General features: G+C 42.8%; 5 protein-coding genes and 1 pseudogene across 23 annotated transcripts; 3 read left to right on the top strand and 3 right to left on the bottom strand.

Annotated features, from left to right (window-relative positions):
- Positions 1-42,802: 42,802 nt before the first annotated feature.
- TRH (thyrotropin releasing hormone) lies at positions 42,803-49,309 on the top strand. The gene is made up of 3 exons (XM_088663299.1): positions 42,803-42,957; positions 44,349-44,563; positions 47,159-49,309. Exons 2-3 carry the CDS (start codon positions 44,362-44,364, stop codon positions 47,761-47,763), a joined length of 807 nt encoding a protein of 268 aa, XP_088519425.1. The 5' UTR covers positions 42,803-42,957; positions 44,349-44,361; the 3' UTR covers positions 47,764-49,309.
- A 9,062-nt stretch (positions 49,310-58,371) lies between these two features.
- LOC118081614 (U2 spliceosomal RNA) lies at positions 58,372-58,552 on the top strand (annotated as a pseudogene).
- Positions 58,553-63,337: 4,785 nt separating this feature from the next.
- Positions 63,338-80,033, top strand: RBSN (rabenosyn, RAB effector). Of its 5 annotated transcripts, none has more exons than XM_035106536.3 (12): positions 63,338-63,589; positions 66,601-66,903; positions 68,545-68,685; positions 69,459-69,559; positions 70,176-70,221; positions 70,300-70,461; positions 70,879-71,120; positions 71,926-71,996; positions 73,308-73,394; positions 74,021-74,123; positions 75,607-75,711; positions 76,046-80,033. In XM_035106536.3, the coding sequence occupies exons 2-12, from the start codon at positions 66,741-66,743 to the stop codon at positions 77,198-77,200; spliced, it is 2,376 nt and encodes a 791-aa protein (XP_034962427.1). In that variant the 5' UTR covers positions 63,338-63,589; positions 66,601-66,740; the 3' UTR covers positions 77,201-80,033. The 5 variants fall into 5 exon arrangements, with proteins under 5 accessions (XP_034962427.1, XP_088519420.1, XP_060127367.1 ...); XM_060271384.2 differs by having other exon boundaries at positions 63,554-63,691; XM_088663296.1 differs by lacking the exon at positions 63,338-63,589 and adding an exon at positions 63,598-64,821.
- A 1,139-nt stretch (positions 80,034-81,172) lies between these two features.
- On the bottom strand, positions 81,173-84,032 carry MRPS25 (mitochondrial ribosomal protein S25). The gene is made up of 4 exons (XM_035106533.3): positions 83,870-84,032; positions 82,726-82,832; positions 82,445-82,532; positions 81,173-81,538 (listed from the first exon to the last, which is right to left on the bottom strand). Exons 1-4 carry the CDS (start codon positions 84,001-84,003, stop codon positions 81,346-81,348), a joined length of 522 nt encoding a protein of 173 aa, XP_034962424.1. The 5' UTR covers positions 84,004-84,032; the 3' UTR covers positions 81,173-81,345.
- Positions 84,033-93,683: 9,651 nt separating this feature from the next.
- On the bottom strand, positions 93,684-130,982 carry NR2C2 (nuclear receptor subfamily 2 group C member 2). Of its 9 annotated transcripts, XR_015948466.1 has the most exons (16): positions 130,484-130,982; positions 126,605-126,688; positions 116,409-116,519; positions 112,246-112,446; positions 109,999-110,101; positions 107,603-107,782; positions 106,436-106,583; positions 104,418-104,511; positions 103,950-104,083; positions 102,108-102,285; positions 101,219-101,340; positions 99,482-99,621; positions 98,356-98,452; positions 96,664-96,801; positions 95,452-95,557; positions 93,684-94,128 (listed from the first exon to the last, which is right to left on the bottom strand). XR_015948466.1 is itself a non-coding variant. In XM_035106526.3 (15 exons), the coding sequence occupies exons 2-15, from the start codon at positions 126,662-126,664 to the stop codon at positions 93,954-93,956; spliced, it is 1,902 nt and encodes a 633-aa protein (XP_034962417.1). In that variant the 5' UTR covers positions 126,665-126,688; positions 130,484-130,982; the 3' UTR covers positions 93,684-93,953. The 9 variants fall into 9 exon arrangements, 8 of the variants coding, with proteins under 8 accessions (XP_034962417.1, XP_034962420.1, XP_034962419.1 ...); XM_035106526.3 differs by lacking the exon at positions 98,356-98,452 and having other exon boundaries at positions 96,652-96,801; XM_035106529.3 differs by lacking the exon at positions 98,356-98,452.
- Positions 130,983-132,427: 1,445 nt separating this feature from the next.
- FGD5 (FYVE, RhoGEF and PH domain containing 5) lies at positions 132,428-282,807 on the bottom strand. 7 transcript variants are annotated; one of them, XM_035106525.3, is made up of 21 exons: positions 282,676-282,807; positions 263,019-265,983; positions 221,886-222,015; positions 204,499-204,557; positions 204,359-204,389; positions 182,865-183,016; positions 181,017-181,173; positions 173,435-173,522; positions 168,955-169,005; positions 167,397-167,455; positions 161,389-161,460; positions 160,172-160,240; positions 151,624-151,707; positions 149,264-149,343; positions 143,823-143,922; positions 141,504-141,641; positions 140,816-140,918; positions 140,015-140,145; positions 137,765-137,893; positions 137,253-137,401; positions 132,428-136,171 (listed from the first exon to the last, which is right to left on the bottom strand). In XM_035106525.3, the coding sequence occupies exons 2-21, from the start codon at positions 265,862-265,864 to the stop codon at positions 136,135-136,137; spliced, it is 4,665 nt and encodes a 1,554-aa protein (XP_034962416.3). In that variant the 5' UTR covers positions 265,865-265,983; positions 282,676-282,807; the 3' UTR covers positions 132,428-136,134. The 7 variants fall into 7 exon arrangements, 6 of the variants coding, with proteins under 6 accessions (XP_034962416.3, XP_034962413.3, XP_088519416.1 ...); XM_035106522.3 differs by lacking the exon at positions 282,676-282,807 and adding an exon at positions 280,809-281,392; XR_015948465.1 differs by lacking the exon at positions 282,676-282,807 and having other exon boundaries at positions 139,989-140,145.
- Between the last annotated feature and the right edge of the window lie 5,551 nt (positions 282,808-288,358).

Raw genomic sequence — 288,358 nt, 5'->3', positions numbered from 1 at the left:
GTACAATAAAAAGAAGACAGAGCTCCACTGGGGATCTTCTGCATTCCTAGACGGGCCTCATAATTTATCCCTGCTGAAATGGATGCATATTTATTTATCTACTTACTTTCTGTGTATAAGACATGGGCTTTTTTTTACCGCTAAAATAAGGTTAGAAATCGGATAGTGATATGGTCCATTTTCTTAAATTGGAGTCCCCCAAAGTAGGGGGCATCTTATACATGGGGGTGCCTTATACATGGAAAAATACGGTAATTGCTTCCCACTTCCTCAAAGCAATAAAAGGCCTCAAAGCAATAAAAGCATACATAAAACATTTCCATAATATAAAAAATTACAATTAGCAAACAAGCCCACTTGGAAATTAAAAGGGCTTGAGGAAGTAGGGTATGTTTAGCCTGGGAAAGAGGAAACTGAGAGGAGATATGATAGCTTTCTTCAAATATCTAAAGGGCTGTCACATAGAAGATGGAACAAGCTTGTTTTCTCCTGCTCTGAAACCAATGGATTCAATGGACATGAAACCAATGGATTCAAGTTACACTTGGGGTCCCTTCTATGATTATGATTCTATGAAGGTGTCATCATAAATTCATCTCAGCTGCAAATGTACATCTTTGTTCCTGGAACAATAAGCTAAGTCCTTTAAAAGGCATTCATCCTAGAGAATAACAGCATAGTTAAATGCAAAGTTGTTAAAGGACGGCAGGCGTTAATGGATTCCCCTGCCCACCCCTTTCAAGCTATATTATACTGACTTGTCTTTGTCTAATTTACTCATTCATACCCCCAGGAGCATTGCAACACTTCTCTGACTACAGATCAGAAGAACTATAAAGTGATATTTGTGTGAATAGCACGTCCTTTATAATGTGCTGCTAATATCTCTCTTAACTTTCCTGTTCATAGAATCATAGAATCATAGAATTGTGCTGGTCTGACAGAATGTGGGGAGATCAATTATGGTGATGCCTTCCATTTGACTAATGACTAGTTGTTTAGATTTTCGAGTTTCCAAGCACCTTGTTTTTGAAGGTGTATCTGATATGGAACAAAACATTTTGTGGGTTTCCATGTCCAGGATTGGAATTTTTGTCATAAGGTTGCGTTGAGAGACCAAGCTACTTTTTGCTACTCTCTTCTAGAGAACTCAGTGTGAGGCACTAGGTAGGAGCTGACACAGAATCGACACATCCCTCCCTCCAGCACAATGCAGTGTGTGTGTTTAAAAACCCAGAGAAATATTCATAAAAAAGAAAGATGATATTCAAGACCACTTCTTGACAGCCTATAATTTTGTGTAGGCTACACTCATTTCTTCAAGTGTAACAATCCAATGTCTTTGGGATTGTTTTATTTTGCAATAGTACAGTTACACTGCTGATGTATATAACAAATGCGTTTTTAACTTTTAAACATTTACATGTTTGCCCTTTGTTTTGTTTTCAAAATTGCTGAACCACAGTCTCAGCATGCAGAGGGGTTTGTGGGGGGATATGTCTATTTTACAATTCTCGGCAGTTTGTTTTCAGCACCATGCCACTGCTTTTCTCATTTCGAAGACGGGAAGGATTAATGGTTGTGTGAGAGCCTCGAATCAGAGTTGTCATGTTTTCCCCATGAATAGACTGTGGGAGGGTGCTATGGTTGCAGTCCTAAGCACACTCACAAGCAACCAAGCCCCGCTGAACACAGTAGGATTTGCTTCTGAGTGAATATGATGAAGGTGGTGCTGTAACTCTCCAATGCTCTCCTGCCATTGCTGCTTTTGATGGGCAAAGGAAATGTGTCTTCTTCATGCATGCAGACGTATTTTGAATGCCTGGGCTCAGCCCTAGCGTATGCAAAACACTGATTGATTTATTAATTTTGAAACGTATCCTCCACTACATGACACAATGATGCCTTTGTGATGGCCAGCAGCAATAGTAGGGTTGCCATATGTTCTCTTTTTCCAGGACATGCCCTCTTTTTCACGGGTAGAGTCATCATAGCGATACATACCGGTAGTTAAAAGTAGAAGCCAGCAAATGTGTCCTCATTTTTTGCTCTTCTAACTATGGCAGCCCTAAAACATTCATATATCAGTTGCACAAAAACACAATTTGATACATTAAAATCACAATGTAGAAGCTGGTGGGGGCCAATTTCACCAACCTCTAGATGCGACTCTGCTTAGCTCCACATTTTTCTAATATATTCCTGCTTGTTCCCTGCCTTTGTAACCCAGTTTGACATTTCTCTTCTTCAGTTTTGAAGCTGGTTACAGGTAGGTAGCCGTGTTGGTCTGGATCGAAGTAAAATAAAAAAATTCCTTCAGTAGCACCTTAAAGACCAACTAAGTTTTTATTTTGGTATGAGCTTTCGTGTGCATGCACACTTCTTCAGATACAGTGAAATGGAAGTTTCCAGGCACTTATGTAGAGAAGGGGTGGGGAGGGGTGGGGATGGGGAGGGGGGATCACTCAGAAGGGTGGTGGAAATGGGTGATTGACTGACTGATAGCTGTTGATGACCGCAAACGACTGCAAATGGTTTTGCATGAAAAAGCAAGGGTTGAGATGGCTGAAGATCGCTTATCATGTATAATGGGATAAGAACCCGATATCTCTGTTCAAACCAGGTCCCTCCATGGTTTTGAGCTTGGTGATAAGTTGCAATTCAGTAACTCTTTGATACTATTATGCTCATAGCTTTAATAAGCTGGAATGCACTCTCTGATCTTCTGCTGATGTATTTAAAACAAAGCTTTCCAGATTTTAGCCTCTCGGGTTTTTATTTATTTGGCCACCACACCTTTGCCCATTGGGGCAAATTAAGAACCTACCTCCCCTTTGAAAGACAGCAGTATCAGTAGGCTGGAAGAAAGTTTAAATTCTACCCCAGTTTCCCCTCTTCCCCCTATGGTGGTTGTTATGCAGCAATGGTTTCAAGCCAGTTGCCAGGAGCACTGCAAAATGTAATTTCCCCAGAAGTTGCCCTCTGACTGTAGCACTGAGGAAATTGCATTTCTCAGCACTGCTACAGCTGTCTCTGCATGCCAGGCAGCAAGAGTGAGTCCCCTTTTCTCTTTTTACATTCCACTGTCACCCCTGGAAGAGCAAGCCAGGTAAGCCAACAGCTGGCTGTGTTGGCAGATGTGGCGGTTGGAGGCTCACCAAGGTGAGTGGGGGACATGAGCAGACCCTATTATGTTCCCAGTGACACCAATAAAACTTCAGGTGAATTTGCTTTTACTTGGATTTCGGTTTGGGATAAATTGGGCTATATATTTTTCATTTTTTTTTGTCTGGGAATAGTTTGATAACCAGGGGTCAGCAAATTTTTTCAGCAGGGGGCTGGTCCACTGTCCCTCAGACCTTGTGGGGGGCCGGACTCTATTTTGAAAAATAAAAATAATAATGAACAAATTCCTATGCCCCACAAATAACCCAGAGATGCATTTTAAATAAAAGCACACATTCAACTCACGTAAAAACACGCTGATTCCCAGACTGTCCGTGGGCCGGATTAAGAAGGCAATTGGGCCGGATCCGGCCTGCGGGTGGGGGTTTTCCCTATTGCTATTTAAATGACCAGTCCACTCCCACTATTTTCACATACACCTCCCCTGCCAGCTCAGAGAATGTTCTGAACGCAGCACTCAATTCTTTCCATAAAGACACGGGGACGGGTGGTTGCCCAGGAACCATACATCAGCCTCACAGAGCTCCTCAATGGAAACGGAGATATAAGTGCAATAAGTACATTTCCAGAAATCTAGCCTTGTTGTTGTTTAGTCGTTTACTCGTGTCCGACTCTTCATGACCCCATGGACCAGAGCACACCAGGCACTCCTGCCTTGTCGTGGCGAAGGGACTTGAATAACTTGGAGAAGCTATGAGCTATGCCATGCAGGGCCACCCAAGATAGACAGGTCATAGTGGAGAGTTTTGACTAAACGTGATCCACCTGGAGCAGGATCTGGCAGGCCACTCCAGTATCCCTGCCAAGAAAACTCCATGGCTAAAGACAACAGGCATATAAAAAAATCTAGCCTAGATAACTGCAACTCCAGCAGCATTCACCACCTGGGATCTCCTGGTGTTTTCAGCCTTAGGCAAAAGAAACCCAGCCTTTTTTCTCTTGTGAAAGTACCAGTCCATTTTAATCAACTTAATTAGGCAGAGTGATGAAATCATCTCAAGCAGCTGATGCCAAGTGTCGTGAAAGGTCAGCAAATTTATTGATAGTTTTATTTATTAGCATTGGCAGGGGTGTTACTGCCAGGGATGGGGGGAAATGAATTTGTGGGGTTTTCTGCTTCGGGTGTCAAAATAACATACAGTGCCAAAATAGCAAACTGTCTTAGGCTAACTCAGATTTGATTCTACAGTATTGTATTTTTATTTGTTCATTTGTTTTTGAAGTCATTCTGATGGACTTGACTATGGCTAGGTTTAAGCCTAGATGACTATTGTTTGGGCCAAAACAATCATCCATATTAGGTTTGCCTTGGTCCTGAAAAATATAACATAGTTGTGTATTTTTTGAGCTAATGTTCCTGTACTTGGGAAGATCCTAGATTATTCTACAACCCATTTCTTGATGGAGACATCAGTTGGGGTCTCTGATATTCCTTGTTCTGTGTACTCTGTGAGCTGATCTATACCTTTATTCCCAGGGTGGTAATTCAATGGCTTTGGCACTTTATTTTCATATGAGACAGATGCCAGGGAAAATCTTAAAAACCTACAGTTCCTCCGATATGCTAACATTGGAGACTTTAGCGTAAGGGGTATTTCGGACAAGTCTCCACTCTGTCCCAGCTTTCTTGCAATTCATTCTAACTTAAGTTAGAAATCTATTGAAAAGTCAATTCATTGACATACCCATGCTTATAAAAATAACTTAAGCCAACTCCTGTATCCTTCCATTTAGCTGCTGCGTCCTATCTTAATTTTAACTAAAACTGAAGTCTTGGAATAGGCTGGAATTGTACCATTCACTATGGAGGTCTAAGTGCTTTTTGGGAAAATACTGTACTGTAACTGATTTGTTTGATGTGTTTTCAAGCATGCTAGTGATTAGGTGAACATCTGACCTTCTGAACAAGGGGAAGGAATGGTAGAACTTGCAGGCAATTGCTGATGCTGAAAGCCAAGTACTGTTGTCACTCAATGCACAGGCAAATTTATATTTCAGGACAGCATAGCCAGAGGAGGAAAAATGCCTTTACTTTTGAAATAATGACTCACTCAGTTTGATAGAAGAGTTTGCATTTATCAGAAGTCAATGCCTGGTTGCATTTATTTAGTTTTGGTTCCTTTCTCATAACAGCACCCCAAATACGGGTCTGACAAATGTGAGCAGCACATGTCAAAGGTTTTCCTTCTTCAGCTATGGGCTTGTTTTGGAGCGGGCGCTTGGCACAGTTATAATTCACAGCAGTGTTTTTAATTTGCAAACATTGTGTGGGAGACTAGCAGCCAAACCTAATATATTCTTGCTAGTTAACATGAGAAGGGCCCAAGTCCACAGTGCTGTATTGCTGATAGGCAGATACCTAGACCATAGAAATACAATTGGTGGAGAGGGCTCTGTGTGATGTCACTTCCTGTATTTGGTCCATATAGTACTTCCTGTTCCTCTCCCCCCCCCCTCCTTTGACTAGCATTGGATGCAGACATGCCTCTGCTTGCTCCAGCTTCTGGCACATACTGGTTATACTGTAAATATATAAGTCAAGTGCCTGCGTAGTGGTTACTGCTACTGTTGCTGTGAACCACCGCAGGATTATAAAGGAAATGAATATTATTTTTAAACTTAATTCTCATATTGTTGCCTGATTCTTTGTTAAGCAGGGTAAGAAAGAGGAGCCAGCTTACTTTATAGCTGGAATTGCTCAAAGCAAGGCTTTACATCCCAATTCCTATACTTTTAATTTTGCTGCCAAGGATGAGATTTTGAAACTCTGCTCAGCCCACACATGTGGGCTCCTGGAGGGACAAATTGTATTTAATACATATATCGTCTTCTACCTATTAAAACCCATCCCACACACTGTAAATTAATTCATATAATTCACCAATTTATACTCTGGCTTCTCCTCAGATCGTACAAATCTTTCGCCTTTTACCAATTTTAAAAAAGAGAAAGAAATAGCAGTGGAACCAAGGAGAGCCAGGAGGAGGGATGCCTCTGCCACATCCGGTGTAGCAGATTGGAGGTGAGGGTTCAATTGCTTGTTGATTAGTGATTGCAGGACCAGGCATTGGACTTCCCATACCCCAACCTGTATACAGTGTTGCCTCTGGTTACGAACTTAATTCGTTCTGGAGGTCCGTTCTTAACCTGAAACTGTGCTTAACCTGAGGTACCACTTTAGCTAATGGGGCCTCCCGCTGCCGCTGCGCCACCACTGCACGATTTCTGTTCTCATCCTGAGGTTAAGTTCTTAACACAAGGTACTACTTCTGGATTAGCGGAGTCTGTAAACCAAAGTGTTTGTAACCCAAGGTACCACTGTAATAATAATAATAATAATAATAATAATAATAATAATAATAATAATTGTGCCCCCCCCATCCGGCTGGGTTTCCCCAACCACTCTGGGGGGCTTCCAACAAAGTTTAAAATACATTAAAATGTCACACATTAAAAACTTCCCTAAACAATAACAAGAGAAGAATAAGACTTGTTTTTGGTCAAAACAGGCCACAACTTTATTGAATACAGGTGAAAGAGGTTTGACTTGGGCATGGGGCAATCAAAATACTTCCGGCCCGCCCGCCAGAAGTGACACATTGTCAATCCAGGCAGGGGTTCATAAGACTTACATCCAATAGGGTGACCCCTGCAGGGATTGCCGTCTGGAGGAGTGCCTTCGGCCCTGCCCCCCCCCCCGGGGCACACAGACATGGCCACTCTCCCTGGATCCCTTTAATGGGATACCCCAGCGATTGGAGGGTCAGGCGGAGACTACAACCTCCCCTCCATCCAAAACAAAGGATTGCCCCAATGCCCAACCAGTTGTGACAATTGCTATGAGGCAGGCAAAACCACCAGGTCAGTGCCAAGTAGCCCGGTGGGCAAATTCCTACCAGAGCCCTTGAAGGACGGCGACCACTGTAGCCACAGCAAAGTCATTGACTATCAGCTTAAACTGAGGGTGGGTGGGTGAGGAAACGCAGGAGCAAACAGGCTGGGCCCCAGGTGCTGGCTGCTTAAATGGGCAAGGGGCAGATTCAAGGAAAGCCCACCGTCAGCTCCATCGGTGCTGCCCCCAGCACAGCCCAAGTCCCAGCCTGCAGCCCCATTTGCCAAAGCAGGGTGCAGGATAGGATTCGGTCAGCAGTCTGAATTCCCACGTTGGAGCCCCAGTGAAGCCTCCTCTGTCCTGCAATGCCGCCGCACGCAAAGGGGTGAGTGGGCTTGTTAAACAATGGAACGGGTTTTTTTTAAGCAGAGGTTGGCTGGCAATCTGTCACGTTTGATTCCTGCATTGCAGGGGATTAGACATGGGGTCCCTTTCAACACAATCAGATAATTGTTTTCTGTGATTCTAATATCCAGGCACTGGCCCTGTGAGCCAATGTTGTTCAATGGACAGAGCATCATGCTTGGATCTGTAGGTTGTCTCCAGTGCTGGTCCCATTCAGAGAAGACCCATTGAAGTTAATGGGCTTCATGAACTTGGGTTTATTAATTTCAATGGGTCAACTTTATGCAGAACTTAGCTGGATACAACCCTGTATTTATACCACAGCTGTGCCTTGAAAACAATGAGTGAATATTACGGGCTGCAAAGCATTTTGCATATTCAATATATTATTTAATTTAATGAAATAATACAATACCCCCTCACCTTCGAAACCAGTTTTTATACTGAATAGGCCTTTGAGTGTTTGTCTTTTATTATTTACTGCAGGTGCAAGGCAACTGAGGGAGAAGGGGACTGAAGGGAAAGAGAAAGCAATTATCTCTTCTATTCTGCAAATATCTAAATTGAGAAGAGCTTCAAGTGGAGCAAAGGGCATGACTTTCCATCTCTTTCCAAAAGGATTAAACAAAACTATGTTCCATCCTGTGACCTCACCCAGAAGGTGGTGATTTGGTGAGCAAGAAGTAGCATGGAGTTTGTTAACAGAAATCAGTCACTGTCTTGAGCTGTGTCTGCCAAATCTTCCCCCAGGCTTATTATCCTTCAAGTACCAGAGGGAAAGTGTCAACACTCCTTTCCCTTGGTTAGATGTATCTGTCTCCCTCATTATTAACTTTCAGGAGGAATCTCAAAACATTCCTGTTTACCCAGGCAACCTTGAAATTACTAGCTGTGCGAGGATGTGGCCTTTAAAAATGTTTTCAGGTGTTTCCATTTTTAAAAAAAAAACTTTTCAATTTGTTTTGATTTTATTTTTAATTGTTTTGTTTTATCCGTTTTGTGTTTCCTGCCCTCTGCAGGGTGGGATAAAAGAAATCAAACCAACCCATCAAAAAACTTTACAGAAAGCAATAAAAGGCATGTTCTGTGGGGCTTCCAGCCATAAAGTTTCCTTCTGTTAGTGATTTTCCAGATTTGTCATTTCCAGAGTCCCCTCCCCACATCTATAAGTTTATACAGCTTAAAATACAACTTACACATGAATAGGAGTCATCAGTGTAGGATTAATCCAGTTAATGAGTGAGTCGATGCATCTTCTGAATGAATTGTTTATGACTGACTAGGTCATGCATGTTGTGCAGTGTGCTGATGTGATTCAGATGCTTACAAAAGATGGGGACTTTTTAAGACAACAACAGGGAGCCTTATGCCTAAATGACACCGTAGTCCCTCTGTAGTTTGTTAACCACTACTGAAGTCTGGGGAGTTACAGTAGCTTTATGATCAGGCCATAAAATTCAGTGAGCAAGGCATTTGTCATGCTATAAATGAGAATTCAGTGATGGAGCCAGTGAACCCCATAGAGAGAACCACATGGCCATACATTGCCGGGACATCTATATCATCCTGTGTAGCAGGAGGCATCTCAGGGGAGATGTGTGATTTACCGTATATTAAATAGTTATCCACATCCATTGGGTGCCTGTTTTTTTTTTCTGCTGAGGAAGTGAGTGAGAGCAAGAAATGAACCTTCATTTAAGTTCCTTTCCTCAGCAATAACAACACACCATGGCCAGAGCAACAGCCTAGATGCCCATGAGTCACCTCATCTATTAGTGTTACTTTTGGTTAATCAGTAACACTCTGCCGGGTGGTTGAGCTGGGTCACCAGCCCAAAGCTGCATCAACAGGGGCTTGGGACTGAGTCATAGCGCCTGAATCACGAGGCTGTGCACTTTGATAAAAGGATGTCTAGAAATATATTTACCTACATCCAGGATGGCCAAGAACTTCAGCTTGGAGCATATGCGGATTCCACCCAGGCAAACGTATTGGGGTTCAGACACTTCACCCCTTCATGATATTGTCATTTTACTGAATGCATAATACAATATCCCTTGATGGTGTCATGATCCCTCTACCCAGCCCCTCACACTACCCTGAGGAAGAAAGAGGAAATACAGACTGAGCCAACTAGGATGCTCAGCAGCTCCCCTCGGTCCCTCCTAGCCTGAGGACATAGCCCTCCCGCCTGCCTTGAACTCAGCCGATGAGCCCTCCTGATCTCTTCCACAGTGTAGAAATGAGCTCCTGTAGAGGTGGACAAGGACCCATTAAGTGAGCCATCTCCTTAAAGAGAGAGGGTCAACTGCAGCACAGACCTTGCCATCCTAGCTTAGGTTTCAGGTGGTCCCCATCTCTTAGCTGAGAAAACATCTTCCAAACCTTGACCAGCAGAGCTTTTGGAGACATACCTTGATCTTTGCCCAGGCCTGGTCCTTTTCATTGCATCCACTTTCCCTGTGAACCTGAAGCCCCACCGTAGAGCAGGATAGGTTGCTCAGCTGAGAAGAGCCCAAAGCTCTCAGGTTAAAGAACCTATTCATTCTTGTCCTAGTGATTTTATTGCCACTCAGAAAATGTGAAATTTTTGACTGTGCATCATTTGACCCCAATCCAAAACAGCAACGTGCTGCTTTCAAGCTTCAACAGCTAAAGAACTGATACTGGTGCAAGTGCAGTTACAGAAATGGACAGTGCCCGCTGCTGGAATTATTCAGGTAGAGAACAGACAGGGAAATTTGTTGGACTCTAGTTCTCATCTGACCCATCCAGCATGATGTTGGAGGGATGGTGGGGGTTCTAGTCTAATAACATCTGGTTCTGAATTGCAGCCTGGTTCAAGCCCACATTTCTCCAGGAAATCCCATACGTAGGAAAAAGACACTGTGGAAATGAGTGTCTTACATGAGAACTGCCCCCCTCTGCAAGTTAGTTGTGGGTATGCCACGTCTCTAGTTGTGGCTGGGAATGTTTTGGCCAAGGAACTGAAACAGCTACAAAGCCTTCCCATAATGCTGGAATCCTCCTATGTGAGAAGCAGCTCTGGTTTGGGGCAGTCATTCATACACTCGGTTTGAGTTGCAGAAGAAATCAGCACCCTGGACAGCACCTGTTACATTTTAACAAGCACTACTGGTATAAGAAATTAGGAGAGAACCTTGTTAAGACCCAGTTTTTGTAAGGAATGCTTCTGCCAACGCATTCAAAGCAAAACTCTTGTTAAATCTTGTGATGAAACAAGACAAATTACAAGAATGGTTTCAGGTTACATTGGTCATACTTGAGCAAGACAAATGAGTCTATTAAAAGCCACCTGCACTTGGGGAGAGGGGTAGAGACAGAGAGAAATACTACCATGTAAAGCCTGTTGTCAGGGCTGGCCCAAAATATTTTTGCTGTCTGAGACTGAGCAACAACTAGCACCCCCCACCCTACAAAGTGAAGGTCTACACAGCATCAAAGGCACTTGAGGCATGAAATCTCAGAAGCCCCTCTCTCCTTCCTGGCAGCAAATATAGAATAATAAAGGTAAAGGTAAAGGGACCCCTGACTGTTAAGTCCAGTCGCGGACAACTCTGGGGTTGCGGTGCTCATTTGGGGTTGGGGTGCTTTTCTTGCTTTACTGGCTGAGGGAGCCGGCGTTTGTCTGCAGACAGGTTCCGGGTCATGTGGCCAGCATGACTAAGCCGCTTCTGGCGAACCAGAGCAGCGCACAGAAATTCCATTTACCTTCCTGAGAGCAGGAAGGTACCTATTTATCTACTTGCACTTTGACACGCTTTCGAACTGCTAGGTGGGCAGGAGCTGGGACCGAGCAATGGGAGCTCACCCCGTCACGGGGATTTGAACCGCCGACCTTCTGAGTGGCAAGCCCTAGGCTCTGTGGTTTAGACCACAGTGCCACCCGCTTCCCTATAGAATAATAGTAAGTAGCAATTTTTATACAGTACATACACATCATATATGTCTTTCCAGTTGGTGAAAACTACTGGTGTACTTTATTCAAGCTTTTCTATGAAGGCGTACTTTCATTAGTTTGGTGAAGATCTGAGCTGCACTTTGCAAGTTATTAAGCTTTCTTTCCCCATTAAAGGCTATGGCAGCAGCTATGAGCAAAATAATACAATGTGTCCACAGTTTAAAATTTGAAGCAAGAATTTTGCCAGTACTCCAGTGCTTCCTACCTACTGCAGTGGTCATAATCCTCCAGGCCATGGGCTATTTTGGGCATAGGTTTGACCCCCCCCCAAAATGAGATATTGCTGTCAAACCTGGCACATTAATGTTTGAATGCCAGGACCCACTTTGAATCAAGATGGTGGACTGAAATGTGACTTTGGCATGACTGTACCTGATTTTTGGCATGTTGGGCTCAAACTCTAAAATTATACTATCCATTTATTATTATTTTTTGTTTCTAAGAAATCCCAGGCAGCACGAGGCATTTCCGGCAAGCCCTTAATACAGTATATCAAGGATATGCTTAATGGAGAGCTAAACAGCTAAACAGGAGACTCTCACTGACTACTGAAGGATGGGATATGTAAGTTATATAGCATATTGTGTGTGTGTCAGAAAAAATATGGCACCTGTCTTTGTCTGAACTATCGAAGCAGAGTAATTCAGGAGACACGAAAAATGCACACACATACAGTACTATTATGCTGCAGCTAAGGCTGGCATGGTGGGGCAGAAATTTCCCAATTACAGGCAGCGGAATTCATGCTGGCTAAGAAATGTTCCTCAGATGACTGCTGTGACTTCCTTCCTCCAGCCAGGATGAGAGCATCTTGAAATGAAGTACAGCTGGACAGAAATGTTCTGTCTGAGAGAACATTTCATGCTGAACACTGAGAAAAGAATGTCTGGTGAGCCATTTGCACTGGTACCGAAAGAGGGGATCCAGCCTAAGTAAGTTGAACTTAGGTGCCATTTGAATCAATGGGATGAGTTAGTCAGTGGAAATTAAGTTCAACCAATGACCCAACACAGAAAGACATTGAAACTCAAATTATTTATTTAGGTGTTGTTTGTTTTTTGGCTTTTTTAAAGTCCCAGATCCTGTTCATTGGCTCTTAAAAAGAAGAAGATGACATTTTTGGATAGAGAAAACAAATCTAACTAAATCTGAACATATAACATGGAGGGGGGCAGGGCGCAGAGCCAAACAGTAATAACCTGAAAGGATGGACTGCCTGATACTTGATCAGGATTATGCCACTGCCAAGGAAGAGTGTTTGTGCCCAGACTTGTTGCATAGGCATTTGCTCCTCAGATGTGCACTGGAGATGGACTCTTGGGGAAGCAGAATACCTATTAATTTTAGGAAAATTGCGCAAGGGAAAGGTTAACTCTCCAGATCAAATCCACCCCACCCAGTGACTGTTTTGAAAGAAGCTAAAAACAAGCAAACAGGTGGGACATCTGATCACAGATCTCCACTGCCTCATCTAATTTGGCTACTAAGAGTAAATAGAACAATGGTTTGGTTTTATGTTAAGCAGCTTCATATAATCCTATGGAAGCCTTTCCATGTGTGGAAGTTGCCTGAACCCCGTCTTGTACATCTTTGCAGATGGGTGAAAACAATGTAATAACCAGTCATTTCACCAGCCACTCATCTGTTATTTTATCAATATGTCAGCCAGTTCCCCAAGTTGCTGCTGTCAAACAGACAGGATTGACCATGCCAGTCGTTTTAGTCATCCACTAATTTTCATACTCTTTATTTCCCCCTTTTTAAAGTGAACAGGGATGTTTAATGAGGTTTAAATGGTGCTCGCCGATTAAACAAAATTGTGAAAACGTTACACAGCGCGGAACAAAACAAAACAAAACAAAACAAAACAAGGCAGCCTCCCCTATAATGGGATTTCTGTATATGGTTTCAATGGCACCTATTGCATATTCAGGCACTGTGGGGTTTCAGTCCCTGAGGGAGACACTGCTGCACTTTTAAAAATGCAGTTGGAGAAGACCAATGAAGAAACATTGGGGTGGTGGTGTTGGGGATATCTAGCACAGTTAACCCTCCTCCCCCCAAATGAAATGAAATGAAAATCAATCCCAAATGGACCTTCAAGGACAAGATTTAGAAACCAGCATTTAATACTGTGGATCTGTAATAACATGAGATGCTAGAGCAGGCATAGGCAACCTTGGCTCTCCAGATGTTTTGGAACTACAACTCCCATGATCCCTGACCACTGGCCCTGTTAGCTAGGGATCATGGGAGTTGTAGTTCCAAAACATCTGGTGAGCTGAGGTTGCCTGTGCTTGTGCTAGAGGGCAGTGCAATCCTAAATGGGTAGGAGCAAAGCAGTGCATTCATTGCTCCATCCTCAACTCTGATGGGTGGTGTGCTTGGGTGATTTTTTAAAAAAATGTGTTTACTGTATCATCTCCAGATTGGGATAGCTGAGGGGCCAGAGGAATTGACAAGCACCACTGGATTTCCTCCATGTTTTCCCAAGGTAGGACAGAGAGAAGAATTTGACCTGTGTCAAAGGTTGAAATTGTTATTATAAGTAGAGTGCATATGGCTTCTTTCGAAAATGAGAAGTGCTTGTGGTTTTAGTCTTTTAGTTAAATCGAACGAACAGTTTATTAAGGTCACTTTGAAATGAGAGAAGGCCATCAAATTCTTAATAAATGACAAACTGAAACCATGGGTGGCAGGCAGTGTTTTTTATTATTATTTAAAAAACGCTTAGTAGACCCATTGAAATTAATGAACATTACTACGTTAGTCCATTAATTTAAACAAGTCTGCTCTGAGTAAAACCTTGCTGAACACCACCCCATTTCTATCAGGATCAGGGGAGGAAAAGGAGTCCTAGATTGGCCTGTCTGCTATGCTTTGTCTGTTTCTGTCCCTTGCAAATCTTACACAAAGGCCGGCTTCACAGGACACAATACTTTCTGTGCAAACACCAATATGCAAAAATAAAATGAAATAAAAATATGCAAATCATGATGATATACCAAACTCGACTCACAAAGACACTTTTAAAAGCAATTTTCTGCCTTTCTTAAAATTGTGTCCATGTGGACTGCACTAACATAGAAGATCACATCACTGTTATTTCAAGCCATTTAAACATTGGGCCTCTTGCCAAAATGTACCACTGTTATTAGCCAGAACTATGCTAGATTTTAGGGAATGTGGGTGGCGCTGTGGGTTAAACCACTGAGCCTAGGGCTTGCCGATCAGAAGATCGGCGGTTCGGATTCCCGCGACGGGGTGAGCTCCCATTGCTCAGTCCCAGCTCCTGCCAACCTAGCAGTTTGAAAGCACGTCAAAGTGCAAGTAGATAAATAGGTACCGCTACAGCGGGAAGGTAAACGGCATTTCTGTGTGCTGCTCTGGTTTGCCAGAAGCGGCTTTGTCATGCTGGCCACATGACCTGGAAGCTGTACGCCGGCTCCGTCGGCCAATAAAGTGAGATGAGCGCCGCAACCCCAGAGTTGGTCACAACTGGACCTAATGGTCAGGGGTCCCTTTACCTTTTTATGCTAGATTTTACACCTGCAATATTACTTCTGCATTCATTATTTTACTTCTGAACCATTTGGCTTACCTATTCCTTCACACACACACCCAGACCCTAATTCTTAGTACAAGGTTTTTAAGACTCGGAACTTGTGACAAGGCACAGTAATAACAAACAGCAGTGTCTTTATAGGAAGGGACCACAACTCAGAGACAGGGAAGATCCCAGATTCCATTTGCGGCATCTGTGGGTAGGGCTGGGAATGCCCCCCACCTGATTTTCTGCAAAGCTGCTGCCAGTGACTATAGACAATACTGAACTATATCAGTGGACTCTATCAGTGGTCATATCAGTGGCGTGTCTACAGCTCAGTGGTAGAATGCATGCTATGTTTGCAGAAAGTACCAGATTTGATTCTTGGCCTATCCAGTTAAAGGGATCCAATAGCAGATGATGTGAAAGACCATGCCATTCAGAGCAGACAATTCTGGACTAAATGGATAGAGATGGAGCTGGTATAAGACTTCTCCTAGTATTGACCTGAGTGTCTGCAGAATGCCTCCCAGCCCGCTACACATGCACCTGAGGACTTATGTCCTGCACACATTTCGGACAAGGGCTTCTAGAAATTGACAGGCGCAGAAGTGACATGGAATTATTTTAACCCTGCTCCGGGGTTGATTTTAATGATTTCAGCTGATTTATCAAGTAGCTATAATATATCAGATTTTATTTCATACGCTGCATATAAGGCACGTGGCTTTTGATCACCTACTGTTCATGGAAATATATAGAAAAGTACTGTGGTATAAAAGGAGAAGGAGAAAAAAAGTTACTAGATATTTTTTGTCTTAACCAAAGGTGGGGGGGGGGAGACAAGTTAGGGAGTGGATATGTTTGCTTGTTTGTTTGTATTGTTTTGGATATATAAAAAGAACAATAATCATAGGGGTATTTTTGGAGGGGTGTGTGTAAATAAATTAAATAAATAGATAAATAAGCCTGTATGGGTTTTCCTATTCCCACTTTGTCCAGAGTAAGCGGACCAAACAAAATCACTGTTTCTCCTTAACATTTGAAATAGCTTCGAGCCATTCTAATGCTCTGAAATAAACCAGCAAATAAAGCTTCATTTAACTTTTTCTCCCTGCATTATCTTGCCCACTTGTGGTTCATCAAATAACCTCGGGGCCTTTTACTTCTAAAGCACTGGGTGGGTGGGTGGGGGGACTGAAACCAAGTGAAATGAAATTAGGGAATTGGCTCTAGTGCCAGGGCATCCACTTGAGGGAGCTGGGAAGACCTTCTAGTACTGAGGTCAATGACTAATGAGAAGTGATGTTTAAACTCCCTTTGCACTTCATGAGACTTAATACGTAAGTGGGTGAGTTTATAAATTTCTTTTCCCCAATTGCTGGGAAAGGGTTTTTTAGCTGCAGCTAGAAAATTGGCTGTGATGGTCCCTCAAAGTGCTTGCCACATGAACCAGAGATGGTTCGATAATCTATTACTTTCAAACAGTGCTGAACAAAATCCTCCTCCTTTCTGTTTGAGACTCAGTCCGGGATAAATAACACCCATAATTGACTATATTAGTGAGCTATGTAAGAGGCTTTACTCTGGAATGGAGTGATGGTGGCAAGTCAAAAGATCTTTGGGACGAGTGAGGCAAGAGCTTCTGACGTTTCCTTTGGGCACAATTCACAATCCTCCTGTGCAAGGTTGTGTTACAAATGCCACAAAGCCCCTCCAGGGCCGGGGGAAGCCCCAATTGTAACTGTAGTCACTGCATGGCTAAACAGCATTCTTTCATACCCCTTTGAGTGGTCAGAAAAAGTAGCAGAGAAAGACCCACAAGGCCTGTTTAGTTATTTAATTTGTTGGACAGAATTTGTATACAATCTTCACATATCTGCCTGGGAGTTGCACCTCCTCCCAGCCAGAGAAAGTAACGTGGTTTTGCAGAATGACTTTCCCTCTCACTCTGCGGTCTCTGTGCTTTAATTTCTTTTCTGTTTTTGTACATTCAGACTTAAGTTCAAATTCTGCTCATCCTAAGAAACTGCAGTGCTTTAGTAACAGAACACAGACACACATTGGGCAATTGGAATTCTTTGGATGTTGGAGGGGGGCAATGTAATTAGCAGTGCTAGAAAGAGAAAGTATTGAAGCAGGTGGAAATCAGAAAGTAGGCATAAAGAACACCTGCACCTCTGGACTTTCTGCTCTTGTTCCATCCCACTGCCCTGCCTTAAAAAAAATAAAAAGGAAACATAAAAAAATGTTGGGAAAACACAGGCTGGTCACATAAGGTTGGTGACATCTGTGGGAATGTTGAGGGTGGCAGGAGAGGATGTATTGTTTATTAATATCCTTCCTAACGTGGAACTTCCTTCACTTAGCAGAGTGCATTCCCGTTCTTATGCAGCAGAAAGCTGGTTGCAAACTCGTGTGAGTTTCTTAAGACAACAAGCAATTCAACCTGGCTTGTCCAGATTGAGATATGTTCTAATATTCCTGGTAAGACCTCTTTTGAATCCCTTCTAAAAGAATAAAGACACCGCAGTCTTGTTCATAAGTAACAAAAGGTAGTTTTACTCATGATCAGGCAGAGCATAGTGTGATCCCTGAAGGCAGGCTTTAGGCTTAAAGTTACAAGCATGTACAAACAGGTTTACCCCATATGGGAGATAACCTGGGGGACTGCTGTGATGCAGGAAGCAGACAGGGCGAACAGGAATGTCGAAGAAAAAAAGGAAGGTAGCAACGTGACTTGGCCTTTTACCAGGTCTGGGAAGGTCACGCCCAATTACTAGTCACATGCAAGGAAGGATGCTCCAGGTCAGGAGGAGCAGGAAGTTTTGCATGTCCACTCTAGCAAAACAAGGAATGTTGTACTTGACTGCTCCCAGGAGATTACATCCCACAACATCTTCTGGACCACCTGCAAAATGCGAGTGAATGAGGTGTGTTCATTCCACATTAAATACCTAATCTGGAAGAGCCCATAGAGGGTTTTTGTGTGTGTGTGTGTTTGCAGGGTACATATGTAAAATAAGGTCAAGCAATCTGATTGCCACAGGATGAGATTAGAAAGAGTGTTTGGGATTGGTTCCACCATCTACTAACTATAACTAACTAACTAACTAACTAACTAACTAACTAACTAACTAACTAACTAACCAACCACACACACACACACACACACACACACACACACACACACACACACACTATGCATGCTCAGTTCCCCTTTCCTGAGTCTGGCCATTAGTGAGAGCAAAATGGCTCTATCCTTCCCACCATCCCTTACCTGAAGGAGACTTCATTGGAATTTGTTAAGGTGAAGGGGCAAGGAAGTCACCAGGGTATGGGTTATTCATCACAGGGAGCAGATGTTGGCAATTTAAGGTCGTTCTGACAGCTACTCTTCCTCTTTCTGCCCTGCAGTGCAAAGAGTGAAGGTGGAAGGCTTCAGGGCTGCCCAAACTTTTTTCAGAGAGATCCAGATTTGATGAAGTGAACATGCGTGAGGGCCGACCAAAGTTGTTGACTTTTTTTTAGGATTGAAGTTGTTGAGCTTTTTTAAAAACGATTTTAGTTAGGATTGAAGTTGTTGAGCTTGGGGATTTTACCCCAGGAAATAAACTGCCACAGGCGCTGGATTAAACCAACCGGTGGGCCGGATGAGGCCCCCAAAATGGACTTTGGACATGCCTGGCTTAGGTGAACCCTACCAATGGGGCTTTGTCCTTCATGTGGCTTTCTAGTAGCCAGAAAACTTTCTTCCCAGGTTCTTGTGTCTTTTCCAGGTGCACGGGTGAAATATGCACCCCTGAACTCTGTTTGATGTTCAGTTCAGAACTTTTACAGTGTCAGCTCAAGGAGGTCCAGCTGAAATTCATGGGTGGCTGTGAACCACAAGAGATCCTTGAAGCCTCCCTGAACGTTTTCAAACTAGTCAATGCAGTTTTCTTGAAACAACATGGCTTTTCTCATTCGGGGTAAATGGGCCAGCCATGTTCTAATTCTCGCTATGATGTTGATGAATTGGAAAATGCTCCTGCCAGAAGTGACAAAGCCACTGGGAGGAATGAAAGTACATTTTTAATTCCATCTTGTTCAGCTGTGTGCAATTTCGCACCGACGGAACACCAGATTTGCAGAGTTAGCAGTGGTTGGGATATTGCAGGAAGGAAGTGGGGGTGGGGACTGACAACTTAGTGCTGCAAACTGGCAATTAACCTTAAAACATAGCCCTGTTTCTATTCTTGTGGGGGTGATATCTTCTTCCTTTAATTGAGTCCATAAAAAGAAGTGCATGTAGTGCAAGCATAGTTTTTAATATTTGTACACCTGTGGACATAGGAACTCACTTTATCTGAATCAATCAGACATGGATAAGGTGTTTGGTGTAGTTCAGCCCACAGCATGCTCTCTCTCAGCCCTTGCCCTTCATGGATAATTTGAGCTAGCTGAGTAGGGTCAACTTGGTGGACCCAGCAAGTGCTAAATGTGTCTTTCCATAGTGGTGCCTAATGTCTTGATGGAGGTGGTTAAAACCCATTCTGCATTAGAACCAGGAACCTTTGGTTCTGTGTGCAGTTGCCCCATATGCTGAACAACCAGAACTGCAGGGTGGAATTCTTCCAGGAAGCGAAATATTTGCAGACTTTGGATTGTTCTGCCCACCTAGGCAAGCTGTTGGTTTCTCCTGGACAGGAAGCTGTAAAGATCTCCTGTTTGGGCTTGGACCTACTTAAGCAGGGGTAGGCAACCTGAGGCCCGTGGGCCGGATGCGACCCAATCGCCTTCTAAATCCGGCCCGTGGACGGTCCGGGAATCAGCGTGTTTCTACATGAGTAGAATGTGTGCTTTTATTTAAAATGCATCTCTGGGTTATTTGTGGGGCCTGCCTGGTGTTTTTACATGAGTAGATTGTGTGCTTTTATTTAAAATGCATCTCTGGGTTATTTGTGGGGCATAGGAATTCGTTCATTTTTCCCCGCATAGTCAGCGGATGGTGGACCGGCCCACGGCTGAAAAAGGTTGCTGACCCCTGTACTTAAGCAACAAGGTTTTGTAGCCCTGGTATGCTTAGGTCTGGCTCCCTGGTTCATCTCATGCTGACTCATCTGTGTACACACAACATTTTATTCAAGAATCAAAGGAGACCAAGTAATTGTTTTTTTTCCTACGTAGCACACACACAATCTATTGTATACTTTTGGCCCTCTGAAAAGCATTTCTCGAGAAACTGGTTTCGTTCTGAAAATAAAAGCTAATTGCAAATTGATTCCGCATTACCCCGCAGTGTGTCCATTTGAAAACAGATGTAGGCGGTCCTGGCAATGGCTATTGTCTCCACACCTGCCCAACAACAAGAGCTGACGCACACCAAGATCGCAACCACCATTTCTTCCTTCATTCACTGGGGCATCTATGGGGGAGGGGGTTGTGGCTAACCTAACCAAAGGGAGGGTTTTAAAATGAGTACAGTGGTACCTCGGGTTAAGAACTTAATTCATTCCGGAGGTCCATTCTTAACATGAAACTGTTAACCTGAGGTACCACTTTAGCTACACTGCCGGAGCACGATTTCTGTTCTCATCCTGAAGCAAAGTTCTTAACCCGAGGTACTGTTTCTGGGTTAGCAGAGTCTGTAACCTGAAGCGTTTGTAACCCGAGGTACCACTGTATTAAGTAACTACATCTTCCCTTGTGGGCAACAAGATCAAGAATAAATCTAAACGGAAAGCAGCATATTGACGACAAGCAAGGGAAACCTGGGAAAAACTATGTGTTCAACAAGTGTGTACACAGCCCATGGCCGTCCCTTATAAGACTGAAGTCTTGTTTAATTATTTGAAAGTGTCCTTTGGGGAGAAAGTGGACTGCACAATTGCAAATGATTCTGTTGCCAGTTTGTTTAAATTGATGATCAAATTTCTTTTGGAAGGGAAAAAATACATAAAGCTACTGTATAAAGTCAGTGGGTGACTAACACACTCCCCCCCCCCCCGCTATACTGTTAGACAAACAAAGGCACATTCTTATAAATCACAGCAAAAATGTCACCTTTGCCATCCATTTTCCTTCAAAGCATCTATATCTCATAATCTCTAAAAGTAAAAAAATGGTTTAATGCTCAAAAGTCATGACAGAATAGTCGTCTCAATTGAACCGCATTGTCTTTCTGAGTAATTTCTGTGGAAACGTAGGAACTGAATTGCCTGTGCATGTATGCTGTGAGGAGAGCAATAAAAAGCACTCTTGGCAGTAGTCTGGTACAAATAATAGACTGGTGTTGAAAGTCTATTAAGTAAAATGGGAGATAATATAGTCAACAAATGGCACAGTGCTTTGAGGTACACGGCAATTTCAGGTAATAAAATTGCCTCAGCTTGCACATGGGAACTGTTGCCGGGGTGTGTGTGTGTGTGGATATATAGATTTCACTTTCTTTAGATGAGAGGCACAGGGACTGATATTTAGAGTAAGACAGGATGATGCTGGACTCCAGCTTCCATCACTCCAATGGTCAATGGTTGGATGGGAACTGTAGTTCAACCCCTAGAGAGCCACAGGTTCCACAGCCCCAACAATGAGGAAGGAAAGGCAACGCAATTGCTCCTCTCTCTCTCTCTCTCTCTCTCTCTCTCTCTCTCTCTCTCTCTCTCTCTCTCTCACACACACACACACACACACACACACACACACACACACAGAGAGAGAGAGAGCGGTCAAACATTTTGGAGAAGCTTTATTTCTACTTTTACAGTATGCTTATTTTTCTTTTTAAAAATTACCTTTACAAAATCACCTTTTAAGAATTGCCTTTGACTTTACCTTTGAAACTTTCATAGACGTGAAGAGTTCTGTCATCTGCTAGGTTTGGAGAAAGGCTGCCATTTTAACCACCCTTAACTTTTCAAGATATCATGAAAATGCAGAATAAGAAATTGCAGAATAAGAAGGCCCATAACATGCAAGCATCTGCTGTGAAATTTAGAAGATGCAACAAGTAACCTGACATCAGTTGTTGTTGTTTTGTTATGATTTGTCAATGATTGCATGAGTTGCTTTTTAATTTGTTAAAATTATTCCTGGATTCTTCCCAATGTGCTACTGACGCATGATATGGGATGGGGATTCCACCATTTCATTTATATTTCATTTATTGGTACATTCAGTCGCTGCCATTAGTTTCGAATTCAGCCAAAGTTAAGAAGTCCCATTGTTGCAGTGGGACAATGAAATGAAATGTAGGTGTGCTTAACCTTAACAGAATCATGACTATTTCCCTGATTGTTTTCCCTTTCTTTGTTTTTAACTTTAGCTTTTATTATGTAAGTTACTTAGTTGGTTTATTGCATTTAAGAACATGGGACAACCCTGTTTGATCTGACCAGTGGCATATTCTGCCCTTCCCTCAAGGAGCTTTGAGTGATGCACATAGTTCTCTTTTTACTTTTATTCTTGTAACAACTCAGCCAAGCTGAGAAGCCCCCCTCATGTCTTGCAGGTATAGGGTGGTTATGTTATTAATAATAATAATAATAATAATAATAATGCATGTTGAGTAGGCCTTTGTGCAGCCACTGTGGGTTTCTGTCACCCAGAAATTCTTCATGGAGATGTAATGGGGGGATGGCAGGGAGTGTGTTTGGGGGGCTTGGGAGGGCTGGCAGGGACAGTGGGTACATTTTTGCAAGCGTTGAAGCCAAGGAAATAATTTAACTAATTTCTGAGTCAATGCAAGATGATCCAGGGTGAGGTCACCCACCTCTGCCCATAACCGCTAACAGTTTCATCCCCAGAATCAGGGCGTCAGCAGGGTCATGACCAAGCGCAGGACCAAAAAGGGGGGACATATTCTGGGATGCAAGCAGAAGCTGGGATTGGATTCTGAGATTCCGAGATGTCTCGCTTAAAATGGGACAGTTGGCTGGTATGCTCTATCTACCTCACTTTGGCACAGAGGTCTGTCACTGTTGGGTTTGTAGACTGTGCGGAACAAGGCAGCCATGAGCTCACTATGTATCATTAAACAAGCCACTCTCTCACCTCCAGTTCTGTAATATGAAGGTAATACTACTGTTCTACTGCTATGCAGGGTTGCTGTAATGATATATTTGGTGGCCTGAACACTTTAGAAAAAGTGCTGTATGAAAAGTGAGCAATGCTCCGTGCACGAAATCAGGCAAGCAAGCATTATCAAAATAAAACAAGCAAGTATTATCAAAATGTTATTTATAGATTTAACTTCTTGTCCGCTATCACTGTAATTTGCTGTATGGATGGTGACAGCGATGTTCTTCTGACTCACTAAATAATTTGCTGCGCTAAATAACGGGACGTTAAATTGTCAGATGTGGGAGCCGATGTTGTCAAATGCGATCCTTACCTCTTTCTGTTTTCTGGTGATTCTTCTGACAGTTTTACTGCGGTTGAAATACGAAAGAATCTAAACAATGTGACAAATTCTGAGTAGAAGAAAAATAAAAGCTTGATAGGCTTGTGAAAAGCTGCTTGTGAGAGTTAAGAACAGCCAAAGATACATGATGGACACATTTCTTTTTCTTACTTTTCCCCAAAGAAATTGTCGGCAACTTCTTAACATGCCATTTGCAAATCTCCGGTCTTCAAGTTTATTCTAGAACGTAAAGATTGAATAGCAAGATTTACTATGCAATCCTATACAGTACACATCTTCTTAGAAGAAACCCCATATGGTTTAAATGCCCAGCTAAGTACTGATTGGATTGATATGGCAGGTAAAAAAAAGAAACGAAGCAACCCCCCATGGCCCCCAGGAAACTGAATGGACACCCCCACATTATCCGCCTGCCCTGCATGTAGTATGGGAAGTGAAAGCCATCTGGTCCTAGCTTCCTCTGAGAAGCTGAGGGTGTCATCCATGGTTTTCCATTCCCATTTTGTAAAACGAAAACACTTCAGTACGATGGTTGCCTCATGACTTTGCAGAGATGCAGGGAGAGAGCGGCGAGGACAGTGTGCGTCTCCTCTATAACCAGAAAGCCGACAATCGCCTCACTTGCACGTCAATATATTCTGAAGTTACTCAAGTGACGCTTGCAGACTCCCAAAAGAGTTTCAGAAAATGTTTCTTCATCAGTGCTGAACACGTCTGCTCCCTTTATTTCAGGACCTTAATCAACACCTTAGTTCTATTTACTCTGATTAACACAAAACATGACTTTCATTACCTAAGAGGGAAAACAAACAAGAAAACAATAAGTATTTTGTAATGAACTGTTCGTTACTGCATTACTGTTTTATGTGGGAAGAGACTGGTTGGTCGTAAGGGTGACAGAGGGAGAATGGAGGGCAAAGGGCCCTCCTCAGACTTCCTGCCAATGGAAAGGGCAGAATTTGAGGCCTTGAATTTTGAGCAGTGCCGGATTTACGTATAAGCTAAACAAGCTATAGCATAGGGCTCCACTCTCTTGGGGGCCCCCAAATTATTTAAAGGAAAAAAACCCTGGATGTGCATTTCCAATATATAAGCTAAAAAACAAATAAAATAAAACCTACATACAGCAATAGTGGCAAATGGCTTTAGATACCCGTTAGGTCCATAAATTACCATATAGCATATATTCAACACAAAAAACAGCGACAATTTGTTGTTGACAAAGGACAGCTGGACATATAAAGGGCCCCATTACCTTCAGTAGCTTAGGGCCTCATCAGACCTAAATCCAGCTCTAATTCTGAGGATCATTCAGTTTATTTCTTGTACGTTTCAAATGCTTACTTTGAGGACACTCCAGAGACTAATTTACTAATGCTCAGATAGCAATATAGAAACTCCCTGCAAACTTTGTGCAAACAAACCAAGACAAATGCTAAGTAAACTGGCAGTGATTTTTTTAAAAAAGGATATCCATCTCTGATTCTAGATTTTATTATATATTGCTAAATATCAGAAGGATTTGACACAGATCTTAATCTGAAAGTTTTCAGTTGAAGCAGAACATATCAGAGCAGCTTTGATATATGGCTGCATGCAAGCTGATTGAAGTACATTGTTCCGGGCGTTCCCAGCAGCAACGACCAACTGCTTGTCAGTGCTCAGGAGGCACTTCACATACTTTTCTGCCCATGTGGTTTGATTTGAAACTATGTTGGCAAAAATGGGTCACCTGGGGTCATGGTGATGTCAGATGATTGACATAAATCAATCACCTGGCAAGTTTGGATGTGTGAAGATGAGCACTACAATTCCCATCATCCTTAACCACTGGTCCTGTTAGATCATGGGAGTTGTAGGCCAAAACATCTGGAGGGCCGCAGGTTGGAGATGCCTGCCTTAGACAATACTGAGCAAGATAGACCAATGGTCTAACTCAGAAGAAGGCAGCTCCCTATGTTCCTATGCACGGCTGAACTTGGTTCAACCCACATGGGAAGGTGTTCACAAGATTTAATTTTCTTGGCAGAACTGAAGTCATAACAAGTGTTTATGTGACATATAAATCAGGTCTCAGTGGGAATACAAAAGTGATCAAGCCATATTGGCTGGGGCAACCGAGTCAGATGGGTGGGGTACAAATAATAAAATGATAAGGATTATTATTATATTAAATGATTTCTTTTTGCCTCCAAAATTTTTATTTATGTCAATAATAAAAAAATGCTAGTAAATCCCAATATTTCAATGCCACCAATTCTTTCTTCTTCTCAGTTATGAGTTCAATGGTGCTAATATAATACCAGGACTGGGTCCGAGTGGTTTCAAAACCTCATTAATGCTCGTGTAAATGTGATGGGTTTCTGCATTTTGGCAGGTTAGTTTTATTTGTGAGTTCAGATTTATCCTAACGGTTTCTTAGATGCACAACACCACTTGCAATTCTATTTAGTATGCTAATGTTTCTTTAAAAGCCAGAAACTAACACCATCGAGGGGTTTTGCCATTATCACCACAAAATGCACCTTTAAAATGTAGAAGGCAGGATTTTAAACAAGCCTTAGACTTTTCTCAGAAGAGCTGAAGCATGAAGCATAGCAAAGGCAGAGGAGGAGCTGCGAGCAAAGGCAGATTAGGTGTTTCATGCAGAGGAATCAAAATAAGCAGATGGATTTTTAAAACAACCATTTGGAGAAGCATAGCACAGGGTCAGGAATAATCTGGACTGGGTGCCTGGAAACTTGGTGCCTGTGAGAGGACAGGGGGTGGGGTCTTCCCAGGGCAGTGTCTCTAAATCAGGGTTAGCAAAGGGGTTGTTTTTCAGTTCCAGTTTCCTACAACCACAGTCAGCATAGCTAGAGACCGAGGATAATGGGAGTTGCACTCCTTAAACATTTTGAAGGCCCACTATTAGCCCCACCCCCACTGCTATTCTAAATCCACTCATCCTTCTGCAAGTCCCCATAATGACTTCTGCTTCCTTCCAGGGCACTTGCAAACAACTCATCTCCCGCAGATTTCCATCCCCAAACCAATGCAACCTCTCTCCCTTTAAAAATGAAAGACTATCTCATTTACAAGGTTCTTTCTCTGTAAAAAATTCCCATGGAGTTTCATTTCCTTCTTTGTTTTCAACAGGTTGCAGTAGTGGAAGCTATGCTATAGCTGATCTGATAAAGTCGGTGCTATTTTCTAAAAAAATGTTTAGAGGTACTCTCATTTTGACTCAAGAAAATCACAATTTTATAGTTCAAATTGGGGAAAAATAAATACAGTAAATGGACAAAAGTACAAAGATTCACAAAACGTTCAGGGGTATGCGTACCCCTGCATACCTCCAGAAAAAAAGCACTGGATCAAGTTGATAGTTTTTACTTAGACTTTGCTATTTTAACTCATTCTATGCACCTATTTTATAGGTTTGTTTTTCATCCTTCAACTTTTGTCTGTTGTTATAATTCTCTCTGTATTATATACATTATAAAATGAAATTATAATAATATACATTACACACACACACGCGCGCACACACACACCGGGGGTGGAAGCTTTGAAAATGGAGTATTTCCTGTCTATAGGCATATTCTACTCACCAAAACTCACGTGAAAGGGACAGATCTGTTCAGGGGTCTCTTGAATTTTATTCTGTTAGTGTTTATTGTTTTATTTATTAAATTTATCCTTCATCCATAGATCTCAGGGCAGTTCTTTTTAATTCATTCATTACTTGAGTTTCTCCATTTTCCACAGCCCTACAGTAAAAAAAAAGGGGGGGGGCAGAGAGGAAGCACTTCATTGCTTCCTTACTATCTTGCAGTTTCTTCCAAAGGCATTCAATACAGTTAGGTGATGTCCTGGGCTTTGAAGGACCATTTGTAGGACACAGTAAACCTTTTCTTCCTCTGAAGAGCTAAATGGATTTAACTTCAGGGATTAATTTGTCTTTTTAGCATACAAGGTACAAACAAACAAGGGCGCAGGAAGGGAGATGCAGGGGGTGGGTGGGCCTGCCCCAAGTGTCATCTCTGAGGGGGTGACAAAATGGCGGCACTTCCTGCGGGGCGGCACTTCTCGCAGGGCCTGGCCTGCAGCGCGCCCGAACCACGCATCTCTCCTGGGAGTGAGGCGATGGCTCAGGGGCCCCGCACTGCCCGAAATGGCACCGTGGGGCTTGCATCCACCAGGCGGACTCTGTGGGCAACTTGCCGTGGCGCCCCCCCTGAGAGGATCGCTGTAGCGCCCCCGTCATAGGTGCCAAGTTCTGGATTGAAAAATCCGGGATCAGCAGCGCTGCGGCATCGGAAGTCACTTCTACGCACTTCCGGACATGCGTAGAAGCGACTTCCAATGCCGCTGTGCCCATTTCCAAAATGTCTGCAGCGCCAGAAGTCGCTTCTACGCACTTCTGGACATGCAAAGGAAGTTGCTTCTACGTATGTCCAGAAGTGCGTAGAAGCGACTTCCAGTGCCGGCACGGCACCAGAAGAACATGGCCGCCAGCAGGAGCTCCGTAATCCGGGGGAATACGGGGTATTTTGCCATTCAGGACACCTGCGGGAAATGGTAAGAAAATACAGGGGTTACTTGGCAGCTATGGCCCCCGTGGGTGGCTCGCCCTGCCCCCACCATTCCATGTGCAGGAGCAGCTAGCTTTGCCCCTGCAAACAGACCAGGGTTTTCAACTTTGTATGCATTGCTACCATTGTTTCTCTCAAAGAGTTATAAGCCCCACCATCTAGTCAAACCATTTCCCCTCATACAAATTCATGGCTTTATGTTCTGTAATTTGCTATTTTACAATAGATCCATGGAAGAGCTCCGTGTGTAATATCCCAAGGGAGTCTTGTTTTGAACGTTGGGAGCAGAATAATGAATTTTAAACAAGTCTTTAAATCTGCAGCCACCATTATTCGCTAGAAAAAGAGAAGGAGATTTCTTGAGCCTTGGGCTGTATTTTGTATTAAATCCAACATTGAATGAGCTGCTGGGTCTGGGTAGGCCCCACTTATATGCCCGGGGTGAAGATCAGAGAGAAGACCGAGCCTTGAAGTCTTTACTCTGGTCCATGCCATAAGCCATGCCCCCTAGCTTGCCTGCTATTGGCTAAATCTCAGACAAGCCCTGGCAGCCCATGCGGCCAGCAGAGGGGGAAATGATAGCCTCCCCCAGCCACACAGGAATTAGATGGCCGCCTCCACCCAGCCATGGCCACACCAGGCTGCAGTCACCGCTCCCACCATGGAGACAGTAAGCAGTCCTTTCTCTCATACAGATTCATGGCTTTATGTTCTGTAATTTGCTATTTTACAATAGATCCATGGAAGAGCTCTGCATATAATATCCCAAAGGAATCCTCTTTTGAACGTTGGGAGCAGAATAATGAATTTTAAACCATGTCTTTAAATCTGCAGCCATCCCTAGGAAAATTTGCATGCTCTGGTGCTCGGCTTTCCCCTAAGAGATTTGTGTTCTGTGATTTTTAATCATGAGTGCACCTAGTCACAGGTATTTTTTTTCTGGTGCAAAACGTAGCTTCCATATTTTCTCGGTTGCCTTCATAGGCTGGAGTCTGATGTATCCTGCTTGGTCTGCAGAGTTCCCAGTTCATTCAGCTAAATCTCTGCACTCCACTCTCAAAGGTGCTCTCCTCCATTGTCTCCTGAGACAGACGGATGCCAACAGTATTCTACTTCAACAAACTAATTGGTGTGTCATTGATTCTCAAGTCCCTATGGAATTTCTGCAGCCTGTCCCACATACCAAGATGGAAACTTTGCTGATTTTGCCATTCTCAGGGGCCCTTTAGATAATCTCTCATATACTCCTACATAGCTGGGAGAACATTGAAATGATCTAACCCTGTGGGCAGTAGCTAATTGCACAGCCTTCCCTATGGAATCGACACCCTCTCTCCTGTCACAATGCTGGCTCAGTGTGAAAGACCAAGCTGATTGCTCCCCACCCACTTGGCTTGGTCATTTAGATGATCTACTTCCTAAAGGCTGCTTCGGATATGAGCTCCCATGCGGCTGGGAAAATATCTGAAGCCAGCTGTGGAACAGAGGGGATTTGCCTCACGGCTTCTACATGCTTCTCTCTTACAAATGATACCACTAAACATTCTATAAAATGAATGGTGCAAAAACCTTCAATGTCAAGGGCATTAGCATGTTCTTTCTAACCCACCTGCTCTACACCTCATCCAGTTGTTTAGAAGGCCACAAGACTGGCAATGCCACGTTCTCAACTAATCATAGTGCCAGCATGAATTGAATGGTATGCGTGGGAACGGGCTGTTTCCATTACATAGCAGAAAGAAAAGCACATCAGATTTATTAAGAAAAATAGAATACAGCATTTCTGCAAAATTTCACAGAGCTCACTTTCCACATAGGTTATTCTTATCCTTTTGATGAGGGGAAAACAAGACATATAATTTAGTTTCTACAGAGAGTTTCTTTTCCCAACTTCAGTCTTACTTTTTTATGTTGTGATAAATAATTGCTCCACTTGATCCAAAACCTCAATACCAAAGAGAAATTATTCCAGTAAATAGGGAGTTATTGCTGCCCCAAAAAGCTAACTACAGCTAATCTAATACTATATGGACAATTGGATTTCCTCCACCAATGGACTAAAGATAATTTGTTTCCCCACTGACATAAAGACAGGCGATACATTGAGAAATGTCAATGAACACCAGTGCCATCTGTTTACAAGGTAATCTCCACATTTCCATAATGTCGCCTTGCAATAAAATTTGTCTTCTGCTGGTTGTTACTCAAACAAACCAAGACTCAAAAAGCCTAAAGTATTGTTGTGAAGAGCTCCCTGGTGCTACTTTATAAACAGCCTGTTACAGCCTGCTTCTAATGATGGGTTGTTGTTGTTTTTTTGGAGAAATGTTGTGATACATGTCTTCCCATAAGTAGCTGCAAAAATGGCAAGAAGGAAAGATTTAACCCCTGTAAATTTGCTTCTAACACTCCCAGTGTTCCATGGTACTGGATTGCATGGTACTGGGAGACAGAGCAGCAAGTCTGAACATTACAAGACTTGGAAAGCGAGGCTCCTTGGCCTGCTCCACAAGCATGAGGGTGTACTATACTAGTTGTTTGAGTGCTGTGTGGACCAGCTTTGCTAATATTAAAAAGTCGCAAAAGAGAAATGAGTTTTCTGTGAAAACATACCCCATCTGTATACAGTAATTTGTTGTACCTTGTACTGAATTTGGACTCAAGTGTTGACAACATAGTGTGGATTGAGAAGAAGGTCTGTCCATGGACAGGAGAGTCATCTGCAGAGGAAAGCTCTGCCCCTGCCCCTGCAGCTGCCCTGTTAGTAGTGTTCCAGGGGTGGTAAGGATGAAAAGGTCAGGGGTCAGGGGAAGCTTTGGATCCACCAGATCTAAAATTATTTCATTCCCTGGATCCACCACTAAAATGTGTGTGTGTGTGTGTGTGTGTGTGTGTGTGTGTGTGTGTGAGAGAGAGAGAGAGAGAGAGAGAGAGAGAGAGAGAGAGAGAGAGAATTTGCTAGTAGGGTTGCCAGACTATTGCTTGGAAATTAAACAAAGGCACAGAAGTCCTGCCCTCTATTGAGTCTGGCAACCCTATTTGCCAGCCCTGGAGCTAATTTGTTGTTTAGTTGGAGCTAATTTGTTGTTTTGTTGTAAAATAAAAAAATTCCTTCAGTAGCACCTTAAAGACCAACTAAGTTTTTATTTTGGTATGAGCTTTCGTGTGCATGCACACTTCTTCAGATACAGTGAAATGGAAGTTTCCAGGCACTTATGTAGAGAAGGGGTGGGGAGGGGTGGGGATGGGAAGGGGGGATCACTCAGAAGGGTGGTGGAAATGGGTGATTGACTGACTGATAGCTGTTGATGACCGCAAACGACTGCAAATGGTTTTGCATGAAAAAGCAAGGGTTGAGATGGCTGAAGATCGCTTATCATGTATAATGAGATAAGAACCCGATATCTCTGTTCAAACCAGGTCCCTCCATGGTTTTGAGCTTGGTGATAAGTTGCAATTCAGCAACTTCTCTTTCCAGTCTATTTCTGAAATTCTTTTGTAGTAAGACAGCTACTTTGAGATCTTGTATAGAATGTCCTGGGAGATTGAAGTGTTCTCCTACTGGTTTTTCTGTCTTCTGGTTCCTGATGTCAGATTTATGTCCATTTATCCTTTGGCGTAGGGTTTGGCCTGTTTGTCCAATATAGAGAGCTGAAGGGCACTGTTGGCATTTGATGGCATACACAATGTTAGAGGATGAGCAATTAAATAGTCCTGAGATGGTATGTTGGATGTTGTTGGGGCCAGTAATGGTGTTGTCTGGGTGTATGTGGCAGCAAAGTTGGCATCTGGGTTTATTGCAGGCTCTGGTACCAGTGTCCATGTTAAGTCTGGTGGTTGTATTATTGTGGGTGAGGAGTTGTTTAAGATTGGGTGGCTGTCTGTAGGCAATGAAAGGTCTTCCTCCCAGAGCTTGAGAAAGGGAGCGGTCATTGTCCAGGAGAGGCTGTAGATCTCTGATGATGCGTTGTACTGTTTTAGCTTGGGAGCTGTATGTGATGACTAGTGGTGTTCTGTTATTTTCTTTTTGTTGTTTTGTTGTTTAGTCATGTCTGACTCTTCATGACCCCATGGACCAGAGCATGCCAGGCACTCCTGTCTTGCACTGCCTCCCGCAGTTTGGTCAGACTCATGTCGGTAGCTTCAAGAACACTGTCCAACCATCTCGTCCTCTGTTGTCCCCTTCTCCTTGTGCCCGCCATCTTTCCCAACATCAGGGTCTTTTCCAGGGAGTCTTCTCTTCTCATGAGGTGGCCAAAATACTTTGGCCACCTGGAGCTAGTGTCATTATTTAAAAAGGGAAACAGCAAGGAAAAGTGAGGAGGTAAAAAGCCACCCCACATCTTCTGTCCTTGTTAGTGTAAGCTCAACAGAGCAACTGGAGCAGGAGAGTGAAGAAAGAGCTGTGGGTGGAGGGGGACCCTTTTCCCATCCTCTGAGAAACTCAGCAAACCTGCTCCACCTGGAATTGGGTGTGGAGAGTGCAACTGAATGGGACACAGCTGTGGGCAGCCTGAGAAAGTAGCATCAAGTATAGAGTGAGAGACCAGGTCGTGATGTTTATTGTTTCCAAGAATTTTTCTCACTGTGAGACATTTATTGGTGAGATGAACTGAAGGCTGAGAAGGAAGGTATGTGAGAAGGAAAATGAAAGGAAATATAGATATATAGATATAGATATATAGCTATGCAGTGGTACCTCTGGTTACGAATGCTTCAGGTTACAAGCTCCGCTAACCCGGAAGTAGCTGCTCCTGCTCGTGAACTTTGCCCCAGGATGCGAACAGAAATTGCATGCCAGAGGCGTGCGCGCAGCAGGAGACCCATTAGCGAAAGCGTGCCTCAGGATAAGAACGGTTTCAGCTTAAGAACAGACCTCCGGAACGAATTAAGTTTGTAACCAGAGGTACCACTGTATAGATATACATCTATATCTCCTTTCATTTCCTTCTGACAAACCTTCCTTCTCTTCTCTCTCTATATATAATGTAACTTTTTTTATATGTAATTGTGTATTTTTGGATTATTTCATTTAAGACAGGCATCCCCAAACTTCGGCCCTCCAGATGTTTTGGACTACAATTCCCATCATCCCTGACCACTGGTCCTGTTAGCTAGGGATCATGGGAGTTGTAGGCCAAAACATCTGGAGGGCTGCAGTTTGGGGATGCCTGATTTAAGATGTCTGCTGTTGCTTCAGTTTTTTTGTACACCGCTTAGAGATACTTTTAATATATCAGGGTTGCAGCAGGTGTTACAGAAGAGAGAGTGGAGGCTAGGTTGTAAGGGGCAGTGCACAGGTAAATCATCTCACCTGAATACAATACCCTGTTCTTTGCTTCTAGTCTGTCTTCATGAGCCTCCTTCTGTTACATTTAGCATATCAGCACTATAGTTTACTCCCTAAATATATCTGTTGGTTTAATGAAGTCACTAATTGTAAGCAAGGCTTTCCAGTTCTAGCCCTTTGGGGGTGTTTGGGATACTTTAAAAGTGGAATAATTGTAATTACTGCTCATAAAAAAGGCTGCAATATTAGCCTGACTACTTGAATGGCTGCATCTTTTACTCCTACTGTGCATAAATGGACAGTTTTGTCCTTTGGGCAAAGTGGAGCATCCTAGCTGATAGGGGCAATTAAAGTTAACTATGCAGTGAGGTGCATAAACTGTTCCTTGAAACATTTGTCTCTAGTTACTTCACATGCATATATTTTCTCGGTAAGCGCTGCTTACCTGTTTTAATCTGCTGAGATGGGCTGAGATGTTCAAACAAACCAGCCTATGGCTAAGCAAAGGATTGCTTCATGTTCTGTGTGAACCAGACCTTGGTTTTTAAAATGTTTGTTCTAGCTCCCATCCTCAGACCCAGTACTCATATTCTTGGCTCAAGGAAACCCAAAAGTTTTATTAAAGAAATCGAACACATGGTCTCAGCATCAGGTACAGGAACACACAATTCTACATCCTACAGGCAGATTTCTAAGATACATGGCAAGACATTAGCAGAGAGGTTGTCCCAACTCTTCACGTGTTCCTCCTGCTCTGCTTTTAAAGAGTAGGGCAGGACCAGTCATTTGTTCGTGCATGTATGCTTGCAAGCATGCGCTCCTGTGGGGAAGGGAGGCAGGCCAGGTATATCTGTGCTGGAGCAGGTGGCAGCGCCTCCTGAGTCCAACCCTCTGATACCCTCCGCCTCCAACTTGGCCAGACCTGCTGGTTCGTCATCCATCTCCTCAGCTACCACAGGAACTTCACTCTCAGGGGGTGGAGTTGAAACTGAATCAGGCAGTTCCCCTTCTGCGACATTTGGCAACAATGGGGCAAACCCCTCTCCCAAGTCACTGCCTGAGCTCTCTCCACCTCCAACTTCAGCTTCTCCTCCTTTGACAGATCTTGCCACCCCTGCTCTATCCCAGCTGATGCTGTGGGACCCATGACAATACTATCCTTCTAATCCTTTCTAAAACATTTTAATTTTTTTTATTTCAATCAAATTATAATGTACATTTATTTCAATAATGCAACATACATACAAAGAAGTGTTTGTGCATGCTGTTTCCATACCTCTAAGCAATGTAAACAATGCAAAGGTGATGCCCTGAACATATCACATATTATCCCGGAATTTGCTGTATTACAGATTGAGGGGATGAGATTCAGGTGACCTTCTGTTCTGCAAATGAACAATATGACAAGAAGCCAAGTATAAACAAGCTTGTAATGTAGTATTGCACCTCTTAACACTATCAACTATACCAGGGGTCAGCAAACTTTTTCAGCAGGGGGCTGGTCCACTGTCCCCCAGACCTCGTGGGGGGCCGGACTATATTTTGAAAAAAAATATGAACGAACTCCTATGCCCCACAAATAACCCAAAGATGCATTTTAAATAAAAGGACACATTCTACTCATGCAAAAACATGCTGATTCCCAGACCGTCTGCGGGCTGGATTTAGAAGGTGATTGGGCCGCATCTGGCCACCGGGCCTTAGTTTGTGGGGACCCCTGAACTATACTATTGCATCATCTTTTCTCTGATTCTAGCAGACTGAATCTACTTTACTGGACACTCTGTCCTCAAAATGCAACTTAATGAACCCATCCTGCTTTTTCTTAGGATGCCTCTCTGGCACAATGAGCTTGAAAACCCATATGAATGACCGTGTATAAATATGGCATGTTTAACAATGGGATATAGAAACCTTCCAGAGAGCTCTGCCAAGATATTTAATTCTGAAGCAAATGGTGAGTTAGGCTGACTTTTAAGCAAACAATTAAGCATACCAAGTGCCGACTTCGTAATTTGCTGTTTACGTACAGAGAAGTCTGTCAAGGAAGTGATATGGAGGATTAATGCCGCAGTATCTTGGTTATTCTTCCTCATTAGCTCATGAATCCATTTAGTTTTCTTAAATGACATGCCGGTGAATAAAGGAAGTTTCATTGACAGATTGTACAGATGTTTACACACACACACACACACACACACACATGAATATAACAGCCTGGTCTGCACTTTGTATGGATGTAAACAGCTAAGCCGATTTGGTTGTGCTCTGTGAAGAATTCACTCCTTAATTCTATTAAGAGCTCCCTTGCTCATAAAATTAATGCCCTCATCTCATTCAGCAACAGTCCTCCTATTCATTATCAGAGAAAGGATATCTACTGCCTTTGTAGATTACATTTTCTCAGAGGGTTTCCTGTTATTTTCTAGAAACTCAAGATGTTAAAGGATTTGCACTTCTGTGTTTGCAAAGCTACTGAATTGGATTATTTGTGAACTGCAAGGAGAGCAGAGCAGCAACTCGGAATTAGGTGGGTCGAGGGTGTTGGATTTATTTTTGCGTACCATGTGATATTCAGAGTGAAATTAAAATTCAGTTCAAAACATCAGAATCAGAAAACAATATGGAAAGTCCTAGGATTCTGGGACATACCAAAAGGCATATCTATGGAATCACTTCATACGACTATGGCCTGGAATGTTACATATTTGGGTGACTTAAAATGGCTGGTGTGGGAACTGCGGATGTGACTTCAGCTTGGCTGTCATTCAAAGGTAGCATCACCACCCGCCGCGGAAAGGCACCCTGGTGTTCAGCAGGGAGGGTGCCGAATGGAGACACAGCTGGGTGGGGCCAGTGAGGAGCACTTCCAAGCTCCTGGAGCCTTCAGCCAGTGTTCCTGATGAGGGCAACCTCTGGGGCCAGGCCTGCCTCCTGATCCTGAACTAGGTCATGCTCCCATCTTGTACAATAACTAAAACAACAACAACCCAGATTCTGAGCCCAGCTATCTTCTCCAAGAACTGAAAAATGAGGTCATCGAGTATAGGCCATCAAAGGCTCTTGGGTCCTCCCTCTGATTGGATCTGAAGGGGGGTTATTGGTTTGTTTTTGTTTCATTATGTATTTTGCATTCTCATTTTATATTTTTATGTTGTGATCTTTGGTCTGTGATCTTTGGATAAAGGGTGGTATACGAGATAGATAGATAGATAGATAGATAGATAGATAGATAGATAGATAGATAGATGATAGATAGATAGATAGATAGATAGATAGACTAGACAGACAGACAGACAGACAGACAGACAGACAGACAGATAGATAGATAGATAGATGATAGATAGATAGATGCTAGATGCTAGATAGATGATAGATAGATAGCCCAATCTTGAGGGAAATTAATTTCCCTGATTTATCGTCTGAGGAGATCATTGTTGAGGAAGAGGACCAGCAGTATTTATTGCCCTGTGGGTGTAAGGTAGTAGGGTTTCAGAAGGTGCTGGGGACTGGGGCATCAATCAGTTGAGCAATGTGGTGTTCTAGGGGGAACTGCTTCTACCGGGAGACTACTTTACATCTGGTGTAAGTCTGTTTACTGTGGAGCTATTTTATTTCCGTGTACATGAGAGTGAGAGAGCTGTCCACCCACTATGAATAAATACAGCCTTCCACATTGTCCCCCTGATTAGCCCCATGCAAGGAGAAAATTAGTAAGAAGAATGTAAATTAGAAACCTTTTCACATCCTTCTGGCAGTGTGAGGAGTTCTAACTTGTAGTAATCCCACAGATTTACATAAAATTTATGTGAGGGAGAGAATCAAACTCATCTCCATGAATTGGTGAAATACCAATAAAGAAATCAAACACGTGAACATTTTAATGTGGGCATACTATTCTTCACTCAGTTTATATCTAGCCCTTTATCCCAAAAGGAGTTGAGGGTGGCAAACACTTAATTAAAACAACAAAAATTAAAATGTTATTTAAACAGTTTAAAATGTTTTTAAAACAATCACATTTTCTTAGGACAGTGTTTTTCAGCCATCAAATGTCTCATTAAACAGAAATGTTTTTATGTTTCTCCTGAAAGTCAAAAACAGCGAGGACAGACACAGCTCATCAGGTAGGGCACTCCACAAACAGGGAACCACCACCAAAAAGGCCCTGTCACAGATCAACATCAACTGGGCAGCAGCCAAGTGAAGCCATCCCCAACAATGCTTCACTTTGAATTTTACTAACACCTTCAATTGGGCCTGACAGCTCACAGTGCAGCTCTTTCAATACAGGTGACACATGGTCACACAGATACATGAATATGAAGTTGATTTGTAGGGACTAAAACTTTGTGTCTATCTAGCTCAGTGATGGTAGCTTTCCAGAGTCTCAGCCTGGAGTCTTTTCCAACCTTCCTCTTTTGAAGGGTCTTTTGGGATTGACCAAAAGTTTCCAGCGATTGACCCTAGCATCCTCTGCAGCCAGTACATCAGAGGTCGGCAACCTAAGGCCCATGGACTGGCCCCCTGCTGAAAAAGTTTGCTGACCCCTGACCTAATGTTACAATGATGTCATGCAACCTGTTTTCCTTTTGCCCCTGTAGCTTGAAATCAAACTGAGCTGGCAAAGGCACAGTACAGTGCTTTGTTAGTTCTGATGATCACAGATCCCTCCCCTATGACTGACAAGCTAGTGCTAGTCAGTGCTACTGACTTGTGCTACTAGCTAGTGCTCCAATCTAAGTGCTTGAGAGCAGAAATTCAGAAGCCTCAGGGTGCTTGAGGAGTCGGTTGAAGGTACGAAGATTAACACTGTGATTCCACTGATTCCTCCAGGCATACAGCACACATGTAGTGGAGATCTGAGCTCTTGAGCTGATACAATATTGGTGGAGTTCTGTTAGAACCACTGGAACTAATTGTTCATATCAGCAAAGGATCTGGCTTTCTCTCTCTAGCATGCTGTGTTTTTCTTCTCCGGAAACCCATTGTGCTTGGGCAGCATCTGCTTGGGCTGCCAGCTTCTTAACAATTTTTAATGGCATGCACTACCTAGAACTTTTTGCAGTCGATAGATTGGCTCCCACTGGAAAGTGCATTAGCTTGGTGCTTGGTGCTGCTTGGGAATTCAAGGAAACATTGAAAGCATTAAAAAAAACATGGATAGGATAGTAGCTCTATTTTTACCTGACACACCAAAGATTGGACAAAGTCACATTTTGGTCTACCGTCTTGATTCAAAATGGTGCTCAGCACCCAAACATTTACCAAGATCGCTGCCCCCACCTCATGGAAAGTTTGGTGATTATTATATCTCAATAGGGAGCCAAATCTATAGAGAATGGATAGACGGGTGGATGGACAAACAAACAGACAAAGTTATTTCCCAAAATATATAGTAGATGGTTTTCTTCTTCTTCTACATTATCAACCCATTGCAGTGAGTGTGACGAGCAACTCTCTTGTGTGCTTCCAGGACAATCTTAAAATTACAGTACAGCCCCAGTTCCCAATTCAGAAGAACAGTTGTCACCTGAATTATTCTGTGTCAACCCCTCTTTTGTCTCAGTGGTGTGTGTCTCTTTCTAATTACTGGCCCACTAGAGTAAACTAAGTTGCAGATGCCCAAATCCAATTTTCTAGCAACGCAAACCCTGAGGATCTCGGCCCCTGATGTCTAATGTCGTAAACAATAGTGACAGAGACTTTGATTAAAGATGACAGGATCCTTATAAAGCCGTGAAGCTGTTGTGCTCCTATTTTCATCACCCTTCAAGTTTCCTTAGTTTAAAAAAGGAAGAGAAGATTTGAATCCCACTCAAAAGACCAAAAACATATTTTTGTACGACAGCTTTGGAAACAATTTGTCTCTTCAGTGTAAGACTATGTCATGCTTGCAAATACAGCAGTTGCTTTCAGTCACTGGGTATACAATGAAGGTCCTGAAAGTTCACACACGTGTGCACATCAATTGATCTCTCCAAGTTCATTTTTTAGTTTTGGGGGGCCAATTTGCCCACTCATTAATGCCACAGTCTAGTATGTATAATGGGGCGCTGTGGTTAAACCACTGAGCCTAGGGCTTGCTGATCAGAAGGTCGGCGGTTCGAATCCCTGTGACGGGGTGAGCTCCCGTTGCTCAGTCCCTGCTCCTGCCAACCTAGCAGTTCGAAAGCACGTCAAAATGCAAGTAGATAAATAGGTACCGCTACAGCGGGAAGGTAAACGGCGTTTCCATGTGCTGCTCTGGTGTGCCAGAAGCGGCTTTGTCATGCTGGCCACATGACCTGGAAGCTGTACGCCGGCTCCCTCGGCCAATAATGCGAGATGAGCGCGCAACCCCAGAGTTGGTCACGACTGGACCTAATGGTCAGGGGTCCCTTTACCTTTACCTTTACTAGCACACATACTCCTTCTCCCAGTGTGGTGCAGTGGTTGTAATCTGGTGAACTGGGTTCGCATCTCCGCTCCTCCACATGCAGCTGCTGTGTGACCTTGGGCTAGTCACACTTCTTTGAAGTCTCTCAGCCCCACTCACCTCACAGAGTGTTTGTTGTGGGGAAGGAAGGGAAAGGAGAATGTTAGCTGCTTTGAGACTCCTTCAGGTAGTGATAAAGCGGGATATCAAATCCAAACACCCCTCTTCTTCTTCTTCTTCTTCTTCTTCTTCTTCTTCTTCTTCTTCTTCTTCTTCTTCTTCTTCTTCTTCTTCTTCTTCTTCTCCTCCTCCTCCTCCTCCTCCTCCTCCTCCTCCTCCTCCTCCTCCTCCTCCTCCTCCTCCATCTGTATCAATTTATGGCATACTACAGGGCATGACCTGGAAGCTGTACGCTGGCCAGTAAAGTGAGATGAGCACCGCAACTGCAGAGTTGTTCACGACTGGACCTAACAGTCAGGGGTCCCTTTACCTGTACCTTTACAGGGCATATGGCCAATCTTGAGGGCCCTTTCATCTCAAAAAATTGTGAAAAGGACCATGGAACTGGACTTTAATACGAACATATGTAACAGCCACACTGGACAATATACCACGTCACCAGTGCTCAACCATGCACTGACAAGATCTCCATTGGTGTTGCTCCGAGTAAAGCCCCACCCCTCCGTCTCTCCTATTATGTGCCATCCCTACATTGGCTGATTTGTGCCTCTGAGCTTTCTGTTCTCCTACTTTCCATGCCCGCTGGGTTCTGTGTTAAGGGGAGGGATCAGGAATGCTTTCTAAAGACACTGAGTCTGTCAGCTGTTTCTCCCCTTCTTCTTCTTCTTCTTCTTCTTCTTCTTCTTCTTCTTCTTCTTCTTCTTCTTCTTCTTCTTCTTCTTCTTCTTCTTCTTCCTCCTCCTCCTCCTCCTCCTCCTCCTCCTCCTCCTCCTCTCCTAATATTTCCCAGCTTCTCTCCTCTTCAGCCTCTGAACTATGACCTTCTGCAAACTACTGTTCTAAATCTATACTGTCTCCCTCTTCTCTGGGAATTGCAGGAGGAGGGGGGCGGTCTCCACCATTCCTCCTCAGACCAGTCCCTGACATGTACACAGTACAGTGGTACCTCTAGTTATGAACTTAATTTGTTCCGGAGGTCCATTCTTAACCTGAAACTGTTCTTAACTAGAGGCGTGCTTTCGCTAATGGGGCCTCTTGCTGCCGCCGCGCCGCCAACACATGATTTCTGTTCTCATCCTGGGGCAAAGTTCTCAACTCGAGGTAACTCTTCCAGGTTAGTGGAGTTTGTAACCTGAAGCGTTTGTAACCTGAGGCGTTTGTAACTTGAGGTACTACTGTATTCCAAATGCGGTTGCACCATAAATTTGTTTAATGCCGTTACGATATCAACCGTTTTATTTTCAACTAGCTGGCCCAGCCACACATTGCTGTGGCTCATCCCTGTGACTCCCCCCCAACCCGTCCCGATCCATGACCCATCCCAACCCCATCCTCCCCCCACCCCCAATGCAGGCGAATCCCCACCTCCGCTCCCTGCACATCTGAGCTGAGGTGTTTTGGAGAGGGAAGGGGACGGCAACAGCGTGGTGTGGCTTGGTTTTCGGCGCGGTGTCGGCAAGGCACGGCCTGTCTCTGACGGTGGGACGTGGGTGGCTAGGGGCAGGATCCCAGCGTGGCCCTTTGTGGAGGAATGGCCATTGTGGCGGTTATAGCATATTGGTTCCAGACTTTACGATCTGGCCTACCCTGTGAGATGCAGCTTCTGGCTTCTATTTCCCAGCATGCACTTTTGTCTGAGTGGTGTGTTATGGAACATGGGGTTTGGGGTCATTTAACCTGGCGCTGTTGTGATGTCTGTCTATGCAGATGGTATGTGGTCACTCGCTTATTCGCATGTGATGCTGTGTCCAAATTTTAACGCAATCAGTCAAGCAGTTTTGGTGAAAAGTGGAGACAAACATGGTCGGTTTACATTTTTTTATATATAGATTCTTTTCCTAATGATCCCTAGCATGGAATTTGCCTTTTTCACAGCAGTCACACACCTGGGTTGACAGCTTTTTCCAGCTATCTTCTTTGACCCAAAGGTCATACATGAAGGTCTACTAGGCTTGTGTGTTGAGCACACTGCTTTATGAAAGTGAGTCATGGGCAGCTTACACCTGCCAGGAGCGACTCCTCTGTGCCTTCCACATGCGCTGCATCAGGAAGAGTTTGGGCATCACATGGCAGGACAGAGTCTCAAACAAATATGTGCTCCCTCAAGCCCACATTGCCAGTGTGTTTGCGCTCCTGTCTCAGCTATATCCACGCTGGCTTGGTCATGTACACAGAATGGAAGATGGCAGGATCCCCAAGGAAGTGCTTTATGGGGAGGTAGCTTTGAGCCCTAGGCCTGTTGGCAGACCAGCTCTGTGTTACAAAGATGTCTGCCGATGTGACATGAAGGCTGGCAACATTAACCCTGCCGTGTGGGAATCTCTTACAGACGATTGCAGCACCTGGAGACAACCAGTCAGGTTGTGTATCCACAGCAGTGTCTGAAGAAGGAATGACCACTGGGAGGAACGCAGAGAGAGGAACCCCATGGTGCCCCTGTAGCAGAGAAACCAGACACCTTCATCTGCCCCAGCTGCAATAAAACATGTCTCTCCTGTATCGGTCTCTACAGCCACAGCAGGCGCTGTAAGTCTCTGACCATTGAACTTGGCTCCCAAAGGTGCACTCATCCATGGTCTTCCAAGACAGATGGATGCCAACAGAGGTTTTTTGCCCTGACACGCATCATTTTACACTTGTTTGCATTGCATGTTGAATTGAGCCCTTTAGTGGTGACTCATAACCCTTCCTTAACCTGATGCTCATGAGCCTTTTATATAAGACGCAAACTTTTCTCTCTCTCATTTAATGCTGTTTTCCGAAACAAAGGAAGAAGCAAAAAAGTAGCATCGTGAGGTCACTTAATAACCGTAGGAATTTTAATGTGCATTCAATTTTCAGATCACTGACATCAATGAAAGGGGAAGGGTGTATGTGGGGGAGACACACAACGCATCACATACGTTAGTTCCCTCACGGCTATTTGCATAATGTGTCTAGAGACAGCACTGTATAAGAAGGGAAGAGCTCACCCACCAAAGGGAACTCAGGAGCAGTTCTGTTGGAGAGCTGATGTGATTCAAAGGAGAAAGGACAGTTTCAAAGCTCAGACGTGTGAATAGCTGCAGAAATACAGTGAGCTTGGAAAAAAACTCTTTGGTAACCTCAGCAAAGGAATAAAGCATCGGGGCAGAAGGTAATTTTCATTTAGATTCATTTGCTAGGCTGTCTGGCTAAAGTTCTCCCTTCTGATGAAGGATGAAACTAAGCAACACCTCACAAGTCTGTACACTAAGATACAGATTTTCTTCAATTATGATCTTCATTGTTATAATTTTTTTTGCTATTTATTAAAGGGAAATGCCTGCTCTGAATTTGAGTTATAGCTTTATAAAACTTTAAAGAAGAATGCATATATTTCATTTACTAGCAAAGCATTATGGTTGTGTTTTTTTAATAACTCTGATTTGATTAAAGTGGGTGCCTTAAAATAACCATTGCTAGGTTGCCAGATACCAGATTTAAAAATATAAAACAGTTGCCATTACATTAAAAGCTATCACATTATGTTTTTGTTTCCTTTTCCAGCATGCTAAAATACATTTCATTAAGTTATTAGACAAAATATAAAATGACATTGAGGTGTAGTTTTTATTCAAGGTATTAACGTTGCTTCATTAAAAATGTTTTGAGGGCTATTAGAAAATAAACAGCAAAAAGCCAAAATAAAAATGGACTTTCATTAAAGCTAGAACAATGTACTGGTTTAAAACAGCCCTTTAAGAAACAATTTTTATGCAAGCTATAATAATTATATGCTGATAACTGTATTTTAAACATTTTTGCATTTTCAAATATATACTACAAAACAAAATCTAAGCCAATGTTGGAAGCAAAGATTTTATATATAACTTCGGATATGTGTAAGCAGTGCAGGTACTTTTTTCTGGGGGTACGCAGGGGTATGCATACCCCTGAACATTTTGTGAATCTTTGAGCTTTTGTCAATTTACTGTATTTATTTTTCCTGATTTGAAGTATAAAATGGTGATTTTCTTGAGTCAAAATGAGAGTACACCTAAACATTTTTTTAAAGAAAAAAAGCACTGTGTGTAGGTTACATAGAGTTAGCTCTTTGGCCACTTAAAAAGCTCACTGCTGGGGGTGAAATTAGATAGATAGATAGATAGATAGATAGATAGATAGATAGATAGATAGAGATAGATAGATAGATAGATAGATAGATAGATAGATAGATAGATAGATGATAAAGGTGTGTGTGTGTGTTCCATCATTGAATGAATGTGTTAAAATACCACCAGCATTTGCTCTCATATTGGGTCAGTCCTTGTGTTTGCTCAAAGGCAAACATCCAAATTCATTTGAAGATCTTCAAGTAAAGTGAGAGTGCATCTAGAATATCTAAAGGGACAAGCATCCATTTCCATGGGCAACTTCAGTAGACCTAGATGACGGCAGGAAAGCTTGCATTTAGCTCCCGGACGTTTCATGTTCCTTTGCATTATCTGGAATACTGCATTTCTTTCCATATCTGCTCCATTCTCTGCCACCCTGTTTTACCTGCAGGACCTTCCGTCCCATGATGACATCGGTCCAGCGGCTCCTGCTGCTGCTCTCCTTGGCTTTTGCCAGCGTCTGTGTCAACGTGGGGCAGCCGTTTCCAGAGGGGGTGGAGAACGAGGGAAAGAGCAATCTGGATGGCATCCTCCAAAGGGCAGAAAACATCATCTTGAAGTCCATTTTGAAGAAGGTGGACAATGACAAAGAAGATCCCAACAAAGGTAAATGGTGTACCTTGGCAGTAGCTGAAGTTCATGGCTGTATTTGTTTATATGCCACTTCCCTGGCCATAAAGGGCCTCAAAGTGTGTGTGTATGTTGATGTTTAGGGAATTTAATGACAGTTGTTAGGAAGAAGAGGCACCTTCCTCAATTGCTGCATGCTGGGATGCGGGCGATTCATTATTAAATCACATTTTTGCTCCCTTGTCCACTGAGTTCCATTTCATACTGGCCTCTCTAGGAAAGAGGCACTATTACTTTCAGTATGTGCACACTGGTCTCTGGTTCAATCTATGGCATATCCAGGTATGGCTGACAAAACCCTGCCAGTCAGTGGAGAACAGGGATGGGCAGTTTGTAGGATGGGATCAACTGTGCAGTTAACAATATATAGTGACACAGGGAGACCTGCAGAAGTTGAGGGCAGACTGTTGGTTAAGAGAGGGCTGTTGGACGCTGCAACCGGAGAAGCAAAAACTTAGGGCTGTATTTAGCTTGTTGTGTTAACAGCATTATGGTAAACCCCTTGTCCTTTTCAAAGTTGCCTTCCCTTCTTCCTATGCACTAACTAAATCATTTTGCACATGGGATCATCAAGGAGTTCTGTCCAGAGATGGACTTTTGGAATAAGAGGACTGCTAGCAGAAGTGCGATAGTGAAAACAGATTTCCTGTGCTGAGAGTGATGTTGCTTCTTTCTTCTGTGTGCCCCCCCCCCCCGCCATGACCACTATCCCTGTTTTGCACCTGGATATGGCTGGTTCAAGGGACCCAGGTGGCGCTGTGGTTAAACCACTGAGCCTAGGGCTTGCTGATCAGAAGGTCGGTGGTTCGAATCCCTGTGACGGGGTGAGCTCCCATTGTTTGGTCCCAGCTCCTGCCAACCTAGCAGTTCGAAAGCACGTCAAAATGCAAGTAGATAGATAGGAACCGCTACAGCGGGAAGGTAAACGGCATTTCCATGTGCTGCTCTGGTTTGCCAGAAGTGGCTTTGTCATGCTGGCCACATGACCTGGAAGCTATACACCGTCTCCCTCGGCCAATAATGCAAGATGAGCGCGCAACCCCAGAGTCGGTCACGACTGGACCTAATGGTCAGCGGTCCCTTTACCTTTATGGCTGGTTCTAGTAAAAAACAAAGTAGATCCTGCCCACCTGAAACCTGCCCACTTCTGGTGTAAATACTACTGAGCTAGATGAACTGATGGTCCGACTCAGCATAAAGCTGCATCCTATGTTCCTGGAAGAACATGAGTTAACCTTCCTATGCGTGAGAGACTGGTCTGTTCTGGGGCTGCAGCTGTGTGATGGGTCCGCTGCATCTGACTGCAACTTTCCAAATATGTTCTCTCAACAATTAACATTGGGGCAGGCACCCATGCTATACTGTTTTAAAAAGCCTTCTAAACACCTTATTGTTTCAGCTGGCCTATCCAAACACCAGTATTGTATTCTTTCTTTTAGTGTTTGTTGATTGGGGGTGTGTATTATTAATAACAGTTTTATATTGTTCGATGGAAACTGCACAGATTTTTTTGGTTTTTGGTCACTTAAGCAAGAACACCAGTTGGATCCACCTAAGAGAAGGATCTTGACCACGGGGAAAGATGTTACTTCCACTTCAATTCCATTCCCAGATAATTGTGAAAAAGGAATATCTCAGGGAGCTTACAAATGGGTGTTTATTGTGGAATTAGTGCTCCTTGTGCATGCATGGTTTTTGCAGCATCCGCATGATGTGTCCACAAGGTATCATTCACACATACTAGAAGTCACTGTGGGTTAAGTGTAAAGAAATGCAGAAGGATTATTCAGACAACACACTAGAACGACAATGGATCGTATGGGAGCACTGAGAGAGAGAAGGGACAATTCAGTTCACATTTACAGGCTATCTTAACAACATTCGCAGGTTCTGAAGCAATACAAGAACTGAAACACAACCATCCTTCAAATTTTCCCTTTATAGAATTTTGCAGTGCAGTTCTTCAGCCAAGTAATGTGTACACAAATGCATAAATACAAGGGGGGGGGTTAATGCATGCATTTGCATGCATTTAAATGCATACATTAGTGAAAACAGCATACAAAATGCATTATATAAGGGGAAATCACTTGGCAAAAGTGTGCATATTGTGTAAAGCTGCATATAAAAATGTGTATAGTAGGAAAAATATAGTAGACATCCCCAGATGCATATAAATTATATTAGATACATATAAATTAGCATATGCACATTGCAGACAAATTTGCTGAATGTTTCAGGATTGTCTGACTCCCAAATAGATCCACTTGACAGCTTTGGGGCAAGGCTATCCAGATATGTAGAATGCTATCATGCACTTTAATTTTCTAAGCATACTGTTGGTTTTAATTACCTTTGGAATGTTTCGAATACCTATTTTTAACCTTATGTTATTGATACAGTTAATTTAATTGGTGTTAAATTAATGGTGTGGGCTTTTTTTGTAAACTGTTGAGAGGTTTTATAACATTCAGGCAGCATCTGATTGGTGTTAAATAAACAAATGCTCCCTTTCAGTCACTAACAACGTTATTCTTGGCGTGTTTTAATGCTGTTCATTTCCTTGGGCAGAGCCAGGAGCTTTTCAGCCAGACTGGATCTCGAAAAGGCAGCACCCTGGAAAGAGATCTCTCTATGATCTAGAAAAGAAGCAGCATCCCGGGAAAAGGGAAGATGTGGATGATGAATCTTACGGAGAAACGATGAAGCGCCAGCACCCTGGGAAAAGAGAGGAAGAGGGTGAATTTGATCCCTACTTGGAAGTGCAGAAGAGCCAGCACCCAGGCAGGAGTTACCTGCGAGAACAATACCTTGACCTGCCTAGCAGCAGCCAGCTAGCTTATCTGGATGAATTCTCCAAAAGGCAACATCCAGGCAGGAGGTACCTAACTTACAGCAAACGGCAGCACCCTGGCAAGAGGAGCTGGGAGGAGGAGATCGATGAGGGCGAGCAGAACTTGGAGAAACGGCAGCATCCAGGCAAGAGGTACCTGGTGGATGCAGAGAACCCAGACTACACTACTGTCCCCTGCGAGCCCCAGGATTCCTTTGAATGTAGCAAAGGCAGCTTGCTGCTAGAGTTGCTCGATAACGTAAGCAAGGGCCGCCTCGACGAGAAGCGGCAACATCCCGGAAGAAGGTCTTCATGGGATGGTGCGGTGGAGGAAGAGGAATGAGACGTGGCCAGGGTGTGTGCTTTCTCGTTGTTTTCATTCCTCCGAACGATTTCTCCCAACCATTCAATGTTCCACCCATAACCCTTTTTTCTTCTTCTTTACTTTCTGCTTGCTGAAACCCACTTCGCGGGTGATTCTTTATAGTGTGCTCCTTCCTGGTGGCTATGGTCCAGATTTAGCAATGCATGGACATGCGAATTTCATTTTAAGCATGGGACATCGTGCCCCAACCCCCACCCCTTGAGAGGCACGTGGCCAGGCTCACCCCCCACATGCTTAAAATGGAACGTGTTAGTAAAGGATGATTCCGATGTTTCATTTCTTGTGTAGGCCAAAGGTTAATATGGGACAAAACCCATCCCAACGCAAGGGTAGTCAGATGTCAGTCTTCTTGATGCTTGCAACTGGCAATCCAGCTCCAAAGGGGTTTGCAAACAGCACGCCTCATACTCATCTCTGAGTATGTTGTTTGCTGTTTTTGTCTAGCATTTCCTTCTATGGGGCTTCAGCCAGAGAAACACAGTGCCAGAATCAGCTGCAGGTCCCTTTTAATCCTGAAAATTGGGAAGTGCTTCCAGCAAACGTACGCCAATGGGCATGCCCCCATGTGGAAGTAACGTGAAAGCCTGTGGATAGAGGGAGGGCTTAGGGCAGGACTCTGGCCACATGGACAGCTTAGCCTGTTCATCACAGAGGCCACTCATCATTGTCCAATGCGAAGTGGACAGAGTGGTTTGCTTTTTCTTCTAAAAGGGAAACCATTTTATGCACTGGCGAGATGACTCGTCATGCAGGCAGCAAGGACCACGATGGTCCAAACACTATTGCAATGAAGAAAAAAATCCACAAGGAGCCTGATCCACAAATATAAGAAACATCAGTGTGTGTGTAGATTTCTGACTGGGGTCAGTATTCCCCAACCTTTATAAGTGCATTGCATCCATATCCACACAGGTTCCATGAAACTACTTTTCCTGTTCTGGAACTTTTTATGCAGGGCCTCTAGCTATTCTCCTTGTGGCTATGCTGCTTTCAAGTGGTCTTGATGATAGGGGATTGTGAACAGCCACTGCCTTCTCTATGCTGCCTAAGGTGGATTGGACTGATATCTTGCTAATGAACAGGATTAATGTGCATAGAGGAATGGCATGCCTATTTAGCAAATCTGACATTTGCTAGTATCCTTTGCCCTAAAAGTGACTCATAGTAGTGCACGGTTTTGTTTGGGAAATCCACAGCTGAGAATTCTCACAGGGCCTGGGTATGCTGTCTTTGAATCAATGCCTCACTTTGTTTCCAAATAAGGATTAATTACAATAAATATTTTAAATTGCAGCAAGCAGGCGTCTTTGTCTCATTATGTGGATTATCATTTAAAATATGGAGAGGTTTGCCTGTTATCCCAAAAAGGAATGTTTTCAATTTCTGTAGAAAAAAGGTGTTTATTTACCATAAACAAACAAATAAATATCCATCATTAACAGTGCTCCCCTGTTCAGTTATCCTTTTTGGTCATACAAAAGCAAATAAACAATGTGCCAAATGATCAATGCCCTCTTGAATTTAAAAAAGAAAAATAATCAACCCAAACTGTGATGGAAGAAAACAGAATTTTTTAAAGTCAAAACTTGTGTGTGGTGATGACTACATGTTTGTATATAGCAGTGGTTTATTATTGGTGTGGAAGGTTGCTTTGTGTAGAAATAGAGTTTTCTGAAACTTTCTGCTTGTGTATGATGAATAAAAAAAACCCCAGAATGAACATACTTAAACTAGCTAGCATCCTCCTTAAAAGAAATCATCAACGTTGGTTTGGGGGGGTCAAAGCTTTTGAGAAGAAGGATGTTTTGGGGGGTGGGGCCTTGTTATTACACTGTATAGAGATACATATTTGTGAATATCATCCTTTGATTCATACCTGAGCTGCTGAACAAGACAGAGGCCAAATGTTTTGCTATAAGAAAGTAATGGGTTGTATCCAGTGCTGCATGAGTGCACTTCTGCTTGCTTCCCCTTCCTTTCCTTTCCTCCCCTTCTCCTTGTGAGCCCCCAAATTCTGCTCCAGGATGTGTGTGTGTGTGTGTGTGTGTGACACTCCCTCAGTGAAAATGGGAGTGGGGCAACATGACCAAGTCTGAGGTGATTTCCCCTTGATCACTCCCTTCTAAAACCACTGAGAATTAAGGGATTCTCTATATGTGGCAGCATAGAATGCAAACCTGCAGCAAGCACTCTTCATATTGGGGGTTCCTGTAACAATTTATTCCCTGAACTGGGTATAAATTAAAGCTGAGGCAACATGGAAATGAAAACTGTATTTTTATTAACAAAACCCCAAAGCGGGATGAAGCTTTAGGGCTTCACTATCAAAGGCACAGTACTTTTTTTGTGTGTCGGAGATGCTGTTTTAGGTTTAAACAAGAACTTTACTAATAATTATCCACAACAAAACAGTCTCTGTTAAAACGATCTTCTCCTAGAATGGCTAACCACTTTTAGCCTTCTTGTTAAAGCACCTCTAGCCCCTTTCTAGGTCCTTTCCCTCCACCTGAGGAAATTAAACAGATTTGTTCTGCCTGACAAACCCCTAAGCACAACTAGCTACTTCTGTAGCCAGCCCTTATCTGCCAGTTAAACTGTCAAAATCTCCATTTACATCCTCAATCTCTCCTGATTTTCCATTTCTCCTCCCTGGCATGATTGGCTAAGGGTCTCCAGGATGATGACCCAGTGGTCTGTCCGTCACAGGGGATGCAGGAGAGAGGAGAGGAAAGGTCTGTTGTGCAAACGGAGGTCTACTGTGTGTGTGGAATGACATTGCTGAATACAACCCAGCACTTCTGAATTGTCAGTCTAAACCACAGAGCCTAGGGCTTGATGATCAGAAGGTTGGTGGTTCAAATCCCCGCGACGGGGTGAGCTCCCGTTGCTCAGTCCCTGCTCCTGCCAACCTAGCAGTTCGAAAGCACGTCAAAGGCAAGTAGATAAATAGGTACCACTCCGGCGGGAAGGTATTAGCATTTCCGTGCGCTGCTCTGGTTCGCCAGAAGCGGCTTAGTCATGCTGGCCACATGACCCGGAAACTGTCTGCCGACAAACGCCGGCTCCCTCAGCCTATAGAGCGAGATGAGTGCCGCAACCCCAGAGTCGTCTGCAACTGGACATAACGGTCAGGGGTACCTTTACCTTTAATCTATTCTAAGAGGCAGCCTGATCTACGAGTAATGTCAATGCAGTTGGGTGGTGGTGGTGGTGAATTATGACTGGTTTTGATATTCTACACACACACACACACACACACACACACACACACACACACACACACACTGCTTTTCAGAGCAAAACCCGCCTCTTTCCCAGTAACTGACATCCTTTGGAAGTAAGAGGCTTGTATGCAGGTATATTCGCATTTTCAATTTAAAAGAGAATGTGGTCTTCTCCTCCCCTGCTGCATTTCAAGCCACATTTGCAGAGTTGTTCATGTCAGAGAGGGAGAGAGGTGGGTGGGGATGTCTTCACCTGATGTGCACAACCTTTTTGGTTTCCTTGCCCCTGCTACTATTCATGAAGTTGTATGCACATGGGCACTCATCTGCGCATGCGTGACAGCTCTCTCAAATGTTGACACCATTCTGAAACATGCATCAAATGGCAGTATTTGTCAAGAAGCTACAGGATCAATATGGATTGCGTAATGCGTATATCGTCGTGTGAATGAGGCTTCAAAAACTAGTACTGGGAATGCACAGCATAGTAGAGGGGAAGGAATTTCAACACGATGGAGTGACAAGTTGCACCAGCCAGCCTTGAATTTTCCATGGGGGGGGGCACACACACAGACAAAGGTAGATAGAAGCTTGTAACTGAATAAATGCATGCCTTTTTCTTTTTTATTTGGGTCAAAACCAGGTAAATATGCACAGAACTTTTACATACAACAATTATAAACATCACAGGAAGATGATGAAGTAATGCATAACCAAACTGGCTTTCAAAAGACTCTTTCATGCGGGATGGCTTGCTAATTAGAGGGAGATTAAAGACTTTCTTTGGTTTATTTTAGGCATTTAATACCCCAAGTCACAGAATTCTCCCCAGGCGGTGCAATGGTTTTTTCTCTGTCCTCCCCGCATTCTTAGAAATCCATAGAGACGGAGAGCCACCCACACTGTTCTGAAATCCATCAGTGTGCAAAGAAGCATGCAGCTAAGAACATGGCAGCCCCACAGATTATGGCATCAGCTTTTTATTCACATGATAAGGGCAACAGTCCTCCTTGCTGAACTGTGGAAAGTTTTAAAAGGAGTTCATGCTGAACTTCGCGCGTAACTAGAGATAGGCAAATATGCCTATTTCATTTTCTCTCTGTTTCTCATTTTTCCCCAATCTTAAATTCAGTTGTCCAAATTGGTTTGCAATATATTTAAATCTTCATGAAAATTTGTAAGCATTTTAGTGCAATTTTCTCCTAATACACACATTTTTGCAAAGCATTTCCCCCTAATACCAGGCATTTTTGTTTCCTATTTCCACTAATACATGTATTTGTATGCACACTTTACCGTAGTATATGCATTTTTGTGCACATTACTTTGCTGGAAAACTGCTTTGCAAAATTCAGAGAAGTGCTATCTGTCAAGGATCACTGTATTTTGGTTTGCGTATTGCTTTGGAAAGAGAGAATTAAGTTGATTCACCTTTAAATGCAAACTGAATTGAATTTCTTCCCCGCCCCTAGATGAAACTCACCATGCAGGGTTAGGTAGGTAGCTGTGATCTCCCGAATGCTTGCCAGTCTCAGGTGACCTAGATTACTTCCCAAAATAGCCACCTCCCCAGTTTTTCTGCTGTTCCGCTCTGCATAGCTTGCTTAGCATTTTGATTGATCCAATAGCACCATACAAGACCATTGGTTCTTCACCTCTCCTTCTAAATGGCTGGTTCAACTGGTGATTGCCAACAGGACTGTAGCCCCAAAATGCCACCGAGGAACACACAGCAGGTATCAACATGCTTGGGAGATTTCAAGGGAATCCTCCTGCAAAAACAGCCCAAGGAGTGGTCCAAGTGGCTACCGTTGAAGGGGTTAAAGCAGAAAACCAGAGGGGAGGAAGAACAGAATGCAGCATTTTGGAAGAAGACCTGGCTGGCTCACTAGAACCATGAACAGGAACATTCCACACTGCAACATTTTGTTGCAGGGCCTTCATGAAGAATGAAAATGATTCTGGGTCTTACTGGAAGGAAGATCCAGTTGCTTCATAGGAAGCTGTTCATGTTTTTAAACATAATTTTGTTAATCTAGAAGATTTTCAAGATAGCCTACAAGAGAGAACCATAAACAAATATAAAACGGATCAAAAATATCAGAAACAAAAGCATTTATCGTAGCAACGGTAAAAATTCAAAAAGCAGTAGGTATAAAACCAGTTAAAATCCTGGGCAATCTTTTTTCTGAAAACCTCTAAAACGTGGCTCTCTGGGCAACCTAGTCACGTGGTAGCTTATAAATAATAGTAATTATTATTAAGAAAGCCTACAGAGTGGCAGGGATATTTAGAGAAGGACCTCTGGTGTCAGACTTAACAAACAGGTAGGTTCCTTTTTTAAAAAAGAAAAAAAGCTAACATTTTTACAGACACCTCTGTGATGATGATAGCATTCAAATATCCTGTTCTTCTTCAATAAAAGAGAAAAAGGGAGACCAAAGGTATTTGGGGGGGAGATGCCCTTGATTAATCGCTGGTGGTATGTGAGGTGTTCTGATAGAGCAATACTCCAGATACTATTAACTCAAGCCTCTATTGGTATATTAGAGGTTATAGGAAGCGATTCATAAATGAGAAACGGAGTGTGTTGCTAAATAAAGAACACAATATTTTGGCCTTCAAACTGTGTAGATATTGGGTGGGGAGGCCCTGCATGTTATAAAACTAAGATATACTAATTTAGTTCTAGTCTCCACCGACCACAAATGCCCTGAGATCAGCCTGGTGCAAGGAAGGCACACTGATTGCATGAAAATACTCCATGTGATCGGAAAGAACCAAGTAATAATCCAAACGACACGTTGCAGCCCCATTATAGTCAAGCTGCCACCTAGAAGCTGTTGCCAGCTGGCAACCTAAACCCCCAGAAGATAGAGGTGGGACAGTCTTAATCCATTCTGTTCCAATGCCTAATTAGTGTAATTGCATGATAATGGTTAAACATGTGCTCAGGAGCTGCAGACCTGTGTTTTCCTCTTATTAAATTGCCATCCTTCCACTGCAGGGGAAAGCAATGTTTTGAAGAAGAAAAAGACACTATAGCAACACCACAGAATAAGTGCACACTGCTTTATTGATTTGTATTATTAACAGCCCACAGGGGGCAGGTTCCCCACATCTGTACATATAGGATAGCTAGGTCTGTCCCATCACCAGTGTTTTGAGCCATCACATTCAGAGAACATCAAAGAATCAGGACACTGAAAATTGGCTTGGGGCATATCCCATATCTCATCTAGGCTATGATGAGAGTCCAAAGGCACTCAGGGCACCTTGAAAAGGGCTGACCTCTGAAGCAGACCACAGGGAACCACAGGGGTGCAGACACGAGGCAGCAGGTCCACCAAGTTCTGAGGATGGTCCCAGGCAAGGCATAAGAGCCCAAGAAGAATGCTGCTGGACCACACCAGCCCAGCTTTAGCAATTTCAACTGAGCTGCTAATTTATGAAGCAGGCCGAGAAGCACCAGCCTTGCTCCTCAGCTGAATGAATGGAAAAGAATGGACCTCTTGCTTGATACCACTGAATGGAAACCAGACATGTCCTCTTCCATAGAAGCCAACTCGTAGGGACTGAGGTCCTTTCAGCCCCCTCTATAAAATATTTGAGGGGGGTTGTCCTCCCCCCAAGTTGATAGGCATTGTCATTCAATGTGTGCCATGTCATGTGATCAATTATGCAGAGTGGGGCTTTACCCCCCTCAATATTTTATTCAAGTTGGCACCCCAGATAGCATGGAGGAGTGGACCCAGGTGGCTGATGAGCAGCCAGAGCTGTGGAAGCAGAATCCTAGGGTTGCCAGACTCAATAGAGGACAGGACTTCTGTGCCTTTAATTGCCCTGCTCTCCTGTCCTCTATTGAGTCTGGCAACCCTACAGAAATCCCCAGCCTCAGAGGGAAGTCTAACATCACAGTATTTAGCTATGGTAGATAAATGGAACTTCCACACTGAGAGGCAATGTACTTTGAAATGTCGGATGCTGAGGACGAGCAAAAAGGAATGGATGTCATAAGCTTCTCAGAAGCAACTGGCTGTCCACTCTTGAAAAGAGAATTGGAGAACCACTCAAGCATTGTTAGACTCCAGATCCCATCAACCCCAGCCAGCAACAATGACTGGGGGGGGGGGGTGATGAAAACTGGGATGTAACAAACCTGGGACCTAAACAGAGGTGGGTGGTGTCCATTGGGACTCATAGGGCAAAAGGCAGAGAGGCCAACAGGAGCTGGAACCAGAGCCAATCACAGACAGAGCCAACTAATTCCCCACCCCTCTTCCTGCAAGGGCAACAATGAGGAGGAAGAAGGCAACAGGCAGGGCCACCCTTGGACTGGGCATTTAGTGGGGGCAGACAGAGGTTTGTGAGGCAGTGCCCTATTTGGGCCAACCCCCACCAGATCTAAAGAAGCTGAAAACGTATTGCTTGTGTCCTTGTGTCAGACAAAGATCAGAGCCAGAGAGCAAAAAGTGCATCTGGGAAGAGGGGGAAGGCCGCTGGGCTGGCTCCAGTGTCTGTGTTGCCATGAAGAGAGAGGCAGCTGGGAAGATGGGAGAGGGACGAAGAACTTTCCCCCCAGTCAGCACACTTTTGAGGCGCATATATTATGGCATTTAAGGCACATGGAGTCCACCCAACTGTTAAGGTCCAACATTAATAAGTCCCAACCATACTCCTTCAGTCGTGAACTTTGTTTCCCAATAAGTTTTACTTATCGAAATACCAGCAAAGGAAGCACTAAATAGTTAGGTTTCTTCACAGTGACCTTTTATACATTTCTCCAAACTCCCTGTTCCCCAGTTTGGTTAAGAAGACAGGGACAAGCTGTATAATTAGCACCTCTTGCAACTCACTTGAAACCAATCTTATCACTGAAATTTTGCCCCCCACACAGGAAGATGCTGCTGGAAGGGCTTGTCCTCCATGTTAAATCATTATAATTAGTATGGGCTGCACCTTCTTTAGGGTTGTGCCGCACTGAGTAACCCTTTATTATTATTATTTTAATGACTCATCATCTGAAGGAGTTTAGCAGAGATAAAACCCTAAAGCCTCCATTTCAGTTTATGATCACGGAGAGAAATAATTCTCCATCTGTGTACGTATGTAGAATTCCCAGAGTACCTCCAGAAGTCAGTTAAGGGCAAGGATACTATATTATGTGAGTTCTGACCACCATTGCAATGGATGCCTTTTAGCTTCCCAGGAGTAAAAAAAAAAAAAAGACATAGAACTTATAGCAGTGAACTTCAGGGCATTCCCTCCCCAGCTTCTCTTTGTCAGCCAGCTGCAAGAACTTAGCCTTGTTTCTCCTTTACAGGCTTTGCTTGGCTGGTACATGACTACTCCAGACTGGATTTCTGCAATGTGCTGTTTGTGGGGCTGACCTTGGAGACAACTTGGAAACTTTTACTGGTCCAAAATGCAGCAGCCAAAATGCTAGCTGGAGTTCCCTTTAGAACTCCTAAAATAGCATTGGTTGCCAGCTGGTTTCTGGTACCAATTCAAGATGCTCATATTCGTGTTTACAGGGACCCAGGTGGTGGGGTGGGTTAAACCACTGAGCCTAGGGCTTGCTGATCAGAAGGTTGGCGGTTCGAAACCCTGTGACGGGGTGAGCTCCCATTGCTCGGTCCCAGCTCCTGCCAACCTAGCAGTTCGAAAGCACGTCAAAATGCAAGTAGATAAATAGGAACAGCTACAGCGGGAAGGTAAATGGCGTTTCCATGTGCTGCTCTGGTTTGCCAGAAGCGGCTTTGTCATGCTGGCCACATGATCTGGAAGCTATACGCCGGCTCCCTCGGCCAATAATGCGAGATGAGCGTGCAACCCCAGAGTCGGTCACGACTGGACCTAATAGTCAGGGGTCCCTTTACCTTTACCTATATTCGTGTTTAAAGCCCTGAACGATTTATGTCCCTCAATACCTGAAAGATCCCCTCGTTCCCTGCAGACTCTCTTGGGTGTTAAGATCAGCTCTCCCAGGGCTCTCAGAAGTTTGGGGTGCATGTGCTTAACCCAGAAGAAGGCGCTGACTGTGGCAGCTCCTACATTGTGGAATTCTTTCCTCCCAGTGATGTCTCACAGCTTCCTTACACAGGTTTCATCAAATCCTGAAGATGCACCTTTTCTCTGGTCTATTAACAACTTGGGGCCAGTTTACCTGTGGGATTGGCTTACCCCATATATGCCCATTCAGCTGATCTACGGTACTGGCACTGTTACAGGTGCTACATAATCAGCAGCGGAGCAAGCTGATCGGGCACCTGGGGCACTGAAAGCAGCTTGACAAATGCTGCAATCGAAACTTGAAGGCTTTTGAAATGAACGTCCAGAGAAACTGCAAGAGTCAAAGGCTTTTGTTGTGATCGTGAAAAGTAGCAGAGTTGGAATGAGTCACACACACAATCTCTCAAATGCCCAAAATCACTGTTGCAGTTAATAGACAAATAATTTGAAAAGCACTTGACAAGTTCTCATTTGCAGTGCCTATACATCTCCATATCCTGTCATTTTGACAGATGAGTCTGAAAACAAGACAGCTAAATCAAATGGGAGTTCTCCCCCACCTTCTGAACGTGCAGTTACTTTGTCAAAATATTTAATATCAACAGGTACTTCTGGCACAGGTGGGTTTTTATTTATAAGTCACAGGATCACTAGGCAGGTTCTGAGTCTAGAGGAGCATGTCAATTTCAGATGTAAACACACTGGCCATGCAGCGAGAGTCCTTGTGAATTAGCATTTCATAAGTCACCAACAGAAAAGCAGGATGTACAACCGAGGGCTGGACTAGATGGGTCCTCGGCCTGATTCAATAGGACTCTTATGTTCTTATGATGCACTTTGCACAGACACTCAGAGGAGTGGAGGAAGCTGGCTTATATCAAATCAGACCAGTGGTCCATTTTGCTCAGTACTGTATTGGGATCAATCAAAATGCTCATTATTGCCTACACTGACTGGCAGCAGCTATCTAAGATTTCAGAGCTAGCTGCATATGCTAACGTATCACAGCCCCTTTATCAGTTCAGGAATGTTGGATTCCCTGAAGCTTTTTATCCAGCTCCCTAGATAGCTTTTCAAATTGCTTTTTCCTTCCACCTTGTCCTTAGGTTAGCACGTCACCTCATTGCCTCCACATTCCCATCTCCCTTCACTCCCAATTTATGTTTATATATTCTAGCTGTCAATTCATGTTCATATTATTTATTTGGTTATTCATGTTGACAATTTGCACAAGACTGCTCTTGCACAAAACCTCCGTATTATTATTATTATTTGATGTATGTTCTGCAAATGTACCCTCAACATGTAGCAATTAGAAATAGCCACACCTATCACTTCTTGGGCTTTTGGCTAAGATCAAGTTTGGTATGTGTTCTTATCAGTTGTTAGGTCCTCTATTTGAGGACTATATATTTAATGGATTTTATGAGCTGGGAGAAGAATAGGTGCTTGCTCCATCCACTCCATGCATCAACCTGGTATTGCAATACCTCTAGGATGGTGCATCCACACATAAAAGTGCTCGCTTCAATAACACATATACTAAAAGTACAACGATACAGGGAACAGCCACACCGGGAAATAAGCATCTATTCATGTTGACCACCAAAAGGAACAAATGCTTCCTGAAGGGCCAATTTAATTTTTGATTTTAATACAGCTGTTTTTGCACAAGAGCAGTTTGGCACAAAACAGCTGTTTTTGAAATTTAAAATGTATCTACTGCAAATGTGCCTTGAGCAACAACTGGTAAAAATAGGTCTGCTGCATCCTTTGCTTTGGGCTGGTGGAAACAAAATGACTTGCGTTATGCTCAGGTGAACTGAAGTAGGGGACATGGCAGTAGATGGTACACAGAGAAATGTGACCACGTTAAAAAACAACTCTTTCACACAATGTGCCTTACTTGCATCCAGAGTCAGGTGACATGCAAATATATATTGGATTGTCTTTCCTTAGCAGATTATCTGTGGATTGGGAAAATCTGGATAAATTGGGAGGGAGGGGACACCTTTCCATTCCTCCCCCCTCCCCCGGGAAGGAAAACATTTTTCTTCTTCTAACTTTCACTAATTAAAAATCCAAACAAAACTTTTCTCCTCTCCAAATTTCTAAGCAACCTGGGTTTTATTTTGTTTGCCACTGTGAGTATCTGCAGAAGGACTAGCATTTTCTGACACTGTATTTCAAATAGATTCATTAAAAAAAACACTCTTTGTTGTTAAACGATAATTATAGGAGGCAAACAATATTAAAACAGGTGGTTTACTTGTGTGTTCTAGACTGTTACACAGGCCCCAACTCTGTCCCCTCCCCCCAAAAAGAGCAAGGTAAATTTTCTCAAGCATCTCGTTTCTTCACAATAATTGCTCCAAGGCCTACTGTCCATCTCTGGAAGAAAAAGAATTCTTATTTTAGATGAGCAAAATGCACCATCTAGTGGCATTTTCAAATTATATTCCCAGAGGTTTCCACTTCTGCAATCACAATGCGTTATTAAAGTATTGTTAACTTGTATTCAAGTTAGGTTGCTTTTACTCCGATTGAAAATAACACTGCGGACCTAGGAAAGCCTATAGAATTGTTTGGAATATTATTTCAAAGTGCAATGGTTTATTGGCTTTGACTTTGTGGACTTTGGCTTTGTTTTGCCTTAGTATGTCTGTCTCTTCTGCTCCCTAATTCAGGCATTGCCTGTGTATTAACCAGACATTAACAGCAAAATATGGGTTCTTTGTGCAAAAGGATGTTTTGACAACCAATTACACTTCACATATCAATTTACATAGCTTAATGAGAGTAGCACAATTTCATGGAAAGAATTATCTCATTAAGGAAAGTGATCTAAAACCCTTTTCAGTGAGGAAAATGAACATTCTGTGTGCTTGACAAAAAATCTGACTGAATTTACATAGAACATTACTTTACTTATTGAGTGATTCACACTGTGGATGAACACTTTGTGCTGGCTAGGATACATTTCAATAATAACACTATTCAGTCCCCTTGGGAGAGTGACAGTCAAATATCTACTTCGTCAGAATATTTAAACACTGGTGAATAATGCTTCTCATCACTTAAGTATTCCTTATGAGGTTACATTCCTACCGGAACAAAAGGCTGCCCAGGTCCATTAGGATCTTTCACAGAGAACAATGGACTAGTAAGTTCATTGTCTCAGAGGTGCTTCTTCTACCCGTCAACTCAACACAATGTTTAAGGCTGCTTTTTATGCTCTTCATCTTGTTTTCTTGCACTACCATAAGTTCCATAGCACACATTTACTACTAAATGTTAGGTTTAGTTACAAAAAGGGATTATTTCTATTGTCAACATGACAGAGTGAGGTTACAGGTAGGTAGCTGTGTTGGTCTGAGTCGAAGCAAAATAAAAAAAAATTCCTTCAGTAGCACCTTAAAGACCAACTAAGTTTTTATTTTGATATGAGCTTTCGTGTGCATGCACACTTCTTCAGATACACTTGAAACAGAAGAGTCAGACCCTTATGTATATACAGAGGGTGGGGGTGGGTGGGAATGGGTGATGGGCTGGTGGGAGTGGTAAACCTGTAGATGGCTGTTAACGACTTTCCTGCGGGGGGGGGGGGAAAGCAAGGGCTGAGGCGCTAAAGAAAGCTTGATCATGCATAATGAGATAAGAATCCAATGTCTTTGTTCATCCCAGGTGGCTCCATGGTTTTAAGCTTGGTAATGAGTTGCCAGAGATGTTAAAAATAATCAAAAAGGTTTCTTCGGCTACCTTTGAAGCAAGAGGAGGAACAGGGAAGTAGGAGGTCCTCTGCATGGATGGAGAAGAGAGAGAAATGCTATTGGGTGATAGAGAGAAGGCAGAACTGCTCAAAACTTACTTTGCCTCTGTATTCACCCCAAAAGAAAGCACCCAACTTAGCAAAAACAGAATAAGTGATGCAAAGAGGGAGCTGCAGCCCAAGATGACACTGCAGAAAAGGCCAGCTCTCCTGTTGCCAGACTCCAGACCAGGGGTGGTAACTTGAATAAAATATTGGCGAGGGGGGCGGTAAGCCCCACTTCACAACATTGGTCACAAAACATGGTGCTCAAAGACTATTTGAATGACAATGCCCATGAAGTCTGGACCTCTTGTGGAGGAGGCACACGAAGGATAATAGAATCTTATAGTTGGAAGAGCCCCAAGGGTCATCTAGTCCAACCCCCTGCAATGCAGGAATTCCAGCTACAGCATTCCTGACAGATGGCCACCCAACCTCTGCTTAGAAACCTCCATTGAAGAAGAGTCCACCACTTCTTGTGGGAGTCTATTCCACTGTCGAACAGCTCTTACTGTCAGAAAGTTTTTCCTGATGTTTAGTCGGAATCTCCTTTCTTGTAACTTGAAGCCATCGCCCTTGAGTCCTACCCTCCAGAACAGGAGAAAACAGAAGGGCCTCAGATGATTATTGCAGTGTCCAGGTTAGTTCATGTGGAGAGAGGTGGTCCTTGAGGTATTGTGGTCCTGAGCCGTTTAAGGCTTTATAGGTCAAAACCAGCATTTTGAATTGAGCCCAGAAACTAACCAGCAGCCATAGCAATCAGGCCAGGATGGGTGCAAAATACACTGGAGTAGCCCAGGGGAGCACCTGCCCGCCACCCTAATCAAGTAATGATAATATGCAGTGCCGGATTTACATATAAGCTAAACAAGCTATAGCTTAGGGCCTCACTCTCTTGGGGACCCCCCAAAAATTTAAAGGAAAAAACCTGGTTGTACATTTCCAAAATATAAGATATAAAACAAATAAAACCATACAGCAACAGTGTTTTGTGTTGTGTATGCTCCTAGTAATGGGCGCTAGCCTGCTCCCTAAAAATATCACTGGCTTGCTCATTTCTATATACATTACAGGGTGCCTACATTCTGCTATTTATAATTATTAGTAGTTTGCATCATATATTTACACCTAGTTATAGGTAGGTAGCCGTGTTGGTCGGACGTAGTCGAAACAAAATTTTAAAAATCCTTCCAGCGGCACCTTAAAGATCAACTAAGTTTTTTGTTTTGGTATGAGCTTTCGTGTGTATCTGAAGAAGTGTGCATGCACACGAAAGCTCATACCAAAATAAAAAACTTAGTTAGTCTTTAAGGTGCTGCTGGAAGGATTTTTTTTATTATATTTGTTGTTGTTTAGTCGTTTAGTCGTGTCCGACTCTTCGTGACCCCATGGACCATAGCACGCCGGGCACTCCTGTCTCCCACTGCCTCCCGCAGTTTGGTCAGACTCATGTTCGTAGCTTCGAGAACACTGTCCAACCATCTCATCCTCTGTCGTCCCCTTCTCCTTGTGCCCTCAATCTTTCCCAACATCAGAGTCTTTTCCAGGGAGTCTTCTCTTCTCATGAGGTGGCCAAAGTATTGGAGCCTCAGCTCCAGGATCTGTCCTTCCAGTGAGCACTCGGGGCTGATTTCCTTCAGAATGGATAGGTTTGATCTTCTTGCAGTCCATGGGACTCTCAAGAGTCTCCTCCAGCACCATAATTCAAAAGCACCAATTCTTCGGCGATCAGCCTTCTTTATGGTCCAGCTCTCACTTCCATACATCACTAGCGGGAAAATCATAGCTTTAACTATACGGACCTTTGTTGGCAAGGTGATGTCTCTGCTTTTTAAGATGCTGTCTACGTTTGTCATTGCTTTCCCCCCAAGAAGCAGGTGTCTTTTAATTTAATTATTATATTTACACCTATTATTATTACATGTTATAGCAAGTTTCTAGAAACTAGATTATGAGTCTTTGTAAACTGTGTTTCTAAAGAAACTTTTGTTATTGCCAAATGCCAATGTGTTTGCATTATTTTGTTATGAATAAAAATCATTTTAAGTTAGAGCTTAATAATTATTTCACTATTAATATACTTCTTAATTGTATTTCAGTTCAACAATTACTTTGATAAAATACATATTTTGTTATGTGCAAATGACTTTAGATACCTATTAGGTCCATAAATTACCATATAGCATATATTCAACACAAAAAACAGCGACGATTTGTTGTTGACAAAGGACAGCTGGACATATAAAAGTCCCTATTACCTTCAGTAGCTTAGGGCCTCATCAAACCTAAATACAGCCCTGCCCAGGGGAGCACCTGCCCGCCCAGCCCAATCAACTAAGAAGCTGCAAACCCGCTGCACCCCGTTTCCTCCTACAGAACAGCTGTTCCAGCGCCACGGCCCCTCCCCGCTGCCTTTTCCTAGCTCTACAATTTCGCTATCCTGAAAGCGGGGAGGAGCCTGCAGAATGCCCGTCATCAGCTCGGAAGGAGATGGCGCAACATTCTACTCGCGCCGCGTAGCTCCTCCCTCCATCCCTCTCTCTCGCCAGCCGCGGAGCGATCCGGGGCCCCTCCCTTTCCCCATCCCATCCATTGCTCGGCGCTCGGCACCCCCAGCCCTCTCCCTGCCGCACGGCCACCGCCTCGGCGGAGAGCCGCCCCTCCCACCCGCGCCATCGGTGCCTCGGCGCTCGCCCAGCTGCCGCCCGCGCGAGGAGGAGGCCCCCTCTCCCCTCAGGTCAGTCGGGGCGGGATTCGGCCCTTCAGGTGCCGTCACTGATGCCGCCTCCTCCTCGGGCGGGGAGGGAAACCGCCGCTGCCGCCCCTTCCCCTCGCGCAGGTGTGAGGGGGACCCTCTTGTGCCTCCTCCGTCCCACTTGGGGGGTTGTCGCGGGGTCTCTTTGCGGTGCCGGGGTGGGTCGGGCGAGGCGGCTGTCGGGGTGTTGTGTGTGTGTGTAGACGTCGCTTTGAGCCCCCCCCCCCGCACTGCCTTCCCATACAGTCAATACTCTTGGGGTTGCCTCTTCATGGGGAGCGGCGGGTGTGTTTGTTTGGGGGTGAAGACGCCGCCCTCCCCCGGCAATGCCACGGTAGCAGCTGGAGTTCATCCTCAGGATGTCGATAGGGATTTCGGTCTCGCCCCCCCCCCAAAAAACCCCTCTCAAAACCACCGAGCCCTTCTTTCTTGCCCCGCGTTGGCTCCTTTCCACTCATTTTTTTTTAAAAAAAACGTCTGGGGTTAGATAAGAGCGACGCTGGTTGGTCCCAAGGGATGCCGCTCCTTTCCCTGACAGGTTGGCATGTGTGTTGTGTTCGCCTTTCACAGCTGTGTGATGCGGAGAGATTAAGGAGATTAAAAAACAACCACCCAAACCTCTCTATGCATCACCTGTCAGGAAGCTGTTGTTGCCTGTTCAGGAATCCTGCTTGAACAAAAGGAAGCCTCCCCGCCTGCTGTTTTTGAGAGGTGCCTGAGCCAGCTGTGTGGGTGTGTGGCCTGATTCGCATGCCCAGACCAGGAGGGAACAGCATCTTAGGCCTCGTCTACAAGGAGCAGGTTTGAGGTGGTGGCTTGCCAAGGTGGAATGCACCACTTCAGTTTGCGGGTGAAGGATTGGATTTTTGGAGCCCCCCCCCCTGTGGGAAAAGGCCCTTCCAAATAGAAGACCAATCTAGCAAGCAGAGGGTTGTCCTACAACCTTTTCCCCTGATGTGATAGGTTTCTGTTTACAGGGAGTCTTTTTAAACCAAGCGTTTGCCTGCAGTCCAAAGTGGTACAGGCTATTATACTGCAGGTGGAGACCAAACCCTTTCTCTTTTGTTCTGATGATTTGTATGGGGGAAGTAATAGGGAGATTCCAATTGGCTTGTAAGGAACATGTCAGGAGGGGCTGGATTATAGTAATGATCTGAAGAAAATGGAGTGTGCGCTGTGATTTGTGTGATAACCCAATTCCACAGAATGCTAAGGTGATGAGGGAGTCAGTGTATGTGTGCTGAAGTATTAATGGATCTCTCTTAGTTGAACCATTCTTGTCTTACAGGCTATGATTCCTTTGAAACAATGAATTGGTATCTTGCCTTAATAATCTAGTTTTGTCAATGTGCATTTTTAATTATTTTATTTAAATCATTTCTATGCTGCTTTATGTATTTTTTGAAACAATCTTAAAGTGGTGTAAAACTTACCTTAAAACATCAAATAGAACATTTCAAATTAAAACATTGCAAATTAAAGTCAAGTGCAGAATACACATTTAAAGCAGCATGATTAACAGGAAAACAAAAATCTTCCCTTAAATTTTAAAAAACCCATTCCAAATAAAAAATGCAGTAATACAGTAAAACTTCATATATACAGCATCATTAGCAACTAAACAAAATAATTGAAATGAAATCTGCACCTGTGCTTCCTCTACCCCAGTAACATCTCGCAAGTATATCCATAGCAATTTTCTATTGCAATAATAATATTATAATAATTTATTATTTATACCCCGCCCATCTGGCTGGGTTTCCCCAGCCACTCTGGGCGGCTTCCAACAGAAAAATAAAATACAGTAATCTATTAAACATTACAAAAGCGTCCCTAAACAGGGCTGCCTTCAGATGTCTTCTAAAAGTCTGGTAGTTGTTTTTCTCTTTGACATCTGAGGGCATTCCACAGGGCGGGCGCCACTACCGAGAAGGCCCTCTGCCTAGTCCCCTGCAACTTGGCTTCTCGCAACGAGGGAACTGCCAGAAGGCCCTCGGTGCTGGACCTCAGTGTCCGGGCAGAACGATGGGGGTGGAGACGCTCCTTCAGGTGTACTGGACCGAGGCCATTTAGGGCTTTAAAAGTCAGCACCAACACTTGTGCTCGGAAACGAATTGGGAGCCAATGTTGCAAGCCTCTCTCTGCATTCCTACCAACCATACAGATAGCACAGCTAACACTTAGCCAACCTTTTCTCACCAAGCAAACGCCTTGTAGCAGATTATACCTTTTTTACTTTGAGCTAATCAAACCTGGATGTTCCTTATACCACCCTGGTTTTTCCTCCACCACCACCTTTGTGTGTTAAACACATGTAGATGGAAGCATGATGAAAGAGGATGTGGGGCTGTATGTTTAGCCTTGTCTCAAAGTCATACTGCTGTTCTGCCCCCACTGCTGCCACATTGAGCATATCAGCTCAGGGTTTTAGCCCAACTCTCTGGAGCAGATTTGGGCATAGGAGGAAGAGAAAGAAATTATAATTGTGCAAGCAGCAGTTATTCTGCTCATGCAATGACTTAGCTGGATTCAGTTCCATAGCAGCAGCTTGCTTGGTCTACTAAAGAAAAAAGTGTACAGTTAAAGGATTACTAAAAGATCTGTTTGTTCATATGTATTATGATAGGTTTTATATGAAGATTAGTTTTTTTAAAAATTGTGGATGTTGATAATTTAAAAGAAACAAGATTTGCATTTTGAATGCAATATACTCTACATTTGGCTTTTTTAATAGACTTAGATGGAATTTTCACTTTCATAAGGTACAGTATTTCTAGAGCATCCTAATTACTGCCAGTCTTTATTAATTTTTTAAGCTGACATACTTATCAAATGTACATGACTTACGTATTTATGAAATGGATATGATACGTGGTGATTTTTAATTATGTTTTCTTACCATTGGGTGTATATGCTAAATTTAATAAAAGATTAGAGAAAGTTACTGAGTTGAAAGGTCATCTTATTTAAAACTGTTCCTGGATCTCTTTCAGGGCAATGTTTTGCACAAGCAACAGGAGCAAAAGCTACTTTCTTGCTATTAGCCTACTTCTCTAGTGATGAATGGCATGCCATTGTTCCACTGCTGCTGAGACCTGGAGTGTGTCAGTATCTTTAGAGTCCTTGGACCACTATGGCAACGAGCTACACACCTCCATTTGATGACCCCGGGGAGGTGAGAGAGGGTTTTCTATGCCCCCTTTGTCTGAAGGATCTGCAATCATTTTATCAGCTTCAGTCTCATTATGAAGAAGAACATTCAAGTGAAGATAAAGATGTTAAAGGACAACTCAAAAGTAAGGAAGGCAGTAGCTGCTGACTGTTACGGTGTAAAATATAACTCCACCATATTTATCATTTGTTGACTTGCATAATTTGTAATACCCTGTTTCTCATATTTTAAGATATACCCATAAAATAAGCCATAGCAGGATTTTTAAGCATTCAAGGAATATAAGCCATACCCCGAAAATAAGACATAGTGATAGGCGCAGCAGCAATGCCGTCCGCGGCAAGAGGAGGAAAAATTAAGACATCCCTTGAAAATAAGCCATAGTGGTTTTTTTTGAGGAAAAAATAAATATAAGACGTGTCTTATAATATGAGAAACACGGTATATGTGTATATGTGTATACATGTGTATATTTGTGTATATGTAATATGTGTCTGAGTTACACAAAAATTCATTAGGAAGAATAGAAATGCAAATAATGTTCAGTTCTACAAAGTAGAAAGTTGGTTACAAATGCAGAATTTTCATTCATTTCTGATAGCACAACTGTCTTTAGTCCATGAAACCCTGACAGAGGGTTACAAAATCTTGAAATGTTTCAGCTATTCAAAACTTTGGAGAACTTTTCCTTCATTAAAAGAATTTAATTAGCATTTACTAAGGATTAAATACATCTTGATGTCATAATTTGGATTTGATTTCAGTGTACAATTCCTTGTGGAAGGCTTTACAGAACAATGTTATTATGGTCTTGCTGATGATAGCAGCTGTTACACTTACTTAGAAAAAAAAGCTGCACCGTAAGGGTTTGCACATACTGTATTTCTGCCCTTAAGGACATATACACAGCCACATTGCTTTTAGTTCAGGAGTGCTCCTGATTGTCATAGTGATTTTGACATACTCACCTTTGCTCAATGATGCTTTCAAACATTGAGAGTGTCTTTTGGGAATAGTCTCATGGAATAAAACATGGCATGAGAACTAGAGCTTAGTAATTGTACCATTTCAGCCATTGAATATACAAATTACTAGCAAGAGCTGAAAAATAGCTTAAGCTATAAAAATACAAAAGAAATGTAATGTGTTCAATCACTAATTATGGGGTACTTTTTCCTGTTTAAATAGCCAAGAACTCTGTAGTCAGTTCAGAGTGAATTGCAAAAAGCAAGCAGTTGTATTGAAGTGCTAATTTTCTTCACTTGTTACAAGTTGTTTCCCAGTTCTTTGAAGGGTTATTAAATGCGTCATTGTTCTGCCTTTATAAAGTGCTCTTGTATTTTACTTTGTCCGGTGTTCTGTTTCACAAATTGCTTTCCAAATTAAGGCTGTCTCCAGATACAGAACATTCCTTTGAGGTGCCAATAATTGGACTGACTGATTAACTAGCACATTTGTATTCTTGTCAGGTTGGGCCAGGTAGAAGTATTTTATTTGGATTGTATTCTTATGTGAAGCATTTACACAGGTCTTCTCACGTTCAGGACTCCCCCCCCCAAACTTCTAATTGCATTCCTCTGAGAAGGTAAAACATGATTCTGGTGGTCAACAGATGCAGGAGGTGGGAGGCAGAATGGTCAGTTATATTGCTCAAAGTCTTAGAGGCAAATATCTCAAGGAAGTTTGGAAGAAGATGGGTAACTCTTATAAGGATGCTTAAATAAGTGTTTGTGTGTGTAATATGTAGCATTTGATCTTCTTTCAGATCTGGTCCAAAAAGCTAAAAAAGCAAAGAATAAATTGTTGAAACGAGAAGATGACCGAACTGATGGAGGGCCTCAGGAACGATATGAGTCTTACAGCTATGGTGGAGTGGATCCATATATGTGGGAGCCCCAAGAATTAGGTAAACAGTCAAGAATGATGGAGATAATGCACAACTTTCACTGGGAAACCCCCTGATCTCCACTGGAATCTATGTATAATGATGCAAAGTTGTCAGGAATTAATAGACCTTTTAAACAGAAGATATTTCTGAAACACTAGGGTCACAATCTAGTGCAAAACTATACACACACACTTATTTTCTATTGCTTAATTGTTTGCTTTGTTCTTAAACATTCTTGCTTAGTTTTGTATTTGATTGAGACCTAGGATTACATTGCAGTGCAAATAGAAAATATGTAATAGTGTTGTGCCATTGGTTTAATGTAAGAAACTCCACCATGACTGCAAGAACTTGTGGCATGCCAGTATGTGAAAAAATATATTTTTAGTAAGTTGGGCTTGACCAGTAATTGAGAGATCAAGACTGTAATCCTGTACTCACTTACCTTGGAGTAAGCTTGATTGAACTCAGTAGGACTTGCTTCTAACTAAATATGTATGGTATTGTACTCCCATACATAGCTTGTAGTAGCCAGGGAATGTTGTTGCTGTTGTCTTCTGAAATCATATAGGCAGAAATAAAGAGCAGTATTTCATCAATAAAGATCACAACAGAATGTAGTTACACATGTACACAGAACACTATGAAACATATTTCATTTTTTGACATTGAATTTCAGCCTGAGCTGCATATAAGAGTGAGAGAGGAATAACAACATATTAAACTGCCTCTTAACTAAGAATATAGAGTTGAATGACTTTGGCAAGTTTTCTAACAGTGTTTCTTACCAGGTGCTACGAAGAGCCATCTTTCTGATTTTAAGAGACACAGAGCAGCCAGAATTGATCACTATGTTGTGGAAGTCAATAAATTAATAATCAGGTTAGAAAAGGTAAATGGGTTACTCTTGCATTTTTCACATTTTCATTTTAAACTATATCCTACTACAGTATTGCTTCTGATGTGTGGATAATAGTTTTGTTTGGTTCACAATCTCAAGTGAACTGACTAACAGGTGGATTAGAACATAATTATCCTTTGGATTCCACATGTCTTCAAATATTGCTTGGTCTTCAAATTATTGCTTGCCTTGAAACTGCCTTGGCCGCTCTGATAGAAGACATTTTGGGGAGAGAGATGGCTGAGGAGTGACCCCTGTTTGTTTGCCTTGGTCTCTTTGCAACTTTTGATATTGTTGACCACAGTATCCTTTTGAAGTTGTGGAAGGTGTGGGGTTAGGGACACTGTATTATAGGCATTCAGCTCCGACTTTTGAGGCTTCTTTTTATTTTTTCCTTCTCTATTAGAAGGACAATAAAATCTGCCCAATACAGTACCAAGATAAGTGACGTAAAGGAATGCTCAGGGGACGATACCTGATTTTAGCCAAATAAACTTAGGAAAGCAGATGTTTAGTAGATCCTGTAATATTTTTGAGTCCTGTGCTGAACTGTTGTAAAGAGTAGAAAAATTGTATTAAGACCTCTGGTTTTTAAATATTTTTACAGCTTACATCCTTTGACCGAACCAATACAGATTCTGCAAAGATAAGAGGTAGGTGCAAGCATGTTCGACCTTTGCTAATTTGGATTTCATTATTGATGTTCGATAGATTTTCTCATTCTATTCCAGCAATAGAGAAGTCTGTTGTGCCTTGGGTTAATGATCAGGATGTGCCATTTTGTCCAGACTGTGGTAACAAGTTCAGCATAAGGAACAGACGTCACCACTGCCGCCTTTGTGGGTCTATCATGTGCAAGAAATGCATGGAACTGGTCAGCCTCCCATTTGCAAGTGAGTACAGTGATTTGGTATAGATGTCTTGAACCCATGTCTCTGATGCTAGAACTAACTTTCTCAGGTTGGGGGTCTGTGGAACCAAGAAGCATGAGGGGCAAGGCCCACTCAGCACCAGCTTCAGGCGGGTAGGAATGGTGGTAGGGGTTTTTCTGGAAACCCTGGATTTACAGTTTTTCTTATAAATGGCTATCTAGGGCATAAACCTCACTTAAGGGCTCTAAAGGCTAAAGATGGTGATGTGGGGGGGTCCTGATTTAGTTCTTTCTAGCAATTGTGCTATAAAATTGGCACTTGATATTTCCTTTTTATGATGAGTTACTGGAGTTGAGCTGAACTGAATTTTTGAAACCATATTCAAGACCAGCGTTTTGTGGCTTGTGACCCTTATATCTTCTGCTTGTATCATTCCAGGCAAACTCACCACTGCTAGCAAGGAAGCCTTGGCCTCTCATACTAGCCCAAACTGCTCACCCAACAGCATTCAAGGCTCTCGCCGTGGCAGCATCAGTAGTGTGAGCAGTGTGAGCTCTGTCTTGGATGAAAAAGATGACGATCGCATCCGCTGTTGTAGACATTGTAAAGACACTCTGCTTAAAAGAGAGCAACAGATTGATGAGAAAGAGTACACACCAGATATCGTGAAACTTTATGAGGTAAAATGACACTAAATAAACAGGAACTGGAAGTGAAGTGGGATTTTCCAGTTATCAATAACTTAAGCAGTATTATTATTACTATTATTCTTATTGTACAATATACTAGGTGCTGTTCACCTTAAAAACAAGATAGGCCTGTTCCAATGACATGTAACTTCCAGCTAAATACTTCTAAGGATTAGTAAAGAGGAAGTAAGTTTAACTTTATAGTTTTAAAGAAAGTTTTAACCTGGTATTTTTAAGTGGGTTTCTTTTAAAGTTTGGTTGGCTGAGAAAAGATGTATTAAAAAATTATAACTGAAACTGTTTACTCTGATACAGCCCAGATCTAGTTGTGGCCCTGGCTATTAACAGATACGACTTACTCATCTAAGCATGCTAATAAATTGATTAAAACATTCCAGTTGCCTTATAGCCTCAGAGTAAACTGGTTTTGTAACTTTTGTAAGAGAGATCAGTTATTGACAATGTTACCTTAACAGATGTGCAATCTGAACCATGTTTACTTGTAAGTAAGTCCTACTGAATTCAGTGGATCTTACTTCCATGTAAGTGGGCTAAAATTGCAGCCATGGCGATCTTAATTAGAAATGGTTTTAAAATCTGGAGTTCCACATTTAAAATCTGAGACCTGGTCTCCCGAAAGAATAGATCTTGATTCTCTGGATAGCAACTACTACCAAATATTAAGTTGTTACACACAGAGGACAGGAAAAATTGAAGGCATGTGAAGCAATTGTGTATCTGATTTGTTGCTATAAATAACTTTATTTTAATCTATTAATTTTACTGATTAAAAAAGAAACTCCGACTTTGCATGGAAAAGGTTGACCAGAAGGCCCCAGAATACATAAAGATGGCGGAATCATTAAAGTAAGCCTATTCAGTTACATTTTTAATGAATATGTCTTTAATATTTAATGTTCAAGAAGAAAGAAGCTTGTGTTGTCTACACACAACACACACACCATTAAAGCCTGGTTGTAGTTTCATATTAATGGCTGGATATAAAGAAAAAGGAAATTGTGAGGGGTGGGAGGATGCTTGTGGGCATGATGCATAAGCTCCAGTCAGCAGATTAGAAAAATCAATATTATTTTATTCCCCTCCACATTATGCTCAAGATGCATTCTGAAGAATTCTGCTGAACTTGAAAACTAGCTTGCTACTTTGACATCTCAGTAGGTCTTGATAAAGTAATTACCCTACTATTGGATCAGATTGGCTACCTAGAATTTTTGTTATATTAACAAACTATGACCCAATACAGATGTCACTTCCAGATTCTGTGAAGTCCTTCTGAGCTTATTTTTAACCTCACCAGCTTTGTGTGATGCATACACAAATGTATTGTCTGAATTTGCCCTTATCCTGTGCTCCTACTTTTTTTCTGTGCTAAACTGACTTTTTTGTTTTACAATTTATATTGGAAACCGCCCTGTGATCCTTGGATGACGGATAGAAATTTAATAAATAAAATAAAACTCAGTGCAAAGTCCAATGCTCAATAGTTTGATCTGAGATGGGACCAGTAACAGGTCTTTTAACATGAGAACTTGTTCACTTGCAAGTTATTCATCACACAAAACTGATATGTAAAATTGTTGTTATGCAATCAATTTTTACATTATCCAAAAGTGTGAATCGTCCTTCAGATAATAAATGTAAAAGAGTATTAATGCTTCCTGTGTTAGCACTGTCAGAGGAATATTTCCACATTTCTGAGTAAAGATGCTACATAGGGTTTTTCCTCTCTGTGCTTTAACTTCGTTGTTTTTGTAAGGTGTGTTTGTGTGTGTTGGATATTGGATGTTGTGAAACTCAATGGTGTTGGCAGGCCTGATGAACATGAGGCAATTTTGCTTGCTATCAGTTAAGGGTCTGCACATGCAACATTGCCTTTGTTATCCCCAAAGAAGAGCCTTTGAAATAAATCTGTCCCAAGCTCCTGAGATTTCATCTTCTTGTTAACTATGAACAACACATTTTCAACTTCTTGTGCTTAAAGTGTCATACCTAGAAAGTGCCACCTTGGCAAGCTTTTAACGTAGGGCCTTGGCTCAGTTTTGATAATGGAACTCTGCCTCGTTTCTAAACACGTTTGCTGAAACGGGTGCATTGGTGTAGGCTTCAACAAAACCACTTGCCAGGGTAATTGTGGTAACAATGCATGTTTTCTTCCAGTGTTGGGGAGACAACTTACAGTCTGGAACATGCTTACAGTCTTAGGATGGAGGTGCAAAAAATGTATGAGTTAATAGATGCTCTAAGGTAAGTGACAGAACTCAAGAGGAGATTTCTGTATTTGTATTTTGTTTTTTGTGCTTAATATTTTTATATTATGATATTGTTATATTGTTTTATATTGTTATTGTTTATCTTTTTATATTTGTTGGAGTTATGTTTTTTTCTGTAATGTTTTTAAAGAAATAAAGAAAGCTTTTTTAAAAAATAATAATACTTAAAATACTTAAAAAATAAGCATACTTAAGACAATAAATTTCAGTCAGTAAATGTTGATTGTAGTTTGTATTGTGTTGTGATCTTAGTTGGGAAATATTTGGCTCAGACTCAGTATGTTTTAATCAGTGCCCAAAAGAAGTAAAACTGATTTGATTGGGCTAATTTGGAAAACTCTTCAATGTGCATTTTCCTCTATGTGCACGCATGACAATACAGTCCTGTTGTTGGAGAGTTCATGAATGTCAATGACAAAATACTGTGATGAAGTGTGTACTGGAAGCAGTGCTAATCTATCCGTTTAAAAAAAGTTACCAACAATTTACATTATGTAACTGGGACAACATAATCGGGAAGATTATTTCATATGCTTACATATTGCTCATAGTTGACTGTTAAGTTCGTATTGCTGATACACTTGTGGTTTTTGTGTTCAGCAAGAAGATTCTGACTCTGGGACTGAATGAAGAGCCACAACCTCATCCCCGAACATTGCAGCTTCAGAGAATGATCAGATATTCAGCCACACTTTTTGTTCAGGTAGGTCATCTAGGAGGGAGGAGTTGCTCTTAGGTATTGGGGGGGGGATTGTCTTCAGAAACAGGATACAATATGACATACAAATGTAAGAAGGCCTGGAGGCCAAATGCCTCTCTCTGTGGCCTTGAGTGCACCAGGCTGCACTCTTTACCAGCCTTGTTCCACATTCTCAAGTTCTGTTGCTCTTCTGGAATGTATTCTTTAACTCTGATAATTCCTTTTGCTTACTAGAATAGAGATAATCTTGCTTGCTTGCCAGGCAGCTAGCTTTACTTTTAGCTGACTAAAAGTATTTGAAAGTTACTTGAGTCACAGTGATTGAAACACTGGTACTGTATGTAAGTTTGAAGTTTGAACCCATGTTGCATTTGGGCTTTACAGACACAAACAAACCCGTGACTTAACCCAATGCATAATTAAGGCTGCAATCTTACACACTTTTACCTGGGAGTAAAGCAGATTTTGCTCTGAGGCTTACTTCTGAGTAGACGTGCATAGGGTTGCACTGTAAGCCTCACAGCTCAGTGACCCAGATCAGGGATAGTAGGAACATAAGAGTTGGAGAGTCTTTAACATCTTCTTTGACTGCTCCAATTTTTAATAGATGAGCCAGGATCCACATTCCATCTCGCATGTGCAAAGGAGAAGCCACACTCCCTAGTGATGTATCTGAAGAAGTGTGCATGCACACGAAAGCTCATACCAAAATATAAACTTAGTTGGTCTTTAAGGTGCTACTAAGGAATTTTCTTATTTCCCTAGTGAAAAGTTGCTTTTCGTGCTGCCTGAGAGCACATTTACTGGGAAGGGGCTGTCCCCCCACCCCTGCCTGGGCTCAGTGGTAAGGACAGTGGTAGCAGGAACCGCAGAACTAACCAGAGGTGTAATATGTAATTCTTTTCCTCTTGTCTCTCACACCACTGTTTTAATACTGACTTGTAAGTCACATTGGGGATTTTTTAGGTCGAAAGGTTTTTGTTTTTTACAAAAGCAAGCTAAGATAATTAGGAGCTTCACTCCAGGTACCTCTACCCTAAGAGATTTGGTGGGTGTAAGAGCCAGAGCTCCTTTACAATATCCTCCCCAGATACCTTTTTTCTGGCACTTAAGCCTTTGTCTTTTAGGTGTCAGATGTCTGTGCAGGAAACTGCACAGAATACATAATATATCATAGTTATACTTACATTTGGGTTTTTTTTTGGGGGGGGGAGCACAGGGAACTAGTGCATAGGGGAGCCAGGTATGCCGTGTTTCCTGAAAAGAATTCCACTTGACCTGTTTTTGATCCAACTTCTTGTACTGTAAGCTGCCTTGACCATATTTGATGGAGAAGTGTTTAATTCCCCCCCCCCAAAAAAACCCCAAATGTAAGTGTAACTATGATATATTATGTATTCTGTGCAGTTTCCTGTTTCTGAATAAACTTGAGAGCTTGATAGCCCATCCCTTTTTAAAAAACAATATTTTGAAAACATTTCCTCAGGAAAAATTGCTTGGTCTGATGTCGTTACCAACCCAGGAGCAATATGAAGAATTGAAAGAGAAAAGGAAACAAGAACTGGACAGAAAACTGCAGATGGAGAGACAGGTGAATATTTCAGTCAGTATGTCGATTAAAACTAGTGGCTCTTTAATATCATGTTGAAAGTCTTCCTTCCTAAGTTAAAACTAAGTTTTAACTTAGTTGGTCTTTAAGGTGCTACTGAAGGAATTTTTTTATTTTGTTTCGACTTAGACCAACATGGCTACCTACCTGTAACTAGAACTGTTGAAAGTCTTGTATGCCATGTTCAATGAAGTTAGTGGGGCATACTTCCATATAATGCAAATAGGAGCAAATGAAAACAACTAATCCTTTGCAACTTCAGATGTTATTTCCACACCTGCTTTATTTATTGGTTTGCTTGTTTACTTGTAACTAGGCAACACTTGAAACGCAGAGACGATTGGAGGAGAAGCACATGGACTATGCTTCCAGATCTTTGGTAGCATTTAATGGTGAGGTGTCCCGGCCAAAACGGGTTGCAGTAAAGAAAGCTGAAGGTTGGCTGCCCACTGCGAACTTATCTCGCCAGCAGGAACTCACAGATCCACTTCTGCAGCAAATTGACAATATAACATCCTTTATTAAACAAGCCAAAGAAGCAAATCGTCTCGATGAGGTCCAGATGTTGCAGGAAAACCTGCGACAACTTCAGGATGAATATGATCAACAGCAAACTGACAGAGCCATTGAGCTTTCTAGAAGGCAAGCCGAGATGGAGGAGATGGAGAGAGAACAATTGCAGATCCTTTGTGAAAAGGAATGGGAGAGGGAACATAAAAAACGAATGTCTCAGCACTCACGGACACGTTCCCTGGATTTCAGAGAAGTGAAGCACAGTAAGTTAGAGATTGGGAAGGAGAGCATAAACCAAATAGCACAGGCTTTGGACCTTGATACTCCTCAGAATACAAGTAACCCAGCCTCTAAAGCATCTTCACCATGTGGTGGTGACAAGCTCCAAGCGCAAGAGAGCCCAGTCTTTCCTGGGCAATTTCTAGAGATCCAAGAGCATGACAGCGTAATAGAGCAAAATAGAAATGTTCCCATAAACCCTTTTGAAGATGAGCCAGTAATTAGCACTCTAAAGAGGGAACACGATAATCCATTTGCTGAAGATTCCTCCGCAGTGGCTTCCTTGCCCACCCAAACCTTGCACAGTGATAAAAAAGAATATAACCCATTTGAAGACGAGGAGGATTGTCATCAAGCAAATGGAGTAGCTGTCAGTGCTCCGAATCCCTTTAAAGATGCTGTTGGAAATCCATTTTGTGTGCTCGCAGGTCGTCAGGAATCTGGAAATCCATTTGAGGAAATGTCTTCCTCCACGAATCCTTTTGAAGAGGATGATGATAATGAAGTGTCAAGGGAAGACATCATAGAAGAGGAGCTACTGCTCCAACAGATAGATAATATAAAAGCTTATATTTTTGATGCCAAACATAGCGGGCGGATGGATGAGGTTGAGGTGCTAACGGAGAATTTGAAAGAACTGAAACGCACACTAGCGAAACAGAAGGAGAAATCCAGCTAGTTGCTGTTTCCGTGCACATACAACTTTACAATTCTCTGACTGTCCCAGAGGCAAAGGTGGGCAGGTGGAATTAAAATGTGAGAGGGAATTTTGGGATTGACTCTAATTGTCTGCACTTTGGCGTGGGTATTTCCACTATTATTCAGACTTTGCTAATACTGTCCACACTATTATTATTTTGTAATAACCTAAAACTGTGTCACAGACCATTTACAAATCTAAAACGTATCACAACCAGTTTTTATCACAACCTAACCTCTTAACATGGTCATGCTTCTTGGCATTCCTTTTATTTCAGATGTGAACTCTGTAGGCTAATACGGAAACAGATGCTTTAAGGTGCAGGAAAATACAATCCTTCCCTCTGTGTTTGGTTGTTGCAGTATTACAGACTGGCCTTCTAAGCTGGCTTTTCCACTAATAAGGGACCCAGACTGCCTGCTAAATTCTGTGTCAAGCATGAAATAAGATGGTGCCTTAGCAGATGTGTGTTACTGCCATATATGCTAAGGGCAAGTGTTAAAAAGCAGGTTGCTGAGATGCAGTGACCTGCACAGTACCAAGGCCAATGATCTGACTGTGCAATACAAAAGATAATATAAAGGGATTTTAAAGTAGATTTGGGTAGATGTGATGTTATAGACATAATATCTGTTTTAGAAAATGTAAACCCCAATGAATTTCTGTTCCCTCCATCACCTGTTTTTCAGGGCTTTTATTTTATTTTAATAGCTTCCTCTAGTGAACCCTGGGAACAGCACCTTTTGTTGAGGGTGCTGAGTTTTCTTGTTGCTTTCTCTAAGAAGTTGCAATTCTCAAAATTCCCTGGCTAGCGGAAATGCTATGACTGTTAAACCGATAACTGCAGCATATGCATGCAAAGTGGGGTGGGGGGGTGGGGAGAGCACCAGTTATATACCATAAGGGAGAAAGTCTGATTTCATTGGAAAAGCAAACTGTTAGCTAACTATGATCTGATCATGTGAAGATGGCCTTCCCTCAGTTTTTAAACAACACTTAGCTACCTCTATCAAGGTTTGACACCTGTTTTGAATATAAAATATACTGTTCCCTTTATAAATCCAGAATGGGCACATTATCATGGTGTGTGTTCCAGGAGAGCACAAAGCTCAGGTGTTTGGGAGATTAATCTACCAGCCATTGTTGCTGTGTAGTTTCTATTATTGTTGTGGAGGGTCTGTGCAAACCCACACCCTGTCAAACTAGAGGCTGTGAAGCAGCATAGCTTGGGTTTGGGTGGTTAATTTTTCCATATAAAAACTGGTTAATTATGTCCTTTGGATATTTCTTTACTCACTGGATATTTCCAGTTCAAAATATGAACTGAATTTTTTGGGGAAAGTATAAAAATAATTGTATGTAACTGAAGGGATATCAAAACAATTTCTGGTTTCAGTTCTGCTGAATGAACATGATTTGGTCACATTTGATTATTATTTTTTAAGAATGAAGAACAATTTGAATGTTACACATGGGGGCTGACTCCTGAGGATTATTATGGACTTCTAGAAATCAAATTTTGCTTCAGTCATGAGTGGGCGAAAGGCCCATTAGTTGGGACCTGAGTTAGCTTGGCTGTATAAAAAAATGTAGATTTTCACACATTCAAAAGCGTTGGCTTAAATACTACACACAGAAACAAGGGATTAATCCAGGAGTAGCAAGACACTAATAGCTGGTTCAGGATTTCTAAACCTGAACAGTAATTCAAACTGTTGGGATTCCAGAAAAATGTTTACAGAGATGTGTTGTTACTTGGGAGGTGCTTAATATGGTCAAGAGTAAAAGTAGCACTTTACAGAATCAATTCTATATAACTTCTTTATTTGGGGCATGGCTTTAGGCGATTTAGAAAAAAACCCTATTCCTTCTAGTTTCCCTTTCATTCGATTTTTCTGTCTGGTGGGAGGAATATGCTCAGTTAAATAACTAATTTAATATACATATAGTATTGACTAAAACTGTTTCAGTGGTAGCTTTGGTGAGGCGGGGTAGGAGGAAAATGAGCTCAGCTACAAAATTAATTTGATTTACAAAGTATTGACTAAAACTATATTGTTTAAAAAGCACTCAGAATTGCATTGAGCCATCCTGTGGAAACAGACCTGAAGACAGAACTTGGGGCAAGAGTAGTAAGGGCAGATGACCTAAGAATTTAAGGTGTTTTTCTTTTTCCTAATTGGAAATAACTGGGATTGGGCTTGTGGAACAGGTGCACCTAACAAATCTAACAGGACAGGCTAAATATTGGGTAACCAGAGATGTGTAGTAAAATGCAGTAAATAAATAAATTTATGTATATAGCTAAAGTAAGCAAGCACCACAGCTTTTATGTGACTACTAGCTAAGGAGCAGTGGTTTGTCTAAAACAAAACCATCTATACTTTATTCTAAGCATCAAGACACCAGACTTAACTGGCATACTTTGTATATCCCAGCCAAAATGAACGTTTCAGTGGCTTTTTTTTACATTTAAAATATATTTCCTTGTTACATCAATTCTGCCTTGTTTTTAGGTACTCCAAGGTCTAATACTCTTTAAAGACATAGTATTGATGTATTTTTACTAGTAACTATGTTGGTTTGTAGCTCTGACTGCGAGTAAGTGTGAAATGTAACTAGCCTTCTTGATAGGATGGTGGTAGACTCACATTTTGACAGCCTTCCATTTGTACTACTGAATTTACACTATGAAACAGAACAAAACCATGCCATTGTGAGAATTAACATTAAAGACATCTGTTTATATACTTGCATGCACTACTCTTAATTTGGCAAGCTTCGAAGAAATAAAATAACATGTTGGTTTGTATGTGTGATTTTCGTGTTAAATAAGAGGCCCAAGTCAGTTGCTGCACTTTCAACAAGCCCCTTCCCTTTTGAGTTTTCCTGCCAACCTAGCAGTTCAAAAGCACGCCAGTGCAAATAGATAAATAGGTACCACTCTGGCGGGAAGGTAAAATGTGTTTCCGTGTGCTGCTCTGGTGTCGGTGTTTCGTTGCGCCAGAAGCGGCTTAGTCATGCTGGCCACATGACCCGGAAAAACTGTGGACCAACGCCGACTCCCTCGGCCAGTAAAGTGAGATGAGTGCCACAACCCCAGAGGCGTCTGTGACTGGACTTAACTGTTAGGGGTCCTTTACCTTTATCTTTTTTTAAAGAACAGCCTTAACCAAAACTGGGGGAGAAATGCAGTAAATTTTAATGCCAAGTTTTCTCAAGGCCCTATGGTTTTGAATAGAAAAAAATATTTTGACTACACCACCTCCACCCACTAGCTCTTGTGTTTTTCATATGGGGCAGCTCAACCTATTACCAGCAAAAGCAGTTTGGGGGTTGATTCAGTTTTGTTACTTCATTCTAAACTTTTAATTTCTGTGCCCTGGTAATTTAATTCCTGCCACGTGTACATTACGCAAACCAGCCTCATTCACGCTAGTTGGATAGACAGACTTCAGGACTGGTCCTTCTCCTTGCCTATCTAACCACTGGAGATCTTTTTAGCTACCTTTGTTGCCGGGACTTTAGCAGGCATTATTCACTCTTGCATGGATGTATTTGCTTTTATAAACACCAAAACTGTTTAACCATAACCATAACCATGCTGTTTAACCATAACCATCTCTAGGAAGTCAAGCTGACACCCAATACAACCCATACCCTGCCCTTTTCCACTGCTCCTACAGATCTGCGGCATACCTAAAACTTGCACATAATCCAGAGATTTGTTAAATCCAGAGCCTTTGCCACTAAGAGCAGCTATTTGAGTGAAGGGGGAGCCTGTCCTCCCAAGACCAGGCACATATATAGACAGGATTCTGTATTTGGATGGTTGTATGTTAGACAAAAAAAGCACACGATTCATTAAACCAGGGTTCGACCAAGATGTGTTCTCCTTTGATTTAAAAACAAATGGCAAACATATATATTCACAATCCAGTCCATCACAAGAACAATTCCAGAATTTATTTAAAAGATTCATCCTTACTTGTTTTAAGTAAGTCCAGATATTTTTCTGTTACTTAAATGATGGTTTGTAAAAAGACCAATGTGTTGTCATCAGTGTTAAGATGCCCACTTGCATGTCAGTCTAAATGCTTTACTCCCTGCTGTAGAAAGTTGGCTTAGGAAGCAGCACTCTCTTTCATGGCAGTTTTATATTTCCCAGTCATCTCCTTTGGTAATGGCACTTTACCAGGGCAGGGAATTTGGCCTTCAATTTCACACATACATTCCCGCAAGTGGTACTTTTTGGGGCCAAACGTTGCGGGATGCCGTAGCTTCATTTTCTCTTGTGCTTCTCCCTGCAGTGTTTCCCTACAAAAAAGAAAAGAAATTTGGTGTAAGGACAAGTGCTAGACAGTAATCAATGCATCGCAAACTAGTTCACACATAATTCTTGAAAGTACAGTTGAGGCACCCGTGACCCTCCAGGTGTTGGGAGTGAAACTCTTGACCAAACTGGCTATGGCTATTAGGAGTTAGAAGGCCCCAAACCTGGAAAGCCACTGGTCCTCTCCTCTCTTAATAGCAAATTATAATTGTTAACAATGACTTCCTCTATCACAAATGATTGTTTGGTATTTGACATGCTGCCGCCTCGCTTCATTTCATGTCAAACTGCTGGGAACATATGACTGCTGTAATAATAGTTCTGCCCTTGAGTGCTTAGGGCTTCTCTCAGTATTAAAGCTGCTCCAAGTCTGCCGTGCTACTCATTTGGCACCACAGGGCTGTGTTACGCTAGGACTGTAGGAACATTAACTGCTGCTAAGTTTGACTATTCTCTAAGCTCCCCGATATTTGAACATTTTGGGAAGTGCTGCACAACCTTTATCCACAATAAGCATTTAGTGTAAGCTTGTAATTCGCAGATCACCTGGAACAAGCAAGCATTGCCTCCAGGTGACCAGGCTTTTGTAAATTTAAAGAATGAAGGTGTTTTTTTTCCAGCCTTCTCAAGACATCAAGTGGTGCCACAAATGGCTAAATAGGTCATTTATGACAAAGGATATGTGGGTTACATTCCGGAAAGCTTATTTTAGGGTCCAGAACTCAAGCCTGCAGGAGGATGGAGTTTTAATAGCATGTTTGTGTGCATTTAAAACATTGCCCTTATCCCAGTCTAATTGAATGGGGTAGATTCAAAAGTTTGGTTCTACAGCCAAAAACAAGCAGAGCCATGTGTGTGTGTGTGTGTGTGTGTGTGTGTGTTTTACTTACTCGCTTTTACCAAGAACTTTCTTAACATGTTCTGCGATCTCTTTGTTAGTCTTCTCTTCCACATCAACCAGGACTTGCTCTCCAGTATCTGCAGAGGAGAGAGCATGACAGGGTATCTACAGGCAGCTGCCTCAACCAGGATGCTCTGAAGACACCGTCTTCTTTGGAGAGTGATCCTACCCACCTGTCAACTGTCAGTCTTGGGATGATGTTTGTGCCTAAGCAGAGGGTATTCCAATGCACTTCAACAAAAGCTAAACAAAACCATGCATGTTACTTACCTAAATAGAATTTTAAGAATGGCGATGGTGTCATGTTCTTAAACATCACAATCTGAAGCCAAGGGTTTTTGTACTGAATCTGAGGTATGTTGAAAAACACAAATTTTCTGTGGAAAGAGCAGGAGAAAAGTAAGGAAGAGAGTGGATGCACTCAGCCTTTTAGAATATGAATTCAGTGAAACTTAAGACTCTTGCCAAAGAAAAGGAGAAAAAGGCGGCTCTGTGTGTGGGACAGAAAAGGCATCAGATTCAGGAGGCAGGAACCCAAGTTCAGAGGTGGTTTCCCTCACCCTCCAGTATATCTCATAGCAGATATATCTGCATAAGCAATGCCAAAATAGCATGCTAATCAGTTGCTGAAAAACCAAAATGTCCATGAACACTGAGGAAGAGTAACAAAGTTACTGTGGTGTAAATAAAAGCTACAGGGAGCCAATATGATGCAGTGGTTATAGTGAGCTAGGATGACAGCCCCTGTTCAAAACCATGCTCAGCCCTTTTGAGGCTTTCGAGATGGTAGCTGGCTCAAGTTATTTCAAAGGGTTGTTGTGAAGATAAAATGGAAGGGTGAACTGCAAAGATGGGCTGTGCATTATTTTATTTATTCGTTTCATAAAATGTGTATACCACTTGCTTGTTTTTTTATTAAAAAAAATCTCAAAGTGGTTCACAAAAAGGAATAACAATAACAACAACAACAGCAAGCTGTTGCTTCATCTGACTGCATGAGGAAACTGTGCTGTCTCAAAGCGGGCCGAGGAACATTAGCTGCCCAGAAAGCAGGACTAGATCTAATGAGCTTGAACTACAGGAAGGCAGATTTCAGTTGACCACTGGAAGAAACTTGATGGTATAAGAGGAGCTGCTAGGCAATGGAGCTGATTATCTAGGTAGACATCTCTGGAGGTCTTCCTGTTCCGAATTTATCCTGCACCGGAGCAGGCAATGGACGAGGATGGCCTGCGCAGGACCGACTCCAATCCCGCATCTATCGGTTCCCCTACGCCAGGGGGACAGCTCGGCTTGCGTTGGGGCTCCTTCCCCAGCCCCTGCACGAAGTGCACAGCGAGCGCGGAGAGATGCGCAACAATCCCTGGGACAGGGGGACGGAGGGAGGCTCCTTGCTCGAGGGGTCCCCGCTCACCTGGCTCCTTCGCTTAAAGCCCCCCTCGTGTTGTAGTTCACCGTCATCACCTTCACGGCGTCCTTGAAGATGATGTCGCCTTGGTTCAGGTACTGCAGCGTCCTGCGGATCGGGAACCGGCCCTTCATCGGCATGGCGGCGGCAGCCGGCAGCCCCGCGCGCACCGCGTAGCCAAGAGCGGCGGCACGAGTCGGCGGCGCAACTTCCTTGCTCCGACCCACCCGGGCCGGAAACGGAGCGCCGATCGCAAGGGGATGCGGGAATTGTAGTTTCCGGGAGCGCGGAGGAGGAGGCGGGACGAATCGGAGGGTAGGGCATCGGAAAAGGAAGTGCAAGCCTCGGGGGCTGTTGACACTGCGATCCGAGAGAATAATGAGAGCGAGATACCTAGATCTGCGCAAACGGAGAGGCATTCAGAAAAATGCACAAACGCGCATTCCAGACGTTCGGCTGGCGGCGCTGATTTGCAACCACCGGCATATACCATTTGAGTACATGGGAAAGTTACGCAGGCTGTTCTCACAACTTTGCGCTGCACGAGATCCTGTTCTGATGCTGCTGCGAGGAAACGCCGCCAGCGGAATGTCGAAATGCTTCGGCTCGTTTATAAAGTTTGAAGCGGCGGCTTCAGTACAAGACCGAGTTTTCAGCATTGGAGTAAATGAACTAGGAGGGCAAAGCTTTGATTTCCAAAATAAATTGAGTATGGCATCTATCTTTCCCCTGTGGAACCACGTTTTTTCTTAAACATACCCTAAATAATATGTAGTGACCCTGATCATATGTGGAGTGAAGAAAGCCAGCTTGTTAAAATAAAAATCCATAATAATAATAATATATTATTTATAGCCCGCCCATCTGGCTGGGTTTCCCCAGCCACTCTGGGCGGCTTCCAACAAAATATTAAAATACAGAAATCCATCAAACATTAAAAGCTTCCCTAAATAGGGCTGCCTTGAGATGCCTTCTAAAGGTCTGATAATTGTTGTTCTCTTTGACCTCTGGTGGGAGGGTATTCCACAGGGTGGATGCCACTACCGAGAAGGCCCTCGGCGCTGGACCTCAGTGTCCAGGCGGAACAATGGGGGGGGAGACGCTCCTTCAGGTATACTGGACAGAGGCCGTTTAGGGCTTTAAAGGTCAGCACCAACACTTTGAATTGTGCTCGGAAACGTACTGGGAGCCAATGTAGGTCTTTCAGGACCGGTGTTATGTGGTCTCGGCGGCCGCTCCCAGTCACCAGTCTAGCTGCCGCATTCTGGGTTAGTTGTAGTTTCCGGGTCACCTTCAAAGGTAGCCCCACATAGAGCGCATTGCAGTAGTCCAAGCAAGAGGTTCTCAAAAAGCAAGGTTCTCAAAATGTGGAATAAAAAGTAAATGCATCTCCCACAGCTCAGCACTCAGAAATGTTCAGATGCTTCCTCCCTGGCCAATAGGAATTGTATTGAATGGAATACTATCACCATGTGGAGCTTCTTCCATGATTATTAAATTTGTATCCCGCCGCTCCACCAAATTATGGTCAAAGCAATTAACACCACAAAATAAACGTGTAAAAAGTCAACATATTTTCAATTCAGCCAATGGACCAAATTCTAAATAAAAATTTTATTTGTTACAGTAGGTAATCAGAGATGCTCCTTTTGCAAGGAGAAAGATTGGCATCAGCAACTAAGGTCCTCTCCCGCATTCCAACTGAATGCCCTTCAGAAATAGGCAGGAAAGAAAGAGCCAATGAGAACCAGCAGGGAGAAAGTGGTTGGTTTTTCAGATAACCCAGTCCAAAGTCAAGTGGGGCTTTGTAGGTCGCAACCAGTCAAGAAAATGGCGTTTTTCTCCATACAGTTAAAACTGCTCCAGTTCTCGGGCCAGTATCCAAAGAGCTACCGGTATTTTAGGCATGCCCAATGGGGACTTTTTATTTCCTCTGCTTTTAGGCAGAGGCCAACCCAAAGCACTGCAAACTGCTTTTAAAATCCTCCTTTTTTGAAGTCATTTGCCCTATGACAAGGATGGGACACATTCTTCTGTCGAAGAAACACTTGGATAAAACCCAATTAGGCAGGTAAAATTAGATGAACAATTCTTTGGATCCTAACATTACTCTCAAGGCATTCTCAAAGAATATTGTGAACCCATTCAACAACTTTTATAGTTATGCCATAATTACCTGCTCTGAAAAAAGAACTCAGAGGCCATATAAGGGTCTTTATTTATTTTAATAGTATAAACCTTCTGTAGGAAGAAATATTAAGCCACAACAATATAATGCCACGTTTAGACAGCATTTAATAAAATGCATAAGCATGCACTGCAATACTCTATATACACACACAACAATGCAAATTTCTCTTCATGACTGAAGACATTGATTAGATATAAAAATTCAGATAAAAAAGAACATGCTATTTTAAATGCTATTACATTTACAAAGCTGATTTCACAAAATAAACTGTGAGGAAGCAACAGCTTTTGTCAGGTTTTAAACCTTGTATTTAAAAAAGAAGATACAGAGACAATAGACGATGAAAAGCACAGGGTTACAAAAGATACCCCAGGGAATTATCACCTATCTTGTGGCAAATAGGTTAGCTTTAATAAGAGCTTAGCGCTTGAAGGGTTTTCCAAATACATACAACAATTATATAATGGATAAATATGAGCAGTTTTTTGTTACAAAACTATTGGGAACAATGGTATTATAATATTTAGAATTAGTGGTTAGTCACAGAAGTCTTTTCGGCATATGAGTTCCATAGATACTGTAAGTAAATATACTGTATTTTGGTCAATAGACTACTCAAAACTCCTCTAGCCTTATGGTAAGATTTCCATTTTTCCACACCCCTGCCCCTCCAAATGTGGTACAGAAGGCAAAAGTAACATACTTGTTTCCAGAAACAGCTTAAATCATCCATTGGCCAGAATCAGAAATCAGGTTAGTACCTCCGTTACAGGGGATTGTACCTTTTAAGGAACAATAAAAAAATGGGGAAATCATTTTATGATAGAAGTCTTCTATTCAATGTTAACTTTAATTAAAGCAAACGGAGTACCGATTGTCATAACACTAAATCAATGGAGCTTCCTGCCAAAAATGTTTCAAAAACATCCACAGCTGAAATATTTCTTTTCTTTAAAAAACAACAACCACACACCACTATGTACATTTATTAAGCAGCAGGTCAGGAAATCGAAGCTGGGCAGAAATGCTTCTCCAAGGATTGTGCACCCAACTTAAAGGAGCATTTATGAACTTTACAGTCAGAACTCAAATCCTGCAAGTGCAAGTTCACCAAAACTTTTAAAAGATCAGACCTAGAGCACTGACCAGTAGGAAAATGTGTGGAGATCAGGTCTTAGACTGTATAGGCATCAGGAGGATTGTTAAGATGGTGAAGAGAATAGCAAGCTTTATTTTCCAAGAATTAACTTTGGGCATAGTTCTTCCTAGTGCTAGTACAATTCAGTCCTACGGTACCTTGGAAGTTGAATGCCTTGGCTCCCGAACAAATTGGCTCCTGAACGATCGAAACCCAGAAGTGTGTGTTCTGGTTTTCGGAAGCCAAACATCCAGCACGGCTTCCGATTGGCTGCAGGATGCTCCTGCAGCCAATCGGAAGCCGTGCTTTGGTTTTTGAATGGTTCTGGGAGTCGAATGGACTCCCGGAACACATTCTGTTCAAAAACCAAGGTACCTGCATGTGCAGTGATCCTCACAAGAGACCCATTTTTCTCCTTTCCCTCTCAATGTGGAAGGATGTGGATAGGGTGCCAAGGCATTGTGGAAAAAGCAAAGTGTGTGCACCTCCCAAGACATCCATCAACCTCCTGCCGCCCTTCATGCTCTGCAAAAGAAAGTGAAGATTGGATGATGACATGGGAGGCACACACAGACCTGCCATAGCCTGTAAGATCTTGGCTTCCTGCTTGGGTGCATGCCTCTCATCCACACATGCCAAAAGAGGAAGGGGAAAAATCAGTCTTTCTTGGAATGTTGACGGAGATCTTTCAATGTACCAGGAAACATCTTGTCCTTTGTTTACTTCACAAATCTACAGCTCTTTCATTAAAAGAAAACGTCTCCCTTAAAATATGTTCATAATTATCTTGGACCACATTCTATACTACTCGTGCATGCTCAGCTAGCTGACATTCTTGACCAACTGTTGCCATCTGAAACCAAAGTTTCTTTCATGGGAAAAGAAGGAAAGAATGCCTAAGCAAGCCAGAGAAGCTATATAAACAGGTTTTAGGGAAGGTAGAACAGTAAGAAATATTGTCTGTAACACACAAACTACTTTCCTGCACAGGTTATCTGGAAACCTTCCATAGACTTTCACTACTAGCATAAGACAATTCCTAAAAACTTGATTTTTTAAAAATATTCTTTTTAGTTGTCTCTCTAAAAAGAAATATATTATATTTGCCAGGAAATATATGGTGCCATGTATTACATAGCTAGCAAATAGTGACATTTATGATGCTACTCCTGCAGTTTGCCTTATGCTCAATTACACAAGATGGTTGTCAATACAGAACTACACACATCTGTTCTGCAGCAACCTTGTTCCTTCTCATTAGCAACTTCAAGGGACATACAGACATTATAAACACAGTGATGAAGCTTTACATGCTTTAGAAAAGACTGTATTTTTTTAAAAAAAGCCAAACCTTTCAGAAGAGTTTTAAAAGCCCCCTTTGCATGTGTCAAAAACATAGAAATGTTTATGGTCCACAGATGCAATTCACCAAACACTATCACTACACAACCTCGTTTCATTTCAACAGGGCTTGTGTGTATTTAGAAATAAGATGTGGAACTATTAAATAGTTTCAGTATTTAAGAAAAAGTGCAAATACATCCTGGGTTTAGAAACAGGTGCCTACTCTACCGAGGAAAGTGAGATGCATATGATCATACCAGGACTGAGCTTTGAGCAAGAAATAAAATTTAGGAAGCTCAATATTTGCAATGCATTTATAAATCTTTTTTTGTTAACATATAGAAATCTGATATATATGATTACATGGCTGTACATAGTTCTATATACATACATACACATACACACTTTATATTACACTGTACATAATATACCAGACTAAGTTAGATACAAGCACATAAAACATCATACACACAAATAAATATGGCCGGGATCCAAAGCACTTCTTTAGGGGAACTCAAGAGCTTGGCTACACTTTATTTGACTCCCCCCCCCAATCAAAGGCATATTCTTCCTCCCTCCAATGTTACATCACAAGTTGGTTTTGAAGAAATAGGAACACCTACAGACACATACTTTTAAAATTATGACTCTCCTTTCACAGAAACTGTCTGCAGAACTCAGAAGCCCTGTAACTCATGGCAAGCGAAGCTCTGGGAGAGAACACTATGTAAGTTAGCTTGCCACATAGGCTCTGCCATAATCCACTGAGGCTGCAGACTAATAGACATGCATGTCTAAGTCCCTCAGAAATCAATTAAACTCAAAATTGCCATCTTATTTAATAATTGGCAGGGCACACAGTAAATTCGTTTTAAATGCTGAGGTTTCCAATCTTGTAGATAGATAAATACATGTACCTTATTGATCTCAAAAGGAACTTGCTTCCAAGGATGCTTGCTAAGTAACCCTAGACAATCTGAACATTAATCAACAATGAACAATTACATACACTTTTTTTTCTTAAGAATATGCAAGCTAGGTTAGATGGGAAACAGTGAATGACAAAACAGGTGCCTTTTAGCAAAAAATTAAATATTGAAATATTTCATAGCAGTCATTAAATGACACTATTTAGAAACAGTACTTCAGCTGGATCCAAAATAAAGCACAACTAAATTAATTTAAAGTTTGTGGATCAAGCTGTGCAAACCTGCAACACACAGATTTCAGTGTAGCAGACATCACTTTTAAAAGTATATGCTCCTCTGAGTTTTATAAGGAATCATTTTTGGTCTCAAAATTGTACTAAAAATTATTTTTAGGATATTTTATCATTTAAATTACAAATTTCTTCGTTAAAAGTGCACACTAAAGTATTGACACTATACATATTCTAAAATATATGATTATATCTGTTTATACCACAATACCATAGTAGGTTCATCATGTTGGGTCTTTTGTCATTTTTAATTAAGACCAGAGTTGATTAATTTTAAGCATGATTTTGACACTGCAAGACATTCAGTGCTCACAGTCCTATTGACTGCATGTACACAAATCATTTTAGGAATAAAGTCGGAGCTAAACAGTAAATCAAGGAAACACAACACTGTTTTGCTTCCTCTGCAGCAGTTCTTCTGTGAATTAAAGGAAGTGACACCCAATGTTGTCTGTCCACTTACGCAATAGAAATCTGCTTGCACAAGGATTCTGGATTCTCTTCTCTACCCTCCAGCCCCCTGTGCCCCCATAAAAACTGCTCCAGAGGGCCTCCCAACTCTCAAAAACAGGTTTTGGGGGTTCGGAATGGGGGGAGGAGAGGAAGAAATTGCCCACTGTGAAGGCCACTTGCATTACATTGTATCTCACCCTGTTTTTAAAACATTTTTAAAAGAAGGAAGTGTAATTGATTTGGATCTCCGGGGCTATGCCAGCTTAAGTAATCACTGAATTCCTTCCTGAAATGTAGGTTATAAATGAAGATTCTTATGAATGGGGGTAAATAGGTGACTGAACTGTGCCTGGTCCTGTAAGACATCCCTCCAACATTCCACCCGAGAGCTTAACTAGAAAGACAAAAAACAACCTTGTTGGAATATGATCTCAACTGAAGGGCAATCTGAGAAGTTGTTTTTGTGTGATTGACAACACATTGTCTTAAAAATAAAGCAACACAGATCAAACAGAAAATGGCCAGCCCTTGGAAGCATTTTGACAGGTTGTAACACAATAAATATTTCTTAGTACTCCAAACTTTAAAAAGAATCCACCAATTTATGTTATGGGAGCAGGCAGTCCCTTTATGCACGATACTTTTCCTATATAGAGGTAAGATCTGTGTGGAAATATATTTCCATGAGCCTTGCAAAGTGGGGAAATCATTGAAATGTCTATTTTGTCAAGAGTTATTTATGTGTGTTTGGATACAGTAGAACAAAGCACACCTTAACAGATGCAAGCATGTGGAAATGGGCAGCTGCATGATATGCATACAGCTGACTGCACACTTTTTCCTACAGAATTAGGCCCAGGTAGGGAAAATGCCATATGCAAAGTGGCTCAGAGTATAACATGCTGTACTGCAAGTGGAGGCTAGGAAAATGGCAAACAGTGCAATTCAAACCAAAGATTCTCCAGGATGAGTGCAATTCAAACCAAAGATTCTCCAGGATGAGAGAATTGGCTTTCCTGGCTGAGTGTCCGACTCTAAACCAGCATAAATCCCCCACTCTGGCTCAGCCGGGGATCAACTATCATAAATCTCCCCCAAAAGGACACGACAGAGCAAGGAGAGACCTATTCTAACCCCCTTTCAACTGGGTCATGTGACCTAGCAACCTGCCATAATGTGACAAGTGAAGAAGGTGATGTCAGTCGAATTCTTCCTGAAAGGAGTTTGGGATGGGGAAACCCAAGCTGTTTTAAATTACCGTACACTGATTTACCATAGCTATGGGTTGCTCAGAGCAGCTGTAATCCTGTTCACATTTACTTGGGAGTAAGTCTCACTGAACCCAGTGGAGCTTTCTTCTGAGTAGACACATATAGGATTTGGACGGTAAAACAGTTTTTCTAACCTTTAAGAAAAGACTAAGCCTCAAATTCTGAAGTAACCACAGTACTGGACAATGTGATATGCCAAAAATAGTATTCTCAAGTGTCATACAGAATGAATGAGTTTGAAATTATAGTGTACTAAAGGACACATTTGCTGTTTCTGAAACTGATAGCATCCTCACCACTTAGCGGCTGATGCAGCACAATAAAAAGGCATCTTATGCTACAGCATTTATAAGTAAACAGCACCAGGCTCAAAAATTTCAATGGTTCCCCTTTACAAAGCCAAGAAGTTAGTATGCTCTTTTCTAGTGTGAATAACTTCTACAGCAGGCGTCGGCAACGTTTTCTGCCTGTGGGCCGGAGGAATCCCATGGACTATCGTCCATGGGCCGGACATGGGCCGCACAGGCGCAGAAGCAATTTCCGGTGCTGCGCTGCCCATGTCCGGAACACCGGAAATGACTTCTGCGCATGTCCGCGGCTGCGTAGAAGCAATTTCCGGTGCTGGCTGCCCATTTCCAAAATGTACGCAGCACCAGAAATTGCTTCTGCGGCTGCGTAGACGTGATTTCCGGCACCGCTCAGCGAGTCCCTGCGCCACGTTGCGCCGGTTTACCGCAGCGCGTGGGGGACTTGCTGAGCGGGTGGATTGGTTCATGGGCGGCCCGTGGGCCGGAAAAATGGCCTCCATGGGCCGGAAATTGCTGATGCCTGTTCTACAGCATCTTACTCAGCTGACAGCAGAGCCATAAACTTTGTGTCACTTATGCTGTAAACATTTAGTAAATTTAACTTCAAATAGTATAGAAATCTCATTGAAAGGATCACATTATTAATAAACACATACAATTGAAATTTTGTAGCATAAATGATTGTCTCCTACAGCTCTTCTATGTTTTCACAGAAATCACTAGCATTAGAATGCATTTAAAACACAATTATTCATTTACCCTGAATGCTATTATTCACTTACCTTGCTCATACAAGCAAGAGGATGACAAAATCATAGCTTTAACAAGAAGTGCTTTGAAAGTGCTGATGATAGACTACATCCTGGTGATTTTAAAATATAAATTAAAATATATAAAATATGGGCTTGGATACAAAGAACCCTTAAATCAAGTGGGAAGCACTCCTGCTTGCTCAAGGGTAAGTGTGTTGACAATTTTCTCTGCCAGCTGCAACCTTCCATGTGGCACTGCATAGCACTCTGGAGGGTGACCTGACCCTTAGGCAGCAGCAGCCCATGTGGTGGCATAGGTAAGGACACTACTGCTCTCCTGGTTTCTGAACACAGTGCACCACTGACAATTACCTAGGGGAGAGTGGGAGGTTCAGGGAACCTATTTATTTATATTATTAAATCTATATACAGCCCTTCATCTGAAGATCTCAGGGCTGTTCACAAGATAAAAATGCAGGATAAAAACACAAAATAAATAGTTGAGAGGAAAACAATAACCCCACCTCCCAAATACATTTGCCTGGTGCCTAAAAATGTATAATGAAGGTGCCAGATGAATCTCCCTGGGGAGAGTAGTCCACAAACGGGAAGCCAGTGCAGTTGGGCGAGGATACAGTTGGGCTCAAGCCGTTTTGCCCCGGTGAGCAATTTGGGGCTGTGTGGCATGATAGAGCCAATCAGACCTGCGTGGTATGACAGAGCCAAACACATGCCCTCACGTGCCTACACAGCCCTGAGCTCATCACCCCTCTCCATCCTGTGGAGAATAGAGTGTGCCAGTGGCATACTGTGTCTGAAAATCAAGAGCAGTGGTGCCCCACCTGCACTGCTGCATGGGTTGTTACTGCTCTTAGGAGTGACTTAGCGTGCCTGCATGAAGGAGGAGGGATTAAGATAAGGTTACCAGACGTCCCCGTTTCCCAGGGACAGTCCCTGGATTTTCAAATCAGTCCCCTGGCAAAATCCATCTTATTTAGTAGGAAGTTGAAAAGTGTCCCCGGATGCATTGAAAAAAATCTGGTAACCTTAGATTAAGAGAGACTCATTTCATGAGCAGAACTCCACCTGCAGTTCTTTGGATCCAAGCCAGCGTTCTTACTTAAGTACTTTTTAAAATCTTTAAAATAAAAATCTTGTTCAGCAATTCCCTGTAACCATTCATTAAAAGGCATTAAAGTATTTCTTCTGGCAGAAGTGAATCCTAGAAAAAACGTTTTTTGCAGGTTTTAATATCTTGTTTTTCAATGTGGATAGGAGTAAGTTGTTCTTTCAGTGTGGAAAGGAATAAATTTAACAAGAAAAGGGAACATAATCAAAATATTTGTACACAATGCCAAGGTTAATCAGTGAATTATGATTACTCAGTTGATCTGTGAAGACGCACTGATCTCTTCTAGGAAGATGAGCCTGTTATTTGGCCATTATATTCTGCTGTCTCCATTTTCAGTATGTAAGGGATGATACTGTCTATTGGAACATTTCCAATGAGCCCAGTAAAAAAGAGTTCTTCAGTAATGCTAGAGCTCATCAGTCTAAGTGCTGGCAGGCGAACTAGAATCCGGGCTAGTCTGAAATAAGAAGACAGTAGAATATGAAAAGGTATACATCAGGTTACCAGTTTGGAATCCACTTATAGCAACTTGATTAGGTGAAATAAGAACAGAAGTAGAGCTTGCTGAGTCAGGCCAATGGCCCATCTAGTCCAGCATCCTGTCATCACAGAGGCCAACCAGATGTTTGTGGGAAGCCTGCAAGCTGGACATGAACACAACGGCACTCTGCCCATTTGCAATTCCCAGCAACTGGCATTCAGAGGCATACTACCTTCCAATAGTGGAAGTAAGCTATCAACATCATGTTCCTCCTCTTTCTCCTTCACTAATGGATGCTGCCAAGGACAAACTCCTTAAAACTCCAACTCATAATTAACAGAATACAGCAATCTGTTGCTGTATCGTATTTTAGACAGCAATCCTATACACGCTTACCTGGGAGTAATTTACATTATGAGGGTGTTATCCTGTGTATCACAATAAAGCCAACTTGGAGTAGAATTAACCTTCTGGGTAAAAATTTATTCCTGGAGTCCAACAGAACCCTGCAGTGCATTGTATTAGGTTTTTTTCCGGGGGGGGGGGGCACACAGGAATGTACACATATATTTATTTACAACCCAAAAAAATAGAATTTATAATATAGGCAAAGTGCTGTTTCCCTATCCTATCTTGAGAAGTTGCTTGAAACAGAATTAGCATAGTTTTACTGTTCCATTCATTTCTGTAGCGATAAATAGGATCCCCAGTAGCTTAGTAAATTAAATGCAATTTTTAAAAACATTGAAAAGGGAGATATGTAGATGAAGCACCATGGGGCAACTGATCCCATAACTATCGAAGAGCAGATGGATTATGAAATGATTCAAGTTTGCTAAAACGTTTTACAAATATTTTTAACTAGCTTGGGAGGGTTCAAATAATTGTTAATCCAATTTTGTGTTTTCATACCTATCTGACTGGTTTTTTTTTACAAATAGAGTGTAACCTCATAAATATATGAGGTTCTAAATGTAACTATTTACAAGGTCTTAAAATCATATTCTGCTTTTATATATGTAGCAATTTTGTAATCTAAGTTTTCAGAGTTTTAGCAGCTTGTATATATTATTATTACACACAAATCCTCTAGCTAACAACACTAAATGTTGTTACACTTTACTTGTGGATTTTTTTTTGTCACAGGACACCTAAGCCAATTCAGGTTCCAATGGGTAACAGACAGAGGGGGAAATAATGGCTCACATTACTCAGCACACATCTACATGGAAACTCAGCACACATCTACATGGAAACAACAGGAATTACTTCCAGGTAAGTGAGAGAGAGAGAAAATACCTGTAAGTATCTTCTGGATACGTTTTCTGAACATAGTCTTGTAACTCCATCTGAGCTTTCTCCTGGAATTTTTCTATTTGGCTGGAGCTTGTGAGACCAGGGTGATCTAAAGAAAACACAAACATGTCATTGTGCATTTACTTGTATCAAAAACATGACATTTATTTTTAGAAAGAATCTTCTGTTGAAAAACTTCTAGAGGCAATATATGCTATCTCATGACTTTCTGCTTTCTGCAGAAAATAAGCAGGTTGGCCTCTACACAAAATAAATGGATACAAATATGACATTAGAAATAGTAATATTTCAGTCTCTTGGGACACTCAAAAGTTTGTGTGCCATTAATACATTGATTTAAAGTTATTTCAAAATATTTATATACTTCCTGTCATGTAAACATTATCAGGTAATGTACAAAAGTAAAAACAATGAAAATATACAGTGTACTAAAAACACAAAAATATTTAATATTCTTCACTCCAAAGTCTATTCAAGAAATGATTACTATACATGAAACTGGGAGACAAATAAGTTGGGTGTAATAGCATTTTCCTTTATAATTTTTAAAATTAAAAGCTACCAGATATATTTCTGTTAATGATTCTTTATTCCACATCCAATACAAAACATTGTCAGCTTTGCAAACAGAGCCTTCTCCCAAACTTTAGATGTCCTGCACAATTCAGCTCTTTACTGAAAACCAACAGCAAAGGGCCAGTTTTGTCATTAAGTATTTCTTCTGGCACAAGGATAGGTAATGTGTCTGCAGACTGCATCCCACACTATTAATGCTTCCTCCTGGAAAGCTTGTTAGTACAAGTGGTGTGCAGGCTGTGGAAAAACTGTAGCAGACTGAGTGCAATCCACCGGCCTTACACTGTCTGTTTTAGGGTTATCCTCAAGTGTATTACTGAGTATTTCATGCTATTGGGTTTATTCCAGATGTGGACAGATGAAATAGCAGCAGAAAGGTGGATTGATAATATAGCTTTTAAGAAAGTGTATGGCTAATACTTTGATATTAAACATAAGTAAAGCCCAATAAAACCAAAAGGAAAAATAAACAAAAATATGTCAGTTAATTGAACTATATTATGAAGTACCTTCATTTGTAGCATTTTCTTCAGCATTGGATTTAACTGGTGTTACCCTCTTGTAAATTGAGCACCAAAACAGAATTTAAGAGAAGGGAATAATTACCAAATGCCTTACCAGGACTAAAGAGGACTATAGCTTTAAGGTAAGCATATTCATATCCATCAATATCAAGCTTAGCCATGCTATTACAGAACTCCTGAAGCTTCCAGATGTGTTCCATCACTTGTTTTATTCGGTCTCCGGAAAGTTTATCTACAAGTAGACATTACACATTCTCTTAACAAGAGTGCAAAACTGTCAACCAACTATCTAGACTTTTTCAGATGACAACCAGTTTTAAACCTATGCAGTCTTTCATGGAAATATGTATCAAACTGCTAGATTTCATTCTTTTTTCCACATGTCTGTTTACTCAGTGAGTTTTAATTTGTAAACCAGAAGCTTCCATATGTACTGAATCACAGAAGCTTTGGAATATGACCAAATGTTCACTGGAGACCTAAGTGACTGCCAAGTAACCTAAAATGCATTACCCAGACGGGCATGTTATCTAGTTATTTGAAAGACAAAGCTTAATGTAATGATGATTGACAGTTTTCCTCTATAACATATTTAGAAATACATGCTTTATCTAGCAGACTGGAATCAGTAGCTTACCCTCATCTTTTTAATGCTACATAGATTTAATTGACTGCTTGTATAACTCTCCTCCATATGCCAGAAACTTACCCCTTGCTATTTTGTTAACAGTGTAGACAATCTGAAAATTAACGAAGCAGTGTACAAGGTAAGGAGGTGGCTCTAGTTGGGAAACTATAGAACTGGTGCTAGGCTGAAGTGTGTAGAGGGAAAAGATGGCATGAGTGTGATAACATTTCAAGACTGTCCACTCCTTCATGCTATTTTCAATTCCTTCTTAAAATGATTGAGGAAAATCCAATCTTTGTTGTAATTTATCAGAATTTAAGAGCACTTGACATTTTTCTTTAGATGATAGGTATAATGTCAGGGAGTTTAAACTGTAAAGGTTTATGGAAGGATTCCATCTCAGTATGAGGTTTTTTTTTTGTTCTTTATACTGCAACATTTGCATTTATGCAAGTCAATGCAGAGAGCAGAGATGCCATTTGTAGAAAAAGATTCTTAACAGAAAGTTGCCATTCAAGAACTAGTTCCCCATTTTCCTCTGTTAAGAACTGCATGCTGCATGACTTATATATAAAATAAGCAAAGCTCACTATGACTTAAATCAGGCATCCTCAAACTGCTGCCCTCCAGATGTTTTGGCCTAAAACTCCCATGATCCCTAGCTAACAGGACCAGTGATCAGGGATGATGGGAATTGTAGTCCAAAACATCTGGAGGGCCGAAGTTTGGGGATGCCTGACTTAAATATTTTCCTTGGCCTGTGTTGGTAATAACTGTAGATATTTATGACTCTTCTGCCACCATAATATTGAAAACCCTTAATCTACATTTGTTAAACATTGCACAAATAGCAGGCTGCAAGTTGTCCTTTTCTCTTGATCAAAGAATAGCAATGGTATTGCTGTTTAATCTAACCTACACCCCAAGCCTTGGGGCAAGAAACATTGCTTTAATTATTCTATCTATCCCTGGCCTTCAAAAATTGGTTTAAATCAAAAGGCAGTGCACTACAACCATACAGTTGCAGCAAGCTCTCTTATCTACTGTGATCCTTTATTTTCCACGAGGCCAGTAATTTCACTGTGCCTGTTCTTTCCACAAATCTGGGATGCTGGAAAATCTTACAGCCCTACACTTAATCAAACGTAGGGCACCTACCTCTCCATGGCCTCTGAATATCCTGCCTCTTTCCTTGCCCAGAGGAACTACATCAGTTCTGTTGTTTTTGAGGGCTTTGCTTGGGGGCGGAACCTGCCTATTATAATTAAGTTTGAAAGGATTTAACAAATTAAATCAGTAAATGTTGGTAACTGCTAACTTTATTTTTCTAGACCCATAAGAAGCACAACAAGACAGTCAAAACCAAACCCATCATACTAAAAAGTTCTCCTGTAGATACATGAGCCTGCAACTTAGTAATATAGCATTACTGTTCTAGTAGATGGTTTTTGTACAACAACTGATATTTCTGATATCTGCTGGACAAAGGCAGCATTCTTGGGACAGACTCTGCTACATCCAGAAATGAAAGTAGGCAAGAACAGAAAGGTATGGAATTCCAGATGTACATTTTACTCATGTTTATTACCAAACTTTGACCCCTTTTTTGCAAACCATGTAAGGTATTCCAGAGTTCAGAATCTCTACATCCAGCAAGTACTTTCCAAGTGTTACCTGTTCTCTTTGGAAAGAATAAAGCCAAAATTCATGCATGGCACTGTTGTTTCTCATATAGTTTCTCTAGTGCAGTTAAGTGGCTATTCATTGGCTTTCATACAGTAATTGTTACTGTCAAGTGCCTATCAAATATGCTACAATAATTGTTCCATATTTGGAACTCCATGTAAAATTTCTGCTTATAATTTTAAAAATAAATACAAAAAAGCCAAAGGATTCTTGTGTTTTTCTGAAGAACTATTGGATTTGGTTTCATAAATCTACTATGAAAATCAGTAAATTCTTCAAGGAAACCTTTATGACAGAAAGCAAATATGTGCACATTACAGTGGTTGATGTATTCCCCTCTGCCTTGCTGAGTGGGCAAGGTTTCCTCGTCAACTACAATGTGGCAGCTGAATACACAACCCAACATGTGTGCTCCATGCCTTGTTGTTGGTGAAACATTTTTTCTAGAAACAACTTTGTAAAAATTTTATTCCCACCCAACAGACACTTTCAACACCCAGATTCTATACACATATACTTGGAAGGAAAGTTCTAATGACATGATTACAACTTGTTAACTGTGCTTAGAATCACAGCCTTTAAAAAAGGCCACACATACCTTCCTGTATGCTGTTCTGTAGATGGTTGACAATGGCTGCCAGAATAGTTGACAAGCTCATCACCTGTGCACATTGTGCAAGGCCTAAAGTAAATAGTTCATTCCAGCACGCACGCACGAGGCTTGTATTACAGTCCTGTCTAAAGTTACAAAAGCAAATAAATATAGTGAGATTTATCAGTATCATTTTTCTGCATAGATTATAATTCTTTTTCATAACTACTGAGCATTAGGGCTGCATTAGGATTTTATTGTAGGTAAGTTTATTTTATGCAATAGTATTATATGCAATGTTTGACTGGCTTGCGTTGTTGTGCTGAAAAGAATGGTGGAATTTGTGTTAGCTTGTAGGAGGGCAAATGTTCCCATTCAAAAAACATTTACAGCTGGAAGAAAATTGTCCTGAAAAATGGACAGCATGGCAGCTGCTTACAAAGTCCCTTGCGTGCTCCCCTCATTCCAAATATTTTTTGAGATCCCCCCCCCCCCCCCATCTTGGTAGTCTCCATGCCGAACAGCAACACAGAAATTGTAATGTTACATACAAACTTACAGTTAAGAAAGAACCATAGAATCAAGAGAGGGAGAAAAGAAGTCACAGGCAAAATATCTGACAAACAGAATATCAGCAGTTATGCAACACACTACTTCATAGCCTGTGCCAGAAAGCAATGTTCCCAAGTTCTACAGAAATCTTCAAAATACAATAAAAAGTCAGTAGAATCTTGATTACAGAAAGAAAACTATACAACCCTTATTTAAAGATAATGTGCTGGTTACTTTGAACTGATTAAGCTCCCTCCCACAATAGACATAAAATATTCTAGCAAAATACACAATAGGATCTGTGTAAGATTTTCTGACGGTTTAACTGAAATTGATAGCCGCCTTAGGATTTCACACTAAACCATGGTTTACACAAGAGGCCGCTAATGTGGTGCCCAGGAGGTCTTCCTTGGTGCCTGAGAAGCCTATGAGCCCCTACCTCCCATTTACTGTCCCCTTGGCCATGAGATGGTGAGGGTTGTTACCTCTTCTTCCTTGAAGAGGGCTGAATGAGGAACTTGTATATTTCCACTTCCTCTTTCATCTCTATGAGCTTTCCAAGGTTCAGGTCACTTCTAAAGTGTGCATATAGGTACTTTCTTTCTCGTCTGTATGTGATTAGGAGGGCTGGCACCCCCAACACTTGCTCAGAAATCCAAATGTACCCACGGGTATAAAAAATATTGGCAACCTTGGATTAGCACAGTGTTCATGAACTTAGCCTCATAGGGATGGCACTTTCCCCTCCTCTCTTTTTTTCCAGTGTAGCTGGAAGGAGGACACTGGAAACCTTTATTTAGCTTTTCTTTCAGCTCAGCATACTGTTGCATCTGAATTTGGGGTTGTGGTTTAACAAATAATTAGTTTCAGCAAGCCAGCTTCATAACCCAGAAGCACATGCACTAATAACAAAATAAGGGTGAACGGAATATGGGGTGTTGGAAAGGCTTTGGTACGAAGGGGAAATAGAGATTGGGATATATAAGGAGATAGAAAAATTGCGTTATCTGTTGGGGTTATAGTGGGGAAATGTGGTGAGACTAGTGAGAACTAAGTGGGGATATGAAAGAGTCAGGTGGAAGAGTGAGGTGTCATTTGATGTGTGATAATTTCATTCTTCACAGCTAGTTTAGATTGAAAAGATCCCTCCAATTCCTTATGTAAAAAATTAAAAAGAAATCATCTGCTCACCCTAGTGCTTGAAAAGCAGGAATGGATCTAGCCCAGTGCATGGAAAGAAAAAGTAAGCGGGATGCTGACTCACAAATGTAATGCACATTCAGATACTCTGGCATTGGGCTTGGCATGGTTAACTGCAAGAGAACAGAAATGTACATGTATAAAAGCCCATTTTCATAAATTCTTTTAAAAATCATTAATAGATGCATTCTGGATACAGAACATGTTCAGAGCCTTTTGTTATGGAACCATAAATATACCATATGCCTTTATATTTTATAGTGTTAATTCTTTAAACATTCAAACTCTGTAACAGTTTAATCCAGCTTTCTTAATATAAAGTCTGCCCCATTAAAATGAAAGCTCAAATGAAGCCACACTTTGTATTCAGAAAGGATCAGTTTGAATTTAAAACAGGATCTGCAATACAGTTAGGGATAACACTTCAAGACTGTGAATATAGAATAACTCAGGTACAATGCATAAAACTATTAGCAATTTGAAAAGTTTGAAATTTACAAATATATTAATTTTACAGATGTGTGGCATTTGGCACATAGTCACAAAACTCTTCCCTTTTATAGTCAAGTAATGTGTCCTGCTCTCAAATTTTACGAAGCTGGAGAACCTTTTCAGTCAAAAGACTTCAGTAGATGCCAGAAAGCATGTATTTAATTTACCACTGGGGTTTAAGGGGTAACCATTGCTCCCTCCTTTATAAATTGTAACATGGGCATCAGCTGAAGAGATTCCAATGAAATAGTTAACTCTCAAGGAAAACAGACAGCATGGGAAGAGAAGATGATGTTCACTGACTTATTTTTGCTTGTTAAAAGTCGCAGTAGTTTTTTTTAGTGCTTCTTGGCATATTCACCCAAATAAATTAAGGGAACACACACACCTTAAATGTCACATGAGTATCTGTAAGGAGGGGTCCTTCAACTTCAATGATTGGCGTAGACTGATCCCTACTGATTACATGAATGTTCCCACCACCTGTGGGATCCATCCCATCTGCCAGATTCTGAGCTGTTGCTCCATCTGTGGTGTTAAGTGCTTTAGCCAAAGTATCAAATGCTCTGCAAATAAGAATAAGTCTATTAAAACACAATGTCACTTATACTTCTGTAGACAGATACATATCATATGTATCAAAAGTGAATTAATTATCTGTCCTGCTTAACGTGTCATACATGGTGAGCCAAACTAGTTACCAGGGCTGTGCAAATGTGTGGGTTCCCAAAGAGAAACTTGCAGCTGCATTGCTCCATCCTGGTCTTTTTTTTTTAACTCTTTTGCGGTGCTGAGCTGAACCAAAGGTTGGCTTAGTTTGTTGTCTGAACGTACACTCATGGTTAAGCTGTTTCCTCACTACTGAAGAACTATAGTCAAGATTTATTCAGGTAACACAGTAAGCCAAAGGTTGGCTTAGCTCAGTGCAGCAATAAAAAAGCCCAGGAAGGAGCAAAGGAGCTGCAAGCTCCTCTTCAGGAGCCCACATAAGAAGAGCCAGCTGGATCAGGCCAAATGACCCATCTAGTGGCCAAGTGCCTCTGGGAAAGAAGGATTCAAGCACAAGAGCATCATCCCTCCCTGTTTCTTCCAGCAACTGGTTTTCAGAAGCACTGCTGCCTCCAACTGTGGAGGCCAAATATAGCTTTCACGGATAGTGGCCATTGAAAATCCCTCTCCTCCTTTGTCTAATCCATTTTTTACAGCCACATAGGTTGGTGGTCATCACTGCCTCCAGGGGAGCAAGTTCCAGAGTTGAACTATGTGCTGCATGAAGAAGTACTGTATATTCCTGCGTATAAGACTACTTTTTAACCCAGGAAAATATTCTCAAAAGTCGGGGGTCGTCTTATATGCTGGGTCGTATTTCTTATACAGCAAGTATATCCCAAACTCTCTATTTTAACTGGAAAAGTTGGGGGTCGTCTTATACGCCCAAATATACGGTACTTCTTTTAACTGTTCTGAATCTTCCAACGTTCAGCTTCATAGGATCCCCACAAGGTTCAAGTGTGCCCTTTTCTGAACCTTTTCCAATTTCACAATACGCGTTTTTGAGGTGAGTCAACTAGAACAGTACACAGTATTTCAACTGAGGTCACACCACAGATTTGTATAATGGCATTACGGTGTCAGTTTTATTTTTGGCGTGGTCCTGGTAACCCATAGTTTGGCTTACTGTGACATGCTAACCAGGCTGAGTACGTATCCTTTCGTTACCAAACTGGCAAAAGGGAGGTATAAGAACTCCAAGGGCTGAATTCCCCACCCCCACTTTCCAAGCAATCCAATGAAGACTGAACATTGTCACTGAATGAAATGAAACGAAGTGGCTGGAACTCTGAATAGAAGCATTCCACACAGAGTTTTTGTTCTAGGTCACACTTGTATCATTACAAACGTAAAGAGAGCCTCTGTAGTAGAATCCCATGACTAGAAAACAGCAAATTAGAAATAGTTTAATAGAAAATCCCTTCACTGTCATAGTATCTTCACAGTAGCATTCTGTTATCTTGCTATTCATAACCCATTCCCTGAAATGCTAAACAGAGTAATTAAAGTTATGCAGGTTGATGACAGAATCTAAATATAGAACTCAACAGTAATGCTTTAATATAAGGCAATGCCTTATTATCCATAGCCTGGCATGCTGCTGCTTTAGTTTATTCAGTTAACTAACTACATATAATGGACTGGGAGATGAGTCAAGTTTTTAATATGAAGTACCTACCGAGTGATCTCACTTGCAGATTGGTCTTCTTGTGGAATTTCAGAAGTGTCTCCATTATTAAGTGACTCGTTGAGACTAGCAAGTGAAGTTACAACATTTGCTAGTGTCCCCAAGGCACCTTGGCTTGTCTCAGCCTACACAAGAAAAAAGAGAGATATATATTAGTAAAGAATACGTGTTAAGTAAACTTATTTATTAAAAGCATTATACCACTTTCCTAACATGGCAATGGAGAGGAAATGAATTTAAAACTACATTGAAAAATAAAAAATAAACAAAATATAAATTGGCCAGTTGATTGAGCCAAGTCTTTTTTCTTCATTGCTCTACCCCACACAATCATCCTTCAATAGTTGTACTGAGTTGTGCTCCTTGTGAGGAATGATATATTCATATATATATCTGCATAGAAAGCACGTTACTGAAGCAACAAAATATGGACTGTACAGTGAAATCTACGGAAGATACCTTGGAATCTGTAGCCAGAAGCACTGTACCATCTTCTCTTATTAGCGGCTGCTGAATATTCACAAGCATCCCTGAATCAAGAAGGCCAGCTGATCTGTTCAAGAAAGGGAAGCATGAGTAATAATCTATAATTAAGGAACCACACCATTTCCCTTTCAGACAATCAAAAGTATCAAAAATAGTGCCATGCCTTTCAGTTTTGATAGATTTCTCTATCAAAATATCTTCAAGTTTGAAAGCAGGGTGGTTAATCGATGGCACTCCAAATATTGTAAGAAGCCAATTCCTGTCAGCCCCAGCCAGGGATAACTGGAGTTGTCATGCAACAACATCTTGAGGGCCACAAGTTAGCCACCTCTGATTTAAAATGTGAATATTGGCTATTCTCATATAGACAGGTAAACACTTTAGGACTTGGACCCAGATATCCTGTAAGCAGAACTCCACTGAGAGAACTTCTGCTGGGAAGGAGCAGAAGAACGATTTTTACCAATTCATCCTCTACCCTGTATCCCCCCCCCAATGTGGACTAGAATTTTAGGGGATCTTTCTGGAACAAGGTGAGTGGCTACTTGGGAGGGAGACTGTGGAAGGAAGAGGAAATTCAGTAAAAATCACTTCCCCACTTGCTCCAGCAAGAGCTTTTGCTGGATCACAAGGCCAGAGATGAGCACATGGCAAGTCTTGGAATGTCTCAGGGAGGTTACAATATCAGAGCCTCATTTCAGCCTTAACAGTACGAATCCTTTGAGGCAAGGTTCTGTCATACATTAAGCTGTATTGTGTCCTTTATAATAAGAATAAGAATAAGAAGCTATATTTTCTTATTACATCATGACTTAAGATAAGATAAGATATCTTTATTGTCATTGTCCCCTTGCGGGAACAACGAAATTACTCAGTTGCTACATCCACTCAGATAAAGCATTCTGCATAATCCAAAATTTAAAAACCTACTGTAATTAAAAACAGTAAATATAATACAAATAACAAGTAAAATAAGATGACTTCAAAGTCCAGGCTTTCCATTTAAGGCCAAAATCGCTCTAGAGAAGAAACTGTTCCTGAGACGGCTCGTTCTTGCCTGCATAGTTCTATATCTCCGTCCCGATGGCAGGAGCTGAAACAAATGGTGACCAGGGTGCGTTGGATCTCTTGATATGTCTAGTGCTTTTCTATGGCACCTGGTGGTATAGATTTGTTCTAAGGTGGAGTGTGGGCAGCCAATAATTATCTCTGCTGTTTTAATAATTCTACACAGCCCTGCTCTGTCCTGAGAAGTACAGCTTCCGTACCACACACATAAACCGTACGTGAGCAAGCTCTGTATGGCACAGTGATAGAAGGCAAGCAGCAGCTTTTGTGGAAGGTGGTTTTTCCTTAAAATTCTCAAAAAATACAGTCTCTGCTGCGCCTTCTTCACAAGCCCCCTTGTATTAACACTCCAGGACAGATCCTCCTGTAACTCAATGCCTAGAAATCGAAACGTTGTTAGCCTCTCCACACAAATTCCGTCAATCAAAAGTGGCTGGACCTCGTTCTTCTGTCTCCTAAAGTCCACCACAAGCTCCTTTGTTTTCTTTGTATTTATGAGCAAGTTATTGACTCTGCACCACTCTGTCAGCCGCTCCACCTCATCTCTATAGTCCATTTCACCCTCCTTATCAGAGATGAGCCCGATCACGGTTGTGTCATCTGCAAATTTGACAACCCTATTTCCAAGGTGGGCAGCGACACAATCATAGGTATAAAGAGTATAAAGGAGCGGACTAAGCAAACATCCTTGCGGTGTTCCTGTGTTAGTCCTAAGCATGTAAGACAGGTAGTATCCAAGTAAGTATGGAAAGTTCCATACTGATACATTATAACAGCATTTGAACTCACAAGAAAGAATAATCTCAAAACTAGGGACTAATTAGAAACCAATTGAGTCACGTTTTAAACGCTATCTTCTAGTTCTGTGACTTTGAAAGAGCTCAGAATTACATATACCTCAGCAAGATTCATTTGTCACATACCTAGCCCCATCTTTATCTGCTACAAAAGTTGGGGTTGCTATTAGAGGACTTCTCAAGTCCTTTCTGATATAGATTTTTTCTGTTGAAGCAGCACAGTTCGTTGGCTTCTCACGCTGCACATCAAACGGCTTCCTTTCACTCTGTACAGCTAAATCACATAAAGATATAGAGCTTTAACAGTAAATAATTCATTCAAAGACACATGTAAATTCTTAAAGCAGGACTTTAGCTTGCGTACAGTCTTAGCTCAATTTGGTTCAGTGAAAGTGAATGCTTTGCACCAGTTCCAGTTCTACCCAATAGTTCAATCTCAGAAATGTGGAAATGTGGTCTAAACCACCAAGCCTCTTGAGCTTGCTGATAGGAAGGTTGGCGGTTCGAATCTGTGCAAAAGGGTGAATTCCTGTTGCTCTGCCCCAGCTAGCAGTTCTGCCAACCTAGCAGTTCAAAAGCACGCCAGTGCAAGCAGATAAATAGGTACCACTGTGGTGGGAAGGTAAACGGCATTTCTGTGCGCTCTGGCACTATGAATCAAACCTAAACCAGGACTGGATACCTGCAGACATGGCAGCATTATTAAGCATAATAGCTACCTACAAAGCAGCTTCTATTCAGTTAAAAGTTACCTCATTGCTTCTATCATCGTTTAACTTTCATGCCCATCCTAGATGTTACTCATCACTGTCAAGTCATGCTGTCTTTCTTAGTAGTGTCCCAATGTTCTGCCTAGTTGTACTGTCAGGGTATTGGATCTCATGCCCTGTGGCTGTTTTCTTATTATCATACTGCCATTTTTCAAGGTATCTGACCTTTAGATAAACCTTTCACTATGAATAGCACCTTAGCTATTTTTGTAATGCTGTGATTGGAATATTATCAAACCTCAACTACTGCTGCTACATGGTTGAAGTAAAAAACAACAACAAACCCATTATGTCATTTAATGCTTATTTCTAACATTCACAATGCAAATGATCCAAAAACTAGGAGTTAGAATGTAAAACATTAAAGAAATTTTGATTTTGGATAATGAAAAATTATAAAAAGGAACAATAGAAATTGATTTTAACCACAAGCCTCTAAACTATACTTGACAGAACAGGCTGTTTGTCTATGCATATCTATCACTTGATAGACAAAGAACCACTCTGTGTATTTTAAACTCACATTCCATTTTCATTCCCATCTCAAGGCATTTTTTTAGCCGACAAAACTGGCAGCGATTCCGATGGTGTTTATTGATGATACAGTCCTGGTTGCTACGGCAACTATAGGTCAGATTTTTCCTCACACTCCTTTTAAAGAAGCCTTTGCATCCTTCACAACTGATAGCACCATAGTGACGACCTAAAAAAAACCAGAAATAAAGAATATACAACTAATGTGACAGGAAGATGGATTTTAGAACTATCTTTATAATATGCAGGGTACTTTGTTCAGATGTTGCTGAGGTTTGCTTTTCAGTTTTTTCACATTTTTAATATGCATTGTATTCCAATCAGAAGAAAACCCTCAAGTATTTGCCTGCATTTTCAGATTTCACACACAAACAAAAAGTCTCATGCTATTCTGTTAGTTAGACTGGGTTGTATTTTGTGCTTAAGCCCATCAGTGATGTACTAGTACGATTCTAAAAAGGTTACTCATAGCCTTTATTTAATTTAGAATATTTCTTATCCAGCTTTTCAGCCTGAAGGCAGACCAACTAACAGCATTCAAAACACAATAAAACAAGGTTTAAAAGTATAAAACACAGAACAGTTAAATATATGCCAGTGTAGGGCCAGCTTATCATGGGCAAATGAAACACATCAGACTCAGTACCAAGTGGATCAGAGCACCACAACTATAAGCCCAATCTCCTTGCCAGAGTGGAAGACTTGAAAAGGGGCCTCTGAGGATGATCGTAACATTGAGGCAGATTCACGTGGGAGAAACAGCTCCTTAAAGTAGCCTGGGGCCCCACATTTGAGGCATTTATAGTTAATAAGCTGTGGGTTTCTTGTAAGCAAAAAGTCTTGACCATATAACAGATCAGGGCTTTAAGATTGGCATGATGCATTTGTCTGCCTTCCAGTCAACAATTTAGCCATTGAATTTTGTGCAGGAGTGGCTGACATGGCAGGTGGGGGCCATAGCGCCCCTTGATAGCAGCAAACCTAAAGGGTGGGACAGAGTGGTGGTCAGGTTGGGGCTGCACAGGTGCACTGATATACCCAAGCAGTCTTGACCTTGCCACTGACCTGTCTAGGTAAAGAGCAGTGATGCTGCTGTTGGCCAAGTGCCTGCACAGCACCACCTCACCATGTTGGCCGTTCCTGATTTTGTGTCAAAATTAGGAGTCATTATGTTAACCATTAGTATACCTGAAGGAGTATTAATGGTTAACCATTAACACAAATTAACCATTAGTATACCTGAAGGAGCGTCTCCACCCCCATCGTTCTGCTTGCACACTGAGGTCCAGCCTTCTGGTGGTTCCCTCACTGTGAGAAGGCAAGTTGCAGGGAACCAGGCAGAGGGCCTTCTCGGTGGTGGCGCCTGCCCTGTGGAACGCCTTCCCATCAGATGTCAAAGAAAAAAACAGCCACCAGATTTTTAGAAGACATCTGAAGGCAGCCCTGTTTAGGGAGGCTTTTAATGTTTAATAGATTATTTTATTTCATTTTTCTGTTGTAAGCCGCCCAGAGTGGCTGGGGAAACCCAGCCAGATGGGCGGGGTATAAATAATAAATTATTATTATTATTATTATTAAGAGAAAAGTTCTCTTGGGGGATAATGCTGTTTGGCATAAGTTTTTGGTGCTATTTCCTCAAACAATGTCCCTCCTATGATTGTTAGGCAGCAATGAGTTGACTAAAGCAAGGTGGACAGCTGAAGTGGCATTAATGCTGAATTCTGCATTAAAAAAATGAAAACTTAGCCCTATGCAAGATTTTGAATTTATGTATCTACCCACAGATATTTAGAAAGCAGAAAATGCTAACTATGCTTTCATTCAGCTCAGGAAACAAGAATGGCCTTATTATTGTGTTTCTGTTGCTAACTGGTGTACATAGGAGCATCAAAATACTAGAATTTAAAGTTAAAGTAGTTGAGCAGACTATAATTGCAATATAGTCTTACACTGGCTTACCCTGATGGTGATAAATACTGAGGGTTGATTTGGATTGTAAGCTTGAGTTTTGCTTGCATAAAGATCAAGATGTATTACAGCTCTTAGGGGTTGATATTAAACTTCCATCTGTTGTGAAACTGCTATGCCAGGCACACCCAAACATGGCCAGGCAATTCATGTCATCAATCAGAAGCTTCCTCAACACAACCTATGACATGTGGCAGCTTATTCTTCTCCAAGCCCTCAGAATATTGCTACTTACTCTCAGGAGGAAATGGAATAGAACTACACTCTGCTGGGCAATATCTAGCTTGAGCTGTTTTGCCAGAACAATGTTCTAGAATCAAATTCATCTGTTTAACAATCCACAAGTGCCATTTTTTGACATCAGTGAGCACAGTCAATTTCTTGCACCACATCTAATAATTATCCTACAGAACATACCTGATGCCTTGTCTCCACAGACAACACAATATTCTACTACTTGGGGTCGCTGGACATCAGTTTTAGCCAACAAACGTTCCACAGAGGCAGAGTCAGTCACAATCTAAAATGAAATATTAAGAACGCTTACAGTACCACTCTCCATCTCAAATTAAATGAAAAAAGAGCTGCATACATATTTTAAACATACTGTTGTATCAGAAGAAGTCCCATTCAAGTTAACATAGAAGAAAAGTGAAAGTAATGACAGGATTTTAGGTACTTTGGAAGGAAAGAAAGGGGGAAAGTATGGAGACTCTGGAAAGGGAGATGTTCCATGCAGAAGTAGCAGCAGTGCGTAAGTAACAAAAATACAGAAAGGTTGAGATTTAAAAAATAATGAAATGGGCAAATATGAATACAGTGAGAAAAAAGGGGGAAAGAATACAGAGGTGTAGGTGTGGTTTGAAGACAACGTGAAAAACCTTATATTGGATTAACAACAGGCCAATGGAAAGAGAAAAATCACATTAGTGGCAGCTCCACAACTAAATGTTTTCTGGCTGGCATCATATGGCAGGCTTGCTCCATACATTCCTAATCAAGCCAAAAGTCTTGCAGACTAGCATTCCCTTGAGGCAATATTCTGGAGGCAATTTTTATAATTCAGTTCTTTATCTTATTGCCATCTCCTTCTGGAGAGCTGCTGAATTGGTGTTTGGAGTCAGTGATGGACTGCCTAGCCTGAAATTAAATCTGGACAAGGCAGAGGTACTATCCGCCCGTAGGCCTACTAGTATAGGGATAAAATATCAGTCTATTATGGCCAGGATGCACTCCTCTGAAGATCAGGCTTGTAGCCTACCGGTAGGAGTACTTCCGGATCTGGTCTTGTTACAATATGTTCAAGTGGCCTGCAGTACTTTTGTGTGCAGCTTCAGCTGGTGTGCCAGCTGTGCCCATTACTGGTGCAGTCAGACCTACCATTGGTCCAACATGCATTAGTCGCATATTGACAGGACTACCGTAACATACTCTATGTGGAGCTACCCTTGAAAAATTCAATTCAATTCAATTGGTCCTGAATGCTGCCAATAAAATATTCACGGCTGCCCCTTCATTTCTGAGTGCAATTCAAGGTGCCAGTTTTCCTTAAAGCTCTAAACAGTTTAGAATCAAACTGCCTGAAACACCCACTCTCCCCATGTGAATTAGCCTATCCTTTAAGACCAGCTGTTCTGTGACAATGTACAAGAGGTTTATCTGTGGCAGCACCTGGAACTCCCTGCCCCAAAATAACATTCCATTTGCATTCTGCCATATTTTGAAGGTCGTTTCAAACCTTTGACTTGCTTGTTACTTAATTTAATTTATTTATTGTTCTGGCTCTCATTGCTCTTGTTCTCTCAAGCTGTTTTTTGTCTTAGTTTTTTTGGTAACTTGTTTTACTTATGGTTTGTTTTATTATTGTGTTTGTTTTTATATTTTGTTAGCCACTTTGAGTGAAGAAGCAGGATATACAGTGGTACCTCGACTTATGAATGACTCGACAACCAAATTTTTCGACTTACAAATGGGGCAAATGGCCGCACACTTACGAATTTCTCGACATACAAACGGAAACCGTGGCGGTTTTAGATAGGGGTTTTTCGACTTACGAATTTTTAGATGGGGTTGCTTCGACTTATGAATTTTTCCGTTTCCAATGCATCCCTATGGGAAATCGCGTTTCCAATGGCGCTTTTCAACTCATGAATTTTTCGACCTACGAAGGTGCCTTCGGAACAGATTAAATTCGTAAGTCGAGGCACCGCTGTAAATTATTGTATAATTAAGTACGGTAAATAACCCTGTGAGGAGCTGATCAGTAGCCACCTCAACTGTGGTAGCGCTTACATTTTTTTCAGATAAAACAAGCAATCCTTCAACAGTAAATCATTTTAGATGAATCAGATTGTAACAAGACATGTTATAACTGATCATTAAGCATATCCATTGAATCAGTATATATAACAATCCAGGAAAAACTATATACCTTCTGCCTCATATAACACATAAATCATTCTCAGAGACAATTCTTTTTGTTTGTTTAGAATTCATATTTATTTATTTATTGTGGTAAATATGATTACTTTTGTTTCACTTTTAGATCTTATACTCACTGCATATATCATCCCATGAAACAAAGATTTTATTTTTAATAAGCTATGTAATGTTTCCTTTGCTTAATGGCTGACACATATACCCTTATTTAATTGCTGTGTTTACCTGTATTCTGCCTGGCACAATGTTATCTGTGGTGGTAAAGATAAGTTGCTTGGTATTGGAAGCCTCAGGTGCAGCCAATATCACTTTCCCTGTTCCTGTTCCGTCTGGACTAGCCAATATAAACTGCTGCTTTGGGGAGACTGATGAGTCCACTGCTGTTACTATTTGGATTTTCTGCCCTGTTTGCTGATCTGTGACAATCTATAACAAAAATGGAAATATTTTATAATGTGAGATTTAACAATTTAGTAGAATCATATTTCATAACTTCATAAAATGATGTTGTTTTCCCTCCATTGCTAGGTTATATGCGCAGTTAAGCCACAAAAGGGTATAGAAGTAAAAAATGTTTATGTACATGATATGTATGTGACAACTCAGAATGCAAATTAGTATGGAATATGAATTGGCTACATCCAATTGGTGCATTTGCACAAGTGCAAAGGCTTCTGATCCAGTGAGAAGTGGATCAGTAGAAGAGACTATTTTTGTATGTTTTCTCTCCCCACTACAGCCCACAATTCCTCCTGAAAATTTGTTTTGAAGGGTTCCCAAACCCTCCAAAACAGTTTTTTTTGGGGGGGCGGGGGCGGGCGGTGTGTGTGTGTGTGTGTGCTGGACTGCAATAGAGAGGAGGAAACTGGCCTCCCCATCTCCATTTGCAGATGCCTCCTTTGGAACAACTGGAGAAGGACCAACTGGATTCCACCCAATGCACACACCATCCACAGGGCACAAATAAGCAAGAATAATTTATGTGGCAAGATGTAAACATAAAATACAGTTCCAATAATGAAACAAAATCTGGCAATTTTAATAACTATTAGTAATAATACTGTCTTCTCACTAAGGATGAAACTGAACACATAGAAGAAGAAAGATCTAGGACCAAGAGACCTGGATCGCAAGAAAGCTGCTGCAGTGGTCTGCAACACCTGTGCCATGCTTGTCTTCCTGCCTGAGAATGTGCAAAACTACACCTGCACCAAGAAAACTCACACCTGCAGAGATACTGTAACTCACACTTGAGTTACTGGACAAGATGAGGAATTTCTTGATAGAGCAGAATGGACCATCCTGGAACAGTAATAGGTGAGGGGTGCCCCTAGGAAGGGAGAAGAATGTCCAATGCATAAGACGAACCACTGGAGGAACAGGACATACAGAAGCAGGGCTGTCATGAGCCATGCTCTATCACTGGAGCTGCAAAATTGATTACGTGCCCCCATCTAGGACACTGGTTTTGGACCAGAGGAGCAAGGACAGCAGTTGCAGACCTCAGTACTTGAGGTGGCTACATAAGGTACAATGTACAGAAGAATTCCTGTCACTCCCCAGATGAGGAAGAGATGTGTAATGGTGACTCCTTACTGAAGGGGACTGAGGCAGTAGTGTGCGGAGCCAACAGGAGGTGTGCTGTCTTTCAGATGCAAAGATTCAAGATGCAACAGACACGTCTTATAAAGCCTACTGACCTCAACCCCTTCCTGATGATTCATGTGGGTACAAACAATACTGCTAGTATCAACACACCCTTGATGTATAACAAGGGACTATGAGACTTTGAGTAGGAAGCTGACGGGCCTTGGGGCTCAGGTGGTTTTTCTGGTTTTCCTTCCTGTTGAAGGTTGTGGCCCAGTAAGAGAAAGGAAAAAACTGGAAGTAAACCACTGGCTGCACATGTGGTGTCATCAGGAAAGGTTTGAATTCTTGTACCATGGTCTCCACTTTGTTGAAGGAGGACTTCTGGCAAGAGATGGATTGCACCTTATGGCGGCTGGCAAGAATGTGCTTGCTAAGAATCTTGCGAATCTGATCAGGAGAGATTTAAACTAAATCTTGAGGGGGAAGGAGACAATAGTACAGACGACAGGAAAACAGCTGGTACTGGGGATAACAGCTTCACTGATGCACAGGAAACTGAGGTGGTGCTACAGCAACCTGTCAAAGGGCAGGAAACTATAAGAAGAAAACAGCTGGAGGGAATAACTCATGGTATCACTTGTCTCTAGACTACTGTACAGAGAATGGGAAGCAAGGTGAATTTGAGCTCTTAATACAGGATGGCAAATATGATCTAATAAACATTACTGAAACCTAGTGGGATGAGACACATGACTAGAATGCAGAAATTGAGGGGTATAACCTATTCAAAAGGAATAGACCAAATAGGAAGGGATGAGGGATAGCATTTTGTGTAAAGGATGTGTACACTTGTGAAGAAATCCATGACTTGGAACATGCAAGGCAGATTGAGAGCATATGAGTAAAAAATGTAGGGGTGGGGGACGACAACAACAGTGATACTGTATTGCTGTCAAAGCCAAACTGAAGACATTTGACAAAGTCCCCCATGATATTCTTGTGGAGAAGCTGATAAAACATGGGGTGGACAAGGTTACTGTTAGGTGGATTTGTAGCTGGTTGACGGACCAAACCCAAAGAATGCTCACTGATGGCTTCTCATCATCTTGGAAAAAAGTAGCAAGTGGAGAGCCACAGGATTCTGTCCTGGGCCCATTGTAGTTCAAGGTCTTTATAAATGACTTGGATGAAGGAATTGAGAGGATGAAGGAATTGAGATGAAGGAATTGAGAGGATGTGTATCAAATTTCCAGATGACACCAAACTGGGAGGGGTAGCTAATGCTTCAGAAGACAGATTTTACTTTCTTGGGCTCCTTGATCACTGCAGATGGTGACAGCAGTCACAAAATTAAAACAGCAGTCACGAAATTAAAAGACGCCTGCTTCTTGGGAGAAAAGCAATGACAAACCTAGACAGCATCTTAAAAAGCAGAGACATCACCTTGCCGACAAAGGTCCGTATAGTTAAAGCTATGGTTTTCCCAGTAGTGATATATGGAAGTGAGAGCTGGACCATAAAGAAGGCTGATCGCCGAAGAATTGATGCTTTTGAATTATGGTGCTGGAGGAGACTCTTGAGAGTCCCATGGACTGCTAGAAGATCAAACCTATCCATTCTTAAGGAAATCAGCCCTGAGTGCTCCCTGGAAGGACAGATCGTGAAGCTGAGGCTCCAATACTCTGGCCACCTCATGAGAAGAGAAGAATCCTTGGAAAAGACCTTGATGCTGGGAAAGATGGAGGGCACAAGGAGAAGGGGACGACAGAGGACAAGATGGTTGGACAGTGTTCTCGAAGCTACGAACATGAGTTTGACCAAACTGCGGGAGGCAGTGCAAGACAGGAGTGCCTGGCGTGCTATGGTCCATGGGGTCACGAAGAGTCGGACACGGCTAAACGACTAAACAACAAATTACCTTAACAGATTGGATAACTGGGCCCAAACTAACAAAATGAATTCCAATATGGACAAATGTAAGGTTCTGCACTTAGGCAGAAAGAACCAGCTGCACGAAAATAGGGAATTTTTGTGAAATGTGAAAAAGGATCTAGGGGGTCTTAGTAGACCACAAGCCTAACACATGTCAACAGTGTGATGCAGCAGCCAAAAAGGCTAATGCTATTCTAGGTTGCATCAACAGAAGTCTAGCTCCAGATCAAAGGAAGTCATAGTAACATTCTATTCTGCTTTGGTTAGACCACATCTAGAAAACGTCCAGTTCTGGACATCACAATTTAAGAAGGATATTGACAAGCTGTAACAAGTGTAGAGGAGGGCGACCAAGATGATCTGGAAGTCTGGAAACCAAGCCTTATAAGGAATGGTTGAGAGAACTGAGTATGCTCAGCCGGAATAGGAGGCATCTGAGAGGAGACATGATAGCCATCTTCAAATATCTAAAGGGCTGTCACGTGAAAGTTGGAGTAAGCTTTTTTTCTCTTGTTCCAGAGACTAGGAACTGAAACAATGGCTTCAACTTACAAAAAAAGAGATTCTGATTAAATACCAGGAAGAACTTTCTGATAGTGAAAGCTGTTTGACATTGGAACCGAGTCCTTTGGAAGGTGATGGACCTTCACTGCAGGTTTATAAGCAGAGGTTGGATGGCTATCTGTCATGGATGCTTCAGCTGAGATTCCTGCATTAGTGGGGGTTGGACTAGATGACCCTCAAGATCCCTTCCTACTATGATTATTTTAACATAAAATTGTTTTATGATTGAAAATACAGTTTTAACAGCTAGAGAGAAAAGTCAGATGATATAACCAAATTCACCCATGGGAAAACCCTTATACCTGAATGCGCTGTGGTGAAGCTACTGAAGAATCTGTGGAGATTATCTGGATGCGTTGGGAAGGGCTGGTCATCACTGGAGATTCAGATAATGTTGTCTGTACAGTTTGCACCTATATTGAATAATTTAAAAACTGATTTAATGCATGGCAAACAAAATTGTGAAAATGGTTAAAACTCAAATACTAGGTACTTCCAGCAGGAATAGTTTACAGTGGTACCTCGGGTTACAAATGCTTCAGGTTACAAACGCTTCAGGTTACAGACTCCGCTAACCCAGAAATAGTACCTCGGGTTAAGAACTTTGCTTCAGGATGAGAACAGAAATCGTGCTCTGGCGGCGTGGCGGCAGCAGGAGTCCCCATTAGCTAAAGTGGTGTCTCAGGTTAAGAACAGTTTCAGGTTAAGAACGGACCTCCGGAACGAATTAAGTTCTTAACCAGAGGTACCACTGTAACTGAAATAATTCACTAATACTCCCATACCCCAAGGACTAACACTTCCTCTAACAGGATGATCAGCCATGAAATCGGATGCCCCAATTTAGGACTATAGATAAGATGCTACTTGTCTAGTATAAGGGAGTAAGTATTGCACTGATCACCAGAAATCATATACAAGATTAAATATGGGGTAGTACTGATTGTTTGGGCATTTAAATAAAGACATTCACAGACATTTCCATTTTTGAAAGGAAAGTTAGAAGTTTCCTTCTACAACCAACCAAATATTGAGTCATCATGATCACGCTCTGTAACAGTGAACTCAGATGCTTGAGTGCCTGAGAATGAAATAGGGTCATTTAAAAATAAAGGAGTGGTTTCTAGATGAGGGCTTCCTGGATATGCAGAGGTTTGTTTGTTTGTTTTATTCGAAGTAACAAAAATGTCTGCAAGGTTACAAAATACAAACAACAGTTTGTCTCAACAAAAGGGGGAGCGGGGAAGACCAACTGAGCCAGAAGTCACTGAGACTGTGTTGGAAGCAGAACAGACATAGAATGTTAGAACATCAGTTGTTTGTGGGAGAAAAGGAAAGAAAACAGAGGTTCAGATTTGGAGCAGGCAGCCCTGTATTTGGAGTATTTGGAGAATGCCTTGAGGATGCCTTTCCCACCTTTGAGCCCTTTGCCCAAGAGACCTGAAGAGGACTGCAAGGCTCCTGTTCCTGGCTGTATAGGGAGCCCAGGACAGGAGCACTCCTCTTAGGAGGTAAGGATAGATGGCTGCACTGTGTTGCAAATCCACTTGTTTCTTCTAATACTGAACTTGGGTGGTTCAGTGACTATCCTTTTGGCAATGAATTGGGGCATATAAAAATAACAATGATGGTTTCTGCATACTCAGGGGGCTCCTTGAGTATGTAGAGTTATACAAAACATTATTCTCATTCTCCAAATAATATACCAGCAGCCTAAATGGTTCAAGAACCCTGAGCTCATTTCAATGGCATATGGATGTGGTCAGCTGAGGTGAAAAAAAAGAAAAGGAATGGGAGGAGGAATTGGCCAGGCTAAGACACAGACAGCTTATAGGACTCTTATGTGGGCATTAAGTTTTCATGAATGTGTGTTGTGGCGTTCAAAGAAACCCCCCCTCCCACTAATACGGGGAGTTATTAGGAGTGGTGGAAGGAAAATGGCTACCAGTTTCCAGAAACATCCTGCTTACCTTATATAGCTATAAAATGCTTAGGTTCAGGGCTGGAAGTCAGCCTTAAGCCTGTTCCTTTTAACACTATAGAGTCCAGCAGGGAAAGGAACAAGGACTTGAAGCCTCCCTCTCAGAAGATTGACAGGGACAACACTCCCCCCCCCCCGTTATTCTCTCAACCCCACAAGCTAAATATGGTCAAATTCAAAACAAGGCAACTTAGAACTATGCTTCTTCCTGCTTGTGCAAGTTTTGCTAAATCGCTGTGTGACATGTAAACACAGCCACTGCACCTTACAGGTTGGAGTGTTTTTGTTACTGAAATCTACCTCTTTTTTCTTGCAATTACACACCTATGACCCGGGTTATAAATCTGAGTTATCTGCATTCTGATTTGTTTATTTGGTCCTTTGCCTCAGAGGACCTGCTGCCTGGCAACTGCCAGCAAGGGAAGACTGCTTCCATTACAATCCAGTTGCTCAGCTTGCACGCCTTGCCTCAGAGGATTTTGGTGGGGCTGTTACCATATACAACAAAGAAGAACTAGTTTGATGGCAGGAAATGTTGCCTGAATTAGCCTGGCTCCATTATGATACCAAGTAATTTTTGTTTCTGTACTAGATTTTTTTATTTTTTATTTGGTAAGCCTCTTCAACAGCCTCTCAGGAGTACTAACTGGCTGTGGGAAAGAAGGCCCTTGCATAGCTTCAGGAGATGTACCAACTGTGCCCTTTTCTGTAAAAAGCAGATCTAACGTTGGTCACATAAACTCTAAAGAAAGTTGCTTCTGAAAACTGTTCAGGAACTTCAGCTGATACAAAATTTGGAAGCCAGAGTTTTGTTGTAGGCCCGTTTTTCAGCGCAAATACTTTTCATACTGTTCAATCAGCATTGGTTGCTGTCAGCATAGCTGCCAAGTTATCCCTTTTTTTAAGGGATTTTCCCTTATGCTGAATAGGCTTCCTCGTGAGAAAAGGGAAAACTTGGCAGCTATGGCTGTCAGAGGGTCGTCGTGGCTACTCTAGAGTAACTCTGCTTGAGTCCACTTTGCCTTTAAATACTTTTATTGTGCAAAGTATTTACAGTGCAGAGACAGCTTAAAACATGACCTCCCATTCCGAATCAGAATCCGGCAATGGCGTACGTCTGTTTCTACGCCAGCAAAGTAGTCAGGGCACCCCAAAACGCCTCCCTCTTGACCTCCTTAACTCTTGCGCCGGAAGGAGCGATGCCCTCTCAGTCTCCTCCCTGTCAAGGCGGTGGAAGGGCTCTCCAGCATCCTTGAGCCCTTGCCTACATCTCTCCTTCCCTGAGCCTTCCCATTGTTCCGCACACTGGCTTCCCTTGTCATCTGAGTCTTTCCCCTCCCCACTGCTGCTCCCTGTCCTTGGTGAGGTGGATGTCAGGATGATGGGGGCTGGCTCCCTTACAGTTACCATTTCATTTCTGAGCACAATTCAAAGTGCTGGTTATCACCTGGCTGAGGATGGAGTAGGACATTGTGGAAAAGGGAGGATTAACCCTTTGCTCCTCAGCTGCTACCCACAAAATCCCTGTTTGCAGCAATTTAGTGGGCGTTTTTGTGCAAATGATCATCCACAAGGATAATTTCCTTGTAGGAAATGGGCAGGGTTGAAAAGGGGCTAGGGATTCCCCACCTGTGTCCTGAATGGTTGAATCCAGGATACATGAAGGATAATTTTGTTCCAACATGAGCCTGCTTGCCATATTCATCAGAGGCCCTGCTTTGCATCCAGTTGCCACTGAAGACTAAGTGGTCAGGGCATGAGAGGGGCACTAATGACAGTCATTCACTTTCATGGGAGAAAGAAAAAATGGACACTAAGGGTTATTGCTTAGGTTGTGCAAACAAGCCTCTGGTAAATGTAGCTTCTGGCATCAGTGACGGGTCCAACCCTTCATCAATCTGTAGTTGCAGCCTGCTTTCTTTCACCATAAGAAAGTAATTGAGCATCAGAATCATGCACTCCCTCCTCCACAGCATGCTCAGATTGTTTCTATGGCCTGCTTAGTTCAGATGTTCACGACAAACTATAGTTTGGCATGACTAATAGCACACTCCCGTACAGATCTATTCAGGAGTAAATCCTATTGAGTTCAATTTATTCCCAAAGAAGTGGATATAGATAGGACTGCAGCCAAAGTCAGGGATAGCATAAGGAGAAGGGAGCATGCAAGACCAAGACTCCCATATTTACCGTCATACCTCTTGTTACAAATGCTGTGGGTTGCGTACGACATGGGATACGTACGCGCCAAACCCAGAAGTACCGGAACGGGTTACTTCCGGGTTCAGCAGTTCACGCATGCGCAGATGCGACAAATGACGTCATGTGCATGCGCAGAAGCGCCGAATTGTACCGCGCACATGTGCAAACATGGCGCTTCATGTTGTGCACTGCTCATGTTGCGTACGGGGCTCCGGAACAGATCCCGTACGCAACATGAGGTACCACTGTAATGCCAAACAACAACTTGGTACTGCATCTGAACTTAGCCATTGTGATAGAACCATTTTTTTTCTATGTAAGAGAATCTAGGGCAAAAGAAAGCATGAGAGAGACACACAGAGAGAGACTCCTCAGACAAGTCTTACCAATATGACTATAAAGCATTTTGTAGCTATTATTTTGCAAATTAGGAATATGCATCTGTCAGTTGACCAAACAGAAAGTTCTGGCCAAGTGTCATCAAATAAGTGATGTTGCTCAGTGTATTTTCACATACAAGACAGAAATTCTTACTTTCACAATTGTTCCCTTAAGCAAATATAAATTATACAGAACAAAAAGCATGTTAAGACAAAACAATCCCTATCCAGGTTCAAGGTTCTTGTGTTAATTTACAATGCCCTTAATACCTTGGGTCCAGGATACCTCAAGGATCACCTGATCCTTTATTTCTTGAAGACACCACTAAGGTCTTGTGGGGGAAGTCACTGCCAGTGATCCACCATGGCTTGTATACACAGCTTGTATCTACCAGCAGCCATGCATTCAGAATTGTGGGGCCATTTTATGGAACTCCCTTCCAATTGAGGTGAGAGAAGTCCCCTACCTTCTGAACTTCCGGTGGCTACTGGAGACTTTTCTTTTTGTACCTTGAAGGCATTTTGAATTAATTTTATATTTATAGTTTTAACCAATGTTTATTTATATAGTATTGTGTTCCTTTTACACCACATTGAGACTATTGTAATTAAACATTGCATAAATAAAAATAAATACAAAGGAATGACCTTTTAATATGAAACACATGCAACAGTGTTATCTGGTTACTAATTATTTTTTACATTAAGAACACAATTAACTAATTATTATTTCCCAAGAAAAAATATCCTCAGAATGTCACTTGTAGTCTTGCAGCTACAGGGAGTATCATGGGAAAAGCACACAAAGCCACCATATTAAAATTTTATGCAAAATGTGTTAATTAGGTATACACAAATGAAATATACAAGTGGTTTGCAGCTCCTCAGCTTGGTGCTGTACTGCCTACAGATCTTAGATGAAACAAACCAGCTATGTACCGTAAATAAAACAGGTGATATCCAATAAAGTCATACTCAGAACAGCCCCCCGCCCCAGTAACCAACGTTACTTAACTCTGTGTATGACTAACATTAGCTATCACCCACACAATATAATGGTATAAGACTTGCAGAATGCTATTGTTATCCATAAGGAAAGAACATATGCTGAAAGTTCAAAAGCACAGTGCAAGAGCTTCCTGTTTAAAAGCTAACTTTGCATTTTTGACACTGACAAAATAGAACAAATGTTGAGAAGATGCTGCAATATGTAAAAAAGGGCATTTAACTTTAAATATTTAACTCCACTTTTAAAGCTACCCAACATGTTCTAACTAATTTATTCTGAATCCTATATATTTGTAGTTCTACAAATATTACAGTCAGCACCCATTGGTTTCCCTTTAAATCTCACCTTTATACACAGGTCAGAAAAAGGTTAGTCATATGCAGCATTTGGCAATAGGTAGGTAAACAGTTTACTTGGTATCAGATTTATTCCTACTCTGAAATTTTAACCTGTAATAACCCTTCATTTCTGTTGAGCAAAAGGCAGTATATTCTAGTTTATCAGGAAATACATACTAAATCTTAATACGCTTGTTGTAGAAACTGCTATAAACTGTGGATTAAAATTCTGTGCTAAAATACTGTACATCCTATTTAAGAGAACAAGTAGTGCTAATCATTCAAACTATTAAATAGAAGTCAGCTTCCAGATAAATGGCCATTACTGTGAAATTAGAATATTTCAGATCAATTTAAACTAGGAGCAATATTAGCAATACACTCTTAGTTAAAATTGCTGTTAAGTTAAAACATTTACAAGGATTAGGAAAATGATCCATAAGCAAAGTGAACTGACTATACATTTAACATAAATGTTTTTTCTTAAAAATAACAACACTCCCATCTTCAATAACCTTTGAATCATTTGCTTCCTGGAGCCTCTCGCTTGATACTGTACAGACTCTAGTACTTACAGTGTCAAATCCTTCTGCAGCTTTATTTACATTTTTCTTCAGCAAAGATCTTTGGCCAAAACAATCGAAGATAAACGAAGAGATCAGTTTTAGTCTGTTCCCAAACGTTTGTATCCGAGCTCCATTTATAAAGATTCCAATCACAAAACCAGACAGAATTGTTTAAAAATGCCCTCTCTATGACCCTGCTCCTCTGAAGGTCAAGTACACTATCACTCCCTGTAACCAAGGAAGCAGAATCGACGTGTTCCTGCTGTTTTGCCAGCTGCTGAAGCAGTTTGTCTAATAATACAATTAATTTCACTGGGGGAGATGTACCCAGGTTACAAAGCTTTTCCTTCTCTTTGTCTCCCCTGTGCCCAACTACTACTGCTCAATAAAAACTACAAAGTAGCAAAATTCAAGAGAAAATAATTTGTCCAGCTCTTGAATAATTTTCAGACCAGTAAAATGAAAAAAGGAAACTATTTTGTTCCCTATGGGACATATTTTATCTTTACGGTTCATTAACTTAATATAGCTAAACAAACACTACATTCTTGTGCACCCATCAAATATTTTGCACTGGAATCAGCTTTATTGCACATAATGATAAATCCATTAATTTCATGGTACGTGTTTGAAGAATAAAAGCCACCATTTTAATTCTCTGGAGGAGCAACAACAACAACAGCAACAAATAGATAACTATAAGTCTTGTAAATTAACACAACACACTAAAATTTCTGAAAATCACAGAAACTTGTGAGGGGGTGGGCACCACATTATGTTGATTTAACTTTTTTTAAAGTGCTGAAACAATGACATTACAAAACATTATATGCAATATATTTTCACTGCATAAATTTATGCATAGCATCAGGTAATTATTGTTCAGAAAGTGGTTAAATTAAAGATGGCACTCTCAGTGACATGCTTTGTGCTGAACTGCAATGCTTTCCCCCCAGCACTGGGTGATTTACTATATCAGCAGCTCACAAGACCGTCCCTTCCAAGCAAAACCCCAATCCACATAATGTTATGCTCATTTGTGTCTGAGTCTGTCCGCCTTCCTAGTTTCTTACTGGTACTTCCTAGTTTCTTACTGGTACTTCCTAGTTTCTTACTGGTACTTCCTAGTTTCTTACTGGTACTTAGGATAGGCATAGTTTGGAAACTGACAGGAAGGAAAAGGTCATAGGTCACCATTGGTGACAATTCCTCTCCCACATGCTCAAAGCAAAACTCCTCCAAGTTCCCTGCATATTTTCAGGGGATGTATTTCACTGTGCCAACTAAGAAACCAATCTCTTGCCCCTCTTCCGCACTCTGGATTAAACAGAAGATTCAGGGGAGAGAAGTGTTTGGCTTCTGACTCCATATTTTAACTTGATAACAAAGATTCTCACTGCTCATGCCCATTCCAAAGACCAAAGCACTGAGCGACAACCACTCCCCTGATTTTTCTATGTGTGCCAGAGAACTCAAGGAAAGAAAGAGGAGTATGGCAACCACAAATAATGGCAGACCACGTGAAGTCAATATATGTTGCCTCTTTAGCCATGGGATATATAGAGGTTTGAGTACAATATTTCACTTAGGAATAGAGGGTCCTTGTTACATTAGCAGTAAGTAGATAAATCTGTCCTCACTCTAAAAGTTAACGTTTTCTTTCTCTTCAAATGAATGGAAAACAACAACATTCACCTGGTGGTGTCCTAGTGCCCACTCAATGTCAGTCTCCTCCCGTAATGCAAATAAGCAAATATAACATACATTCCAATAATTTCATGGGTATTTTGCTAATCTGAATAAATAACGTATATAGATGTACTTAGTTATTCTGAACTGGAGACTATTTCAGAATTAACTCAATTAACTACACAGCTTGTTAAACAACAAATGCACTACTGTACATGGCAATGTTAAACACAAGACAGAAAACCCAAATGTAAAAAGTAGACATTGCAATGCTGCTGACAAAACAAAGGACTACAATTTGTAACTATATTGAACAACAGAGGAAACTAGTTGAACAATGTGACTATGTCACACAAAATACCAATAACATTTTAACAGCATGATTCTACTTACATTGACTTCAAGGAACATTTCATTAAATTTTAACAAACCTTAATTTCAAATGCAGATTTAAAAAAAACTGGGATATAATCTTTATTAATAAACAGTCATCTAGCCTCCATATATGGTCACTGAATTTAAATCTGAGAAAAATGAACACAGTATTTCCACTAGATGAAGATGGTGAGAAGGCTCCTGGCCATTTTTAAAAGATAGAGTAAGCCCACAACCTACACACATTTAACTTGTGTGCTTTATGTGCATCATATAAATAAATAAATAAATAAATAAATAAATAAATAAATAAATAAATAAATAAATGGGGCAGCGTTCCAGGGAAAATGACTTTGACAATCCTACCCATTATTGAACCCAATGGGTTTTGACTATACACAATGTTGGGTTTAGGCACTATCCCCAGAACATAACCCCCACATAAGTTGAGGGCTTACTGTATGCAAAGGATGCATAAATGAAATAGAACCCTACAATGCAGGTTTAAAACAGACAATGGGCAACTACTTATCAACAGTATAATCTATGACCTCCTTGACAGAAATACACAATCACTTAATACCCATTCTGTAAATAGTTACTACAGTGGTACCTTGGGTTAAGAACTTAATTCGTCCTGGAGGTCCATTCTTAACCTGAAACTGTTCTTAACCTGAGGTACCACTTTAGCTAATGGGGCCTCTCGCCGCCGCCGCCACACGATTTCGGTTCTCATCCTGAAGCAAAGTTCTTAACCTGAGGTACTATTCCTGGGTTAGTGGAGTCTGTAACCCGAAGCATCTGTAACCTGAAGCATCTGTAACCTGAGATACCACTGTATGTGTTATTATAAGTTAGAAGCCTGGTACAGAAATTAAAAAATGTGTTGGCTGGGATCTTCATAGAACTCTAACCCAATGGTTGCCATTAATTTGATTCTGAATTGATTCTAGAATGTATTTTAATTAATAGACTGTGCAATTTTATGTACACTGTGCTTTTTTACCTGTTGTTAGCCGCTCCGAGCCTGGCTTTGGCCGGGGAGGGTGGGATACAAATAAAATTATTATTATTATTATTATTATTATTATTATTATTATTATTATACTAATCAGAAAAACATAAATTAGTTCACAGCTAACAGCAAATAGATCTGCTTAAAAGCATAATAAATATCTATATAGACAAAGCAGCAGAAGGCACACTAGACATGTTCAAAGACTTGCACATGCCTACAGGTCTCAAAAAGGGACCCAGGTGGTGCTGTGGTTGAACCACTGAGCCTAGGGCTTGCTGATCAGAAGGTCAGCGGTTCGAATCCCTGTGACGGGGTGAGCTCCCGTTGCTTGGTCTCAGCTCCTGCCAACCTAGCAGTTCGAAAGCACGTCAAAATGCAAGTAGATAAATAGGAACCGCTACAGCGGGAAGGTAAACGGCGTTTCCATGTGCTGCTCTGGTTTGCCAGAAGCGGCTTTGTCATGCTGGCCACATGACCTGGAAGCTGTACGCCGGCTCCCTCGGCCAATAATGCGAGATGAGCGCGCAACCCCCGAGTCGGTCACGACTGGACCTAATGGTCAGGGGTCCCTTTACCTTTTTTACAGGTCTCATCTAGGCCCTTCAGCCAGGCTTCTAGGACTATGCAAGATGTAGGGGGATGGCTGCAGAATTAAGTTCAGCCCCACATTTTTTTCACCCAGCAGCGCTGTATGACAAGCTGTCATTAGAAGGTGGGGAAGGGCATTACCCTCTGCTTTCCTGATGGACATTTTGTAATATACAAATGAAGTTCAGGACAAAACATGGAGATTGAAAAATATTGCTTTATATTTTCAGGTGGAATAACCAGCATTTTATGAAAAAAATTCCACTTTAGATCTGACCATATGTAAACAATAGAAATTATATTTTCTTTTTAAAAGCAGTCAAGAGTTACTGTAATATCATCCTTCACTCACCTCAGCCACCTGCTGTGTCTCCACTATCTGCTGAGCCAGCACCTCCATATTGGTTGTCATGGTGAAGGAGGATCATTAGAGAACCTTTTTGGAGAGATGCCAATAACTTCTATCAGGAACAGAAAAATTAAAGCTTTTGCCATTTTATTACTAAGAACAATTAAATATAGTATAGTATACAACCCCAAGCCAGTACTGAGTATAGTTTAAAACATTTCATTATAAAGCAGTGGCTATTATGTTACAATCATTAAATTGCTTTATTCATGGAAAAAGTAAAAATAACATTTTTTAAAATAAAAGATGTACTGAACTCCATATATGCCACCACCAGGTTGCCAAAAGGACCAGGAATATCTTATTAGTAACTGTTATTTGTGGATGAGCACAACATGGAGAGGCCCCTCCTCTCTTTCAAGTTCTCCACACATTGCAGATATGTCTCTTATGCAAAGTGAGAGACAGACCCCTGAGAGATTCACAGCTCATGCCACCATGGGAGACACTCACATCTGTTTAGAAATATTATCTCGTCCACTGAGTATCTCCCAGCTCATTCAGAGTGAGGTGATCACCTTTCCTCCCAACCACAATCTAAGCACCTTTGAAAAGGCATTATTATTGTCAATTAAATCCTGTGTTCAGTATGTGAAATAGTGTTAATTTTATCAGATTAATGAAATAAGAAAACATTTGCCACTTTCATGAAATAACCATCTCCACCTAGTTAAGAAAGAAACAACCAGTAGTATTCATTATCTGCTTTTGCAAGCTTTCACTAGCTGCTTAGCAAGGCCAAAGAAATTATGCTTCCATGCTTACTGCAACAGAGGACTGAACACTTCTTACTTTCACATAGCTTTGAGGAAATGCAGGTGTATCCAACTGGTTTTGGTGGGATAATGGGAACTATAAAGTGACAACTATATAGAACTAAGAGAACAAGCTGATTTCCATATCTTTTCACACCACTAAAATTGCAAATTATCTTAGGATTTCACTTATAATAAAGCAACTAAGAAAATGACTATCATTTTACTTTGTAAAGAGGAAAGAAAGCCAGAGCACAGGCCTGTATATTACAGGATCTCATGGAGGCAGGCACAACACACTTTCCTGCATCATATACAGTGAACCTTTTTCACATTATTCTGCTTACCAAGGACCCACACATCTGTCACAAAACTGTTGCATGTTCCAGGCGATCCTGGAAAGCACTGAAGGATGCAGATTAAGTTCACATAGGTTGGTCATTCTAGACTTCACCACCATGCGTGAACTGACACAAAACATGCTGTCCCTTCCCCAAAGTTATGTGCTACAGGGAGAGATAGGAATGAATGGCAGACACTCAATTAGACAAAAGAGTAAAGAGGTGCACCCAAGTTTGGTCACTCTTAAGTGACAAAGTATTCCAAAAGTAGAATGGGAACTAACATTGATACAGTATATGGATACTAGCTAAAGGCCAATCCTCTTCCCAAATCTGTTTCCTCCAGATGCCAAAGCACCAGTGGTGTGACCATTGCTGAATTGTAGCCGCCACCACCTCTTTAGGATGGTCCTCTTCCACTGTGCTATGTTGTTGCCAGGAGTGATGAAGACAATACAACCACCTCCCACTGAAGAAGAGGTGTAGTGCAAGATGGACAGGTGGCACAGGACAGCAGCATAATAATGTAGATTGGTAAACATCACCACATCTTCTTGTGCACATTCTCTTGGTACAAGTCTCCCTGCAGCAGCTGTGCTGGCAAGGAATTGGACCAAATTCTCCCCATCACCCCAGAGAGAAAGGATGCAAACAAAACAGAGCCACCATAATCTGAAGAAACAGTCACATCCTTCTCCTCTTGCTATCATTCCATCTAGGCAATGCAACAGGGAGAAATGGGTCCAACAGGACTAAGAGCAGTTTTCCATTTAAAAAGCTCAGTATTTTATTTCTGAATTTACTGAATTTATTTATATACCACCCTACACCCAGAGGTCTCAGGGTGGTTCACATACATTTTGAAATATGGCAACCCTAGTAGTGTCATCACTAATGGAACTGGGTAACTAATTATAGTAATAGTAATGATCTAAACTTACAAATTACATTTGGTTGAAGTAGGGATAGCCAATGTTGTACCCCCAGATATTGTTGGACTAACACTCCCCTACTGGCTGGGGCTGATGGGAGTTATAGTCCAATGTCATATGGAGAAAACCATGTTGGCTACACATGGGTTAAAGGAATAAAGCACATTCATTCTATAGTTGTGGCCCATGAGCTCCTCAAAATGATTTGTTTATTGAGCATTCATCCTCATTTGATTACACAAAGTTTATTTGTATCGGTAAGTAAGGTCTATTCATTAAGCAGTTGTTCAGGATTGTTTGCTGGAAAGTTGTAAGACTACAAGTCTTCATTCTGATTTGCTTGTGAGGTTGGTTACACATCAACAATTTACCCCACACTTTTTAGTGCCTCTCCATGTCACTTTTCTAACTGCAAAAATGAGGGTTTTAAAAGTGCATTTGTTGTGTCCAAGAGCTTTAATTCACTTTTATTGCGCAAACCCAAATGGCTGGTGACTGGAACCCTCTCGCTAAATATTGACAGCCTGGGTTGAACTGTTTTTAAGCTAGTGACAGGTTACCTTTTTTGGAAAGTATGCTTTGCATCCGTTTTCCTGAATTCTTCTGTGGGTTTGTGTGACATACTAAAATCATTTTCAAAATATATACAGTATTTGAAACGTACTTGCAACAAAATATTCTTTTAAAGTACACATCACAGGCTTAAGGTTGTAACAATTTATACATTCCAGAAACACAGATGCAAAATTTGGTAAATTTCTGTTAGTGGGGACAGGCTAAGAGCGCAATCCTAAACATCTCTACTCAGAAGCAAGTCCACCTGAATTCAGTGGCGCTTGCTCGTAGGTAAACGAGATTACGATTGCAGTCTGAGCTCTGACACGCAATTAAAACGATGTTCTTGAACTGGCTTTAGGCAAGAGAAACATCCCTAAACCTTGCGTTCCCACAGGATACGGTTGTTCAACGTTTTTGTGTCATAAACTGAGGAAAAGGGGGGTTAATTCAGCCAGGAACTACGATGGCAGGAACGAAGGCTTTACAGTATTATTTTTCGAGGGGTATAGAGTCGCCCTCCACAGAACCCCTTTTCGCGCATTCTCGCGGCCCAACCAATCGGCTCTCGTCGCCAGCGGAAAGGAAAGCCCGCCCTCCCACCGCCACAATGAGTATAATTGGCCAATGCGACCGCCCTTCAGGCCACTTCCCCCCCTCCGCCCCCCTATTAAAGGGGGGGGAGAGATAAGGAGAAAAGGCACTTGAAGCACAAGATGGCGGAGTTGGCAGGTAGCCAAGTCCAAAAGCTCCGCCATTAGTCTCCCCGCCTTCCCTAACGTTCCTTCGCCCGCAGCTTGCCGGGCCCGGTCGCGGGCGCCCAGAGCGTGGCGGGCGGGAGAGAAGCGGGTGGTGGTGGTAGAGGGGGGGAAGCGTCCGCTTAAGATGGCGACGGGCTGCCCCGTATGCAAAATACCCGCCGCCCCCTCCCCTCCGCCCTCCCGGTGGCAAAGGTAAAAGGGTCGGGTTCAAGCCACTGCCTCCGCCCGCTCAGACTCCATCTTCTTTTCTCCCTCACTCGGAGCCGGTGCAGTTTTCGCGGCATCGCGGCCACGGTAGACCCCGGGAAAGGAAAAGGCGCAGCGCCCGAAGCCCGCCGATCTCCGCCGGCACACCCACACACCCCGCCCGCCCCGGACGCTCCGCTGTTTCGGCGCCTCCCTCTCTGCCTCGAGAGAACCGTCGCCCCTCCGAACCCGAAGCGCGCTGCGACCCGCTAGAATAAGGAAGCTCATTTACCTCAGGGTTTGGCGCCAAACAAGCCCGGCGGTGACTGCCTCGCAACGGGACTCCGGCCAGGCCTGGGTTGCCCCCCCACCCTGCGGGCCCGTCAAGTGGGGTGAGGGGGGAGATAAAGGCAGGCGGAGGCAGCGGCACCGGAGGGGTTAACGTCTTGCCCTGCACGGAGCAGAAACGGGGGGGGGAGGAAAGGAGAGCCGCTCTGTTGTTGTTGTTGTTATTATTATTTTCTGGGCGGGGGGGTGAACGGGAGTCTTGTGCCGAAAGGTCAGAGTTCGTGACCCCGCCGGGCGCCGCTGCCGCCGCCTCTGCCGCCTGGGAGCGTCCCCTCGTTTCCTCTTCCCAGCATTACGCGGCCCCCTCCATCTCTTCCCCCCACCGCCACCCCCTCCGCCTAATGAGGCGGGGCCGGAGCTGGGGAAGCGGCAGAGAAGAGGGAGGGGCTACCTGTGGTGGCGGCGGCTTCGAGCGCCCGCGTGCCTCCTGTACCATCCCACACAGCTTCCTCTCCCCCCCCCCCCAATTCCAGCTCTGCGGGTTCCATGCGCGCGGCCTGTGCTTTGCAAACCCGAGTAACGGACTGCGGGCGAGCCGTCCGCCTCGCGCGCCTCCAGGAACCCCGACGCCGCAGGCAAAATAACCTCAACCGCCGGGCGGCGCCCGCGCCATCCTCGGCAACGGTATCTCGCGGCTGTTTGAATGCGGCCTCTCAAGGGGCAGAAGTTCCCCTCAGGGGCGTCCTGATGTCAGGCATGCGAGAGGTATTCTCTTCAGGCAGGGGTAGGCAACCTCAGGCCCGTGGGCCGGATGCGGCCCAATCGCCTTCTCAATCCGGCCCACGGACGGTCCGGGAATCAGCGTGTTTTTACATGAGTAGAATGAATGTGTCCTTTTATTTAAAATGCATCTCTGGGTTATTTGTGGCGCCTGCCTGGTGTTTTTACATGAGTAGAATGTGTGTTTTTATTTAAAATGCATCTCTGGGTTATTTGTGGGGCATAGGAATTCGTTCACCCCCCCCCCCAAAAAAAATATATAGTCCAGCCCACCACATGGTCTGAGGGACTGTGGACCAGCCCCCTGCTGAAAAAGTTTGCTGACCCCTTCAGGTATCCTGTCATTGAGCAGTGGTTCCCAAGTAGGGCAGTCCCCCTGTTTTTTCAAAAGCCAAAGCCATGGACTTTTGAAAAGTTTGATATCTCTATGGTGCTTTTTGTTGCGTGAATGGTGCCACAACCCCCCTGGGCGGGTTACTTGGACCCCCTGCAGCCCACGGACCACCAGTTGGGAAGTACCAGCTTAGAGCTTTAAATGTTAACAGCAGAGCTTTAAATTGTGCCTGGAAACTGACTGTAAGCCTGTACAGATGGCAAAGTAATAGGTTGATTGTATTGGCCAGTCCCAGGAAACAAGCTTGCCCTATTTTGGATCAGCAGAAGTTTTCTGCATCTTAGATGGGCCCATTAAAAAGTACTGCCATGTTTTTTACTGTGTCTGAAACCTTTTAAAATGGTTTTTTTTGTGTTTTTTTAAAAAACTTGAGAGACCCATTCAGTAAACTTCTTAAGATAAGTTTTAGGAGCACTTGGAGGTGTGGCTACCAGGGCATTTAAGAGGGCACCTAAAAAGGCTATGCTGCCTTTTTATCTGTCAATCTGTAAAGTGGCTTTCTAAGTAGCATATCTATAGATATTATCGTTAGCGTCCTGCCTCTTTCCTGTCTATCAGTAGGTGAGAGGCATGCGTTGTGATTTCTAATGTAAATTTTGAATAAACCAGTTTTTAAAGTTTTTTAATCTAGTAGTGGGTACCACAGAATTTTAACAATGAGGGGAAATGTTTCCCTATATCACCTATTGCTTTCTTTGGAAAGTTTTGTGTACATTATGTACATTAACCTATGTAACTCCAAACCAAGAAGAAATGGCAACAAATTCCTAGGGACCTGGTATTTTCTCATTTTATTTTTCCATGTTTCTTAAAACAAGAACTAAGTAATTACTGTATTTTTACAATGAAATTTGAGTAGTTGTTTGTTCCTTTGCAGACTTCTTACAGCAGTAGTTAAATGCTAGCACCAAAATATCATAATACTGTTATTCTGTAGTCCATTTTTTTAAAAAAAACAAACCAAAGCAAAAACATTGTTACTTACAGTGCAATCCTATATCTGTCTACTCAGAAATAAGCCCCGCTAAGTTCAGTAGAACTTATTACCAAGTTCAGTGGTACCTCCAGTTACAAACTTAATTCGTTCCGGAGGTCCGTTCTTAACCCGGAACCCTTAACATGAAGCACGCTTTTGCTAATGGGGCCTGCTGCTGCTGCCGTGCCACTGGGGCACGACTTCCGTTCGCATCCCGGGGCAGAGTTCGCTACCAGGAGACCTACTTCCAGGTTAGTGGAGCTCGTTACCCGAAGCATTTGTAAGGAGGATGCTACGTAACCCGCGGTTCCACTAAGTTGCAGTCTTAACCTGGGAGTCAGTCCCACTGAACTCAATCAGGCTTAGTTCTGAGTAGACAGGGTTGCACTGTTAGTTTGTTACATTTGGTATTTAACATTCTGTTCCTGTCAGTGCAATTTCCCCCCCCCCTTCTGCACCCCCATTTCATAATAGTATGATTTTAACAAAGCCAAATTTGTAAACGGAAATATGAGTGACTGAAAGTTAACTTTTATTTGAAGGTAATGTGAAAGTTGTGTTTTCATACTTCATTTTTATATACTATCTGCTCTATGAAATAGAAAACTTGATAGTGAAGTAACAAATCCATGTTACTGTGTTTTTGATTTCCTCCCCAAAAACACATAGATTATTGAAACACAACAAATAATTGTGTGTTTGAATCCGTGTGAACCTTTATACAAATGGGGGAAGATCTAACCCAGTCAAAAGTCTAATTAGGAGTTCAGGTCAGAGAACATAATATAAATACTAAGGTTATTATTATTATTTAACAAAAATGTACTTTACTGTACATCTGAAATTTTTGAAGGCAACTTTAAAAATGAATGAAAATCTCCTTTCCTGAAAGATACCACAAGATGCCGTGTGTCACAAAGACTGCCACTAAGGTCCAAGTCCTACTTGGATTTGCTTGCCTAAAAGATCTCACAATAAGCATTTGAAATAAAGGCCTGGCACAGAAATGTGCAGCAGTGTATTGTCTATGGTAGAACTGATAGTATTGACAATGCAATATCCACATGGATTATCATATTTGATTAGCACAATGCTTAAAATCCCTAACCTAAACAGTTATTTGGTAATGCAGCATTAGGCTATGTCACTTTAGTGCAATACTATGCCTTCCCCTCTCCATTACTTGGGTATAAAACACAGCTTTTCAAGCAAAATGGTGCACAAACCCTTTGGATCAATGGGTACCATACTTAAAACATGGCTTCCCTCTGGTAGTTTCAGTGGCTTTAAAATGAGGCCCATCCTCATAAAAACCCTTGAAAGAGCAATCCAGTTTTAGTATGTTCTGCCACTGGAGTTCTAAAATGCTTCTCTAGGCTTTAAGAGAGACTGCTTTTCTAAAAGCAGTGTGATGTTTATTTGTGTTACTGGCCTTATTACCTGACTTTATGACATCACATCAGCCTCTTATGTGGGTCCTGCTACCATCACCTACTGATGCACTCTGATTGAAAGAATGAACCAAAGCCCAGATTTGCAAGTGAGCATTGAGGGAGACAGTATCTCATCTCGATAACCAGCTTGCTACATTGTGTGAAATCCACCTACATTTTCATTTACTTAATTTCTTGTTATGTTTATACACCTCTTTTCCTCCAGGGAGCTGAAAGTGGCATATATGCTTCTCTCCCCCCATCCCCCGGTTTTATCCTCACAACAACCCTGTGAGGTAGGTAAGGCTGAGAAAGAGTGACCTGGTGAGCATCATGCCTGAGTGGGATTTTGAATCCTGGTCCTAGTGCAATATGGTAACCATTATACCACGTTGGCTATTTAAATACTTGTCAGAGCCTGATTCAAGGTAGCTTGCAAACCCATGGAGCAGTATGAGTATGTGCACCCACTGGAGATACACTGTGAGGTGTAATGGCTGCTGCACATCTTTGTAATTCTTTTGCTAGACAAGGAAGCATTTGTGGCAATGGCCACAGTATGCTTACATTTGCTCTGTTGGCAGAATACAGTGGAATACCAGCCACCATTCTTGAAGTGAATGGCATAGTTAAAGAGTGTAGTTGCGTATATTTCCTTGGATGAAGCAATAGCCCCCCAAAGGCACTCAGAAGCACATGGTTGCCATCATATGAACAGCAGTTGGCCCTGTTCTTGTGCTTGCTGCTTTCTCCCACCTTACACATTGCAGGAAAGGTCTTAAGCAGGGTGCCTGCCTTAGACTTGTAGGTTTCTAGATGTTTACGTGATCAGGGTTCTAACTTGGCCAAGGAGCCTATGCACATACAACAGGTTTGTGCCTTAAGACCTTCATGCATCGAAGATGGGGATGTAAGAGATTGCCACTCTGACTCTCATATGTTTAAAGTACTCCTGCACCACTGTAATATTCATGGCTTCCCCCAAAGAAACCTGGCAACTACGGGCAAAGGGTTGTTATGAGACCCTTCACTAAGCCACAATTCCCAATGCTCAAACTACACTTCCCAGGATCCTTGGGGGGAAGCCACAGCCATCAAAGTGGTGCAAGAGTGCTTTCATTGTATGGTGTGGGTGCAGCCTGAGTGCCTGTATAGAGCTGGTGTAAACTGAATGGAGTATTTCCCCCCAGCTTTCCTTGTCTTGCCACCAATACAGTAAAATGTTTTTTTCTGCCTTTGGAGTTCAGTGCTGCTGACACTAGATTTGGATTATGAATCTTATTACTACTTAAAATCCAATGCCCTCGGCGATTAAAACAGTTTAATAATTCTAGATACAATCAGTTTCAGACAACCTTATGTGAAGGTTTACAATGAATTAACATCCTCTGGAGTGGAGATGGATGTATTCTTCAGTAGAATTGGGTTGGGACTTGCAGAGGACTGATGAAACAGGTAAGAAAGAAGACTTCCCACCATCTATGTAAATGCCAGGTTGAATTAACCTTTTTGTTCCTTACCATTGAAATGGTTTACCATTGTGTGGTTTATGCACACTTTCTTTGGCAGGAATTCCAATAAGCATGACACAGTTTCACCCAGGCACTGTAAATGGATTAGTGGTATGTCAGTCCAGAGTTCTTTAGATAAGAAGCTGTAATCTGAAGAAAATTTAGGACACCATACTTCAGTTTCATGGCTGACACAGAAACAAGTTGATGATACTCGCGTAAATAGGACTGAACCAGTTGCTATGAGTGACTAAGCGTATCTTTTAGAAATAATGCATACATTTATTCTAAATCTTGAAAATATGCAACTGTATTATATGGGAGCGGAGTACAGCAAAGGATGAACTTGAACTTGCAGAGATAGAAAAAAGGACCATAAATATTCCTTGTTTTAAAGGTTTCCACCTGTAAGGAAATAAGCTTGAGGAAGGAACAAAATAGTCTTATACAAGTTCTCTCCTGTGTGTTTAGCCACATGGGGATATATACAGTTTCTTCCAACAGAAGAGTGCTGTTGCAAATATAAATGTGTTCATTCAAAGTCCACTTGGTTGATAACTGCTATAATACAGATGCTTCCTCCATGGCTTCAATCCATCTAAGAAAAAAAAGTAGAATCATAATTATCTTATTGTATGTCTCTGTTCAAAAGCTCATGCAAAGGTTAAAATGCATACGCAGAACGATGCATAGCCTAGACTTGATTTTTGGGGTTGTAGGAACATTGTTCAGTTTGCAACACAGGCTTTTCATCACCTGTACTATAGCTAGGATGCCAGATACCTTCCCCACTTCCCTGTCTGCATGGAAGATGGTTGCTATAATGTATGGACAGCTGTAGATACAAATAGGTTTCAGATTTGCAATCTTCTACACACCTTGAATTCAGAGGTCCTTACGTCCAAGTAGATATTTGTAGGATTGTGCCGTAAACCACCTGCTTGTATGTTCCATTGCTCCAACATTATTATTATTATTATTAAAAACATAATATGCCACACAGGTGAAATTTGGAAAATACTAGAATGCGTCGCCTGATGCATTTTCCACCATAGGATTCACACTATCCCTTATTTGTATAAACATTCACTTGTGTTTGCATAAGTGCATAGCTTCCATACCAACCTATGACTAGCTACAATTACAGGCAAATGTAAGCTGGAGAAAGCACCATTGGACTTGCCTGCTAACAAACATGCATAGGTCTGCACTGTAAATTACAAGCATTCATGGTTTGGTGGGAAACAAACCTACCCTAACATAATATGTATTCCCACGTATGTTCAATTACAGCAATTACAGCAGCATTGTAAGACCAAGACATAATACTCATTGGCCCCAAGTAACATGGTATGCTTAGGCTGAGCAACTCCCAATTATTACACCAGAAATTCATTTGCCTTCACAGAACTTCCCTATCTGCATCTGATCAACCCAAACCATCTCAGACCCTTTGCCATGGCCAAGCCAATTCTGTTGCTGGGTTAATGCTTGCTGGACTGTTTGTGTTAACAGATTGCACTATGTAAAGCTGATGCAAAAGCAGTTGTGTTCATTTAGCAGCATTCAAAGAGCTTTGAAAAGAAAGTGAGAGCACATTAGAAGAGCTAGAAGCATTGCAAACAGTGTTTCCCCCCACAGGTTAGTATGTTATCGTGGGCAGATCAAACACTCAGTACCTCTGTGCTGAATTGTTATCCTCTGCTCGGAAGCTATAAAACAGAGTTTGCTTGTGGTAAAGATGGAAAACTGCATTCACATTTCCGCCTTCCTTTTCTGGGGCAATTGTGAAACCCAGCAAAGGCAAACTCTCTGTAGCGACTTTATCCTGAAATCAGTGTAGAAGGGGAGATGGGCTTTAGAGGGAGGGAGTGCTACACACAGAGACCTGAGCTCTGAGAAAGAGTACGCCCGTTTCATTGTATGTGAGTATGCCCTGGGGCCTCAGCAAAATATAAACAAAGCTGGGTTCCAGATAACCATCTTTGGAAATGTCCCACTTGACGATCATAGCGAAGTTCAGTGGCACATTTTAACAATCCTGAAGTGTCTTACAGGTTTAAAATAACCATTTTATGCTGGTGGGGGACAACGAGTTAACAGTGCCAGATACACTTTCCAGTTCTGTGCATGTAATGTGCAGTACACAATAGATAGCCTAAGAATGATCTTGGATGACAGCAGACCTTACCTCACTCGCTGTGTAGGTGTAGAGCACTTTCCCTTTGATGACAAACCACAGCTTTTTCCAGTGCCTCTTCCCCTTCTTACATCTGCTGAGATAGCCACTGATAGAAGAGCCCTCTCCTGAAGCTGCCACCTGTAAATGGGCAAGAACCAAACCATTTATGACAACAAATGCCTTGGAAAGGAACAGATTAATTTGAAGGACCAAGAATTTGCCCCTCCTCTGATTTAAATAGTTTCCCATTCTGATATGTACATACCTCTTAAACAAGCATCCATGATGGTAGCAAGAATATTAAAAGCATACCGCTTTGCAACCAAGTGGACCCTTTGCATAATCTATGTGTGTGCTCCAAAATATTTGGTCATGCTGCCCATTTATACTGCTAGATTATGTGTACCCGGATAAGGCACAGCAGTTCTGAATAACCATGCATATGATCGGGCTGTGGTTGTCCAGAACACTAAAAAGCACAGTGTGATGTTTACTTGGCAAAACAGCATTTTTCAGTGAGATGGAAAGTAATGTCGACGCTGCTTGATTAGGAGAGTTCTAGCTACTAATAATTTGAAACACAACATGCTGTGGCACTCATGTAGTTGGAAGATATGAAACTGGAGTATATGACCATTCTTGTGAATTATCCTAGTAATATTCACAGTGGCATCTCTTGAATGCTAGTGTCTCTTGACCTGATAGTTCCTATTTCTGGCAGGAAGCCCCACAATAAGCAATACAGCATATGACATTGATAATGCTTCACCTTGGATATTTTTCCAAGTGCATACAGAGGCTGTAGTTCACATGTATTTTGTCACTGTACTGCAGTCCTTTGTTGGGAAGGGGTGGTTTGGTCTTTATTAGCATTGCAGGGGTTCACAAGCCTTAACCTAGTGCACTTTTGTCACCCCTCTCCTCTTCTGTTGCAGCCACAATGAGGTCAGAACCACCTGATTCCCATTTTTAAACCACAGCTCACTGTGGTTAGCTTAAACCCTGGTAAGTGAACAAGCAAGGGTGATAAAGCCACAGTTTGAACTAACCACAGTTCCCATGAGTTTGAATATAATGGAGCTGTGGTTAGTTTAAAACCAGAAGCAGATGCTTCTGATCCCACAACTGCACCAGATGAGGTAGGGCAAGCTCATTCACTAACAGTAAACCCTAGTTTAATGCTGCATCTGAAAATGGACTACTTAGTTTATTTTTATTGATGTTTGTGCATTGAAATGTGTTTTCAATTCCTTAAAGCTACACTGCTGTGCTTATTTGACTTTAAAAGGCTTCCAACTGAATTAAAGGGAAATATGTCCATATATCTGAATTTTATTTGCTTTTATTGCAATCAGATAAGTTTAGCAGTGTGAATCTAGTAAGTAAGGCTAACACATATTTATTTGTTACATTTATATATCTCATTTCACAAAAATAAGAAATACCCAAGGCAGCTAATGACACTAAAGTCCACTGCAGAGTCCATATATTCTTTTGACTGTGAGAAACTAACAGTGAGAAACTGTTTCAACTGAGAAACCCTTTATCTGGGCTAGCTGGGTCTTGCTTCTGCTTCACCCTCTGGGATTGTTGGGTATAACTACTAATAAAATGCAGTATTGTTTTGATACCAGCTTTGGTTTCAAAATGGACAAAATTTTGTCCCTAGAAGATCATGGCAAGGTAACTTGGGACAATACTAAGTTGCAACCTGTGACATTTCAATCTGTTCATGCTGCCCTCTTTTTTATACATCTCAGTTGTGATCAATTTGACAAGAAAGCGTGTTGACAAGGAAGTGAAAAATAAAATATGGTTCCATATTGGGTGTTTGTGCGTATGTAAAGTCTGTTTAAAAATGCTTTTAATTGTTATTTTCAGATGGAAACATGAGAATCCCCCCCCACTTTTTACATGTTTCCATTCTAGTGTTAGAAAGGGACTAAAGCAGGCATTCCCAAACTTCAGCCCTCCAGATGTTTTGGACTACAGTCCCCATCATCCCTGACCACTGGTCCTGTTAGCTAGGGATCATGGGAGTTGTAGGCCAGAACATCTGGAGGGCTGCAGTTTGGGGATGCCTGGACTAAAGAATATCCCTTGGTACAACAGCATATCCCAGTAGAAGCTCACAGTGATACAAGTGATGTGCATAGCAGGCTATTTCTGCAATGCAGAAAATTACAAATACTGATCAAAGAACATGAGCATTCCTGTCTTTTAGTTTCCTTGCCTTTTTGCAGGCATCCTTGATCCTACCTCCAAAAGAGCTGAAGGGATTTTCTTTTGTCTTTTGAAGGATGAGTAGTGGATATTGTGGAAGACAGAAGAGAAGGCACTGCCTGAAAACCTGGATGAACTTGTAGGGAAGCTCACACTTAGTGGTCGCTCTGCAATAATAGATATAGGAAGAAGGGGAAAGAATTATTTGCTATGTAGGCCGACCCTATTCTGTATTCAAGTAACGGATCAAGTCTCAAAGCACTTCATTATTATTTCTTGCAATTGTTTCCCACCCTTTCTCCAGAGTGCTTAGGACAGCATGCACAGATTTCCTTATTTCACCTTCCGAATGACCCTGTTAGGCAAGATTGCAAGATGGAGTCTAGCTGAGCTTGGGCTTCTCAGTTCAAGTCAAACACTCAACCTACACCACCAAACCGGATCTCTAAACTCTTTACACAACAGTCCATTGGTCTGACTAGGATGTAGCAACAATGCATAAAAACACCCCACAGTAATTAAGGCCATTTTCACACAGTCAAAGCTTCTAGGATATTATTATCTGGGAACAAATGTGATCTTCGTGTACTGACTGACCCTACATAAAACACAGCATAATTTTTCCCTCCAGGAGTGGCAGGGTATAGCTAATTGCTCCAAAGAGAACTGGTGCAGTAACCAGCTCATGCCTGCTGCCTGAATCACAATCTTGCTCGATGAACACAAAATTAGTTCTCTGTCATGGGGGCAAAATGGCCACAGGAAAGTATAATCAAAAAGTGCTGCGCTCCAAGAAGCCTTTTGCTTTTGGTATGTGAGGAGGGACAGAGGACTCACCTCTCCTCCTCAGTTCAGTGTAGCAGCCATCACAGACTTTTGCAAGCCGATCTTTGAGGTACTTCAAAGGATACTTATTTCTTGAGCAATTTCTGCATATAATCTACAAGAACAGAAGATATGGTATGTATACATTCTGTGGACCAGTGAGACATGAATAGAAAACAACCAAAAGAGACTTAAAAGCTAATCCAGTCCAGGACCATCCAATCTCATCACTGCCACCACTGCATATTCACCCAACACTCAATGCAATATGCCCTAAAGTGGGAACCAGGTGCATTTAGCAGAGGACAGGATAGAGAGGTTGAGATGACTCATGTAATGAAACAAGTCTCTTTAATTCTATTTCCTGGATATAACCACATTGTCATCTTCCACTTATGTGTGGCCATTGTCCTCATCGTTCTTTATAATAAAGCTACATCCTGCCCATCATCTTCTGAAATGAGTAACAGCAGCAGCAGCACCATGTCAGGGATCAGCCTCCACAGGCCTTCTGGAAGCACTGTAAAACTGATCTGTGCTTGACTACAGTCCCAGCTGTGTTCATGCACAGGGCAATGCTGTTATGAAGTCCTATGTGTCATAAGCTGCTAGAAAAATTCTTGGTGCAATGAAGAAATTTTGAGCACAGCGCTCTTAGTTGCTAAGATATGTGAAAACACCCAGGTTTAACATGAATTACCTTCCCACATGCATGGCAATGATGACGTCTCAGCGTGAGCTTGAAGTCACAACCGCAGTTCATGCACATCATTACGTGAGACACAGGTACCAAGGTTGGAGGTCTCTCACCCAAGGACATTCCCAGCCTTTCCCGAAGCTGAAAATATAATGCAGAAATGCACTGGCTTTATTCTTAGCTCTGCCACGTAGAACAGGCTGTGCTTCACCTGAAATACTCACTGGCGGATATGTGCATTGGGATTCAGTGCTAGCCCCAGTCTTTTCACCATTCAGCATGAAATGCGCAACCCACAAAAACCTGATCTGGTGGGTCCTGCTTCCTGATCTCTCTCGCAATGGCAGTAGAGGGGGTAGGCAGTGCCTCCAAGGCAGTGCTTTGCATGTGCATTATGTGCAGACTTCTAAAGAGTGGTTGCATTTGGGATGATGCTGTCTCAAAGAACAGTAGATTCAGACAGTGATGCGATAGATGTGCAATAGATACAGACAGAGATGTCTTGGAAATATTTTTCTCCGGCAAATGGAACATGCAAGTGCAGCACCATCTTTGAGTCACTTCCTCTTTTCTGACACCATTGTCAGAAGAGGCCAAAGTCTGCCACCCTATAATATTTCCCATGCTTCCAAATGAAGCATGAAATGGCTGCATGTAGGGAGCTGCCTCTGGATTCACCCTAAGAATCCAGACGAAGTCTCTAGAACTGCTCACAGCAGGCGACTACCACAGGATTTAATTGAACGGAGAGGCATATTATTGCTCAAACCCAGACAAGTTACTTTTTATGATCGCCTAAAAGAAAATAATGCATATGTTGTAAAGCTACACTTAGGCCAGATACACACTATTGTTTATTATGAGTGAATGCATGTCCATTTTGCTATATGTGCAAATGAAGAGGTGAATGCAGCACACAGTAGTGTCTACATGCACACAACTTCTAGGTAGGAAATTGTATGTGAAGCAGTCCTAAACTGTCACTTTAGGATGTTTTAGGACATCTTACAAATTGTATATGGATTAATTTCATTAACAACCCCAAATCTAGTGTTCAGCCTGGATTTTTATTGAATGCATTGGTTCTTATTCCAAATCTTTATCTGTTCTTTAAAAAAACGAGAGGATTTTTTTTAAAAGAAAAAATGTTCCCAAGATGCTAGTTTGCTTTCAGTTTGTACAAGGGTGCGCATACAGGGAGATTCATCTGGAAAGGGGGATAGTTAAGTGGGAAGTAATATAGAATTGCACTGGAATTTATTTTTTATGTTCTTGCAAAACATCTTTCAAGCCAACTTTACAAGTTACAGAGAATCTTGCATTGTTGTTTTGTTCTCTTTCTTGTTTTATGTGATTTTTGGCTTAATATTATTTCAGTGTCTGTTGCCCTTGCATGTTATAAATATTTAAATTAAGTTAAAACAAAACACATTCAAGCACAGAGAACTAGGGTTGGAAATAATCAAAAGGCCCTCTAGTGCAGCCTCAGCAGGACCACTCACCCACCAAATCACACATTAGTCTGTGAATCCTGGACTACCACATAATAGTGCTCTGCAAAAAATAAAACACCAACTAATGCTAGCCTCATTACAGCAAGATACCTGGAGTCCCCTCTGTATCTCATTGCACAACAATAAAACTGGAAAGAATGTTAAAATTCCAGGAGCAACCGCATGATGGATGAATATTAAACACACATGCTTTGGTGACCTTTGCTGTCTAGCCTTGGCAGGGCAATTTACATGAAAATAATCCAAATGCCTGGCCATAGGGGACTCTTTTCCTTGTCATTGGCATCCCTCTATCTCAAGAGACAATGGAGGGGTGAAGTAAAACCGCTGCATTAGCAGCACCAAAGTGACCTCCCCAGGGCACAAGCCTGGGCAGTGTGAATGGAGGTCCTGCGTTGGCCAGACGACACTGATATCATGCAAAGGAAAGCAGAGCAATATGTTTGTCACCAGCTGGGCTGCAGGAGTTGCCAGAAGGAGGCATACAAGGCACCATCCAACCCTCTTAGGTACTCCACTCCAGATTTGTGTAGGGTTTACTCTCCCAAATATAACCCGCAAGGTTTAGCACCAGAGTTTTCCTTGTCCTAGGTGGGCTACCTTCCCAGGTTGACAAGCCCCATCTGCCTCTCACTTCTCTCTACAGTACGTGCAGAAAACTTCCTTCTTGACCATTGGACCCACTATTGGTCTTGTCCGCTCAATCCGCTGGAGCCTTTCTTCACATGCAAGGGAAGTCCCTAGCTCATGGAGGGTTTTCTTAAACCTACTCAAATAGGTCAGACAAGCCACTGGAACCTGCTCTTACTTCAACACTGTTGTGAAAGGCAGCTGCAGTGTGAACTCTGTAGTCATCCGGGATACATCTACTGATGCAGCTGTACCACTCGTCCCTTTCAGAGCATGAGCTGTGGAGAGAAATGCAAGCAACTCGGTCAGAGTTAGGCATCCTGTTTCTTGACGGCACAATGTTGTCCTTAAGATTCCTTTCCCTTGCTCTTCTTCTGGCTGTCCATGGAGGTCATGCAAAGCCCTCCCATTCATGACAGTCTGTCCATGTGCCCTTCAGCAGAGGAAATCTGCATTGATTTGGGGTGCTTCGAAAAGAGTCTTAATTTGCAATGGGTTATGTCACATACAAATCAATTAAAAAACAACAACAACAAATGAGTCGTAGAAAACACATTTTTGTTTTACAAAAATACTTGCTGGATTTCCCTTGGGAAAAATACATTTCTGATACCAACGACATGTCAAGGCTGCAAAAAATGACAACTCCAAAACTTGCATGCAAGAGCAGTAAACTCATACTTCTGCAGGCTGATCATTAGAGGTCACTGTTGCACTATGAAAAGCTTCCAGAGAGCAATTCTTAGGCAGTTAAAACTATTCCACCTGCTTTGCCAGGACTTCAGTAGGAATTGGCCCTCTGCAACTGGCATATGGGTATCTGTATTTGCCCCATAGGGCAAATAGCAGCTGAAGGCAGGTAGTGTGTGAAGAAATAGATTTAGAGCACAAAAAATATGTGCAAGTCAGGGCTTGTCCGCACTTCTGCTTGTCCCATGCCTAGAAAGCACAGGTCTGAGCAGTTTTGGACCCAAGTGGCTTTGCCTTTGTCCCGCTGCTTTCCCCCAGAAAACCTGCTCTTTGGTGCTAAATTGGAACAAATGACAAACTGCGGAAACTTGATTGCTGTTGGTTCCAATTCAGTGCTAAACCGGGGTTTTTCCTGGATGAGCCCTAAGGACCCCTCTCCTCCAGTGCCATGGATCAGAGCTGAATCCCCTTCCCAGCAAAACTGCATTTGCTTTCCCCCCCCCAAAACATGGACGATCTAATTATGAATTTCCTGCCCTCTCATCTAGTTGTGAGAAAATGACTCAGTGGTCACAAAACCCTGCTCCATTGGAAGTTTTGTCTTGCTGGTGCTACAAATCTCCCTCTGTCTTGAAGTTGAGAGACAGCAAGTGCCTGAAGCAGAAATTACAGCTTGTAGGCTGAGCAGCCTTAAGAGAGTTAAGAGTGGGCGAGGGTTAAAGGAGAGCCAAGGTGTCAAGCTGAAGAGCATCTATAAAGGGTTGATCGCCTAATCCCTCCTGCGCTGCATTCCCGCTTCTTTCTAGTCTCGTGTGAAATGCCATTTGAAGAGTTCTGCATTTCAGTCAGAAGTCCTAGATTTTATAAAGTACTGCTGGGTTGCACGATACTAACGTTGCAGTTTGGTTGGTGTAACCACTGGCAGGGAATGAGACCAATGGTTATTACAAGAAGTTAAATTAAGTTCCCCTTTGCAAAAAAAAAAAAAACTCCAAATTTAGACCAAGGGAATTTTGTATCAAAAGCATGTAGGATGCTGGTGACTTTGCTCCTCAGTGAGTGTGCAGTTCTGAGCCCTCTGACCTTTACAAAGAATTGACCCTTGAGATACATGTATTTTAGGACCCACTGTGACTGTATTCCATTTTACACTGGTTTTAATGCTGTGTTTTAAATTGCTGTAACCAACCCTGGAAATTTGTGGTGGGCATAGACAATAAATAGAAATTAACAGCAGCAGCAGCAACAACATCTTAATGTGACCTGCTCTTTAGTTTCTGTATAAAATCACCACTAGCATCAGATCTGGGCCTGCAGCATTGCCCCTGTTATCTCTCCAGCCTGTGCTCTTGTGTGCGGTATCAGGCAAAGACATCTGAGACTAGTTTATCTTTTGTGGAAGAAAACCAGAAGCTGATCAATGGTGCTTGACTGAGGCTGAATCCCCACACCCCCATGAGCACTTAACTGTGAAAAACATCAGCTGCTATAAAACTCAATTACCCTGCTGGTGAGAAGGCGGCCCAGGACAGAGGCATAATGAGATGAGATACCTTGCGTCACCTTGCCTCCATGCCTCCCAGCCTTATTTACCCTCCATGTGATTCCTGCACCCAAGTCCTTATTTGCAAGATGGCTTCCATCCATTAAAGACCTCTGACTTTTGCATCGCCAATCTGAGAGTTGGAAGGGGTCCAAGGGCCATCTAGTCCAACCCCCCTACGATGCAGGAATCTCAGCTAAAACATCCAAGAGAGATGGCCATCCAACCTCTGCTTAAAAACCTCCAAGGAAGAAGAGTCCACCACACCACCTCTTGTAGAAGTCTGTTCCACTGCAGAACAGCTCTTACTGTCAGAAAGCTTTTTCCGGTTTGTAACTTTTTTTCCAGCAGGACTTTTGTGCCTTTATTAACAAACAAAAATTTAATGGGTAGATTACCCTCTGCCCCAGTACCGTGTCTGAATGCTAGGGAGAGCTTCATCCAGCTGATAAAGGCACAAGACCCCCCCCCCCAACCCATCTGAAATGTTAAATCAAGACTAGCTGAAATCTCTGGATATATACGTGCATTTTGGAAATAATGGGAGGAATTCAGTGTAGCACTAAGAAGATTGCTCTGTCAGGCAAGCAATGCTTGTCTGATGGAATGATCCCTCCCCACATGCGGTACTGAAGTTTCTCTCAATCTCCTAAGCCAATTAGGGGGGCACAGGAGATAGGGACAGGAAAGCCCTGCTGCACTAGCAAAAGTCCTTGCACTAACAGAAGACTGGCCCACAATCACTGTGTTCATTTATGACAGGGAGTAAATGAAAGAGGATTTGAAAAGAATTGCAGGTGAAAGCAGCAATGTGGATGGGTCTTTAGCTGTCATTATTGCATATTGTTAGCCAGGGGTGTCAATTGGATAAGATGCCTGTGTCTGTCTGTAAAAAAAAACATTTACTTGCTGCAAGATGAACGTCTTACAACTACTGTCATACTCCTCACTTTTTTATTATTCTTATTGTTGTTATTTATTAAATTCATATGCCACCCTTCACAGGGTGGTTTTGATGCATGTGCGCCAGATATGCTCAGCACGAAATATGGGGCAACCCTCAGATATATGCATAGACAAACCGCAGCATAGAATCACCTGCCACAAAGTTCAAAGCATCTTTGACAAAGAGGGAAGAACGAGCCCACAAACCAACAGCGTGCACTACAGCAAAGTTAGCCAGAACATCTGATCAGGGATTATATGCCAACAAAAGCCTGATCTTCCACAGACACTTTCCATCTGCTTTCTGCTCCATTAAACTGCTTCTGGACTGATATATTGCTTAAGTGAGGAGAGAATACTTGGCTGAGGTTTTGTTCATTAGCACTGATCTTTTCTGTGTAAGTAGCTTGCTGGGGACGAAGAAGGGCATACAGCTCTGGATGCAGAAGCCAAAACTACCAGAAGTACCACCCAAGGTATCTTGCTTCTGATCTGTAAGTCACCTTGAGTCCCATCAGAAAATAGGCGAGGTACAAATAAATGTATTGTTATCATCACCACCACCACCACCACCACCATCATATTGTTGTGGCCTCCTGAGCCCTCATTGTGAAAGCTGGTTTGTTTTTAACTGTGCCTATCAAGTGATGAGCAAACCACAATATTTGTTTTTTTTAGCAGAACCCTCTTCCACCAAGTGCAAAAGAGATACACTTAGAATTCAGTACTGTAATTCTCAGCCCAGGAATTTGTTTTTCGAGAACCAGAACTGAACTAAGCTTACAGTCCTTTCACACACAAAAATAACTCCTGGTTACCTCTTCACCCCTACCCCCAATTTCAACAGTATAATTGGGGAGGGGGATTCATACTGCTGTGGTCTTGCTGAACAGTTTGGGAGCCAGAAATCCTTGCCTATTCACTTCAAATTACCCAGAGATCCAGCAGTTGATCTTGATTTACATTTTGCCAATTCCTGGTTTAAGAACAGCGGAAACGTGGACCCTGGTTGCTACTGCACTGTGGCAGGCAGCAAGGAACATCAGTGCAGCACGGGAACTAGCCACGAGGAAGACCCTGCAAATCTCAGTGCTAAGCAGGGTTTCACAGCAGCCTAAAGATAATTTTGCTGAATAGCCTCCTACAAGACTATCTAAAGTTGCGTTGTTACAGGGGCACTGCCTGGTTGGGCTTGTGTGTCTGACAGACAGATAAAGCACAAAGAATCTCATTTGCAGTCTGCATAAGAGCTAACTCCAGCCAGCTACACAACAAAGATGAGAGTGATCTCAAGGCCAGATATACTGCTAGCTCTGCCTACAGATGTCCCCCCCCCCCCCCGTGGTCTTGATCTGTGCCTATGGCAGACTTCAGGGGTCATCTGATTTCTTAAAAGTTGCTTCTAATGGGTCCCTAAGACCCATGCATTGATACAATTCTAATCTTTTGCCATTTCCTTCTCACAGTGCTTAATTGCAACTCATCCATCTTATTCATTCCTACATCATGAGAATGAACAGCTCAAAGGTAGGAAAAATCACTTTTGAGTGTGGTTCTAAACATGTGCTCTTCTGATTCCTATCTGAACTGCTGCTCTTTAATGTCTTTAAGCAGAGGATTGACAGCCATCTGTCAGGAATGCTTTGATGGTGTTTCCTGCTTGGCAGGGGGTTGGACTGGATGGCCCTTGTGGTCTCTTCCTACTCTATGATTCTTTGCCAACTGAGGTAAAGGGAGCTAGTGGATAGGGTATACAGGCAAAACCTTATGAATGTAGCTTTTTCTAAGACCTAAACTTTTCTTCACCAAGTCCAGATGCAGTAATAGCAGCAAGTTTCCATTTGTACTGCCGGCAATCCTGTGATCTCAATGCACTTTTTGGTTTTAATAGTTGTTAATTCATTAGGAAGGTTCCTTGTAAACAGAGACCTCCATTACATTGTCAGTATTTTTTTAAATAAAAAAATCATCTTTCCTCTTTCATTTAAGCGCTATAAAATGCCCTAAAACCCACCAGGCAGAATTAGGTAATTATGACTTTTTATTAGCCCACCAGTTACCTCAGGGACATGACAAGTGAAGTTATAAGAAGCGAAAGAGGCAAAGCGTGACAGCAGGGAAGTTACGAAAGATCAAGAGACAGACCACGAGTCTATTAGAAATAGATTTTCTGCTCTCCGCTCTCTGTCTAAGATCTTCTGAAGTGCTGAGCTAAAGCCTTCGGCTCATTATAAGTGCTGGGACAGTTATGTCTTCTGAGCTATACGTTCAAAATGAATGCCTTCTTTATAGTTGAACACTTGCCCATTATCCACTAGGACACCATGGATATGAATGGAGTTTAAATATAGTGAGATGCCAGCTAAGTCTTGGGATGCAGTTGCACTCGTCTAGGGAGTCAATTTCCCCCCCAGAAAAACGAATAGTGCTATATTGCCTACCTTGCTGATAGAGTTAAGCAATTTTCAGCATATTCAATCTTCAGGACATTTTGTGCCTTTTCTGTCACTGGACGGCTAACCTAAAAACAAAGGACATTTGTCTGTAGGTAGGTAGGTAGGAAGGAAATCTGTTAAAAACCATCCGTGCCCAGAGCATGCAGACACTTAAATTCCTATTGTCATAAAGCTGGGGCAAAGTGGTGGCCTCTGGTTCCCAAGAAGGTCTCAAAGTGCCCATCAACACAGACAGGCTTTCTTAGGTGTTCACATAATATAAAACTAAGTGATGGATTTTCCAAGGAGGCATGCCAAGTGAAATATACTCAGAGAACAGCCATTGGTTTCATGGAGTTTATTTCAGTGTGTTGGTAAAAACAAAATAAAAAAATTCCTTCCAGTAGCACCTTAGAGACCAATTAAGTTTGTCATTGTATGAGCTTTCGTGTGCATGCACACTTCTTCAGATACACAGTGTTGTTGTTGTTGTTTAGTCGTTTAGTCGTGTCTGACTCTTCATGACCCCATGGACCATAACACACCATGACAAACTTAGTTAGTCTCTAAGGTGCTACTGGAAGGAAATTTTTTATTTTGTTTCGACTACATCAGAGCAACACGGCTACCTACCTGTAACTGGTAAAAAGAGTCAGTCATTGGGTGTGTCGCCTGGCTGGCCCCTCCCAGACCCAGGCTATATATCCTTTGTTCATACCCAAGGTCACACCTGATAGGCTAGTTCTAACTTCCCTTCTGGAGCCAGATTGGACAGCTCCAACGGCCAATCCAACGGCTCCAACGGCTACATTATAAAACCCTCCCTGCCTATTATTCAAGGATCCCAACTCCAGACATAACACCAAATAAACACAGGAGGAAGGCCAGTCGAATGAGTGGACGCCTTTGTACCCTGTTGGGAGCAACGCATCACCTCAGGCAGCTGCAGGGCCACACCAATACATTTTGGCACCTGAGGCAAACCTCAAAATGGCTTTGCGAGTGAAGGTCTACATCAGGAACAAGGGAGGGGGAGGGAATAAAGATCTACAAGTGTGGGAGGAGACCAGCAGTGCTTCATATTCACGAAGAGGCCTCTGTAGAGGCAAAATTGGGGTAGGGGGCTACTGGGGAGGCAGCAGATGGAGCCTCCAAAGAGCACGCCAGCATGTTATGAATTTATTTATTCCCATGTTATGAATGGGAAACCGAAGCTGAGAAACAAAGGATTGAATTCTCTTTTAGTCACACTTATTGAAACCAGCAGACATTGCTAAGGTGTTTTAATTTAATTAGGTAGAGTAGAACTTAGTTGGCTACAATGCCAGGTCAAGACCACCTGGTCCACTGGATCCCACTCTCTGGAACTGAGATGGTGGAAAAGGGAATGTTCTTAAGCAGGCATCCCCAAACTTCGGCCCTCCAGATGTTTTGGACTACAATTCCCATCTTCCCCGACCACTGGTCCTGTTAGCTAGGGATCATGGGAGTTGTAGGCCAAAACATCTGGAGGGCTGCAGTTTGGGGATGCCTGTTCTTAAAGGATGAAAAAGAATAATAGGCATTTGAAGGTTTGGATCCATTCAGCAAGGCTTCGGACAGCAGCTTTCTAGGCCAGGCATCCCCAAACTGCAGCCCTCCAGATGTTTTGGCCTACAGCTCCCATGATCCCTAGCTTAGAGGACCAGTGGTCAGGGATGATGAGAACTGTAGTCCAAAACATCTGGAGGGCCTAAGTTTGGAGATGCCTGTTCTAGGCAGTGTGGAGAAATTAAGCTAAACCGATATCACAGGACTTTCCCTGTTGTTTAAATTTTAAATGTTCTGAATACTTCACAAACCAGGCAAATACTCTGCCCCCTCACCAATGTCTTAAAGAAAAAAAAGGGGGGAGGCACAGGTGCAATGAATAATTTTCACTTTCTTCATAAACATATTAATTTAAATTGATTCAAAACTTTTCTTACACTGCCACATCCAACAGCACATTGCTTCATTACTTGTTGATGTGGAGGAGGGCTTCTTGTTAGTGCTCCTACATTAACCCCTAGCTAAAGCAACTCTCAGTAGCTGCAAAGAGAATCAAAGGGAATCCTGACTAGATAGTAAATCAATTTTGATTTACATTATTCAGGACCAGCCTCTTTGCAAACTGCCTCATTAGGACTTTATTAACATCCTGGCCCACTGCTGTTGAACTTGTTCTAAATTCCTGCGCTTTAAATACTTTTCTCATTTCAGCTCCTGTAGCAAACAAAGATAACTTGAAGATAAAATGCCTCTCCTTCCTTCCAGCCAAAGAGAACTAAAAGGCTCCAGCTGGATGAAAATGCAGTGCTAAACAAAAGAGAGGGTGTTAACGTTACCCTCATGCCAGACACAGCCAAGGTGTTCTTCAGGCGATACTTGCCATCCTTCTGGGGATACGTATACAGCAGAACATCATTCATCTGTGCAAAGAGAAAGACAAAATCAATTACTTGCAACATACCTCACAAGTCTCACTGGTACTCTCTAGGTCCACTACAAGGAGCAACTTGATGAACTATCTGGAGAACGGCCTGATTGCCAAATTCCTGAAAGGACCAAATGGAAGTGTTTCAAATGCGGGTGGGAGGATTTGCCATGTGACGGAGCGGCTGAGTGACGGCTTTACCCGGCTCACATTAACCAGACACCTGGGTAACTTCTACCAGTGGGTCAAATGATATGGGGCATTTTCAGATTATCCGTTTATAATGCAATGAGCAGACAGTTCTTCTGGAAATTTTGTTGTGGGAATAGACATTCCCCCAGCATAATGAAATATGCAATATTTGGGGAATCTTTAACAGGGATGGGGGAGAAATAGGCCGTAACCAGCCAGGAAAGCTACTGAATGTTTGCACCACAGGGGAAAGTGTGCCACTGTTCCATTGTGTGTGTGTGTGTGTTTTAAAATCAAATGGGGCAACGGAAGTTGAACATGGAAAACATGAGAGGAGTATGTTGTGATTATGATGTTACACAGATACCCTGTAAAAGCGAGTAAAGCACGGCTATTTCACAGTAAGTGGTGACACTCAGCTGAAATCCTGAACGGCTATCTGTAGATTTTATATAACAGCACACATCTTTTTAAGTGCTGAATGCCATAAGTTGGATGTGAGGCACAGGGGGTACAGACAACCCCCTCCCATCCTGAGAACCAGTTCTTCCCTGAGTACCAGCGGCAGCGGAGAGGGGGAAGACTCCAGCGGGGAAGCAGGAAGTAGAGGACATGGCTCTGGCAGGGTCGCAGAGCCACTGCCCCGCTTGGGAGAGGAAGGAAGGGAGAGGGAAAGGAGGAGGAAGGAAAACACGGCAAGAAGACCTCTCCCTCCAGTTCCGGAATTGCGCTGAAAGAAACGGGGGAGGATATTTGCGATTCCCAGACTGCTTTGTTGGAAAAGAACGCGGGAATCGCCATTCCGAGGTTCTGACTCCAACTGAGAACATGTACATTGTACAGCTCCAGCACTGTAAATAGTTTGCACACCATAAAAGCATGAAAAGGCAACTTTCTGGAGAGTCGTTACTCTAGAGTAGCTGCAACGCACCCCCTGTGACATTAGCCAACTGTACCACTGTGTCCTGAATGATTCTATCTAAGCGGGCTTGTTTTTAGCGTGCTTTAGCCAGTATTCACAATACATTTCCTTACCGTTATTACTTTTCTTACTTCTTACTTTTCTATATAACTTTTGATAGTTAATAGGGTTTGTGTTCTTCCTGGGTGAGGCTATTGTGTGAAACCATGGCTTCATACCTCACACTGGGATTTATCAGGTGGTAAGGGTGAAGCTAGACAAAATGGCAGAAGATTCAGAAGATCTCTCTTTTAAAGTATAATCTGCTATATCGGGGAGAAGGCAAATCAGGGCTTTCCTCCCCCTGTACCTTTTCTCAGGCTATCATCATTCCCTGAATAGCATCTGTATGATTCCACTCCATGAATCCCCACAGGGTCAAATCTTTTTTTTAAAAAAAAAAAAATAAGCAACAATCCACTACTGTGCCACTACTGCCGGATTATTTAATCAGGCTGCCAGAACATCTTAATAAAATCTCTGTATAAAAGATGAACCCCATTATTATCTTGGGATCAGCCATGTAAGCAAGAACCTGAAGAGGCACATGGATAGGCAAAGACTGAAGATTGAAAAGCACAAGTCACAGAACTGATATTAAAAAGTAAGACTGAATTCATTGTGAGGGAAATCAGACGTTGTGATGCATTTAAAACTAAGTAAATATTTAAAGACTGGGGGAAACGGGTGAGTTGACGGGTTGGAGCATACTGGGGGAACCATTTGAGTGCCACCAGCCCTATGGACAATAGGAGAGGAAAGAAGCTCTCTTAACAAGGAAATGTAGTGTGTTTATCTGTGTTTCTGTATATTGCACCCACACAAGTGTAGAATCCAGGAACAAACTCCAGCCACCATGACTCATGGTGACATAGTGTTGACTCACACAGGATCTTTGTTCTGCCTGAGTACTGTCAACTTTTAACAGCAGTTTGCCTTTTTAACCATAAAACATGCAGTCCTTTAACTGGAGGTATTAGGCATGCAACCTGGGACCTTACACCTGGCAAAACACGCACTATAGCTCTGAACACTGGAAAACATATCTGTATAGAACTGGAATGCTCGAATCCTGATCATTAGTTCCTTCCATGCTATATACCCACCCTGCTCCCTGCACATTATTCGTTGTCTATCAGATTTATTATGGCACAAGGAGAAATATATTCTTTTCTTATCCTTTCAAAGAGCCCATGTTTGCTTCTCACAGACTTTCCATATGACAAGGTGACAAATGGCTTGTCAGGGAAGTTTTTGTATCATTTACTTATTGCTTCATAAATTACCCACCCTGCCAACATTAATCTAATCATCTTGGTGACCCCCACGTTGTTGTGATCTCATTATCTATCCCTGTTTAACAAGGGCTAAACATACCCACAGAGACAAATTCATTACAGCCTCTTGGAAATTGGGGATTGGTGAGCTTAGCAGAGGAAAAGCTTCAGCTATTAAGAAATGGTTCACTGAAATGAATTCGACTGTGGTTATTTATTTATTTATTTATTTCAAAAACAGATTAAATATGGGAACTAATGCCACAGGAAGAGTATCAAGAGAAATTAATTTTGTTACTAAGCCACAAAAATGCTCTTGGTTCCTGCAGCTAGTAATTCAACCTCCCAAATGCGATGGTGCCGGTGCAAAAAATAAATAAATAAGAGAATTGGGCTGCAGCATCCTTTGCATATTCAAAGTTTGCTTAATTACAGAGAAGGCCATACACACACTTCCTTTGTCTATAATGCAGCCACAATGTTCAGGGTCATTCCAGGTCACAGAAAAGACAGCTAATGAAGGGCACCCCGCCAACAAAAAAAATGAGTTCATCTGAGGCATTGTCAGGCCCTTCCCAGCATGCACTGCTACACCCCTTGGCTACAAATTCTGCTTATTTTATTTATGAGAAATATTTCCACAAAACCAAAGACACTGTATGGTTGGCGATGATTAAGGAAGCCACCCCTAGCGCATTGTTGCTATGGCAGCCATGATTAGTATCCCTCAGTTTTATTAAACATTAATGGTGGTTGTGTTTTGTTAATTGCCCATTAGAGTTATTTCCCATCTGTTTTGCCTTTACATTCAAGGAAATGTGTCTGCAGTCTCTTCTAAGGCCTCACTAGCCATGACTTGCCACTATGAAATTCAAATTAATGCTCTTCAGCTTACCAGGAGGGGGGTGGTAATGCTAAATATCCGTGCAGGGTCTGAGTATCTGTATAAAAGAGCAGTATGAATGAGATTACGCTGGTGTAAGTATCTAACCGGCACTACGTACCAGCAATTTCCCCCCATTGCTATTTCATTGCTACCGTTATAACAATATTTTAGCCAGTTCTTGACTCACTGACTGACTGAAAATGCTTCTAGACATCTTTAACCTGCAGAGATACGAAGGCAGCATACAAATATATAGCAGGGGAAACCCAGATAATACCATTAAGGATTAGTGCCAATAGCCAGCTAAGTGATGCTCAATAGAGACCTTTTGAAATCAACAGACTTAAGTAATTTTGTAAGTGCCTATCAAAATGTTTTCCCTTTTCCCAGTTTATAAGACAAAGGAGAGGCGATGTTTTCCTAAATAATGCCTGGCACAGATGGTATTGTATCTGAAGTAAATCAGTGAGCATGTACATATGGAATGGGCTTCAGAATGGGCTGTTGATAGCATTTCTGGGAAGAACCCTATACCTCATGCATGCTCTTATATGTGGATGAGATCAATTTCAAAAGTTGTTTCCATGAGATAAAAAAACCCAAAACAAATTTCAGTGAGCTTTATGATCTGTCCAGTCAGATCTTCCAGAAACACCATGACATGCATTTAGCCTTTTTGTATACAGTGGTACCTCGGGTTACGGACGCTTCAGGTTACAGATGCTTCAGGTTACAGACTCTGCTAACCCAGAAATAGTACCTCGGGTTAAGAACTTTGCTTCAGGATGAGAACAGAAATCGTGCGTTGGCGGCGCAGCGGCAGGCCCATTAGCTAAAGTGGGTTAAGTCAGATTAAGAACAGAATGGATCTTCAGAACGAATTAAGTTCTTAACTGGAGATACCACTGTACAGTGGTACCTCAAATTACGAATGACTTGACAACCGAATTTTTCGACTTATGAGTGGGGCAAATGGCCGCACGCTTACGAATTTATCGGCATCCGAACGGAAACTGCGGCGGTTTTAGATAGGGTTTTTTCGACTTGCGAATTTTTAGATGGGGTTGCTTCGACTTACAATTTTTCCGTTTCCAATGCATTCCTATGGGAAATCGCGTTTCCAATGGCACTTTTCGACTTACGAATTTTTTGACCTACGAAGGTGCCTTCGGAATGGATTAAATTCGTAAGTCGAGGCACCACTGTAGATGAAAAGATTGGAATCACTGCAAATTCAGAAGACAGTCTGACAGGGAGTGTATATTGGTGTGTAGGTGTCTGCATGTGTGAAAAAGAAGTTATTTAGGGTAAAGCTGACAATATATTTGTACAATATCTTCTCATGACTATAAAACAGCATTCATAAATTTAGGTTGGACATCAGACTTCTGGAGCAGTCTTCCTAGAGAAAGTGTGGGAAAGAACAATTTTGAGATGTTCAAACAAGCTGCAGAAGAACTGTGGAAGAAGCGTGGATGATTATTTCCACGCTGTAGTAAAAGCAGGGACTCATGCATTTCCTCTGATGCAAAGTCCAAAAAGAACAAGAAAACAGGAAACATAAATCACTTGTGCTTCCTCTGTCACTGCTGGCTTCTTTCATCTGTGACCAGTTGTATCTAGATCTTCAGAGGAGGCCCTCTTCAGTTTCATCTGCAAAATGCAGCCTTAAAGGACACTGCCTTCTAGGTGGTGGCCTCCCAGCATTGGAATGCCCCCCCCCAGTCAGACTGGCACAGACATTGTATTCATTTTGGTTTTCAGTGCCAGGTTAGGACATTTTTTATGTGCCCAGGATTTTTAATCCTGCCTGCTTGTAGTGCTCTGTGATATGAATTATATGCATGAGCCTAGTCTGTGCCTCTCAGCATTTGAGGTTGGGCTCCCTTCTAAGGTTATGCTCCCTTTTCGGTGCTGGATTTTGGGGGTGGATTCAAATGTACCTCTTCCTCTAGTGTGCAAGGATGTCTGCATATTCACGAATCAGCATACAACCCACAAGTAGCCACCGCACACACACACACACACACACACACACAATCATTAAGGGCTCATTCCCATTCAATCTACCCAGATACAGGCTTCTGAGAGATCAAGGTGTAGCCTGACTCATAATCCTGCACCCTGGAACTTGTGCCTCCTCCTCCAAATGTTCCAGCACCTTCAAATTTGATCCCAACCCCACAACTTGAGAACTACTTCATTAACTGGTAAGGGGAATAATGAATGGGGAAAACCTATGCGAGGCTGGGAGGCTGGATGTAGTTTGCAGCCACAAAGTTGTGCAGTATTGTTGAATTTGGTGCATCCTGGCAGGATGTTTGTTTGCTCTCTTTCACTGGATGCCTGCCTGTTTCCTGAGTCCATTATCTGTTTACAGAGACGCTGGACCCTCTTTTCAAAGATCACCAGGGTATGCAGCTGAATTTACACTCTCCACCCCCTCCAAGCTTAAATACCTTTGGAATATTCTGTAGGCATTGAACTGTCAGCCACTTTACATGCGGGGCATGGAATGAAACCTACATATGGATCACTATATGTGGATTTCAAATTATTTCAAACATAATAATGTGTGTTTGCTGTGCAAAATGTCGTTTCTAAAGGACCACCTTTCTGCCACCTGAAGATCCAGAAATGCCTTTTGGTCAGCAGCCCTTTATGTAAGGAAGTATGTCCCACTGAACTCAGTGTTACCTCCTTCCAAGCACACATTTACTCAGACTGCTTCAGTCCCATGCTAGAAAATGTCACCGGGGAAGTTCCACTTTTATCATAGCCGCACAATACATGGGTGCACAATCTACATAAGGGGCTTTATCCAATATGTTGGCTCCATTTGCACAGCAGGCTTCCACTTGCATAAAGGAACTTCCCTGTCTTCTTCCTTGCCCCTGCATCCCCACACAAAGCCTCAAAATCTGGTAGAAACATCACAATCTGATAGTATCTCCAGTCTACATGATCTTTACTACTCATGCAATGAAGCTTCCCCATCCTCTCCTTTGCAGCTGCCTCCCAACCAATCCAGATTGTGATATTCCTACCAGAACCACCGATGGCTTTCAGTTTAATCGATAGTCTTGAGAAATACATCACAGGTTTTTCAGGCTTTTATTTTCCTGGATCATCCTAGAAATCTTTCTTTCTTTCTTTTAAAAAAAAGAATTACCAAGAATGGGACTGCATGGCCCAGATGTTTCACTTTTTAAAATTTGTTGATCCCTATTCTTCCTTTTCAATCTAAACTCCAGCAGTTTTGTCTTTCGTGATACTACACATGCATTACCATGTCATTCATTTCTGGCAGGCAAGCATTTAAAAAAGAAAAAGAAAGAGTCACTGATATGTCTGTTAAATCCCACAAGAATGAGCTTGTGCAATATCTCCATATGCCAAGGGATTATTATTATTTCCCCCCCTGCAGTGAGCAGCCAGTTTTATCCCACTCAACACAAGGTTTAACAGAAGCCTAAATTCACGTCTCATGGAGAAATTGCCACCCCATAGCCCTTTAATGGTAAATTTACTCTCATTTCAATGCACACTTTGTTTCAACTATAACACTGCCTCCGTCTCTGCAACTTTTTATGATGAGGACAACTGTGAAAAGCATAATTGAAGCCAAGCCTATGCTTACATCTCCCACTGCCTCTTCAGCATTGCAGCAAGAAGGGCGAAGGAACACTATTGCAAGGAAGTATTCTGGTCCCTGGAAGATCTGCCTGCTAAAACTACCGTACAGCAGTGGCTAACTGAATCTCCTTAGTAACCAAAGGAAGGCACACTTCTCCAGCTCAGAGGCACCTCAGGCATGGATATACTGTATTACTTTGCATGCTCCAGAGCTAAGCACACAGGAAAATAGGTTTTAGTGAAAATAAGGTGTCAGCCTGATCTTACATAGTTTTAGAAGCAATATGCCTGTTGTCTTTGTCCATGGAGTTTTCTTGGCAGGGATACTGGAGTGGCTTGCCAGTTCCTTCTCCAGGTGGATCACGTTTAGTCAAAACTCTCCACTATGACCTGTCCATCTTGGGTGGCCCTGCACGGCATAGCTCATAGCTTCTCTGAGTTATTCAAGCCTCTTCGCCACGACAAGGCATTGATCCATGAAAAATTGATGCTTTTGAATTATGGTGCTGGAGGAGACTCTTGAGAGTCCCATGGACTGCAAGAAGATCAAACCTATCCATTCTTAAGGAAATCAGCCCCGAGTGCTCACTGGAAGGACAGGTCGTGAAGCTGAGGCTCCAATACTTTGGCCACCTCATGAGAAGAGAAGACTCCCTGGAAAAGACCCTGAAGTTGGGAAAGATGGAGGGCACAAGGAGAAGGGGATGACAGAGGACGAGATGGTTGGACAGTGTTCTCAAAGCCACCAACATGAGTCTGACCAAACTGCGGGAGGCAGTGCAAGACAGGAGTGCCTGGCGTGCTATGGTCCATGGGGTCACAAAGAGTCGGACACGACTAAACGACAACAGAACCAAGATGGACATGATATTGAATGTGTGTGATTGCATTCTACCTGTCTAGTTTTGTTTTGTTTTCCAAATAAGAGCCACAGCAGGACCAGGGACACCAGGGTCAGGACTGTAGCAGAGGTGGTACAGTCCTGACAGAAATCTTCCTGCCCAGCAAATTTCTATTTGCTCCCAACAGAGGCACTTCCATCAGCATCAAAGGAAGCTAATATATACCTAAATACATTGAAATCAATGGGTTGAGGAGGCACACCTAATTAACGCTGCATAGGAGATAGGTGTAAAAAACAAATAAATCCTGCTACAAATTAAAATATTATCATTCCTTGTGCCAAATAAATCCTGAGACCAAAGGGGTGGCTCCTATTGACCCATCGTTAGGGTATAATGGTTATGAGACAATTAATATACAGAGTCATATACCATGCCTGTTTATGCAGAAGTAAGTCTGCTAAGCACATTGGGAATTACTACAAAGTGGGTGCATGGAATTGCAGCTTTGCAGTGCTGTCCTAACCATGTTTGCTCAGAAGCAAATCCCACTGCATTCATTGTAGCTGGCCTCCTAGCTGGGATGTTTAGATCACAAGCCTCAGTCACCAAGACCCACTTGCCTGCATGTTTCCGCAGTGTGAAAGAGATTAAAGTATTCTTACCAAGAACAAATGTCGAGGGTGCCTATTTTTCCCACACACTTTCATTAGCGTCCCTTCTTTAAGAAACACCTGAGGAGGAAAACAGAGCCTTCAGTCAGTACCTCCTGCCTTCAAAGATGGGTCTACAGGCGGCAGCTAGCGCTGAATGTGGCAACTAGGTTGCTTGTGGGGGCAAATCACAACTAGCATATATAGCACCTGGTTGCAGGATTTGCACTGCCTGCCAATCTGCTAGTAGGCTAAGTTCAAGGTTTTGGTGTTGACATGTAAGGCCCTGTACAGCTCAGGACCAGGTGACTTGAGAGACCACTTTATCCCTGATGTAGGCCACTGCGTTCTCCTGCAGAGTTTCTTCTTAAGGTCTCCAAAATATCAGAACTCAGTTCCACAGTAACTTGGGGTAGGGCTTTCAGTGTCAAAACCCCTGTACTATGGAGCAGCATTCCTGTGGAGATACAACAGACGTCTACTATCTGTATTTTCCAGAAACAACCAAAGATATTTTTGTTTTGACAAGCTTTCCCAGCTGCATGAAAAGATCTCTGCCTTAGGTGTTTGTCTTGTATTTTCTTTAAACCCATTTTGTTTTTTTGGACTGTTTAAAAAATGAATTTTGCCTGTTTTTATGACATGCATATAAATTGCTTTGAGACTTTTATGTAAATGGTGATTCATAAACAATTTAGTAGGAGTAGTCATTCAGCAGAAGCCTGGGCGAATTCAAAGTGTTTTTTTTTTTCTGCCTAGAAGTTGAAATGGTTGGGGGGCAAGGGAAGCCTCTCCAGCAATGGTACTCCATAACTGAGACGCTATGGCTGAAAGGACCTTCTCCCTCACCACTGAAGGAGGTCTTCGGAGAAGGGCATCAGCAGAAGAGTTTAAAAGCACCAGCAGGTTTTCTCTTTGGGGTGATAATCAATTCTAGGGCAAGCAGTCCTTGAGGTGATGGGGCTGGGGTGATTCAGGGTGGCAGTGAGGTTGTGCCTGCAAGGATGCGCTGCCAGACCTCCTGCTGGGGCGTCTGTGTGGTGGACCCATCCTTGCCACCACCCTATCCCACCCCAGGCCTGTTCTGCTAAGCTGCAGGGATGCGAGAGTCCAGAGGGCAGTTCAAGCCTTACCATATAAGCTGCTAATGATAATAGCTACTGGGGCCTTGACAGAAAAAAAGGGTGGCAACCTTATAGTAAGTGGAACCGAATCCAGGTGTAACTCACCCTTCCTGGTTGGAGGAGGTCGCTCTGTCCCTTGACGCTGTGCTCTATGTGTACCAGCTTCTGCAAATTTTCCTGTGGCAGAGAAAGGACCAAAAACAAACAAGGAAAGGTTTAGCTTTTGATTCTTAGGAGGTGTTCAAAACATCCCCATTTAAGTTCAAAATGCACCAAGACAGGGCATTTTGCTACCTGAGGCAGAACAGCAAATGGCACCCTCTTCCCTACAAGTTAAGGTGAATAATATCCAAACCTCGCCAAGTTATTTGGGCAGTTGAAGCAGGAAATGCCACAAACATCTCTGTCTAGCAGTTATAAAGAAACAAAGACTTAAGTCACAGTTTGCTGCCCTTTCATGGGACCCCCCCCCCATTATTTTTCCCCTGAAGCAGCTGCCTTGCTCTGCCTAGTAATAGGGCTGGCTCTACACCTACTGTAGATTTCACTAACTGGCTGGGCTGAAGGTTGCCTTCTCATTAGAAAGCGTTATCATTGCTGAGGCATTAATCTTCTGAAGTGTGCTTAGAAGAATTAACATGGAGGCTCCAGATAGGCACTTCAAAAAATTCATTTGTTTTCAAGTATTTCTACCCTGCTCTCCGATTCCAAAAGAGGTTCCAAAGTGGCCAGCGACTGAGAACCAATAAATTTAAAGCAACTTTACAGAGCATTAAGAATAGCACGGATGTGAAAGGCAATTAACAGCTGCATAACTGTTAGTAGTCACACAATAGGTGTGGCATGGGAGGGCTTGAGCAGAGAGTCACTAAACCCTGGAACACCTCAGCGTGGTCTTGTGAACCAGCCTTTATACAAGAAGCACTGTATTGCCCAGAAGTTAATGTGATCTAGATCATCTTATAATGCTTAATCAAGAGGAAGCGGCATTCCACAAAGGTTCACTGCAACATTAATTAAACATTTGTTCCTTTTGGGTGCAGTATGTAGTCTGCGAACTATCTCTTTGAACAGCTTGTCTTAAGTGCCTCCATTTCCGTTTCCAGGGTCACATCCACACTATACTTTTAAAGCACATGACTTCTCCCAAAGAATTCTGGGTACTGTAGTTTACCCCTCTCAGAGCTATAATTTCCAGCACCCTCTACAAACTAAAGTTCTCAGGATTACCTGGGGAAAGCCATATGCTTTTAATGTATGGTGCAGCTATGAACTATGCGTACAAAGGAGAAGAGAGTTGGTAATTTATGTTTTTATACCGAAAATTTGTATATTAAAAACAACAACACAAAAATAATGAAAGGAGACTACTAATTGTTTCTCCCACTTCAGAAACACATTTCTGCTGTTCAAGGGGAAAGAAATATGTAATTTTGGCACTCAGCTATCCTCACTGGGAAACAGTAAAACCTGCTGAATCTGCATACAGGAAGTGTTTAATTAAAGACTCAGGAGCCCTTAGAAACCACAACAGAAGTTTGCCTGCCCACAGTAGACAGGATGGAGCGGTATCAGCATTTTATTGGGGGTGGAGATATACCACAAATCAGGTCTGAAAAAGCAAATTCAAACAATACAGAAAATAATCAAATGCAACATCTGCCTTTTCCATAAAAAGTGAACAAAGAATGGCAATTCCAGAGAAAAAGGTTGTTGTCGAAGTAGCCTAAGGCCCCTATATAGGAGTGTTGCCATATTTTTATGGAAGAAGAACTATAACTTAGGAACTGCATCAACAGAAGCTCAACATATGAAACATTTCCTGGCACTGAGATGCAGTAATGAGAAATCAGCTATTCACTCACTGCCTGCCATCACAAAGGCACATAACAACATCAGTATAGTTAACTGTTTTGTCTCCGTGGACAAACATTCCTTCCCTGGATATTTAGTTCTGTAACAGGGGCAAGGGATCTTTATGAGAGAATTTGCTGTCTGCAGCATCACTAGACTACCATCCCAATGTCTACTTCGGAGACCAGGAGAGTAAAATTACTTAGATGCAGTCACAATATTTGCCTGTAACATTGGGAAGTAGTCTAGTCCATTTCAGATCTCCTCTAGGTCATATACGCCACACAATCCAAAGTTCATCGACAAGTGGTTTATTGCATTACATTTGTTATTAACTGAATTTTAAATAGGATATTTTATACTGAGTTTTTTGTTTTTTGTTTTGCAACTTTTCCTGAGCTGCTTTGGGCTGGGTTATAAACGCAGTTGCAAAAGAGAGAGAAAGTAGATAAAAGGGAATTTTAAATAGTAAATAAATATTATGCAAATTCTTAAAAAAACACCTCAACAACACAACCCACCTTTGAATGCCATAGAATTGTTGACAGGATTCTTTGTGATGCACTTTCAGTAGCAATAGATATGTAGCTGTGGTCTTTACAAGCAAGGTTAACTATTAAGTAAGTAATGAAATTTTGTGTCCTTTGCAGAGATTAGAGAACTCATTAACGGGGTCTGACCCTATTAACTGCCTACCTGCATTGAAGAGCTTGGACACAATCAATGAGTCCTGGCAAGTTGTGTAATCTTCCACAGTATGGTATTTAAAATGAATCTAATGAGACCTTTGTTCCCATTACAGTGACAATGTTGGATGGTACTGTGGTACGAAAGGGATGAGTTTTTAATGAATTGCTCTCATTACATTCATAGCACCGGTGCGTTTGGTCTCCTAACATCTTGGTCTGCACGTCTCCATTGCAGCGAGGTTTTCTTGTTCCCATGAAACATTTTAATTGGGCAGATGGTTTGTTGAGGCTGCAAGCCTATATACGCTTACTCCAGTGTTAACTGCTTTTAAAGACACTGGGTCTTATTTTCAACTTAACACACACAGGATTGGGCTATGAAGGAGACTTGGAAAGGAAAAGAACAGTGCTAGTTAAGTTTTGCCCAGTGCCAATAATTACGGCTGAATTAATTGACTAATTGGTATGATGAATTGATTAATCACAAATTAAAGGAGTGGACTGAATTTTAATCAGGACCCTGTCTGGGGAAATGGAAGTCCTGTTCACAGATGATACTATGTCTCATGATACAATCAATGCTTTTAAAAGCATTTTCTTCACAATGCATCTTTTTTTTGGGGGGGCGGGGTATTTAGCTGAGAAAATTTGCTAGCTTCATTAAACAACAGAAAAATATCAATTGAATCAGGGGTAATTATTATTTTAATAGGTTAATTAAACAGCCAGTTAGTAAAAAGCAAGATATATAATTTGTTTTAAAAGCCTTTCATTCAATCAAAAGTAATGCTAGGAAGTGAAGCGTCATTCATTTTTATTGCATTTTTCATTGTTGCTTTGGTATATATAAAATTTTACTTTCGAAAGAGATCCATACACCTTGATTAGTGACCACAAAGCTTCATAAAGCAGTTTCAAAGTTGGAGGGCAGAAGATAAATAGGTGGGTATGTTTAAGGGGAGACGGCCAGTGGTAGACTTAGTTCATCTCTCCACTTCCCCTTTAAGCTGTTTTCATAGAGTTTCATAACAATAACTATCAATTGGTGGACTGGTGGGTTTCATGGAGGCAGCTAGTGAAAAGAAAATGGATCATGAGCCTAGTCCTATTCTGAAAGGAATTAGATTTCTGGTCTAACATTTATTTTCAGGAAATGCTTGCTTAATACCAATTCAGCTTCTGTGGGCAAAGTTAAGGCTGAGCAGATGCAAAAAGAGTGAGACCCTTGGTTTTTCAGGATTTTGTCTCTTCAGCTCCTTAGAAATACTTTCCCCTGGCAGAGTTGCCAGCTTTTCTGTTGTCCCTCCTCTTGGGCCTTTCACAGCAGTTGGATGAGCAAAAATTAAACATCCCCCCCAGCACTTCCAGCACTATGCCAGGGGAAATTTCACCTTCAAAATTTATGCGTGCCAACCTTCAGAGAAAGGCACAGGAGCCGAGCCAGAAAGATGGCGGTGGGGAGGGAGAGCTAACTCTGCTTGCAGGTGGCAATGCACCCAGCCCCGCCAAATCCGTTTTCTTCCTCTTTAATGAAGTGGAAATGGCAGTGTGCAAATGTCTACAGACTTTGCAGTGCAAGGACCCATCTGTTTTTTTGTCCACAAGGAAAATGTTGCTGAAACCTGGGCAGTAAAACAGACCATGAAAATGTTGGCTGTGCTCAGTCTTGGCACATGTTTCAGAGACATGGATTTTAAATCCCACAATCGGAGATTCCCAGCTGTGTGGAAGTGGGGGACATTCTTGGCCATATTTTAAGCAGCTGCTTTGACTTTCCATCTTGACAAAGCACATGGCTTACATTTTTTTATTTTTTTAAAGTGGAAGTTTAGTTTCCTCTTCACAGGCACACAGCAATCCTAAATTTATGTAAAGAGAAGGTGGGCTGCATCTGACCAGACGGAAGCTGTCGGGTGGATCTGGCTCACAGACCCTTGGCAGGCTACCCTCCCCAGATGTTTTCACCTTTCAAAAGCATAACAAGATTCCTTGCACAATCCCCCAGCAGCCTATAAGAGCAGGTGAATTAGTATAACAGTCTGCACCATGTGGTTCCACGGAAGTGTCGTGAGTCCATGAATTTTCTATCTAAAAGCCAGAGTTGAGAAGTGAATTTGTTTCTTTGGTGGTCAGCTACTGTAGGGTTTAAAAAGCATGCAAGTCTCGGAGCACCTGACCACAGGCTCTTGTAAGAGTTGCCTCAAAGAAGCAAAGATCACCAGTGTCGAAGCAATGATTCTTCAACATCAACTTCATTGGACTGGTCATGTTGTGCGGATGCCTGATGACCGTCTTCCAAAGCAACTACTCTATTCCGAACTTAAAAATGGAAAACGTAATGCTGGTGGTCAACAAAAGAGGTTTAAAGGCTGTCTCAAGGCAAATCTTAAAAAAATGTAGTATAAACACTGACAACTGGGAAACACTGGCCTGCGAGCACTCCAGTTGGAGAACAGCCTTTACCAAAGGTGTCATGGGCTTTGAAGAAACTCGATCTCAGGATGCAAGGGAGAGGAAGGCACGCTTGGCAAATCCACACTGTGATCAACTCCCGCCTGGAAACCAATGTCCCCAATGTGGAAGGACGTGTGGATCCAGAATTGGCCTCCACAGTCACTTACGGACCCATTGTTAAAACTGTGTTTATGGAAGACAATATTACTTGGCTACGAGTGATCGCCAAAGAAGAAGATATCTTAGGATGCAAGAAAATGTGTGCTGCCATGTTGCAACCATAGATCAGTTTTCTTGATACAGCAAACTTTAATAGCAATACAGGATGGTGCCTGACACTGAGTGAGACTGTTGGTTGAGGTAGCTCAGGACGGTCCCACACTGACTTGCAGAGACTTCCTAGGGTTTCATGGTTTCCAGCCCAACTGAAGATGCATGGGATTGAACCTGGGACCTTCTGTGTGCAAAACAGATGCTCTACTGCGGGTGTTGTTTCTTTTTGGTCCCAACATTGGCTTCCATTCCCTGCCTGCTGAGACACACCCCTAGAGCTCTGCTAGAGCAGGTGGGGGAAAGAAGTGGCACAAGGAAAAGAAAAACTGCTACATTGTGGAATTGAAAGTTACGATGTACTGTAGGTTTCCAGGTTGAGCTCTATTTGTGTGGGAGCCAAACTAGATGTGACACAGCAGATCAATTGTTAGATCTTTAGAAATGTTTCAAAAGCAGCTGCTACGGAGACTTTGATGCCCTGATGTTGGAAGCGTTTAACCCTAATTTGCATAGCTATTTCGTCTATTTATAAGCAATTCCCATACTACATCAAACCACCTAGCTCAGGCATAGTCGTATTTTGTTTTAACACCAGAATGTTTCATTGTTGCTTTACAGCACAGTCGTACACATGTTTACCCAGAAGTAAGCTTGCAATACTAGCCCCACTTACCACACTGAATTCAATAGGACTTGCTTCTGAGTGGGCATTGGGGAGCTACCCTGTGCGATAAGTTTTACACTTTAATATTTATTTCGGACAGATAATTAAAAGTAAATGTTGATTTGAGATATATCTGAACTGGTAGCACTTAGGAGGCATCGGTGCAAGGTGGAACTCACCCCTTGTTGCATGCTGTCATTGGCTCGGTCCGCAACTTCGGAGACGATGAGCAAGGCAGCTGCAGTGGAAGAAAGCAGAACACGTTAACTGAGGTTCAGAAAAGAAAATATGTGCAGATTTTTAGGAGGAAGAATATATATCCTTCTTAGGTATGGAGTCTCGCTGAGGCCAAAATAAGTTGTACTGCCTAGGAATCAATGCTTTTCAAGGAATACATGTTCAAATTCCTGTTCAACCATTACTTTGGTCTGGGAGCCTTAGACAAGTTGCTACAGCTCAGCCTCACTTCTACAAAATGAAAGCAACATTCCTATTGAACAGGGGGCTATTGCACATTTGTCTCAGTTACAGTTATTGCAAATATACACTATATGTAACGTAAAGGTATAAGGTAAAGGTAAAGGGCCCTTGGATGGTTAAGTCCAGTCAAAGGTGACTATGAGATCTTGCTATTCAGGCCAAGGGAACCGGCATTTGTCCACAGACAGCTTTTCCGGGTCATGTGGCCAGCATGACTAAACTGCTTCTGGTGCAACGCGACCCGGTGATAGAAACCAGAGCGCATGGAAATGCTGTTTACCTTCCCGTTGCAGCAGTACCTATTTATCTACTTGCCCTGGTGTGCTTTTGAACTGCTAGGTTGACAGAAACTGGTGTCAATACACTGGATAAATTTACTTGAATAAATGTGAGTCAGTGAACAAATGCAATGGTAGAGTTCAGACTTTGGTGGTGTTTTTAAATTTTATTTTTTAAAGCAGAATATTGTGTTTCCCTTTGTTCAAACAACACATTTTGGAACCTTCTAGGTTTCGGATCTGGCCACAATCTGGCATATGTAACTGCCTATACTTTGCACAAATCCAGAAGACAAAACATATACTGTACACTTTGGTTGCAAGGCATTAAGAATGCTTCAAATGAGAACACTGCACAGTAAAATCCCTTTCATGGATTCAGTTTTCCATATAAATCAAACTGAGTAGTAACAACCAGTTCTTGACCATGAACATAAAACCAACTGCTTTTCAAAGTCGCTTCAGAAAGTCACATTGAGTTGCCTGCAGGAAGAAAAAGCGACTAATAAATTTAACAAATAAAAGTAAATTATTACGAGGGCCATTTGCAATGCAAGCCTATACACGTCTACAGACAAATAAGCCCCATTGAGCACACTGGGATTTATTCACACTTAAGTGTATATAGGATGGCGGCCTGACAATTCAAAGTGTTGTCACTACTCATGATCAAAGTTTCAGATAGTAAAATTATTTCATGTTAAGTATTTGGTCACCACATACATTGTTCATTCTAAATATCTAATATGACCTATTTTGAGATCACAAGGAACTTAAAAACAGAGAACAGTACACGTTTTGATGAGTGAGTGGCCCCAAATGACATGAACAAGAGAGGTAATTTATCTTAAAATCAAGCTGAGATCTGAGTACAGTGATGTTGTTTGTTCACAGACTTCTTCCTGGACAAACAGAGACACTAGCTATTTATTAGGCAAAATAAATATTTATTATTATCATTTTTAAAATTCTGAATTACCTTGTGTTTCTTCATACTCAGCGGAATCAGGACAAAGGTTATTCAAGTAATCTGTGGGGAATCAATCAGATATAAAGCAGGTAGTAAGTCTCAAATAAATTCCTTTTGATCCACTCTAAACACTAAACCCTTAATCTAGGTGGGTTTTCAGCCCAGATCTCAGACTGGTGGAACTGATTCTGTCACACTGAAGGCAGCAAGCCTCAGGCTGCAATCCATTGCACATTAACCTGGGACTAAGCCTAAGGAACATAGTGGGATCTAAAGTACCTCCAAGTTAACATACACAGGATTGCAAACCACACTAAACCTAAGGTTTAAGATCAGGTTTGCAGTTTAGGAATATTCTGTGAACATAAGAAGAGCCGGCTGGATTAGGCCAATGGCCCATCCAATCCAGCAACCTGTTCTCACAGTAGCCACCAAGATGCCCGTGGGAAACCTCAAGGAGGATCCAAGCATATGAGTGCTCTCCCCTTCTGTTGTTTCCAGTAACTAGTCTTCAGAAGTTGTAGAGGCGCAACATAGCCTTCATAGCTAGTAACCACTGGCAGCCTTCTCCATGATTTCCTCCAATCCTCTCTGAAAGCCATCTAACTTGGTGACCACCACAGCCTCCTATTCCATAGTTCAACCACTTGTAGACCTCAGTTTTCTGTTCCCAGGAAAAAAGGCTATCAAATAGGGGGCCCGGCAGATTTCCCTAGGCAGAGAAGTTCTGCATCCTATGTCCCATAATAAAGATGGCCCCATTGTACTTCAGAAAGCAGCAGGAAATACAAAAAAGGGTTCTTCAGTTGATCTAAGTGGGTGGACAGGATCACAAGGGAGGAGATGCTCTTTTAAGTAGTGGAGAAGCAGAATAGATAAGAGATAAAATAAGATAGATACCATAAAACAGTGTTTCCCAACCTTGGGCCGCCAGCTGTTTTTGGACTACAACTCCCATCATCCCTAGCTAGCAAGACCAGTGGTCAGGAATGATGGGAATTGTAGTCCGAAAACAGCTGGAGGCCCAAGGTTGGGAAACACTGCCATAAAAAACTAAGCAAAAAGACAATGACCATCCCATAAAAAACTAAGCAAAAAGGCAATTACAGCCACACACACACGTACATACACACCTATCACAACTCCCAAGGATGCATGAGGACATGCATCATTTTCCTATACATAAGAAGCTTTAAAAGTTTCAGTTCATTCAAGAAGATGCCAGTACTAGGGTAAGAGTCAAAAGAATGGGATTTTGAATGGCAAAATTCCAAACTGCCTAAGATAATGGAACAATTCCCCCCCCCCCGATGTCCCCCCCCCGATTAATTATATTCTAGTTTAGTTAGAGTGGATACTCCTATGAGGGATTTAAAAATAGATAAACACAAACTTATTCCAAATTGTGAAATTATGTTTAACCCAGTAAAGCAATATTTAATCCTTGACTGTATGCGACTTGATACAGATTACAACTGCGCTGAATTAATGAATACAAGTTGCGTTACTGATAGAGGTTTATACAAGAAGATGAGGGAATCTGTTATTTCTGGATCTCCCTGGACTAGGGGAAGAGCTGTTGCAATCACCACTTTGCAATATCTGTGTACGCTATACGCAAAAGCTGTCACTGGGGACTTGAGGCATTGCTTATCCCTGCCGGATGAATCATTGTGGTCTACGGTAATTTCCCCCAAATGTGTATGGGAAGGCAGAAGCACTGCAGCTGTAGTGCTTTGGCTGGTCCTCCTAAGTGTATCCTGCAATGAATTTTATTACTCTTGTTTGGTAATACAAATGAGAGCAACAAGGCTGGAATGATAGGCCCCTGTCAGGAGGAGATGCGACGGTCCTTTAAGTGGGGGAAGGGGGTTCCTCTAAGCCCTTTCCAGCAAACAAACATTCATCTCCCTACTTGGAAAAAGAGAATTAAGGCAAGAGAATGTGGCTGCAAGCCACTAGCCAGTTACACATACTTAAAGTAAATGGGGCATAAGCATGAATAGCAGCTTGTACAGATGAAGGAGGTGTGGACCCAAACAACTGCAGAGTTCAAGACATTTGCTTGACAGGAGCAAGGGCAGCAGGTTGGATCCAGAGTCACAGAAGGAACTGCAATCCAGCTGAGGTTCCCACCAGAAGGAGGAGGGGAGGCAATTTTTTGTCTCCTTTCCCCTGCAGCCCCCATAAAATCTCCTAAACTTTAGGATCTCAAAGCCCACTTGAGCAGCTTTTCAGAGAGCAGAGAGAGCTACAGGGGAAAGGAGCAAGCAGCAAATATTAGCCACCTCTCCCTCCAGCAGTACAGTTCCACGAGTGGTTCTAAGTCAATGATTTTTGAGGTCATTGTTATGTTCTCCGGAAAGTTGACCAGGGATCAACCAACTAACAGTAAAGGTCTTCCCACTTACAGAGCACCTGCACTCCAGAGTATCTGTGTTTCTTGCTACCTGAAAAACTTTCCCCTCCCTTTTCCTAGCAAATGAAATTGACAGAAAACTTCTCTTTTTTTGTTGAACAGGGCAACGTAACATTGAATTAGTCCCTAAAGAATGATCCCTTTTTTTAGATCAGTGCAGACAGAGGAAAACCTTGTTAACACCCAGTGTCAGACCTGTCCACGTAAGCTGTACTGGTGCTCAGATCGGGAAAACATATTATAGTATCTGGTAGCAAATGGGAGTGTGACATTCACAGGGCTTGTTATACAGCAGGCAAGCTGTTTACTGGCATGCTTTATGCCAGCGGTGGCTAGAAAGTGGCTCTCCAGATATAGTTGGACTCTCTTTCCCATCAGCCCTAGCCAGTACAGGCACTGACCTAGAATGATGAGAGTTCTGGCCCAGCAACCTTTGGAGGGCCACAGTTTAACCACTCCTGCAATATATGAATACACCAAACTCATCTCACTACTACTACTACTAATTTTATTCTTTATACCCCGCCCATCTGGCTGGGTTTCCCCAGCCACTCTGGCCATTTTACAACATATTTTTACAGCAAACAAATGTTAAGTTTAATGTGCTAAACAGATGCATGGACCTATTAAGATAGTTGTAGTGAACTAACGTCCCCTTGCTTAGCATCTGTGGAGGAAACCAAATCACCCAGCAAAATCACTTATTGGCATCTGGTAGTCACTTGTGCTGCTGTTCTTGAAAGAAGAAAAAACAGGAACCACTGGGAAGACGGCATTTCTTTGGACTTATGATCAATGTTCTTGGACCAAGATGAAAGTACTTCTAACCAGCGCTGTGAAGTTCTCTTCGGGAAGTTCCCTTTGTTCTAGTCCATTGATTTCAGTTCTTTCTAATATGTTCTGAAGCTTTTTTTTACCACTTGCTGAATATGGGTGGGATTTCTTCCCATTGCCTGCCCCCTGCAAACTTCATCGCAGGTCACTCTCTACCAAAAGACATGGGCCACCTCCACCACCCTGGTTGCTTGCCCATCTTTATGTCTGAAATGCTCCATGGCTGGAATTCCTGTGGACTCATCTGGCATGTTATGTCATCTTGCTGGTGCTTTGCTTTGGGATGAGGTTGCTTTCGACCCAGCCTGCCAGGCTTTTCACTTTTCTATTCTTCTTTGCTCTCCTGATGGCTTCCAGGCTTCCAGCAGTGATAATGAAGGTGACATTTGGCAGGCAGAAACATTGGGATTACAAATACAGCTTGACACAAAACAAGGGATGCTAAACATTCATGGGGAGGAGCGGGAGCATAGGATCAGGCCTTGTTCCTGACATACATGTGTTCAGTAGACTTTGGGAACAGATCCTGTGTATAAGCAAGTGGCTTCTGATCATGAGCCTAGCCCATGTGCACAAGGTCTGTTGTCAGAGTCCATTGGGGATGAGATCAGCTACCGCACACTGTTTCCTTCCAATGCATGTTGGCTGCCCCTAGACTTGTCTGAGAAGGAAGGACTATAGAGTTTAATACAGTATTTTCTGATTGGCATAAACTCTACAACATCTCAGATGCATGACTTTCCTCACACTCCTGCAACCTTTTAAAGTGGAGAAGACAATAATCTTACGTATTGGAAGGTATGTTCTCTGCCACAGAGCTACAGACTCTCCCCTCCGTTTTTCAGTGGCGTTGCTGTCACTGAGAGAAATCCACGATAACATTGGCAATGGAAAACAAAAGGTTGAAATGTTTAAGTTAAGTGTGTTATGAGTCACAAGAGTTACTGGGATTCTCTCAGAGTGTATGGGATTCTTGCTCTAATTCATTCTGCTTCTGCCTCTTCAGATTGATTATTGCTCTGTCAATGCTTTGTGGAAAACCCAAATTGTTATTTGCACCGACTGAGCGCTAAAAAGCGGTTCCTCCTGGAGGAAGACAGTGGGACAAGAGGACATGCGGATAAGCTCTAGGTTGACTTTCAAGGGTGATAACGCCTGAGGATGACTATAAGCTAAGAACCCAGCAAACAGAGGACCCTCCTATCATGGGAGTGGCATGTTTTATATCTTGCTTACCTGTGAGGAGCACATGGTACTGGAATATGCGCTGCACCACTTTCAAGAGCTGATGTTTCACATTCAAGGGACTGCCACCACGAAACTGCTGTCCTCAAGAGAAGGAAAATAAGAAGGGTGAAGGTCAGAGCTCAGACATCCACAATCAGAAAATAATCAGCCGTCCATCCAGGTTCACACGACTGGCAAGAGAGACATTTAAAGCGCTGTCAGAGCAAAGATGTGCCCAGGTAGTCTCCAGGAGCTGACAATTTTCCCACAATATTTCAAAATGAAACTAAAACCCAATATTACATTTTAATAATGATTATTTATATTTTGGTTGATAGTCAAAACAGACTTCAGAATTCAGACTCCATGCGACTGCAGATTTCAAGTGACCCTTGTATATTTTTGTGGCTAAAGCTGGTTGACTGGAGCCAGCTTGAGGGTTCCTGCCACAAGCAGCTTGATATTTATAATGCATGAGTATCTCAAGGCTAATATGAAATCCAAGAAGTTTCCCAGAAGAAGTTGACATTAGTGCTGTGCGCAATCCACAGGGCAAGTGTCTCTTCACTTGGGCTAAAAGGTCATGAGTATACTGTGGGGGCCTGGCATGAGCTCAGTAGCTAATCATAGGGCTAGCAGAGAAAATAGATGTGCCTTCATGACTATTTGACACATCTGGCGAGATGTGGCCCATTGACCTCAACACTGTTCTTCTCTATTATGACATGCTCACGAATGGTATTAAAAAGTGAAAGGACCACTTTCCTTTGGAAAAGCAGGCAGGGATTACCGAGGTAAACACAGAGCAGGAAGCAGGTCCGCTCTTTTCCTTTTAATACAGAATTTCTGGCAGAAGTTTTAAGATGTAGTAGCAAATGAAAATTGTTTCATTTCCCCCAAACAGCAGCTCTGAATATAACCAACAGCATGGAAAAGTATACACAGTCTTTGGGGGGGGGGGACTAGGCTTGCCATAAAGGTAAAGGTAAAGGGACCCCTGACCATTAGGTCCAGTCGTGACAGACTCTGGGGTTGCGGTGTTCATCTCGCATTATTGGCTGAGGGAGCCGCCGTGCAGCTTCCAGGTCATGTGGTCAGCATGACAAAGCCGCTTCTGGCGAACCAGAGCAGCACACAGAAACGCCGTTTACCTTCCCACTTGGAGCGGTACGTATTTATCTACTTGCACTTTGACGTGCTTTTGAACTGCTAGGTTGGCAGGAGCTGGAACCGAGCAATGGGAATCCCCGTCTCAGGGATTCGAACCGCCGACCTTCTGATCAGCAAGTCCTAGGCTCTGTGGTTTAACCCACAGTGCCACCTGTGTCCAGGCTTGCCATAGCATGGTTCAAATAGTAGAAAGTATTTTGTCACAGAGCTGAGTCAAGGTGAGGGGAGTTGTGTAAGTTATCACTAGCAGAAACTCAAACAAAACTGATGTCGAGTGCCGTATTTTGATTATCTTATTGTCTCGGGGGGGGGGAATCTGCTCCTATTTTTTCTAATGTAACTTATCTTCTTTTTTTGTAAACTATTTTGAAAACATTTTTTGTAGAAAAACAATAAAATAATATCTCGGAAGGCAGCAACATGCTCAAGAGCTCTACATATGGGCAGATTCATATAGGAGGAGATGGTCCCACAAGTAGCTTGGTCCCAAGAAATCCATGGCTATGAAGCTAACAACCAGCAACTTGAATTGCACTCAGAGCTGAACCAACAGTTAGTGCAGCAGGTCTCTTTCTCTTTGGCGATCACTCGTAGCCGAGTAAGATTGTCTTCCATAAACACGGTTTTAACAATGAGTCCGTAAGTGACTGTGGAGGCCAATTCTGGATCCACATGTCCTTCCACAGTGGGGACATTGGTTTCCAGGCGGGAGTTGATCACTGTGCAGCAGGTACCATAATGGGGTCACATGATTCCACACCGACTGAAGTTTCCAGCAGCCTGTTACAGCTGCCCAATCACTGATGTAACACATGCATCTATCACTCATGGTAATATATGAGAGGGCTTTTTCTGCAAGGGCAGCACTCACTGCTCCAAGAGCTTGGATTAGCTCTCTCTCTGTGTACTTAGGTTCCACCAGCGGTTGAATAGTTTTTCAACAAGCCTTTGATCCTTGCCGCTGCTTAAATTATTAGATGTTTGTTCTGGCTCTCTGGATTGTTTTTCTACATTTAATTTTGGCCATCTGTTTGTTATCTTAGGGCTGAGTTTGTGTGTTTTTGGATCCTCAATGTTCTTTAATTGTACTTGTCTCGCTACGTTGTGGGTTGCTTTGTAAAGTCTCAAGCCTTGAAAACGGAATGGAAATATCTTGATAGGGAAACAAACAAGTAACGTAGAAATAAGCATCTTGTTACTGCAACGACGCCTCCTCCTTTTTCCAAGTCCGAGAACAAACTTCAGCCAAAAGTTAACAAGGGTCACCTGGCACGGATGAACTATGAAACAGGTTGCGACAATCCAGGCTGCCTTGGCCGGCCCTGGAGCCATTAAAAATGAATAGCCATGTCTCTGATGGGACGACGTTGCCACAACTTACTGTCTCATCCGTTTGCTACTTTCCACCTAAGTTTCCATAGCAGCTTCAACAAAGGAAACAAAGGAGAAACCCAGGGAGTTTGCATTAGAGTTGCTAGCTCCTTTTCTAACAAGTGGAACTTAGGAACATTCAGAAGCTGCCTTATACTGAAATGAGACCATTGATTCATCTGAAGGAGCGTCTCCACCCCCATCGTTCTGCCCAGACACTGAGGTCCAGTGCTGAGGGCCTTCTGGCAGTTCCCTCACTGCGAGAAGCAAAGTTACAGGGAACCAGGCAGAGGGCCTTCTCGGTAGTGGCACCCGCCCTGTGAAACGCCCTCCCATCAGATGTCAAGGAAATATGCAACTATCTTACTTTTAAAAGACATCTGAAGGCAGCCCTGTTTAGGAAACTTTTTAATGTATTTCTAATCTCCTGTTGGAAGCCGCCCAGAGTGGCTGGGGAAACCCAGCCAGATGGGTGTGGTATAAGCAATAAATTATTGCTGAGGCTCCAATACTTTGGCCACCTCATGAGAAGAGAAGAATCCTTGGAAAAAGACCCTGATGTTGGGAAAGATTGGGGGCACTAGGAGAAGGGGACAACAGAGGATGAGATGGTTGGACAGTGTTCTCGAAGCTACGAACATGAGTTTGACCAAACTGGGGGAGGCAGTGCAAGACAGGAGTGCCTGGCGTGCTATGGTCCATGGGGTCACGAAGAGTCGGACATGACTAAACGACTAAACAACAACAAAATTATTATTATTATTATTAAACTCAGCATTGTCTATAGTAAATGGCAGTGGCTCGCCAGAACCTCAGGCAGGACTTTGTCTCAGTCCTACCTGGAGATGCTGGGGATTGAAGCTGGGACATTCTGCACGCATAGCAGATGCTCCACCACTGAGCTGCAGTTCTTCCCTGAGATATCCACCTGCTGCTGCGGCTTTTCTTGTCATGGATTTGCGGTGAAAGGGTAAGTGGCGTCTGTTCAGTTTCTGATCCTCACCATCACCATGCAGTGATAGCCACTTCAACACAGCTGTCTATTGTCCACTCGGTGCTGTTCATGCATGGAGGATCTTCTCAGCATCCACACAATGCTGTCCTCATCAAAATGCCACTCCATATTTTCCCCCACCTCATTTCATCCAGATTTGCAAGTTTTGCAGACTTGCACCCCCCCATCAAATTTTCAGTGGAAATGGCAAATACGGAGGAAAAAAGGGGGAAAGGGGGTGTCATTTTGATGATGGTGTGGACGCTGTGCAAAACTTCCATGCGTGAGCAGCACCAAGTCCCCCCAAAACCTGCCATAATTACCTAATTACTAAAGATGCAGCAGACAACCTTTTTTTACTGACCAAGCCTTTGGCATCCCCATATTCAAATATTTCCAACTTTGCACACACACAAATATCTGAACAGGATCAGGATCAGTTTCAAAAGTGATACAGTGGTACCTCTGGTTACAAACTTAATTCATTCCGGAGGTCCATTCTTAACCTGAAACCATTCTAAACCTGAAGTACCACTTTAGCTAATGGGGCCTCCCGCTGCCGCGCGATTTCTATTCTCATCCTGAGGTAAAGTTGTTAACCCGAGGTACTACTTCCGGGTTAGCAGAGTCTGTAACCTGAAGTGTTTGTAACCTGAGGTGTTTGTAACCCGAGGTACGACTGTACAGGAGAGATTTGCCTTTCTTCCAGCACCATCCCTTTAAATGAAGTTACTGAGTGTTATTCCTATTTGGATACTGTTGTGAGTGGGGAGAAGATCAAGGATACAAAAACGCGAAGGGAAACCCAAACCCACAGGAAGCTTCTGAGTTCAGATTTACGACTCCAATAAAAATCCCATTAACTCCAATTGTAGCGGAACTGAGGGGTAACACACCAAGCTGAGATAAAAGCATTAACACGGCAACTTTTATCCCTTACTTAATAGTAGGGTCTGTGACATTCCTGTGAAATACATTCTGACCCTGCTTCCTGGGGCATTGCGAGGGAGATGGGGAAAGGGCAGAGTAAGAACCATTGATCTGAAACACACCAAAGGCATCTTCAGAAGAGCTGTACTGATTTATGTGCCACACAAGAAGAGCAGGATTAAGGCAAGACTCCGCATTAATCCCAAGGGAATAGAGCACATTCAACTGCCAAGCATAAACTCAGAGAGAGTCGGGACCTTTCTGGATATAGGGTCAGGCACTAATTTAGCTCTGAATTGGTGAACTGGGAGGACAGTTTAGGCATTCATATCAGAATTAGGCAAGGAAGAATCTGAGAGTGTATTACTGGGGCTAAGATCAAATCCCTCCCACCCCCACAAATTTATGTGGTGAAAATGGGGGGGGGGGGTGATCCCAGAAACAGTTAAATCTTCCTTTTTTAATTTTACATTTTTCCTATTTTTCCATTGCTGCCTATGGGGACATTAAAAATTGAACTTTTTTTTATATAAAAAAAGAGGAAGCCCCCACACTAGTTTTCTGGATCTCAGCATGCCCCAAACACAACATTCTTCCGGGACATGGTGGTAGCATAGCTGCCAAGTTATCCCTTATTTTAAGGGATTTTCCCTTATGCTGAATAGGCTTCCTCGCGAGAAAAGGGGAAACTTGGCAGCTATGGGTGGTAGTAGGGAGGAAAATGGCTGCTTTTTTAAAAAAAGTATGGCTGCTGCTATCTTTTTGTGGTAGCAGCCATTTTCCTCCCACAGTGCCCCAGAATGCTGCTGTATCTAGGGTATTCTGAGGTCAGAAAATGGCAGTGGATTGGTTGCTGAAGGAAATGTGTTACTTTTTGCTGGTGACAAGAAAAGGAAGAACAAAAACCAAGACCCTACTACTAAAGGAGAGCAGCTCCCTGAATTTGGCCCCTATTCAGGGTCATAATTTGCACCTGGTATCTACACTACACATTTATACAGGCTTTATACCTGTATAAATTTATACCCTTCTAACCGTTATGGTTTCCACCAAAAAATCCTTTGAATTTTAGTTAGTGAAGGGCAGAGACAGAGAGCCATGCACCTGTCAGTCAGCTAATGTCATATGATTTAAATCACATCAGGTGATTTAAACTTCTGGGAAGAACTCTATATATGCTCCCGATGAGTCCTTTGCAAGTCTCCCTTGAATGCAGCCACAGCTGTAAAGGAAGATTGATTCCTCAAATTGAAAATGGCATCATATGACACTAGATGATGGACATGGTGGGCCAAACCATGTCCTAGGCCAAATGGGGAGGCCTGGCAGCCCCAATGAGGCCCATGGGTCAGACGTTCCCCACTGCTGGTGAACGGACTGACAATTCTCTGTTACAGACTTGGTAGGATGGAAGTGTTTGGAACACATACAGTATTGTCTGCCCTGCAAATATGACCCTAGAAAATGCGTTTTCAAATAAGAATCTATGTCTAGAAGGCTTTCAGATGAACCAACCCCATATGTTGTTGTAAGTGTAGAATCCCATAGTCTTCTCACAGTCAATGAATATTCAGCCCCTGGCATAGCTGCCAAGTAACCCCTTTTTTTAAGGGAAATTCCCTTATGCTGAATAGGCTTCCTCGTGAGAAAAGGGAAAACTTGGCAGCTATGGCCCCTGGGGGAGCAGAGCTAAGCCATGTGCTGTTAGCACATCTAAACCTCCTTCCTGTCTTTATTCTAACGGAGAGTTCTCAGTTTCTTCCACTTTACCCTTAGACACTGCTAGCCCCCTCACAAAATTACAGCTTCCAAGGTTCTCTGGGGAAAGAGAGTAAGTATTAAACCAGATAAAGTCTGTGGTATGAATATGCTCTGAATATCAAACACACAGAGATGCATTTTGTGAATATATCCCTGCTGGTGAGAATACTATCACGAACCATTCATTTTTATTGGGTCCAAAGTCATTGCCTTTGAGACAAGCAGTTTTTGACTCTAGTATATCGAACACTTGGGCAACAAGGAAGTAGAGCCCACATGATAACCAAGTTTGAGATAAGCCCCCAAAAACAATTATTGCAATTAGAAGTATGCCTTTCCGATCGAACTCCATTTTTAGACTTCATTTTTATATTTTTGGCCTCAAGAGTTCAGACAGTGAAATATCCATGGGCAAATGTTGACAAACGGTCGTTTTAATGAATTATCATTATTAATATTTCAGATGTGCTGCAGAGGGAGACATAATCCATATCTCAAGGGCCTGGCAGCCCAAGCCACATTAAAATACAGCAGCCAATTTATCCTCGTAACCTTTTCTGTCAGATAAGTAAATATTACTACCTCTCCTCCCCTACCTTTTACAAATGGAGAAATGGATATATATTAAGGCTGACATTGTGTGCATCACCACCAGAAGCAGAAGTGTCACTGTGCCAGGAAGCAGAAGAGAGGGACAAAGTTTGCATTAGCCCCATTCAGGCATTCTAAATTCCTTCTACACTGAGCATGAGCACACTAGCCCTATGGTTTTCCCTGTGACGGCTGGAAAGATAACCTCTGAGACTGCTGGCAAGTTAGCAAAAGCCAGGTTGCAGGAATGTGCAGGACAGAAGATGGAGGAATTACATGGTCCCCATACATTTGGTGTCAGGTATGGAGTGCACAGTAACAAGACAATCCCTGACCTAGAATTCTTGCTGCTTCCATCTCCCATAGCTGCCCACAGTTATGTGAGAATGGATGATCACACATTCATTGTTGTTGTTGTTTTATTTTAGCAGCCCTTGCGTTTCACACATAAGTGCACAAGCAACCCCAGTTCTTCTCACTTGAAGGTGTGCATGTGGATCGAATAGGTGCTTCTCCAGACTTAACCCTCCTCCAAAGCTATCCCTGAACTGAGTCATCATAAATACCCCCCCCCATGACCCTTTCTGAGCTCTGAAGGGAGGGCACACAAGGAAGGAAGGAAGGAAGGAAGGAAGGAAGGAAGGAAGGAAGGAAGGAAGGAAGGAAGGAAGGAAGGAAGGAAGGAAGGAGGGAAGGAAGGAAGGAGAAGAGAGTGAGAAAGAGAACTACAGGACAGTCGTAAAGCAGTGTGAGGAAAGGACTGAGGGCTCTTACCTCAAATTCCCGGATGACAGTATCCAGCTGGAAAGTTTTAAGGCGGGCTTCATCCAGCAAAGCCAAATTCCTATCAAACTGCATAATGTAAGCCGTGTGGTGAATGAACCTTGATTCCCTGGAGAGGAAAATCCCAGCCACTTTCTGGTGATCTTCCCTAAAGCCACATCAGGATAAACAAACAAACAAACAAATAAGGAAAGGTTACGATGTTTGGGGCTTTTTCATTTAGGAAAAAGGGAAGTAAGAGAGGTCATGATAGACTGAGGCATATGAAGATTATGTGTGGTGTGGAGACAGTGGATAGGGAGGTGTTTTTCTCCCTCATCATGCTAGAACCCAGGGTCATCCAGTGATGTCACATGCTGGAAGACTAGTGTGCAGACAAAAGGAACACACACACATGGAATTCACAAGATGTGGGGATGGCTGCCAACTTGGGTGGTTTTTTTAAAAAAAGGGATTAGACAAATTCATGGAGGATAAGGCTCTCATTGGCTACTAGTCATGGTGGCTGTATACCCTGTCTTCAGCACTGGAAGCAATATGTCTCTAACTGCCAGTTGCTTGGTAACATGCACAGGAGGGTGCTATTGCCCTCATCTCCTATTCATGGCTTCCCAAGGAAGCCATATTAGCCACTGTGGGAAACAGCAGAGGGGTCTTTGGTTTGGATCTGTCCCACCTCTACTGGATGCTGCCCACAGCCATTCCCATTTATCAGCCCTGAGCTGCTTTGTGAAGAACAGGCCTTTTTAATACTCCAGGTCCACACATGATGGAACACACCTATCTGAAGACAGTCCACTGGACACATCTGGTGGCTCAGCAGAACCTCAACAAACCTCCTGTTTGGGGAGGTGGCCTAGGACTGTGAAAACAAGGATTTTGTCAAACGTCCAACAAGCACAATATATGGTTGGTGGGCTATTATTTGTCTTAATGGCAGATAAATAGGTTCTATATATTTAAAATGTTGATATCCCACCCTATCCATTCAGGCTCCATGTGGCTTTTACCCATCTCCTTTCACTTACACAGATACTGCAGAAGGTTATCTGTGACCTCCTTTCTTGTTATCGGGATCCCAACCCATAGCTGCCAAGTCTCCCGTATTCCCCGGGAAACCCCCGTTTTTCCAGCCGTTCCCAGCTGGAAAAACAGATTTTTTTTGTTTTTCCCCGGTTTACTTACCGGCCGGGGGAGGCTCCTTCTGCGCATGTCTGGAGTCTCTGGACAAGCGCAGAAGCGATTTCTGGCATGGCGGCCATTTTGGAACTGGGCAGAGCATGCTCAGAAGTGACTTTCGATGCTGCTCTTCCCAGTTCCAAAATGGCCGCAGTGCGACTTCCGGCGCAGTGGCCATTTTGGAACTGGGCAGAGCAGCATCAAAAGTCACTTCTGAGCATGCTCTGTCCAGTTCCAAAATGGCGGCAGCGCTACATCCGGTCTGCCGATCCCTTATTTTTCAGGCAGGAACTTGGCAGGTATGTCCCAACCTTCCAGCAAAATGTTCTTTAACTTAATGGTAGAGGAAACATATCTGGAATCTATTGAAAATGAGGTCATTCAGTAGCCAGATATATAATGCCTGACTGCATAGCATCTGGAGTTATTACATATAATGCTACCATGTTCTTGCAACAGATATAATGTAAAACCTCAGGGTGAAGGATAGCCTCTTAGCATTCAGGGTGAGGCCCACAGGGGCAAGTTGTCTCACATTTGGTTACTTTTGATTCTCCCTCTATTCAAAAGAAATAGGTGCTTGGTTTTCCTAAAGATTTCAGGATGTCAGGAAATGGATGCCATCCTGAGATGGCATAAAGGCCTTGCTAAATCACTTACCAATTGAGAACTTTTTCTTCCAGCTCTTCCAGTATTTCTTGGTGCAGTTTGTAGATTTCTGGGATCTCATTCAATCCTTCCTTGAGCTTTGCTTCTTCATTGTCATTGTTATCCTCATCTCCCAGCACTTTTAAGACAGCTTCATAGAAATCCTGTGTGCACACAATTCAGAATATCATCTGTAGGCAGTTGCCAAATCCTACTTGCATGTTCATGACTACCATATTCAAAATCTATCATTCAGTGCCAAATTTCTTGTCTCTGCCTTGGTCATTTCTCTTCCTGACTGTTTGCTTTCCTTACCTCTTGTTGCCTCACTTTTCTTCAGCTAAGTTAAGGTTGACCCAAACCATAATTTTCCGATGTCACACAGTCCTCTTGTGGGATTCAAGAGCTCCCTTGTCAACAGCTTGAAAACCTTTCAGAAAGACCCTTGAAACAGGGTGCAAACTTGACACAGAGGCATTGTGTGAAATGTGAGATGTCACAAATGAGAGAACTAGACCAGCCAGACAAATGATTGTCTCCTTGTTTGTTGCTTTGAACCACTTTTAACAATGCTAAAGAAAATCTTTTCCCATGAAAACAACCTATCTACTTTTGTATCACCACAATAACAGTACCAAAATCTATGTATTTATTTCCTTAATTTTATGCATCAATTTTCTATCCCTAGTCTTCATATTTAAAGACTTCCTACTGTTCTGCTCCAAACTACATTTCAATTCCATCTTTCCCTTAATCCCCTTTGTAAAAAAACAAACAAACCCTAATGCATTATGGTCACCCTTTGTTCACCTCATTGACGCGCCCTTTTATACTTTCTTCAGTACTGCTTCCTTGCCCTACAACATCTGCCTTCGCTAAATAAATCCTTCCTCAAAACAGACTTCATTATAGTCTTGTTTTTCAAGATAACAAATTCCTTGCACATCCATGTGGAAAACTGGAATTTCAGTTCTGTCTGCCCTTATGCAATAGTCAAGGCACTTAAAAAAAAACCCCCCACAAAAACCACAAAACCCTCCCCTAAAAATTATGATAGTTATGTACTCCCCTTCGCCCCAATCATAGAGATGTAGAGACAGCACTGCTGGGTTTAAGATGCAATCATATTCCTGCTTACCTGGAAGTAAGTCCCTTTGGAGTCATTAGGGCTTACTTCTGAGTAAACATGTATAGGATTGCACTGTTAAGGTCCCTAGCATGAGACAGAATCTCTTGGAAGTGAACAGTGTCATTGTCAACACCACCAGCAAACACATCTGGAAAGGCACAAAGCAGAATTCATGCTATTTGAAAAGAGTGTGAAAGACTCAGGGATCTGAGTCATCTTCTCACAGATGATTGTTCGGTTTCTGCAAAGACCTGCAGGCCAGTGTCTATCGGAAAATATATAGCTCCAAGGCATTTCAATGGAACCAAATCATAAATCACTGCTCATCTGTCCTTTTTGTAATAAGCATCTTGCCTCACTGCTAGCCCTTGTTAGTTTTATTCCACAAAACCCGACAGCAAAAACAAGGGAAATGGGGGGAATGGTGCCCACCAACAATAACCCATAGCAATTGTTTTGCCATTGTTGATTTTTTAATGTATGTCAAATGGGACCGTGATGTAATTCAACTTGTGTGTGTCCTTTTGTTGTGGTAAAGGTAAAGGGACTCCTGACTATTAGGTCCAGTCGTGACCGACTGTGGGGTTGCGGCACTCATCTCGCGTTATTGGCTGAGGGAGCTGGCGTACAGCTTCCAGGTCATGTGACCAGCATGACTAAGCCACTTCTGGCGAACCAGAGCAGCACATGGAAACGCCGTTTACCTTCCTGCCTGGAGCAGTACCTATTTATCTACCTGCACTTTGACGTGCTTTTGAACTGCTAGGTAGGCAGGATCTGGGACAGAGCAACGGGAGCTCATCCCGTCGCGGGGATTCGAACTGCCGACCTTCTGATCGGCAAGCCCTAGGCTCAGTGGTTTAACCCACAGCGCCACCCGCGTCCCTAAGGAAGGCTGAGTTTCAACCAAATTCCAACTCTAGGAACTGTGTGTGGTGAAAAGGTTAAACACTGGAATATACGGTGATACGATGGCTCCGAGCATCTGCATAGCACCTTTCCTTCACCATAGACTGCCCTTGACAAAGGTTTTCAGCCCAATGGTATATATTTGTGACTATTTGCGCCTAGAAAATGATTGGTGCTACTAAATACAAGCTATATTGTTTGAATAGTAAGCAGCAGAGTAGCAAAAGCACGTTCCCCCCCACCTTTCACTTCTTTTTCCTTTGATTCCCAGATAACGCATTGATGCACATAAGACATGGCACGAGTTAGGCATGTTGCTATCAAATTCAGGGACCTCTATCAGGGCCTCACTGGGCTTCCACGAAGCACTTTTCTGCCACTTTATCACGAGCTAAATCATGGGCGTACCCAGGATCAAAACTAGGGGGGGGCAAGGGGAGGGGCCAAGGCACGGAAGGGGAGGGGCCACAAAGTGGGCGGGAACAGATGCTTTTAAAATGTTCTTAAAATAGAACATTTGATGAGCGTATCTGCTGGTGGCTTAAGGTTTGCGGATTGCAATAGATGTGTGTGGTAGAGAAGGACATATGTTAATGCAAGACGAGTAAAGACAGAGCACAGCATATATATACTGTATATAGCAACTCCGTTGGGAAAACGGTCTCTGCTAGGATTATATGGGCTGCGGGAGGTTGTGTGGCGGCCAGCCTGATCGCAAACGGGTTACCTCTTACTACGTAACAAGACACGTATCGAAGTATTGAAGTATTGTCGCACCGCAGCATCCCTTGGAACAAACCTGCCCCTTTATCCCTAATTGATGTCTCACAAAAAGATAGCCGCGGTTCTGCCGACGGCGTCTTAATTATTTTGCTTTGGGTCTGACAACCGCGTTGCAAAAAGCGGGGATGTCTACCGGGAGGAAAGGGAATACGGGGCTTTGGGGGAAGGAGGCAGGAAAAGGTCTGCGTAGAGATAATGGAGGGGGCGGTGGAAATCCCGCCAGTCTCGCTGGAGAACCTGCGCATCCCTGCAGTGCATCTGTTGAGTCAGCCCCGCCGCGTTCATCGAGGCCGATTCCGAATCCGTGCGCGCTGTGCACACAACCGTCGCCTTGCAAACCCTGAGCCCGCTTGAAATGAAGGCACTGCAGGCAGGCACAGGCAATGATCGAGCAGCTTTCGAGAGGGGGGCGGGTGCCCAGTACCGTATTTGTGGGGGGTGGGGAGAAGGAAGTGGGTGGGATGGGAGAAGCCCTCTCACCGCGTTGCTGCAAAGGAGGCGCGGGCTCTGAGAGCGGAACTCAAATCCGCAGCGCCTTGTTGCAGGGAGGAAGCCTTTTGGCAGCGCTCCTGACGCTGTAGGCTGTGCGAGGAGGAGCGTGGGTTCCCCGCTCCCTGGTTCCCCGCCGCGCTTGGCCTTGCCTGAGGGCGCGCCGGGGAGCTGGAGGGAGGGTGCGGCGCGGCGCGGCGGGAATGGCGAACTCGCGCTCCGCCGGGCTGTGCTCTGCCTCTGCCCACCAGCCCTGCTTCTAGAGTAGGGCAGCTGCCCTAACTTGCCGTATGGTGGGTACGCCCTTGAGCTAAATAAAACTCCATTCCTTTGGTCTGGGTTTAGAACCACTGTCTGGCTATCCAGGTTTGGTTGGGAGGCTGGAGTTACTATTTCCATGTCTTCTTTTTAATTATATGATTTTATGCGGAAATGGCAAATCTGGATTACATAAGAAAATGCCTGATGAGGGCAGTGCCATGTGGATGCTGTGCATATTAAACTGCTGTGTCGAAGGGCCCATGGACTTGATGACCAAAACTGAGCCACTCTGTTACTGATGATCTCTGCTGCGCCTCTGGTATCCTGCACCATCCCATAAATCTATGCCCTTCTTACAGTAACAAAACATTGCAGGGTTTGTGCAGAGAAGCTAGCCGAGTATTTCTACTGTGCCTGGCAAGTATCCTGAAGAACTATTCATAAATCTTTCTCTTTATTCCCCTGGAGCGGATACACTTAGAGAGGAGTCTGAGCCAGGCAGCTGGGTGTTCCTCGTTCTGGCCTGCGCTAAGGCTCTTGCAGGCAAAATGTCTTCTTTTCTGCCAATCTAATCTTTATGGGGAAAATAACTGGATCTTTCGTTGTCTACAAAAGTAAATGCACACCGGAGGGAACTGGAAGCAAACTGTAAGCTTCTGCTAGCACTGGACGACCATATGGAACCACTTAGAAAAACATCTAGCACTTTCCCAAGTCTTCCTCTGCATCCCAATAAACCATGGAAGTGCCTGGAGATTTTAATTGCACAAGAAAGAGGAAGGGAGGAAGAATGAGCAACCGAGAGAGGATGAGTGGGACCTATCGACTGGAAAGCCAGCATGAAAGAGATGTCCTCTGAAAGTTGCAGAGTTTGAAAGCTCCCTCGTTGATAGCAGTCGCAGCAGATGTGGATGTTAGGAAGCTTCTTGGTTTCATAAAAAAAAAGTTTTATCTGTCCTGATCTGACCTTCCTTTGCTGTTTATACACACCAATAACTCTTGCAACAGACAAAACTGCCTGGAATATCACAATGACACTGTAGCTATTGCTAATACAGTCGTACCTCGACTTACGAATGACTTGACAACCGAATTTTTCGAATTACGAATGGGGGTAATGGCCACGCACTTACGAATGTCTCGACATCCAGAAAAAACACACGGTGGTTTTAGATAGGGATTTTTCAACTTACGAATTTTTAGATAGGGTTGCTTCGACTTACAATTTTTTCCATTTCCAATGCATTCCTATGGGAAATCACGTTTCCAATGGCGTTTTTCGACTTACGAATTTTTCGACTTACAAAGGTGCCATCGGAACGGATTAAATTCATAAGTCGAGGCACCACTGTACAGTCATACCCCTGCTTATGTATCCCTCTGTATATGTAAACTTCAGGTTGCGAACAAGGCCAGAAGTGCTCTGCACGCAGCACGCATGCGCAGAAGCACTCAATTGCGCTGCATGTGTACGCAGAAGGGTGCCTCCAGTTACGGACTTTTCAGGATACGGCCGGGCCTCCAGAACACATCCCATCCATAACCGGAGGTACCACTGTACCAGGAATATGCCTGGTAAGAGACATAGTTGGATTATGGGTGATGGGAATTCCAGCTGATCAAAGGATATCCTGTGACACACCACACAAGAACACAATGTTCTTGCAGCTGGAACTTCCTCTCTTTCCCTCAGTGTCACTGTTTTCATGTGTCATAGCATCTTTATCCTGTATGTAGGTCTACACCAGACATAGGCAAATTCGGCCCTCCAGATGTTTTGGGACTACAACTCCCATCATCCCTGACCACTGGTCCTGTTAGCTAGGGATGATGTGAGTTGTAGTCCCAAAACATCTGAAAGGCCGAGTTTGCCTATGCCTGGTCTACAGAGTTGCTTGTACACTAGCCTTTTTCTCCAGAATTGCTGTCCTCCCTTCCCTTATGTTTTGGAATCCACACACAGCATCACTGTCCTCCCATGTTTTGTTTTGTTACAAAATTCAACTGCAGCAAAGCCCTATTGGGGCTTCTGAGGGGAATTGTTCCTTGGAATTAAAAGTTACCTGTTTGCAGGCTTGAATTGTTTTACTGGTAGCCCAGCCAGCATGAATGACTTGCCACACAGTTTAAAATTAAGGCTGTAATCCTAGCCCTGCCTAATCAGAAGTAAGTCCTAGTGAATTCAGTTGTTGCTGTTGTGCTCAGATCCTTCTTGCAGGTTACCCACAGCCATCTTCTCAGCCCCTGTGAGAACAGGATGCTGGACTTGATGGACCATTGGCCTGATCCAGCAGGTCTCTTCTTATGTCCTTATGTTATGTTCAATGGACAAGGAGTTCCTGTTCACATAAATGCTAACCAAATATTTATTTTAAAACTAGTGTCATTCAGCCCGTTAAGTAAACGGGCGCTAGCTGGGTGGGAACGGAGGGGAAGCCCTGGGACCGTGCAGGCGTCGCCTCCGTCGCCGCCTCCACTGGCGGGGATGTGCGTTGAGGGCCCCAGGCTCCCCCTGGGTGGTTTGCTGTGGCGGCGGGTGGGCGGGCAGTGTGTGTGTGTGTGTGTGTGTGCGAGAGAGAGAGAAGCGAGTGGGGCTTCTCTGGGAAGGATTGAAGGAAAGAAGGAGGGAAGGAAGGAAGGAAGGAAGGAAGGAAGGAAGGAAGGAAGGAAGGAAGGAGGGAGCAGGAGGGAGAGAGGAAGGAAAGAGGGGAGAGAAAGAAGAGTAGGAAAGAAGGAAGGGAATAAAGAAGGAAAGAAAAAGAGGGGGCTTCCGGTCGCGCCGCGCGGCCATTCAGTCGGGGTTTAGTTCAGCGGAGCTAAACCCGACGCGTCAAGGACTGGGCACCCTGCTCCGGCGCAGCGGGTGCCCCCAGAAATCTCAAGAGGGGCTTCTTGAGAACGTGGACGATCCGGCAGCGCAGTTTGCGGGCTCCCCCCTCCCCGGCAAGGCTTAAATTTGAGCCCCCGAGAGCGAGGGGGTCGGAGCTGCAGCGCTATAGTGGACGCAGCACTTCCCTTGACAGCGTGAAGCCGCAGGACTGAACGGCAACAGCGGGCGATTCTTCTTAACAAAAGGTTGAAGAATGTACCGTGAGTATTCTGGATACTAATTAGATTTAATTTGGAATAAATTGGCCACGGATAAGGGGTTTAAAAGAAGGAAGCCAGCCCCTATCTTTTGATTGAAGCGGCAGCAGCAAAAATCACTGAAGCCGCAAAGACTCTTTGAAGTTTAAGGCTGTTTCTGGAGAGCTGTCAAACCTCCCCTGTCAAATTTACAGAGGGGGGGGGAGACTATTTAAGAGACTATTTAAGAAGAGAGCAATTAAGCAATAAAGATCTGGAAGGGAGTCATTTGTTGGAAAGGAGGACCTGTCAGCTCAGCCAGAGAATAGAGGCTTTGTTAGTGTAACAAAGCCTCAAAAGAACTGGGAAAGAGCTGTGAAGTCTGCCTCTTTTTAACCATTTGAAAAATTGGAAATAGTGTTATTTGGAACTTGAGGACTTGCCACATTGTTGGAACTAAGTAATATTAAGAAGATTGCAACAGACTGTGTTGGATTTTGACTATACCCCTATGCTTAGAAAGAAAGTACTTGTCACCTGTGAGAAAGGAGCTTGGTTCCCAGCACCTACCCAGTTGTTTGGGCTACATGAAGGCTTGGTGACCTTGGGAGCCAGCTGGGGAAAGTGAGTGTTTTTCAGCATTGCAGCCTCTGTTGGCAAAACAGGGGTGTTTTGAACTAAGAGGAAACGAAAGTAAATTCCAGCACGTTGGCTGCTGTGTGGATTACAAAATATTTTGGGTTTTGGAGAAAAAGAAAGTGTGTTCCAGCACATCAGCTGCTGTGTGGATTACAAATGATTTTTGGTTTGGTTGTGGAAGAATTTATGTGATTTCCAGCACGTTGGCTGCTGTGCGGATTACAAAATAATTTTAAAGACAGGAATTCTACTGGTCTAGCACACTAGCTGCTAAGCGGATTATAAAATTGGGGACTCTGCAAAAAAGGCATCTTTTTGGAATTAGAGACATAATAATTGCATTGTGGATTACAGTTTTTTTGGTTTGGAAAGGCACATTAGCTGCCTGAAGGATTACAAATAATTTGGCAACCATAACCGTGGAATATATATATAAAAAATGTCGGGTACCGAAAAAAAAATGCAATTGAGAAGGGATTCTAAAGATCAAGTTTTTCAAGAGCAAATTTTGGAATTTATGAAAGAAAATAAGCAGAGCCTACAAAATTTAACTAAAGAGGTAAAAGCTACTACAAAGTGTCTCCAGGAATTTAAAGAAGAATTTGGTGTGATGAAAAAAGATCTTCAGGAAGTTAAAACACAGGTCTCTGGTTTAAATGTGAGAGTAACAGATATTGAAACAACTAAGTTAACGGACTTAGAGAAGTTGCAGGAAGAAACACAAATTAGGCTTGCTTTTATTGAACTACGGGATAAGGAGAATCAATTAAGACTTAGGAATTTGCCGGAGCTGGAGAAGGGAAAAGGAGACTTGGGAGATTTAATCGCACAAGAATTTTCTGATTGGTGGGGCCTGGACAAAGAAGAGATAAAAGCCACTATTTCGAGGGCCTACAGAGTAGGCCCAAAAAAGAAAAAGGACTCTAATTTCTTGAATGATTGTATAGTGGTCTTCCAAACAAAGGAGCAAAGAGACAAGATACTAGGCCACCACTACCAGAAAAAATTGGAAGTTCTCCAGCATACGATAATTTTGTTTAAAGAAATTCCTAAATTCTTTTTGGCTAAAAGAAATAAATATTCAGACCTGACAACAATTCTGACAAAGAAAAATATTTTCTTTAAATGGAAATTTCCAGAAGGCCTGGCATTCAAATATAAACAAAAAGAATATAAGATCCGATCGGTTGAAGATAAAAGAAGATTTTTGGAAAGTCACGCAGAGGATTTTAAATCATTAATTGGAGGAGGCCAAGGTTTGGGAGCAGGAGCTGGACCAGGAGCATTTGATTTAGAACTGCTGGCAGGAGCAGGAGCAGGGATAGGCGCTGGACCAGGAGATGAAGATTAAATTATAAAGTAAGACAAGATGGCGTTAAGAGTATTTTCGTGGAACGTGAACGGACTAAATTCATGCGTTAAAAGAAGGAGGATCTATCACATAGTTAAAAAACAGAATTTGGACATTATCTGTTTACAGGAGACCCATGTAATTAGGACTCATAGAAGAATTTTACAAAATAAGTTATTGGGCCAAGAATTTATATCTTCTGACAAAGTCAAGAAAAGAGGGGTAGTCATTTATGTAAAGGAAAAATATAATCCTAAACTGTTGTTTAAGGATGAAGCAGGGAGATACATTGCAGTGGAAATATCTCTGCAAGGCGAAAAATGTTTGATACTTGGAATTTATGCACCAAATGAGGCTAAATCAGACTTTTTCAAGAACATTCATACTGCGTTGTTGGAATATTTGGATTATAAGATCATAATGATGGGAGATTTTAATGGGGCTGTATCGACTATGATGGACAGAACTCAAAGACAAAAAATATCTAATGATGGCAAGCTTCCAAAAACATTCTTTGATTTAGTGGAGAACTTTGATTTAGTAGATGTATGGAGGCTAAAAAATCCATTAGAAAAAGAGTTCACTTTTTTCTCGGACTCGCAAAAGTCAGGAAGTAGATTGGACTACATTTGGATTACAAAGGACTTATGTCCAAAAGTGACAAAAAGCGAGATATGCCCTAGAACTTATTCAGACCACAACGCAGTTTTAATGGAGTTAAAACAGTACTTACAGGGTTCTTTTAGATGGAGGATGAATGACTCTTTATTGAGAAATGAACAGATAAATAATAAGGCCCAGAAGATGTTGAAAGATTATTTTGAATTAAATTTGAATAAAGGACAGGATATTACAATGGTTTGGGATGCCAGCAAAGCAGTAATGAGAGGATTTTTGATTCAACAGAATACAATTTGGAAGAAGAAGAGGAATGAAAAGAAGCAAAAGATTTTGGATAAATTGAAAGAAAAAGAAAAAAAATTGAGGGATAATCCAAAAAGCCAGGAAATCCAAAAAGAGATAAAAGCTTTGCAGGTGCAGTATTCCCAAATTACAAATGAAGAAATCGAATGGAAAATTAGAAGAATGAAGCAAAGATCTTTCGAATCGGCTAATAAATGTGGGAAATTGCTGGCCTGGCAATTGAAGAAAAGACAAAAAGAGAATACAATTATAAAGATCATGGATGAAGGAAAATCTATTGAGAACCCTGCTGAGATACGGAAATGCTTTACGAAATATTACAAGCAGTTATATAAAAGGGAAAAAGAAGATTTAGATGGAATTGAGAAATTTATAAAAGAAAATGGGTTGCAGAAAATTCCAGCACAACAAAAGAGCCTACTGAATGGACTGATTACAAGACAAGAGGTTGAAACGGCAATTCAAGAATTGAAAAATGACAAAGCCCCAGGTCCTGATGGACTCACCTCCAAGTATTACAAAGCATTAAAAAACTGGTTGATACAACCATTGATGGAGGTTGCAAATGAGATTTTAGGGGGGGGCAAAGCACCAGAGACTTGGAAAGAAGCTTTTATCTCTCTGATACCAAAACCGGATGTGGATAAGACTCAGGTTAAAAACTATAGACCAATCTCCCTACTAAATGTGGATTATAAGATATTTGCTAGCATTTTGGCATCAAGATTGAAAAGGGTGTTGAAAGATTTAATTCACAAAGACCAGACAGGATTCCTGCCTGGTAGATATATGAAAGACAACGTGAGAATTATAATAGATATTCTTGAGAGGTTGGAAGTAAAAATAAACACCAAAGCAATGTTAATTTTCGTAGATGCCGAAAAAGCTTTTGATAATATTTCTTGGAATTTTATGAAAAGAAATCTTGCAAAAATGGAGGTTGGCCAAAATTTTGTTAATGGGATTAATGGTATTTACTCTGAGCAAAGAGCTAAGATCATTGTAAATAATGTGGTCTCAGAAGAGATAAGAATCGAGAAAGGAACAAGACAAGGGTGCCCACTCTCCCCCCTGCTATTTATTTCTGTCCTGGAGGTTTTGCTGAATATGATAAGGAACGATGATGGTGTTAAAGGAGTTACAGTGGGTACCAAACAATATAAGTTAAAAGCCTTTGCAGATGATTTGGTACTGACTCTACAGAACCCTGAACAGAGTGCGGTGAGAGCACTGCAGATAATTCAAGAGTTTGGCAGTGTGGCAGGCTTTAAGTTAAACAAAGGAAAAACTAAGGTATTAGATAAGAACTTGACATTGCAAGAGAGGCAAAATATAGAGGACTGCACAGGACTGAAGTGTGTAAAAAAGGTGAAATACCTAGGAGTTAATATGACGTCAAAAAATTTGAATTTGTATAAAGACAATTATGAGAAATTATGGAAAGAAATCCAAAGAGATTTGGAAACATGGACAAGGTTGAAATTGTCCTTAATGGGAAGAATAGCAACTGTTAAAATGAATGTATTGCCGAGAATGTTGTTTTTATTTCAGGCCCTACCAATAGTTGATAAGATGAAATGTTTTCAAGAGTGGCAGAAGACACTGTCTAAATTTGTCTGGCAGGGGAAGAAACCTAGGATTAAATATAAACTTTTGACTGATGTAAAAGAAAGAGGAGGATTCTCCATGCCAGACTTAAAGATTTATTTTGAAGCCGCAGCTTTTTGTTGGTTAAAGGAATGGTTTTTGTTAGACAATGATGACTTGTTGGATCTAGAGGGCCATGATAATGCGTTTGGTTGGCATGCATACTTATGGTATGATAAAGTAAAATTGCATAAAGGTTTTAAAAACCATATAATTAGGAAATCATTGTTTAATGTTTGGATTAGATACAAAGATTTATTGGAAAGAAAAACTCCTAGGTGGATTTCACCACTTGAGGCAAAGAAACCTAAAAGGACAAATATGGATGAGAATAGGTTGAAATACAAAGATATCTTGATGGAGGTGGGAAACCACCTTAAGTTAAGGCCATATGACCAATTGAAAGATAAGCTGAGTGATTGGTTTCAGTATGTACAGATAAATGAAGTATTCAAGTTAGATAAAAAGTTAGGATTCCAAATAGAAAAGTCGAAATTAGAAACGGAATTATTAGAGACAGACCATAAGAATTTGTCCAGAATGTATAATTTGTTGCTAGAATGGCAGTTGAAAGATGAGCAAACAAAATCAGTTATGATTGAATGGGCCAAAGATTTGGGCCACAATGTGATGATGTCGGAGTGGGAAAAATTGTGGAAGAAGGGAATGAAATTTACGGCTTGTACTGTGTTGAAGGAGAATTTGATGAAAATGATGTATAGATGGTATTTGACGCCGGTTAAACTAGCTAAAATGTACCACAAAAGCGATAATAAATGTTGGAAATGTAAGCAGGATGTTGGCTCATTCTACCACATGTGGTGGACATGCCCTAAGATAAAAGGCTTCTGGGAAATGATTTATAACGAGTTGAAAAAGATGTTTAAAAACACATTTTTGAAAAAACCGGAAGCCTTTTTGCTTGGAATAATTGGGGAAGAAATTCCCAAAGATGATGTTAATTTGTTTATGTATGCCACCACAGCTGCTAGGATTTTAATAGCAAAATATTGGAAAAAAGAAGAATTGCCTTCGAAGCAGGAATGGCAAATGAAAATGATGGACTATATGGAATTGGCAGAATTGACAGGAAGACTCCGGGACCAAACAAATGATAAAGTTTTAAAAGATTGGAAGAAATTCAAATTATATATAGGCAATGTATTTGTTAATTAGATTTTGAACATCCAGGAAAATAAAGAAGATAAGGCAATAGGGAGATAATAGAAGATTGAAAGGGAGAAATTATGGTGGATGATATAAGATGAAATGTTGAAGTGTTAATGAGATTATATGATGGGTAAGAAAGATGATTTAGAAACTGCTACAGAAGTTTATAAAAATGAAAATCAATTAGTGGGGAACTGGGGAAGCCAGAAGACAATGGATATTAAAATGGATTCGGGATGATATATTTTTCTTTCTCTTTTTTGTTTTTGTTTTTGTGTTGTGGATGTTGTTTTTTGTTTTTTGCTGTATTTGTATTTTTGCATTATGTATTGTTTTTGTATTATGTATTGTTTTTCTAAGTGTGTTGATAAAATGTCTAATAAAAAATATATAACAAAAAAAAAGAAGGAAAGAAAAAGAAAAGAGGGAGAGAAGATAGAAAGGGAGAAAGAAGGAACAAAGTAGAGGGAAAGAAAGAATAAGAATGAGGGAGAGGGAGAGGAAGGAAGATGGGAAGGACGGAAGGAAGGAAGAAAAGAGGGAGCAGGAGGGAGAGAGGAAGGAAAGAGGGGAGAGAAAGAAGAGTAGGAAAGAAGGAAGGGAATAAAGAAGGAAAGAAAAAGAAAGAGGGAGAGAAGACAGAAAGGGAGAAATAAGGAAGGAAGTAGAGGGAAAGAAAGAATAAGAATGAGGGAGAGGAAGAAAGCTGGAAAGGAAGGAAGGAAGGAAGGAAGGAAGGAGAGGGAGCCGGAAGAGAGAGGAAGGAAAGAGGGGAGAGAAAGAAGAGTGCCTTTGAGTACTGGCCTGTGTATGATCCTCAACCCAGTGTTTACTCAGTGGGCCAAACCCTAGTAAGACCCAACAGGTTTACAGTATAATTCTAGCCATGTCTACTAAGAAGTGATTCTTACTGTATTCAGTGGGGTTTGTACCTAGGTAAGGATGAGGGAGAAAGTCAATTCAGTTCCCATTAAAGGCAAGTCTTTCAAATTCACACTTTGTAAAACAATCATGAGAACCAAAATGTAGCCATCCATTGAAATTCACACTTATCCAAATATTGTAATGCAGGTCCCCAAACAAACAACGTTCACAAAAGTGAATACATGTGGTAAAAGCGTGCATTGAAATGACTATCTTGGTGAAAACAACATACATTAGGAAAAATTATTGGGAAAATGTGTCTATGAGTCAAAACTGTATGCAAAAAAATATGTTTATTAGGAGAAAGTCACGCTGAAATGCTGACGGATTTTCATGAGGATATTTTTAAAGTTGCTGATTGCCGCAGGAATATGGAGAGCTGAATTTAAGATTGGATTGGGAAAAGGAGAAACTGAGAGAATCAAAATGGACAGGTCTTTCCATCTCTACTCTCAGGTGAGTGGAGTTAGAATTGCAGCCTTCAACACTGCTTGAATATCATTACACTTTTAAACTTGAGACAGGATATTCCATGTCCAGACACTCTGGATAACTCCTGGTGAGAGTTTGTGTTTTTACAGACTACTGTACACAGAACAAGCAACAATTTTAAATCTTACCAGCCAGAGTGGAGTACCAGGCGGAGGGGAGTGCAGCTGTTTTAACAATCCACCAAAGCAAAGATTCAGCAGAGTTAATAGTAATAGCAGCCAGCATCCTCCCAAAATTGTGAATGAGCCTTTCCCAGTCATACGGTATGGCAAAACATGCTATGAGAGTGCAAGAGAGTGCTTTAAAAAGAAACTACCATGGCCATATATCTCATCCAAGGATGCCATTCATACTTGGTATGAATGCATTTTGGTACCTCTATAGATCGGGTTAGATGGAATGCAAAATCTAACACTCATGGTTTCAGGGAAGAAAGTCAAAATTTTATGTCTGCTTTCAAAAACTATGTTGACTTTCCCCAGCAAGCACAAAGTAAAAATGAAGTGTACACAGCGTAGCTATTCAACTGCTAGACCTTTACCACTACTGGTAAATTGCTCCGAAAGCTTGGCACATTATCTCCCTCCATCATTTATACTAGCACTGTATTACTTTGCCACTTTCCATTTCCACTCATGAAGAACTACACAGATACTCAAAAAATGTACAGGCACTTTCGATCTTTTACTCTCAAATTAATCTGGAGTTTTTGGTATTTTCACCTCAAATCTGGACTGCTACTCAGTCCCATGAAACACACCATACCAATCTGAGAGAACATTGATTATTCGTCTTTCAAGCTCTGAACTAAAGGGATTGCATCTGACTAAGATCCACTGAAATGAAAGGACCCAAATTGGTCATGCCCATTAATTTCAACGGGTATACTCTACTCTGAGTAAAACTAATGTTAGATACAACCCACGGTGTCCTGAAAACCTGCCTCCACTTTGTGGAGGGATCCATTCTATCCCTGAAAAAGTGGAGGTAGATTTTCTGATGGTTTGCGGGGTGGGGTTAGGATAAATTCTGAGAAATGTTTGAGGGTGGGTGTGTTTGGCTAACCCAAGTTAGATAAGGTGGCTGAGGGCTTCTTCTTTTTTAATCCTCCCTTAAAGAAACATTTGGGGGGGGGGGGCGGTAGAGACCAGTGCAGCTGCTGTGAGAAGCTACATAACCATCCAGGTTATTTCGAAATAGGCTTTCATGTATGGATCTGGTGCTCTTGGTTTTAAAACTGACTGCTGCTTTTAGATATTTAATATATACAGTATGTTTGTAATTGTATTATTCTCCTTTAACCTGAAATGTATTTTTCTTTCTTTCTAACAAAAACTACTCTACCTGAAAAAGAGCAAGGTTTATCTAACAGGAGAATTTCCCAAGACATATACCACTCTCCATGTGGGCTAGTGTTTGGTGGTTGAGGATTAAGGCTGATGTTCACAAGTGTATGTCAGAGATGCACTAAACATTTTCAAATGCCAGGGTTCACTTTGAAAGCAACGCATTCAGCTGAACGAATCCTAGGTGGGAAAAATACCCACCAAACATTCTCACTGCTTCAATGCTAGTTGATATCCTTTTTTTTTTGTCTTTCTGGCTGACCCTGGTGCTTCTCAGCTGCATTTTCAGTCCTCTCACAGTCCTCATTTGCCCACACTTTTGCCTTACTGACTGTGGTGACCCAGAAACTTTGATAATTTTCATCCACGATACCATCGCATTACACAATGTGTTGTGGTGTCACTGAACAGATCAAGTGGGTTATGAAAGCCACCGGTAACAAATGGCAATATGGACACATGGAGCCAAGGGCTGTGATGAAGAAGATTTAAGCAAAAGGAAAATGTTGCTGCAAAGAACATCACCGAAACACAGATGTGATCACAAGTGCTGAATATAGCAGGAAATGGAAGGTGATTGTGAACACTCACAAAAAAATGAGCACGAAATGAGGTAAGTAGCGTGGGCTCGTTTATCTTCTCTTCTATTTGTCTTTTTTTTAAAAGCAGAAGGAACATTTGCACTGTGCGATACATCTGTTGCTGCCCTTTACCATTTCAGTTTAAAGGTTGACAGTATTGAGAAATCCAAGAATTTCTCTAGATTATATCCCCCTGAGAGTTCACTACACATCATCACACTATAGCAGCCAAAGCTATGCCTCAAATATGTAAAAAAAAATCACTTAACGAAACCAAAGTTTTTCTTTCTCATGGATTTCAAGCAAATGTTACTATATTATTAATTGCGTCAATAGATGTGTGACTCTAATTAATTCTCAGACAAATGAATTAATTCCAGCAGCCAGGATGGCTAGCCTCGCAATGATTAATTCTGCAAAACCAAAGCCTAATAGTAATGCTGTAAGCATCCATATAAAAAAATGCTGTTGCCTAAAGTGCTGAAAGCCTGGGAAACCATTAATCACAGGTAAAGTACTTTTGCAGTCTCAATAACTCTGATCAATCACAGTACCCGAAAGGTCTCCAGATTCATCATCTGAAAAACACAGCCTGAGAAAGAAGAGGGAAAAGGTACAAAATATTTTTTAGTTCATACAATTCCCTGCTACATTCAGAACTGAGGAAAGAACTAGAGCCATCCAATTACATTCTAAGTGACTCATGAGGCTCAAACCGGAGTGTGTGCTCCTGGCACTATTTCTGCCATTAAAAAAATGGCAACTGTTATTTCACATCCACAGAGTGCCAGCTATTTTCTAGACACTGTATAGAACATAAATGTGACATGGTCCTGAGACCTAAGCAAGAGAATTTGAATCCCAGCATTTTGTAGCTCTCTCTCTCTCTCTCTCATGAATGCTGGAAGTGTCAATTAGTCAATGGCAGCATTCTGATGTAAAAATAAACTATGGCTTACAACACCAATGAGCTTGGGACTTGTAAACTCCCTCTTCCTCTTCCCTCCACCTGTGCAGCTGCACAATTGAAAAGTGATGTAGCATTAGGTCTGAACCTGAAATGCTGGTTAATCTCAACAAGGGCCAGCCCAGGCTCAGGTGAACCACAAAATGGCACACATACTCCACCAGGGAAGAAGGGGTGAGTGAAGATCTACACCAGGAACAAGGGGTGGGGATTAATATCTACCCTGGGAACAAGGGTGGGAGGAGATCAGCAGCACCTCCTATTTGCCAAGAGGCTGCTGTAGAGGTGGCATTGTGGAGGTGGGGAGCTGCCAAGGAGAAAACAGGAGACCATGCTATCAGTATGGTCAGCTAACCAGAAAGCCTGATGGCTTCCTCGTGTCATATGTACTTGGTGCACTGATTCAGCAACTTGCACTGTCTTAGCAGATTTAAGAGACCACGATGGCACACAGAGTACAAGGCAATCTTTAAGTTGAGCAAGGACCAAGCTACCACAGTCTATGTTGTGCTTTGAGCTAAATTGAGGCATCTCTGAGGTTGCAGAACGAGTGGCCTTGGATGGCAGAGAACAGCAATGCTCTGAAATCTTTTCATTGCCCACCCCTGTTTTTCCAGTTGAAGATGAACTGCAGTAAATTCTAACACAGCAGACACAATTTGCCTACTATCCTTCAACTACTGGGTGGAAATTAGGTCATGGATCGTGAACTCAGTACATGCACTCACTCACTCACTCACACACACAAACTTGCGCGCACACCAAAATCAAATGAGGCTAAACACTGGCAAACTGTACAATGCACATTTCAAATACTGTACCAGTAGGCTGTTTGCAAAGTACTTGGCCAAGGGCCAAGAAGGGCTGGCACACATTCTCTCTCTGTGTGTGCGTGTGCGTTTAAAAGAGGGACACTAAGTAGTTGAACAGCCATTTTGGCTTCCTGTTCCCTCCGTAAAGACCCATGGAGAGTTTTTCCCCCCCTCCTGCTGGTTAGGAAAAAATGAAGAAGCAGAAGAATAAATGAATCAGCCAATTGCAACTGAAAACAGCCTATTGTTCTCAGATGTTATATCCCTCTAAGCTTTTGTCAAGTGCTTTGGGCACTGTAACATTCAATGTATTTTTTTCATTTAGACAGACTTCTCCCATTCATTGGGAGATTTCATTAGCAAAACAAGCACTTGATTAGTCCGACAGGACTTTCAATGCTGTCCAAGAAACCCAAGGCAGAAGAAAGTGTGCTTTGGCTCATTGCTCACTACCCCTCCTAATCATTTCCAGTTAATTATTACTGGCTCAAAATCTCATGATGTTTGCAACACATGTAGCATTGTGTAGCTATATTCATTTTGGTCTTCATGCTTAGTGTCTAACCTATTTCTCTCTTTCTAGCAAACTACTGATGTGAAAGCAAAATGACAAATGGAAGGACTTATGACGGTACTGAAACAAATGTTCTCAACAAAGAACTTTCAGCCCAAATTTTGAGCCACAGTGGCGTTGAGTGGTGCAAGGGGGGAATCACCCGGCAAATTTCATGGGTGGGAGGAGAAATCTGTGGAAAGCTGAACCTCCTACCACTTCTGGGGCTTCTCTCCCAGCAAAATTTCTTGAGCTTGCCCTGTTTGAAGTGGTATCTAGTGACAGTGCAAGTTGTCTCTATGATGTTTGCTTTCTAGTGGCATATACCGGTATGTGAGTCAGCACTTGATTCTGCAGCCTTTATATGATGAACATGGTATGGATAAACTTTCCACTTAATTTTCTCTTAATTTTGCCCAAGCTTCTTTCCCCACAATTTGTTGAACTTCTTACTGAAACACTGTGATCAAAGCTGGATGAAAAGCAGCTACACTTCCAGATTAACATCATACACTTTATTTTTGAGCCACACCAGGTAATATAAAGTTTGAGCTCACACAATGTTTCCACTCTTTCGGCTGAATAGCAGAGTGAGTATATGGAAATGTCATCATTTTGGCAATCAATCAAACTATTAAGGTCCCTGCTGAAAGGCCAAACTGATTCAGTTCCGCTGAATGGAGTAGGGATCTGCTCTGATTTGCGGGGAGGGGGAGGTGTCAGAGAAAAGATGATGTTCCTGAGACTTTAAGGAAATAAAAAGAATTTTTCTTTTTCTAAATGAAGGTGTGGTACACTTTTGTTTGCTCTATTGAGATGTAACAGAAGACACAGAGTGGTTTTTTTTTAAAAAAAGTTTTCCCCCAGAACGTTGAATTGACAGGAACAATGATAACGAATCAGAAATAAGGGTGTCTAAGAGTGTGCCTAGGGACGCGGGTGGCACTGTGGTCTAAGCCACAGAGCCTAGGGCTTGCTGATTGGAAGGTCAGCAGTTTGAATCCCTGCGACGGGGTGAGCTCCCGTTGTTCGGTCCCTGCTCCTGCTAACATAGCAGTTCGAAAGCATGTCAAAGTGCAAGTAGATAAATAGGTACCGCTTCAAGCGGGAAGGTAAACAGTGTTTTCGTGTGCTGCTCTGGTTCACCAGAAGCGGCTTAGTCATGCTGGCCACATGACCTGGAAGGTTTGTCTGCGGACAAATGCCGGCTCCCTCGGCCTATAGAGTGAGATGAGCGTGCAACCCCAGAGTCATCTGCAACTGGACCTAACGGTCAGGGGTACCTTTACCTTTTAAGAGTGTGCCTAATAATGACAAAACTACCGATATTAAAATAGCTGACAAGAAGAAGAAGGAATCCTAGGGGTGCCAATCCCCGCTCCGTATCTGGCCCTGCTCCTGTGTTCTTAATAGGAATAAAATTGGGGTGTATGGGGTGAGGAAAGGGGTAGAACCTCCGGTGGGGGGGGGACTTTCCTTTCATGCTCCTTCTGGGATAGTTTGTCCACCTTTGGTTCTCACCCTGCATTCAATGTTCACCTGTGGCTCATAGAAGCTGTCAGCATGCGACAGTGGCCACACCCCGGGAAACAGATTTGACTGGCCAACTAAAACAGATAAGGGTAGCCAATGGGTCTCAAACCCTCAGTGAGTTAGGGACATCCCCTTCATGCGAAGACAGGCTTCAGCAGATGGAGCAGACAAGACAAATATTGGGCCCAATGGTCAAAGAAGGTGGTTTCTGCAAGTGCTGTGAAGTGAGGGGCAGGTGGGGCTCATCCACTTGGCAAGGTAGCCCATCTAGCAGAAACAAAACTCTGATCCTAGACCTCTGCTGCCTTGCAGAATATCTTCAGAAGTATACTTTGCCTACACAAATCCAGAGTGGTGTCCCAGTTGGATGGTGCCTTGTACACCTCCTTCTGGCAACTCCTGTAGCCAAGCTGGTGCCAAATCTATTGCTCTGCTTTCCTTTGGACCACTTCAGCGAGGTCGAGATGGGGGTCTTGTGGTCTGAGCAGCCCAGGACCTCCATACACACTGCCCAGGCATGCACCCTGAGGGGGTCACTTCGGTGCTGCTAATGCAGCAGTTTGACTTCACCCCTGGATGCACACTCCATTGTCTCTTGAGACAGGTCAATGCCAACAATGGAAAAAAATAAAAAGCAGGTGAGGCTTTTTTAAAAACCACTTTCTCCTGCATATCAATCACAGGCTCTTAAGCCCAGGACAAAACCTAACAACAATGCTGATTGGAGAAAAGTATCAATGTAAGAAGTACGTGAAAAGGGAGAAAAATGAAACAGTCAGCTGACATCCCCGACAGTGGGAAATGAGTAGCATGCTCTTTTAGCCTATCATCCCCCCCCCTTTCCTTGAGCTATGTGACATCTGGTCAACCCCATATTACACAAGGATTCCTGGAAACTTCGTGAAGGAAGTGAGTGGTGAATATCACCAGCTCAGACTCAAACTTTCCACCCAGAAGGACTTACACCACAACAGGTGGGGACTGTTTTGCACAGAATGGTTGATAAGATAACAGGCTGAGGGAGTCCAGAGCACTACCAGACCACCTAGCCACTAGTTAATAGGTGCTTGTTCCAGACACTGGTACTTTCGGGTGACCTCACAGAGATTCTCCCACTATTTCCCAGAATGCCATCTCCAGTGAGAACTCCATGCCATTTACGTACAGTGCAATTCTAAGCTTGTCTATGCAGAAGGAAGTCCCACCCCCAACTCAACAGGGCTTACAGCCTAGTAAGTGTGATTAGGACTGCAGCAATGGTCAGTTAATTAATTGACTTATTGGTTAACAACGAGCTATCCGACCTTGTAATTATTATTATTTCCACGCAAAATGATTCATACAAGAAATTCCCACTAGTGCAAAAATGAGAAAATGTCTTTTAGATTAAGAGATGATTTACGCTTTTGGCTCCACAACAGACCTGTGAATTGCAAAAGGTCTGAGATCCAAGTGGGAGCCGACTGTATTACTCAACCATACAAAATATTTGTTTGCACAGAGATAGGGGAAGAATTTGCTGGAGCCATCCCATGCTGACGAAAGCAGCTCTAAAGAATTATTCCTTCTTCCCATCCCAAAGTTGTAAGGAAATACTCATACAATACCTCCGAATTTCTTTCTCTTCTGTTCATGAAATGGATTTCAAGAAAAAAGTATGTCCTTTTAGACAAATCATCCTATCAAGCTGTTCGGTCAAAGTTCTATTCCGACTGATGAGGAACTCGAGAGTCTACATGTCTGGCACATACTGAGCAGGATAGCTTTTATCACAAGACAGTTTCCTTTGCAATGGTCCAATGAACATTTCTGCATGACAAGCCACTCCTGACAGCGTTCACCTCAGCCTCTTCAACTGCATTTTCTGTCTCCTAAATTATACCTAAGTAAGAGAGCAATTAGGTTTTGACAATTAAAATGATTTACTTACCATATGTAACAGCCGGAGCATCTCCACATATCTGTGGAAAGAGACAGTTTTATTAATTGTCAACCAGCTACAGCTGAATAAATCAATGTGCAATGCACAGCCCAGCTTACTGCAAACCAAATTTTAGCTGGTGGACTTACTCTTTCTCTGAAGACACAAGCTCCTGGGCAATGAGGTGGGCTCTGGATTGTCCTTCTTTCTGTACAAAACAAAATAAACAAAGGTCAAAAATTCTCCATAACAGAGAATGTAAAATAACAGAGAATCCTCTCAGTCTAAACACTATTTGGACCTGGTGGTCTGAGAGCATGAAAGTACTGTGGAGGCGAATCTTAAACTTCAATACACACCTGCAAACCGACACAACATATACATCCCATCATAGTATCTGTCAGGTAGAGGAATGTACAAGATCTTTCAACCATTTAATATGAAATGGTTGGTTAATCTTTTCCATATGGGGCAAGCAGGCACAACTGATAGGCCACATCCTAGCATCTGTTAAGAGAATGTAAAATATATTTCATCCATTTAATGCAAAATGTTGATTAGGTGCTCATCTTTTCCCATATGTGAGACACACATCCAAGGAGATGACATACAGGAGAATGACTGCAGGAAATATAAAGTATGGTATATAAATTATGCTTCACGCTTCTGGTTTGCTTTTTCAATGAATGTTATTTTCTAAAGATCACATGGAGTTGGTTCTCCGTATGATAATTACTGCAAAGGTGACATTTGAGAGCTATTGGGAAACTCAAAATAATCTATTAAAACAGCATGGTTAATTTAGCTACAGATTATTATCCTATACGTGAGGAACAAAGAAGGAAGGCAGAAATGGATAATTTCAGAAAGAACAGGAGCCCCTTCTTAGACAAAAATTGTTCCAAGTTCTAGCTATTTCTTAATTTACTATATAACAAAACAAAATAAGTTTATGACGTTTATTGTAACATATACAGAGGGTCAGCTCCGGAAAAGATGGGTAAAGTTATTGCCACCACATTCCTTGCTTTTGTGAGACATAGCATGCCCCTAGAATCTCTAGGGTAGGGTTTCCCAAACTTGGATCTCCAGCAGTTTTTGGATTACAATTCCCATCATCCCTGACCACTGGTCCTGCTACCTAGGGATGATGGGAGTTGTAGTCCAACAACAGCTGGAGACCCAAGTTTGGGAAACCCTGTTCTTAGGCCTAAACAGATGCCAATGCCACCAAACATCAAGGAAACACACACTAAAAAGGAAATAAACAGACTCCAGTGATATCACAGAATGCTACAGTGGCATAAGCTTTCTTGAAAGAGTGATGGACATTATATAAATAATGCACACATCCACTTGGGTACAGAGGAAGTTGCTAAACAGCAGCGCGAGAAAGCACCCTGGCCACTCGGCACGTCCTCTACTGATGGGCTTGGCTCATATCTGCCAAGAAGCGGAGCATATTTCACTACTGACCAACACCCCCCCTCTTCTTGTATACAGTTTGTCACCATCAGGCATTCTATTAGTGATTAATTTGTCTTGAGCCAAAAGCCAAAACACTGGTACCCCTGGTGTCACATGGCCTGTCTAGGGCGAGTTCTGAGACAGTGTCTCTAGGCGTTGCCCCGTCTTGTGTTGTTTAATTGCTGTTTGTTTAACCAGGAAATGAACTCTGAGATTGACGACAGTGTCCGGAGACAGACTTCTGGGAACAGGGAGATGTAGGGAGCTCAGGTCCTTCAACTATCAGGTTCCTAACACTGAACCCAAGTGGAGGTGAAAATGCGAAGATCTGCCATTTCATTTTAGAGAACTTTGCCAGCTGCTTGCTTTCTAGCCTAACAGCAAATGCGTTGATTGTACGCTTCCTTCGTGTTTCCCAGTAGCTGCAGAGACTCCAGCCCCTGCTGTTAACTTTGGCGAGGGAAGCGATGGATTTGACACAAAGTTCTGGCTTCTTGCCTAGTCAAGCCCTGTTGCTTTTAATAGCCTTATCTTTCTCAAGATCTAAGGGCCTTTCCAGATTCCCCCTCCCTCCAAATACTTTTACCTTTAGCATGGGTATTTGCAACGGCAGTGCCATTAATCCAATAAGGGGTGAGGAGATAAGTCCACAGAGAAGGATAATAGCACTGGTGGTGGTGATATAATATCAGAGGAGATATGGATTTTAGCATTGGGGAGGTGACACACCCAGACTTCCAGGGGGCAGGGGCGTAGCAATGGGGGGGGCGATGGGGCGGTCCGCCCCGGGTTCCACTCTGGGGGGGGATCCCACTTGGCACCCCCACCCCTGCAACTCCCAAGCCGAGCCTCCAGCCTCCCGGTAAAAAGTCCGCTTGGCGCACCGCATGCCTCCAGCTCCAGGTAGAAAGCCCGCTCGGCGCAGTGCGTCCGCCACACCGAGCGGGCTTTTTACCTGGAGCTTGGAGCTGGAGGCGCACAGCGGGTGCATAGCAATTTGTCGCCCCGGGTGTCACAGCGGCTCGCTACACCACTGCCAGGGGGTGGGAATAGTTTAAAAGGAACAAGAGCAAAATGTGGGACATTGGGAGGTGGTGGCATGTGCTATCCATGACAGGTTTTGTTTGTTTTGTTTTGTTTTGTTTTGTTTTGTTTTGTTTTGCAAAAAGTCAAAATCCTACTGACCCCTCATTGGTAGTTATGATGAAAGAGGGAGGTTGAAGACAGAGAGAGAGAGCTTCCCCCTCTGGAATTTGCCGCTAAAACGGTTGGTTATTATTGGTTCAAGGTGGAGCCAGTTCAGAAGAGGTGGGTAGTCTTTGTCATGTTAGCCACCTTCTTTGAAAGGATTTCAGGAGGAAGAGAGTGCTCAGCCTTTCTAAAATAAAATGTTCTTTAAAAAGGTTTACGTTTCAGTAAATGGCATAGCCATGCATGCACGAGATACCTTTGCAAAGTCAAAACTGCACTGAACAACCACCCAAAAAACCAGTTGGTTCATAGAGAAATGTAACTTGCAACTAGAAATTTATACTCTCTTAGCCCAAGTCTTATGTACATTTAGTTAGAACCAGAAGGGTTTGAGTATAAAACAGGCTTAAGTGTGCCTAAATCTCTTCATATGAACTAATGTCACATGAGAGAAGCATGTGGTGGAAATTACATGCCCGTGTCAGCCAGCACAATGTCCCTCTCAAGGCTGTTTTTTCCTTCCCTTTGTCTTCATATGCTCAGATGATACCCCAAGCAGATAAGACAGGAAAAGGCACAGACAGCATGGCTAAAACAGAGACTTGCCCCTATATATGAAATGTATGTGTCTTATTGATATTGTGCCAGTGCCTGCCAAAGGGATGAATAACAGGATAAATATCAAGGAAATGCAGGCTAGGGTCTGATGTGAAGCATTACAGGAGCAAATGTGTTTCAGGAGGCCATTAACGCTTTGCAAGCAGCTCTTCATTCATTCATTCATTCATTCATTCATGAGGTGTTTATCCTTTCTAGTACATGCACTTTTATTGATAGCATCCGTTTATCATTCTTGGGACAGGAGAGCCTTAGCTCACTACCGTGTTTCTCCGAAAATAAGCCATACCCCGAAAATAAGCCATACCCCGAAAATAAGCCATAGTGATAGGCAGTTTAACCTTGTAGGTTAAACCGTACCATACTTAATAATAAAAAAGACATCCCCTGAAAATAAGCCACCATGTGTTTTTTTGAGGAAAAATAAATATAAGACGGTGTCTTATTTTTGGAGAAACACGGTAGTGACACAGCTTCCTGTTTTCCTATTCTAGCCTCTTCCAGGTAGCCATGTCTGAGGCAGCTACTATTTTCAGCTGCTTACTGAATTGTTAAGAACCTGGAAATCTACATTAGGTCAGGCTAACTGTGCCCACCGGCTCTGATGGGCAGCATTCTTCCAGGGTTACCGGCAAAGCTCTTTCCCACCACCTGCGACCTGGAGGTACCAAGTATCAAACCTTCAGCATGCAAAGCAAGTGCTCTGCCTCTGAGAGTTACTGTCACTTGCCTAAAGATGATGTACATGCTAGGGAAGCGGCTTGCAATTCCGAAACAGTGCATTGCTTTAAACCAGCCTGTTCCAGTTGCCTTTTTGGTTTAATAGACCTGACATATCATGGTGGGAAATAAGAAGGTTAAAGGATGGAACATGTTAGCGTTCTTTGGGAATCTAAAAGCCTTACAGAAAGAAGTAATGGAGAAGTAAACAGTTCAGTCCTGCAATCAAATATATGACCTGGATTTAGCCAAGTTATAGCAGGAATTTTTTTTAGGGGGGGGAGAGGAGAGAGAGTGAGAGTAAGAGAGAGAGAGAGTAAGAGAGAGGGGGGGGAGGGAGGGAGAGATCCCAAACCTGTAACTTGCCCTGTATATTGGGCAGCTGTATATTGGGCAGCAGGGCAGGGAAACCCTCCACTTCTCAAGGAGTTAAAGCAAAGACTGAGCAAATTTCTGGAAGAAATACGCTTGGGTGTAGTTTTTCTTGCCACTGAATCCAAAAGAGATGATGAGAATGCTAGATTTCAAGGCAAAGGTAACCCTGCCACTACCATTGGCCTAAATGCCTCAATGCGAAAGAGTACAGCACTTTGATTTGGTTGTCACTGGACAAATATAATTATTAGAGGCCTGTCGTTTATATAATAATAATAATAATAATAATAATAATAATAATAATAATAATAAATAAATAAATAAGAATGAAGGCAGTGATGGCATTATTTCTGTGGGTGCCATTACCCCAAGCCTGCTATCAATTGGTGGCACCATTTAGGCTATGAAACAAGTAGTATTCAGAGGGAAGAATTCAACATGGAGCTATGGTAATTGTTCTGCCAGTTACAGGTAGGTAGCCGTGTTTGTCTGAGTCGAAGCAAAATAAAAAAATTCCTTCAGTAGCACCTTAAAGACCAACTGAGTTTATATTTTGGTATGAGCTTTCGTGTGCATGCACACTTCTTCAGATACCTGCCAGTGCAAGCCCTGTTGTGCTGGTGGGAGTCCTTGCATGGGCTTCATCTAGCGAGACTAGTTCGTTCAATCCCACTCGGAGAATTAGTTCACTATAGCAATACAGGGTGGCAAAAAAAAGATCAGAACAACAGTGCTGAATCACAGAAGGGTCAGGTGAACCTAAAACCTATGTGCCTCAAAGTTAAAAATTAAAAAATGCAAACTGGAAAATTATGTCTTCTGCTCCCATTCTTGGAGGGAGGTATATCACACCATCTCCTGGGGAATCTGTTTAATTATAAACATCCTCTTTGTGGGGCGGAGTTGGGGGAAAGAAGCCTTCTAAATCTGTCTCTTCCTTAAAGGGACGCAAAACAGTCACTCCCCAAATACATGGCTTATGCTCGGGGTTTTATTTTTTTGGATTTTTTAAAGTATGTGCGCTTGCTTCATTATACGAAGGTTAAAGGTTTGCAAAACAGAATGATTAATGGAGCCTGGAAACCAATCCCACCCAGTAGAAAGATAAGAAACGGCAAAGACAATTTGACGTGCTGCAACAGTGAGGCTGTTGCTGCTTGGCTCTCTGCAAAATCTCTGTGGCCTAGCCTGCCTCTGTTTCCTCTATTTGCAGACAGATCTGTTCTGCATGCTGCAATTGTTCACCATCCTGTCCCTTGCTCTGTGTTGTTGCCATACATTTCTGGCAACTCACTAGGGCAGGGTGGGGGTGATGGTGTCTCATTCCCATTGATGACCACGTATCAAAGATGTGAAATTCTGAAGACCCCTCTATCCCCGTTAAACCATTGTTGCACCCAGGTATATTAGGGTTTTCTAAAATGTAGAGGTTTTCCTTCCTAGACAGAGGGACCCACCAAGAGGGGACACTAGTCTCAGGTTTTATTTTAAAAATATTTGGCACCAGCTTGTCACATTGAAAAACTTTTCCAAATTTGAAGCTAACACAGCACATAAGATGTTGATTGCCTTTCCCTGTAGAGAGGCAGGAGCAGTTGCGAAAGGGAGCCTGTTCTTGCATTTTCAGGACTTTATTAAGAAGCCCTATCGCAGCATTTTCGAAGCTTTCCTTGGGAGATGGGCTAAGAGTGGTTTAAAAGAACGGCAAGAGAATTGCCACTTGGCAAGTTTTAAATTAGCCTCGCTGGATTTATTTTTATTTATTTTGCCTCTAAACCCATTAAACAGTTTGGCCTCAGCGCTAGGAGGACAGCAATTGCAGATCAACATGCATTTAAATTAATTAGTATAGGTAAATGAGCATGCAGATAATAAGGGCCAGTATCTATTTCCCCCACCCCCCAGCAGAGAAAAGTAGAAATGACATGATTTGAGGTAAAAGGGGTAGCACATGGATTAAAATGTACAGGACACGAGGGGACAGCAGGCCTTGCGTCTGCTGGCCCTGGCCCCGCTGCTACCAATACGTCTACATAATCAGGATTCTCAGTAATAGTGGGAACCTACATGCAGACCTTTGCCCAGGGCCGGCCCACGCATGAGGTGAGCTACGGCAGTCGCCTCAGGTGGCAGATCTGGCCTCAGAGAGTGCATTGATTCCTGCAGCAGCGGCAGCTTCCTCTGTTGCCACCTGCTGTGGACTCTCTGTACTCCTTTTGTTCCCCCGCCCGCCTTCAGCAAAGTGGGGTGTGTGTGTGTGTGGAAGAGGCAATGGGAGCTGTGGTGAGGGATGTGGAGGAAGAAGAAGAGGAGAAGGCATGCACCTCCCAAATAAGTCTGATTAACTGGCAGATCATAAAGGTACAGGCAGATTGCATCTTACATTGAGTTCGCGTACGCAATTGCAGCTTCATGTGGATCTCTGAAAATTTAGAAATAAATAAAACAGGGCAGGAGAGCAGGAACCCACCCCCCCCTGGGAAGGGCCACCTGAGATCTCAGGGGAGCCATCGGGGAAGCCCTCACACAACCTTTCCAGAGATGGGAAGAGGGTCTCTGCCTCATGGAGGAGGGCAGACGGCAAGGTGCGCTCAGCACCAATTTCGGACAGGTAGAAATGGTTGCATGGGGCCCTTCCTGGGTTTTATGTGCTTTTACTTATACACGTGACAGCCAGGAACATAACCCCTGAGTAAGATGAGGTCTACCTATACAGGCAGTACTGGTTTATGTATAAGCTAAACAAGCCATAGCTTAGGGCCCCACTCTCTTGGGGGCGCCCAAAAAAATTAAAGGAAGCAAACCCTGGATGTACATTTCCAAAATATAAGATAAAAATCAAATAAACTTTGATAAAATACATATTTTGTTATGTGCAAATGGCTTTAGATACCTATTAGGTCCATAAATGACCATATATTCAACACAAAAAAACAGTGACAATTTGTCATTGACAAAGGACAGCTGGACATATAAAGGGCCCCATTACCTTCAGTAGCTTAGGGCCTCATCAAACCTAAATCCGACCTTGTATACAGGTGCTGATCTGAATTTAGGCTTCCCACAGTCTTTTGTTCAAGCAGAACAGCCTTTGCTGAACGCCTTGAATTAACAAAGCTCCATGTTTGGGAAGTATGTTTATGGCAAGGGCGTACCCACCATGGGGCAAGTTAGGGCAGCTGCCCTACTCTAGAAGCCAGCTGGCAGCTGCCCCTCTCTAGAAGTAAAAGGACGCAGCGAGGGAGAGGAGGGGAGAGAGCGCAACACTCTCCTGCTGGAGCTCGCCTGGGCTGCCTCCCCACAGCCTTCGCTCGTTCAGCTCATTCTGCTGCTGCTCTTACTAGAGCAAACAAGGAGGGGGGAATGGAGAACCAGAATTGGAAGAGCTGGGGTGTGGATTAAAACACTGTACGTAAAACACCACACTCACTCTGATGTTCCTCCCAGGGATCGCGGTGGGAGGGAGGGGGGAAGAGAGAGAGAGAGAGAGAGAGAGAGAGAGAGAGAGAGAGAGAGAGAGAGAGAGAGAGAGAGAGAGAACTTGAAGCTGGCTGCTGAAGGATTGAAGTCTCTCTCTCGCGCGCGCGCGCGCAAAGAGAGGAGGCTGGACAGGGCGAGCCTTCCAAAGCTCCTGTGCCAGTATTTAAGATACAATTTGTTTCCTTGTTTCAGGTAGCAAATGGTCGGCACCACAGCTTTTACTCTTGTCCTTGGGGAGGGGGGATCTTTATCAGTTTAATGAAACCTCCAGCGATAATGAGGTGTGAAAGGAGTTCCGTTTTAACTGGGTGGTTTTGCATAAGGAGGCTTGGAAGGCATGGGAATGCAATGGTGTTATATCTTTCCCAATTGTCCTCCCTCCTTTGTGTCTTTTATCATCCAAGCTGTTTGGGCAGCCACTGTGTGATGTGATCTTAAAAGATGTGTGTTAGAAAGGGTGGGCATGGATGTCTCAGTTTTCTCTTTCAGCCTTAAAGGGCCAGCACCCCTTTATTGCTATAAAGCAGGCATGTCCAACAGGTAGATCATGATCTACTAATAGATCACTGGACGTCTGTGGTAGATCACTGGCTCCCCCCAAAGAAGCTCAGCAACTTTGGCTCCCCTAAAAAAAGCTCTACATCTTTGCCCTGAAGCCCCCAAAACAGGGCTTTCCTTCCTAAATAAAGCTAAACTTTGACCTGAACCCGCTAAAACATGGATGGCTTTCCTTCCTAAAAAAAAGCTCAACAACCTCAACCTGAACCCCCAAAAGGGGGTAGATCAATCACTGCCAGTTTTTAACTCTTGGAAGTTGGCCACCCCTGCTATAAAGAGTCTGCATGTAGCTTCATTGGAAGCGATGGTATGTTGGCATTGACAACAGATATTTTTTATGTTGTTATGTATTACGGTTTTTAGTTTCTTTGCTGTCTCACCAATAGAAAAACCTGGGTGGTCACTGTTAGGGAATTTTATGGGGGGGCACCCAAACGAGGCTTCATTTGGGAATCAAGATTGGCACAAATGCCCTCAAGGGGACCCCATTTGATCCTACAACACCACTCTAGTATCGCACCAACACGAACCCCCTCAAGATCAAGCCCTGTGTAATAAAGGCTCCCTTTCCTACCCTTTCTCTGTTGCCTGAGACTCTATGTAACCATATTTCTTTATGAATGAATACAGTGTATCTTTATTTCTAAATGAAACCCCCTTTTGCTACTCTGGCCAAGGGCTCTCAGGGATGCAGGGAACAGCCATAATCCTTTAAGCAAGAGGTCAGGTAGCCAGGGTGGTGCTCCTCTGCATATCCATAATCCATTCAGGTACCATCTCCTGCCATTCCCAACCCTCCGAAGCCAGAGGCAATACTCACACCTGGACCCATTGTCCCCCCCCCCCCGGCCAGGTACTCAAGGATCCCCTCCCAGATACTTACTGGTACTTGCTTAACAATGTTCTGGGACATCGTGCATTGTTACCGTATGTTAATCCTGTTTACCTCCTGTTTACCTGTATGCTAATGCCCCTTGCCCCTTCCCCCTTTCTGACGTTTTACCCTGTCACAAGTGATGTATGTATGATGCTTTCGATGTACATTATGGGATGGTGGTGGGAACTTTTAAAAGTTCTTGCAGCCCTGTTCATGGTGTTCAGTCTGGCATTGAACCTGCTGCGCAGTAATAAACCTTGCTGTTTGCTCCGGATCGTGGCTGGACTCCTTCCTTTTATACTCTGCAACGACCACAGGCCCTTGCCTGATGAGCTGGGTGGCTGAGCATTCTCGCACCCAGAATTTTGCCCCAACAGTCGCTTTTTATCTTTGGGCGATGCTCAGAACAAAACAGGAAGAAAGCAGGTGGTGGACTTTTGGGGGAATTGGAGTCCTTTTACTTCTTCTCTCCTTTAGGAGGGATATAACTTTCCATCTCCTTCTCATAATGAACTTTGCCACTGTTTGCCATGTCTTCAAACTTGCCTATTTGTTTTGCTGACATTGTCCACCATTCAGACAATTGGGTTGCATTTCGCAGGGCAGAAGAGTCCGGACCTTGGTGTATTCAGCTTGCTAGGCTTACAGGAATCCGGACGTATGAAAGGGGTCGGTCTTGCTGTGGGCAGGATTCCTGCATTACCGGGGGGGGGGGTTGGACTAGATGACCCTGGGGGTCCCTTTCAGGCCAGCTCTACAGGATTTCTGTGAGGGGTTCAAGTGAAAGGAGCGGCTGTAGATAGTTTCTGTGCTTCAGGCTGCTATCCTATACAGGCTTACCTAGGCATAGATTGATTTCTTAAGATGGTTGTGTGAAAATTATTATGGACAAAGTATAATTATGTAGCGCCTGTATTGTAGGCTCAGCTTATAAATATGTGTAAATAAGCAATACATCATAAAGACACCGCTATCTCCACTGTGGAAATATGAACCCTGGGTAAGTGCCTGGGCCCCTGGAATCTCACTGTTGTGGATATTGGGGTGGCATGGAACAATATTAAAACTTGCAGTTTGCCCCCCCTCCTCCATTCCCTCAATACTTTTCATATAATCATAGAATCACAGTACTCCAGGTGAGGTCTGACCAGGGCAGAATACAGTGGTACTATTACTTCCCTTGATCTAGATGCTATACTCCTATTGATGCAGCCCAGAATGGGATAAGGCAAAAGATGGGATAAGGCAAAAGCAGGCAAACTTTAATTTATTTCTTTGCTAAGCTGATTCCCCTCCATGTGCTTTGGACTACAACTCCCATCTGCCTCTGGCAGCGCAGTTGTGGTCCAAAGCACGTGGAAGGTGCCAGGCTGTCAAAGGATGCTGTTCATTCATAATATGAGTGCCCATGTGCGTAGTATGGGATATGCCTTGTCCTTGCTCTTGCGTAACCACAGCTGGTCCTCAGCAGGCTCATTGAGAATGTCCCTTTTTATAGCTGCTTGTCCTGACCTTTCTCTGATCCTCCTTATTATTTCCCTGGATTTCCCCCCTTTTGGTGTTATTAGACTGGAGTCAGTTTCACCGGGGCTCTGTAGCCCCACCCACGTCCCCACTTTGTGGCACCTCCCCTCCTGTGCCTTGGCCCCGCCCCTTGCCCCTCCCCTCCCATGCCTTGGGCCCACCCCTTGCCCCCCCCTAGTTTTGATCCTGGGTACGCCCCTGGTTTATGGGGCTTGTAGATTATATGAGTAAGATTGAAATGGAATGTGCAAGTCAGATACAGCTCTCCAACGCCTAGGGGTCCCTGAGGGTGAGAAACTGCTTGTGCTTGTAGGTGATAGTTACCCCACTGAAACCATTTGTTTGTCTACAATATACTCAAACGGGGATAGAGAGAGACACAGGCAAGGATCTTAATGCTTCCCCCTCCTTTTTTTTACTCTTAACATAAATGGGTCTTCCCCTTGGAGAAGAATCAAGCTGAGTAGACATACAAGGGAAAACATGTGCTGCTTCTAGCTCCACATTTCACATTAACTTTTTGCATTGAAACCCCAGGCAGCAGTTAAGTATAATGAATGTGACTTTTTTTTATTTCTCCTGCATTGAGAGTAAATGGCAGGCAGGACCATCCTACAGCTGCAAACGACTTTCTATAAATCCAAAATCACGCTTAATTGCTTCTATTATGACCTTTAAACATCTGTATCCTGAGTTTTGTCTTTATAAACATTAGCATTACTGCTGAGATCACGTTAATCCACTTTAATCTTTACTGTGAAATCGTTTTACTTTCCATATATAATTTTCAGCTGCTCGTACAAATGTATGCATCTATTTTCTCCCAGATACAATGGAGCGGAGCAGCCATGCCGGTTTACGTCTTCCCTGTTCACTGAGGATAAGAAAATGTCACTTGTTGGGCCAAACTAAGCTCAGGTGTTTGCTGCTTGGTTGGGGGTGATTTGTGCCACTGACTGCATGCAAGGAGTAGATATAGCTTGCCCCTGGTTACTATTGTCCATGTGCTTGGCACCTGAAATGACGAGGCAGCCCTCCTGCAAAGGGCTCTCCTTATCTCAGGCTGAAATGGTAATTTAATGAGGATTTCAAGGAAAGGAGGTGTTTTTGTGCCCCAATCTGATGCTTGCTTCCAGCAAGCTTTTTCTTGAACAAGCTCGAAAAAGGCAAGGTCACCTTTGCTCAGAGCAATGGAACAAATATATAAAAGAATGGCCTCAATATGCCTCTTAGGTAGTTTTTAGCTGGGTAAAACTGAGCTATAGGGGTCTATGTGAAGGGACCCCCCTTCTCCAGGGGTCAGCAAACTTTTTCAGCAGGGGGCCGGTCCACTGTCCCTCAGACCTTGTGGGGGGCAGGACTATTTTTTGAAAAAAAATATGAACGAATTCCTATGCCCCACAAATAACCCAGAGATGCATTTAAAATAAAAGGACACATTCTACTCATGTAAAAACATGCTGATTCCCAGACCGTCCGAGGGCCGGATTTAGAAGGTGATTGGGCCACATCTGGCACCTGGGCCTTAGTTTGGGAGCCCCTGCCCTTCTCCAAGGAGTAGCACAGCAATAAAATAAATAAATATATAAATGACAGCATCCTGTTGGGAATTTGCTAGTCCAGCACCAGCTGCCAGGGATTCCCTCCCTCTCCCCAAATGGATCCAACCTTGATAAGAAGATCCAGTTTTAAACATAAAAAACCTCCCCTAGAATACAATGTGACTCTGGGGGTGTAATACATATTATATAAAACATGCTACATATTATGATGGGGGGGAGATGCTCTGGGTGTCCCAGAATATTCCTTCTTTTTTAAAAAACAAAAATGTTCTGCACGAATTTGCCAGGTTGATTGGAGTGATGGGGCTGCAAAATGAGAGAGGGGGGGTCAATCCTTCCCCCAGCAGCAGGTGTGGGATCAAAACTGCTCCCTACAATCTGCTGTTTTAGACCACTCAGCCGCCCTACAGCTGAGGGGGAGGTAGCAGGTGGACTGTTTGGGGCAGTGTGGGGCCTGCGGACACCCAAGCCACCACATCACTCCCAGGAGAGATGTGTAGCTTGGGCGCGCTGCAGCCCCCATGCTAAGTGCTGCCTGGCATTTTGTCACCCCCTTCAGTGGTGACAGACGGGGCGGACCACCCCCACCATTCCCCCTTCCTCCACCCCTGCTAAGAATGTGGGCTTTTCTTTGTTTTTTTTAAAGTGTGGTCAAGAGCCAAATTATGTCCCCAAATTTGCAGAGAGGTCATGCCTAGGGTGGCATAGTCAGAAGTGGCTGCTACTTTGGAACAGTGTAGTGAATCTATGAAAAAACAAAGGCACCATTCAGCCAAATTTAAGGGATGGTGCTTAAATCTCTTCCATTCAGTGAGATGAAATTGAGTACGTTTCACCTGATTGTGCCTTTGGCTGCTTTTAATATATATATGCTTAGTTGTTTTTATTTTTAACTGAGCCCCACCCCAACCAGTGTAAAATTACATACATAAGGGAATCCAAACTCACAAAACTGAAGAGCGAGAATCTCTTGTATAGCAGTTCCTTCCCACCCCTCAGTTGAAGCACTGTTAATTTTTTTTAAAAAAAGTACACTTTCTGGATAAAACCATAGATCTTATCTGCTAGGTGATCTCATGCCTTTATTCAGACCGATTTTCCCTTGAGAGATGGAAACCATAGACTAACAAGCAGAACATTAAAAAAGAAAACCAAAAACTTACTCTTGCTTCCAGACCAGCCCAAATACTGTTTTCACAAGATTAGCTCACTTCCAAATCCTTGGTACTATTTTTGGCATCCGAACCTACTGAAGTCTGCCAATTCTCCCTAAGTGACAGTGCACTGAAATTTGCTCTTGTTTTACAACTACTTCATCTTGCGCTAAGGATTTCCCTACAAGAGAGAGACAGTACTTTTGCTGGGGATTTATCAATTATTTTCTTGCACTTCATCTCTCAAACATGGCTTTTTGATAAAATGGCTAATATTAAATAATAAATAAATACTTTATTGTCACTGTACCACTTGTTTACAGTGAGATTAAACGAGCCCCACATCCGCCCCCCTCTCCCCCGGCAATCTCTTAGTCCTTGAAGTTCCACTTAGTTCAATGGAACCTTTTCTGAGCTAAGTATATATGGGACGGAAGCCTAAAATTCTCTCAGAGGGGCTGAGAGTTTTTTTTGTATGAAAGCCTCAGAAAGCCGTAATACATTACCAACTATGACAAGCGCTACGTTATGGTATCAGAGATATGCCCTCCTTCTTGTTCAATCCTGTCAGGAGTGTCTCCGAAAGCATTCGTCTTGGGAATTTAGAGAATGCTAAATTTTACCAGTAATTCTTAAGAACTGAAAGGTCTAGGAGGAAGTGTCAGAAAATTTCTGGCGGTGGTGGCTGTTAAAATTTGTATACCGCCCTTCATCTACAGATCTCGGGGCAGAATTATCACACCGACCAGTATTTTCCAATCTATGTCCATAACTTGTCTGAAATCTGAGGGGATGCTGTCTCCATACAGACACATAAATACTGGGCTAGCGAATTACAGTGTCTGGGCATGCTTCCTCCTCCAGCAGTGACTGACACTGCAAGAGTCTTCAGGGTGATCTCACATTGTGAGCAATTGATAGGGAGCATAGCAACCATGAGCAATGAAGGGGGTGTTCCTAGATTGCTGATCAGCAGTTTAATGGAAAAGATGGTTAGGCGCTCCTATTTTCTGCTATCCTATTTTTAAATGACGCCTGACATAAATGGTTAAATAAGACATTTTGCTACCTGAGGGGGAAGGACAAGATGGCACCCCCCCTCATTCCATAAGCCAACTGGACATGCAGCTGAATCTTACTTCTACATCAGCAATGGGACAGCATCCTTTACCACACTTGTGGGCAGCAGGCTAGCTCAGGGGGTAAAGGGCTGGTTCTGTGCCTGACGCACATAGCTCTGTCTACTAAAACCGAGGAATGGCCTAAGCAGGGCTCAGAAGGAATGGCCAGGAGGCTGCTGCCATTGCTCCTCAGTCTAGAATCTGTTCTCTGAAGTGGCTGCCTCGCTCTTCTAATGCAGGGATAGCCAACCTAAAACCTTCTGGGTGTTACTGAACATCCATGGCCATTTGACTTGCCGTATGGGACTGATGGGAGTCTAATAATATCTGAAGGTTGTGCCTATTGGAAAGGCTGGCCCTGCCAACTACCTGAAACCTCAGCCTAACAATGAACTAATTTCTGTTTTCCTGGTTCCTATTCACTGCAGAAAATTGAATTTTGACTCACGTTGAACTGCTGCCTTTTCCTAAAACAGAATAACTGGCCCAGGCATAAGACTCAAACTTCCAACATCTGCAGCTAATTTTCATTCAGCATCATATGTTTGACCAATATCTTGCTTTCAACATGATTCCGTAACTGAGCTGAATGCAGCAAAGGGAGAACAAAATAAAAATGGCAGGGGCACTTTACAAATGCTTCCTCCTTTATTCTCTCTGTATGTCAGCCATCTGATGGCCTCCTCAGTAGTGGCACCCTGGCTGTGAAATGCTCTCCCCAGGAAGGCTCACTTTGCCCCTAACTCAGATTTCATTAAAGTGCCAGGCAGAAGCATTTTATTTTCCTAGGCTTTAGAAAAAACATCTTTACATTGTTCTCATTCTACTTTGTTTTATTGCTCCCAATAGCTTTTATACTGTTCTTTTATACCATGGTGTTTTGAACCATCTGCTTTTAAAATATGTTTTATTGTAATCTTAACTTTTTGCAGGCCACTATGGGATCCTGTTGAAGGATGGGGTATGATGGGGTATGAATCCTTATATATAAAAATATATGCCCTAATGAAGGTCACATTATTGTTGTTGTTGTTTAGTCGTGTCCGAATCTTCGTGACCCCATGGACCAGAGCACGCCAGGCACTCCTGTCTTCCACTGCCTCCCGCAGTTTGGTCAAACTCATGTTTGTAGCTTTGAGAACACTGTCCAACCATCTCGTCCTCTGTCGTCCCCTTCTCCTAGTGCCCTCAATCTTTCCCAACATCAGGGTCTTTTCCAGGGAGTCCTCTCTTCTCATGAGGTGGCCAAAGTATTGGAGCCTCAGCTTCAGGATCTGTCCTTCCAGTGAGCACTCAGGGCTGATTTCCTTCAGAATGGATAGGTTTGATCTTCTTGCAGTCCATGGGACTCATTAGGGCATAAAAATATATGCCCTAATGAAGGTCACATTATTAGGAACAGTTTAATAAGAGCTTTGTGTAAACCTGTGAGATGACTGCCCAGCCATGGCATGGCTTGATCACAGCTTCCCCACCCCCAAACGTAGCAGAAACAAACATTTCAGCCACATAGTGGAGACAAAGAAGTAAAAAGTGGGTGTGAGCGGAAGAGCAAGTGGGAAAGACAGGAGGGGGCAGGCATACCCTCCAACATTTCTCCAATGAAAATAGGGACGTCACATTCCAAAATGAATTTTTTACTATTTATACCCCACACTTCTTATTGGGTTGCCCCGATGCCCCAGCCACTCTGGGCAGCTTCCAACATACATAAAAACAAAATAAAACATTAACCATTAAAAAAAAAACCCCTTCCCTATACAGAATTGCCTTCAGGCGGCTCAGTGGTTGGATAACTCCATACCCTCCAACATTTCTCCAATGAAAATAGGGGTATCCTAAGGAAAAGTGGGACATTCTGTGATAAAATCAGACACAAGGATGGCTTCTCTAAATCAGGGACATCCCTGGAAAATAGGGGCACTTGGAGGGTCTGAGCCGGCAGGACAATCAAGAAGGCTTCTTCCTTATCTTGCCTCCTTCGTGTATACATCTGCCTTTCTCCTCCATCTAAAATACCTGTTTCTGGCAAATGGATGAATGGAGGCCTTGATCTGGTACCTGTGGTGTTGTGCAGGGCAGATGGCAGCTCCCAGGAGTCCACCTTTGCCTCAGGGGCTGCCAGTTGCTATCAGCTACTTTCACAGTCCTGCTTTTGGCAGAACTGAGAGTACGATAGAGTGAGACTGCTTATAATGGGAAAGACACATTCAGGAATATATGTCCAGTGCTTCTGACTACCCGTGTAATACCGACACCCTGTTTGATCATTAATCCTGACTGCAAGTTCAGACAAATGTGATATGGGCTAAGGCCAAACTAAAGGCCCTATTATTAGGAAAGGAGCAAAAGTTAACTCGGATGGTAGCCAGATTCTGCACCCAGATCTGCAGGACCAGTCTTCCCCCCCCCCCAAGAACAAGACAGCCATTGGAATAGCAAACGCAGGATTGGACTGTGGGAAGTAGTTCCTTCGCTCGGGTACGAAACTGAGAACTTTGAGCAGCACCAGGGGAAAGGCCAGCTGGACCCGCCTTCTGGAAACATAGCCCCTTCAAACTTATAGACTCTTATATCCACCCTGAATGACAACCCCCATAGCCCTGTAAAGCATTTTTATTTTAATAGCTGGTATACGACCATAATAAAGCTTGATTGATTGATATGGGCACATGGTATGTTGTTGGTATCTTGCAGGCAGTGGCTGAATCCAGTCAGTGAATGCGGGCAGGGGTGAAATCTATTGCAGAAATGGCCCATATAATCTCTCTCTCTCTCTCTCTCTCTCTCTCTCTCTCTCTCTCTCTCTCTCTCTCTCTCTCTCTCTCTCTCTCACACACACACACACACACACACACCCTTAAAAATGCCTTTAAAATGGTGTTTTACCTTATGGAGGAGGTTGGAATCTCCCTGGTTACCATCCTCATCTCCAGAACTTTTCTGTTCCTCATCTGATGTGACGTCTTCAACAGGAATCACAGAGATAGGGCACACCTTGTAAGGTTCTGTGTAGGCACTGTGAACAGAGGAAAGCAAATTATTCTAAAGGCACTCTTCAATGGATGGTAACAAGAGAGGCTGCATGCAACGGCTTCTAGATTCTGGTCCTCTATCACTAGGCTGGGTGTGAATGGTAGGAGCTTTGGACCATATTGTAAATAGCATAACCCTGCTAGATTCTACAACCTTCTAATTCATATTCCATGTCAGTCATTTCGGTGTTGAAGAGAAGTTCGATGTCAAGCAGGTCTGTCTGTCTGTCTGTCTGTTTGTCTGTCTGTCTCTGTCTCTCTCTCTGTCTCTCTCTGTCTCTCTCTGTCTCCCTCTGTCTCTCTGTCTCTCTGTCTCTCTCTCTGTGTGTGTGTGTGTGGATATGGTAACAGTAAATGGCAGAAGAAAAGTAGACGATTCCATCTTCTTCATAAATCAGTGAGGCATTCACAGAACAACCACTTTGAGTCCTGCATTGCAGGGGGTTGGACTAGATGACCCTTGAGGTCTCTTCCGGCTCTATGAACCACAGAAGAGGGAAAGCATGACTGGCAGGGGGAGAAAGCAACTGGTTTATGCATCTCATGAGGAAGGATTCTTCCAAAATGCATCGGATCTTACTTCAAGTAACTGGAATTCATCCCCCCCCCCACTTGTAGCCTCCAGACTACTTGATGGGAGGAATTCAAGTGCATCTTGGAAACTGAGATTTGCATAGTTCAAAGTGCTCTGTCACCCTAAAATCCCCCCCTCTCTCCCTCTCTGATGCAACAGTGAAATGCACTGAAAAATATGGTATGGACAAATGATTAAGAAGAACTTTCTGATTATTGGTCGAATAAAGTATATTGTATTGTATTGATTAAGAAAAACACATTGAAAAAACACTCACTAAGGACATCAGGATGAATGCTCATTGTCATATAACCTTCCCACAAACAAGTCAGAATAAAGTCTAAGTGATCATACTTCTGGCAAGGTTTTGTGAAAGCAGATCAGGATAAATGTTCAATAAACAGGTCACTTATGGGAGCTCAGTATTTTCTGAAGAAGTATTAGAGATATGGTAACAGAATATGGATTTTCTTCTTCTTCTTCTATTATTATTATTATTATTATTATTATTATTATTATTATTATTCCATTACACATTAGCAAAATCAGATTACTTATTGTGAATTACATATGTATCCTAGCCTCCCTCCACATAATTAAGTGTAACATGCATGGAAGTTATGTCATTTTTCTCATATGAACAACATAATGAACAAAAGAAACTGAGTTAAACCATTGGTCTGTCTTATCAATGTTTAGAGTGTTAGGGGAGGGGTAGTACCTTTGGCAAAAATGTTCCTCTTCAACCAGGCCTTTGGGTGATTAACATCCTATACCCTTTTTAATGTGCTTGTGGTAGAGGGGAGCTATTGTTTTGTTCTTGTTTTTATTATGTATTTTGTGTTTTCATCTTGCATTTTTATGCTGTGAACCACCCTGATATCTACAGATGAAGGACAATATACGAATTTAGGAAATAATAAAAATTAAAATGAATGCAATATATTTCTTCTACCACTGGGTTATAAGCACTATCCATTCTTCACAACCCTATGAAGTAGGTTAGACCAGGCATTCCCAAACTTCGGCCCTCCAGATGTTTTGGCCTACAATTCCCATCATCCCTGACCACTGGTCCTGTTAGCTAGGGATCATGGGAGTTGTAGGCCAAAACATCTGGAGGGCCGCAGTTTGGGGATGCCTGGGTTAGACTGAGGGGCACCCAGTAACTTACATGGCTTAGTGAGAATTAAACCCAGGTATCCCAAATCTGACACTCTACCCCTGGCAAATTGGTACGGTAGTAACCAATCAGACTGCTGATTCTGGATCCTATTGTTCTATGATTCAGCTCAGTACATAACACACACATATATATATATGAGAAGACAATGTTTTGTGATCCTTGTATCTCTCCTGAATAATAGTTCTACTGACTCCAAGAAGCTAATAGGATTTGGTGCCTAAGCCAAGTGAGATCTGTCTATCCTGATTTTCAACTGTTGGCACCTGCTGTTGGATCCCACATTTTGGTACTGCAGGAGTAACCAACATGGTGCCTTCCATTTGCTGTTGGACTCCAGCCAGCATGGTCAATGGTCAGGAATGATGGGAAACAGAGTTCAATAGCATCTAGAGGACACCACACTGGGTATTCCTGGGTATATCTCAATCCCATATTCAAAATTATGGTCCTATGATACCTTGCCTGTTCCAATTCTGAGGGAAATCAAGATTACTTTTTTGTTTTACCCCATGCCAACATTTGTCAGTATTACAACTAGGCATTGGCGTGCTATGGTCCATGGGGTCACGAAGAGTTGAACACGACTAAACGACTAAACAACAACAACAACAACTAGGCATGCTTTGGAAAAGTTCTGCAGGCAGACTCAGCCATGATCATTCACAATATTAACATTCAGAAGACTTTTTTTTTGTTTTTTTGGCCATACTGAAATTGTCCCCCAAAATGTATACAGCCTTGTATACATACTGGGCTGGAAGAGTATGTGACTGATATTTCTTTTATCTCATTCCAAGCAGGCTCTAGACTAATCATCTAACACCTCCAATAATAGCACATAACAATTGTTAATAATGTCTGGTGTACACGATGAGGCCATAATGGCTTTAAAATGAACAGTGGCTGCTCAGGGAAGAAACCTGTGGCACATTTTCACAGGCAGCTATGTAAATGCAAGTCATTATGATTCCCCTAAGCACTGCAGTAGGAAACTCATCACCTTTATGATTCCCCCACTGCCCCCTCCCCGCTATTAGATATTTATAGCCTTTAATTCAGTAAATAGCTCCAGGCTGAAAAACAGCCAAACTTTCCTTCACGTCATTGGGACCTTACGTGCATGGGCTGAGAACCATCGCTCATATACTATCAATCATGTGGTTGCCCTAAGCTGTAAGCATTTTTGCATTACTTGGTCCAAGTTTCTCACAGTTGCTTTTGACAAAAGAGACCCCTTTGTTTTCCCAAAGACCCAGAATTTTTCAGTCACTTTTTCTTGGTAACCATTTACCCTAAATGCTGCAGCAACCCAATTACACAAAAACAAAGTCCCAAAGCTACACATTGTCATGCTTTTGTGTATTCATAGCCCATTTCTGGGTAATATATTTTTGGGGTCAACCACACATGTAACCTCATATGGTTCTCTATGGCCTTTCTGTATTCCCTCTAAATCCACTCACCACTGTTAATTTCCCTCCACTGTCTTCACCACTTCCATAATTTTCAAGTCACCATATTTTTGGGGGGTGGGGTGGGGGGGAGGAGAAGTGGGACGATGGCAGCAGATTGTGCCTTGACTTATGCACATTCATATAAAGACCCCCACACAAACAACAAAACACACAGAGGGTTCTCTACACCAGACTTACTGACAGTAAGAGCAGTTTGGCAATGGAACCAAGTACCTAGAGGGGTGGTGGGTTCTTCAAGGCTATGAAGGCTGAGTCCTCAAGCAGAACCTTTGTTGGAGGTTCTTTAGATTTCCTGCAGGGTCAGACGGCCTATGATTGACAGGCCTCAAAAAGCAACTGGATATATAGGCGCTCTATAGATATTGTAATTAATGTGTCAATGGGAAGAACCTGCAAAAAAACCAACATTAGAGCCTGCTGGGTGGCCAACCAGTTGCCTATGAGGCGCCCTCAATCCTCCTCTACACTCCCAGCTTATGTATTAGCATGTCTGAAAGGGGGAGATGTGGTCATGTAAGGATGATGCAAGGTGAATACATTTTGGGACTTCATTTCTCTACCACAAAAGAAAGTTTATGGACAAAGAAACACGAAGGGAAAGATCAAACTAAATATAAAAAGGGGGCACCATTCAAGTTTGGATCACTGAATGTGAATGGTTTTGTGAGAATTTATAAAACACAACAAGCATGAAGTGCAACCTTTACGTTGTGTCTTTTCTATAATAATAATAATAATAATAATAATGTATTATTTATTCCCCAGCCACTCTGGGCGGCTTCCAAAATAAAAATAAAATAATCGATTAAACATTAAAAGCCTCCCTAAACAGGGCTGCCTTCAGATGTCTCCTAAAAATCTGGTAGCTGTTTTTCTCTTTGACCTCTGATGGGAGGGCGTTCCACAGGGCAGGAGCCACTACCAAGAAGGCCCTCTGCCTGGTTCCCTGAAACTTGTCTTCTCGCAGCAAAGGAACCGCCAGAAGGCCCTCGGTACTGGGCCTCAGTGTCCGGGCAGAACGATGGGGGTGGAGACGCTCCTTCAGGTATACTGGACCGAGGCCATTTAGGGCTTTAAAGGTCAGCACCAACACTTTGAATTGTGCTAGGAAACGTACTGGGAGCCAATGTAGGTCTTTCAAGACCAGTGTTATGTGGTCTCGGCGGCTGCTCCTAGTCACCTGTCTAGCTGCCGCATTCTGGATTAGTTGTAGTTTCCGGGTCACCTTCAAAGGTAGGCCCACGTAGAGCGCATTGCAGTAGTCCAAGTGGGAGATAACTAGAGCATGCACCACTCTGGCGAGACAGTCCGCGGGCAGGTAGGGTTTCAGCCTGCGTACCAGATGGAGCTGATAGACAGCTGCCCTGGACACAGAATTTCTATCTCTGTATTATTATTCCTGATGAGATTGAGGCTGTGGGGGCTCAAGATCATTTATTCCAGTGGTTCCCAAAATGAGTGATACCAGCAGAGGTGGCAGTGGGATTACCTGGGGGGTTCTTAAGAGGGTGGCAAGGGGCACTGAAGTTAAACAAAGGAGCAATTAATTGTTCCTATTGTGCATTTTATTCTTATCTTCCTAAGTGGGTTGTTCAAACCACGATTCGGAACAATGTTTTTTATAGGGTAGGGAGCACTGGGGATGAGTTTATGGAACTAATGGGACGGTGGCCCCAAAATGTTTGGGAACCACTGATTGATCCACCACTTAACACATGGCAAAAATAAAAATATGTTAGGAGGATAATCAGCATGGCAAATTTCAAAGGGGGGGGGGATACAGTTGTTTAAAAAGCAGCACCACACATAATATAAGAACCAGCCAAGAAAGGTTCCTGAGAAGAAAGGAAACCTGGTATTCTAACAGTTTCCTAAGGATTATAATGAAAGATGCATAGATCACATTAATTCTGTCAATACATGTTTAAATGGCATGTGATTTAGTAAGACCATCTCTCTGAATGGTCTTGGAATGAGATATGATATTTCATGTCATAGATATTCGGGGCACACAAAGTATATGATTGCAAATGCATCCCCCTTGCAAGCATTCATCTTCACCCTTGATTATTTATGATGGGCAATCTCTTCTCCACGTTGGAAGGCTATTATTCTTTGCAATACAAGAATTTTAAGCAAAACCCCTTTCCAGAAAGGGCAGTAGAACTTGTCAACAGGCTATGGATTCCATTTGGCTGAAGGAGCGAAGGCCACTGGTGCAGTTCAGAGATGCTTGGAGGAATAGAGCAGCCCTCTTTAGCTGTTCCAAAGAAAGTAGGGAGGGGTAGGCATTCAGGCCCTCCACCTAATGCCCCTGGCTGTGTGAGCTCCTCTCATGTGCATTGAGCATGAAAGTCTGTTAGAGGATTCTAACTATGTTCTGTGGAACATGGTTAGAATCCCCCTTGCAACGAGGATCCCTGAGCAATCAGGGTTCCCAACTGAAGAGAAGATTCCAATCACGTGCAGCTGGATGTGGTTAATATCTCCCTGCAAGGCTTCTTCTCCAATGCACAAAGCTTGGTAGGAAGGGGTAGTGTCCCTCAGGTGTTCATTGAAGAGAGATAATATTGATGCTATTGCAGAACTTCAGGATTTGGCAACTGCTTCCACCTCAACTCTTAAAACAACAGCAGGCCTTATGTATGCTGCAGTCCTGGACTCTGGGATGTAATAAATTCATTGCAATCTCTGGACCATGTATGGTGTGATCTAAGTTTGGGAGATAGGAAGCGGGAGGTACGGTCTGAAAATTCTGCAGCGCTCCAGTTACATCAACAGGAATATAACAGGGCTTTCAAAGTGGAAAAAGAAAATAAAAAAATTCCTTCCAGCAGCACCTTAGAGACCAACTAAGTTTGTCATTGGTATGAGCTTTCGTGTGCATGCACACTTCTTCAGATACCACGAAAGCTCATACCAATGACAAACTTAGTTGGTCTCTAAGGTGCTGCTGGAAGGAATTTTTTTATTTTGTTTCGACTACATCAGACCAACACGGCTACCTACCTGTAACTAGAAAGTGGGAAAAGGTGAGCTTTTAATTATAGATTTGACTTTTGGGGAAACAGTTTGGTTTGCGGAGGCCTAATACCAACTGAAGATCTAGGTGAGCTCACCCATTCCAATGGTTCAACACGAATGTAATGTATTGTTGCCCAACACAGAAATAGGGTTTCAAAGGACTTGTGGAGGTACACTGGGAAGAAGCTGGTGAGCTGCAGAAGACGTTGCCAGCAGTAGTGGCCAATAGAGCCACAGCAGAAGAATCCTGACATTGCTCCCACTGCATAATACTTGGGTGGGGCTGGGGTGGGGTAGGGTAGGGTGGTGGTAAGGCCAGGGCTGTGTAGACACTGTGGTGGGGCCAATTTGTCAGCTGCACTGTTTGTTGCATCCATCCAGTCAACTCACTCTAGGAAAGTCCTAGAGTGGAAGAACACCAAGTGTTTCTCCATGGCGGGGGGAACCCAGTTGCATTTAACATACCAGCACTTCAAAGGCAGACACTTTCTCTCAATACATGGGCTCTAAGTTCCTACAAGGACCATGTTTATGTGCAGCCTTCAGAAATGCAGCGCTCTATTTACTCAGAATGACTCTGCCACCTGCTTTTCGCAAATGTGTATGTCTCCTCTTTATCCTAACCTAAGACAAAATCCCCGAGAAGAAACTATCTGCTTAACAGAGCCCGATCGTTACTTAGGGTTTCCCATGAAACAACACCATCACAAATGCCAAAATAACTTTTTGATGATACATTGCAGTGGGTTTCATGGCAAAAAACAGTGTTGCCTTAGATTGCTCATAAAGGAACTTAAAAGTACACTCTGTTGTTGCTCTCTCAGTATCTCTGCTGATAACTTAATGAGCTCCAGTGGGACAGGAACTAGCTGTTCCCGCATTTAGAGGTAATGATGATGAATTATCTTTCAGCTTGTGTCTCTGGAAGTGGTACCAGTGTTGGTACAGTGATCTCAAGCAAAGCTCCATTTCGGAGCTCCTTATTCATGTGATCAGCAGTTTTCTGCTATGAAGTCATGACATTTGTCAAACACAGCAAGTATTTCTGCATATTTCAAGAGGGTTTTTTGGGGGGGGTTGTGTGTGATGCTGCTGATAAACAAAGACAAGAGTGCAAGAGAGGAACTGTGGCCAGAGTGTGCTTCTCTCCAGCTCTGCAGTCCCAGGGCAACACTATTTAAGAACAGTATCGAAAGATCCAAATGATTTCAGTAATTGCACAACTGCAAAAAGACAGCCAGTTCCTTTTTCTATGAACCCACTGAAAAGGAGAGCTGGTGCAGAACCAGAAACATATACACTCAATCTCCTATCACAATGACACACCCTCCACAGGGAAAGTGAGGGGAGACTATTATAAGGGCTCCTTTCTAGCTCCATAGCTGGAAGACAGGTCTATATGCCTAAAAGCCGAATCAGTTTAGCTCCTGTCCTTCAATGGCCACTACTACTCCCACCATATTCTGCTCTTTTCTGGCTGGGAAAAGCTCCCTCAGCTTGGCCCCTAAGAAAGGAGGAGGCTGCGCCACTCATTCCAGTGAGATGATGGGGCATGAGAGGCAATTTTGAGAGGCAAGATCTCCCTCTCTTCTCATCTGCCACTTGGCTGCAGGATTCTTCATTGATTGCCCTTCTTGCTGCCATCTCCTCTGGTTGGGGTAGACAAGCAAGTGGTGACAAGGCTGACAAAGCAATACGCAGTGCACACCTGCCTTTCCAACTGCAAAGCCCTGAACACACCTCCTGTTCCCATGCACAGGGCAGGATAGTGCCTGCTGACTTTGCTCCAAACCTCCACACACACATTCAGTGGAAGGACCATGTAGGCATGTTCACACATAAGGTTTTCCACCTGATCCTGATCACATGTAAGAGTAGGTTTATTTTTTAAACAAAAATTGAAGCCAGGATGCTCTCAAGAATGCAGCATGGATTTAATTTAGGGGAGTGGTGATTGCTGATTGGTGAATGATGGTTGGATGGTGAACGGTGATTGTTCATAAATCAGAAAATCTGGATATTTTCTGATGCCCTAAGGCAGGCATCCCCAAACTGCAGCCCTCCAGATGTTTTGGCCTACAACTCCCATGATCCCTAGCTAACAGGACTAGTGGTCAAGGATGATGGGTATTGTAGTTCAAAACATCTGGAGGGCCAAAGTTTGGGGATGCCTGCCCTAAGGCAAGTGTCATGTCTACTCTTTTTTTCCCCTGTAGGTGTCTGTAAACATTCCCTGTAAGCATGTAAGTTGTATATAAATGAGTTGGCATCCTGGGTGATACAACCAAGAAGACCCTGTCTCTCACATCCTAGCCAACCATAGTTCCTATGGCAATGGAATGCAGAGCAAGACCTTTGACTTCTTCAGTGGGCAGGCAGGCACTTGTGGAAGAAGATGATCCTTCAGATATCCCAGTTCCAAGCTATGTAGGGCAGGGATAGACTCCAACTCCCATGAGCGCCAGACAGCATAGTCAGGGATGATAAAATATCTGGAGGGCCACAAGTTCCCGGCCCCTGGTTTAGGACATTATAAGTAAACTGCTTTGAAGTTTTATTACAATCAAGAGGTATATAAATGTTGTGAAATAACTAATCAATAAATAAATAATAAAAAGATAATGACATTTTCAGTAAATAGAGCCTTTGGGCTGCAGGTAGGAGAGGAATAAAAGCTTGGTGGGAGTGATTTTTGGTGAAAATGTGCATGGGAGGAACAGGTTAATCCCTTCCTGTGTACCATAGTTCTGTTCTGGATCAGGACCCTGTACAACTGTCTTTATTTTCTGGAAAAAAAATGTATTGGTCCCTGCTGAGCACTCTTAAGTCTATTGATTGGTGAATCAATTTATCTCTATCACTGCGTAGATAGCAAACAACTAAAACACCCCCAAAAGAATCCTGGGAGCTGTAGTTTACCCATCAAAGAGTTACAATACTCAGCACCCTTAGCAAACTACAGTCCCCTTGATTCTTTGCCGGGGGTGGAGGTTGTTTGAAATGTATAGTGTGTATGCAGAGTCATCTATTAAATGCAATGTGCAGTTTGACCTTAACACTAAATATAAAATGCAGTGTGTAGTTTGACCCTTCCTATAAATGCTCAAGGACCAAGCCCTTCAAGGACCGATAGCACTTCATCCAGAGAGTAACTCTGGAATGGCTGCTTTTATAGCCATTCTGGGATGTGAGCAGTGCTGTGCATTCAGGACTTGCCTCCCTGGTTCCTTGCTCACCTCCCCACTTCACACCTGCATAAATTCTCCAGGCCAATAATGCACAAGCAAAATTGCAAGCCGGGGAGAAGGAACGCCTAGAGGGAAGGTTGCTACAGCAGAGAAGTCAGCAGGATTCAGTGGAGGAGAACAGGGAAGAGCCCCTGGGAAAGCACTTCCAAAGGATCTGGAGGGCAGGCACAGATAGACGCTTTCCCAGTGAGCAGAAATGTCTGTTTTCTCCTCTGGCCACTTCTGCACTCACAGTTCTTTTCATCCGACGCAACTGCAGAAGACCATAAACAGACCTGCACACCTTAATAATAAATAAGTATCATGTGAAAATTAACCGAATTGATACTGGCACACAATCAGCCTCAGGGCAACTGAAAGTGAAGGTGATGGGGATGTTTGCATTTTGGTTAATTAACACCCATATAACTTCAGTGCAATAAAAATTACATCATCACTTATTCTATGTAATCCCCCAGTGGGTCCATGTTCAAGTCCAGGAAGGGGCTACCGCAGGAAAGAGGAATTAGCCACCCTCCGGCCATTTTTGATAGATGGGCAGGGCCTGGTGCAATAGAGCCTCCTTCCTTGCTCCTGTTGCAGCCTTTGGTCTCTTGGTTGTAATTTAATTGTTCTTAATATTGTATTTTTAAATGCTTGTAACCTATCTTGGAGCCTCACTGTGAAGGGCATGTAAGAAACAACCATTTATAATAATAACAACTATATCAATATTACAGCCGATGCTGTTCTCATGGGATGCATGGGTAGGCATAAACATTATGCATTTGCAAACCACCATGGAAAATACAAAGTGTCTAGAGACAAGATTGGTCTTGGCCGAAGGGAGTTGTATATATAAAAAAGGCCTCCAGTTGAAAGAGAAAACCATGACGAAAGATGGTACCCAAAGACAGTAGTAATAGATAAAGGGCAGGGATGGTGAACCTGTGGTCCTCCCTTCGTTGTTGGACTCCAACTCCCATCAGCCCCAGCCAGCATGACCAAATGTCAGGGATGGTGGGGGTTGTAGTCCCCCCAACATCTGAAGGGTCACAGCTTTCTCACCCCCAATATAGGAGGAGCAAAAAGTTCCAGTTACTGAATCACAATCACTGCATATGGGAGTTATATAACACTGGGAGGATAAAGCTCTGTTGGAGAGCCACCTATTGCAGCTTTCCCCATCCCTACCTTTCCCCCTTGTGGTGAGATTGAACAAAATAGCATTCAGTTGCCCAGAAATTGGGGGGGGGAAGCTTTGCTCTTCTCTACCAGATATGCCCAGTGAAATACACCTTGGATTTATTTTATTTAAAAAATGGCTTGGGCATTCAAGCAGTGAAGATGCATTTGGAGATATTTTTTATGCAGGCGCTTTCTATCATTCATGCTCCTTGAGCTACTAGACGGCGGAGTTGTGGAGGAACAGATTTTGCTAGCTCCCATAGCTTTGCATTCTCCTTATTTCATAGCTGTGCAAGAAATCATCCAATGGCAGAAGAGCACTGCATTTGTCCTCCTTCAGCTTTGATTCCCTCTTGTGACATGTTTGGATTTGTTTTTCTTAAGCTGCAGCATTCTCAGCCTCCCCCCCCCCCCCCGGCACTTTGTACTTAATGTACAAAAGCCACATGCCCGCCTTCACCAACCTGGTGCCACCAGATGTTTTAGATCACAGCTCCCACCAGTTCCGGAGTTATGTTCCAAAACATCTGGAGGGCACCAGGTTGGCAAAGGCTGCCAGTACATTACACATGCAAGCAATTTTGTAGCATATTCCTACTTGGATCAAACAAAAAACGACCATCTGATGCCATTCCGAGAGTGTATGTAATAATGATGACTAATGATCGTAAAATGATGTTCGCCTCCTTCTGTTATCTTTCCCCATTAGAAGCTCATCAAAAGGAGACACGTTCGGAAAGTACCCGAGAGGCTGCAAAGTGGCAGAGCAAAAAATATGAGCCGCTTGCTCAGCACAAGCAAAAGCAGCAGCAGCGAAACAGACCCTGAGAACAGATTGAGAGCCATTGCAACAGCTTTGCTGGTCTCTCCAGGAAAGTGCCTTTTTTGCCATTTGTAACGGATTGTCTTAGCAGATGCCGAATTAGGTTTCTCCCTTCCGCTCCAAGACAAATGGCTGCATTGCACTTATGTAGAAGCACTTTCTAATCTGGGGAGAATGTCTCAAGTGTATTACGGCACTAATTATTCTGAATGGCGCTATTAATGACTGCTACAGTAGCAACGCTTACAGAAATGCCTTTCTACGGTACGGGGTCTCGTTTTTGGGCGCAGCTCCATCGGACAGTGGTGGTTTGTCTTCAAAGGGCTGGCAGTGTCGCTTACAGTATTTCCATGGCTCTCGGTCTACCCTCCAGATGACCTCCTTTCTTTCTAAACCATTCAAAATAGCTCTTCTCTTCCAACAGATTGAGTCAGATCGCTCTCAGAGTGTGGTGACATTGGGTGCTTCCAAAATGTGAGTTTATCGTGAGATTGGTACTCCCTATCCAAGAAAGTATTTTGTACCAACCCATATTACGTGAACACCTCCCCTCCATTTAATCAAGATGTCTCTGTTCCAAGGGAAATCTGATAAACAAGAAAGCCTGGCAAGCACGCCACATTCCAGGTACAGAAGTTTCAGCACTAGCAATGGGACAGCACCCTTCACTGCACCTGAGGGCAGCATGATAGTTTAGAGGAGCCTTGCCTTTCTCAACCTTGGATGCCCAGACATTGATGGACTACAACTACTATCATCCCTACTGATTGTACTGCTAGGTAGGGATGATGGGAGTTGTAGTCCAACCACATCTGGGCACCCAAGGTTGAGAAAGGCTGGCTTAGAGGGTGCAAGGCAGGCTATGTGATGCTCGCAGCTCTTGCCATCTCTCTCCCTATACCTAAGCATCTGCCACTCTGTATAAACACCTCATTCTGTCTCATAGCAGGGTCACAATAATTGCCATGGGACTTGGGGAAGTTTCTGATGGGCTGACCTTGGACTGCTTGGATGAAATGAGGAAGCATCCTCAGTGGTATTGGAAATTTCCTACTTTTAACCCAATTTGTCAAAGATCAGCTGGGGGAAATCCTGGTTATCAAAAAATTCAGTTTCTTCCCTGTGGTCCTGAATAGACACAGTCTTATGAATTCTTTTCCATTTTAAGTCACTTGTTTGTTTGATGTCCAATTGGTCCAATATTCTTCACAGCACATGCTGCATTAGGCACTTTGGAAAAAAATTAGCAAAATTTATATACTGCTTGATTGCTGCAAAACCTTTAACTGGTCTATAAGAAATGTTAAAATTATCAATAGATAGTTGAAAACAAGTAACAGCAATAGTTTTTTTAAAAAAAATAATTAAAATCAGCAGTAAACAAAAGAGAGATTCAAACGCATCAACTTCTGTGTTTCTGGATAGCTTGGCCTAAATAAAAATATTTTAAGCAGACACTGAAAAGAATACAACAATGGCATCTGCCTAATGCCAATAGGCAGAGAACTCCAAAGTGTGAGAGTTGCTAAAAGAACATTTTCTTACAAGTGTGGAATGAATATTGTGCCAATGCTGGTTCTTCAGATTGAAGCAGCCAAGTGGGCATATATGGGGTAAAGTGAACCCACAAGTAAACCGATCCCAAGCTGTTAAGGGCTTTATATACCACCAGTAACACCTTGAACTTGGCCTGAAGCAGTATCGGGCAGTGCCCTGATATTTGCTGACTGTAATGACACAAAACTATTGGAAAGATAGCGTTGTATAAAAACTCAATTGACATATGGCAAGGAAAAGAAAAATCTGTTGAATGGAGACATTTAAAGGGTCCCTCATGGTATAATATCTTCCTAGCCCAAACACTTTTTCAAAGGTCAGCATCGGTGATGTGAAGCCAGGTTAAAGCTGAGAATTGAAAGGACACCCTTAGGAGTTTAACTCCAGCAACATTTCCAGTCAGACTTCTTGGCAAAGCTTGGCCTTTGCAAAAGGTTTTGCAGCAATTTCCTCAAAAGAGACCTCGGAATTTCAAAATGAAAGCTGTTCAGAAATGATGGTGGTGCCCTGGGAAACCTCCTTCAAATTCTTAGACTAGGACTTGGTGATATGCACGTCAAAGTCCCAGTCTTTCCAGGGAGCTCATTTTCCTTGTGTGTTATCAAGGCCTTGCTGGGTCGGACTCTCTTAAGGTCACAATATCTGTGCAAGGCAGACGAGATAAAGGTATATAAGCATCCATCTGCCTTTTTCGGGTTTACTGAATTTACAAATCACTCCCCCACAATAAAATAAAGTCCCAAAACAACTTACAAGGAGAATAAAAATACAGCAATGGACATACATAAATGTATTAAATCCTGCCAACCTAGCAGTTCGAAAGCACGTCAAAATGCAAGTAGATAAATAGGAACCGCTACAGTGGGAAGGTAAACGGCGTTTCCATGTGCTGCTCTGGTTCGCCAGAAGCGGCTTTGTCATGCTGGCCACATGACCTGGAAGCTATACGCCGGCTCCCTTGGCCAATAATGCGAGATGAGCGCGCAACCCCAGAGTCGGTCACGACTGGACCTAATGGTCAGGGATCCCTTTATCTTTACCTTTAAATGTATTAAAAACATAGATTAAAACAACCCAATCCCTGGGTGGAACAGAATGGAATCATTCCACTCTCTGGAAAAATAAAATCAGTATAGAACTAAGCATCTTCCCACTCATCCCAAGACTGGACAGAAAAACACTTAAGTGATTCATTAAAAAGAAGCACTTCCCACTACCCACTAGGAGGGATATTTCTGGGAGCATGACACAGGCAGAATGCGTTAAACGCCTCTGAGAAGTTCTGGCAAACACCGTTAAATAAACAGAGCTCCTGATTATGCACATACAATGCGCTGTATGAGCACTCCAGTTTGCCAAACCCTTCCAGCAACTTATGCAGCATATTCTTTAAGTGTACATAAAATGTGGCCACTTCAAAGTCATTATCTTAAACTACCACTGCAACAAGGCTCAGATTTTCTATAAAATTAACCATTATAGGCTCATAAAACGTTGGAAGCCTATGCAAAAAGGGGAGTTGTGTTTCTTAATTCAGCTAAATGATATTCTTCCTCAGATCGTTAAAATCACTGCTAAGTAAAACTTACTGCAAGCAATAAACTTTAATGCAGCAGCCAAGAGAGAGAGAGAGAGAGAGAGAGAGAGAGAGAGAGAGAGAGAGAGAGAGAGAGAGAGAGAATATGCCAGCAAAAGTGTATATGGGAAGGTGGGAAGAGATGGGACGAGAAAGACGCATAGCTGACAGCATCGCCGTAGACTCTCTAATCCTCAACTAATTTCCCTGCTTGTAGCAATGATATGGCTGAATGAGAGCAGATTGCAGACATTTTATCCTCTGCTCTTCTGATGATTGCTGGCAATCATTCCAAGAGTTAGCCAGCGCACCAGAGGAAGCAATAGGCCTTCTGGGACAAGCTAACCTCAAGCTGACTGAATCAGTACAAGTGGAGGCAGAGCAATGAAAACAATTATTTAGCAGTGTTTCCAGCATAACTAGTTATTTGGCAAATGAGGTAAGAAGAACCTCTACATGTCTGCTAACATCTGCTTATCAGAGAGACATTGCACTGGTTTACCGATAACTACAAACTGTTGTTACTCTATCCTCAGGTTTGCATGCTCTCTCCTTCCTCTGGTCATTGTGCCCTCCAAATTGATTCTTCTCCTTGTTCAGGTAAGATAAACCATTGTTTCTTGAATTAGAAAACTATGGCTTGCATTTGCCCTCCAAACCAGAACAGGAAACCACAGGTTGAAGTGGGCTTCCAATTCTGATTTCAAGGGTAAACACAACCATTGTTGTATAGCAAATAATGGAATGCCCCAAATCAGAAGTAAGAGAGCATGTGAGGGAACCATGGTTGCTAAGGTTACATCCAAACAAATCCAGGTTAGCATGTCTCCTCCCTGATGTAAGCAAGGAATATCTCCTCAAAGAAAACTGATTTTCAGTGATGCTATGCACCAGCCATATTTACTTGATTGCCTTGTGACATCTTATCTTGTCCTATCATTTCCCACTAACACAAACTGCCTACTTGAATTTGTATATTGTCAAATGGATGGTTGCCTACTGATGTCAACCATTCAGGGTGGTAGAAGGTGATTATTACGTTTTGTACCTGTGTAAGAGGTTAGGGGAAGAACTGGCCAGTTAGTACATTCATAAACTTTTTATATCCCTTATTTATTCTGCTGGTTAGTAGATTTTTAAAAAAATCATTATTAATGTTTAAATGTTTTCACAATCTGCTATACTCCACAGATGGATAAATATGGCTCATCTTATAAATCACTTGCAAAATTCCAGTGCATCAATTTTTTAATAGATGAATATATGATTTAGGTTTATCTTTAATTATTTCAGCCAACTCTGGATAATAAATATGAGTAGTGCTTGTGTTATCAAAACATTAGCAAGAGCCAAATAAACCAGCAAATTAATTATGATGCAGTTTGTAGGAAGTCAGAACTGAGAAAACTAGGAGTTCAATAAAGAATGAGGCAAGTGAAGGCAGGCACTCACAGCTAGAATATTTCCTCTCCCTCCCTCCCTCTCTGCAGCACCAAACATAGCAGCCAACTTCTAGGGGTCACAGTCCCATTGCCCCCCCCAAAATAAAATATTGATGGGGTCAGGCCCTCCCAAAGTTGTTAGCCATTGCCATTCAAATGGTGTGCATGCACCACGTCTATTTCGCAGGGTGGGACTTACCTACCCCCCCTCCAATATTTTATTCAAATTGGCACCCCTGGCCTGAAGAAGTGTTCTGATTAGGTTATTATAAGATGAAGGGGATGACTAGAGTGCTGACAGCAATGGTGACTAGAACCAAAAGCTCGGTCTAGCTTCAGCTGGTTGTGATTTAGGCTGCAACTGCAAGTTGATTCCCACACAGACTTTCTAGACAAGAAGTCTCATTAAACTGCATGATCTTTTAAGTCAAGGATGGTTACCCTGTAGCACTCCAGATGTTGTTGGACTCCCAGCTCCCATTAAACCCAGCCAATGTGACTGGTGATCAGTTATGATGGGAGATGGGAGTCCAAACCTATCTGGAGGAGCACAGTTTCCCAATCCCTGTTTTAAATGAACATGCTTTCAGTGGCACTGCAAATCTCATTGAAACCAAGACTACAACTAATCCAAGGAAACTACAACTAATCCAGAATGCGGCCGCTAGACTGGTGACTGGGAGCGGCCGCCGAGACCACGTAACACCGGTTTTGAAAGACCTACGTTGGCTCCCAGTACGTTTCCAAGCACAGTTCAAAGCGTTGGTGCTGATCTTTAAAGCCCTAAATGGCCTCGGTCCAGTATACCTGAAGGAGCGTCTCCACCCCCATATTCTGCCCGGACACTGAGGTCCAGTGCCGAGGGCCTTCTTGCGGTTCCCTCGTTGCAAGAAGCCAAGTTGCAAGGAACCAGGCAGAGGGCCTTCTCGGTGGTGGCGCCTGCCCTGTGGAACACCCTCCCTTCAGATGTCAAAGAAAAAAACAGCTACCAGATTTTTAGAGGACATCTGAAGGCAGCCCTGTTTAGGGAGGCTTTGCACTTTGCATGTTTAATAGATTATTTTAGTTCCTTTTTCTGTTGTAAGCCGCCCAGAGTGGCTGGGGAAACCCAACCAGATGGGTGGGGTATAAATAATATATTATTATTATTATTATTATTATTAGTAGTAGTAGTACTCAGGTCTCATTGCTTTTAATGACTTAGCCACAACTATCTAAATTTCTAAACAGACAAGAAAAGCAGCTTAGGTCTCCTACCATCTTTCTAGCTGTGTTATGATGTACCCCTCAACCCCATTAGTGAATGGTTTTCTTGCACCCCTCCATTACATTTCACCAGCTTCTTTACAAATAATTGCAAAAGTAAATTCAGTGACGCTTACAATGCTCATGTTGTCACAGCCTCAGCAACCTTGCAAGATGGGCTATTCTGAATATGCACTGAATGGAGCCAACTCTTGGAATGGAAAAACAAAGCCCACAGGGGTTGCCAGAAGTCTTAAGAAAAAGGAAAAACTACAAGGCACAATCTTGACTGGTTTCAGCTGCTCAGGATAATACATGGGATTCGTTGAGCCTTTATAGTTATGGCATATCTTATCAACTAGCAAAGGACGTTCATCTTGCTTGTTTTCTGCTCTATGACTCCTGCTCCTACCACTCCTAGCCTGATACTTCCATCTGATAATGTCTTTGTAATACACCCTTCATGACCTCAGTTATGTTTTATGACGCATCTGAAGCATATAGCCTCTCCATCAAGAAGAAGAAAAGTCACAGAGAACGGGATGGTAACTGACTGTCAAAATGGAAAAAGCCCATTTGCTCTGTTACGCTAGTGCCAGCATTTTCAAGGTGTCCAGCCTGCAAGTGCCAGTATTGCTGCTGCTGCTGCTGCTGCTGCACTTGCAAGCTGTAACACACAGCAATATGAAATTGAATCAGCCCGTGAGGGGGTATCTGCAATCCATTTGAGCTTTCTGGGCCAGACCCAGGCAAATGTTAAGGTAGCTATCAGGAGAAGGAATTGTTCAAGCCAGGAGAAAAGGCGGAACTGGCACAACCCAGTGGTTAATATACTTAACAACTGCAAGAATCTGATCAGGCTCCATAACGGAGAGGAGAAGGAGAACCTTTCATTTAGCTCTGCCAACTGGATTGTGGCTTCCTGGTACACATTCTGGCAGGCAGGAGATTCCTTCATCTCTTTCATGGAAAATGGATTATTACAGGAGGGCTGGGGAAGCCTCTGACCACATGGCCAGGGTTCTTGAAAAGTGAGGAACTGAGCCAAGCGTCAACTCTGGACAATTCACAGGGATCCTCTTCCAAATTTCTTCTTAGGCTGCTTTGTTTGGGACATGCACAACCACTGTTCCTTTAGCAGAGAGGCAGGCTGATGAAAATATTAAGAAGAGCAGGAAAGCAAACACCCAAGACTGAGAAAAGTTCACTCCATGAAGCAGTGGGGTTGACATGGCCCCGAGATACAAGGAGGTGGATACAGAGGAATGCTCTACACACCCTGTCCAAAATTACAGTTAGCAGTTTAGGGGTTTCCTGCACATCGCATGCAAACAGATGTAGCAGAGCTCTAAAACCATTTATTGTAGGGATTCTGGAGTGGTGACATGGCAGAGAAGGTGGGCCTTAACCAGGCATCCCCAAACTTCAGCCCTCCAGATGTATTGGACTACAATTCCCACCTTCCCCAACCACTGGTCCTGTTAGCTAGGGATCATGGGAGTTGTAGGCCAAAACATCTGAAGGGCCGCAGTTTGGGGATGCCTGGCCTTAACTGTTTTCCACACTCATCACTTCTCTGCTCTAAACCCCACACACCCCAAATCTACTTTTCTTGCAGTGGCAATCCAAACATGGGGCTGGAATGTATCTCTCTGAAGCTCCAAGCAAGTACTATGATGACTTGCTTTTACAAAATTTTGGGTTTGGAACATGAAAGAAGGGAAGTTTGAAAAAGAAGCATCTCAAAGCATTCTGTACTTGGGATTCTGTTCAACCAAAAGCTTTTGCAAGCTTTATACATCTCACTCTGCAGTTCTGCTTGCTGTCTTGGCCCCCGTCCTGCATTTCCTGTAAACAGGGAACACTTCCTCCCTGGAGATGACCTGGCAATGAACTAGCGATAGTTGATGTTGGATGCACCACACCCAGAACCTTGCTGTGCTGGAAGATACAATTGGTGACTGCTGACATATAAGAAGTTGCTAAAAGTTCACCGAGCCTGTTACAGGATTCTCTGTATCCAACACTGACAACGTAGGAAATGTTCATTCGTGCCATAAATGTGGTTTAATTCTAACAAAACAAAATGGCGGAAACACGATCAACAAAGGCTTTTTGGTTGTTTCAACGCTGCCTTTTCACTGTGATCGTTTCTCCTGAACATATCATTCTGCTTAAGTATCAACCTCCCTTAATACCTCAGTGTTGTCCATGCTGAACAGGACTGATAGGGGTTGGAGGGCCACAAGTTCCCTGTCTCCGATCTATGGCCATGCCTGCACTAGATACTTCAAGTGGTTTAACAGGTCTTCCATTTTCTCGGAGAACGGTGGGAATTGCAGTTCTTGGAGGGAAATTTGGGGATCTCTTTCAGAATTATCAGCACCTCACCAATCTACAAGCACCAGGATACTTTGGGGGAGGGCATGATAGTTAAAATGGTATGAAACCAATAGAAGCTTGGAAGGGAGGGCAAAACAGAAGTTGGCAGTGTTAGTATAGGTGATTGAGTGAGTCATTGTTGAATTCTGTGTCCAGGGCAGCTGTTTATCAACTCCTTCTGGTACGCAGGCTGAGACCCTACCTGCCTGCAGACTGTCTCGCCAGAGTGGTGCATGCTCTAGTTACCGGTATCTCCCGCTTGGACTACTGCAATGCGCTCTATGTGGGGCTGCCTTTGAAGGTGACCCAGAAACTACAACTAATCCAGAATGCGGCAGCTAGACTGGTGACTGTGAGTGGCTGCCAAGACCACATAATACCGGTCTTGAAAGACCTACATTGGCTCCCAGTACGTTTCCGAGCACAATTCAAAGTGTTGGTGCTGACCTTTAAAGCCCTAAATGGCCTCGGTCCGGTATACCTAAAGGAGTGATTCCACCCTCATCGTTCTGCCCGGACACTGAGGTCCAGTGCCGAGGGCCTTCTGGCAGTTCCCTCGCTGCGAGAAGCCAAGTTACAGGGAACCATGAAGAGGGCCTTCTCGGTAGTGGCACCTGCCCTGTGGAATGCCCTCCCACCAGATGTCAAAGAGAAAACAACTACCAGACTTTTAGAAGACATTTGAAGGCAGCCCTGATTAGGGAAGCTTTTAATGTTTAATAGACTATTTATTATAATATTCTGTTGGAGGCCGCCCAGAGTGGCTGGGGAAACCCAGCCAGATGGGTGTGGTATAAATTATTATTATTATTATTATTATTATTATTATTATTATTATTATTATTACCGTAATTTTATAGAATGAATGTTTATGTTGCTGCATTGGTAGTAGATAGCGGGAGGGGGGATTTGATTCATTTCACATTTAAAAGTGAACCTACATAATTCATGCATTTCAAAACAATATGCGAACCCAAACACATTCATCCTTTAAGATTTTTTAATATTCAGTTGGAAGCCACCCAGTCAGATGGGTGGGATATAAATAATAAATTATTATTATTATTATTATTATTATTATTATTATTATTATTATTATTATTTCTTTTTCCCCCAGTGCTGTTCTCCAGCCAAGTAATGTGTAAAAAAAATGTTTATTTCTATGGTAAAGTATGCATAGGAATGCATATATTAGTGAGAATAACATGCATTTTACTGGGGAAAATTGCTTTGTAAAATTGCATTTGATAAAATTGCATTCAAACATATGTATATGAGGAGAAATTCATTCCTGAAGGCTGGTGAATTTTCAAGAGGCTTAAAAAAAATCGCACACTGATGTGGATGTGTGGAGAACTGAACTTACGTTTGTGAAAATTAGAAACTGAGAGAACCAACATTGTTAGATTCACCCATCTCTAATTAGCAGTGAACTAGTAGATAAATCAACACTCCGCCCCCCTCCTTGGCTTTTCTTATGTATCCTCTTCAGAATCTATTCTTCTCTGCCTTTTGTAGTTACGTTATGTCAAATAAAGCAATGCAAACATTTCTAGGGTTATTACTGCACATCTCCTAGCCAACTGGAAAAGTAATTCAAACATTTACGCATTTTATTAGGATCCCACCCTATTTTATAGATGCTTAAGCCGGTGCGGGGGTGGGGGGTGGACAATTAATAGAAATTCGGTGGTGAAACGTCGCATGGACAGATCTAGAGTAGCAGCAACTTGTTGTAGAGTAATACCAGAACATTTTACCCACCTTCCTCAGTAAATAGGCCCATATGGGTTTAAGACTAGAAGTTCTGGGGAAATGGGGTTACAACTCTCATCGCTGTAAGCAGCCCAAGGGCAAAAGCAGTTATTATGAAGCTTAAGCTAAGTACCACACAGGTTCAAGCCATCACTCACCCCAAACCCTGGATGTGTAAACGCCACCTTTTCTGCCCGTCTGTCAGAGATGCAAGAAAATTGTCTGGATATATTGCAGCAAAATTGGCTAACCTTCTTGAGCCTTTCTCCCACCCTACCCCCTTAGTTTTACAGTCGAGACTCCTTCCAAGCAGGCATTTGTCCCGATGGTTTCTGTACAAATACACACACCAGACAAGGGCAGCAACCTTGGAAGATTTATCTAGTGCTGCTTCCCACAGAATTGCAAGGGAGGGGGGGGGAAGAGAAAAAAGTAGAGAGGCATCTCAGTGAATACTAGAAAAGCACAATAATCTTGAGAAAGTGCCACCAGGCCACAAAGCCAGACAGACTGGAGCTGTGTTAATGGCACATACTGGAGATTGTTTTTACTGCTCAGGACTTAGAAGAGAATCCAATCATGAACTGTAGCACAGTAAGTTATTATCATTCTGCAGGCCTACAATATACAATATATGAGGTACTTAAGGTTTATAAAACGTCAATGGAGGCTTAAATTTAGGGACGGCTTACGTATACATGCATAACACTCATGTACACACTTACCAAAAAGAGAAAACACTGAGTAGCATTTAGCAGAAGTTCTACTCAAATTAGACCCAATGAAATTGATGAACCTGAGTCAGACTACAGTTACTCCATATGTTTAAAGCACAGTGATACCACTTTCATGAGTTCCCACAAATCAGGATTTCCAACAAAGAATTCTGGGAGCTGTAGATCCATACCCTCCAACATTTCTCCAATGAAAATAGGGATGACCCATTCCATAATGATATAATTTTACTATTTATACCCCACACATCTTACTGGGTTGTCCTAGCCACTCTGGAAAGCTTCCAACATATATAAAAACATAATAAAACATTAAACTTTTTTTAAAAAAACCCTTCTCTATACAGGATTGCCTTCAGACAGCTCAGGAGCTGGATAACTCCATGCCCTCCAACATTTCTCCAATGAAAATAGGGACATCCTAAGGAAAAGTGGGAAATTCTCTAAATCAGGCTTCTCTAAATCAGGGCCATGCCTGGAAAATAGGGACACTCGGAGAGTGTGTAGTTTGTTAAGGGTGCTGAGAGTTGTTAGGAAGCCCCTACTCCCCTCAGAAAGCTATAATATTCTGAGTGGTTTAACAATCAATCCCTCTTCAGAGGACACTGGGGGAATTGTAGCTATTGGGGACGAATAAGAGTCTCGCTTACCAGACCTGCTTAGTTTCAGCAAGGTGGTAACGTCATGTGCTTTCAGACCAGCAAAAGACGGATCCCCTGACTGTTTTCAAGGCAGTTCCACACAAAATGGGCCACAGTAGTAAGTTAAGTAAGGCATGAGTCATGAGAAAACATCAGCAGAACTTTTTGACATTTCACGCATTTCATAGGGCAGGAAGTAGGTAAGGTTGATCTGATCACAAAACCGTAGAACAAATTAATATCTTTCACATTATGGCCCCATATACAGTAACCAGCAGAATTCCCCCATAACTCATCTCTCTGGAGTAAACAAGATCAAGGACGCCAGCTTAGAAACCAACCAGTTCACACATAAGTCTCAAACAACACCTTCAGATAGTCATTTTTCAGTGACCGCCTTATTAATAGACTTTCCTGCCAACTAATCCCTGAGGCTTCAGGCAATGGCTTCGCTGGCTGAAGATGGAAGAACAATTTTACAGCAAAAGATGGTTTCTTTTATTTTTCTGTAACTGCTGGGAAACTTGCCAGTGAAGAGTTGCAAAGGTAATGCTCCGAACACCCTTACAAAATTGCTGCCGCTGGTGAATTTCAGCTGTTTTTAAGATTTCTACTCCAAATATGTTTGATGTCATAAGGGTAAATTAAGGGAAATTATTACTCAAAATAAATAGAAGCATGAGGCCATTACATAGGAATTGTTTACTTTCTGAGACCCAAACCCAATCAAGGCTTCAATCATTCATGTTATTTGTATGCTGCCTTTCCAAAATTACATCTCTCCAAACGTAACGAAAGTAGTCAAAAACAATAAGCAAAATATCAAAAGTACACAACCAAATTGAACTATTTCCACATAAATCAAAAGATCAAAAATAAAAATACAAAAAAACCAGCAGCAACCTCATCCCAACCCTAGCTCCTAAACAACACCCCAGCCCAAGGTTCTGTTCAGCAGCCTCAGCTTTTGTAGCTGGAGTCAGTCTGCCCTCCTGGGCCAAGTGAAAAAAAGGCTGCAAGGCAGAGAGCAGGTCTTCCACGGCTCACAGTTCAGATGCAGCATGTTCACATGGTGCACTCATAGTCACATATTCTGTTTGGTGGACTTCTAAAATTACTGATAACCCAGAATGCAGAGAGTGTGAAAATTGCAAATCACGCTGTGTGAGGGTGAATCATAATCAAATAACTAATGCAAAGCATTATCGCAGGAAAAAAAAATATTGATTTCATTTCCCCTTCAGCCATGTGTAAAAAGGGACTGAAAACAGGATTAAAAGCAGTAGAAAACAAGATATGGAGAAAAGGAATCGGATCTGGATCTCTGAGAGAATGATTAAAAGGAAGCAAGAAATCCTTAGTTTGCTCTTTGCTGTTCAGTCAGGGAGATGAAGTGTGTGATAGACACTTCCTTCAAAGCAATAACAATGCCCAGAGCCCATGATTCTCACTTACACAGCACTTTTTAGTATTCAGAGCACTGTTTTTTCTCTCATCCAGCCTCATAATGTCCCTATGAACAAATACCGGTAGCATTATTGCAGCTGTGTTACAGCAGACAACAGACAAAGCCAAAGAGAAATGGCTGGGCCCAGAGGCAGTGTAGTGTAGTGGTTAGGGGACTGAGGAAACCCATGTTTGGATCCACACTCTGCTGTGAACGTCACTGTACACCCACCCATGCATAACTCACATGGAGTTTGCTGCGAGTAAGTATGCATATGATGACTGTTTTGAAAGGTGAAATGGACGCTATTCAGTGTGCAGCTACTTTGATGAAATAGGTTGCGACTCATCCCTGCCTGCAATCTGGGCCATGTGATATGAAAGCCACAATCCCCCTAGTCTTGGAAATGTTGGGTGAGTGTCATGGACTGGCTGGGCACAGAGGAATGGTGGGAAGAACCAGCCGGGGAACTCTCAATGGAAGAAGGCTCAGAGCACGGGGATTGGTGGTGGGATGGGAAAGAGTGGTCAGGGGCAAAACAGAGAGAAGATTGGGAGAAGGACATGTCAGAAGCTGAAGAGGTAGCATGGCTTAGTGAGTTGGGAGAGTCTGTGGCAGAGAGAAGTCCAGAAGCAGAAATGGAAGTAGGAGAGTTGAGAGCCAGAAATGAGTCAGGCTGGTGAAGAAGCACAGGTGCCTCCCCCTCCTGCTACGACAGGCTCCCCTCCCCACTGGTCTCCCAGAACCAGAAGAGGTATGAAAAGGGTGGAGGTGCAGTCTCAGATTTCTTGGGAAAGGCCCTGGGGAGGAGAGGACTTAGGCAGCTGTGGGAAAGTGGAGACCTTCAGTCTCCGCAACCACCTCATAGGGGAAAGACCTACCAAAGAAGAGTTGCTGTGCTCATTAGGCCTGACACTCGTATGCAGATCCTGTTTTTGCCAATTAAGACTTGACTTCATTTATTCCATGTGATTTACTGCTGGCTCGCTCCTGGCAGTGAGAGAGCTGAAGTACTCTCAGTAAACTCTGCATATAACCAAAACCTTTCTTATCTGTATTCTTTCTTCACTTTCTCCAGCCTGTTTCAGAATACCTGAAGGAGCGTCTCTCCCTATACTTCCCTGCCTGTGTCTTCAAGATCTTCTGCTGCAGTCCTACTCCAACTGCCCTCCATAGTGTTATAGAATCACAAAGAGGGGCCTTCTCAGTGGCAGCACCATTCCAGCTTTGAAATACCCTCCCTAAAGAGACTTGCCTAGCTGGCACCTGCTTTTTGCTCTTTTCAGTACTGGGTTAAGATGTTTTTATTTACCCAGGCATTGCATAATCCCTCGGTCTGCCCTGTAATTCTGCTGTCTTTTATTATGGTTGTCACTGTTAGTATTTTATTGTACTGTGTTAGGTTTTTGCACCTGGAATCTGAAGTGATGAAAGTAGTACAGGAATAATTTAAGCATTTTTAAAAAAAGTTTTAGATGTGGATCCCCCCCCCTTAAAAAAAAACCCACCTGGTTTTACACTCTATTTCCTCGTTTCTGACCCACTGGATTTATTCTTAAAGTGTAGCTTGCAGCCATTCAGTGACCTCGACTGTCTTCATAACGGGGAATTCCACACAAAGAATAATACAATTCATATACTGGGTGGAACAAAACATGGAATTTTCCCTGGCAGGGGGCGAACAACTTGTTGATATAAATTTGCAGACCAATTGGATGGAGAGTATAAAAAGGACAATTGTTTTGCTAAGATTATTTCCAGATTTTCCAGGCTGTTATGGGCCAACACAACAATCAAGAGCTCACTATTCATAATAGGAAAAAAACATAGAATGAAAGAGAGCAATTCACAGATCAGTTACAAAGGCATTAGCCTACGGAAGCCAATAGCCTTGCACTGGTGTGACATGGCGTGTGGAGGGTGTGCCTTGTTAATAGGTTTGCTGTTTCCTCTTCAGCAGGATTTCACATATAATGATTTCACATGTTTCGTAGAAAAATGGCTTGACTTTTATAGAACAATGAAATTCTATACTACTCATGTGGTACTATAAGAGGCAGCAAAGAATCAAGAAGTAGCAATATTAAGAATGAGAACCGATATTCAATAGATATAATTCTGCCAGTGATATTAACTCTCAAAGCCTGAATATAGTCTTTATTTAAAATAGATTTTTTTTTCTAGCATTCAGTTTTCCGACTATAAGCTTACTCTGAGTTATTGCTGAACTCATAACCCAGGAGTGAACAAATTAAGACCAAAAACTCTCATATGGACTGGTAACACTGTGCGTATTGTAGAACAAGGACTGTAAGCATGGTCTTAATTTTTCTAGATTTCCCTTCTCGAGTTCCCCTTTCTTTCATTTTCAAAGCCAAATTATTACTCTTCCTTTATTTATGTTTGGCAACACGACTTAATCATGAAACTTGAATCAAAGATCTTTACATTTTATTTTGAATTTCTTGCTGGTTTCTTAGTCCATTGTTTCCATGGAATTCCTCATGACGAGGACAAGGAACAAGTTTCCACACTGGCCTAAACAAGTACAGGAGAGAACAAGTTGGCTTTTTGATTTGCGGAATCCATGAGAGGACGCTGCCCAGTGGTACAGCACATGCTTAAAGGCTTAAAGGCTCAGGTGGAACCGCTGGAATCTCCACTTAAAAGCAGGAATAGGGAACCTGTGGCCTTCAAAGGTGTTGTTGGACTCCAACTTCCATGAGCCACAGTCAACATGGCCAACGAATAGTCAGGGATGATGAGAGCTGGAATCCAACATCTGGAAGGCCACAGATTTCCCAGCCGTAACTTTAAAGCATATTAGTACAGAGCTAGGAAAACCCTCTACTTGAGCCACAGCCAATCTTAATAGACAATATTGATCCAGGTGGGCAAACAGTCTCACAGTTTTACATGTCCATGGTTGGAAAATGTTTGTACTTCAGAAATGTGATAAAAGTCAAGGGATGGTGCACTGCCACCTACAGCATGGATCAAATGACCTACCATGTACTAATGCAAAACATGCCAAAGAATAGGAAGCTATCTCTCAGTACACATTTTCTGAGCCCGTCACTCCGTTTATTTGACTCCGTGGTGAAGAACCAATATTTTGGACAGTGTATCTGAAAGCGATGCCCAATGGCAGAATAGCCATTGGCAGAGAGGCTGAGGAAATTCACCTGTACTAGCACCAAGTATCACTGCAGCATCCCCTTCATGACACATTGCTTCAGGCTCTTCTCTGCAATGGCCTGTCCAGCACTGGCTTCACTATTCCCTCAAAAGCAAAATAAGGACAAAACTGGGAGAGTGCTTTAGAGGGACCCAGGTGGCGCTGTGGGTTAAACCACTGAGCCTAGGGCTTGCTGATCAGAAGGTTGGCGGTTCGAATCCCTGTGACGAGGTGAGCTCCCGTTGCTTGGTCCCAGCAGCTCCTGCCAACCTAGCAGTTCGAAAGCACGTCAAAATGCAAGTAGATAAATAGGAACCGCTACAGCAGGAAGGTAAACGGCGTTTCCATGTGCTGCTCTGGTTTGCCAGAAGCGGTTTTGTCATGCTGGCCACATGACCTGGAAGCTATACACCAGCTCCCTCGGCCAATAATGCGAGATGAGCGCGCAACCCCAGAGTCGGTCACAACTGGACCTAATGGTCAGGGGTCCCTTTACCTTTACCTTTAGGAGAGTGCTTTAGCAGGAACAGGCACCACTCCTTGAGTAGGGTCTGTCCCTGATGAACAGGGGAAATTGGAGCATCTGGAAATGGCATGGCATAAAGTGAAAGCTTTGAAGAAAGCTACTGAGGCCTAGTCATGGGATCTAAATACTTCCTGTGTTGGTAGATGGTCTCCACTAGAGAGAGCAAAGGAAACAAAGATGCAAGAAGGAACTATTCTTGCAATATGCTGTTGCTTTGATTATGTCCCATGGGTGTTGAGGGAGAAAGGATGCCCCTGTGACAAACCCAGTCCAAGCTGACAGAAGTTGAGCTTGTGGCCTGTAGATCATGGAAAGGTGTTTGGTGGTGATAGGTCTACTTGTGCTTACTTTAGGCCTTTGAAGAGATACCCCCTAATTAATCCGACCAATTACCCAAGCGAAAGGGTCCTTTTATTGGCTCTTTAAGAGGGGTCCTGGCAAAGCAGACCGTGCCTCTTAAATACATTCTCCCATCCATTAACTCTAATTGGTCCATTAAGATAAAATTAATTGTTGCGTGCCAGTGAAAAGCCAATATTAAGGGGCTTTACATTAAACCCCCATGGGTCCCATCAAAGCACAGTTCTTGCAGGATAATTAAAAGTGGACTGTATGCTATAAATAACTGTGTCGGATTGAACAACAGACCATAAACTATTGAATTAGATTTGTAACAACTGCAACTACAACACCCAAAAGCAATTGCATTTTTAATGCTATGGGATATAGGCACTGTGTATCATTAAGTAGGAAGGAAAAGAAGATTCACGGGCTGCCTCGGAGTGGTAATGCGCCATGCCTCATCCAATAAATCTTTGCAATAAGAGTCGGCAAACAGCATATAGAGAAGATAATGCATTCCTATGCAGGATAGAACAGGAGTTGGTGATTTCTAATGTGAACATACGCTGGCCATATTCTCATTCTTCTTCTCATTGCAGGCAATACTGGGCTAGTTTTGCAGGCTGGTGAACTCCTTTCCTATCTGTAACAATTTTTGCACTCTGGTGACGGGAGCAGAGAGACAAATATTATACAGTATACAGTCAATGCGGCTAATGGCACCAGGAAGGAATAAACCATCATATGCTCTAGTAGTTACAGTTGCTGTTGTATATGGCTGTGTTTTGGTTGGATACCACTGGTTGTGATAAAGGAACAGCATCACGTACACAACTAATTGCTACTGGCACATCATGCTACCTTAGGTATTAGCTCATAAAGGGGAGTCCGCACAGACATGTCTTATTACTGCCAGTATACCAATAACGGTGATGGAATTCTCTCACTTCCACCATGTGAACCCTACCAGCAAGGAGGTCTAAGCAAATTACTTAGAAACTCTTACCAATCTAAGTTATATTGCCTGTCTCTTCTTTTTGCTATACAGTGGTACCTCTACTTACGAATAACTCTACTTACGAATGTTTCTACTTACGAATGGAGCTCCGTCCGCCATCTTGGATGTGGTTTAGATAGGATTTTTTCTACTTACGAATTTTTAGATAGGATTTTTTCTACTTACGATTTTTTTCTCCCAATGCATTCCTATGGGATTCGACTTACAATTTTTTTCTACTTACAAATGTGCGTTTGGAACGCATTAAATTCGTGAGTAGAGGTACCACTGTATTAGGGTGTGAAACTTAGTTTTTGCAAATTTATTCAGTGAGGGGAATTAAAATAAGTTTTTTGGGCGTGAGAAATTCAAATCTGCTATTATTTTTGTGATTGGACAACGTTTAGCTTGGTACATCTATGTTTGATCAAGAAGCACATAAACTGCTTTTGGAAAACCAAGAGATTTTAATTTTACCTTCTGAAAATGTCAGGTGATGCTAAATCATAAGACTAAGAATATATAATATAACTGCAAGTACTTGACAATCATTTTTAATTATTTCTATGCAATTCTACATTTTACCTACCAAGTAAGACAAAATTATATTAATTTAACCAAAATATCTTTTGAATTCCAAAGTTCTGTGGAATGCCCTCCCATCTTATGTCAAACAGATAAATAACTATATGACTTAAGGAATACATCTGAAAACAGCCCTGTACAGCTAAGTTTTTAATAGTTGATGTTTTGTTGTGGTTTTAATATTTTGTTGGGAGCTGCCCAGAGTGGCTGGGGCAACCCAGTCAGATGGGTGGTATATAAAAAATAAAATTATTATTACTGTTACTATAAGTTGTGTTACAACTTTTAGCACCCCTCATTTTTGGAATCTGAAAGTTGAAAAATTCAACACGCCCTACTACCTTTGAAGCATTTGTAAGTAAACCATTTTTAACGTACCGAACATGTGATCTTTTTCTATGCTAAGGGAAGTGAGGAACGTAGAAGCAACTTAGAAGGAGATATTTTAAAAGTCTAACAGCCTATATTTCTATGCTTTACTTTGTTGCATGTTTTGTGATTTTAAATCTCTGCTGGGATTTTAAACCTCTCACCAATGAGTACTTACCCCAAACCTGGATCTAGGCATTCAGGGAATATTACTTTTCTTTTACCACATCTAGTATCCATTATTCAACCAAACCAAATTAACCAGCACAACATTCAATGCTATTTTTCTAGAAAAAGAGGTACTGGAACTCACCATGAACACCTCCCTTGTTCTCTTATAATGTCAATGGCGCCCACCTGAGAGGTGCCAGAACTGAGTTCTGTGAGTTCCGGCTGAAATAAAGTCCTGACAACATTCCTTCCAACGCTATGATTCTACAATGTGTAGTTCTGCCCTGAATATTGTTCATCTTTCAGTCTTGGATTTCCTGATTGTATAAGGTAGGCTTCCCTTGCAACGTTCCTTATGATTACAGGATAAACACTGGGCGATGTATTTTGCTCCAAGAAAGCTTTCTGCCTAAATTGTACTTACTCACAGATAAATTGGCTCGTGTTTTATGCCCCAGTCTGACGTTTCAAGTGGCAAGCTGACAGCAAATGCCCTCAGCCAGGAAATCAGCTTGAAAGGGAGGGATTCAGCCAACAATTCCCACGCTGGCACTTGGCCTTGCTAGTTAATCCTGGCAGGCTGCCTTCTGGTCTAGTTATAAGAGGAACCCTGCTGGATCCGACCAAAGAAGCATCTAGTCCAGCTTTCTGCTTCCACACTGGCTGACCAGAAACATCTGGGAAGTCCACAATCAAAATGTGTAAGCAATAGCAGCACTCTCCCATTCTTGTGTCCCAACCATTGATATTTGGATGTAGACTGCATTTGACCCTAAAAATCCATCGCAATCTTTTCCTTCATTAATTTGTGTAACCCCCTTTTAAAGTCCTATAATTTGCAACAGCAAATTTGTATAAATTTGCCCTAAAACCCCTACTACTTTAATTGGATGAGCCCAAATTCTATCTAGTATGATGTGCTGGGGTGGGGTTGGGGTGGGGTGGGACGGTGTCTCTCTGTCTACTTTCTGTACACCATGTATTATTTTATAAGCATCTGCCATGGCACCTACTTATTCCCCCCCCCCCACAAGCCAAATGTCCTCACCTACCTAAAAGTCTCCTTTACAGCCAAAAAGCTGATAAGACACAGCCCTGTTGCAGCACATAGCACACTCCAAATGATCACTCTTAGTGCAAATCTATATCTTATATTCAACATGGGGAAGGTTCTGAAAATGGCATACACACATCAAATTGTCTCTCTCTCTTCCGTAACATAGAGCACTCCCCCCACGGGTTGACAACCATAACAACTAGCGCATTTCCTACCCTTATCAGTTGTAGCCAACAATGTGCAGTGGGGGAGAGAAAAACACACCAGACAATTATCTCATTATGATACAGGAGGGGGAGAAAAAGGATACAATTCTTGGCAACAGTGTCATGCATATCTCTGCCCTTAAGGCAGGTTTCTTCCACATTACAGACCTTTTGTGGTGCATTATTTTTTCCAAAACCATCTGGAAGTGGAATTAAACCTAAGGTTCCACATAGCACATAAAAGACCACTCTATTATCCGAGAGTGCCTTTTGTCCCACTGCCCAAACCCTCCAGTAATGTTTGCTCAACAGTAAGTTGCATCCAGCAAAGATTCCCAGCAATTTTTTTTCTTGTAGGTTCAACCTGTTTTATTGCTTTCTGATAAGCTTAGGTAGGGGATTAGTGATGAATAGCCTATTAATTACTTATTGACTAACCTCTCTAGGACTTCCAGGTGGGAACTTTTCTATTTTATTTTTTATGTGATTTTTATAGCAAAATAATGCTATTTTTCTATTGCAGTGTGTGTGTATGTGTTGGGGGGGGGAACCTAAGTGACGTAAGGAAACTATTAATTAAAGTCACCTCTTTTTCCAGAAACAGTAACTGACAGTGGGGCAATTAACAGCGGCTTTACAGAGGTTAAACAGGAAGTGTTTAATCAAACGTGCAGGAGCCCTTAAAAACCTCAGTAGTGTTTTGCTCATCTACACTAGACAGGCTGGTGCTGCAATGAAGTATAACTACCCCTCCTTTTGCCACAATTCAGATATTAACAACCAAAGGACGACAGCACGCAAAACCACTTGAATGCAATGGAAGGACGACATTATCAGAATGCTCTGTAAACCCTTAATGAATGAGGTTTTTCCGAAAGTGAAGAAACTTAGGATGCCAATTTCAAAGTAAAGGGCTAGTGCGGAAACAACCACAGCATGCAGACCAGGACTTAACAGTACTATACAGCCACGGCAGGCGAGATCCTACAGCAACATGCATCAGATACTGCATTGTCAAGGGGAAATGTAATATATTCATTCTCTGCTTCTATTAACTCAATTTCCATTCCACTACATGGCCCATTTGAGCTCTCGGGGTGGCTAACCACAATAAACAGACAATAAAACAACAATAAAAACCAACAAAATAAAATACCAATTAAAAGAAGTGATGCCAAGATAATAGTAAGACAGATTTGCAGTCACAAATAGATAGTACTGAGCTGCGGAGAGTAAAGCTCAGACCTAAGGAAAGGCAAGATTGACATGCACCAGAAAGCTCTTTCACGAAAGCTTGAAAAGTGCACATACAATATACTCATAGCTGAAACCCCCTTGTGCTGCTAGAAAGAGGGTATCAATCTGGGCCCCATGTTTTTATGAATCATCTGCTCCACACCTCTAGGTAGTTAAGGAGCCTGGTGGTAAAGATGGGGAAAGGGCAGACCCACTGAAATGAATGAATCCCAATGAGATATGCCCATTAATGTCATTGGGTCAACTGAGTAGGACAAACATTAGAATTAGTCCACCTTTTTGTGTGTTTGTTATACACTGTGTGAGTTATGAAGCAAATAATAATAATAATAATAATAATAATAATAATAATAATAATAATAAGATTTGTACCCTGCCCATCTGACTGGGTCTCCCCAACCACTCTAGGCAACTTCCAACAAAGATTAAAAATACATTAAAATGTCACACATTAAAAACTTCCCTAAACAGGGCTGCCTTCAGATGTCTTCTAAATGTCAGAAAATAGTTTATTTCCTTGACATCTGGTGGGAGGGCGTTCCACAGGGCGGGTGCCACTACCGAGAAGGCTCTCTGCCTGGTTCCCTGTAACTTGGCTTCTCGCAGCGAGTGAACCGCCAGAAGGCCCTTGGTGCTGGACCTCAGTGTCTGGGCAGAACAATGGAGGTGGAGACGCTCCTTCGGGTATACTGGGCTGAGGTCATTTAGGGCTTTAAAGGTCAGCACCAACACTTTGAATTGTGCTCGGAAACGTAGACAGCACATCTGGCACAGTGGTTAGAGCATTGGACTGAGACCTGGGAGACTGAGGCTCTAGTCTTCACTCAGCCATGATGGTCAGGGGCCTGTGGCTGTTTCTTAGCATAAGCCTACCTCACAGGGTTGTTGTGAGGTTATAAAGGGGAGTGTAAGACCCATGTCTGCCACTCTGAGCTTCTTGGAAAGAAAGTGGGATACAGACAACAGCTTTCAGTTTGTTTGTTTGTTTGTTTAACTTTGATCGCAATGATTGCCATTGCTGCGAATTAGTTCCTTGCAGAATAATTACAAGTCCTGAATTTCACCTTCTTCTTTTTTTACTTTGAAACCAATTAGCTTCTAGTGACAGCTGACAATCATCTCTGATTGTGCTGACAACTGTATAATAGGAGCCATAAACCCAATTGGCTATTTGAAAACGTTAAAGCAGTGCAGTTTTCATCTTGTTAAAACTGCCCAGTGCTCTCATCTACCCAACATTTGGAACGGCCTCATTATCCTCAGAATACTGATCTGTTATACAATACTCTTAAACCTTTACCCACAGAAGAATCATCTCACCCCCTGCACCAGACTACTGGGAATTCAGTGCTAACTAGCACTATAGCTCCCAGAAAGTGTTGTCTTCTGTTTTGAAACAAAGGCGTCACTCCAGTTCAGAGGTTAGAGTTCCTGATGTATCCAAAACAACACCATTCATGGAGAACAGGGAGATATTGCTAACCACTATCAGCAGGTGGGGGCACCCCAAGGTTTACAGAAGCACAAGCAATATTTTCTGGGGGGGGGGAATACATGGGTGGGAACCCGGCCCCAAACAGTACAGTACCAGGATGCATGCTCAATAGATGCAGAATGCAGAATACAGACTGCCAGGGGCAGGGCAGAAAATCAGGAGGGAGAAACAAGGGGATAAAATAACAAGAAAATTCTACATTGCAACATTTTGTTCAGGTTCCACATGTAAAGACTATAATCCATACAAGACTGTGTGACTTTTCAGAGACAATGGACAAAAACCTTCATCCATCACCACTGGAAAGAACCAAGAGCTGCCTGTACAAGGAACAAAAGGAAATGACCTTGTACTAAATCTGACAAATGCTCCATCTAGCTCAGTATTGTCTGCCCAAACTGGCAGCAGCTGCCCTGGATTTGAGGCAAGTCCTACCTGAAGACCCTCTCTCCTGAAATTCCCGACAGTGAGTCAGGTTACTACAATTGTCGTGGGAAGACCATTACAACAGAGGTATTTGTCTTTCTTTCTGAACACGCTGCTTCCCATAATGTTGGGATTTCACCAGGAAAATATAAAGTCTAGAACAGGGGTCCCCAGTCTACGGCCCGGGGGCCACATACGGCCCCTGAGGCTCTTTTATGCAGCCCCCGGGGACCCCCGCCACCCGCTCTTACCGGCGCAGCGCAGTGCAGTGCGGTTGCCGACGTCTGACCCAGAAAAGCGACGGAAATAGCTTGTGCGCACGCACAAGTGTCATTTCCGGTGCACTTCCGGGTCGGAGGAGGCTTCTGCACATGCGCACAAGCTATTTCCGGCGCTTTCCAGGTCGGGAGTATGCCAGAAATAGCGTTTGCGCATGCGCATGCACAGCCGCGCGCTCCCGCACCCTCCGGCCCACCATGCAATCGGCACGGCGGGCATCTGGCCCAAAGCTGGGTAAGTTTGGGGACCCCTGGTCTAGAATGACAGTCCAAAAACAAGAGGCGAAAGGCAATATGCTGCTAGGCCACATCATGCAGCAGAAAACTCATCACTGTGGGGCCCATAGGCCTTCTCCACATGACATGACTGACTACTTTTCACGGAAAGAACAACCTTAACGGCATTTCTAATGCTGCATTACCAAATTATATTTTAATTATTAATACTAGTTGGCTAAATTTTGGGTAACGCTGGTAACTGCCCTTCAGGGGACAATGTTTCCGTTCCTAAGCCCCACATCAGTAATTGAAAGGAAAGATTATCTCTTGCATGCTTTCATTACCGAGTTCTTTCGCTATCAATTTGATAGAATCTAATTAAAAAATATTAGCCGAGATATACCACACCCACCCGCGCAAAGGCCTTAATCGCCCCTTTCTTTTCTGAAGAAAAGAAATTAAAAACCGAAATCTTCTCTCTGGCCAGTTGTAACAAACCCCTGCAAACATGGGGGCTTCCGAGGCATCCAAATGGTGTTGCAATTTGATAGTGTTTTTTTAATTCTATTCATGAAACTCAATACAGAAAAACCATCACAATGAGGATTAGAGCTGGTGCAGTACAGTGGAAGGTAAGAGACTGAGGTGCAAATCAGGAAGTTCCCGGTTCAAATTTTGTCTCTAGTATGAACTCACTGGTTGATCTGAGGCAAACCTCTCTCTCCTAGTCTTCATTTCCCAATTATAATACTGCCTCACCCTCCAGGAGAGATGAAAATCCCACGAGAACTTCTGATGTGAATGCATTATATCAAAGAAAGTGTGTGCAGAAGTGAAAACAACGTACAAAATTTCTTGCAATATTAGGCATAATTGCATACAAAACTGGATATGTCTGGAAGTGTGAATGAAAATATGGGATGATGGGAGTTGTATTCCAGCAACATCTGGAGGGCCACCAGTTTCACACTGCAGCATTACAAAATATTGTAAGGTTTGCAACCCGATAATATAAAGTGCTATACAAAGTGAAGTGCTTTGAACACTTGAAAGCGCGATACAAATGTTAAGTATTAAATATATGTTTGCAGTCATGATTTCATTCCACATCCTGATATCTTAAGAATCCCTGAAACCCTACATTTCCCATCACTTATTACGAGAAGTGAACATTGGCTGGTGGCCACCATTTCAACACACACCCTGGATGAAATATGGGAGTGATACCACATGATCATGTATTATGTTAGTCCCAAAGAACCTCTAGTGGGGAGACTGTCCTGGACACCCAAACAATGTACTGTATGGTGGAACCTCGAGTTGCGGACGTAATCCACCCCAAAAGCACGTCCCCAGTACTGGTTTTCCCAGTAGTGATGTATGGAAGTGAGAGCTGGACCATAAAGAAGGCTGATCGCTGAAGAATTGATGCTTTTGAATTATGGTGCTGGAGGAGACTCTTGAGAGTCCCATGGACTGCAAGAAGATCAAACCTATCCATTCTGAAGGAAATCAGCCCTGAGTGCTGGAAGGACAGATCCTGAAGCTGAGGCTCCAATACTTTGGCCACCTCATGAGAAGAGAAGACTCCCTGGAAAAGACCCTGATGTTGGGAAAGATTGAGGGCACAAGGAGAAGGGGACGACAGAGGACGAGATGGTTGGACTGTGTTTTTGAAGCTACCAACATGAGTTTGACCAAACTGTGGGAGGCAGTGGAAGACAGGAGTGCCTGGCGTGCTATGGTCCATGGGGTCACGAAGAGTCGGACACGACTAAATGACTAAACAACAACAACAACAACAACAACAACAACAACAACAACAACAACAACAACAACTCTAAGCATGACTAAGTCTGGACCCAACCCACAATGCTTTAATTGAAGCAGGGTTTTCCAGAACCATAGAGAAAATAATTGTCTCCTGTCTTCCTTTTACAAAATGGGTGGTTTCACCTAGTGCTTTTCCCCCCTAAAAAATATGTTTAGGGGTACTCTTATTTTCCTACTCATATTGAAATATTGCCCCTCAATGAGGCCAAACTTAGATTCACAAAATGTTTAGAGGTATGTTTTATCCTCCCAGAAAAAAGCACTGGTTTAATCTGTTATGTCTTTTTTAATTATTATAATAGCAGTTGTCAGTTTTTCCCAGAGTACCAGTGCTGGCATACATAGCAGCAGCCTTGAATACTGTGCTGAAACTTCCTGAACCAGTTTCGATTGGCTTCCCCTTAGCAGCCCTGTGCTTCCATAGGAAGTTCATAAATGTGTCACAGCCATTTGCTTTGTTCAATATTTTTAACTTTTATCTGTAAGGAACGCTCTGAAATTGCACTTCACTTGACAACAACAAGAACAAAACTGAGACTATCAGAGATAAACACCTACAGTATAAAGCCATGTGTCTGTGTTCAGCTATGAATGCATTTCTGTGACCATATACTGCTGCCCAACCAAGTCTACCAGGCTGATAATAATGACAAAACAGAATGATGCATCCATTGACAAGTGAATCTAACTAGTATGATTCTTAAGATTGTTCTTAAAGCCCTCAGAAAAACATGTTAAAATCTATGAAAAAAAAATTCAGGATTTGAATTTAACTCTTGAGGGCAAGACAGTTTCCACCCATATCCAAGGATAAACTATATGTGCACAATATATTCTATTACTACTTATTAATTTATTGAATTTGTATACTGCCCTGTAAGGGCGCTTGTTTGCTTCTCACGAGTACGGGGCTTCAAACTCCGTAGCTGGTTTTTTTACAGAGTTTTATTATATACATTCGTACATGACAGAGCTAAAAAGTCCATGACTGTCTAGTCCGAATCTGAATCTGAATCTGTAAGTGGTGTGCGTCTAGACTGGTACCAACAAAGGAACCTGGGAGCCCTCAGTTTCCACTTTTGCTCCCGACGTTTGTACCCCCTGCGCTCCTGGGATGAAGGGGCGGAGACGTTGCCTCCCCGCCCCCCCCGAACTGCTAAACTGTTGAGCAGGTTCTCTGGTCTCTGACACTTCCCGCTCCACAGCGCTCAGGTGCAACGCTTCTGACCTTCCCCACTGCTCCTGTGAGCCATCAACATCCCCTGAGCTCTCCTCCGCTGTGAGAGCCTCAGCGCCACCTTCGGGGCGATGCTCTGAACATAGCTGCCAAGTTTTCCCTTTTCTCGCGAGGAAGCCTATTCAGCATAAGGGAAAATCCCTTAAAATAAGGGATAACTTGGCAGCTATGGCTCTGAAGCAGCAGCATCTCGGAGCCCTTGCACTGTCCCACTGGGCTCCCTGCTGACCCCTGGTGGTCCCCTGGGATACCCTTCATCTGAAAATCTGAGAGCAGTTCACAGCATAAAAATACAAGAAAAAACACACAAAATGCATAATAAAAACAAAGCAATAACCCCCTTTCCACAAACACATTTAAAAGGATATAGGATCCTTCTGGCTGTTCCCTCACTGCGAGAAGCAAAGCTACAGGGAACCAGGCAGAGGGCCTTCTCGGTAGTAGCACCCGCCCTGTGGAACGCCCTCCCACCAGATGTCAAAAAGAAAAACAACTACCAGACTTTTAGAGGACACCTGAAGGCACCCCTGTTTAGGGAAGCTTTTAATCTTTAAGAAATTAGTGTATTTTAATATTTCTGTTGGAAGCCGCCCAGAGTGGCTGGGGAAACCCAGCCAGATGGGCGTGGTATAAATAATAAATTATTATTATTATTATTATTATTATTATTATTATTATTATTATTATTATTATTACTGGATCCTCCCAGAAAAAAACACTGGTTTAATCTGTTATGTCTTTTTTAATAATAATAATAATAATAATAATAATAATAATAATAATAATAGCAGTTGTCATGTCAGCCCTCTTTAGGGAAGTTTTTAATCTGTGATATTTTAATGTATTTAAATGTGTGTTGGAAGCCGCCCAGAGTGGTGGGGGGACCCGGCCAGATGGGCGGGGTATAAATAAATTATTATTATTATTATTATTATTATTATTATTATTGATGTTACATGGATGTGGAAACTGGCCCTCCTGATGCTGCTGGACTACAACTCCCATCATCCCTAAATATTTACCATGCTGGCGGGGGTTGATGGGAGTTGGAGTCCAACAACACATCAAGCAGTGCTTTTTTCTCAGGGGGCACTCAAGGGTATGCAGTACCGGGGCCTCTTTTTGTTGTTGCTAAAAAATGTGGCATTTGCTGTAACAACTTCATGGTGAGTGCCAGCACCTATTTTTCTAGAAAGAAAGCACTGACCACAAGGATCACCTGTTGCCCATCCTAGCTTTATTATGTCAGAGTATTTAAGCATTTGAGTTTAGCTCTGCATAGTTCAGCTGCTAAGTGAAGCAGTGACCCAATATTATGGGCAATGTACAACAAATGGTAAATAAAGTGAAAATCCCATTCATTTTCTAATAGAAATGTGTGTGCATGTGTCACTGACTGGTTGACTTGACTGCCACCAAATATAATGAGGAGTTTGGATAGCCCATAATAGCTAAGGAAATAGATGTTTCTTTCCCACATAGTTGTCCTTTCTTCTTTTTCTGCCTTGACTGGTATGGGGACAGATTTGCTTTCAAGTTGAGTTATAAACCTGTGAGGGGTTGTTAAGATGGAATGTCAAAGCAAAAGAAATCTTTGCTTTGATAAGATGAAACTAGTGAAATTAAAGGTTAGATCAAGATAGGGGGTCCCCCCCCTCTCCAAATGATCAGAAAGAAAAAAGCCTCACTGATGTCTCAAATCTCACATCCACAACATCGATCAATGACAGACTTTAGTAAAAATAGCGAACTTCACATAGTTTGTAATGGCTGAGTTTGAGGAAAGTCTACAGATTAATCCTTTAACTTTTGGGAACCAAAACTGACCCTTAAGAGGAGCAGACAAGAATGATGAGTGGCATAAAAGCAGGTAATGTAGAATCATAATTAATAATAATAATAATAATAATAATAATAATAATAATAATAATTTATTATTTATACCCCGTCCATCTGGCTGGGTTTCCCCAGCCACTCTGGGCGGCTTCCAACAGAAAAATAAAATATAATAATCGATTAAACATTAAAAGCATCCCTAAACAGAATGCAGTGTGGGAGCTAAGGAGGCAGGTAATGGATGAGCCACAAGCCCCACTGAAATGACGTCTAAATGAAACAAGCATTGGGAGAGAGAAAATGGTTTCAGGACTTTCCTGTGGGTTTCAGACATCTGGTTTACATATTAGTATGTGTTTAGTTGGTACATTTATGAACATCTATTTTATATATATATAAGACCTTTAAAAAACTCTTATAACACTAAGCTTTGGTTTTCCCAGTGCTTCCATATATGGGGATCAACGAACCAAGCATTTAGATTAGAGGACATTGAAACTTTCTAGTGACTCGCTTTTAAATATATATACTGTGCCTTTTAAAAATACTGTATTCTTCCCACTCTCTATAGAGAGCATTTCCTGAAAAAGGGAGATAAGCCCAGCAAAGTTGAGAATAAGCCTACAACTCCCAATACACAGGAAGCCTAGCTTCTCCGGTCAAGGCTAGCAGGCTTTACATAAATATGTGTTACAATACCTTTCAGTTTCCTGGCTGGTAGGTTGCTGCTTGTTGTTCTCAAAGGCTGTAAAACTGCTCATATCCACATAGCCATCATTCTCGTTTGCGGCAGATAACGCCCTGCTAGGATCTTCAAAAAATTCAGTAAAGGTCCCAGCCCTGGTTGGCCTTCGTGGGGGTATTTGTATGTTTTCATAATCAGAGTTCATAGCTGGGATGTTCTCATAGTCAGACGTATCAGCATTAGGAAATGAAATAGACCTGGGCTTAGTTAAAGGAAGGGGCATGAAAGGAGGTCTGGAGCGATCCTCAAAAGACTCCACCCGTGAGACACTCCTACTAAAGGTTTTGGGTGTCCCTTTTCTTTTGCCGTCCTTGTAGAAGAGAACAGTTGGAGACTCAGATGCCCTCAGCTTGCCGGTCCGTGATATTAGCTGAGGGGAGCTGCTCAAACTCCTCCTGTCGAGTTCCATGAGTCTGGAAGGCCCATGATAACTAGACTCCGAGGAGGACCTTGAAGAAGAAACATGAACATCCACATGGACTTTATTTTCCGTCTTCTTCTTGAACTTTAAGGTGAGGAACTTCTTGAAAGAGGACTTCTTTTTCTTGCAGTACTTATCGGGAGAGTCATTCTCAATTAAAAGTGAAGGCGAACTTTTCGTTATTGGCTTCTTGGTGATACAGGCTAGTTCAAAGGGAGGTGGAATATCCACAACTGAGGAAGGGGTGGAGACCCCACTGGATGGAAGGTGATTCCTCTGGGAAAAACTACCCGAGGAACCAATGACGCAAGGCAAAGTGAGGTCTTCTGTCCTGTTTATTCTATTGTAATCCAACATGGAGGTATCACTTTCTCTATATACAGAGACGGGGATATCTCTGCCTTCTACTGAAAAAGATCGAGGGTATAAAACAAAGCGCCTTGGCTTTGCAGGTAGGGCTCTATTCATATCCATGGGCTTTCCTTCTGAAAGAGAGAAGCTATGGCTTACATCTTCAGACATGGTGGAAGCAGTGGCTGAGGACTGCAGTTCAGTGTCTGGGCCTGTTTCTTCTGGAACTGTCTCTGGCACATACCCAGGCACTTTCCCAGAGAGGGACCTTGTTCTAGTAACAATGCTTTTCCGATCAATGGAGAGCAAGTGGTTTTCGCTGTCCATTCCCCCTCCCTCTCTGAAATCACATGAACTATCTTGGACACCAGCCTCCCCCATTTCTTTTCCAGCACAGAGGATTTCATTTGCTGAAGGCAAGCTGTCTCCCAGTACGTATGGGTCATCTAGGGAGTCACTGCTGATTTCTCCATCATTATCAGGAACAACCACCACTTCAGGGACGGCTGAAGTTCCATCAATCACATATTCACTGCCTGAGTCTATTTCCGTTTTTCCGGGGTGGCAAACGTCCAGTTCCCTTGTGGAGTGCCAAGTACCTTCAGCTGTACCTTCATCAGGTGTACTTGGGGCAGTATCTTCAACATTGCTGTGATCCACCACAAGCATTTGGTTGCCTGACTGTGTATCTTCCAAAGCACACTCACTTATGCTGTGATCTCCAGGTAGAACATCTGACTTGGATCTTTCTGCCAGCTGCGAGTCAGATTCGAGCTCATTAACTTCTTGAAGGCTGAAGGGCTGGTTATCACTGTTCATTTCAGTCCCTTCTAATGGCAAATCTTCTTCAGAAGAGTCAGGAGCATCCTCACTGCACTCTTTTTCAAAGGGAATGATCTGGCAGCTGTCGTCCATGGTCTCTATGTCTACCACTTCATCATTTTGTTCTTTGGAGTCTTCCCTTGTATCACATGCTGCCTCTGATGTTTTCCCCTCGCTCTTCATCTCAGTGGTTTGGTAGCCATCATCTGTATTTTCTTCCTGTTCTACGCTTGTTTCACATCCAGCCTCTGGGTCTAGTTCCTCCTCCTTTTCAGCACCGGCTTCATTTGTGGCCTCCCCCAAAGTCTCTTCAGGATCAGGACCAGCTTCATGTAGTTCTAATCCAGTATCTACGTCTTCAGAATCATTAGCAAGGGGATCGCTTAGGCTTGCACAAGCACCCTCTGCAAACTCTGTTTCTATATTTGAGGCTGATTCATCCACATCATCATCCATTGGGCCCATTTCTGCATCAGCATTAGACTGCTCCTCTTCTAAAATCTGAGATAGACCTTCCTCTCCGGGAGCCTCACAAATTGGTGACTGATCCTCTGAAGATGATGTTGGCGCCTCTAAATACTGTAAAATAATATCTTCACATATGACATCATTCAAAGCCTCATCTCCATTCAAAATCTTATTGTCCATATTATACTCATTATTATCCTTTAGCAGATGCAGTTCTTGCCGTGCTTCATCAGACTCATCTGCACAGTTCATCTTCTTGTTGGCATCAGTTTCACAATCCACCTTGTCATATCCACCCTCAGAAGCACCCTCCTTTTCAAGGGCTTCAGCGTTGCAAAGAGCTTGAGTTTCGGGTGGTTCAGTTTCATCGTTCTCCAATAAATTTATTTCAAGGTCACCGATGTCACTGCTGTGGGTACAGCCATCCTCTTCTTCATCTGCTTCCTCAGGAGTGTGCAAGATCTCGTTCTCTGCTGATTCCTGCTCATGTTCAAAGTCATAAACTTTATCAATCAATTCATCTTCAGGAATCACTATATATTCATCATCAGCTTTTGATCCTAAGAACTCTGTGTTGTTGCACTGATTTCCTTCATAAAGCTCTCCCTCCAGTTTTCCATTGGTACATTTGTTCAAGGTATTGTTGGCCTGAACACGGGATCGCTGTAGAATCGATGGATCGTTGTCAGCAGAGATTTTTGGCTTGGGAGCAATGGGTGGTTTTGGACCCCTAGACATAGAGTTTGAATTGTTAAGTGTGCCAGACCTTGATAGCGACGGAGGAAATTTGGAAGCAGCTATGGAAGCGAGATGACTGAGAATCTTTGGTTTTGGTGCTAATGGTGGCTTTGTAAGATCTGGAGAAGGAAGGAAGAACAGGAAAAGCTATATTAGCAACCTTCTATATATATTGAGTTGTTAATGCTACTTAAAATATGGAGATACAGAGTCGCTGATACATCAGTTTAGACTGGTGGAGAATAAATTGCCCACATCCCCCAAAGGGCATATGGTCGATCATTGTGGGAAACTGAACACTGGACAATATATCCAGCAGGGTTCTGCTTACATTCTTAACCTATGACCCATCCAAGCTGAATGCAATTGCCCAGCCATATACTGGGGTTTGCTACCTGCTTGGAAACCCCACCTTTGTTTGATAACAAAGCTGTATGGCATTCATTTGAATGAGTTACAAATTAGATAAGCCTAATAGTTCGCATATATAGGTATAGATATAGATATAGATCAGGGGTGGCCAACTCCCAAGAGACTGCGATCAACTTTCAGAATTAAAATCTGGCAATGATCTACCCCTGTTTTAAGGGGTTCAGCTCAAAGTTGTTCAGCTTTTCTGCGGGGGAGGAAATGGGGGGTTAAGGTGCAGGCTTTTGGGGGGAGGGGACTTCCGTTTTGGGGTTAAGGCAAGGGAAGTTGGGGTTAAGTCACTCACAAAAACATCACTATGAATGAAAACAGCCACACAGAGAGAGCCCCGTCTTCCCTTCCTGAGTTCAAACAACAATGTAGGCCAGGACAAGGGGGCGGGCAGGAGCCAGATTTACCGGCGCAGAGGAAAGGGAGCCAGAGATTGACTGTGATCTACCAAAACATCGCAGGGATCTACCAGTAGGTTGCAATCGACCTGTTGGACATCCCTGATATAGATGATATAGATCAGTGTTTCTCAACCAGTGTGCCTCCAGATGTTTTGGGACTACAACTCCCATCATTCCTGACCACTGGTCTTGCTAGCTAGGGATGGTGGGAGTTGTAGTCGCAAAACATCTGGAGGCACACTGGTTGAGAAACACTGATATAGATATAGGTATAGGTATAGATATATAGATATAGATATAGAGACTGAATGTGGCAATAAAACTATGACAGCAGCATTCCCTGGATAACAATGACCTGTTTTATACACAGCACTAAACTGTGGTTTGTTTGATGATCTGAACCCTATCCAGTCTTAACTATGGTTCACATGCTGCCAACAAATCCGCCAGAGAGGTTAAAAGCAACAAAAAGGGCTTTTATGGGTATGTCCGTAGCAAAAGGAAAAACAAGGAAACAGTGGGGTCACTCAGAGGAGAAGATGGTGAAACGCAATCAGGGGACAGAGAAAGGGCAGAACTCCTCAATGCCTTCTTTGCCTCAGTCTTCTCCAAGAAAGAAAACAATGCCCGACCTGAAGAATATGGAGCAGATGATTCAGCAGAGGAAACACAGCCCAGAATAAGTAAGGAGGTAGTACAAGAATACTTGGCTAGTTTAGATGTATTCAAGTCTCCAGGGCCAGATGAACTACATCCAAGAGTATTAAAAGAACTGGCAGAGGTGATTTCAGAACCACTGGCAATAATCTTTGAAAATTCCTGGAGAACAGGTGAAGTTCCAGCAGACTGGAGGAGGGCAAATGTTGTCCCTATTTTCAAAAAGGGGAAAAGAGAGGACCCAAACAATTACCGCCCAGTCAGCCTGACATCAATACCAGGAAAGATTCTAGAGCAGATCATTAAGCAAACAGTCTGTGAGCACCTAGAAAGAAACTCTGTGATCACTAAAAGTCAGCATGGGTTCCTGAAAAATAAGTCATGTCAGACTAATCTGATCTCATTTTTTGACAGAATTACAAGCCTGGTAGATGAAGGGAACGCTGTGGATGTAGCCTATCTTGATTTCAGCAAGGCCTTTGACAAGGTGCCCCATGATATTCTTGTAAAGAAGCTGGTAAAATGTGGGCTAGACAATGCTACCATTCAGTGGATTTGTAACTGGCTTACTGACCAAACCCAAAGGGTGCTCATCAATGGCTCCTCCTCATCCTGGAGAGTAGTGACTAGTGGGGTGCCACAGGGTTCTGTCTTGGGCCCAGTCTTGTTCAACATCTTTATCAATGACTTGGATGATGGGCTTGAGGGCATCCTGAGCAAGTTTGCAGATGACACCAAATTGGGAGGGGTGGCTAACACCCCAGAGGACAGGATCACACTTCAGAATGACCTTAACAGATTAGACAACTGGGCCAAAGCAAACAAGATGAATTTTAACAAGGAGAAATGTAAAGTACTACACTTGGGCAAAAAAAAATGAAAGGCACAAATACAGGATGGGAGACACCTGGCTTGAGAGCAGTACATGTGAAAAGGATCTAGGAGTCTTGGTAGACCACAAACTTGACATGAGTCAGCAGTGTGATGCAGCAGCTAAAAAAGCCAATGCAATTCTGGGCTGCATCAATAGGAGTATAGCATCTAGATCAAGGGAAGTAATAGTACCACTGTATTCTGCTCTGGTCAGACCTCACCTGAAGTACTGTGTCCAGTTCTGGGCACCACAGTTCAAGAAGGATACTGACAAGCTGGAACGTGTCCAGAAGAGGGCAACCAAAATGGTCAAAGGCCTGGAAACAATGCCTTATGAGGAACGGCTTAGGGAGCTGGGTATGTTTAGCCTGGAGAAGAGAAGGTTAAGGGGTGATATGATAACCATGTTCAAATATATAAAAGGATGTCATATGGAGGAGGGAGAAAGGTTGTTTTCTGCTGCTCCAGAGAAGCGGACACAGAGCAATGGATTCAAACTACAAGAAAGAAAATTCCACCTAAACATTAGGAAGAACTTCCTGACAGTAATAGCTGTTCGGCAGTGGAATTTGCTGCCAAGGAGTGTGGTGGAGTCTCCTTCTTTGGAGGTCTTTAAGCAGAGGCTTGACAGCCATCTGTCAGGAATGCTTTGATGGTGTTTCCTGCTTGGCAGGGGGTTGGACTGGATGGCCCTTGTGGTCTCTTCCAACTCTATGATTCTATGATTCTATGATTCTATGAAATCATGACCTGAAGCCATAGTGGGCTGTTGGCTTACAAATCTTGTTTGTTTTAACTGTGGTTTATGCAAATGCAGCAACCTTTCATAACCATGACTCCCAACCCTCATCACAGACAATCCGTAAGCTACAGAGGCATATAGTACATAAGAGCATGGGGGGGGGGCAAGCCTTTGCAAAACAAGCCGTGGCTTATTTGGCTGTCCATGGGAATTGTGGTTAGCTCATGATTTGTTAAACAAACCATGGCTTTGTGTTCCATGAGAACCATGCCTGTAAGATTACCCTGTTGGCAAGGTTATTTTTACAGATATCTTTAAACAATGAACACACTTATTTTTAATTAACTGATGAACCAAAACTCTTACTTCCACTGACTACCATAGCAAACAAATCCAAAGATATTCCAGTGGCAAGTCAGTCAATAAAGAATAATTGTCAATAACATCTGGGCGTGGTCCATTCCCGTTTTAAGTTTCATTAAAGAACTGCTCTCCCACTGAAAGTGATGGGACTTAAAAGTGATTGGCTTTGGCTAAATGAAGTTCCTCCTAATGTCTATGAAGTGGGCAATATTTGTGATCAAGACATGGGGCTGGAAATGGTGTCAACACAAGTTCACCTTCCCCAAATAATTCCTTCCGTTGTTTTGCTTCTTCTAAAGAGCAACACAATAAAGGGTAAGTCTCCTTGGCAAGCAGCTATCTTTTGCTTTAAAGTTACTGATGGTGCTCACAAAAGCTTTATGATGGATAGTCTTGGCGGCTATTGACTCTGTTTTAGTTGCAGAAGAGGAGGGAATAGTAACTTTCTTTGCTACACCCCAGATCAGGATATCACAACAAGGCTTGTTTGCTTTCTGCCAGCTTGAGATATACAAGAGAATTGCTGCTGTTCCTGAACCTTGTTTATTATCCCAAATCACAATTTGGTGTGGGTTTCCCTTGCATTGCCGTAATGCCACATAAACAAAAATCCCATTCATGCTGGCTTTTGATTGTTCAAACACACTTGGGGAGTCACTCCATTAAACCCTCCATCCCATCAACTCAGTTAAATACAACTACACTGTCATTATAACAACATCTTAAGAGATTTGCATGCTGGGGGGGGGAGGAATGAAGAAAGGGTTACATAAAGGGGAAATAATCTCTCCCAACTTGTCCAAAACATTTTGCTTGCTTTCTGAGGCTGCTAGTTCTCCTTGACTATCCCTTAAAAAAACAAAACACTTTCATTAAACAATATAGATTATGGGAAGAGTTTTTAGGAAAAGGTTTTCCCCAAGCTATCTAAAACAAGGCAACCATCTCCTTGCCAAAAAGATGCCTCATTGATGATAACAGCCATGGATCCCCCATGAATTTGTCTAGAACTTTTATGATCTCAGTAGCTGGATTACAATGCATTTATCCATTACTGTTTCTCTTTTCAATTTACGGATGTATAGATGAAGTCGCCAATACGTAGGTGGGCACTGCTGTCTAAGAAAGAGATCCGTGAACTGGAATGCATCCAGAGGGGTGTGTCAAAGATAGTTAGAAACCTAGGAACTAAGTCCTACAAGGAGAAAAGGTGTAAGGAGTTGGAAAGTATGCTGAACCTGGAGAAGAGACAGGGCAGGTGGTAACCCTTCAGGTTTTTAAAGATGGCTATGTAGTAGATGGAGCAATTTCTACACAACAGCCGTGTTTTAATAGCCGAAGGACTCTCAGCCGCCTCTCCTCCATCTTCTCCAGATGGAGTGAATTTGTCCTCAGCTGATTTGGGTCCTACTTTACGAAGCAACAAGGTTCAAGTGACAAGAAAGGAGATTTTGGCCATATGGTTGACAGTGGCCTTGCCTTCACTAGAAGATTTTAGACAGAGGCAGGATGCCCAGCAACCAGGGATGATGTCAGAGTAGGTTTCCTGCATCAGCAAGAAGGATGGGTTAGATTACATTTGAGGTCCCTTCCATTTCTACTATTTTAATTACCAAATAGGATTATAGGATTTAAGCTTTTGACTCATCTTTACGAGACGTATGGGAAATGAGCAGCTTGCCACAAGAACTTTATCAAAGGTTTGAGCCAGATGGTACGAAAGAGGGAAGGCCTTTGGGGAGCCATATGCAGCCAGATTCACACAGTGTCTGACTGGCATTATCCAATATTCCACATTCTAATATTTCCAAGAGTGCCATCTTCCCACGGTTGCAAGATCTTTAATTGTTATGACCTGCTATTGACTAAGCTCATTTTAATCACTTCCCCATTTCTTCTGAGTACCAGTGATCAGGGTGTGCATGTGTAAGGTTAGCAATCAAATAATAATAATAATAATAATAATAATAATAATAATAATAATAAAAATCTCTCCCAGGACAAAATATCTCAGTGGCACTTTTGTCGGGGGCAATTTCACTCCCAATACGTTTCTGCCTCCGTTGCAGCTGGCCAGTGCAGAGGTTTCTCCACCGTGACTTTGTGAAGGACAAAATATACAGCACCATGAGAAGCATGTAGGCTTTTAAAATGGTAAACATGCCTGTTTGTTTCAAAGATCTGTCACTGGGCTGCTGGGTTGAGAAGGGGGGGTGGATCAGATCAGAGAAGAAAAAGACACCCTGTACCTATGGAAAACTGTTTTGTATCAGACAGTTTTTCTTGTGTTTCTCCTCCCCTTATTGTTTGAGGTTTCCTTGTCAGCATCTGTTTCTTCCTCTGCTTGTCCACTTTCCTCTGGGTGAGACTCTGTTCCAGCAGAGCTACATCCCTTTTCGGAAAGTCCATTCAACTGCAATTTCAGAGCCTCAAAGAAATTCTCTAATGAAGAGGCAAGCAATTCCCTGCCTCCCCACCCCCTGCAAAAAAAATGCTGGAAGTGGTAATGTTAGGCTTTTAATTCTTTATTCTTCCTCATAGGGGGCTCATCCAGACTTCCTTTTGTGTCAAGTTTCTAGTCTGTGCTTTAAAGCGCCATGTCCAGACCCATTCTTTTTAATGGTCCTGGTGCTTTCCCCACAAAAATGCTCTCTTTTACTGCTGCATTGGTGCAAACAGCAATTCATGGAAACCTGAATTGCTGTTTGTTCTGATTCAGTCTTAAGGAGTGGGTTTTCATGGGGAAAGCACTGGAGAAAAACAAAAATAAAATAAAAAAGACACTCAGACCCAGTGCTTTAAAGTACTGTATGGGCCTTTGCCTAGGAAGTGTGGGGCAAAAGGTAAGTGTACATAAGCCCATGGTGGTAAAAAACCTCTGTTGCACAAATTCACATCATGGATCTGTACAATTATGTAAAGTAGTCATATCTCAGAATGCAAACCCTGTTTGTGTCATTCTGAACGTGGAAACACAGCAGAGGGGAAGTACACAGGACTTTAGGAGAACAGAGCAGCTCAATCATCACAAATGCAATCACTTTCAGGATATCCACAAGTCAATTGTCTTTGCATAGTGCTCGATTCATCTTGAAAATGTGCCCTAGGAACCAACTCCGGTATGACTATTGTGGCTACGCATTGTAGGGGAAGATCCAGTGTCATTGGGCAAGTTGTCTTTCAGGTAACCCTGGAACACAGTTGGAAAACCACCACTCTGTAAATCATAAAAAGAGCAACCTCTTACATCTACCGGTATCTGTCACATGGAAGAGGGGAAAAGCTTGTTTTCTCCTGCTCTGGAGGGCAGCACTCGAACCAATGGCTTCAAGTTACAAGAAAAAACATCAGGAAGAATTTTCTGACAGTAAGGGTTGTTCAACAGTGGGAGGTTGTGGGCTCTCCTTCCTTGGAGGTTTTTAAGCAGAAGTTGGATGGCCATCTGTCAGAGATGCTGTGACGGACAGCAGAGCCGGACTAGAGTCTGGTGATGCAGTCCCCCTGAAACTCCACCAAAGTGCTGGATCCTCTTCAGATACCATGCACACGAAAGCTCATACCTATGACAAACTTAGTTGGTCTCTAAGGTGCTACTGGAAGGATTTTTTGTGGTTTTTTTTGTTTCAACTGATTTTCTGTAACTGAAGTTTAAGAAGAACTGTGCTTATAGTGTTGCCTTTAAGCCTGAAACATCTTAGAGTTAGTTAAAGTAAACAAGTTAACTTCTACCTGAAGGAACACATTTCCTGACCCACTTTGTTTCATAAACCTTGTTGTTGTTGTTTAATAAAACTTTTCCTATTTGCTTGATTATTTTCTGCCTGAGACTCTAATCATCAAGTTTCCCCTCACACAAGTCCCCCACTAGATAATCTGTGGTAAATTGTAGAAATTCGTGTAACTGGTGTACCTCAAGGTGGGTGCACTATAATTAATTGGGGGCAGTTAGCAGGAGTAGATCCGCCGCATTATTAATGGGTGGTATTAATTGGGAGGATTCACTACAGATGCTTTAGCTGAGATTCCTGCATTCCTATGATCCTAAAGCTATGATCCTATAGCTGCAATCAAGTGCATTATTAGGAATAATTGAGTCACATTGACTTAAGTATGTACCTCTCCTATGATCCCAAACCAAAGGTCATTAAAGTCATTAAAAATCACGAGCCTTTAGTAGAGCTGGCATCAAGGGTAGTTACTTGCCAATGCACTAGGAATCTGCCAAACAACTCACACCTACAGGACGACTACTGCTAACCTCTGGCTTTGCTCCTCCTCCTGCCTGCCCTTTCTGAGCATATAAACAGTGCTCAGAGTGAGGAGACAGAAGAGCATCCTCTATTTGCTTTCTGCATTTCCTCTGGGTGCTTGTGCAGACTAGGCCTGGAAGCAGAGGGGAAGGAAATGTGCAGGGGTGATGGGGAGGCTGGACTGATTAACTCACACAGGAGAAAGAACATCTGTGAAACTTCGTTTGACATTTATCTCAGCAGCTGGAACAATCGGATGAAAGTGGAAAACATCTAGGTGACTGTAAGGGGAAGATTTGGAATATTATGAGCTTGGAGGACGATTTGAACTTTAGAAATAAGACGGCAGTGGACAGTTGCGAGGAATTCCCAATTTCTTGAAGCATGGGAACCCAAAAATAAATTATTTAGATGATTTGGCATAACATTCGGTTTGATTGATATATATATGTGTATAATTTGAAATATTGAAATGTGATATAATTGGTTTTAATTGGAAAATTAATAAAAATATTTTTTTTTAAAAAAAAGGAAATGTGCAGGGGTGACAGTGAGGAGGTGGGCTCTCTCAGATGGAGGAAGCACCCACCGAGGACACATTGCCCAATGCCACACCCAAACCACCTGGAACCAGCAATGGTCTGCAGCAGGACTTCCCAGGCTGTGGTCTGTGGACTGCCAGTAGTACGTGAGCTTCATTCAGGTGATCTAGATTCAATGGCATGTCTGTGGAGTTATGGTTGAAGACAGAAGATGGCACATCCATTGCATCAAATATTCATATTGATTTTAATTACATTCTCATTGCTTCTTTTATTTCTTGTATTGTATTTTACTGCATTGCAATCTGAATTCTGCAGAATTCAAATTGTAATACAATAAAATACAATATACAAGAAATAAAAGAAGCAATAAAAATACAATTAAAAAGCATACAGCATCTAGCACAGGGCATTACAACAGGCATAAAAGCCATTACGTGGTCCAAGACATTCAGCAATTTCCTAACACTATCAGTAAAGCTAAAACCAAAGGCTTGGCGATCCACTATTACTGACTATAATAATAAAAGATGAATATTTTTTTATCCTCATTTATTTTAGCTCATTTCAGAAGTGCTGCACTGAGATGAAGTCTACAAATGCTAATTTCTGCTCCTCAGGCTATCTTAACCACCCAATAAACCACAGTTTAATAGGGCTGTGCTGGTAAGCCATATTATCATTTTTTTCCCTCAGAATTTAGATAAATCTGGAGCATATGCTTTGTGACCTGATTCCCATATGTTATAGAGATTGTTAAATTGATGGGTTGGAGTGATTTACAAGGAAATAATTCCAGCAAGAGGAGCCTCCGCTGATGTTATAAACCATCTGAGCTGTCATCAACGGTATCGCGGAATGAAACTGTAAATAATTTCAAGACGTCGTGGATTTCACACCCCTGGGGTTTTGCTCTTTTTCATGAGTTGTGTCTATATATGAGGTCCAAACTAGATATCATGATTATGAGGGATGTGTGTGGAAGCAGTAACCCCACATCTCCACAGCAACTTCAGCCGCCATTGCTTCTTCAGAATTTCACCGCCACTGCTCAGCATGCTTTCTGAAGAACAGGGGCAGGGCAGACTTTGGTCTTTCAAATTTCAGCGGCACCAAAATTCAGCAGTGAGGCCAAAATTCAGCCCCCCTCATCTTTTGCCCTCTGTTCTGCTCAATTCACTACATCATAGTTGCGACCACACTGCCCTAAATCCGCCTCTGTCAAGGGCTGGGGAACCTTTCTCGGCCTGAGAGCTGCATTTCCTTCTGGGTAACTTTCTGAGGGCCAGAGGCCAAAGGAGGTGGAGCAATGAATGATAATTCCCCCTTTGTACAGTGAGTGGGCTTACTTTTTACACACATTCACACACCCATCTGTATCCTCCACTCATGGAAGCAAGAGGCATTGTTAGAGTTCAAAAACATATTCTGGACAAAAATACTTGGCGTGTGAAGTAAGGGATGTGGCCTGTGGAGAGGGAGAGTAGCTAGATGGAGAGGCTTGGAGAAGTGGCCAACTTTGGGCTTTCATATCTTGGCAGCACCCTGTGCAATGCTAAAATTTAGTGCCCCCTGCCTCTCGCGCACTGTTCTACAGCATTGTTTTGGTGACCCCTGCAGGGAAGCATCCAGGGAAGCCAGATTGATTCGTATGCTGTCAGGGGATTCTTGTTGGGCTGTGTATGTGATAAAGGAGAACCAAACCGGGGTGAAGGAGCCAGTGTGGTGTAGTGGTTAAGAGCAGTGGACTCGTAATCTGGTGAACCGGGTTCGTGTCTCCGCTCCTCCACATGCAGCTGCTGGGTGACCTTGGGCTAGTCACACTTCTCTGAAGTCTCTCAGCCCCACCCACCTCACAGAGTGTTTGTTGTGGGGGAGGAAGGGAAAGGAGATTGTTAGCCGCTTTGAGACTCCTTCGGGTAGTGATAAAGCGGGCTATCAAATCCAAACTCCTCCTCCTCCTCCTCCTCCTCCTCCTCCTCCTCCTCCTCCTCCTCCTCCTCCTCCTCCTCCTCCTCCTCCTCCTCTTCTTCTTCTTCTTCTTCTTCTTCTTCTTCTTCTTCTTCTTCTTCTTCTTCTTCTTCTTCTTCTTCTTCTTCTTCTTCTTCTTCTTCTTCTTCTTCTTCTTCTTGTCCCTGTGTCAGTTTCAGTTTATTGGTTAGTTTTTCTAATAAGGCTGTTTCCCATACTATTTGATACCATTGGTCCATGCTTACTCCTGACAGGTCTTCTCCAGTGTCTGGCTATGATGTTTCTGGTTGCTGAGAGTAGGTGGGTTCTTAACAGTGTACAGTGGTACCTCAGGTTACAGGCGTTTCAGGTTACAGACTCTGCTAACTCAGAAATAGTACCTCGGGTTAAGAACTTTGTTTCAGGATGAGAAGAGAAATCGGGCAGCGGCAGCGGCAGCGGGAGGCCCCATTAACTAAAGTGGTACCTCGGGTTAAGAACAGTTTCAGGTTAAGAACGGACCTCCAGAACGAATTAAGTTCTTAACCCGAGGCACCACTGTATTCTAATGACAGTTCTCAAGTCCAAGATATACTGCAGGAGCTCCTGCACAATTGTGAATCCTAGTTTAGTTTAGCAAATGGATAACGTTGGGACATAAGAATGGATGGGTAGGTGGGTGGATACAAATTTGTTCCCCCTCTCTCTTTCCTTTCCCCTCCTTTCTTACATGCAATCAATGGTTCTTCTGCCTATTTCATTTCTTCACTTTTTAAAAAATAGAGAGTGCCCTGCTCATGTCAAAGATCCTTTGGTCAATCTCGAGTTTATTTAATCTTCTGCTTTGTTCCTAAATGCTCATTTGAAAGACTTGGCCAAGCAGAGAGAGAGAGAGAGAGAGAGAGAGCTTTACTGTAAAATTTTATGGGGAATTTGGGCAGGAATGTCAGAGCAGGAAGTCACTTTGCAGAGATAAAATGAACTACAATGTAATGATTCAAATTACTCCCCTTCCACCTCACCAGATGAAACCAATAACCCAGAGCTACTGGGATGCCCAATCAATAGGTCAGAATTTTTACCATATAAGTTTTGTTATCACCCATTAATGTAATTCAGTAAAGTAATATCTGGCAGACAGACAATGGCATGAGAGGATAGGGCCTGGACCTGGACCAGGGTGTAGGAAGTGACAGAGGTTGACTCAAATCTGAGTGCCCAAACTTCAATTACCTCTATCCAGCTAGGCGCATCTACTTAGAAGCCTTCCTTCCCTCCCTCCCTCCCTCTCTCTCTCTTTTTATCACACACAAACACACAAGCCCATGTGGTTCCCTGCTGGGACCCTGCCCAGATAATCCTAGTAAGTTGCTTAACAATCACACTGGTCAGCTGTTCATGAGATGGACAGATATCTGAGAATATGTGTCTACTATGGGCGTGATCTAGCTAAAACATTGTTGTTCTACCGAAAAACAAACGAGATCTTGCAAGCCAGAAGTATGCCCGCCCCTGCTGTAAAACTCTATTCTTAAAATCATCAAGCTTTAGAATTCAACACCTGTCACATATCTGAAGGTCATCTACTCCAGCCTTTGTTTGCATTCAGTCATTCCCCAAAGGTTGTCATTCAAAACATTGCAGAGAGGGCAAGGCGAATTTCGATCCATTTCCTTCAGAGCACAATGAAGCATTTTATTTTTATTTTTTTTAAGTGTTGACTATTTGGAGACTGAATCAAAGTCAAGCAAAAGTGGCAGGACAGTTTGGAGAATGGGAGGGAGGATGCAAGTTTAAAGAGAAAGTATCTGAGCCCATGATATAAGCTTCAAGGAAAGAGAAGGAACTGTGCCCAAAAGCTCTTCCCATTTCAAGCCATAAAGGACAATGGCTTTGCATATGCTGTACGTAGGAACATAGGAAGCTGCCTTATACTGAGTCAGATGATTGGTCCATCTAGCCCAGTATTTCCCACACTGACTGACAGCAGCTCTCCAGGCTCTGTCTTACCTGGAGATGCTGTGGACTGAGCCCAGGACTTCTGCACACAAACCTTCTGTCACTGAGCTCTGCCCTTCCCTTTTATATCTTGCATAAACCAAAGCAAGCACCCACAAAAGTGCGGCAATTGAGAGCATCTCCCACTCCCCCAATACAAAAGCAGGAACAACTAAAGACAGGGATGAGCTAGCAAGGCCAGCAGTCAGAGATGATGGGAGTTGTAGTCCACCAGAGTCCACATGTTTCCCATCCCTGCTTTGAGAGCAGCCAGAACATGTTTTTTTAAAAATAATAATAATAGCAATAGCTATCACAAGGAGCAATTCCGTCAGTTACTAAGTTGATCTTAATATTTCAGATATTACTTTTTTCTCTTTGTCTGTACAGTATGCTGCAGTTTCCCCCCCCCCTGAACATAGGCCTATTATACAGTCTCCTTTCCTGGATCTCACCTTGCGGAACATACACGCACAAACACCACCAATTATGGCAAAGGTTAAGAGGTTCTTGGAGGACACTGTCTTCAAGGAAAGCCTCTCTAGCCAATTATTTCTACTCTGGAGGATAAAGGTCTTTTGCTCAAAATCCTAGAGCTATCATTTTTGTTCCGCTTTCACACCGATGATTGAAATAGCTGCAATGACTTCATAACTCAGTCTTATGAGCAGCACTGCTGGGGGGAATCCCTGCGGTATGAATCCTATGGAAGCGCTGCCTTTCCCCGCCGCCGCGCCCCCCCCCCACTGGCAGTTCATTGGACATTTCCTCAGGGATGTGTAATCATCAATCTATCAGATGCCACACAGAAAAGCACTGGGGGGGGGCAAGGAAGACCTGCAATCATAACTTAAGGAAGGACCTTATGGGAAGTACCATGTTGCTCAGTGGTAGAACATCTGCTTCACATACAGACTCCATGGTTTATGCATTCTCTTTGGTTCGTGCAGGTCTTTCACAGTCCCAGGTTCAATTCCCGGCATCCCCAGGCAGGGCTGGGAAAAGCTCCCTGCCTGTGACCCTGGAGAGCCGCTGCCAGTCAGAGTAGGCAATACAGAGCTAGGTCTGACTCGGTACAAAGCAGCTTCCTACATATCATAGAAGCAGCAAATGGTGCAGGTATTGCAGTAATTATACTGTTGCCCTCTGAGCTGGAAAGGGCCCAAGTCAGGATGGGTAAAGCGATGAAAACCAGAGAAATAATAAGAGGCAATTGATCTTTGAATCCTGGCTATTGCAATATGGCACTTTGGCCCTCCAAATGTTGTGGGGAGTCCACCCCCCATCAACACCAAGTCAGCGAATTCCTTTATTTATTATAGAATCAATTGTAGAGTTGGAAGGGACCACAAGAGTCATCCAGTCCAACCCCCTGCAATGCAGCAATCTTTGGCCCAACACGGGACTTGAACCCACAACCCTGAGACTACCAAGGGAGACCATCAACACCTGGAAGGCCACATAAGAAGAGCCCCTGCTGGATCAGACCAAAGGCCCAGGAATCCCAACATCCTGTTTCTCGCAGCGACCAGCTTGCAAAGAGGACTTGAGTGCAAGAGCTTGCTACGGTATCAGCTTGCTCCTCGTTCCCGCGCATTGGGGAAATCCGTTCACACGGACAGTTTTAACCTTTTGCCTGCCTGCCTTCCTCCCGCGCCGATTAAGCCTCTTTCGCTCTGCGGAGCCCGCCCTTGGCTGCCCAAGGCCGGCGAGAGCAAAGGAAGCGCCACCCCACTCCCCAATTAACCTCCGCCGCGAATGCGCTCCCAGGGCGCACTGCAACACACACATACACAAACTGCAGCGAGACAGCCTCAGCATAACAAACAGCGCACTGTGTGTCACCCGGGTCCTCCAAAGCCGCTGGCTCCTCGCCGGACCGGCAGGGCTGTGCCAGCCGCGGAGAGATCCGTTCAACCGGGAGAGGAAGAGAAAATAGGGGGGAAAGTTGGCACAGCCGGTCCTTCGGGTCAGAGGCGGAGCTCGGGGAGCCCATCTCATCCCTCTGGCGGGTCAGCTTGGGAAGATGGTCAGGCACACACACCCTCTACACACACACGAATCCTGGGAACTTTAGTTGCTCCCTTCACAGAGCTATAATTCCCAGCACCCTTAGCAAACATCAATTCCAAAAAAATATTTGGGTTGGGGAGCTGGACGTGCTCTAAACGCCTGGTGCGTGTCTGTCCATCCCGGGCTGGGAAGGGGAAAGTCCCCAGAGGACGACAAACTCTCGGCTGCATAAAATTAGCAGGTCGTTAAGAAGAGGACACTTCGGGCGCGGAGGACTCGAGGGGACCTGGCGAGGCTCCGCTTCCCGCTCTTGTGTGCGCGCCCGGGCGGAGAGGGGAAGCGGGTCCTTCCTCGCCAGGGCAAGAGAGTCAGCTCCGCTCTCGCCGACCCTCCCCTCTCTTGATTCTGCGAAAGCAACGACGGACGGACTGGGATCGATTACCAAACCGTGTAGCGGGATGGATCGATCGATCGCATATAACCCTGGCGGGGGTGGGGGTGGGAGAGGAAGAGTAAACGCCTCCCGCAGGAATGAGAAAGAGGCAAACTCTGCTTGAGGAATCCCTGTCCCTCAGCACGTCTGTTTTAGAAGGGAGTCCCCCGATCCCCGGCTTTTCCCACCAGAGATTCGCCCGGGCTCCTCGACTCGCGCCCGCCCAGGAAGTCGCCCTTGGGAGCCGGGGGGTCGCCCTTGGGAGCCCCTTCTCCTCTCCGGGTCGCGCTCCAAGTCCTTACCTGCGTGGCTCATCTTCTGGAGTCTCCGCCAAAGCGCTCGGCTCGCTGCGTCCCTCTTGGCCGCCTCCCCGGCTTCAAATCATGTTCTCCGCCTGGCAGGCGCTCAGGGAGGGTTGCTCCCTAAGCCGGAGCCCCCGGGCTGCTAAAGTTCAGGTCGGGGCATGGAGGGACTGGGAAAAGGGGGCGGGGGAGGAGATCTCTCCAGCCAAGTTGCAAGCGACGGGAGGGGATGTGGGGGAGAGGAAGAGACGCGAGTCGCAACAGCAGAAATCTCTCTCCCTCTGTCTCCAAAAGTGTCCGGACGGAGCCTCTTGGACTGGGGTTGGGTGTGGGGGGTATCAGTGCCTCGGGGAGCCGTCGTGGCCCTGCCCCATCGCCGCTCTCAGCTCGCTGCAAGTGGAAGGTCCTTGGTCGCTGCGCGCCGTGCGATGCCCAGGGCTGCTGCCGCTGCTGCTGCTCTTGCTGGTCTCCCCCTGCTGTCGCTGCTGCTCCGGCCGGCAGGCATTTCCCTTCCTTCCCTGCAGAGGAAGCCCTTTTGCTCACGCAGGGATTGAAAGGCAGCAAAGAAACAGAGGCGGCGGCGGGCGGGGGGAGAAGAGTGCGGGTGCCAAAACAAGCGGAGATTTAAAGAGACCGCGGAGATTTTTTGATTTTTTTTTTTAACCACGCGGAGAGGGAGAGAATAGGAGGAAACGACACTGCCGCCGCCGTCCCACTGCTAAACAGACGCTGGGCAGGTTCAAAGCAAGCGGAGAGGAATTGTGCGCGTTCCCAGTCCGGGCGACTGTCTCGGGTTGCTCCGCGGAACTCCCCGCGACAGGATTGTCGATTACTATTGCTAAGGAAGCAATATTTGGGAGGAGGGAAACTAGGGGTGATTATTGGTTACTGGCAGCAACTCCGTCTTCAGATTAGACAAGACATTCGTGATCATCTGACAAAGAACCCTGTGTAGGAATATGTAGGTGCATAGGCACACTAATATATTTTCATCTTTTTATTCACCTCGCCCCCCCAAAAAAAAACCTGAGGAGCGATCTCTGATGTCACCCTCTGCGCTGACACACATTTTCACATACACTCGTACTGACCAGTTTTAGCACATAGTACTTGGCGGAAGAACATTTTTGCAGGATTTCCAATAATCCCCCAAAGTCGCGGCCGTGAAATCCCCAAGCCCACTCAGGAACATTGCGGCTCGCCTTTGCAATCCTAGAAGCGCGCTGTGCTGCGATCCTCAAACGCCCTGTTCTAGATGCGCCCCGTTCCGCCACCGTGGCTTGTAGGCTCCTCAACCGCTGTCCCGAAGCCAACTAAGCTGCTCTCATCGGGTCTCTGTGTGACTCCTAGGAGCCGCATTCCATCCAGTTCTTCGATTTCCTCACCCAAAGACGCGCAATCTCGTGTGAACGCGTTTGCTCCTTTTCTTTTTACAGACGCGCTCCTTTAAAACAAGCCGCCTGCAATGATCCCGATCCTGTCCTCGTCAACACCGAAAGTCACCAGGCTCAAGCCTAACACGCCTACTCTGAAGTAAACCCTACTGATTTCACTTACTCCCGGGCAGCTGCCCATAAGGTCAGTTCCTTATTTCAGTGAACTATTGCCTCCTGGGGCAATATGTACAGGATTAAAGCCTTAAGCGCCTCTAGGATCGCAGCCTACAACCGAAGTGTAAAAAGCCGAAGGGACGTGGCAGTCGTCTGAATTGTCCCCCAACCGCATCCCTTAATAGGAGGCGCAGACCCAGGGACATAAGCCGGAGGTGCTTTTGCGCTGGTGGAAGTGGGAAGGGCAAGGGCAGCCGCCCTCTACTCCAGAGGAGAGCATCTCCGTTGGGAAGAGGAGGGAAGACAGCGGGATTTACCTGGAAGCCGATCTCTCCTGCCACAGCTCCCGGGGCGGGGTGAGGAGAGGAGGACTGGAAACAAGTGAGCAAAGTGAAGCGGCTCTCTTAGAGAGGAGCTGTTCCCTGCGCCCCATCAGCCCCGGGAAGGGCGAGCGAAGCGTTTTAAAGCGCGCTTTGGGGCCGTCGCCACCCCCACCCGTTTCGCGCACTCCTGTTGTTTCCGAGGATGACATAATTTCCTCCTCCCCCCATCACCATCCAGCCTCATTGACAGATCCCGACTGTCAATCTGGCTCCTGCCCATTTCACAGAAATTTTGGAGAAATTTTGCCGGAGGCTAAGGGCGCTTCCAGACTCCCGGTTTATTGACTATCCATCCTGATTTGTTTCGAAGGAGAGGGCTGTTGGCTTGCTGAGCACTCATAGAATCAGAACCATAGCTGCCAAGTTCTCCCTTTTTAAAAGAGAAATTCCCTTATGCTGAATAGGCTTCCTCGAGAGAAAAGGGAAAACTTGGCAGCTATGATCAGAACTGTCAAGTTGGAAGGGACCCAACGGGTCTAGCCTTCTACAGTACAGTCATACCTCGGTTTAAGTACGCCTCGGTTTGAGTATTTTCAGTTTAAGTACTCCGCGGACCCCTCTGGAACGGATTAATCCACTTTCCATTACTTTCAATGGGAAAGTTCGCTTCAGGTTAAGTACGCTTCAGGTTAAGTACGACTTCCGGAACCAAGTACACTCATACCTCGGGTTAAGTACGCTTCAGGTTGAGTACTCCGTGGACCCGTCTGGAACGGATTAATCCACTTTCCATTACTTTCAATGGGAAAGTTCGCTTCAGGTTAAGTACGCTTCAGGTTAAGTACAGACTTCCGGAACCAATTGTGTTTGTAAACCGAGGTACCACTGTACAGGAATCACAGTACAGGGCTGCCTTCAGATGTCTTCTAAAGGTTATATAGTTATTCATCTCCTTGACATCTGATGGGAGGGCGTTCCACAGGACAGGCGCCACTACCGAGAAGGCTCTCTGCCTGGTTCCCTGTAACTTCACTTCTCACAGGGAAGGAACTGCCAGAAGGCCCTCGCCGCTGGATCTCAGTGTCCGGGCTGAATGATGGAGGTGGAGACGCTCCTTCAGGTATTCATGGCCAAAGCTGTTTAGGGCTTTAAAGGTCAGCTCCATCACTTGGTGTGGGAATGTACTGGGAGCATACACATCCTCTCAGTGAGAGGCCAATAGTGGGCAGGGCACCATTATTGATCAGCCGTTCACTCATGGGGGCAAACCACTAATGTCCAGCCTCAGTTCCCCATCTTAAAATGGGCTTAATCATGCCAATAGTGAAGGTAAACAGAACAGGAATCCTAAGGCACCAATGCCAATACACTTTGAGGGCATGACTGCTATTGGGAGTCACCAATTTGACTGTGGGAAACGGCTTAAGACCACTTGCTACCCATTAGATTTCAGAAGTATGGAAGCCTCTTGGAGTGTTTTCTAGTTATAATGATTTGGGATTCCCCATTCATTTCCTTCTGTTCTTTTCCTCAATTTGCATGCATGCTTAACAAAACCTCAAAGTGGGGGGAGGGGCTTTCATTTGTCTAAGAATTGCTCATGCGAATAAGGACCTTTCCATGCAACTGGTTCTAGCACAATAAGTGCTCATTTCTTGGGTACAGTCTATGTGATTTCCTAAAGGATATGCTTCTGTTAGCACATCCTTTTTTAAAAAAAATAAAATGTGATCACTAGATGGAATGTGGTTGTGGGAGGCTAACAGGAACCTACTGAATACCATTTCCAAGGCAATTAGTGATAAAGTACTTCTCCCCCACCCCTGTCCCTGCACCATTGTTGAAATGAAACTCTTTATTAAAAAATATTTCTATATATTCTTTTTTTGCAGGCTGTTTTCCATTTTCCTAGCCCTACGTGACAGATTTCCTGTTTGTTGCCTATTCAGATTTTGGTCAGTGTCATTTGCATTGCCGTTTCTCAGCGGTGTCAGTTGCTTCCTTCAGTTAGACTCTATATAAGCATTTTTCATCCATTTGTATTTTGCTCACAGCAACCCTGTATTATGGTTTCTATAGTCTTAAGGCTGCATAAACTTGTGGTGAGTGCATGAGTCCGCTGTGAGTATGAAGACATTTTAATACAAAAATATTGAAATGCTATGAAAATGCTGATATAGCGAGAACACACCATGCACATTCATGTCACCAGACACATTAAAAATGGCAGGTGTCAGAAAAAACTGCCAGAATGTGTGGATCAGGATCCGAAAGTGATGAAACTTTGACTTGCATTTCTTTCTCTTTTTTTAATGCCAGTTGCACACAATGTTTATTGGGTTTGTGAATTGTATTTGTAGTTTTAAAATTTGCTTTTCACCTTGGGTGCCTTTGGCTACCAGTGGTTTCCTTTTAAAGGTGTGGGGATTGAAAAGGAGAACTTCCCACACTTGAGTAAGAACAGCAGGAAGGAAGAGAAGAAGGTTATTATAAGGACCATTGAGTCATTTGGGAGCATCTGATGCTGGGCAGAAAATCAACTAGGGAACTCCGTAAGAGTAGGATACAAGTAGAAAGAGATGCTCACTTTAGACCTAATTCTAACAGAATGGGCATGGCATGGCTGCCACTTCCCAAAGGCTTTGGCTCATACCTCTCAGAGGAAGAACTATGCACATTCAGAAAGCAGAGGTCCTAATACTGATTGTGGAGGGACTCCCAACTTTTAAACTTGCTCATAAATGATGTAGGTGTGGGCACTGAGGTATCCTAGTTTGCAGATGATACCAAATTGTTCAATGTGTTCAATAATAAATAAATAAATAAATAAATAAATAATTTATACCCCACCCATCTGGCTGGGTTTCCCCAACCACTCTGGGCGGCTTCCAACAAAATACAAACAAAAATACAAAAAAATCCTTTAAAACAAAGGATTGTGAGGAGTTCCTAAAGGATATCGTCAATTCAGTGTGAGCAAGTGTAAAGTGGCACATATTGAGGCCCAAGAAAAATCACACACGTGATCCTTTTTGTTGGGAAAATGAGTTGAATTTTTGTGAATGTCCAAGTCGAGACTTTTCTTGGCAGGCCTTCATCTCAAAGGAAATGACCCAAGCACCATCATTTCCCCACAGAGATGATTAGACTGGTGATCCCAGTCCCATTCCTAATGACAAAACACACTTTAACAGCATCACTGGAGTGCCCCCGGCCAGTTCCCTCCTCCCCTTCACCAAGGTATGTAAATGGATCCTTGAGGGACGTAAAGGGGGCAGGAAGCAGTGGTTGGCGCTTGCAGATTCAAAGCAAGCCTGGTGCTGCTCCCCTAAGATCTGTTCACAAGCCTTCAAACATGGGTGCTCTTCCTTCTAACTCAACATCCACAAACCTATATATGTTAATTTAGAACTATGTCCGATTAATGTCAACGAGGCTTAAAAGGTAAAGGTAAAGGGACCCCTGACCATTAGGTCCAGCCGCGGATGACTCTGGGATTGCGGCGCTCATCTCGCTTTACTGGCTGAGGGAGCCGGTGTACAGCTTCCGGGTCATGTGGCCAGCATGACTAAGCCGCTTCTGGCGAACCAGAGCAGCGCACGGAAACACCGTTTACCTCCCCGACGGAGCGGTACCTATCTATCTACTTGCACTTTAACATGCTTTTGAACTGCTAGGCTGGCAGGAGCAGGGACCAAACAACGGGAGCTCACCCCATCACGGGGATTCGTATTGTCTACCTTCTGATCTGCAAGCCCTAGGCTCTGTGGTTTAACCCACAGCACCACCAGCGTCCCTTACATACCAGTAAAAACCAGTGTGGTGCAGTGGCCAGAGTGTTGGACTAGGTATTGGGAGACACAAGCTCAAATCTACTCCCAACCTTGAAGTTCACTGGGGGACGTTGGGCTGGGCACAGTCTCTCAACCATACCTACCTTACAGGATTGTGAGGGAAGATGAGCTGCAACTATAACAAAATAAGTGTGCTTTGGAACTCGGCCTAAATTTCCAGAGCAGGCTGAGATGAAACCACTTTGGAAAATGAAATATTATTTTATTACCTAACTTTCAGAAATGGAGCTTTTGATAGCTTGAGAGGTGGTGCTATTTCATTTCTTTCATGAAGGCAGAATCAAGTGAGGGTGCTCGCATGGTGCTAGGTATGTGTCTTCTGTAACACAATCACTTAAAAGAGCCCATTCTGCACACAGCAGGTGGTTTGGCCCAGGACTTAGGTGGCTCTCCACTCGCTTTATTGAGGTGCTGAATATACGGGTGGAGGATTTGCTTTCCTTGATCGCAATTCCACCGACAACAACCGAGTTTGCACAAAGCTGTTAGAGGTTCAAAGAAGTCCTGTAAATATTTTATGTACCCGGAGATTATTTGTGTTTGGCGGATTACACACAAGGTGATAAGAATTGCTAATAAGGAAAAATTCTTCGGCAAGGTGAAAACGTATCACAGCCCTGCTTCTCTCGGCAATATTTCATGTTTATTTCATTCTAAAATACGGGGAAAGCATGCTTGTCGCCAGCCCATTTACAGCGCAGGGCCAAAAAAGAAAGAAAAAGAAAGACCATATAAAACTATTCATTGTGCTGCTTTCATTATAATCCTGATTAACAGCGTTTTTATGGAGAGAGAGGAAAACCAGGGAGATGAAGGCAAAAACATAGAGCTGGGACACAGATAATTGAACTCCATATGCTATATTTTTAAAGCTCACAGATGGAAACCACCAAAGCCTATTTAACAATGAGGGTTTTTATTTTGTGGTCCTTTGTGGCACCTGACTGCAGGTCTTCCTGTTGCCATTACCTGATAGGATATGACACAAGGCTCTCCCTCCCTCCCTCCCTCTTATATCCCATACTGATAATCTGAATGCAAAAACCTTCATTAACTAGAATGTGCTTTTGACTGTAGCCCTGCTCAGATGTTCATCTGTACATGGATGGTCTTAAGCCAGAGGTTGGGATGGCGGCATGCAAGCAAGTCCTAACCCTATGTCTCCAGGCACACAGGCTCCTCCGTAGACGTCCATGTGTTTAGTGTGAAAGTCTGCATGGGGTATGTTTTACTGTGGACTCAGCTATACAGCTGCAAAAAGTGCAATATATAAATGTGACACTAGATGGTGATGATGAGCTATGGCAAATTCAATATATATTTTTCCCAAAACGTTTTTTTAAAAAAGCATTTTCACAGCGTTTTTTAAAATATGTGTGTATATTCCACCTGTGTGTATATATATTGTCATTGTTACATGCATAATCCAAAAAAGGTGTCCTCCTATATAAGCATTGTAAGAATGTCAAGGAAGGTAGGAGAGGATACATTGTTTTGTTATTATCCCTCCTCATCCACGCTAGTGAGTATACAGCAGAGCACATTCCCTTTGCAACTTATTGCAAGCAAGTTGATGATTCATTAGATAAACCTTTAATTTAAGGTTACCAGATTTTTTTTCCAATGAATCCAGGGACACTTTCCAAATTCAGTCGGAATGGACAGATTTTGTCAGGGGAATGATTTGTAAATCTGGGGACTGTCCCTGGGAAACGGGGACATCTGGTAACCTTACTTTAATTAAGCAATCCAGTTCGCTTGTCCATTCTGGATTGATCCTGGTAAGCTTCCCCTTTATTTCCCTCTTAAAATAAGAATAACAC

Source organism: Zootoca vivipara, chromosome 2 (assembly GCF_965207765.1).
Source record: "Zootoca vivipara chromosome 2, rZooViv2.hap1.1, whole genome shotgun sequence".
In the NCBI taxonomy this organism is placed as follows: domain Eukaryota; kingdom Metazoa; phylum Chordata; class Lepidosauria; order Squamata; family Lacertidae; genus Zootoca; species Zootoca vivipara.
Note: the sequence above shows the minus strand (reverse complement) of the source record. Positions and strands in the feature narration are given on the sequence as shown.

What these genes read in the sequence shown, in the direction of transcription:
- MRPS25 (XM_035106533.3), bottom strand. Translation starts at nt 84,003, where the DNA reads ATGCCGATGAAGGGCCGGTTCCCGATCCGCAGGACGCTGCAGTACCTG. An exon ending in ATTCTTAAAATTCTATTTAG is followed by an intron (nt 82,533 to 82,725) that starts GTAAGTAACATG and finishes TCTCCTCTGCAG; the next exon opens with ATACTGGAGAGCAAGTCCTG. An exon ending in AAAGTTCTTGGTAAAAGCGA is followed by an intron (nt 81,539 to 82,444) that starts GTAAGTAAAACA and finishes TCTTTTTTGTAG; the next exon opens with GGAAACACTGCAGGGAGAAG.
- NR2C2 (XM_035106526.3), bottom strand. Translation starts at nt 126,664, where the DNA reads ATGACAACCAATATGGAGGTGCTGGCTCAGCAGATAGTGGAGACACAG. An exon ending in GCAGATAAAGATGGGGCTAG is followed by an intron (nt 104,512 to 106,435) that starts GTATGTGACAAA and finishes TTTCTTGAACAG; the next exon opens with ATCAGCTGGCCTTCTTGATT. An exon ending in TTCTGGCTACAGATTCCAAG is followed by an intron (nt 104,084 to 104,417) that starts GTATCTTCCGTA and finishes TTTCTTGTGTAG; the next exon opens with GCTGAGACAAGCCAAGGTGC.
- TRH (XM_088663299.1), top strand. Translation starts at nt 44,362, where the DNA reads ATGATGACATCGGTCCAGCGGCTCCTGCTGCTGCTCTCCTTGGCTTTT. An exon ending in CAAAGAAGATCCCAACAAAG is followed by an intron (nt 44,564 to 47,158) that starts GTAAATGGTGTA and finishes TTCCTTGGGCAG; the next exon opens with AGCCAGGAGCTTTTCAGCCA.
- RBSN (XM_088663294.1), top strand. Translation starts at nt 66,741, where the DNA reads ATGGCAACGAGCTACACACCTCCATTTGATGACCCCGGGGAGGTGAGA. An exon ending in GAGTTAATAGATGCTCTAAG is followed by an intron (nt 73,395 to 74,020) that starts GTAAGTGACAGA and finishes TTTTGTGTTCAG; the next exon opens with CAAGAAGATTCTGACTCTGG. An exon ending in AACTGCAGATGGAGAGACAG is followed by an intron (nt 75,712 to 76,045) that starts GTGAATATTTCA and finishes ACTTGTAACTAG; the next exon opens with GCAACACTTGAAACGCAGAG.
- FGD5 (XM_035106522.3), bottom strand. An exon ending in CCTTTCACAACAGTGTTGAA is followed by an intron (nt 141,642 to 143,822) that starts GTAAGAGCAGGT and finishes TTATATTTTCAG; the next exon opens with CTTCGGGAAAGGCTGGGAAT. An exon ending in ACACCTACACAGCGAGTGAG is followed by an intron (nt 137,402 to 137,764) that starts GTAAGGTCTGCT and finishes CACTGATTTCAG; the next exon opens with GATAAAGTCGCTACAGAGAG.